Source organism: Ochlerotatus camptorhynchus, unplaced genomic scaffold (assembly GCF_037179485.1).
Source record: "Ochlerotatus camptorhynchus isolate MF236.1 unplaced genomic scaffold, CSIRO-AGI_Acam_v1.1 ptg000146l, whole genome shotgun sequence".
Classification (NCBI taxonomy): domain Eukaryota; kingdom Metazoa; phylum Arthropoda; class Insecta; order Diptera; family Culicidae; genus Ochlerotatus; species Ochlerotatus camptorhynchus.
The window spans coordinates 210,957-441,635 of NW_027040636.1; the positions used below are offsets into that span (position 1 = coordinate 210,957).

A 230,679-nucleotide genomic window follows, 5' to 3' on the forward strand; every position below is an offset into this window, starting at 1 on the left:
ATGTTCAAGATCTCTAAGAAATTCCGTGATCTTCTGTGTTTTCAAGCCCTTTGCTGTTCATTGGTACGCTCACTGCTGGAATTCGAGTGTGTTGTCTGGAATTTCTACCAAGCAATATGGAGTGCACGATTCGAAGCTGTTCAACGCAAAATCGTCAGATATGCACTGCGCTATCTTCCTTGGAGTGATCCGCTGATACTCTTCGCTGTCGTTTGTTGGGTTTGGATACTCTTGCTGAGCGACAAAACGTATTGCAGGCTGTCGTCGTTGCTAAACTCTTGCTCGCAGAATATGATGTTCCTAAGTTAATGCCAAAATTAATCTGTATGCTCCTCCCGAACACTCCGTGTGAGAGACTTGCTACATGAAGTAGTACATGCAACCAACTATGCTGCAAACAGTTCCTTTTATCGCCATGATTTATCCATTTAACGAAGTATCTGACCTATTTGACATCAATGCCTCCAGATTTCATCATCGTTTGCTGTCAGCCAATTTTTATTTTTGACGTTGAACTACGTCTTTGTCGACTATACTGGGGTGCAAATCAAAAAACAAGTTTGTCATTTATAGATGAAATTAAATCCAAATACGCCAATCGATAGGATATTACTTAACAAATCTGATCTGCTGAAATAAACACATTTCCATTTATCCATAAAAAAAATCTTTTGAAAATTGTACAAATGATAATGTTATTACTGTTTTCATGAAATGAACGTTTTCCCCAAACCCAGTCGTCATAATCGAGTATCACTTGGTTGCACATCGTCGTGCTTGAACCTGAAAAGATATAAAACAGCGCTGCTGTCGTTTTTTTAATGATAACTTTTAAATAAAATACAAAAAATTCGCTCATGGCTGCATTTTTAGAATATTCTGTATTGCATTTTACAACTAACTGTAGAACATATCTTGTACCTCTTTATATGCAATTAGATTATCGAAGTTCATCCTTTTTTACATATTCTGCACAAAAGATACTTTCTGCCCCACCCCATTTATAAAAAAACGGCGGGAAATCCTGTCAGCGGCGGAGCTTAGAAAGTATATTTTGTGCAGAATATGTAAAAAATGATTGGAAACCAAACGTTTGATTTGAGAAAAAGCAAAGGATTCTATTTTGCATCATTCTACGAACACGCTGTAAAGTACATAATGATTATGCATGATAATTTTATCTTAGGATTGTCCTCCGAATTGGAAAACGAAGAGGTGCTTAAGCCCCGTAGGATCGTTATACCCCTTCTTCCTCTACTTCGCTGACATATGCACCAACATTTTGTTCAATATTCATAGTACCGTCTTCTGATAAGGAAAACAACTGCCTGTTGCGTTATCATAAAAAGCAATCTTCACTCTCTTCTCTGCTTCAGCAATCTAATTTAAAACTAATTATGAAGCTACTGAAAGAAATTAACATATTTTTTGGCAATTGTTTTATCCCACAACATGCATGGCGTCTTTGTGGACTATACTGGGGTGCTACTCCAAAATATATAACGGCTTGGACCCCACATTTGAATTTTCATAATTTATTACATTCCAGGAAAAATACTTGAGCCAACATTGAACCATAACCGAAACAATGAAATACTTGAAAATTTTAAGATAAAGTACAATAGTCGAAAATGCATGACATACATCAATTTTGCGTAGTTCTACGGCATACTGTGGTCGTGTCTAGGACACAACCCTTTATTTTATTTTATTTTTAATGAGTGGCTACATTTAAATTGAAGTGAGAGACTACCAATTCAGATGGGCTATATATAATAATAATAAATAAATAAACATAGGTTTGGAGTTGTGTTCTTTTTTTTAAATCGTTATTTTTATTGGTTATGGGTATCTTTATTAAAGAGATTTAAAACCGTAGGCTGTTTCACCTTTGTAAACTATTTTCGTTAACGTTAAACATCAACATTAAAAAACCTTTTTTTATGACAAGAAGATCAATACGACAACTGATTTTTGCAATCTTAAATGATGCATCAAAAAAAATAGAAACGCGCTAAATAAATTGCATCTCTTGGCATATTTTTTTTTGTTATTTAATTTAAAGAATGTAAAAGCATTACCTACTTGGTATTATTGCTTAAATTTCTTCCCACTATATTCTAGAATACGTTTAATAAATAAATGTTTGCTCGGCATTCCCATTATGAATCTCTTTGAGTCTGTTGGCATTAAATAAAACAAATCAATTAAGGTTTAAATCATTAGCCTTGGAACAATTTTATTAAAATATCTTCTCATGATATTGATTAATACATAGGACACAAAAACGCTCTTTATAATAAAGTTAATCATCATCAAAACGTAGGATGGATTAATGGATTTATTTTCAATTAAATTTTATCAATTAAGAATAAATATTTTTGCTAAAATGTTCTTAAAATGTTGTAGGGATTTTTATATGTTTTTCCTGAATTTTTTTAAAATAATTTTACTTTGTTTGAAGCGGAGACTGAGTCCGACTCCACAGCCCTGCTAGAAACAGAGGAAGGGAAAGATGTGGTGCATGAAAAGGTGGTGGAAATGAACGTGGCAACTCCGGCGACCTCAAACTAGCCCGAACTTCAACTGACCTGGTGCCAGCAACGGCACAAGGATTGAAATGATTTATATATACGCATATGAAGCGATCCAGAAGAAAACAAATATTTATTTATTTATTTTTTCCCAGAAACTTTATGAAATTATCCTTAGAATTCTCTAGGATTTCTCCATTGGATTGCCTTGGAGATCGCCTCTTAATTATCATTAAATAATCCTCAGAATTCTTATCCGAATTTTCATAGAATTTTGTAAAAGTTATCGTCTTAAATTCCTCATAAATTTATATTTCCTATGAATCCAATTCAGGGGTTTCTCGAATTTTTTTCAGAGTTACCTTGCTATTTTCCTTAATTCCTCAGAATTACTTTGAAAACAGCTTTCACTTGACGTTTTTGTTTCAGTTATTCTCAGAACTCCAATGGAATGAGCTGCTTAAAAACTATCATTAGAAGCATGCATTCAATTCCATGAGTCTTGAAAATTTTGCAAGGTCGTTAATCTTGCGTGTGTTTTTTTTTTTAATTTTTATGATCTCGGTAAATGTTCTATATTCGACTACATGAATATTTATCTTCGATGCAGATTCATGAAAATATAGGCTAACATAATTATTTTTGGGACCAGAATTAAAAAAATGTGTTTTAAAATTTATGAAAAATATCTATGTGTAAGTACCTTAAGAATGAAATCCATTTAAGCCTCTGAATTTTAAAATTTATGTTATTACTACTGAAGATAAATCTGCTCCGGATATATTCAGAAATAATGAGGAAAATAAAATAATTGCCTTATAAAATGCCTTCTTTTTTTAAAAAAAAAGTCTTATTAAGAGAATTTGCAAATTGCCTGAGTAATGATGAATATAATTCACACATTCTGGAAACCCTGACACAATAGAAAACGACAAATGCGAACCCCAGCTCAAATAATTAGTAAGGAAAAAGATGGAAAAGCTTGTCTCTCGTTCTCTTATTCTGTCTCTCTCATATGATGCGTACTGCTGCAAGCAATGGGAGTGGGTGGGTTGGAATATCCTTTCAGAAGCTTGATTCGGTTTATGCTCGCATATAGAGAATAGGCACGACAGCAGGTGTATGTGTATGTGTTTGTAGAGTAAAACGCGTGTAACCATGGGCCACAAATGAGAGCGTGTAGTTACAACTGACTTTCGTAGTTGTTTTTCCTTACTTTGTACCTACTGCTACAACTTCCTGTTCGGTTACTCACTCTTCGCTCGAGGCGTCTCCGTATGGATTCATTCATTGGGAAATACGAAAAATACACACGAATCGATCATACCGCCAACGCACTATGCTAAGTGTACGTAGGTAAAATAGGCAACCTGGTACACAGCGATATAGGATCACGTCGCTTTATTATCCCCATCAACACTATCACCCCTATTCTGTAGTCCGTTCGAAGCGGATTTCCCATACAATTTAATTATCTTGTAGGTACAGGAAAACCGTTTCGAACGGAATAGAGAATAGGGGTGAATTCCTGATGAGCGGGAACATATTAGTGGCTAACCTGATTCAAAGCAGTTATTGGTTCTTTGGTAAAAATGGCATGTTTCGCTTTACGATTGCTTTACGAAGGGATTCGAAATCTGTAACAAATCACTGCATACCCGGTGCCACATTCTTTTACAGTTTTGTATAAAAGATAAGTGAGATCTGTAATAATCGGGTTAACAGGTTCTGGCGTCAGAAAACTTTTAATATTAATATCAGTGCCAACATATCAAAAAGGCGAAACTGTAATTGTAAACAATGACTTTAGTCGCCAAATTCTCGTGAATAAAAGCTATACGTGCAAATTTTAAATTTATTTATTTCGTCATCCGACGTAGACTAGTGCAAATACATACACAGTTTTTCTGTTTTCTTAAATATATTTATATAAAAATTTCTTTAAAAAAAAACCTAACTTCACGAAACGATACCGTTTACAAATGAAACCATTACATATTAACGGTGCTCTTTTAATGTTGGCATGTTCATAAGCATGCAGCGCACTTCATATAATGGGAGAAGAAATAATGTCCAGCCAAATTTACGAACGGCATATAATATAAATTGCTTTTGAACTGGTTCTGATCTTTCATCGTTCGTGATTGAAAAAGAAGACCATACAATGCTGCAATATTCCAGGATTGACCTTATATAACTATAGTGTTTTAATTGAATATGAGTCCTGAAAGTTATAACAAAAGCACAGTAAAAAAAATCAGCAATAACAATATTATTGATTTTTAATGCGATTAATTTAGTAAAGCCCTAAATTAGTAGTTTTGCCAAAAATGAACAGGAATGTTTCATTATCCACAACGACGGGTAATAAGATACAGAATGAAGTCAGCAGTTGATTAAAGTCTCCATAGATGTAAACCTCAGGACAGTGGCGCCTATGGTGTAGTGGTAATCACGACTGCCTCTCGTTGCAAAGGGCCTACGTTCAGATGAATAAAATCGCTGATAACGCCTTCCTTCGGTGGAAGTAAAGCCGTTGGTCCCCGGTCAACGAGTTGATGGGTCGATAAGTAGGGTCCAGGTGTGGAAGCTGCCTTCCTGGTGGCGGTAGCATTGGTACGCAGTACGGAAAACAAGATTGACGGAAAACAAATCACAAAAAAAAACCTCAGGAGGATTTTAAGATAAAACTTATTTAGCACTTGCTAGAAGTGTTTTTATGAGCATGGTCTGATGGAAAATACACTGTGAAGAATACGTGTGTTTCACTTGCTATGTGTGCTCAAATTGGCCGAAAAGTGAACCCTACACGATTGCTTTTATTGACAATAATCGTATTGTCAATACATTCTATATTGACGTCAATACATTGAGATTGACAATATTTCTTAATTCACATCATCAATATTATTGTCAATAATTCCCCTTCGCGTCAATATATTGATGCGTGTGAGATTTGCTAAAGAGCTATGATGACTCTCCCGCCTGACATTTTCTGGGATGGATGCAACTAGAGTCGGTGTATAATGAGTCACGCCAAGAGAAAAACAGTTGAACTCGCAACACTGTTTTCGAAAGACTCCCTTTTTTCACTTGGCATCAGAGGACTTCTACATCAACTTCAAATGACTTCTAGCGAGAAAAAAAAGAAGCTGTAGTAAATCATTATATCAGTGATTTCGTCAAATTATCTTATCAAAAAATAGTAGAAATTCTCATTACTGATCATTACCAAACGTATCCCATGACAATTTAATGCTCACTGCGTGATTATGATCATTTCTTCGATTATATTTTATATTTTATTGCAATACCTTTCGTTGACGTCTCATAGCATCGTAATGTTTGTTTAATTTGCACGATAGGTAGCCGGTTTGCAGTTCAATAGGTAGACTTGGCTTCACTCTTGGCGTGACTCATTATACACGGACTCTCCGACCGACCGACATTAAGGCCGTTCGCAATGCTGAGTTTCAAAATTGTTTCAAACTACTCGTCAATTCTATAATTTGAAACTGTCAAAAATAAAACTGCAACACGATCAGCGCAACGCACAGTTCTAAAACATGTTTGTAATCATCAAGTTCCATAAACTTTACTGTTCTCTATGAAGTTCTCCGTTTTTTTTTTGTGGAGCTCTTCGAAACATCTTCAACACATCCAAAGAAATTTGAAACAGAGTTCCATTCGTGTTTCAAACTCGCTCAAAAATAAAACAGAATAGTCGAGCAGTTGCAAATCTGGTGCAAAATAGTGTTCGAATAATGAAACTGCAACTCAGCATTGCGAGAGGTGCGTTTCTGTTCTAGTTTCAAATTGAAACAGTCCTTATAAAATACAACAGCATTGCGAACGGCCTAAATGCGTTTTCAAAAACATCTCGCGTCACTTTTCAAATAGACCAATCTACATTGATCGATTCATTCATCGACTATCTCTTTCGTTAATAACTCTGCTCAAAAAACATGTTCAGCTGTTCTTATCGTCCAACACGCTTAATAATACTTTCTTTTAACAGATTATGTAGAAAAATTATACCCCGTTCACATTACAGCCTATATCACGTAATATAGACTGTCTTGCAATAAGCACTAATACATAGGATTTCCAGTGAAAACTAGATGTATGAGTGCTCATTGCAAGACAGCGTTAATCAAGTTCAGAACAACATGTGAAAAGGGCATACAAGCTTTTTGTAAACAAACCTTCTTATGCTCTTTTCTCGCCACCCATATGACACCAACGCAAACCTTTAAGATCACCGGGTAGGGGACACTTTCCCGTTTCCGATGATATTCCTGGTTTGCGTGGGCGATCCTCGGTTGGCGTGAAAAGGGCCTACAAAGGTTTGTTTACAAAAAGCTTGTAGGCCCATTTCACATGTGGCTCTTGAAGTGATAAACACTGTAATGTGAACGGGGTATTAGCAACAATCAATAAAGGCCCAAGCGCAATGTGGGCGGAAGCGGAACGGAAACGGAAAGTTTGACAGCCCGACCAACCATTTCGTTAATTTTCTTTAATTTTCTATACATCGATCTTCAAAGCCATTCATACGAAAAATCGATAGCGATCGTTACCATTTCATGAATGATTGTAAAGATGCTAAAAGTCTAATCGTGAATCGTTTATAAAGATCTTTCTCAAAATATTGCTAAAAATCGTTACCAATGTTAAACTATCAATTGTGTTGCCAGATCAAAATATCGATACACAAACTGCTGATTTTATTTGTGATTTTTTGTTTGCATGATTTCTAGTTTCGATGCCATGCCATCTGGGGTGTACTGATTTCGTTGTTGGTTGCTTATCCTCGGGTCCACGGCTGCTGTTGATGAGCTTATCAACGACAAGCAAACACACTCTAGTATGTGGTGTATTGAAGTTTCTGTAAATCTTTTAATACATAAATTCAATATTTATTTGTCATAACTATCAACCAGTCAGCCATGTAGGTGTAATAGAGGTCAAAAAGGTATCAATTTTCCTCATTAGGTTCCAAATGCCGAGAATCCCACCACGCATGCTATCACGGGTTATTAAATATATAGACGTAAACTTGAAGAACTACAATAGGAAACATTTGCTGCGTCGCGGCCATCGGTCTTCTCGTTCATTTAACGGAAGATTGCTTCTTCCGATGAAATGCCGAATATGTCGATAAATAATATAAACATTGCCATCTGTCACCTGGTGTGTCTTGAAATCTCTTTAGCCAGCGATGAAAATCGATAACAAGGAGATTATAAACAACAATCAATATACGAAACTAACGATTTAAAATTGGCTCACTGCTTGACTAGCCTATTGGTCCTAAGCAAACGATTAACGTACCCCATTCTAGTCGAAATTCTACTACTACACAGTATTTGTTTTGATTCACTATGAAAGTTTGACAGATAAAATGAGGGGTTATCGGTTTTTCCTATGTTTCGAGGGGTGAATCGATTAGCTTGGGACCGAAGAGAGTACCAGAGCTAAGCCAAAAAGTTGAGCAAGTTATTTCGGGACCTTCTAGTCTTAGAGTTACCTCTATGTTATAAATGTGCATCGATGGCAATCTTTGTTGTTCTTTGTCAAAGTTCAAAGTTACGATTACGATGAATATTTGTAAAGAATACTAAAGTTCATGTGACATATCGAAATTAAAAGAAATTTAGTATGGCACCTTTATAGATTACTATCATATGACCGATGAAGAAATAATCTTAAATGTAAGTATCGATCAATAAAGATTTTTAAATGTGTACATCGAAATCATAGAAAATTTAAAGTAAAGAATTGCCGACATAAATCTTTATTTCTGTATAAAGAACTTTGAAGAAGTTTCACGAACGGCTGGTCGGGAGTTGTCACAAATGACATCAAAAAGTCCAACCGAAGTCGATTTGGTTCTAACTAGTTTTCAATCCGACAAGTAGGCTTACTCAGATCTGGCTTTTCCGATGCCGCTGCCGTTTCGCTTCCGCTGTCATTGCGCTTGAGCCTTAAGAAACTAACGATTTAAAATTGGCTCACTACTTGGCTAGCCCATTGGTTCCAAGCAAACGATTAACGTATCCCATTCTAGTCAAAATTCTAGTACTACACAATGTTTGTTTTGATTCGCTATGAAAGTTTGACAGATAAAATCAAGGGCTAGTGGATTTTACAGACGGTATAGTTAACACAGACCGGCGGATAGAAATTCAGTAAAATTGGCAGCACGGTTATTTTTACATTATTTTTCCTATTGTCTAGCAACACTTGCAAATGCTTACACATAAAGGGTGTCCACGATGAAATTGCCACACACAAAATTGATTCGCAAAATTCGAGTTTTCATCCGATTGCCATCAAATTTTCAGGGATTGAGAAATAACTATTAAACTTCATTTTACCATTTTACTCGTATTTTATTTACAGTCCATACGCAAATGCCCGCACCTTGGCCTTAACCCCGGCCATAAGATTCTGCACAACCTGTGAATCAACCGTTTTTTGCATGTAAACCCATACTTTCTTCAGTTACTCGACTGTCTTCACTACCTTAGGTCGTTTAAGAAGGTGCTGCTTCATAATCGCCTAGTACTTCTCGATGGGGCGGGGCTTTGGAGTGTTGGGAGGGTTGAACATTTTCGGCACGAAATTGACCTTATTGTCCGCATACCACTTCAGCACGTCCTTGGAGTAGTGGCATGAGGCCAAATCCGGCCAGAAGATTGTTGGGACGTTGTGGGCCTTCAGGAGAGGAAGCAGCCGCTTCTGGAGGCACTCTTTTATGTACACCTGTCCGTTAATCGTGTCCTGGGTCACGAAAGGTGCACTCCGCTTCCCGCACGTGCAGATGGCTTGCCAAACCAGGAATTTCTTCGTGAAAAACAGGTTACCGGGGATCTGTTTGAAGTCGGCCTTCACATATGTTTCGTCGTTCATGATGCAGCCTTCAACTTTCGTCAGCATGTTGAGGTACAACTTCCTGGCACGGGTTTTGGCGGACTTGTTCTGCTTCTCGTCGCGATTAGGGGCCTTTTGTACCTTGAACGTTCGAAGCCCAGCCTTAGTTTTGGCCTTCTGGACAAAACTTTGGCTTAGGTACAGCTTCTTAGCCACATCCCTAACGGAGGCGTTCGGATTTCGGTTGAAGGCCCCAACTACGCGGTTGTGATTTTTGGTGTTGTACGGAATACTTTTTCCTTCACTTCTGGGCTTCCGATCGGTGGTCAACCGTTCCTCGAACCGCTTAATCACTCGCGACACCGTGGAATTCGCGATTCCCAACGTTTTAGCGATGGAACGATGCGAGAGATCCTTGTTCTCGTGATGAATGCGCAAGATTTTATCACGCACGAGCTGTTCTTTCGACTCCATTTCCGCGAGTTTTGATCACAGGACTTTAAAACTTGCAGGATGTAAATAATGCACTATGAACTAAATCCACCCAAATTTTCATTAAATTCTACCCAACGGTTAAAAAGTTAGAGCAATTTCATAGTGTGGCAATTTCATCGTGGACACCCTTTAGAATGACTCGTATTCAGTTCAGCAAGCTGTTATGTAAACAAGCTTTAATTCAAGAGCAAATGTTCATTACGTCGAATGTAACAAAGGTAAACAAAGTCGAGCTATCAGTGTCAATCGATGCTCCTGCTATTACACTATATACTGTACGAATATAGAATCACATCCCATTTTTAAATTTATTTACCAGTCGAATTGCTTTTTGACATAATCACCTACCGATCAAAATAGTTTTCGATGTTACTTAAGTCACCCGATTTCTATGGAGATGCTGTTTGCCTTAAGTAACAGCACTGAGAAACCCGTGAAAAGTGTACTTTCGTCGTTTCGCTTTCTCATTATTAAAGTGAATAAATAGAACTGTTTGTTGCTAAGATGATTTCGGTGGACCTAAAATGATGAATGGGCTGCACGTAAGGAGACGTAATTGATAATTCTCCCGAATATCCTGGTAAATACACTTTGACTTAAGTAACAATAGGGGCCACCAAACGACGTATAATAACTTTTGACTCAAAAACCATTATTTCTTAGCATGAAAGCTAGCGATTTGCCTTTGTATGATCAAAACCCGACTAAATATGTTAAACATTGCTATCACTATGAGATTATATGTGTTTAATTGGAAATAGGAATAACTTTTCGGTCATCAAAACAAAACTTTATTTTTCTCGGATCGGTGCGAATGTTACTTACGACATAATGAAAATTTGCTCTTGAATTTTGGTTTGAAAATTAAGTGTTTATATCGAGGGGGGCGACACATCTAAAATTTAGATGCTCAATAAATCTCACACTAGCGAATAAATTTTCAAAAAATCTTCTTTCATTTCTCGCATCTACTTGCATCGCGCATCATCTTTTTGCAGGAAATCTTCAAAATCGTGATAAATCTTCTTTCTATCTACTCAGTGTACGCACAGCTAGCCACAGCAAAACACAATATTTCCTGCATCGTAGATAGGGTTTATATAAAGGTTGCATGAATAATTCCCACTATGGCATAAAAAATGTTGGGTTTTTTTCCGATTCCCCGCGAAGAATGGCATTCTGAAACAATGAAAACTGTTTTGCGGACTGCCGGAAGATTTTCGAATAGTCGGAAGTAACCGACTTTGTAGCGTAAGTAAACTTATTTTTCACAAGTGAAGACTTAACAGCAAAGCTTTTCAAACCGATTTTAGTTGCACTTTGGCGAGGAGCATGTGTATTTGGACTGTGGAGGAAAAATCAGAAAAGTTTCCGGGGCGATTCCCTGCTACTCAGATGTCCAGCAAATTTCTCATCTAAAACGCACTGATCGTAGTATGGAGGATGACGTTGATGATATTGAGAACATACATCCAAGCCCACAAACCTCGACAGTATCAAGTATGTCGTATCAAGTATGCAGTATCAAGTATGCAGTATCAAGATATTGAATATCTTGACGAAATTTTCCTACACCCGGATGAACATGACGGCGAAAATAGTGCCGATTTTGTTTATTATTCTCAATCCGTTAATGCTACAAGTATGCAATCAAACCTTCCGGAGAATCTTGAATGTAACCAATTTGTCTGGAACAAAACCCAGAGTCTACAGTGTCAAAAATAAAGTTCTGTGAGATCAAATAGTGATTATTTTGTGTGTTAGATCAATGTGAATCTATTGCGTACTTCACGTCTAACTGGACAAATGATCGCATTTTAACTTATTAAAAAGTGTGATAAAAAGCCAAAAAAAAGTGAGCCAAAAAATAAGAGCACGTTTCTTCGGGACCTTCTGGTCTTAGAGTTACCTCTATGATTGAAGCACCGGTGGAAACTAACGATTTTAAATTGGCTCACTACTTGGTGTCCCAAGCAAATCGATTACGTACTCCATTCTAGTCAAAATTGTATTACTACACAATGTTTGTTATGATTCGCTATGAAATGTTGACAGGTAAAATGAGGGGTTAGTGGATTTTCCTATCTTTCGAGGGGTGAATCGATTAGCTTGGGACCGAAGATAGTACCAGAGCTGAGCCAAAAAGTTGAACACGTTTCTTCGGGACCTACTGGTCTTAGAGTTAGCATAGAGGTAACTCTAAGACCAGAAGGTCCCGAAAAAACGTGCACAACTTTTTGGCTCAGCTCTGGTACTATCTTCGGTCCCAAGCTAATCGATGCACCCCTCTATGGTTCTACCACTGGTCACGTCTTCCTTCGGAAGGTAACTCTAAGAATAGAAGGTTTCGAAGAAACGTGCTCAACTTTTTAGCTCAGCTCTTCTTCGGTCCCCAGCTAATCGATGCACCTCGAAACATAGATTCCTCGAAACAATTCAGAAATCCTTCGTTTCGGGCAGAGCTTTCTAAAATGCTTCATACGAATACCAATACTATGCATAGATGCATAGATTCATGGTGAGGTAGCATTCTTCTTCTTCTTCTTCGCATTTCAAGCTTATTGCATATCGCATATTAGCTTATTGCGTGTTCTCAACTTAGTGTTCTAGATGCACTTCCACAGTTATTAATTGAGAGCTTTCGATGCCTGTACCATTTTTGCATTGATATGATTGTGTAGCAAGTCCAATCATACTTCTATGCCCAGGGAAGTCGAGAAATTTTCCAACCCGAAAAATTACTAGACCGGACCGGGAATCGAACCCAGCCGCCTCCAGCATGGTCTTGCTTTGTAGCTGCGCCTTTACCGACTGAACTTAGGGAAGCCCCACAGGTAACATTAAAAATGTCATTATTTCCAAAATATATTGGGGGTGGCTTTCTTGCCACGGGTGACCTTTTTGCCCCTAGTTTCCCTACTTTGACTAATATTGAAAAACAAAATCATTTGTCCTGATTGATGTAGTTTTTTTTTTTATTTAGATACATTTTTGAGTTTTTGAGATGTTCAAGCGTCCAAAAGAGTTCCTCGGGATTTTTTAGCTGGTGGAGGTTCACTCTTTTCTTTGATGACAACCTCGTTGGTTTTACCACCCTTACGTTCAAGCTGCTTCTCTATTATACGTGCGTTGTTAGCATAACTGTCCGCAACCTCCCGCGCTTCGATTTCGTCCTCTTCTTCATCAATGGTAGAAACGGTAACGGAGCTAAATTTACCCATGTTCTTTGTGTGCTTAGTGACCATGACCTTTTTCGGCTCCAACGGAGAAGCTGCCAGAATGGGTTTGAACAGATCCGTAATGCGGGTATCGCTTTTGGACTTAACTAGAGCTCGTCGTATGATAAATGTGACCTGAAGGTCGTTCGTGTGGCGGTAGTATAGCGGAAGAGCACACTTTTTGCATTTAAAACGGTGCTGTTTTTCGATACCAGCTTCTCTTCGGATGAACACCGTCTCGCCCGGTTCAGCTGTGATTTTGTTGGCGTGTTTTGCGGAATCGATTACCCGTGCACCGTCCAGTTGCCGAAGGGGAAGTTTCTCTACAATACAATCTAGAGAAAACGACACAAGATAGAGATGAAAATTATTAATCTCGATTTTAGCTAAATGTTTTATATACGTTCGACAAACGCTCCTGCCTAGAGCACATGAAGTAGTATTTACAATGGTAACATTTCAAAAATACTAATAAAAATATGTTATGTTAATCAGTTTTAAATTAAGTGTGCAGACCCAGACGTCATTTCGATTAGAAGTGCAACGATTTATTGAAAAATGTGGAATACGCCATTTTGAAAAAAAAATGGAAGATTCAAAATGGTCAAAATGACAGAAATGTGAATGATTGCCCATAACAAACAATTATGCAAAGATTCATGCAAATCGGAGAAGGTCGACTCTGATCGATGCGTCATTTGGCGTAGAACTGCTGTTCCATCGCGGTTAACTATACAAATTGATCGAGACTAAGGGCCTTATTACGGGTGTCACTACACGGTGATAAGGAAGTGATACTCATAATAAGAGCCGTGATTGCCGTACAAATCAAATGGGAATCACTTCACCGTGACGACAAGTGACAAGTTTTCATCGTGAAGTGACATCCGTAATAAGCTCCTAAGATTTTGGTGCATTTTGGCGGCAATTAATCATCAAAATCCAAAGATCTCTCGATTTCTCATCGGAAAATGTATAAAAACCTATTATTTTTCGTCACGGTTTCCAAACCCGAACGAAAACCACAATATGGATCGTCACCCATCAGGGATGAATCCTCATTCCCGAATGATTTTTTCATCCGTATTACTATTTCCGGCTACTTGGAGTTCTTTTAGTTCACTGCAATGATAGCATACTCGATCAGCACTCTAATGGAAAACGGGCAAAAAAAAACCCCTCCGGGAATAATGATACCCACTGATATGATATTCTGATTTTCGTTCAACCCGGTTTTTCATACAAATGATTTGTGTAGAAAATACGGTTCGAACGTAAACCAGATTATCTTGGGCAAATGTATTTAACTTGGGTTAATGACTAGACGCAAATGTATCATAAAATTAGCTACCTTTATGTGATTTTCTTTAATATCAATTATTAAAAGGGAAAAGTTGGCTTCGGCAATACCTTAACCTATTATCGTCAGGGGGGTAAACAACGTCTTTGAGAGCTCAATTTTGGCATGTGGATACATTGTGTTTCAGAGCAACTATTGGCCAAATTTGAGTGCTCTAGGACTTTGTTTACCCCCTGACGATAATAGGTAAAGGTATTGCCGAAGCCAACTTTTCCCCTATCATGTTATAACTCTGTAGTCTAACATAGCATCATAATAATTTTACACAATTGTTTGAAGTTTTCCGACTTCATTACAGAATCTGTTCATGAAGTTATTCCTTACGGATTCGATTTATTTTATATGCAGAACTGTAAGAGAATATTATGGCCTGTTCAGACTAGTTCTAAAAGGTTAGAGTAATTATATACAAGCAAAATGTCATCAAGATAGCCTTTTCTATAACTGTTCAGTCTGAACATGACATTACATTCTCCGTTTGGGTGTAACAAACCTAAAATCAAACTCATCTGTCCACACAGACAATAGTAGATATTTAAAGGCCCGGTATCATTATACTCTTCTTGATCCTTGGAATCAGAACAAACAATACTTCGCGACACGACTTTCGGCATGTTTAATCTTTTTTGTTGAAGATTTGATTATTAAATTAATGTTGTTTGTTATGCTAAAATATTTGCGTTAGCACTGTTGTTATGGTCTCTGATGCACTAATCGTGATTTGACAGTTCGTTCGCAGTCAATGTTTCAAAGCGTTTCAATGTTCCCGAAACTGAAAAAAAACCGAAGCCTCTCAACTCGGCCTATACACTGTAACTTGAGAGTACCCATTATTAGTTAATTACATGAGCCGTTGCGAGCGAAAGTGGTGCATTGCCCGAAAAAAAATAATTATAATAAAACAACGAAATTACAATGATTTTTACTGTTGAATTTCTAGTACATTAAAATTTATTGTTAAATTATTGTACGGGAGAAAAAATGGATTTAGATTTTTAACGATACAATGCTCAAACAACGAAAATTAGTGTGATGAGATCAAATTTGTTCGAGAAAAATCACTTTTTTATATTGTTAAGATGCTTAACAACCCCCCTTTTTTACTGTAAATTTCTCAAATACCATGATTTTCATTGTTGTGAACCATGAATTTCGTTGTGATTTTATGGTGATGGACAAAAATGTCCAATGTTTTGACAGTAAATAACATGGTTACAATGACAATAAAAATCATTGTATTTTTATTGGATTTTTTTTACGGGTGGCCATATATATCAATTTTGATTTTTTTTTTATTGAATAAACAGCATCAGAATGCAAGGTTGTACTAGAAAAATCATAAAATAATTGGTAATTTAAAAACATGTTATGAAAATTTTAATTTTTGGTACATATGTTCATACACACAAAACACACAAATTTGTATCATTAAAAATAATGCGTTTTTATATTAAAAGCTTCCCAGCTTTAGTAGTTTTATCCAAATATTTGCTTTAAAAGGATTATTATGAACTATTATTGAATAATACCGTCCTATACAACCATCCCTAATAAACAAATACCATAAACGAACTGTATCCCGGATGGGTAAACTATCCCACAAATGGTTTGGATTCTTGGGTTTGGATGATACCCCGAACACGTCGTTAAGCTCTCTTTTATTGTTATTTTTATTAGGGATTTCTCCAATATTACTAGCATGATAGAAGCTTTCCTTAGTAAATGCACTCGGTTTCCACTTTCTTTTCGGTGGAAATCGCATATTTTCCGCAGGAGGTAACCTTTCCCTGGGAGTGCAAAATTGTTATGAATAATTTACCGTGAAAACAGCAAAGAACCTCACCGGACGAAATCTCCATTTGCAAAATCAAAGCATTTTAAGATTACACTCGTATAGGCCTTTTTAATAGAAACTAAACGATCGATTCAACCTCTGGTGGTGAATAGGAGAACGTCTAAAACAGTGTTGTGAGCATAAATTTTTGCCTTGAGACATAGGAAACGGAACACTTTTTTACTTTTCCTGAAAAATTGATTCATCTGAGATGCTGCAAAACTTAATCTCAGGAATATTTTTGTTGACAAAAATAGAAAATTAGAAAAGTGCCTTATACTCTGGACAGACTATGGCTTATATCATTTAATATAGGCTGTCTTGCAATGAGCACTCATACATAGGATTTCCAGTGAAAACTAGATGTATGAGTGCTCATTTCAAGATAGCTTATATTACATGATATAAGCCATAGTCTGTCCAGGGTATTAGTGGTTATGATCTTCCGGATTTCTTGTGTGTGAATAGTTAAGGTGCAAATCAGTTCAGATTTGTGGAAAATCGTACAATAAGACAATTACCGATGGAAATTGGCAAGATTTTGAATGAAAAATGCTGTTATTTGCGTTGGGGAAAATACTTATTCTGATGTAAACAAACGGTTTGGTTGACGTTTCTTCTCGAACTCGCGTGGCGCACTCTACATTGGTGGTGCATTAAAAAGGCGTATACCTCCCCGTGGAAAATTTTGAAAACATCATCACTCTCGTAGTTCTTCTATTCACCACGAGTGCCAACTTTGATTTGCCAATTGAGTTCTCCAAGCAGGATCTCACGAACACTACACGGTAAGAAAAAAGTACCCAACGGCCAGTTCACTTTTACCTACTTTTGACTAGTTTGTCTCATTTTATCCTTCTAATGTTGTCAAAAAAGAAGGAGCAAAACCACCCAACAGGGGTAGTAAAGTGTGGGAACCCAACGTTGGGTATAATCATATTTACCTACTGTTGGGTGCAACTAACTTACTTTTGGTTAAAAAGCTAGTGGAAAATTCCATACGAACTGCACACAAGTAAATGAAAATTACTTTGACCCGCTTTACCTACTTTTGGGTTCCTGCACTATAGTGCCGAGATGAGTGAAAAGAACTTAATTTTGGGTACTTTTTCTAACCGTGTACACTAATAACATAATTTTACACACACTAGCGTACACTGTCATGTGCACGGTAAGAATCAAACATCCATTTATGAGTAAAAGTGAACCCATTGTCAATAAAAGCGGCACCACTAATTAATGAGTAATTCATTATGCCAATTAAGTAGTAACTGTTAGCTACTGTTAGCAGAAATTAATTTTTGTTAACTAAGAGGAAGAGGTGACAATTGGCTTCTTCCTCTTTTATTTCTATCTCTATCCCTATCTTTATCTATCTCTATCTCTATCTTACGCACATGAAATCAGCCAATCAGGAGCTGGTTCACGTTTCATTTTCGCCCCCGTATTCCCTAATAAAAATTGTATGGTTAATTTGCTTAACGACGTGTTCTGCGTATCATCCAAACCATTTGTGGCATAGTTCAATCACAGACAAACAGACATAACACATTGAATATTTCTCACTGTAAAACATCGTTGCTTAAACATTACCGCCATCTGTTGAGTACACTGTGGTGGGTAGTACGCTGAACAGATGGCGGTAGTGTGTAAACGTCAAACACAAGGGAATTGACTATGCGCGCCACAGGTGGCGGTACTACCAACTACGAAACTTTTAAATTGTCCGTTAAATGCTTGTTCGATGAACAATTTGCGAGTGTTATGTCTGTTTGTCTGTGGTTCAATGATTTGGGTTATCGTTCGTTTATGGTTATTTTTTATTAGGGTTGTCATCTCTTCTCTTAGGTTGTTAAAATAACTTACTCATTAATGAGTAAAACCATTTTTATCAAAAATGGGTTAACCTTTACTCACAAAAGGGTACTTGACTGTTACCGTGCAAGCGTTAGGGTTTGTTTCGTTTTGTTTTTATTTTTACTTTAGAATGACAGTTCTTACAGCAAACAAAAAATTTCTCACGGCCAATAAAAAATTTCATCTCACTAACACACGCAAATCGCACCAATACGAACCTGGCTGGAGAGGACTATAGGCGAATCCAGTAGAAACTAAACGATCGTTTCAGCCTCTGGTTGTGAATAGGGGAACCATCAAAAGAGTGATGAGGGTGGAAATGTTCACCGTGAAGCATACCCTAATAAAAAATAACCATAAACGAACGATAACCCAAATCATTGAACTATTCCACAAATGGTTTGGATGATACCCAGAACACGTCGTTAAGCAAATTAACCATACAATTTTTATTAGGGTAGGAAGAGGACAATTTTTTCACCTTTGCTGATTAATTTATCCACCGCAGGTGCTTGAAATCATCATCCACGTGGAATATTTTTATATTTCTGTATCGGGTTTGCAGTGATCCGGTTGGTGCTTCCATATATTTTTGATGAGAAAAATTAAGATTTATATAATCCCTCCCCATGGACATGGAGGTTGACGGTACTGAAGCAAAGGGTTATGTTTAATTTCTTTATATTTGCAACGATGATGATTTCCTATAGTGACACATATCACCTTCTTAATGCTTCAGTATGCCTCTAACGATTAATTGGGTTCTTTAAGGGTATTGAGGTAAATGCATATTCGTAATCTGCATTAAAAATGGAACCCAAACCCAAAATTTCATCAATTTTGGTACACTGGAACTATTTTGAATAAGTACGATTACATTTGCAAACAGTGTCAAACAGCGAGGGGCACGCAATAACCTTTAACTCCTACGCAAGCCTTTTTTAAGTACAATAATTACAGTTAACTACATGATTAATTACTTTAATTACGAGCGTCGGAATTTTTTTTTATTTAATTACTTTTAAGTACAAATTTTAGCTTTAATTGCAAGTCGCATAAATTAAGTACATTAACTCCATTAATTGACAGCGAGAAATGTACTTAAATTACCCCCAGCGTACCGTTAGCCCCCTTTCCTTATTGGCCCGTGAAACAAAAATTTCACAGGCCCTTTTGCTACGTTAAGGATAATGTCAGCTCTGATAGATTGTATCGCTACCGCTGTTGTGACTTCAGAATAGACCCTATAAACATACATCTCCCGGGACCCACGAGGAAATCTACGTTGGTGATTGGTGCCAAATCACATGCAACGATCGGTTCGTGATTGGAAATGTAGTCGGATTTCAATACTGCCGAGGTGTAGGCAGGGCAAAAACCTATACCCTGGATCACGCCCCTGTCAAAGCAGTGGAGAATGCGACAATGAAAGGAATGTTTGTTTCTGTTAACTGGTTCAACCTAAATAAGAAATAACGAATTTAATTTGATGGATGTGAACGAAAACAGAATTACAATAGAAAATTATGTTAAGCACGTTTTGCCTCTTTGTATTTAACCCCAAAATGTACGGGGAAGATTACCGCCCCGAAAATATAGTTTTTTCGACACGTTTTTTTTTAATAATGGGAAAAATTATCAAAAATTCAAGAAAATCAATTTTTTTTTTCTTAGAATATTAAAAAAAAATTACATGTAGAAATATTATTTATTTCTCCACGGATACGAATTTTGTTCATTCAAATCAAAAATAAATCTGTTTATACTCTAAACATATGAATGATTCAAAGTAAATTGAAAACATATTTAAAACTAAAATATGTATTTTGAATTAAATTCAAAAGCATGTTTTTTTCAGTAATATAGAAGTCAATCGTATTTGAAAGCATCAGTCACCGATGTGTCTGTGTTTGACTGGCGATGATCGATTTCTGTACGGGAACGGTGACAAAGGCGCAGAAGGCGGTACTTCTCTCGCTGTATCAATTGTCTTCCCAGCACGGATAACTTGAGTGTGTCAAGTTGATCGGTAACGATCATTTCGTGTCCTGTGCACATGGGACTCATGAAGTTCTGCCCATAGTATTGTTTAGTTGACCCATGGAAAAACGAATAATGGGGAGGCGAATTTCATAAGTGCTATCGCTTCAATTCTGAATACGGATGTGATCATATGATGGCGATAATACAAATAAAAGCACACAATTGATTTGAATCATCTTAGCACAAACGAAGTGACAGACGGAGCGGCTCGAAAACTTTGGTGACTAATTCAATTTTTCAGTGTACCACATGGCAACACCATTACTACTGGATTGTACCACATGGCAACACTACTACCAACAATCAATACGAAACTAATGATTTTAAATTGGCTCACCACTTTAGTAGCCTATTGGTCCCAAGCAAACGATTAACGTACCCTATTCTAGTTGAAATTCTATTACTACACTATGTTTGTTTTGATTCGCTACGAAAGTTTGACAGATAACATCAGGGGTGTGTGGATTCATGCAGAACATGCAGGGGTGAGTGAAATAGCTTGGGACTGCTTGGGACCGTTGTTCTGGTACTGAGTGAGCCAAAAATAATAATGATTTTCTTCGGGACCCAGTGGTCTTAGAGTTACCTCTATGCTACTACTGGATTGAACTAGCATTTTCACCCAATGTATTAGAATGTTTTGGTTCTATCTCTTTCACTCTACTCAAAACTGAAATGCATAAAAAAACGACAAAATGATACGCACTCTTTGCACACTGTCAAAGAATCATTGTACACAAAATCAACTTTGTGCAAAACCAACACAAAAATACTATCCCATCTGGTGGATGATGGCACAAGCTTCTAAGAAAATTCTATTACAGCGAACCATATTATTTTAATTGATTTCTTCGCCAGTTAGTCGTCTGTCACTTCGTTTGTGATCTTAGTGTCTGCAACCAAAACCTTATTATATTTTTTTTTTTTTGTTAATGAACTCTGTCTTTAATCTGTTAATTATTATTAGTATAATAATATTAAATTTGAAAGAAATATTGAAATAATCGAAGAATTCACGCGTAACATCAGAAAATCCATGCAAATTCAAATACATCTTCCATTGAATCTGTTAATTCAGGCACAAGCTAATATCATCATCTGTCGAACTGTGCTGCGAGCATGGCTTAAAATTCGAACATTTTTTAATCGGGAGGAAATTTGCTCGAGGATTTGCTTGAATTTAAGGAAATATAAAATTTGAAGACTTGTCGTCACAACTAAGTGTATCCCATTTCATTTGTACGACAATCACGGCCCTCATTATAAGTATCACTTCCTTTTCACTGTATATTGTCGCTAGAGTTGTAAACCGATATAACCAACAATCAATACGAAACTAACGATTTTAAATTGGCTCACCACTTTAGTAGCCTATTGGTCCCAAGCAAACGATTAACGTACCCTATTCTAGTTGAAATTCTATTACTACACTATGTTTGTTTTGATTCGCTATGAAAGTTTGACAGATAACATCAGGGGTGTGTGGATTCATGCAGAACATGCAGGGGTGAGTGAAATAGCTTGGGACTGCTTGGGACCGTTGTTCTGGTACTGAGTGAGCCAAAAATAATAATGATTTTCTTCGGGACCCAGTGGTCTTAGAGTTACCTCTATGATATAACCTACTCGTGACAATTGATTTTATTTTAGTTCTTCATTAAAACACATTATTCAACGAATACAGTGCACTAGATACGACATTATGTTAAACGTACAAAACGAGAGTGAAATCGATTGTCGCGAGTGGATTATTTCAGTTTCCAACTCTAGCATGGTGCTTCAAGAAATTTAGTATAAGCACAGACAAACAGACGTAACTCTTTGTAAAAGTTTTTCTTGAAAACATAGTTTCTCAAAACATAGGACCTCAGTAACGACATCTATCGGGCTTCTCGCGGAAAACAAGTTTGCTCGCTGACTCGTAAACAATATTGCATAAAAGTTCTATAGAATGTATAAAAACGTCAAAGTGTTCCGATGCCAGCGCTGCGGCGAGTAGTTCGCGGAACTGATAATATTCAAATCAACCGTTAACTCCGTGAACGAAGATACACAATGAAGAGTTACGTCTGTTTGTCTGTGGTATAAGTATTCGCAGAATTGGTCATGTTTGTAGTCTAGTAAAACATTAATGGGCGTATTTCGGGGTGTAAGAAGAGTTTTTGAATAAATTGATTCATTCGAGTATGTGTTAAGGGTTTTCTTCTTTTTTTTTAAATAGTTCAAGAATAAGGATTTGGGTATGTTTATAATTACATTTGTGTAACTTTAATTACATTAATTACAGAAAATAAATTTTTAATTACATTAATTACGTAATCAAATTGAAGTACGTGTTTTAATTACAGTAATTACACTGGCACTGCTTTGATTACGCGAAATTAAATTTAATTACATGGAATACTTAATTTTCATTTTTAATTACTTAATTACATAGCCGAACACCTTGTACTTTAAATCCAACGCAGTCAAAAAGGCAATTGCGTGCCCCTCGTCAAACAGTGAAGTTATTATTTTGCTTTAAATCTTGATTTAAAAATCGAGATGAAAGCGTGTGGATTCGAAAAAAATATCGCTGTGCTCCAAAAACGAAGCTCTTTCAGATGATGTATGCAAAACGATACATTTTTCAAAATTAAAGAACCCAATTCTTGGCTGTTAATAGAACTTCCTTGATGAAATTGGCTGCTTCCTGCAGACTGAGCAATTTTGATTATAGTATCAGATTTGTTCTGTATACAGAGGAACTGGGAGGGCTTATTAGAAACTTCTCACCAATAAAATAATGATCTTCTAGTAAATTTTGCATATAATTTTTTATTATTTTATTTTATTTAAGCATATTAATTAATTTTTGTTACAGTCAATTAGCATTCGCATACGATACAAGAGATTTAATATTACTTGCTCGTTTCTGTGTAAAATAATCAATATTTATTTTACTTGTAATTCCCTTTGAAAGTTTTTCAAGTTTTTTTTTTATGATCTGAAAATTTTCCCAGTTTGGTTAGAAGTTTCGAAGCTTACGCATGTCCACAGGCCCAATAGAAAGATAGGCAGAAAAAGTGTATCATGAAGAATGGTTGCATGCAGGGTTGTTTCCACTAACTTGCTACACAGAAAAAAAAAAGTTGTTGAATATTAGATCCAAACTGCTGCAACCAGGTCAATCCATCGGTTGTGTAATATAACGTTGTACGATGTACATCGATTTTGCGAACAAAATTACATCCATTGATGTAATATTGTATCTGCTTTTTTCTATTACATCATTATTTCATACATCAGCTAGAATTACATTGATCGATATTACATTTTTTATTGCTGTGTATAGATGAGTGATTTTCGGAGTTTGAATTCGTTAGATGTTGTAATGGGGATTTGTGTTGTTGGATGCGGGAGAAGATTGGAGGGCGGGTGTTTGACTCATAGAGCCTGTCAATTTTGCTTTCAGAGTGTCACAGTTAGCGGTTTTATGATTCGTGAGCGCTCGCGATTCGTAGAATCATTGATTGTGACTGCAAGTGAATTTGGCGGGTTTTGTGTGTCAGGTGCTTGCTTTTTGGCCTCTTCTTGTGTCTAACATGTGCAGAGTATCATTATAGCGTCTAATGGTTTTGAGATTCCTGGTTGCGTGAAATATATTTGTGAGAATATCTTTTTTGAGATTTTAGTAGTCACGTTTTGTTTATAGTTTATATTTTATTTCTTTCATGTAATTATCGTAAATAATAGTTATTTAATAATAGATAGTTCATCCATATATTCGTACTTTGACGCGAAGCGCTGTGGATTATGAGATGCTCGATGACCCTGGAGGGATCGATTTTGCTTACTGAGCAGGAAATCATGGATTTAACCCCAAGCTCTTCCACAGCACTATAAATCGCCACTATCATTTGTATATTTGATATTGAACATTAACCTTGGAAACTATTTGCATAGCGAAAACGTAGTCCTGCATTGTCACGATGCGTTATGGTTCTGAGATGCTCGATGACCCTGGAGGGATCGTTTTTGCTTACAGAGCAGAAAATCATGGGTTTAATCCCAAGCTCTCCGTCATGACTCTTAAAATTCATAATCACTAGACAAAATGAATATTTTCTTTCGATAGTCGGCTATCGAGAGATTAAATGAACAACAAATAAACAACATATACTTTTGGTTGCATCGCCAACTTGAGTTGAATCCTAACCGAATACCCTACCCAATCCTCCAACTCCGTAGCACTTATGAGCGTGTCGCTAAGTCGGTGGCCTCTCGTTAAGTAAGTACTACATTAACATTTCCTTCCCTATCCCTAGTTTAAAGAGCCTGAATTTATAAAGAGGCGACATCTTATCCATTTGACAGGTCTTCTGCTCGATTGGAATGACTTTTCCTATGACTTTGACAGACAATAGATTGTTCCAATTTTGACATGTCGCCACTTTATAAATTCAGGCTCTTTACCCTAGTTATGGTAAAGATGGGTGTGGCCGGAAATAGCGACAGTCATGCTTCTGTTACTCTTGTTTAGATTGGATCCATTGTTTACTCCCCAGCATTATTCCTGATTGTAGTCTAACTGAGAATTTAAGAAGAGACGTGAGTGTCGCTAGTATCCAATCTACGAAGTATATCATAACAACGCTAACGCTAGAAAAATTAATATTTATATAATTGTACCAGCGGTTATGATCTTCTGGATTTTTAATGTGTGATTATTTCAGCTGGAAATTAGTTCAGATTTGTAGATAATCGAAAAATACGACCACTCCCGATGGAAATTTGCAAGTTGTGCAATAAAATGACTTCTTTGCCATTTTATTCAACTGCATGTTAATAATACTTGTATTATTGTAAATAATAACTCCTGATCAGGCTTTGTTCAAACAAATCTGAAGAACTTATTCAACCACTACGTTGAACTACTTGGTAGTACCATAGAGGTAACTCTAAGACCACTGGGTCCCGAAGAAAATCATTATTATTTTTGGCTCACTCAGTACCAGAACAACGGTCCCAAGCAGTCCCAAGCTATTTCACTCACCCCTGCATGTTCTGCATGAATCCACACACCCCTGATGTTATCTGTCAAACTTTCATAGCGAATCAAAACAAACATAGTGTAGTACTAGAATTTCAACTAGAATGGGGTACGCTTATAGATGTACTTGGGACCAATAGGCTAGTCAAGTAGTGAGCCAATTTAATATCGTTAGTTTCCCCCTCTCTGTAATATAGCTTGATCGAAGTTGTAAGAGGATAATGATATATTGCTTGCCTGCTTTGTTGCAATATAGTCGGTTGAGGATATAGCTTGATCGGAAAAGAGAAATCCCATTAACACACGTGTATCATCTTCGGCGTTACTACGTGAAGCAGCTTGTTAACAATAATGGTTATTTATTTCTACTGGCCCGAGTGAGCTTTAGGGTAGAGAACTACTTCGGCCTAGGCGCCATTTTGGGCCTATCAAGCAGAAAACATCAAATAAATCCATGATTTCGGTGTTAACAGGTAAATTATGCGTTTGGTACGATACTTTAGTTCAAATGCTATCGATCGAAGTCAATAAGAACGCGTGATATGGCACGTTTTGGCACGCGGCACGTGATCAGCCGTTAGTTTTTCGGTAATTACTCAAAAACGGTAAAACGTACTTTATTTATTTATTCATTTCGTCAAGCCTATGTAGACTACATATAATGATTTTTACAATGTTTACTTACATACTATGCATTATTTCTATTCTGTTTTAGCTTAGATTTTATTTGCAGCGTTGGACAAAGTTATGTTAATAGTTCCACAATGCAAATTATATAGGCGCCTCATTCGATTGATTGGGCTATTTTTTGCATAGTTTGTTCTGCAAAATTTTTCAGAAAATAAATTCCGTGTTCTAAGATGTCGAAAAAGTGTGTAAAAGTTTCATTGTGCGAGAATTTCTGCCGAATCTGTGCGCAGTGAAATAATGTCGTTGATGAAGAAAAGCATTGCAAATTGGCGGCGCTCCTTAAGTGTTTGTATATTGATGAGTATGCTGCGCGCTTCATAAGATGGTAATGGAAATGCTGTCCAATTCAACTTTCGTAAAGCATATAATACTGCCCCACCGCTGAAAGATAAGCCATTTTCACACAGGAAAATTAAGTATGCTGGAATTTTAATTTAGAGTAAGATGGTTTTTCTTTTTTTTTTCTTTGCACATTTTCTCCACTTTAAAAAATAAAGCTACGCGTTTTCTTTCTATTCACTATGTTTTTGCGATGATCTTTGACTTTTTAAAGTATGTGATGGCCGGGAAAATCGGAAATTATTAACTAAATTTTTCAGGAAAAATTGATAACCCCAAATTTTATTGATTTTTTTTCCTCCATGTAACCATAATATCTATGTGGGCAAAATTTCATGATAAAAAGAACTCCCTTCACTTTTTTTGTATAATTGATCCATTTCCCTCTCGTTTACGGTTCATGAATTTAAATACACAAGAAAAATAACTAAAAGAATTATCTAGGAAATTGCTATAGGAAGGAGGAGATGTAAGTTATCAAAAATTGAACTTAGTCCGTGAATGCGAAAACATTCAATAATCATTATCAGCATTTTGGCATGCGCCGTTTTGTGACAGGTTCTATCATTCCAATGGAGAAGGACTTTCTTTCTTAGTAGTATCCAAACTATGGTGAGCTGAAAAGCTATCACCAGTAAGGACTACAGTCAAGAGTCTTCAAGTGATTGGTTATGAATCTTTATTTTTGGGTTTCGGTTTTGTTTATATAGGGTTTACAATTCTTTACAGTTCTTGGCTTAACGTAATTAACGTATTAGTCAGAGTGAGACACCTGGAGTAGCGTGCCTGGAAAATGCATCTTCGCTAGGTCGGCAATTTCGGTGCCCGGTGGTCCTACCCAGTTGTGCAATATGACGCCTATCGGTATCGAGACTGCATTGGCATGGGTCGAACGGTCGAACACGAGAAGAGAGAGAGAGAGTGTAAATAATTGTGTTCTAACGCCGTGGCGCAACCGGCACATTTGGTCGCGTTTGGCTATGCGTAATATGACCTGTGAGTTTTGGTTCAAGTGGAATGACTTGCTGTGCTTACATGGAGGTTTTTGACTTGTACTTATTTATGGGTTGAAGATGTAGGGATGCACATCACAGTTTGCCTATAAAAGCTGCAGTGGCATCTGTGGAAAATCATTAGCGCCTTCCGGCAGGAAAGTGGAACACAGGATGAAGTGGATCGTGACAGCAATCGCTGTATCCCTGGCCGTCGTGGTCAGAGGATCTGAGTACAAAACCAGCGTGAAAACCGATCTCACATTTGGTAAGCGATATTCAAGTGCCTTTATTTACGGTACATCTATAAACTGATAATTTAATATTTGTGAACTACAACAGCGGATAAGGACTTCCTTCTGAAGCAAAAGTTTTTCTTCGAGATCTTGAGGAACATCCATCTCCCACTGCAGTATGAAGAATATTTGCCCTACACCAAAACATGGATTGGTGACGAGACCAAGTATACGGTATGCTCATTTTTTGTCAATGTTCCAATTTTCATTTTTTAAACTTAATTTTTCTCATCTCACAGAACTACGATCAAGTGGTGGAGTTCTTTGATCTATTTAAACTTGGATTCTTGGAGAAGGGTGAAATTTTCACGATCTACAACAAGTACTATCTGAAGCAGACTTACCTGTTGTTCACCTTCCTGTACAACTCGTTGGATTGGGATACCTACTACAAGAACGTTCTATGGGCACGTGAGAACATTAACGAAGGAATGTTCATCTATGCCATTACACTAACTGTGCTCCATCGTACTGACTTGAAGGGAATCGTTCTTCCAGCCATTTACGAAATCTACCCGTACTATTTCTTCAATACCGATATTATCCGCACTGCTAGCTATCGCAAAATGTACGATCCCAAGTTCGGGTTCTACGGTAGCGGAAAATACAACGTAGTATACTCAAACTTCACCCTAACATACCCGCTGGAAACGAAATTGTTCGATGATTTCGACATGAGCTACTACTATAACGACATCGGTTTGAATTCGTACTACTATTACTTCATGATGGACTATCCATTCTTCTTCGGCACTGACAAGTTCGGATTGTTGAAGGATCACCGTGGAGAACTGTAGCTGTACATTCACCAGCAACTGTTGGCGCGTTACAATCTGGAACGTTTCTCGAACTTCATGTACCCGATCAAGGGACTGACCTGGAGATTCCCACTTAAACTTGGATACTTCTCGCTGTTGAGCTACTGGAACGGAGTGCCATTCAAGAGCCGTGATTTCAACTACATGATTAAGGACGAAGATTATATCAAGCTGGACTTTATTAAGGACTGGGAAATGAGAATCAGGAAGATTATCGATCAAGGATATCTATATCTAAAGATGGAACGAAGATTGACTTGCGCGACTGGAAAAACATTGACTATATTGGAAACATTCTCAATGCTAACGTTGACAGTGTAAATGATGAAAGCTTTGGCTACATTGAAATTTTCTCTAAGCTTCTCCTAAGCGGTAATAACTTTGATACAATGTTTTTCAAAACATGGCCATCATCCTTAATGCACTTTGAAACCACTCTGCGTGATCCAATTTTCTACTCTCTGTGGAATCGCTTGCTAGACTTCTACTATCTATTCAAGAGCTACTTGCCATACTACACATTCGATGAACTCACCTTCAAGGGTGTAATCATCAAGGACATAGTGATCGACAAACTGATGACCTATTTTGAATACTTTGATGCCGATATTTCCAACGTTATTCCGCTGACCAACGTCGACAAGTACTGGGACTTTACTGTGTTAGGCCGTACCTTTCGATTGAACCACAAACCATTCACCTACACGCTGGATGTTATGTCCGAGTTCACCGGAAAGGGCGTGATCCGTGTATTCCTGGGACCGAAGTTCGATAAGCTGATGGATTTGGAATACTACAAAAAATTCTTCGTCGGAATCGTACCTGGTTGACTTGCTGGTAGGAAAGAATACCATCGTCCGTAACTCGCGTGACTTCTTCTGGAGCGTGAAGGATCGTACTCTGTACACTGACTTGTACAAGAAAATCACTGCTTATACTGCTTATACCGGAAGCGAAAAGTTCCCACTGGACATGTCTGAGGCTCACTGTGGATTCCCAGATCGCTTGATTCTGCCAAAGGGTTGGATTAGCGGTATGAAAATGCAGTTCTACTTCATCATCACTCCCTACGTAACCAAGGATGTGCAACAAGTTTCATTCTTCGATAAGTCAATTTCATGTGGAGTTGGTACTGGCCTTCGTTACATTGATGATCTCCCGATGGGATTCCCCTTCGATCGTGAGATCAATTACTCTTACTGGTACACAAAAAACATGCTTTTCAAGGATGTCCTCATCTATCACAAGGATATATGAATGTATGTAATGTTTAACAAATGTGTACTGGAGACTGAACATATCTTAATGAATATTTAATAAACTAGGGCAAGGCGTGTTAAAATGCTAAAATATCATAGAATTACAAATTTTAAATCCGAATATCCACACTTAAATTAGATTAGAAAAAGTGTTACCAGGTAGCCCAGATATTTACTATCTTATGTAAAAACTTCTTTTACAAACCTGCTGCACTGCGGCACCGGTGGTGTAGTGGTAAGCGTGATTACCTCTCACCCCCAGCAGGCCTGGGTTCAATCCCAGTCGGCGCCGCTTGGATGTACTGAGGCATAACATCTCTGATCACGCCTTCCTTCGGAAGGGAAGTACAGCCGTTGGTCCCCAGTTTATGACTTGATGGTGTGGGAGCTGTCTCCCTGGCGTCGAAGAATTGGTGCTCAGCTCGGAAAACAAGATCGACGGAGAAAAACAAATCAAGGAAAAAAACCTGCTACACCGCGCAAAACAAAATTGTCCCAAGAATGAAACCATGTATCTATTCTAAATTTAATTGTAATTGTAATTGTAATATATCTGCACACACCCTGGTCGACCACTGTAAACCAATCTGCCGTTAAGCGAGTGTGTACCTACTCAAACCTGGCCGTAGGCCTATGCTAGACCGTATAGCATAACGACCTTCTTCCACTAGCAGGCCTGTTTCTGTTTGCACAGACAGTCCCACTAGTTTCCGATACATTTATAGGGGATAGTAGGAGATTAAAAGAATGGAAAAGAGTTATAGAGGTTTTTTGTTGGTGTTTTGCTGAAAAGAGAGAAACAGAACTAAACGAAACTACACCTGCTGAAAAAGATAAGTCTATTATTTTGGTTAGTGATCGTTTGGATTTGGGTCACCCCACGTTGTGTTTAGGTTAGTATAAATAAATAATACTATATAGTCATATAAATCATCACAGCTAAATATAAATATATAATAAAGTATATAATTTATAATAAATAATGTGAGTATTATTGTACAAATTACAATACAGTGTAGTAGTTACCTCATTATCTTCAGCGCCATCGGTTTTTGTTTCTGGATCTTTAGTTGCCTCTGTGATATACTCACTTGCGGCATACTATTGTGAGAGTGTATATGAGCGTGTACCATGTACGGTAGCTCATCTCTCATCGTGATGGTGGGACATAGTAGACAAATTAGAGAGAAAACAAGGAGGTATTAGTATTAGTTATATGTAAACAAACAAAACAAAAGAAGAGAAGAGGAAAGAAGAACAGAAAAATAAAAAGGGGATATAGTAAATAACAAAGAAAAGAAACGTAGGCAGATTATTAGAAAAGGCATTATCAGAGATTCAGCAATCAAATGTCACTCCCGCCGAGATCTCAGCGAAACCCTCCCCGCCGAGACCCGCACAGCCGAGCTCGGTAGAAAAAACTAAGTGTGTAGATAGATTAGTAGGAAAATAAATAAAACTACTTTATGACTCAAAGTGCAATGAATGAGCGTTAGTTTCGGGATCATTTCAGTGTTAGAGTTAGGTTAGTTTTGATCCGTAATCGGCCCTGCCGGCCCTTCCGGCAGGCAGTGGTTGTTAGATCATGCGGCACTGTAACTACTACTATTTTAGAGGTATGATTCGTCAAGTTTATACAACTCAATGTTTCAATTGAGGCAAACTATCTATCTTACAATTACAAAAGCAAACCTAAACTTACAATTATATGCAAATGCAAGATGAAACTTGACAAATCATCGTCAATCCCCTTATTCCAGGGCAGGGCCTGACGATTTGAATCTAATTTTGATCAGTGAACGGGCACCATATGGTACATTTTCTCACCATGAACCTATCATTTCCAGCCTATCTGAACTATTTAATAAATGGAAGCCATAACATGGGTTACACTCCCCCTAAGCGGGCCCTCCGCATCCTATCTCTGTTTTATCTCAAATACAAAATGCCAATGGTATGAATGTATCTATATATAACTTGGAAATGACGTACAATCAAATCAGGCGTAACATTTGATAACGACACAAAAGCTGTTGTAAACAAACTTTTTAAGGCCTTTTACACGCGAACCGAAGTACGCTCACGCAAACCAACATTATCATCGGATAGGGGCAACTCTCACCTTTTCGAAAATGGTATTGGTTTGCGTGTGCGTACTTTGGTTCGCGTGTAAAGGGCCTTAGAATTTTTTTTACAAATGCTTTTGTGCCGTTATCAAATATTATGCCTGAAATAAACCCGTAACCCACTCACTTGGCCAGGCTTCAGAATCGTCCAGTGATCAGTGCGCTCTACACTCCAAGTTCCCTTTTTTTCAAATTTACAGCAAATTTGATATTTTACCCATTGAGTGCTGATTAATCACAATGAAACATTGTGACAGAGGTTGAGGTTACTAGTGTATTAAATAATCTAGGTCCTATTTAGGATTATATCTGAAAAATCCAAATGTGGCCAACGCCCACCCTAATACCCCGTACAGACTATGGCTTATATCATGTAATATAGGCTGTCTTGCAATGAGCACTCGTATATAGGATTTCCAGTGAAAACTAGATGTATGAGTGCTCATTGCAAGACAGCCTATATTACATGATATAAGCCATAGTCTGTCTGGGGTATAATACCCCGTTCACATTACAACCTATATCACGTAATATAGGCTGTCTTGCAATGAGCACTCATACATAGGATTTCCAGTGAAAACTAGATGTATGAGTGCTCATTGCAAGACAGCGTATATCACGTGATATACGCTGTAATGTGAACGGGGTATAAACCTAAACCTGTTCTAATCCACCTGAAATGACTAACGAATGGAAGACTTTGACTACCCAGCCATGCAATAGTCTCATTCCGTGCCTTATGGCAACTTAATGATTCTATTGCGCTCATCTTCTGGCACCACCCAGGGGAGATTTGGTCCTGTACCCAATGCTTAACTTATCTCCATTCCACTCAGCTACTCGCAATTTCTTTTGATATAGTGGGTGGAATATTATTATATGAGACAATACAATGCAGACGTCTTTCCAAATTTGGCAGATCGACAGGTAATCGGTGAGTTACCACAATAGTTGCTATTCAACAACTCGACAACGTCCCATCGTCAACGCCTGCTATGAGAATTTCCCATTGCAGACGCCAACGAAATGACGTCATCGAGCTATCGATCAACTACCCTGGTTATCGCCTGGTACCTTATAGCACGATGCTAGGAGGCGAACCGGATGAGCTACCTCCCCCATGTATCTATTGTAAATGTAAGGTCACTAAATCTAAATCTGTAACCTAAACCGTCCATACTAGAGAGGGTTTAGTATAAGAGAGGAGCGGACTGGCTGGTTTTGAGCCAAACGAACTGTCAAAGCCAGAGCCAATCGAGCAGCGCCTATCTTGATTGGCAGTGTTGCTAGAATTCACCTAGGCATAGGCTGCCAAGGCAGTTTGAATCCGCTCCTCTCTTATACTAGACCATGGACGGTTTAGGTTACAGATTTAGATTTAGTGACCTTAAATTTACAATAGATACATGGTTTCATTCTTGGGACAGTTTTGTTTTGTGCGGTTTTTTGTAGCAGGGTTTTTTTTTCCTTGATTTGTTTTCTCCGTCGATCTTGTTTTCCGAGCTGAGCACCAATTCTCCGACGCTAGGGAGGCAGCTTCCACACCTGGACCCTACCTATCGACCCATCAAGTCATGAACTGAGGACCAACGGCTTTACTTCCTTTCCGAAGGAAGACGTGAAAAGAGATGTTATGCCTCAGAACAACTAACATTAAAAGTTTGGTAAACAATTTTTTTGACAAATTCTGACTTTGTCTGTTTTTTTTTATAGAAGCGAAAACATCTAAGAATTGGGATTCGTTAGTTGGATACAACAGTTACAAATAGGTTTTCCTAACTCATGGTGGGCCGTACGTTGGATAGGTTTGGTGAAAGTGTTACAAATACATTTTTCGTAAGAAATGTACAGAAACTGCATGAAGTCCTTAATTAAAATTTATGTATTCGCCATTTTGCTTGTGTGTACTCTGTTATAAATTTGACGGCAAAAGATTATTACAATTCCAAAGAATAAAGTAGGGGAAATGGCTCTAATGTTGGCTTATGGATCTAAGATTGGACCCATCGCTAAAAATCAGCTATTTATCAATTTTATCTAGATGAACGCTTCATTAGGACGTTACAAATGGATATTTTTGGTCGCAATTGAAAATTTAGTCGATTGCTGAATTTATGTATGGGCCCCAATTAGGGGCATTTAGGCCGACATTACATCCATTTCCGCTATAGCAGCGAAATTGGTTCATGAGGGGTCTACTTTAGGGTGCCAATGAAGTGTATGGGGAAAAAGAAAACATCGAATTTTTTAAATGGCGCATATACAAAATGTCCATTGCCTCGAAAAAAAAGAACCTATGCTAAATTTGGGCTCAATCGGACAGGGTGAAGTTTAAAGTTTGAACTTATTTCATCTGAAAAATATCCCAAAGAAAAAAGTTCAAACTTTGACCGCTTTGCGGCACCCCTAAATCATGCCCGATTGAGCCCAAATTTTGCATAGGGGTATTTATTCGAAGCAATAAACATATTATATTTGGTCCGTTTCATTGGCACCCTAGTCCACTTATTCTGATACTGCCAGCTAAACTGCAAAGGTGTCCAAATAATACTGATAAACTGTAATCATCCCACTGTATGATAGTACAAAATTTGCGCATCATACGAACAAGATGAAGCACCATTCAGCATATAAAAGCAATCTCGCAGCTCTGTTACACATCATAAGTTCATTGGCATTCGTCCGGAGAGAGCATCAGTTGCCAGGATGAAGCTCATTGTAGCAGCTCTTACCATTTCCCTGGCCGTAATAGTCAGTGGAACGTACGTTCCAAGTATCGAAAAGAATATGAAATTCGGTAGGTCAATCAAAACTTTGAATTTCAAACATTTTAAACATGTGTTCTGTATCAAACAATAGCTGACAAGGATTTCCTCATGAAGCAGAAATTCTTCTTCGAAATTCTGCGAAACATTCACATGCCGCTTCAATACGAGGAATATATGACGTACACCAAGACCTGGATCGAGGACAATACCAAGTATACCGTAAGTGTCTAATGATTCATGATATCAAATTACGTTTTTCTAATTTGTAGTTTGTATTTATCTAGAACTACGACCAAGTGATTGAGTTCTTCAACATGTACAAGATGGACCTCTTCCTAGGAAAGGGGGAAATTTTTACAATCAACAACAAGTATCTCCTGAAGCAGACCTACATGTTGTTCAGCTTCCTGTACAACTCTCTTGATTGGGATACGTACTACAAAAACGTCATTTGGGCTCGTGAGAACATTAATGAAGGCATGTTCATCTATGCCATAACGCTGACTGTTCTTCATCGCACGGACCTCCAAGGATTGGTCCTCCCAGCCATCTACGAAATCTACCCATACTACTTCTTCAATACCGACATCATCCGTACTGCCACGTATCGTAAGATATACGACCTCAAGTTCGGATTCTATGGCAACGGAAAGTACAATGTTGTGTACTCCAACTTCACCATGACCTATCCATACGAGGTTTCAGTCACGGACACCTACATGAAGGACGGAATGGTCATGGATTACTACTACGAGGACATTGGACTGAACTCATACTACTTCTACTTCATGATGGACTATCCATTCTTCCTTGGAGGGGATAAGTTCGGTTTGCTCAAAGAACGTAGCGGAGAACTGTACCTGTACATGCACCAGCAACTGTTGGCAAGATACAACCTGGAGCGCTTCTCGAACTTCATGTACCCAACTAAGATGCTAACCTGGAGATTCCCACTCGAGACTGGTTACTTCTCGCTGTTGAGCTACTGGAACGGAATTCCATTCAAGTACCGAGATGTCAACTTCATGATCAAGGACGACGATTACTTCAAGCTGGACTTGATTAAGGACTGGGAAATGAGAATGCGTAAGATCATCGATGATGGCTTCTACATGATGGATGATGGAACCAAGATTGACCTCCGCAAATGGGAGAACATTGATTTCATCGGAAAGATGATGAATTGCAACATGGACAACATCTTGTGCCAGAAATTCGGTTTCATTGAAATGATGTCAAAGATGCTTTTGAGTGGAATGGACTTCGTGACCATGAAGACTTGGCCATCTGCCCTTATGCACTACGAGACCACTCTGCGTGATCCAATGTTCTACAAGCTGTGGGATCGTCTGATGAGCTTCTACTACCTGTTCAAGAGCTACTTGCCATACTATACAATGGAAGACCTTACTTTCAAGGGTGTCGTTATTAAGGATGTTGCGATCGACAAAATGATGACCTACTTCGAATACTTTGATTCCGATATCTCGAACGTGATTCCCATGATGAACGTTGATAAATACTGGGACCTTTCCGTACTTGGTCGTACCATGCGCCTAAACCACAAGCCATTCACCTACACGCTGGATGTTATGTCCGAATTCAACGGAAAGGGTGTAATCCGTGTCTTCCTTGGACCGAAGTTCGACAAACTGATGGATTTGGAATACTACCGAAAATTCTTTATTGAAATTGATCAGTATTTGGTTGACATGGTGGTTGGCAAGAATACCTTCATTCGTAAATCGCGCGATTTCTACTGGAGCGTGAGAGATCGAACAATGTACACCGATTTGTATAAGAAAATGATGTTGGCCATTGCTGACAAGGATAAGTTCATACTTGACATGTCTGAAGCTCACTGTGGATTCCCAGATCGCCTGATCCTGCCAAAGGGCTGGACAAGTGGCATGAAGATGCAGCTCTACTTCATCATCACACCCTACACCGTTACGGAAACCAAATCCGACATGATTTTCGATAAGACTTTCATGTGCGGTAAATACAACTTCATCGATAACCTGCCAATGGGCTTCCCATTCGATCGCGAGATCGATTACACTTACTGGTACACGAAGAACATGCTCTTCAAGGATGTCTTCATATATCATATTGATAATACGAAAATGAACGAAACGTACTAAAGCCATATCTCAATAGATTTATTTTGTTTTTGGACGATAATGAGAAAATAAAATTTTGAATGTAATTGCTCCTGCAAACTAATAATACTATATAGATACATGATACCTTCCTTGAGTCACTCGGGTTTGTTGGTCTTGTTCCCGACACTGTTCACTAATTTTAGAACTGGCTCTTTTGGCCAGTATCTAGCCGGGCATCGCGAAACACAACAGGTGGTCCTCTTTGGAGGTGGCGCTTAAGCCATCCGTTCATGAAACCTACCGGGAACAAACAACAGTACCGTAGGTGCCACTACAACCTCAATTCAGATTGAAAGGACTATTCAAAGTTGACTCACCCCTAACCGTAATAGAATAATATGAGTTGCATTTGTCTAAATAAAATACATTGTTTGAGAGTTGAGAAATGCTAAACTAATATCACAGACGAACAGACGTTAACGCTTTGAATAAGTTTTACTTGAAAACATAGTAGGGTTTTCGATCTAATTTCCGTCCTACTAAGCACAACCCGCACTTTACCTCTCTTTTCTGAACGAGTTGAAACAAAAAATGGAATATTTCTGTCAAAAATGACTTCTAAATTTATTCACCTTTCCATACGTACCGGTGGATTTGATAAAAAGTCACAAATTGTTGAGATATTGTTTAAAATCTAATACTGCTTCTTGATTCTAAATTCGTTCTACGAGTTTTAATTCCGTCCAAACGCATTGAAACGCCATTAGATTTTCTTCGTCCTAAGGATAAACGTAGAAAAGGGTCTAATTTAGAAACATTATTTTCAAAAGTTTTGTTCCTCAGGGCAGAGAATCGTTTTTTAATTTGTTTTTGCGAATCCCGCCAGATAACTTTCATGGCAGGATCGCGTGTTCTTTGATATTGTCTTCTACGGACATTTTTTAAGACGGATCAAGAGCTGAAGATCATCGTCTATTATAATTGAATCGAATTTAACCTCGCATTTTGGTACTGAGGCAGCTTTTGCTTCAACTATAGAAGTAGTCAGAGATTCAAGAGCACAATTAATTTCATCTTTGGTTTGCAAAGGAATGTTTGGATCGAAGTTATATTCCATAAATGTTCGATATTGCTCCCAATCAGCCCTATGGTAATTGAAAGTAGAGCTGTTGGGATTGGAAATTATTTCTTGGGATATTTCAAAAGTTACTGGAAGGTGATCAGAACCGAAGTCAGCATGGGTAACCAATTGGCTACAAAGTTGACATGAATCAGTTAAGACCAAATCAATAGTGGAGGGATTTCTTGCAGAAGAAAAGCATGTTGGGCTGTAATAGTGTAATAACCTGCAGAACAATCATCAAACAGAATATTACCATTGGAATTGCTTTGAGCATTATTCCATGAGCGGTGTTTTGCATTAAAATCACCAATAATGAAGAATTTAGACCTATGACGGGTAAGTTTCTGGAGGTCACCCTTGAGAAAATTCTTTTGCTGGCCTACGCATTGGAATGGCAAATTGGCAGCTATAAACGTAAGTTGTCCAAATTTTGTTTCAACAGAAACTCCCAAAGTTTCAAAAACTTTGGTTTCAAATGAAGAAAGAATTTGATGTTTTATTCGTCTATGAACAATGATGGCAACGCCACCACAGGGTCCATCAAGACGATCATTTCTATAAATTAAATAATTTGAGTCCTTCTTAACCTTATGGTCAGGTTTAAGGAACGTTTAAGTTATAACGGCAATATGCACGTTATGAACTCTCAAAAAGTTAAATAGCTCGTCTTCATTATCTTTAAGAGATCGAGCATTCCAATTTAAAATGTTTAATGCTTTAAAATCCATTACTGAATTTTAAAGTCATGACAATATTATTAGCAAATTTTACTCCAGTTTGAATAGCATCAAACATGGAGTTAGATTTAAGCATATCAGAAATCATGTCAATTAATGAATTCTGTAAAAATTCCATTTTAGGAGCAGTAATGCTTCCTAAGTCAAAATTGTCAAAATTTCCGTTAGAACGTTGGGTAGTATTTTGATTTCTACCCGGTGCATATCATTGGTAGCTCCATTAACTAGCTGAACATTGTTAGCAGCGAGGGGAGTAGGTACAGATGAAACATTTGAAGCAGGGGTGACATTTGTACCTACGGGTACGAATGTAGAATTTGTTCCTCGCTGACCGTTGTTAACAGCAGAGGAATTTGTACCTGTTAGGAAACGTGGAGCGTTTCCTACCTGACGGTTAGAACGAGATTGTAGGATCGCGAGTTTTCACCACAATTTGAACATTTAAATTTCTTAGGATCTTCCTTCACAGGACAGTCGTCCTTTGCGTGAGAGGAATCACCACAATTCATGCATTTAGCTGGCATGTAGCAATTTTTTGTTCCGTGACCCCATCCCTGGCACTTACGGCACTGAGTGAGGTTTTGGAAATTTCCTCCAGTCTTCCTGAAGTGTTCCCACTTCACTCGGACATGGAGCATAAGGCTAGCTTTTTCTAAGGCCTTACGGTTGTTTAGTTCACTAGATTTGAAGTGAACTAAATAAAAATCATTAGAAATCCCGTTGCGCGAATCGCCAGGACGGGATTTCATTTTCATTTTGATTACTTGGAGTGGCACAACTCCAAGTAATTTTTCCAGTTCATCTTTGATCTGATCCAGGGATTCACCATTGGGCAGTCCTTTCATGACAAGCTTGAACACACGTTCAGTTTTGGTGTCGTAAGTAAAAAATTTGTGCTTCTTCTCAGTAAGATACTTGAGAAGACATTTAAATCCGTCCAAGGTTTCAGCCAATACACGGCATTCACCCCGACGTCCAATTTGTAGTGAAAACTTAACTTTCACGAAATTCGAAAGTTCCATGCGAAGAGCATGGAAATCGGAAGTGGTTATCACAATAGGGGGAATCTTTTCCTTCTTGGCATTAAGCCGGGAAAGTTTACTAGAATTTTTCTTTGATGATGGATCATTCTCATCATCCGTGAGCAAATCAAATTGATTACTCAAATTAATTTCATCAGAAGGGGGGTCAAGAGTTTGCCCCGTTCTTTTGCGTTTAGGCGCCCATGGCGGCAGTAAATTTTTATCCAAATCGACTTCCAAGCAGATTACTATAAGAATCTGAAGGATCGAAGAGGAATTTCCCAAATCGATATCCAAGAAGAATTACCTCGGGTAGGGTCCAAACAAGGATCGAAGAGGAATAAGAGTTGAACAAGGTAGAATTTTTTTTATAGGTTGAGCACTGAAAAGTGCTTTTTTTAATTTGTTGTAGCTTTAGGTAGTAGTAACACTTCCTTAAGCAAAAAGCAAATAGATCCGCACGGCTAGAGAGCACGATGCGGACTGAGCGTTTGACTTACTTATATACTGTCTGCGGCTGTTGAATAGTTCTAGCGACGTGTATCACTACCTAGAGCCCCACGTTGCCGAAAGTATTTCCAGTATTTCCAGGCGATGGTGTGTTATAATGCAATTCTTCTTTACCCAACTATTGTGTTGCCTCTCTCGTCATAACCAACGTAGTCATCTCAGAGAGAAGCAGTATGGTATTGTTGCGTTCTGTACCTCTGTTTGTATGTGCTATTAGCGTTTTTCCAGCATAAGGATTTGTATTGCAGTCTAAGGATTTCTCTTTATATTTTCTAATTGGAAGTACTCGAGATTAATTATCATAAATTCTTATTTATTAGACCATTTCTGCTCTGGATGTGCTCCAGGTTACAAATTCGACATACTACATTGTCAAACTGCAATTTCAAGTTATCCCAAAACTTATAATCGAAATAGATAAATAGAGATTCGACGGTCTAACTAGAATGAGAAGCAAATTCAAACGTATCACAAAATAAACGAACAGAAAATGTGTTCTTAAGGACGTAAATCACATTATTGCATTTCCTAGAACGCTAAACGATTATCGGACAATGATTATTACAATAGAACTCGTAAAAAAAAACATGTAGAACGCTTTGAAATGATAAACGATCAATTTAAATTCAACTCATTTCTGTGGACGTTTCAATGCTACATATATGAATTCCACAATTGCTGTATAAGTAGCTTTTCATGCTTTGTTCTATTTGTACAAATGACTAGTGTTCTATTTACGAACAAATTAAACAGCTGTTTTATTCTTCTTATTAACGGTTAATTTTATAACTAGTGCTGCCGTTATAATATGTCTGATGTTGTATAGTTGCCCTGTTTAGATGGGAATTGTTTAATTAATAGAGCACGAAAGTAAAATGATAGATTTCACAATATTGGTTCATCTTTGCAGTTTTGCTTAGTTGTAACGATTTATGTTAAAAAAAAACGATATAAATAATTTTTCAGACGAAAAACTACAGCAGAATGAGAAAGAGTGTATATTTGGAGGGAATGTGCTGTTCGTACAATATAATAATCCTAAATCATAAGCGTTCGGTGAAAAAAATCTCTGAGAGAATTGCGAAGTGTGGTAAACATAAATCAAACATAAACGTCGCGTAATTAAATCACACTTTTTGATAAGAAGGAGAGAAACCAAACACTATAACTAGGTATATAACACAAAAGAAAACCTACATTAAGAACACGTGAGTGCTTTTTTATCGTTTGCCGATGTTAACTGAATGAGTACGAATTCGCTGTAGTTTCTGAATACTGCTAAGTTCGATCAAATTTACCGATGGAAAAAATAACGCTTTTCTTGGGAGCAGGACATAATAAACTATCGAAACTGTAAGTTGAAACAAGTCAAATATTCGATTCAGCTTATCAATGCACTTCATGTTCAGTCCAAGTTAGTTATCTCAATAGATGAATAAATTTCCACACCAACCAATACGGTAACATACATCCAACACAGAAATAAAATTTACCATACTCAACACATCTCGAAAGTGTTTTATTCATATGCAAACATTACAAGTAGCAAAAGTGCAAACTCTTTAGGTGGTGGTTTCCTTTACAAGCGATTAGTTTTGTTCTTTTTATCTCGATTATAAAGCAGTTTCTGTATAATAGCTAATCAACTACATTAAGTATACGAATATCCAAAGTAAAAGCTAGAAGTAGGTGAGAATAGTTCTCTTGTTCAATATTTTTCACCGATTTTAAGTACGATTTGAGAAGCTTTAGCAGCGAGTTTTTGCAGCACCTGTTCTAGTAGAAGCAGTTATCGTTTAGAGGCTATTATTTGTGTATTATTCAAAGGTGAACTAACTTCCATTTTACTTTTCAATCTCCAAGCTGGCCCACTATGAATCGTCAATAATTCCTCATGCTTATGCATTGTATAAATGCCTCTCAAAATACTGCTCAAATACCTCAATCACAGTCGGATCGGCGTTTCTTGTCAAAACAAAAGTTATTTCAGCCGATTTTTTTCTTAAAGAAGAACAAAAATACTCTGACATAAATAAATGACTAGATAGGTTGTGATGAAGCTCATATCAGCATTGTCTGACCATTAGAGTAAGGTGGGACGAAAGTTCGACCTTAGCTGAAAAATTCAAAAGTCTCTCCTTAATAGCTTTGATGAATTTTCAGTTCATTAGTAGTTAGAACGATTTTTTTTCGGAAGAGTGTTCAAAACGAACTTTTGTCAACCGGTGCACAGTGGGGCAACGCTACCGGTAGTGTGACCATAACCACTAGCGTCGTGGGTACGCATCCTTCAGATTTGCCGCCTTTTTTTATTTAGTTTACAAAGAGCCAGCTTTTGGTGGTTTCTGATTAGTTCGTATTCCTGCCGTATAGATGGCACTCGAATATGTTTTTTAACGGAGATCTGTAGAATGCATACCCACGGCGCTAGAGGTTTTGGCCACACTACCGGGTTCACTGCTCGACTGGGGCAAAAGTTCGCAAACTGAATGGCAGATTTTGAAAAGTTTTACCACAAACTACATATCTTTAAATGTCCCATGATGGTATGAATGACATAAAGAAATCCCATGTTTAGACCCAGATATTCACCCATATTCTTGTTTTCGTTCAAACCGTGTTTTCCATACAAAAAAAAAAGTTTTTTATGTATGGAAAATGCGATTCGTACGAAAACAAGAATATGGATGATTGTCAGAACTTGGTGAACGACTAAATCCACTTGAATAGAGTGGTTTACCTCAATAAGTACAATAGGGTCGCAATTTTTCTGAAGCTTTGGTCAGAGTACCACGCCAACTCGAACTTTTGTCCCACTGCAGTGCACTGTAGGCATTTCTAGCTTCCCGATGACTGATGAAAAGACCTCCAAACAAGTGTCAAAACATTGAGTTATATTTTCCACGGGATTCAAAAACCTCAAAGCGAACGTTTGCCCCACCTTACTCTACAGTCGTTTCTCGGGCTTAGTTGTCCAACACAAAAAGGTTCCTCTAATTCACTATGCATTTTTGATTGACCATAGAATTATACTTACCTCAATTTGCTTAAGATTTTATTTATGCACGATTTACTTATCCAGCTGTGTTTTAAATCTCAACCAATAGGCCAATACACCGTACTTACTTTAGTATTTAGTAATTCTCGATTTTGCAGCTCAAATTTCACAATCTGGAAAAAACGAACAAAGAAAATTTACCGACTTAAAAAATTGTATCCGGTTTCAGAAAATTGTGGGACATTGTTTTTGAAAAAAAAAAAGTTTTCTTTTTGAAATATTCTGTTTTTTTCTCAATGGACCGCAATTAAGCGAATCGTTTACTCACCTGCTTATCACACGTTGCCGGGTAATCATGTTTACTTTGTTCTTGCATTTTATTCCACTATCTGTAGTACCACGGGATTATCAGAGGCCTCCATACAGAATGTATTTGATCGTTCAAGTTTTGATTCCACTCTCAGTGGCTTACCGTCTGCAACACCCGCACTGCTATTACTTGTGTCAGACGACGAAGACGTATAGGCGTCTCCGTGCAGATTGTTACTAACGACTGCCGGTGCTGGTGCCGCTGCCGGTATCATTACCGCATGAACATTCTTCAGTGCCCTGCCACTGTTACTGCTGTTACTGTTTGACCGATTGACCGCGGAAGATGACTTTCGAGATTGAATGCCCGCTATCGGAATGTGGCTATTCTTGACGGCTCGTGCTTCATTCGCTTGCTTGGCAGTCGGAATAGCATCTGATTGTAATTTGGCTGTTCTTCGAAGATGAAGCGTTGTGTTGAACACTCTACGCGTTCCAGAGCTGTGGGTTGTTAGTGAAGCAGAGGATCCGGACTTGGTGATGTCACTAGCTGTTGATTTGTCCCTGGACATTAGGCTAGGTGACGAAGCAGCAGATTTGTTGCTGGAATTGGTGGAGTTGGACTTTGTTTCATTCGATCGACGTGCGAGAATTTCTCGTGATCGTTGTGAAAGGAAGCTTTTCTTTACAAACGAAGAGGATGAATTGGACCCTACGCTTGCGGTGGATGCGGTGCGATTGATTCCTAAAGCCGAGGAAGTATTCGCTTTGTTCGGTCCCAACCTTGAACTGCTCGGACCACCTGATTTGAGATTGCTTTTGGCCTGGACTGAGCCTTTGTTGGCAGCTAGAGAGTCGATAGACTTTGGTCCGTTTGCTCGATCTTTGAATATGACCGGATTAGACTTTGAGTATGTTTGCTGAGGTTTTTCTAGATTTGTATCCTTGGTTTTGAAGTACTCTTGGTAGATCAGAGATTCGTGTGAAAGTGTACTGTTCGTTTTCAGGGAGTTAGATTTTAACGATTCGGCCAACGAATCTATCGAAACATCCATCTCGTTGATGGTTGGACGTGCCTTAAAATTTTTGGCATTCTTTGCAGGAGAAGACAAACTATCCAGCGAAATGTTAGAATCGTGTCCGTGTTTTGTGATGTTACCTGCAAAGTAGAAAATAATAAATTAATACATAATATGTCAATGAGAAGACTGCAAGCCGCAAAATTACCTAGGGGTCCTTTTTTGCGTCCCGTAGCCGGACTAGAGGTGCGCGTTGAACTGCCACTGGAGGAAATATTCTGCACCTGCAAATTGCTAGTATTTTTTGGCTTCTTCGGTTCCAAATAACGGGGTTTAACGTTGCTCAGCTTAGTTTTCAAATTGTTCAGTGGCTCTGTCTTTGCCACCTTAGATCCCATGTCCTCCGACTGAGAGCGCTTATGGCTCGACAGATTATTCTTACTGAGAAGTCCAACCTTAATAGCCGCTTTGTTTGCCTTAGGTTCTGGGACATGGCTCTTGGAAGCAGTTTTAGATAGCTTACCATTTTCCGTGATTTGTTGTTCGGACCGAAAGTTGTTTCGTTCAATGATTTCGTGTGTTTTTGTTGATTTGTGACTATTCAAAACGTTGTTCAGATCGTTGTGAAGAACGACTGTTTGTGTGTGTTGGGTGTTGGTTTTATTATTAACGTTAAGATTTTGATTTTCATAGGATCGCTTTGTGTGAGCCTGGATGGCCAATCGAACTTGACGCAAGTCGTTTGTTCTGGAATGAATTGACGAGGACGAGCTTGTCTGAGAGGAATACGAGTACCTCGACCGGGACTTTCGATCCTCAGTTGGTTCCATCAGACACGCTAGCTTCTGTATTTTATTCCTCAATTCGACGTCCATTCGTTGCCATGAATTGACTCGCATTGCCCTGGCGCACTGTCTGATTAAACACTGTTCAACTGCCGAAAGGATCGCATTCACCATCCCAACAAACTCGTCACACCAATCCATCTCTTCTTCTTCGCGATTATAATCAAGATCAACCTTTTTCTTTTCGTAGATATTCAAAATGTTCACATTGTCACTCGAAGACGGCGTTGTTGTCATTGTGAGCACTTTAGCTTGCAGTAGTTTGTGCAACCTTGTGGTACGTGGATAACTCTTGCAGGCTTGATCGGGACTTAAACTCGTCGCTGCTCGAAGTAGTATAGGTTCTACATGGGAGATGGCCCAGCTATAATTATGACCAAGCGAGAGAAAACTATCGCTAGCAAGAAGAGATGCAAAATGATCTTGTATATAATCGTAAGCAGCATCCAAGATATCCCGAACCACATTCTCCACATCTACCGACCATTTGTACGGCTGAAGAACGGTTAGAAGCTGTTCGCTATCCAAAATGGTACTCAGCACTGTTTCGGACGTCTGCAAATACGAATAATGAAGACGGGTTGAAATATTCAGAGTAAAAAGTCAACTTACCAGATGGGCAACAATCTGTTGCCTACAGCGATTGACGACATCCACAGGGAGCTGAGAAAATTGCTTATTGGACCAGATTTTGACGTAGTGCCTGCAAACCCATTTCAAACATTTGCGGTACAGGTCATCCAGGCCATGATTCAACGTCACCGGTAAGACCTGCAATACGCCATCTGTGCAACCAGAGCAAGGCTGAAAATGGAACAGTGATGTAATCTAGCCCAAAGTATGCATTCACTCAGCTCCTACCTTGTGGAAATTGTGACAATAGTTGGTTTTCAACGCGTAAGCCGTAACCTCCTTGAGTCCTTCGAGTCCAAGAAGATCGGACAGAGCTGCGAGTTCCATCAAGCTAATACCCTCCGGTGGATGCGAGGCGCCGGAATAAATGTGACACAAAGAAAAGTGCACAGCTGCATACGAATATCCTGGTAGGCTTATAACGTTCCCAGCATTCTGTACCCACCCACCGGCCAAAATAGCAGCAAAGTACTGACAACGCGAACGCAGGATACACTTGTGGGCTCGCATTTTCTTCGATTCGGCTTCGATCGTCACATCTGTGGCGATCTCCTGAAGGAACATTTTGAGCAGGTCTTCCCCCAACCGGCGCGGTTGTCGACTAGAGATGGACTCATCGATAGATTCTAAAAAAAAAAGTAGGTTTTGATTGTTTCAGCTACACTCTACCGCGTTCTGTATAATTCTGTTTGGCATAATGACCATTTGGAATAAATGTGGAAAACCACTAGTTTTACCGATAAATAATTGGACCGCCATGGATGAGCATGGTAGTTTGAGTCCAAAATCATCGAAAAAATGACTTGGAAATATACACAGTCTATCTGTTGGTCTGTCATTTACTGTCAGCATCTTAAGTTGAGCATGTAAAATGTCACTAATGAAACCGATCCTATAACACTTCCTCGAATACCATTTCTACTAATACCACTACCCCGAACAAAAAAAATTGTCCTTATTTTCATCATCAAATGAAAAGGAAATTATCTGAAAAAGAATGTATTCAGGAAAAGTACTATGCACATCAATATTCACTCAATTTATCGCGGAAATGTTATACAGTTTTGGTTAAATTTTAATTCAAGCTTAGGGTGGCCGCCTTGACGCGTCGTCCCCTATGCTTCGAAAGAACTGTTTATAATAACCTTTTGCATGATGAGAGGAGCATTCAGGGAAATTGACTATTCGGGGTAATAACATTCGGAGTAATGGTATTCGGGGAAGTGTTATAGGATCAAAGAAACCATCAACAATAATCTAAAAAAGTGGTTTTAGATAGATGCTCGTAAGAAATTTGTCTCCTAAATTTAACCCTGTAGTTTAAAATCTCTACAAGCACTTTTCGATACATTTGGACCTAAGACATTAAAACATGTTCATAATTACCAAATCCAGAACGACTAGACGTAATACTAGAGGTACACGAAAAATCTGATGTAATTAACTCGCTTATGTCGGAACCTCGATTGGCGGAGTTCATGCCAACATCAGATGGTAAGCTGTTGCTGAAAGCTGTGTAAGAAGAGCAAGATTTTAGCAATAGGAAATATAACTGACCAGCAACAGTATACCTTTTGAAAGATGGGGAAACAACCGACTAAGACTTCTTGAATTCTCCACTGAAGAAACCAAGTTCATAAAGTTGTTTCCCGTGGATCGTGACATATTCCACGAATGACGTTCCATCGAAACAGTGCCATTTACGTAGTAATTATGCTGCTGCTGCTGCTGTTGCTGGGATTGATGAGATGGTCCGATAGTGTTAAACTTTTGGGTATCACCAAACAGCCGCGCCACTCGGTTCGAACCAGCAGAGTTAGACATGTACCCAGCACTGGCAGACCCATTTCCACTGCTGGAGTGCAACTCGAACTTTGCCGGGGCCACCGGAGGTTTGTCCATGTCGGACAATTTCACAAACGAAGAGCTCTGAGATTCAACATTTTCCGAGACAGTTTCTAGAAGCTGTTTTTGCTTTTCGATCGTTGCATGAAGCGTCTCCATTGTGTGTTGTGCCTTTCGGCTGCTCGATCCGCTAGGAATGTGTTTTGGGGAACTCTCAACTGCTTCGACAATGGTTTCCATTTGTTTACCAACCGTGGTGTGTAACATAATTTCCTGAACTTGTTTGGGACTTTCTGGGTCCGTTGGAAGAATACAGTTTGGTTCATCTGCAGGATTGTTCTGGAATGTTACATCGTCCGTATCGGTGGTTGTGGACGCCTGAGAAGCGTCCTCGTTGGATGATAGGATTCCATCGGTAACCGAACCTTGACTACTTTTGTCGAAGGTTTCGTTGATTTTTACATCCTTCCGTTTCTTTTTAGCTGACGCCGTCATTTCCGTGGGGATGAATCCAGTTGCATCTTTGGGCGAAACTTTGGACTCGTTACTTGAGTGAGCCGAATTCGATGAAATGGAATGATTCGAATAGGTACTCAACTCCGACTTGGAGCAGGTAAAATCTTCAAATGGTGACACGGACGAGTCAATCGACATACTGGAAGTCTTGGATAAAAACGGGATTTTGTCCAAGATGTTCATTATACCTTTATCGCTGGTGACACTAGTTGATCGTTGGTATTCTCGGTTCATTATCCGTCGTTCATGGAATGTTCCTTCCGTGCTGGTGGGATTCCAGGAATGCCGTTTGGATTCATTTTTTACTACAGATGGAGGATTGCTTCTGCGTACAATTGGCGACGAGTCTGATTCAATAAACATGTAGCAGTTTTTCTTGTCTTCGGATCCTAAATTAGCTGGTCTGCTCGGTACTGACATACTAGTGGGCTCTTCTTTCGTAGAAACAACAGCTGAAGCAGCAGATAGCCTACGAGGAGCTGGCGACGGCTTAAGTGTCGAATCACTGCCGATGTCAATGAACATAGAGAACATGTTCTTCTTTGGATCCTTTTCGACGGATTCAGCTCGCGAGCTATTACAACTTGAGCTGTTTTTCACCGGAGGTGTCCCGGGCTTGGTCAATTTCGGAGTATTGCTCCTCGAACTATCACCGTCGGACATGTCTATGTAAAAACCCGTAGATTTTTTCATCAAATCATGATGCGCTCTATTCTGTGGCTTATTGTTAACCACAATTGATTTATCTTCTTCTGGCGTTTTGATGCTTCCCAGATCAACAAAGAAACCCAAACCACTACGATTGTGCTCGATAGATGACATAGCCGCTGATTTTTCGTCATCGGGACAGTTTTTCAAATCCACCACCCAAGATTTGGCAGAACTACTCAGCTTTCTGCTTCGCTCCTCAGGCTTATAGTCTTCTTCAAAGCTCATTCCACCAGATAGGATTGGACAAGTGTCAGTTCGCCGTCTAATCGCAGGACTTTCGCATAATTTCGGTGTGAAGTCCTCGATAGAAGCTCCACCGGAAAGTATCGGAGCAGATTCATCATGTTTTTGCATTCGTTTAGGAATTTTGATTGGCGTTGAATGAGACTCTCGATCAAATGAACTTTCTCTACTGTCCTCCGATAGACGATGTGCTCTAGGGATACTGACTGCGGAATTAACGTGAACTATCGAATTGAATGGCGTATCCGGATAGTGTGAGCTCTCTTGATCCGTAGAATGAGCCACCCTTGAAGAATAATCTGCAGAACCGGAATTATAACCACTGGTGTTGATGCCACCAGTGGTCATAAATCTAGAGGTATTGTCCAGAGCGAGTGAACTGTACTCGTAGTTTGGCTCGCTGCCAGAGGAGTATACACTCGGTAACGACATGTCACTATAGTTTTCATCAGGAAATTGTAAATTAGGTTCTAATAGATGACCAGAATACTGCTGAATTGAATTCTGGAACAGAAACGATCCCTGTTTCCTTTCCGATTCTTGCCTGGCAATTGCTTCCTCAGTACACTCTGTGCCTTCGCGTTCTTTGATGTGCAATTTATTGGTAAGAAATTCGTTATCCGGTAGTGAAGAGTACTGATCTTTGACTTCAATCTGAGCTTGACTGTTGGTGCTCTTCAGTTTTTCATCATCACTTAGGATAGCCGATAAGGAAATTGATGCTTTCTCCTGTTGCTGTCGCTGCAAACTTGAATCCATGAATGAAGGATAAGGAACTTCGTCTTCGTCATATAACGATGAAGCATCTATGAAGCATGCTTTCGATGTTCCCGGCTTACTTTGCACCAATGAAGGGATTTCAGCTGGATCTGTTGCAGCTTCGAAAGATTCTGTGACTGGCTTCGACGGAGAGAATGTTTCCCAAGAATTGTTTTCCGATGAAACGGAGTTTGATTTCATGATTAAAATTTCTTCGTTTTGGCGCTGTTTTTCCTCCTTGGTTGAAGATCTTGCTAGTTCAAACTTTCGTCTCTGCTGCAACATGTCTTCTTCGGTTTCCTGAATTTCATACTCCTCCTCATCTTGGTCTCGATCTTCATCCAAACCTTGACCCGAAGCAATGCCAACCATCGCAGCTACAGTGGCATTGGTAGCTCGTGTGATCTTCACTACGTTGCTCCACATTTCGTCATTAGACTCTGGCGATTGACTGTCAACTATTTCGTACGTAGATGTTGAGTCCGTTGAGATCCTATTAGATGTAGCTAGCGATGAGCCAGGAAAGGTTGGCTGGCTCTCGTCTCTTAGCATCACTGCATCTTGGTGTAGTATTTCCTCCTCTCGGTATTCTTCTTCATCCTCCACGTGCAACAAGGATGAAGAGCGAACGTATGGTTGATTCTCCATTAGAAGCTAGCCGCTTCACCTAACGGTGGTAAGGGTGTGTCGACGACATTTTGAATGCTGTAGCAAACATCAACTGCCACTCAGGCTCCAAAAGATACGATCGTCTGAGAGCACCTTTCCATCAGCATCTTATCATCTGTAATACATGAGAGAAACTTATTTCAGTGAAATTCAGTAAATACAGATCTTACAATAGTCTATATACACGTCCAATTTGCTCACAAAAACCAACATTTTCGCACAGAATCGCAATCCACTTAACAGCTCATCAGTTGGGGACACATGTTTTCAATTCACATCCCAACACCCACTCTCGCATGTACTCGCATTATACAACCATATTTGTCGTTCTCCTACGGTAAAGTTCCATTATAGGAATAGTCAACGCATCACGAGTGCTCTTCGTTCAATTCACTTTATATGCACATATAAGTATACAATTAACAACAATTACAAAACCTTTTCTGGGAACCACGTAAAAAAAAAGAGACACCGTGACACAATTTTCAGATTCGTATTTAATCATGGGTCAATCGTGCTCGGTTTCACCCAGGCGAAATTTTCGACACGACGACACCGACAATATAATTAATCATCAAATCACAACAACTTTAACCAGCTCAGCAACACATATCTACGGGTAGTGCGTCTAACACGATGATCGTGAAACGACTAAATAAATGCCGCAGTTCAGCGACGGGCGCTCGCTGCTGATGCTCGGTTCAAGTTCAACGATGAATCCATTTACCATCCCAGCTCTGCTGCCTTCCACCACAGACGTCGGACACTCAATTAAATTAATCGGCCACAATAATAATTAGGACTTGTATATTTAACACCGCGAATTTGTTTCAAACATGGGTCCAAGTGAATCCTCATGTACAAAAATGTGATATGACATTAAAAAAGCATCGGATAAGCCACTTAATTTGGCAACACAAAGACGCTGCGCTGTTTCCGAACGGTTTATGTACCAATAGATGATCGATTAGATTGTTTAAGGGTGTTCCTATGTTCAGAGTGGAGAGTTATGACATGTTGTAAGCCAAACAGGATAGTGTTTTAGCTATATCAATTATTAATAGCAGAGATTGGACTAAATTGCTATAAGAATTAGGGGAGACTTGATCTGCTTTGTCCCATATGGAAAAAGTAGGCATTGAGAAAATGACCGTTGATGTTACGAAGTGTAATTCCCACGATAATATATTCAAGTTAAGATCAGTTGGAATTAAGCGTTTATGTTTTGTTGGATCAGCGAAACATATGGCAATTTGAAAAACAAAACTATAACTTGAACTATGCACGATTGAATTTTAGGATGGGACTGATATGCGATTATTTTGCTTGATGGTACAAACAGACTCACTGTTGTTTCACATTTTTCATGATCAAAGTCCGTAGTTTAATCACGTAATATAAAAGTAGATGCCAATTGATAGTGGATAGCGTTGTTATCTCAAAATTGACAAAAATCCATATGGGGCTGATATGCGATTATATGTGATCTTCTTTTTACATACTTCATTTGATTATTATTTAGGGGCATCAGATAGCCTAGGCGGTAAAGGCACGGTATAACCACGCCTGAGGTGGCTGGTTCGATTCCCGGGTCTGGTCGAGGAAATCTTTTGAATTGGAAAATTTGTCGACTTCCGTGGACATATCATTGTGCTTGCCTCACAATATACAAATTCGTGCATTGGTTGGTAAAGAAAGCTCTCAATTAATAACTGTGGAAGTGCATATAGTAGAACACTAAGTTGAGAGCCGGCAAAACGCTCGCTACAGATGCGTAAAAAGCCTAGAAAAAGAAGATTGGAATAATATTAATTATACTAAAGGGTGGAACCGTTAAAAATTGGTCGACTCAAATTTGGTATTTTTTTTTTAATCGTACATTTAAAAAACTTGAATACCCCTCATTTTGTAAATCTGTGCGTACGGAATGCTGCCTCTATTTTGTTTTTGCCATTTTCTATTCAGTTGTCAAAATGACGTCGAAGCAAGAGGAAAAGCGTATCAATATTTTGATCGCGCATAAGCGAAATCTAAATTATGCCCACGCAGATTTATTGCGACAGAAATTTGATTGCGTTATAATGAACGATGAAATATACGTCAAGGTGGATTCCAAGCAGCTCCCATGTTAAGAGTTCACACGGCTACCGGAAAAGGGAAGGTTCAAGATAAGTTTAAGAAGACAAAGTTGTCAAATTTCCCGAAAAAATACTTGGCGATTTGCACCTGCGAAATGGCATTGGCATTGTCAACCAAGATATTTATGAAAATAAATGTTTGCAAAAACGATTGTTACCTTTTTTGATGAAACACAGTTGTTCCGTGTTGTTTTGGCCAGACCTCGCTTCCTGTCACTACGGGAAAGAATGGCTCTGGAACGGTATACCGCCAACAACGTGCAAGTCGTACCCAAGGACCAAAACCCTTCAAACTCGCTGGAGCTGCACCCAATTAATCATGTTTTGTGGTTTTTGACATCATCCACATCCAGAGGGCCAGTCACTTTCAAATGGATGGGAATAGTAGGAAACCATTTGGAAACGCATGAAAATGTTATTCATTATCGTCTTTATGAGCAGTTTGAGATGCACAAAAATTGCACGAGTACATTACTATGGTTATAAGGTAAAAACTCGTCAATTTGTTTCCTTGTGTGAAAGCATGTTTAGTCACAAATCGTGGATTTTCTGATTTCTCCATACTGCAAAAATGATTTTCCTAACAATGAAGGGGCGACATCTCTCGGATCTTCAGTATAGCTACTACTCAAATAATATAAATAATTGAAAAATATTGGGTAATCGTTAAGCGGAACCTCAAGAAGAAAAAAAAAACTCAGAAAACAGTTGGAAATGAGAAACAGTTCAAAGCAAATTGTCGTTCAGCATTAAATAAGGTTGATACAACAGCGGTACAAAATCTGATGGAAGTTGTAAAACGTAAAGCCCGACAGTTCTCATTTAGAAAATTGGAAGCCTTATTACATAATTTTCCTGTATTTTGCTGTCATTGAACTTCAAAAAGAAATAAAGTTTGATCATTTATACAACAACATAATCAGTGTGCACTTAATCATGATTGACCAATTTTTGACCGTTCCCCCTTTATTTTGAAAATCAACAAAAATTTAAAAAAAAAGTATAGAATTTTTTGAAGCAAGTTACCAGCAGCTTACCCCGATTCTCTACTTCAGCTTTCTTTACAAAACAAAAATCATAAAAATCGAAGGAGGGGAGTGTTCTGAGATAATCAACGTATTTTTTTACTATGAATCTACTGAGCATTTCTTTTAGGGTATTTACAACTTCTGCTCAGATGTAATTTTGATTTTGATCAAATCCATCATTTTCATGTTATGATTTTTTGAAAAAATATAATACATTTTGTAAAGACGCCTTTTTTAAAAGGTACTTTGGAGAAACAGATCACATTTAAATGAAAAATGCAACTATTGATAGCAGCGAACATATGAGTAATGTTTCATTCAAATCGGAAACACTCATGTCCAACCGGTTTGCGTTTCGGTCCAATCGGTTCCAATTTGCACAGAATCTTCTACTTTCACTGATTTGTATCTATTTGAGGACAGCATTGATAGAATCCACAAATGACCCCTATCATGGGTGATTTTACAAGGGAATTCTGTCATGACAACAGTCATTTGTGGATTCTATCGCAATGTCCATACACAATGTTTTTTTTTTCATTTGTTTACGTTTTTTAAGAGGGAGAACCTATAGTCGCTATATTCATAGTCTGGCGGATAGAATTTCGATCTATTAAAAAGCGGAACCAATTCAATATATTGTAAACCAACAATTGAAAAGGTACTACATATCAAGTTTTATAAACAAAACATTGATTATTATTTTCTCGCCAATCGAAGGTAAATTATCAGCATCATCGGATAGGGGAAACTTTCCACAACCTAAAGATGGTGTTAGTTTGTGTAGGCGAGCCTTGAGTCACGAGAAAACGGTTTCCACAATTTTGTTCGCAATAGCTGATGTGCTCTTTTCTGCTATTTGACAGCTCAATTGGTTCCCGAGATTCTATCCGCCAGACTATGAATATAAGCCGGTGCCGGTGGTGTAGTGGTAAGCGTGACTGCGTTCTCATCCCAATGGGTCTGGGTTCAATCCCAGCCGAGGACGGTGGGATTTTTCTGAGACATAAAAATCTCTTGTCTCCTTCGGAAGGGGGAAGTAAAGCCGTTGGTTCCGGCCCATGTGTGTTTGAATGAGTGCGATATCATCCTACGCAGGTGTGGAAGCTGCCTTCTTGCACATTCGATTGCCGTCAATGGATGGCAATCGATGTCCGTCGATGATTGGCACTAGATTACGGAACAGAGACCGACGTTAAATAAAAGAAAGAAGAAGAAGAAGAAGAAGAAAAATAAGAAGAAGACTATGAATATAGCGACTTTATCCGCAACAGGTAAAGACAATGGAATAAGGCCCAACATGTAGGCTTGTCAAACGCTATAGGTTTGTTCAGGGTTGCCAGGCCTCTGGGAATTCCACATGGGATTTCGCAAATAAAAATGTGTGGAATTTTTTGAGTGAACATTCATACGAAGTACACTATGAAGGGGCGGAAACGAAATCTCCCAGCAAGCGCAGGATTGGAACTCATCAGGACATCACAGCTGAGGCAGACCCAGAGGGTCTCATGGCGACGGAACCTCAACAAAAATCTAACCTTAACCCAGATAAAGGCAAAAACAAACAACCCAGGCTTCCATGTTGGCCATATGCCCCACTGCCAGGAGGAAACATGATTGAGTGAGTGATTTATTCCTCCCGCACCACTAATCCGAAGTCGCAAGTGAGTTGCGATTGGAAGTTACACTTGCGAAGCACGGGTAGAAGAGCTGCCAACCAAAAATTCGTATCGGTTTGCAGTCAAACGAGCAATAAATACTGTTACAAAGTAGTTATCCAAATTTAGAGCTTAGAAGATCAATTTGGCCAACCCGAAAAACTAAACTAAACTAAATACAAGTGGCGTCCCGTAACATCGCTTTTTACCTGTGCACCAACTGTCAAAACCAGATTTAATACTCGAACCGGTTGAAAAATAAACTTAATCTTCTAGTCTACTCGATATCTACCATTGCCAGTAATATTTTGACAATTGTTTATGTTTTGAAAGTTGTTGCACAGGTAGATTGAGGTTAGGGAAAAGCCACTGTTAAATACGTTTATTCATTAAATTTGGTTTGTTCATTGGGATCAAGACAATGGAACACCGTTCGTGTCATCTTCAAATTGCAAAGTTCGCAACGGGAAACTGTTCAGCACATCAATAAATAAATAATAAATACACGCGTGTGCTTGTATACATCGCTTGTTGTACTGGTTGGTTGGTATTTCTTTCTGGCATCATGACCAACTATTTATGGATAACGACCCGCCTTCAAATGCATGTGTGCCGAATAAATTAGTGAGATGCTCCTATAAATCGGACCAAATCAAACAAAACAAAGCGCTCCCAGTCGCACATCACTTTCACGTATCTGGTTTACTAGGAAACTAAGTACCGACAGCCACATTTTTTTGGAAATGCTTCTAAGCTTAACAGATACACAGAGGAATTCAAAATTTTGGAATCGTTTTACATTCAATGGCTGGCAATTTGCATAAGAAATATGCACTTGTGATTCGATTGAATATAACCCATCGGCCATTTGGACTCGTAACACGATGAGCATACGAAAGCAGGGGATTTGAATGGACGTATGATATAAACAAAAATTTCTATTTACAAAGACAACAACAGCATCTTCAATTCAATGTTAAAAAAGCGACATCAATCGATGAAACCTGTTTTGCCACTATTCCTTTCCCCTCTTAGCTGTTCGATTATTGAGCACCAAAAAAAAAAACATCGCCTCTGCGATGGGTTCCAAGAATCGCCACACTAATGACATCATCAGGTTTTTGATGGCGAGAAAAATAGCCACAACTATAATAATATGCATGTAATGTACCAACAAGTTGATGCTGCGGTGATGCTAACGATGATGGTCATCGCACATCGGTTGGGTGCAAGGATGATTCGTTAAAACAGCAAAACACAACAGATGAACGGTCAACTCTTCAAGTTTACAACACACATGTATTCAAGGTGCTACCGAGCAGGGGCTAAATATATTCGAGAGGGAAGGAATCAGCGATGCGTACAAATGAAAACACATTGCTACCTTATTATCTGCGTAAAAAAACCGAAAACGTTAGTATCAATTTTCGTTATTGGCTAATCTGTCGAATATTGTGGGTGAAGGTTGAAACGCGAAGCTTCACAGCACACTAAACATAGGAAGTAGTGAAACAGCTTGAACTGGCCAAACATTTTATTAACCTGCTGAATAAATTCATATGTTAGTGATCCATACACACTGTCATTATGGTATTGCTATTATTTTCTAACAAGTATTTAAGGCTATCACTTATTTAGGTTGCTGATGCTGGCATATATAGATAGCCACAACCCGCACTTTACCTCCCTTTTTCGAACGGGTTTGAACAAAAAATTAAGTGTTTCTATCAAAGATTAGTTACATTTAGTTAAAGTTAAATTTATTTACCTTTCCTTACGTACTGTTAGATTTGATAAAGAGTCACAAATTACTGAGATCTAGAGTAACAGTTGAAATGGGCCTATGTCCAAAACTTAAACAAATCGGGTTTAGATACCATTATATAGCATCGCTTGATAGCTACTAATCGTGTAGGAAAGTTCCGCATAATCGATTTTCGAAACGGTCGTTCATAGAAATTTTTCGATTCACGCCAACCATTATTTTTTACAAAGGTTTACAAAGCATCAACTTTTCAGGGTTAAGTTCTTGTTCCCACCACCTAGAATGCACTCGCTTTCATATTTTGAATAGATCATCCTAGAGAGAGGGTTTCTTGGCTAAAGTTGTGCATTTCATAAAATTGAGAAATGCTGCCCAAGACTTGATGACCTATGATTTTCAAAAAGCATGTCTTGGGGTTGGGATAACCAGGTGGAAGGAAACCTACTGAGCATATCGCAATAATATATTGGTGATCCGTTTCTTATTGCTTTTTTGCTTATCGCATATTAGCTTATTGCGTGCTCTCAACTTAGTACTTAGTGTTCAAGATGCACTCCCAAAGTTATTAATTGAAAGCTTTCGATGCCTCTACCGAGTCGAGAAATTTTCCAACCCGAAAAATACCTAGACCAGACCGGGAATCGCACCCAGCCACCTCCAGCATGGTCTTGCTTTGTGGCTACGCCTTTACCGACTGAGCTAAAGGAGGCCTCATTCCGAGATCCGTTTCTTGCAGCTCTTGAATCGCGAACCACGCATGTTGGTGAAGATTGAACAGAGATCTACATTGAAATGTTTTCAGCTATGACTGATTATGCACGAATACGGATTTCCGGATAAAATGACGCGATTGGTCTAGACGACGTAAGATCGAGTGATGTGCGTTGTTCGAATATCGGGGACTCTCGAGACCCTTAGAATCTCGAAGGGACTAACGATAAGGTGATGGACTTTAGAGTCTGCTATTTAACATCACGTTAGAAGGTGTGATAAAAAGAGCTGCGATGACATCGACATCATGGTACGGAACTTTGAGACGATGGTGGAAACGTGCATCAGACTGAAGGCTGAAGCTAGGCGGATTGGACTTGCCATCAACTCATAGACGACGAAATACATAGGAGGAAGAGGTTCTAGGGAAGACAATGTAAGCCTCCCACCCCGAGTTCAGATTGACGGTGACGAAATCGAGATGTTCGACGAGTTCGTGTATTTGTGTTCACTGGTGATCGCCGAAAATGGTACCAGTAGAAAAATTCAATGACACATTATGGCAGGGAATCGTGCCTACTTTGGACTGCACAGAGACTACTGTTAGGAGGCAAAAGTTTGAGAAATTTGCTGAAAACTGGGACAGCCTAAAGTAGTAATCCTATGTATGTAGAGATTCGCGGAAGCGGCCATCTTGAGCCAATCGAGCATCTAGAACTGTCAAAATGTGAGCCAAACGACCATGTTTATTGTTTGCCATAATGTTTCAGTTGACTAAAATAAATATAACTCCAAACAAAGTTTATAAGCAAAAAAAAGTATAGTATAGCAGTAAAATGCGTATGTTAACAAAATAGAGTTTTGGATAAAAAGCATTGCGACGTCAAACCACGGAATGGTTTCGCACAACATGCACTTGGTGCTGAAGAACCGGGATCGCTCCAGGCAGCTTCAGAAGTTTCCCCCCAACTGTAGAAAAATACAATTACGTGTGCTCGAAGTGCTCGAACATTACATTTTAACTAGATACCACAAAATAATTATCATATCTACACAAACTCATAGAATCCACTAGGGAAAAATCTATTCGCAAAACTCCAGCCTTTTTTTTTTGCAAAGTTCAGCGTTTTTCGGAAACCGAAAAATACTAACATTGTTGCACTTCCACGACCGCAGCTAGGACAAAACTTTGCAATACACTTCATATTCAGTAAATGTTATCGGGAATTTAAGGGAAAATAATTCACCAGTTCATTGAGAATTCAAACAACGTAAATAAACTCGCAGTGTAGACAACGAAAAAGTCACGCACGAAGCTGACACATTTTGCGCCGCGGCATGTGTTGGCAGCTTTTGTAAACAAAACAAATCACGTTGCCAAATCGTCTGATAATATTTCCGCTAATCTCTGTATATAGGATTATGTACTAGCCTAAAGTATATATTATTGGAATGACTTTTAACGATTTTTGAAATTTGTTGATATGTCTAGGGTGTAAACAGATTATTGAAAACTATTGGACAGCCATTTATGTTTGTACTATAAGAACAATTAATTGTTTGTTGATATATCTTGAAAGATAATTATGTATATGTCATTGTAATAGCTTCCCAACCATTAGATAGTCGTATAAATTTGCCTTATAAGAAAATCCAGTAACAAATATCTGTTTTTGGGAGGATTGCCCCAGTAACATATATCTTATACCTGATCTTATATGATAGTTCAACATAAATTATTCAAATAACTTTCAATGATGTTATAACGTACACTTAAACCATAGAGGTAACTCTAAGACTAGTAGATCCCGAAGAACCGTGCTCAACTTTTTGGCTCAGCTCTGGTACTGTCTTCGGTCCCAAGCTAATCGATGCACCCCTCGAAACATAGAAAAATCCACGAACCCCTCATTTTATCTGTCGAACTTTCATAGCGAATCAAAACAAACATAGTGTAGTACTAGAATATTCGACTAGAATGGGGTACGTTAATTTATTTGCTGGGGACCAATAGGCTAGTCAAGCAGTGAACCAATTTAAAATCGTTAGTTTCCACTATAGTCGCTATATTCATAGTCTGGCGGATAGAATTTCGATCTATCAAAAAGTGGAACCAATTCAATATATTTTAGACCAACAATGGAAAAGGTACTATCAACATTTATAAACAAACGTAAATTATTCTTTCCACGCCAATCGAACGCAAACTACCGGCATCACCGGATAAGGGAAACTTTCCACAACCCAAAGATGATATTAGTTTGCGTAGGCGAGCTTTGAGTCACGAGAAAATGGTTTCCGACGTTTTGTTCGCAATAGCTGATGTGCTCTTTTCTGTTGTTAGTCGTGATTTGCTCAATTGGTTCCGCTATTTGACAGCTCAATTGGTTCCCGAGATTCTATCCGCCAGACTATGAATATAGCGACTATAGTTTCTACTGGTTGCTTATACTGCCGGCAGTGATGGGCAAAACACCGGTACAGCACCGGTACGGTTTTCTAAAGCATAACCAATGTGCTGATCTATTGTACCGAGTGTATGATGCTGTTGTCGGTTCGGTTTGGTAGTTGCAAGTAACACCGCACCGTGTTCACCAGTTCGCTGCACACGGTGCGGTTCCGATTTTCCAGTACCGGTGTTCTGTGTTCACAAGGATGATGTTTTGAATTCAAGAACCGATCCGGTAGTGTTGTGTGTTTATGTGCGTGGTACGCATTATTCAGAATTGCCAGTGATGGCAGATAACTAAACAGAAATTGTATTTGATGAATAATATTATGCAGTGTCAAGTCGAAATAGCGCTTTTTGAATACAGAAAAACTGTGAATTCAAATGATGTATTACGCAATGTGGGTATTCCAGAATCGGTGTGACGTGGAGATCAGAAATCGTCAACCAACGCCACCTTGAAATCCAAGATAGCGGCTTCCGGTTATAGAAAAAAATTTAAACACCTTTAAACACCAGTCAAATACCTTTCAAAATGGGTATTTCCGGAATCAGGGTGACGTCTTGAGACCGGAAATCAATGTCTGCCGCCATTTTGAAATCCAAGATGGCGGCTTCCGATTATATTCAAAACTGGGAAATAATGCCAAATATCCTTCAATATGGGTATTTTTGGAATCTGGATGACGTATAAATACCGGAAATCAATGTCTGACGCCATTTTAAAATCCAAGATTGTGGCTTCTGGTTGGATAAAAACTGGGATATAATGCCAAATATAATCCAATATGGGTATTTTTGGATTCAGGATAACGTATATATACCGGAAATCAATTTCTGACGCCATTTTGAAATCCAAGATGGCGGCTTCCGGTTATATAAAAATTGGGAAATAATGCCAAATATCCTTCAATATGGGTATTTTTGAAATCAGGATGACGTATAAATACCGGAAATCAATGTCTGACGCCATTTTGAAATCCAAGATGGCTGCTTCCGGTTGTAGGAAAGCTGGGATATAAAACCAAATATCCTCCAATATGTCTATTTTTGGAATCAGGATGACGTCTTGAGACCGGAAGGTTATGTTATGTTTAGAATAGGCATGTTTGATAGCAAATATGTAATCATCAATATGGGTATTTTAGGAATCAGGATGATGTCTAGAGGCCGGAATTTTATATCGGACACCATTTTGAAATCCTAGATGGCAGCTTACAATTTACTAAAAATTGGGAAATATTGTTAAATACCCATCATTTTTGGTATTTTTTGAATCGGGATGATATCCAGAAGCCTAAAATTGATGGTGGCTTCCGTATTCATAAAAAGTGGGAAATATTCTACAATATGGGTATTTTCGGGGGTGACCGGTAGATGCCAAAAATCGATGTCCGACGCAATTTTGGAGCCATTGGTTTCAAAATGTGTCAAATACCCTACAATATAGGTATTTTCGAATAAGTGTTTAGATTTTTTACCGAGAAATTTCTGTTTGTTAGCGAAGACCTCAGCAAAATTCCCGTTTTTTAGCTCAATCTCGGCAAGTTTTCACTGAGATCCAGCAAAATAAAATGCTGAACTACTCGATGGTGCTAATATCGTCAAAAAAATCTAAGTGTGTAGGAGACGACGTATAGAGGCTGAAAATCGATGTCCAACATCTTATTGGATTCCAAGATGGCAGGCATTGGCTTTTAAAAACTTGTGAAATACTATACAATATGGGTATTATCACCTCGGAAATGACGCGTGTAGGCCGAATATCGATGTACAACGCCATTTTTGAATGCAAGATGGTGACCACCTGTTTTAGAAAAAGTGTAAAATATTATACGATATGGTCGGCATCGGGGATTCCATAATGGCTTCGGACATCAATTTTCGGCATCTACACGTCTACCTAAATTGAAGGGTATTTGACCCATATTGAAGGGAATTTGCTAGTATTTCCCAGTTTTACTACAACCGGAAGCCGCCATATTGGATTTAAATATGGCGTCAGACATTGATTTTCGGTCTTTATACGTCATCCCGATACCAAAACTACCCATATTGAAGGATATTTGACATTATTTCCCAGTTTTTTAAATAACCCGAAGCCGCCATCTTGGATTTCAAAATGGCGATTGCAATATGCCGTCAGAAATTGATTTCGAGTATGTATACGTCATCCTGATTCCAAAAATACCCATAGTGAAGGATATTTGGCATTATTTCCCAGTTTTTCTAAAACCGGAAGCCGCCATATTGGATTTCAAAATGGCGTCTGACATTGATTTCCACTCTCTAGACATCACCCCGATTCCAGAAATACCCATATCGAAGGGTATTTGACAGGATTTCTCAGTTTATCTGCAACAGGATGCCGCCTTCTGGATTTCAAGAAGGTATCGGTTATCGATTTCCAGACTATAGGCGTCACGCGGACTCCAAAAATACCCATATCGAAGGGTATTTGTCAGACTTCAAAATGATTTCTAGTTCCTTCGCTACCAATATTGTCTATCAAAATATTTGGCAATTGAATTAATAACTGTCGCTTGGTACAAATATTTTACTCACCTTTTTGGGAGCACTGCTATTTAATTCTTGTCAATGTTCCTAACCAAGAACGGTATACCCGGTTTTGGTAACATATAATTGAACCCTGCACACGGTTTATATCTCGTGTACCAAAACCAAAATTCTAGCACACCGGTTTTCGGTTTTCAAGCTGCGGTTCTGAACATCAACTCGAAAACCGGCACACGGTTTTGATTTAGAACACACTGGTACACTAAAACTCAACCGAACCAGGGTACACGCTTACATAAACACAGGAGTATTTTTTTAACACGAACCAGCACACGGTGCGCACCGGTTGGTTCAGTTGCCCATCACTGACTGCCGGTGGAAGCATAACTGTCCTATGTGGCATTTCGACTTTTTTGAGGTTATAATACATCGTAAACATATCACAAGCTGTAGATTACCCAAATGGTAAAATTATTCTTTGAATTATTTGGATTTCGACGTGGTAAGCACTTTGAACTTTTTTTTAGGAAAATTTCTCATTCTCAGATATGTTGCTATTTACAAACAAATAAATTATTAAACGCACTAATCAACTTATCTTGCAACACCTATTTGTACCTTTTCGTGACACATATGATAAATTGGTATTGAAAAACTAGTAAAATGATGAGATTTATTTTAAAAATAAAATAAATGCATACAACGATTAAACTTACATTACTATTATTCCGATGCATGTTGCTTGGTTGGAAGATCAACAAAAAATGATTTTTCGTCTTCTCCAATAATAGGTACAACAACTGCCAACAGAGAGGCCTTCATATACACTTCAATTCCCCGAGAAACCTTTGCCAGACTACGTTGCAGTATTTAAGGTCCTCAAAGGTGTTAGTAAGCCTGTGCGAGCTACCAGCTATGGTAAATCGACGATGAAATGCATTGTATACACAAACTGATACGACTCTTCGAAAAAATAATCGAGATATATCAAAACAAGTTACCTGAACAGGAGAATCGCAGTATTAAAAGGTCTTAAAATCTTTCTGGAGTTTATATCTTGAAGTTAAATAAGCCAAATAACATTTTCTGGGATACAAAGATGTGTTACCAAAATATGCATATTTCTCCAAATTGTCTTGGAGATATTTTACAGGTTAACCATTTTGAGAACTTTTGAGCATTTTGAGTTCATAAAATCATTTAAAATTATCAATTTTGTGAAACCCCATAATATCATTGGTTTTTATTATTAGGTTTTCCAAAATTCCTGGAGTCCAGATTTTTTTAAATTATTATTAAAGTCACTCTTGGATCATTCGTGACTTATGCCGGTTAGATTTGAACTCAGAATAATGATGATTTCCCCTAAGTTTGAGCTGAACGATTTATCTCTAAGATAATTAAGTACTTCGACTTTGGCGTGAGATGTATAGATTCAGATCTTTATGTTTTACAGACTAACCAAGGAATTCTACGTTGTCCTGACTAATCTTGAGTTCCTGGTTAACACAAATGCAGACATTATTTTTAATTTATCTCTGGACCAATCATTATATGATTTTATAATTTCGTTGATTGTGTCCGGTGTCGAACATTTGCATGCCAAGCATGATCGGGTATGCAATGAGTTTGAGATCGGTCATTATTTAAATGGCTTGAATCTACTTTTCTATCTTCAAGTATCTTCGTAACAAGTTATAGTATGTCTGGCTCAGGTTTTAGAACTACTTAACACAATAAAATCAACAAATTTAAGAAAAAATACCAACCGTCACGCACGAAATGTGAAACATAACAACAGCAACCAGTGTAATAGGATGCTTTGTTGATTGTTCATTAACTCTTGATCGCTTGTAATACTTATGAATATTTTAGGTGGACAAAAAGGCGAACTAAGAGGGGGACGCCTGACCTTTCCAAAATTTATATCGCTGTGAAGCAACTGTAAACTCTAGAGGGAATTTATATCTGTAACTGTAACCAGTTCGATTTTGTTTGCTAATCTGGTTAAAATGTCATATTTAATTATCTTAAAGATAAATCGTCCAGCTCAAACTTTTGTTGGGGGGATCATCATCATTAACTGAGAAGTTGTTCACAGTGGGACAAATATGCGTACATTGTTCAACTCATCAGAGGCATAGCGTCCCAAATTTTTTTTTATCTTTTTTTTTTGCAACTGCGATTTTCTAAGTAGAACCAAGTTTTACCGTGAAATTTTACGATAGCAGCAAAACTTCTGTTCAAACTTTAACTGCAGTTTACTAATTTTGGTATTTTGTAACATGGGACAGTTATGCTTCCACCGGCAGTATAGTGGTTCAAAATATTGATTTTGCTTCACCAGGCTGAATTGATTCTAAATCAGATCCTGATCAATCTCCCAAAACAACTCCGCTCTCACCACTTTTCGTACTCTTTCGGCTTCACTCCGTCTGTAGCACTCGCTGCCTTCCGTCAGGGTGATACCAATAGGGATCATTCCGGCGATAACGCAAACTGCTTCCGACGAGATGGTTTCGTACGCACTCACGACTCGCATGGACATGAGCCGGAACGTATTGCTTTCTTTTGTTTCTGCTTGGGTTCCAGCCCAGACTGGATCTCCATACCTCAGTATCGACGACAACATACTAGCCAGAAGACGCCTCTCGCCTCTCGTCTGGAACCAGAGTTGTTCGACATGATTCTAGCTATCGCGTTGATGGCCTTCGAAGTCTTCTCACAGGCATATTCGACGTGGCTGTTGAAGTTTAGACGGTCATCGATCATCACTCCCAGGTTTTTCAACACGCGCTTCGAGGCTATGGCATGCTCCCGGACGGTGATTTCTGCCCGCTGCATCGCTTTACAGTTACTGACCAATATCATTTCCGTTTTGTGATGGGCTATTTGTTCCTTGCATCCAGTTACCAATCATGTCAATCGCCTCGGTCGCCAACATTTCCACCTCTTCCAGCGTATCACCTGTTACCGTCAACTCTTTTGTGTAGCTTCAACGTAAACACGCCGTTGTACATCCCGATCCAGAGCGTTGGACCAAGGATGGGCCTTTGGGCGTCGTAAAATTTGAACAAGATAGTATTTATCAAAAGTGGAACTTGTTGATATCAAGGGGAAAATAGCTGACACCATGGAACTGCTAACCATTAAATGCAGATGATCCTGAAATCTCTGTGAATATACGACAGATGGATTATGATTACTGAGCAGATGGAGATCTTAAGAATAGTACCTGATGAACCTGAAGTCTGAGGACTTCACGAAGGTCTTTGATCATCTGAAGATCTTTTAAAAATTACTGGCTAACATGCCACTATGAGTGATTATCTATTGTTTTTCCTTGGTTTGTGCTGAGCACCAATGCTACCGACGCCAGAGAGGCAGCTCCCACACTTGAACCCTACCACCTATCGACCCATCAACTCATGACCAAGGAAGGCGTGATCAGAGATGTTATGCCTCAGAAGATCCCGGTGGCGCTGACTGGGATTGAACTCAGGCCTGCTAGGGTGAGAGTTAATCACGCTTACCACTACACCACCGGCGCCGCTAGAGTGATTATCTAATGCATAAATGTTGTTTTTTTTTAATAATTACTTTATTTGTACAGGCTCTATCGAATAAACTTTACAGAGCCGAGTAATCATTTTCGTTACACATTATTACAGGCTTACATTTAAAGTTAAAGGAACTGGACCGAGTACTCGCGGTTTTCTCGAGGTTAGTGGAGAAAAATGATTTTTTAATTGATGATCGATTGAAAATCTTCAGAAAATGCGTTACTAACAATTAAGTCTTATGATGTTATTTGGATTTCTGAACAGATAACTCAGTTGAATCCTCAAGAAACATATCGATGGGAATAATGAACACATGGAGAAGCTTAAACAAGTACTGTCTGTTTAACGGTAGGTTGGCAAACATGAGACGGACCGAAAAGTTGTGGATAAATTGTGCTACCCTGGGAAGCAGAGGGTTAAATGTTAATCAATCAAACAAAATGCAAATTCTGAGAGGGTTTCAAAGACATTCTCAGTAGAATACAAATGGAATTCTGAGGAGAGTGCCTAGGAATACTCAAGAAGAACTCAAAGGAAGAATTACAAGGAAATTCCAAGGAGAATCTCCGGGTAATTTTGAGAAAAATTCAATGGATTTTTGAGGAGAACTCTCACAGAATTGAGGTGAATTTTAATGGAATTTTGGAAAAGCAGTGGTTAAAGGAATTTTCCGAGGGGTGCGACACATCTAAATTTCGATTTTAAATGGTCGAAAGATCTCACACTATTCCAGATGCCTTTAAATTTATGTATTTCGATTTCCCTTAGGATTTATGTTGCGTACATTGCTTTAGAACTAATCTAAATAAAAGTGTCGGTTTAAAGTTTTGAAATTTGAAATGTAATCAACAGAAATATCACATCGCATACACTTTGTAAGCAGCTACACCCTCGATGCTGAAAACCCTAAATTGAACAACTCACCGGATTGGTTTGATGAAAATACACTTAACAATGCACAACCAGATTTTCACTGCGCGACATCGGGAAAACGTACAAATCAATCAATCGCAAATCGAATGCGGTATCTATATTTTATCTGATGCTGCAACCATCATTGTGATGCAGATATTCTTTTGTTTGATTCTTACACAATCCGGTCAAGTGAATACAAAACGACTACCGGTTTTGATGACAGTCTGGTCTCTCGTATCATTCGATAGAAGCAACCAGTCCGTACACAGCAAAAGGAAAATCCTCTTCGTGGCCTGATGATTTCACTTTTCTCTTGCCAACTCTTTCGAGCTGTATTTTGATATATTTCTCACAGTAGTGCTACGCACTCATACATCAGCCCAATCTTCACACATCAGATACTAATAATGACACAACCAGGAAAGAAAAATCGAAGCAATATTTTCCGGAAGAAACTACCTTTAATTCCAGACATCAACACCAGAAATAACAGCACCAATGAAATAAACACGTTCACTTTTTCAAACTTAATGCAGTATCAGTTCAATCGTTACGAGATTAATCAAATATTTTCCTGATTAACAAACAGCGCCGCAGTTTTCACTCCGCACAACGACGAAAGTCAGAAATCGATTATTTTGGAATGGAAAAACTGTGACAGAGATTGCCACTGACACGGGTACGCAAGAAACAAACATGATGCAAACCTGAGAGAAGAGTCGAGAAAATGAGCAAGTTGGACGATGCGAAGATAAACATTCAGCTGCAGAAACACTATTTACATGCATAAGGGTACATTGAAATATTACGTAACATGGAAGGGGGTAGGGGGAGCTGCTATGTTTTTGATACAAACCCTAAACGGTAACCAGTGTTAACACATTAATGAGTAAAACACATTTATCTGTAAACCCAGCAGACGGCATTAGAAGAGTATTTTTTACACATTTTTCAAGAACGGTTTTACTTCAAAATGTGTAAAAAGTAATCATTTCTAGAACTTGATAAAAGTGTTTTTTGGAAACCGGAAAAAAATTAACATGTTTACGCTTCGTTGCACTTCCACGACCGCGGTTAGGGCAAAACCTCGGGCAAAACTGGTCAAAAATAGTTCACCAGTTCACTAAGAATTCCAACAAACAAATACGTTAGACAACGATAAAGTCACGTCAAGGATTATTGCGTGCCCTTAGAGTCACGTACAAAGTTGGAACATTTTGCTCCACGGCAAGTGTTGGCAGCTTTTGTAAACACAACGAACTGTCAAATCGTCTGATAATATTTCCACGAATCTCTATGTATAGGATTACTAGGTACTACCAACAATCAATACGAAACTAACGATTTTAAATTAGCTCACTACTTGACTAGCCTATTCGTCCCAAGCAAATAAATTAACGTACCCCATTCTAGTCGAATATTCTAGTACTACACTATGTTTGTTTTGATTCGCTATGAAAGTTCGACAGATAAAATGAGAGGTTCGTGGATTTTTCTATGTTTCGAGGGGTGAATCGATTGGCTTGGGACCGCAGAGAGTACCAGAGCTGAGCCAAAAAGTTGAGCACGTTATTTCGGAACCTTCTAGTCTTAGAGTTACCTCTATGGTACTACCAACTAAAAACATTAAAATTTACCGTTAAATACGTGTTCGATGAACACATTGCCAGAGTTATGTCTGTTTTTCTGTGCTATGTACTGTGACCTACCTGACTTATAACGAATATACATTGTATACGGGTACGGGTACAACGTATAGTTCGTCTAATTTTACATTGCAAATGCTAATTCGGGATACTCGTAAACAACGTATATTCGTAATAAGTCAGATAACACCAGCCCAGTGGCGCGTAGGCAACATGTTATACCGTGACAGCGGGCCCAGCACAGCAAAATAAACTATTTGAGCCCGGGACATGCTGCCTACTGTCAAACGCTGTTGTTGATATAGGCGTTCCCTAATAAACGGGTACCATACACTAACGATATCAGAGATGGTACGGCCAAACTACAAAAAGTTAGGATGATATCCCGAATTGGTGGTTAGGCGCTTTTTATGCTTATTTTTATGCGGGTTGTCACTGGCCTGGATACAACAGTAGCCGATGCTTGACTAGATATTCCCGGCATTATCTCTTCATTCCTTTATTTAACGTCGGTCTCTGTTCCGAAATTAAGTACCAATCACCGACGGACATCGATTGCAATCCATTGACGGCAATCGAATGTGCAGGAAGGCAGCTTCCACACCTGCGTAGGATATCGCACTCATTCAACAAACAAGGGCCGGTACCAACGGTTTTACTTCCCTTCCCGCATAAACGCGAACCATAAATTGACCTTACCTAAAATGGTTAAAAATTGTTTATAATCCCTGCTAAACTTTAACTGAAATGGTTATGGAACTTTACATGAACGTTTAATGATAAAGTTTCAACCTTATGTATTATGGTTTTTTAGAACTGGACCTTACAAATAATGGGTTGTTAAGAACCATTACCATTCCAAATTCTTGTTTTCTCCATACATTTTCAGAAAGAGAACTATATAAGAACGTTTTTACTTATGATTTGAGAACATTAATGGTAATGGTTATGGTAGTCAGTAAGGTCCATTAATGGTTTTGTATTATCGCTCAACTTTACGTGGAATATATCGTGAATTGGTAATCAGTAAATTACAGGCAACCAATTCGCGATATATTCCACATAAAGTTGATCGATGTTACAAAACCATTCGTGGACCTTACTGCCTACCATAACCATTACCATTAAAGTTCTCAAACCATAAGTTAAAAGGTTCTAATATAGTTCTCTTTCCGAAAATGTATGGAGAAAACAAGAATTTGGAACGGTAATGGTTCTTAACAACCCATTATTTGTAAGGTCCAGTTCCAAAAAACCATAATACATAAGGTTGAAACTTTATCATTAAACGTTCATGTAAAGTTCCATAACCATTTCAGTTAAAGTTTAGCAGGGATTATAAACAATTTTTAACCATTTTAGGTAAGGTCAATTTATGGTTCGCGTTTATGCGGGTTCCGAAGGAAGACGTGACCAGAGATTTTTATGCCTCAAAAAAATTTAACCGACCTCGGCTGGGATTGAACCCAGACCCTTTGGGATGAGAAAGTAGTCACGCTTACCTACACCGCCGGCGACGGCTCCGTCATTATCTCCGCCAGACTATTTATGAATATAGTGACTATAGCCTTAACCAAGGTGACTACATATAGGTGTTCTAATGTGTCAAACTCATGATTCAGCCGTGTTGGATTTTTGTATGGGGCAGTGACCGAGTTTGTTCACAATTTGCTTTAAAACCGCACTTTTCCACCCCGCGATCACCTCGCCCATATAGTGACAAAGCTGTATCACCATGTATATATCAACCATGGCCTTAACGAGGAAAGAGCAAAATCTTAAATGTTTACGCAGCTGAATGTGTATGACGTTTCGTATTTAAAGATGACGTTAACATGTTTTGATTACATGTCATCCGTCAGTGTCTGTTCTTAGCAACTTGTTCATACAGTTTTGCTTAAAATTACTATTTTCCGTATTTTTTGATAGTTTGGAAGCAATTCTCAACAACCAAGTAAGTAACTAGAGTACCTGGGTAACTTAAACAGAAACAGCATACTGTTACTGATTATGCTGTTCGAAAATTCATGATACTCAACACAAGTTTTCTTATGACGTGTACCTTCAACCGGCTTACACGAAGTACATTGAAAAAGTATCGTATTCGTAAATAGTAATGTATAACTACTGGCAAATCATAAATGAACATGGCTTTGATTCTACATTGCCCGGAAAACCTTTCACTGTCAATCAATTTATTTAGCGGTAGATTATCATTAACCGAAAAGAAGCGTTTTCCGGAAAATGTTCCCGGAAGCACTATTTTCCAGAATCAAATGATATGGTTGCTTGAGTTTCTCTTACTTTTTCTGTAGAACTCGCTTTCGGCGATATATTACTTGAACACTTGTACCCCACTCATATTCTTTGAAAGCAGTACTTTCAATCATTTTCAATACTTTATGTCCTTTGGCATACTATGATAAATTGGCCAGAAAAGGAGGAAAATTTGGGGTTTTTTCCTATTCATTAAATACATAAATAAAAAAGATTTCAATATTCAAACGTACGCTCTTCTAGAGAATACACCCTTCTTTAAAAAATAGGCTGTTCTTTGACAATTTAGAACTCTTCAGATAAAGAACCGCTTATTTTTCAAAGACGGATGGATTCTCTATAAGATCATACGATAATAGGTAGGGTAGTGTATCCTAACAAAATGTGTATGGTATGTTGGTTTAACGACATGTTCAGGATATCATCCAATCCATTTGTGGAATCGATATATCATTTAGTTTATCGTTCTGGAATGGTATTTTTTATTAGGGTGGGGCAAGATCAATCCTCTGCCAAGAAGGAGGGTTACTGAAGCCACCACCATTGGTGGTGTCAGCACTGTAGCATACAGTTTTTATGCTATGTTTATATGTGCATTGACGACACGTATGCATTAAAAAAATCTTATGTGAATTGATTAATGAAACTTGATTTTTTTCCTAATTTATAAATTAATATAATAAATATTTAATTCCTACATGTACGCGCTTGTTGAACATTTACCACGATTATTTTACCGCGCAAGAAATCAAACATATATGTGGACGGAGCATAATTTCTCAATGTTTGCATCCAGCTGCCTTAGATTGGCAGATAATCGAGCCAAAGAACCAACAACTTTGGCTTCAAGCAAAATTTTGGTGAATGACTTTTCTGCCACCGGAGTGGGCAAGATGGGTCATCTACTTGATGTTATCGCCGTTTCAGGGAAAATAATTCAACGCAACTGACAACAGTATGCTATTAAAGCTGATAATCTGACGCCAAATGCTAATTTTTCTCTTTCTTAATTTTCTTACTTTTATTGTATCTTATTGTAAATACATTGATTCTTCGTAAAAACATATTTAAAATGAATAAAAGAGCAAAAGTTAGTTTAGGAACAACATTTAAAAATATAAAATGTTTATAAATATTGAAAAAAATTTAAACTTAAAAAATTGTTGTCGTTGAACGGGCCAATATAGTTTCCGAACTGTTTTAAAGTAATTGATATGTCATTGACTCAATAAAAAATTACCGATAATCGAGTCCGAACTGTACTACCACTAACAAATCTGCAAAATGATGCTTCCTGGTAAATTATTTTCCGGTTAACGGTACATTCCGGATAATAATAATATTCCGGTAAGTGGTCGACCGCGAAATTGATATCCGGTGAATAGTTTTCCGGGTATTATCTTAGAATGTATGGCTTTCTTGTAATCTTATGAATAACAAATAATGCATATAAAGTAGTAATTTTCAAATAAAAAACATATTATACAAAGTAAATCCAATAAAAAACATCTTATACAAATATTTATGTTTACCTGTATACCGTGTATATCTTATTTATGTATACACGGTAATTCATCTCAAATTATCGTAAATTTTAGCAAGCAACATGATTTCCGATGTTCAACTAGCCGTATTCTGCAATGTTCTTGGAGTGTTCCTCTTCCTTCTGGTCGTAGGATATCATTACATAAATGCAAACATGGGAAGGTAAGTTTTATTTTCGTTCAAAATTATGTTGGAGGTGTAGTAAATTTCTATAGATAATTGCAAACCTGAAGCAATTGAATCATTGAACTAAATGATTGACTTTTTTTATTCACAGAAGCACTGGTCTTGCGAAGCATAAATGAAGATCTGCTGGTTGCCTCAAGCATTAATTATAAATCTACAACCACAACATACCCTTTTCCACATAAAAGCAGAATTTTATCAGGAAAGTCTTAGCATGTAAGTATGGATAGCGTCTTGAATAAATACTGAAAATTGCAAAATTATAAATGTACCTCAAATGTTTCAAGGAATTTCTTTCGCGGTCAGACGATGACTAGCTCCTTATTGAAAAATATGTATTAATGTAGAATCATCTCGTAAAATATAACATCCATTCTTTTACTTGTACACATCAATTTAAAAATATACCGTACTACCGTGGGCTAGCTTGTACGCCTTCAGGTCATCTTAATACTCCACCGGTTTTAAGTATGAGTGTTCGCTCGATGTTGTCTTTGTACTGAAATGACACCAAGGATGATAATTTGCTCAATTTAGGGACAACAGCTCTAACCACCTTTGAATATCAATGATAGCATCCAAATGGATCATTTCCTTATTGCTCTTTGTGCTTAGATGCATCAATTCGTCCAGTCGGTTTTGTATAGTAACGAAGGTAGGCCTATCGATGGGCAGTGCACTCCAACAACTCAGCATAAGGTCATACCTATTGAGAAACGATAAATTAGGATGCTAAATATGTTATAGACGACCAACAATTATGCTTACAACTCCTTACTGCAACTGTCGGGTTTTTCCATGCGATATCCTCGTTTGAGCTCCATGATCAAGTCACTTGTTGATAGCAAAGGGTAAGGATTGCCACCGAGGGTGAAAATTTCGTAGAGTAAAATCCCGTATGACCAAACATCACTTTGGGATGTATACACTTGATGGCTTAGCGATTCTAATGCTAGCCATTTGATCGGAAGCTTACCCGTCCCGGTCTTGCGGTAAAGGTTTTCTTGGTATATATCACGGCTTAGTCTGTGGAAAGAAATAAGTATTAATACCTAATAATAGAAATCGCACAAGTATTAACCCATTAACGCCCAGTGATCTATTTATAGATAAGAATTCTTTTTTATCATGTCTTATGCTACGTTCAGACTACAGAGTTATAACATGTTATAGCGCTATCTTGATGGTGGTTTCTGTGTTGCAATTATTTGACAACCGTTATAACATGTTATAACTCTCCAGTCTGGACAGCGTTTTAACAGCAATTGGTAACGTAGATTATGTTTTCAACATCACATGACACAACATCATGTGTCCGACACATATATATCATTTGTTTATCACATTGTCACATCATGTGATCATGTGTGAGACACATAGAAACAAACATCGATTTTTTCTTAGTGTATAGCATCATCATGTATTTGTCGCCAACACCGTCCTAAAGGTGTTCATGATTATGCGGTCTCATTTTGCGAGTGGCCCGATCCAGCTCATCCCAGAGCAACTCGAAGGGATTTACATCTGGCGATTGCGCTGGCCGAACCATGTTGACCAATTCCCTTTTTAGTTCCTCTTCATTTACAAATCAACGACAGAGATTTGACGAGAATCCGTCCGCTGTCACTCTAGCGATGCAGGGGTGTGTTCGGATGCACTGACGGCCCACATCTCCTTTATCGGGCAACACCTTCCCCACAAGTAATGAATGCAATACTTGTAGTTCACTGGCTGTGGGAACAATAATGTTAATTTACTTTGCTTGTTTGGTACCCCGCTTGACAGTTCGATTGGTACTTCTGGCTGCACTCTTGGCGGGCCTCTTATTATAACATCGACTCTGGTAAAACGGAGATAACACGTTACTAAACAGTGTTGCAGGATTATTGAAATCTCGCATCACTTTCCAAATAGACCAATGTAACATATTCGCCATTTTTAGAAAGCCTGAAGTTCGATACATTAATATTTTAACTGTTTAGAAACAATACATTTTGCAATACCATTTTTAATGTAGTCAGTGAATAATAACGTTGAAAATTCAATAGAAACGGTAAAATCACAATTTTACTTTGAATTTCACGATACAATATAGAAAAAAAACACATAGGGCGTTTTGACTAGTCAAGTTGTACATCGGATATGTTACATTGGACGATTTTTCTCAAAGACAAAAACAATGAGTGTTACATTGGATGTTTTGTTCTACATTATACTAGATTCCCTTTCATAGATTTCAGAATGGAGTACCTAACCTTTCCATGCCCCGCCTTTAGAAAATGAGCACCAATCTTGTCAAAATGTACATTGGGCAATTGCTGACCTATGATTATCTTAAATAAATGAAAATTAATTTGGATGGGTGTTTTTGTATCACATACAATAACAGAAGAGCAATACATTGTATCGAGTAACTTGATTTGATTACATTTGTCTATTTGAAAAGTGACGCGAGAATTTCATCTTTTTTTATTATTTTAACTCTGATGTGCTTTTTTCTTCCCCGCATTATTCAAATGGGAGCTAAATATCCTGTCACGCACATAACGGTTAAACATTTGAGAGATAGTAACATGTCTAGTAGCTTGTTAAAAAATCCTATAGAGTTCTCCAGATGCACAAAAGTGTGCGTGAGACCGCGCGCTACCTTTTTAAGTAGTTGTGATATCGCGATTCCTTTTTGGTTCTTCTTCTTTTTCATTTTTATATATGGATGCTGGATTTTAGTGTTCGTGAGATTGCGCTTGGAGATCTCTATTGCCGCCATCATTATTTTTTAACGTATTTGAAGATGGTACCTGGCCAAAGCTCTATCATATCAGGTGCGGTTAAAACTTACCCAAAGTCCGAAATTTTGACCACTTTGTTCGAACAGACCAACACATTTCTTGCTGCTAAGTCACGATGAACCACCTTGTTACGGGCAAGATATTCCTACAAGTAAAGGGCAATGTAAAATTGAAACAAATAATTCCTGTAAATTCTTACCATTCCAACGGCAATCTGTTTAGCAAACTCTATCAGTTGACTGCTTGTGACGATGCATTCCGCGCTTTGATTTCGGTTTTCATTGCTGAGATCTTCGTGGTAGCATTGATTATCAACAAAATCAAACAATTGATGCTTCCCATAGTTTTTGGTATCGTTTACGTTGCATTCACAACCGGAAATCTGTATGCTGCATGATGTCTTCGCTTTCCATTTATCCGCTTCCGGACTGCTCGATTGAAGTATTTCAACGTTGCATTTACACGCATTGGTGCAAATGTTTGTACTGTCATCAAAGCTGTTCATATCGGTATCCAAGTAAAGGCCAATGTTATCATTTAGGTTATCGTTCAGTAGTGGGTACAGTCGGTTTTCTGTTATTTTAGTAATCGGTGTATCCGATATTTGCTGCGTTGTACTATGGTCAGAAATATTCTTATATGCTAGAGATTTCTTTTCGTGTATGAAGGGAGCGTCGAAATTAAAAACATTTTCAGGTTTTTTGTTACATTCCAGGCCTGGTGAACGGCACGCTTCGAAGTTTCCATCTGACTCTGCAATAGAGTTCAGCTTCTGTTGCACAATAAAAACCGAACGATTCCTATTGCGTAATATTTTGTGCCATTCGTATCTATAAGAGGATTTAAAAAATAATTTTGCATTTGAAAAATGTAAGATTGATGTTTATTTTATGTTTAACATTAATACATATTGTTCTTTATGGTTTAAACGGATTTTTCCCAAATATACATTAAGTTACTACACTACACTAAACTACAGTGAGCCACATAAGATCAGTAAAAATCATCAGTTTACAATCAGTAAACTTGAACTTTAGGAGGTTCGCTAAACAACCATAGGAAATCTACTTATAAACCACTGAATCATCTTTGCTTTTGAATCGAAGTATGAAACCTCTGAGGTTTGATATTTATCAACTACCAATTCAATTCAGTGCTTGGTGGACTTCGTGTGTAACTTTTTCAGAAAAATTAAAAAGACGCCATGTTGTCAGTAGTTGTGAGATCAAAACTTGCAGCTTACGGTAATCAATTGGATATAATTTAGGGGTGCCACAAAATCGTCAAAGTTTGAATTTTTTGAAAACCGAAAAAAGGGGGGAAATGACGGCTTTACCACCTTCAGGATCAGGATTCATCAGGATTTACCATCTTGTTTTACCTATTATCGTCAATTTCAGGTAAATGGAGTCTTAGAGTGTTCTTTTTTTTTGCAAAACGATGCTCTTAAATATGATGAGACTGCATGCAAAAAAATCAGCACTCAAGAATTTCATTTTTCTCCTAACGATAATAGGTAAAGAAGTGCCGAAGCCTACATGAAATTTCAATTTTGAGCATTTTCACACCAAATGATTTGATTCGACCTTCTCAGATGAAACTTCGCATAATTGTTTATAATGGTCAATCATTCCCATTAGTAATAAAATTTGGCCATTTTGTATCATGCATAAAAAGGCGTATTTAACATTTTTTTTAATAAATCGTAGCACGGAAACGTCTATTGAAATCGAAATGACGTCTGAGACAAAGTTGTACGGAAAAATATTTTGTTTTCTTTTTAAGTGCTTGTGAACAATTTCCCACCGTAGGTATGCTGTTGTGATCTAGCGTTTGGTTAAACGTGTTATCCAGAACAAATTTCCAAGGAGATGGGATGGGCATTGACGTGTGCACCGGGAATATATGTTAAAACTGGATTAAAGATAAGTGTTTCATATACGAAAATATCATTTATGATAATTTTATCTTTCAGTTCTTGTAGATTAAAATAAAGCAAGCTGATTGATATAAAATGATTGCAGTTTCATTCACATATCGTTATCATTAAAAGTAACATATGGGGGCGACCCCGGCGTAGTGGTTAGCATCCATACCGCTCACGCCAAAGTCACGAGTTCAAATCTCACCCCCGGACAAGTCACGAATGACCCAAGAGCGTTAAAGTGATTATAATAGAAAAGTAACACATTCTTCTATGGTTACTATTTTAACTGATTACCTGAATAAAACTGTGAATTTAGACAATTGTGAATGGTTTTCAATACCTGGATTTTTTCTGAAAAACGACTGGAAAATCAGGGAATTTAGTTTTCTTCGTTGAGTCGATATCCTGAAAATGTAAAATATGTCATTTAAAAAAAAAAACAAGATTCAAAAAGGTCAAATTTCAGTACAAATGTGCATGACTGTCCATAACAAACCATTATGCAAAGCTTCAGGAAATCAGAGAAGTTTGTGATAAAAATTCAATGTTTCTCCAATTGGCCTGGAACTGCTCTTCTCGAAAAAAAATGCCAAGTGACTTAAAAATGCATAACACATCACAAGATCTGATGTATATCAGTATATATTGTTTTTTTTTTTTTTTTTTTTTTTTCTAATATCGACAAATGTCAATTTTTAGCGGCACCGGTGGTGCCGTGATAAGCGTGATTGCCTCTCACTCCAAAAGAGCTTGGGTTTAATCCCAGTCGGCGCCGTCGGGATTTTCGGAGGCATAAAACCTCTAATCACGTTAACCTTCGGAAGGGAAGTGAAGCCGTTGGTCCCCGGTCCATGAGTTGATGGGTCGATAGGTAGGGTCCAGGTATGGGAGTTGCATTCCTGGCGTCGGCAGCATTTGTTTTCAGTACGCAAAACAAGATCGACGGAAAACAAATCAAGGAAAAAAAGTCGAGTTTTGACAAAAAAAAAAAAAAAAAAAAAAAAAACTACACGATTCGAGATCTAGACGTTTTAGACAAAAAAGCACTAACCGTAAGTAATTCAATAGATTGCCCTCGCTGCAGTACTCCGTCAGGAGCATCAATTCGTTGATATTCTTCGTATAGTGACCGACGATGCACACAATGTTTGGATGTATTCCTACCGACTTCATCACATCAATCTCACGTCGGAACTCTTTGATATCCTCCAAGCTTGGGAATTCTGTGAAATAATCATACATCACATTTAGTTTGATCGTTCGCATCGATGTGCTCCGTTGTTTATTGACTTAACCCACGCTATGTCTGAAGGTACATATTATTCAAGTTGCATGTACCTCTGTAACTAGTACAGAGTAACTATCTAACTTGTGAATGTTTTAAATCATTTCATCTAGGATTTTTTGATAAAAAGTGTTTTGAAGTTTACATAACCGTTGTTCGACGTGTATAATGTTTGCAAACATGGAAGCCACCCTCCAGTTCGATTCATAACCCTAAAATATAAACCTGTTTAAATAATGGTGAAGTTTCGTGATATTTTAGGGTGGGCGCAAAAGGATAGATGCAGTATTTTGTAAATTACTATGGGAACTTTAAAAATCTCACCAATATCGCTTTAACTTTGGTTGCCAAATGCTGTCAAAGAGATTATTTTTGTTATAAATTGGTGAAGTAAACAAACAAATATTTAGCAGATAAGTTGACCTGTTCTACGATTTATTGCATTTATATCTTCCTATAATTGTGATTGTAAGCCATAGCAACACAATATTCGGAATTAAATCCTTGAAAAAGTCTAGTGAGGACCGAAACGCTGGATAGAGAAAACATACAAGTGTACCAAACCCCATGATCATTTCAAAATCGAAAAAAAAAATCTACGAGAGTTTGGTGAAGTTAAAGGGGCTTGCAGTTTGTATGATAAGTTTTTTTTTAATTACTATGGGAGATTTTAAAACTTCGGTTATATCGCTCTAAATTTGGTTCTAGGGGAAACGCTCCTATAGTTGCGGTACGTTAGAAGTGTTATGTTCCTATAGTTGTGCATGGAGACTCAATACACAATTATAGGAATCTAACGCTTCTAACGTACCGCAACTATAGGAGCGTTTACCCTAGTTGTCAATCAAAATTTAATATTTTGTTGCTATGGTAATGACTAACAAACTTGTGTTTGCTATGGTTTGTGTGATAACAATTGTAGAGAGATACAAATAAGGTAAAAGCATTATAATTCGCCACCCTATTTTTTTACACCAGTGGTATCAATTATTTGTTCGGAACTGCGAAATTAGTTATATAATGGATGTGTTTTGAGCGAAAAAAAAAAGATTGATAGGGGAAACGCTCCTATAGTTGCGGTACGTTAGAAGCATTAGGTTCCTATAGTTGTGCATGGAGACTCAATACACAAGTATAGGAACCTAACGCTTCTAACTTACCGCAACTATAGGAGCGTTTACCTTACATGCAAATAAACGCCACATCTTAAACGGTTATTTGTTTCAATTATTGCGCCTACTTTTTTTGTTTTCGCCCCATACTCAATATATCCAATGCAATGTAGCTCACCTGCAGCACGGTGTACTCTATAGAAGGTGAGATATTCCGGTAAATGACGTTTTCACGGCTGGTAGTGGGTATGTGATATACTAGTGACCAATAGTGACATATATTGATCGGAAAAATATCTTTCCAATCTTCCGTTGATTGCGATTGCCACTTCGAGAAGTTTTATAAACTCACCAACCTATCGTGCGCATTTTTCATGTTTCTAAAAAAATAAACTTATCGTTTAAGGATTCCATACATTTTTTGATATTGAGGCTCAAAGAAAAATGTTCAAATAAGAGGATTTAGACAAATTTTAATAATATTAGAACAATCAATTTTAAAGATCTAGCATATAGATAAAGCGATGCGCTTAGCAACGGGAAGAAATATAGTCTAGAATTAAATGTAGATCTAAGTTAGCCATGAGTATTTTAATAAAAAAGAACATTATTCTGGGACCTAGACAACTTTTCTTTTCATGGACCTTAAACAAAATTTGAATGCGTCTTGGGATAGATTTTAGAGCATGGGACGATTTTTTTATTGTTCGGACAGTTCGTTGTTTTAAGTATAACTTTTTCCTAGATTTACAATATTTTTAACATATTCTGCAAAGTTGTTTGGCATGCAAAAATACATATTTTTGCTGAACATTGCAACATGCTATCTCTTAAAAATAAAATATGTATTCAAAAATTAGACATTTGCAGGAGTTTTTTAGTTATAAAAAAAAACACCTAAAAGATGCGTGCTGACACATGTTTTTATAACTTTTCGACAGTAAAATAAATATAGATTCAGAATCTTAACTAGATTTCTTCGCCAATTTGCGCCGGAAATAGTTATTTAAGGAGCAAATATCCCTAAAAATATCGATTATTTAAGAATAACTTTTTTGTTTCAAGAGAAAATGTTCAGCAAAAGCATGTGTTTACAATTGCAAAATATAGTTGTAGAAGAAACCAAAATTGTAGAATGTCTAGAAAATCAGTTATACTAAAAAACATGATTTAGGGCCTTATTACGGGTGTCACGACACGGTGATAAGGAAGTGATACTCATAATAAGAGCCGTGATTGCCGTACAAATCAAATGGGAATCACTTCACCGTGACGACAAGTGACAAGTTTTCACCGTGAAGGGGCCTTTCACGAAAATTGATACATATCTCGCAATTTATAAGTGCTAAAAATTTCGGGTGTTTAGCAAAGTTACTTAAAATAACATTTGTTACAACTTTATTGAAGACGTTAAGTCTCTATCTGAATCAGATAAAAACATATTTTTTTGATCTCACTTTTAGGTGGATTAATCACCACCGGCTACATCAAAAGAAGCGGCTTAACATATGCTAACACATTTTTGAATAAACTATAACCCTAAAATCAATGTTTGAGAAGCTATTAAAAAAGCGCACGAAAATGGCAAAAAGCAACACTGTGCAAAGGGACGCATCCCGACCAAAGTGGGTCAACTAAATGAAAGCAAATCGATATTAAAGTTTGCAGTTCCTATCATAATAAAAGACATTTTGATTTCAATTGTCGACACATAAGGCTGATATCATATTGTGCCTTCATTATGCAGTCAAGAGTTTTTTTTTTAAATGAAAGCAGCTTATCTTCAAGATCTGCTGTTAACATCTTAGGTTCATCTGTCGTTAGACTAACGATTATTGTTTATTTGTTTTATTTAACGCATTTTAGGTCATTCGTGACTTGTCCGGGGAGAGATTTGAACTAAAAATTGTAGTACCGAAACCAACCAATGTATGCTGAAAACGGTGTGATATGACAACATTTTTATGCTGTGAGCCTAATTGGGGGCAAAACCCACATCAAAATGTAATCTAATGCGAAATACCATGGTGGTGCGTTTTACACCATTTCCACCTACCTATTGTGCGCTCTCTCGTCATAGCCTCTCTGAGATAGCTACGTTGTTCATGACGAGAGAGAGAGCACAATAGGTAGGTATCACAGAGTTGTAATTCAAAACCATCGACTAGATCAGGTCTATATCTAAACTTGCTTTTGAAATGGCTGTTTCAAGCTGCATTTTGTTTATTTCTCATTAATTCTGGGCTCAAATTGATAAACAAAATCTGCTGAAATCAACAGACACGTCCGGCCCGCAGGCCGCTCGTTGGGTAGCGCTGGACTACATGCTTACGGACGACACATCGATAGAACTATATTGCTGTATATGAGCAAATCGTGCTACCGTTTATTTTTTCCACTCTTTGTAGTGGAATCATCACGCTGCCGCTTCAAGCCTATCAAATAGATAGTTTGGCAAAATAAACAGTCATTCGATTCATACCATCATCAAAAATTGTCCTTTGCTCATTTAGCCCGGAACTATCATTTTTTAATTCTTTATTAAAGAGATTTTTAGCCTTAGGCTAGTTCATCTCTACACGGAACTATCAATTTTATACCTTCATGTCCTCTTCATCTATCATAAATGTTCACCATACATCTGATATTGCCATTCATTAAATATGGGAAATGGCTGCAATGTTAGCCTATGGATCTAAAGATTGGGCCCATCGATAAAAATCTCCTGTTCTTCAAATTTTCTTAGAACAATGCGTCATCTGGACAATATTACAAATGAATATGTTTGGTTGCAAGTGAATTTTTTCATAAAATGCTTTCCTTTAAAATCTACGTATGGGCTCAACATTAGGGACATTAATCCTATCTCGCTCAATTTTGTAATCGTCATCTTTACGCATGAAGTAACTAAAGTCTGATAAGCAGTGCCGCGTACTGTGAACAATGTCAATTGATGTAAGATATTGGTCTAGTATTGAATTTCACTTCCGACACTGATATCCGTAGTAAGCATGATATCAGGGGGTACGGCTTTGACATTTCTATCCATATGAATATCACTAGGGAAAAGTTGAATATCTTACTTTAATCTCAATAAATCAACTTTTTTGTATAACCGTTGCATTGTTTTAATATAACTGATGAGTTTTCTTAAGATCGAAACTCGATTAGTTGGCGTATATAAGAAAAAATTGAGACAAAACTTTGAATAACAGTAGTCATTTTACGATGTCAATGTCATTTGCGAGCCGACATTAAAACTAATGATATTGATATTCTGACTGTATGAATTGATAGTGACGTCAGGTGGCTAGTGAAAATCAGCAGTTTTTAGGTATTGATATTGAGTTTTGCAGCACTGCTGATAAGTAAAGATATTACTGAAATTTTTAAATTTCCAATGGCAATTCGCAATAATCTTCATCAAACCTTTTGCGCGACCCCTAAAAATCACAAATCTTTACCAGTTAGTGCCAGTTTCCATTATACACGTCGAACAATGGTTATGTAAACTTCAAAACACTTTTTCTCGGAAAATCTAAGATGAGATATTTTAAAACCTTCCCAGGTTTGACTTTCAAGATGAATACCAAGTTCCTGTGATGAAAAAAAATTGAGGAACATGCAACTCTCATAATAAGTGCCTTCAGACATAGCGTATACCCTTTAACATCTTAACGGCAACTTCAGTGTACGTTCCAACTGGATGAAGCAATATTCCTTTCCGAACCCTTCCGAAGGCACCTTCTCCCAACATATCAAGCAGTCTGATTTGATCTATGCTAATTTCCATTTCGTCGTCAATTGGCGCAATCAATTCGCTAGGAAATGTGGTGGGATGCAAAATTTCTTGAATTCCTTTTACCTTGATATCAAACCCGGTACCCGGGTCAACAGGTGCTTTCTGTTCCAATTCCTATAGGTGCGAATGAAGGCGGCAAATGTAAATAAATTGCATCGTGCTGCTTCACTGCCCATAAAAGCATAGCCGTTAAATCTTTGCATGATTTCGTATTCAAATGGACTGTTATGCGTTTATGGGTAGTTTAATACTGTACCATCTTTATCTTACCTTGAAATATTCACATCTCTGTTCGTATCTCTTCACCTTGGCTCTTCGTTTACATATTAGTGAGATGAATATTTTCATCAACCCAATCGTGAGTACAGGAGTTAGAATGATAACAGCCAGTCGTCCTCCGTTCCAGTGATCTGTAAAATAATTGCAATTAATTATAGATATAACGTTACATGATGCTTAAAGTACAGGAGTAGGTTCTATCAAATAAACATTTGTTTAATTTTTTTAACTCTTTATTTGTTCCAAAATTACATTTCATTTTAATCTAGGTGCTCCAGCTACTATAGCAACTTACCAGCCTTAGTTGTTGTGATATACGTCTAAGTGTGTTGAAATTATTCCTGTTTTGGAAACTCAGTATTTAAATCAGAGTTTCTATACCTGCTGCAGTGCATATCAGTATAATAATTGTCCTCTTAAAAGTAAAAACTAAACTGCATCTTAACTAAATATAATTATTTAACTAAATATAATTAATTGTTACAATTGAGGATTGAAGCGATTTTTTCCTGAAATGATTAATTATTTTGTTGAACATTTGTTCCAAAGTCTCAACATTCGAAATTCGATGTACATATTTCAGTAGTACTGCACCAGGAAGGCAACTTCAAAATCATCTTGAGAACTTTGTTATGAATCCTTTGGAGAGCTTTTCTCCTGGTAGTGCAACAACTAGACCAGTCTGCTGCAAATACCACGAAGACTTCTTCTTTTAACGGAAATGCCTGTGTCATCGCCGAACAACGATTTGTGGCAACCCTGAAGCAAATCAACCTCTCAGAAGTGAAAATTTTAAACAATATAGCCCCAAGAATGTTAATCTGATGAACTCCTGCTCTAATAGGTTGTCGTTCGTTTTGTTTTTTTGTTTTTTTTTTTCATTTTAGCCAGTGGAAAATTCAACTTTTCAATTTGGCAATCAAAACGTCATGCCAAACACTGTCGAATGCTTTTTCTATGTTTATAACTCCAGTTGAGCAGCCTTCAGATTTGTTTGATCGAATTAAATTGGTAACTCTTAAGAGTTGATGACCACTTGAATGCCCATGGCTAAATCTAAACTGCCGATCTGCAAAAATTGAGTTTGTATTGATGTGAAGCATCATTCTGTTTAAAATTATCTTTTCAAAAAGTTTACTTATTGACGAAAGCAAACTTATTGGACGGTAGCTAGAAGCTTCAGCTGGATTTTTATCCAGCTTCAAAATTGGAGCAACTTTTGCATTTTTCCATTTATCAGGAGAGTATGCCAAATGGAAACATCTGTTAAATAATATTACAAAGACAAGATAGTCAATGCGAGTTTTTTAATGAGGATATAGAAAATTACATCATCACCTGTAGCTTTCATTTTTGAAACTTTTTAGTTATACATCTTACTTCGTCGAAATTTGTCCCCCAAACATCATCAAACATATTTTCCCGAGGACTAGTATGACCCCAAAATGAAATTATGGTAATTCTCGAATTGCTTAGCAAGTTTCTTAGATTTTTCCGAATTTGTGATCAAAATTTTACCATCTTTCAAACACCTTCTTTAAAAGCTTAAATAGGCTTTTGAGTTTTTTTTATATTTCGTGATCTTCGAAAAGGGTTTGGAACTTATATCTAATTTTGAAACATTATTTCCAAAAGTTTTGTTCTAGTGTTCAGGACAGAGAATCGATTTTCAAAAAGCAAATTGAGATAATTTCGGAAGGTAACTTCAACTACGAAATCCCTCTTAAGCGGTTGAGAGCGCTACGTGGTATAGATTTGGACCGAAAGAAACCCTTACTCAACACAATTTTGCCGATTATTGACGAGAACCAGAAGCAATTTTGGAAGGATCTAATTATTAGGTTGTGATTGTTGGTTTCTCCGAAATAAACCTTGAAATAGACTCGCTGGTTGAACTGTTATGCTGAAATTTTTAAGATAAGACACTTTGACTTGATTTTTTTTTGTGTTTTGTAGAAATAAACCCACTATGATTTTTTTCATAAATTTAAAGGGAAATCGCAACTGCTGAACGAATAAAATGGAATGGAGCAATTATGTCGAAAAGAGCAGAACATTAGCAGCTCTTATTATAAGAAAAACTAAAATACGTAAATACGTGACGGTCTTCGGTGTCAGTGCCGTATTTCAGAGAATGTCATATGTTATTTTGGTGTGGTGCTGTAGGTACTTGATAGCTTGATAGATTATAACAGAAAATACGTCAACTACGGTTTCCGCTAACGGCTTGCGGTTATTTTTCACTACAGGGGACAATTTGACTTGGTATTTTTTTTCGCTTATCTTAAACAAAGTACCTTTTTAGAAAAAACATGACTCAAAACACATAAAAAGATAAACTGAATACTGATCCTAACTCAAAATTGATAAAATTGCAGATGTGACTGACTTGCGGTTACCGGCAATTGTTTTTAAGTATGTTGCGGTGCTTTGATTTGTTTTAAATATGATAAATGGTATTGTAAACCTCAACAAGTATAAAATTATTTTCTGTAGGAAAAGACAGGAGATTACAATTATGTTATGAGCATGATTGACCGCCCACGGTTGCTACTCTGTTGTTGCCAGATCAGCTATAATTACACAGAGAACAAATAGACGATGCTTGGAACTAGTAATCATCCTCAAGGGGTCATGCACAAATTATGGCACGATATAAGGGGGGAGGAGGTTTCAAATATTGTGACAAATCGTGACAAGGGGGGTGACGTCACTTCAAATTTATTCCGATAAAAAAAATATTTAAAAGTCCTTCGGAATTTGTTATGATTGCCCTATATTATTTATACAACAAGAGTGGCACGTGATAGTTTGATAGCAAGACTATGAAGCATTTCCGCAGAGGAAATGCGTCAACGTCACACGCAGCAATTGATTGCAGACAGAAAATCATGATTGTGACGTCACAACTACCTTCATGCATACGGTACTAAACTACCTAACTTACCACGCTCACTAATACATTTAGAAGAGCTACTGCCTCACCATAGAGATTGCTGAAGTATGATTGCGTCAGTGATTTGTTTTCATCGGGAAAATTTTCCGCTATGAAGTTTTTTTTTCCCAATGAAAACATTTTGCGTATGCGTATAACGTGACGTAGTGTGTGCACGATAAACGTCAGCAATCTCTATAGGTGATTGACAGCTTTTCATTCATAACAGTTTGAGTGCGTGCTTCATTGAAAGCAGTTCGAAGCTACAATGAATCGAAACGAATTGTTTCTTTCCCTTATTAATGGGTTTGTAAAGGTTTTTCCAGAGAAGACAAAGAAGCAGTGTCAGTCCGAAGCGGCCGAGTTTTGGAATTCGTGGAAGCAGCAGGACAAAAATGTGTTGGAAGAAAATGTATAAAAAAAGGAGTTGAATGGATGTGCCATGAGAAAAAAGGGTCAGCTATTGCAGTTCTGGGGAAAGTCCTTGAATGTTGCAGATAGTGGTCATACGAGCTCGTCTGGTCAATTATCAAGTGTTTCGGTAGCGGTTGCTGGAGAACAACATGCTAAAGAACACTCACCTTCATCATCAGGTTCATTGAAGCGCCCCGCGCCTATTCAAGATCGGATTAAAGAAGAAAAAAGTGATCTGAACAGTCAAATCCAATTTTTGATGGAGCGTGCATCAAGCGAACATACTACTGGTGATGAGAACCGGAAGCTGCGGGAGATGGAAAATAAAAATAAAACAACTTGAAAAGAACAAGATCGATAGCAAAAATATCGTTCCAAAGCCAAACAGGCTAAGCAGCACCTTCTCGAGCAAATTACTGAAGCGGGTAAGATTTGCATGCAGTTAAAACTCGCAAACATATTATAACGTTTATTCAATAACTTTTTAAGGTAAATATTTGAAAGTACAACTTACTCTCGGCCATCCACGCGTTGAAGATGTCCAACCCGATTTGTTGAAAACCATTTGCGACATTGCTCTTCACGGTATCAACAGCACAGGAAAAACGGCATGATGAAAGCATTAGAAGCATAAAGACACTTGATGTGGCATTGAACGTCATTAAGAGATGCACCATCAGCCGATCTACCATCTACTTGCTATTGTTCTATCGCAGAGGAAACAGCACTGAAGGGAAAAGGCATGTCAAAACGGTTCCAGTTAAACTACTACGGGCAAGCAATGCCAAATATCATGACCACCAAGACGGCAAGTTCAGCACAGCGACAATAAGAGCACTTGAGGATGTAGCATCTTTGTTGGGACCTGATGAAGTTTCTTTTTTATATCAAGAAACCCTTGTGTAGTAATTGGTTTGGCGGTTGCCACCAAACAATCACCAATGTTAATGCACGTGAAATATAAAGTAACCCTCCCAGATCATGATTAAGTAGTGACCAACAAGCACAAGCTGATTTCATCAGTATACGCCAGAATCGTTATTAAAAGGAACGGTCTTGGAAGATCGGATGCAGTAGGATATTCTGTTTCTACATACGTTGCCATCAGATCAGGAAAGCATGCATCTACTGCATTTTCTCACGCCGTTGACATAACCGTTTGATGGAAATTGATGCATTCGAGAAAATTTTGAAGTTTGGTGGTTTTATGAAACCCATTAAGATGATTGTTGTGGATGGAGGACCAGACGAGAATCCACGATACAAGAAAGTGATTCAAACAGCCATTCACCACTTTGTAGTTAAACTTGGATGCATTATTCATTGCGACCAATGCTCCCGACCGTAGTGCCTATAACAGAGTTGAGAGAAGAATGACTCCATTAAGCAGGGACTTGGCTGGACTTATAATTCCACACGACAACTTCTCCAATATCCATCACGCAGACTTCAGAAGGACTCAAAGGATCAGCTCGAGATGAGCCACAGCACTTTCCTTCGATGTTTTTATTGAATTCCATTGATATTTTTAAGATGTTACCGAAATCGTTTTCCGGCTTCAAAGTGGTTCCATATGACTTGTATTGCCCGTCGCTCAATGATTGTTTGATAAAGCGGGTCTGTAACATTGTGGATTATATTTTGCCACGCAGATTATGTGGGGGGGGGGGGGGGGGGTGTGGAATGAAATATTCTGACTCATTGTAACATTGGGGGGAGGGGGTAAATTTTTGACTAACTTAGCGTGACATAATTTGTGGATCACGCCCAATGTTTAAAAACTGGTGATCTAAAACATGGCAATACCAACGTCCACCACGGCCGAACGCAGGTCAAGAAAAGAATGGGTAGGAATGTGTTGATGTGACACTCGCTTTGATGGAAGCCGAGGAGTCCTCTGCACTTCCACGAGGAATCACTGGGATTTTGGGTAAGAGGGTTAGGTTTGCAGCAGGATTCCCTGCGCTTTGGTCAGAGAGCGTATAGGGCGTCGTTGTGCCAATTTGGTCGTGGCACATTTCGAGTATGAGAGAGTGATTGCACTTTGCTCAAAAGTGCCTGAGTAAAATGCAAGTATTTTCGATGATTACCCGTAGTTGTTACAGTGAAGATATACACCCATATTCTCGTTTATGTCTGGACGTGTTTGCCATACAGAAACATTTTTATTTGATTTTGTGTGGTGGATGGGTTTCGGGCGTGGACGGGCATATGGGTGATAATATTAAGTTTACGTTAGGATAACGTTGAAAAATTGAGAAATGTATCGCTTCAGTTTGAGAAGCACTTCACTTCGCAACCGATGAACCATTCTGACGGCCCACATTGCCGTACAGGCGCCGTGTGTTGGCAGGGTCCAATATTGGACAGTTTGACGTTTATAAAGTACCATCAGTTAAAACTGTATTTTTGAACTTTATCTCTATACATTCTTATAGCGAATTCGTTTATTATCAGTGCGAAACCAAACTTTTTGTCAGTGCGAACCTCAACCTGAGCTGGGTTTTAAAAACAAACGATCAAACTGACGTTTGTCAGAAAACAAGCAGGCCCAATCTTGATACCCGATCCAGGTTGAAACTGAATAATAAACGAATTCGCTATTAGATGTTTCTTAATAGATTATCATGTTGGTGTAAGCTGATTCAAAAAGTAAATGGTATTAACATTGAGCTGTCCATAGTTGGGCGTTGTTGAACTTCTGGTACTTGCACAACATTTCATGTGAATACCAAAGTAACCATATAATCACAAAATAGCTTTAGGTGTGGGTTCAGAGTGGTACAATGTATTCAGATGAAACTATTACTTTAAAAAACTAATCCTGGTTGCATCTCTTTTTCGTTTTTTCGTTTTTCCTTTTTTGTTGGCATGTTTGATATTACTAACCGCACCGAGCCTTCATTCCGGGTGGTGAGCGAACCTGAAGAAGAAGAAGAAGACCATAAGCCCCTTCTCGGAACGAGTGTTTTGTTAGTGGACCTGGTCTGCGATTCAAGGTTGGACTCTGTGATGATAAGTATCACATAACATGTAAAGTAGGCAGCATCATCTTTATCGAAATGTAAGTATTATTGACAATAATCGTAACTAGATTATATGCAAATTTATATGATAGGTACCTGGATCAACGTTGTTTAAACATGCGCATTCAATCGTGACGGCATCTAATTCTGCATTTTAAACCTACCCAACCCTTTTCCTTTCTACAATCCCTGAGCCGCTGGTTCACCATAAGTGTACCTCGCAGAACTTTTTTAACCCCCATGGGTAAAGATGCTGTGTTGCTCACTCCTCTCCCCTTCCCTGGTGTATTATGGATGGTGTGAATATTCACATCGGTGACATGGCCCCTGACCCCCTTGTACATCATAAAATGAAAATGAAAATGAAAATGAGGGTTAGGTTTGCAGCAGGGTTCCTCTTGGTAAACGATAAACTGAATTGATATCCTAACGATCATATAACGCGAAGGAGTTTGAGATTGAACCCACGGTCTTCTGCTCAGTAAGCCAAAACGTTTGCCACTAGGCAAACGAGCTCCTTTTTGATCATCGAGTTGCTGTTATTAACATGTAGTCATATTAACAAATAAAATGATTGACGAATCTTGAATGTGGATGGGCCTGAGGTTACACTCATGATGTTCTGCTCAGTAAGCAAAAACGATTGCTCTAAGGCCACCGAGCCCATCTTATTACATCATACCGTTACTCAAGTTGTTATAACCATTCAAACCCGAGACCAACGATGACCAACCTGGTCTATACAAGGTGTAGAATTGTAGGCCTGAATGTATTGGTGCAGTTTGTTTTTCTTTCCGCTTTGCACGGTTCGTTTCTTTCGTTATCTCAATCACCCTTGTAGTGACGTCATAACGTTTGTTTTGATCGGCGCTTGCATAGGAAATTTGGAAATTTAATATGGAATATAGAATTTATGTATTTTACCAAAATTTATGAATAATATAATTTATTGATTATTGAATTATCACACTGTTTACCATGAAAAAGCAGCCTGTTTGTGGGTTTTTGCCTGTTTCCATTACAAAAGAATTCAATCAAGCAAAAATAGCTAGGATTTGTTTTGCTTCATATTTCGCAAATTTGCTTTCTTGTGTTATGACGTCGTCAAGTCGACAAGTTTCTTAAAATACGCGATAAACAAGCGATTTGGCCATAAATTTGTTTATATGAATGGACCTGGGACCACGTTTTTCTGCTCAATAAGCAAGCTACTTCAACGGACGATCTCCGAAAATTTAAAGCTACGAAAAAGCACTTAGGCCTTCATTAAGTTCCACTTTTACGCGACGTTCAATGTTCAGGCTATCATAACAAGCTAAGACTGACGTGAATATTGTTTAATCCCTGGTTGAACAAGCTATTCAAATGAAATTACATTCTCGAAAGCAGTTAATAATGTATCTCAATCTGGATCAAGTGTACGCCCTTACTTTTTCCAAACATTTCGAAGCGTTCCGCCCAATATCTATCAGCTACGACTTTCTACAATAGTAGCCTGGAATATATCGTAATGTCTTATCCCCCACAAGACTCAACTATGTTCTTGCACTCGCGTGTATACCTATCATTTTTCCTATGTTCTAACTAAAACCGCAAAATAGATCACGCACGATCGAAGTCATCCCGGCAGGAACAAATGGAATGTTTTTAACTGAAACAAGTTCACCAAATACAATCACGATGACAGCACCAACACAATCTTAAACAAATTTGGGAAAATTTCGAAAAGAAAGAAAAGGAAAAAATATATACCAGATATGGGAATTGTCGCGTTTGTCATTGACGCACGACAAGATACATTATAAAATGGTCATCCTGGAAAATTCTCGTCAAACAACAATTTCTTGTCGCACGACAAGATCACCACGACAAAATCAAGAATCCATCCAGTCGCGACTATCTATTCTAGTCATATGTCACTCATTCTGTTCTCTGAGACAAAGTCTATATAGGTTATTTAAAAAGGAGGATCACGACAAGAAACCATTCATTCTAAAACGGAGGTTAGATTTAAAACAAGGCCGGAAATAATGTTAATTTCCTTCAATATTGGTATTTCCTATTTCAGAAAAAAGTGGGAAATACTGCCAAATATACTTCAATATGTATATTTTCGAAATCGGGATGACGTCTAGGGACCGAAAATCGATATCCAACGCCATGTTGAAATCCAAGATGGCGGCTTCCGATTTCAGAAAAAGTGGGAAATACTGCCAAATACACTTGAATATGTATATTTTTGGAATCGGGATGACGTCTCGAGACCAAATATCGATATCCAGCGCCATCTTGAAATCTAAGATGGCGGCTTCCAATTTCGGAAAAAGTGGGACATACTGCCAAATATACTTCAATATGTATATTTTCGGAATCGGGATGACGTCTAGAGACCGAAAATCGATATCCAGCGCCATGTTGAAATCCAAGATGGCGGCTTCCGATTTCAGAAAAAGTGGGAAATACTGCCAAATACCCTTCAATATGGGTATTTCCGGAATCGGGATGACGTCTTGAGACCGAAAATCGATGTCCGACGCCATTGTTTAATCCAACATGGTGGCTCTCAGATTCTGAAAAACTGTCATATACTCTACAATTTGTATGGGTATTTACGGAACGGGTTCGACGAAAATATATGTCTGACACTATTTTGTAATCGAATATGGCGGCTCTCAGATTCAGAAAAACTATCAAATTTGGGTATTTTTGGTACTACGCGTACATCCCGAAAATTGAGGTTTGACGCCAGTTTTGAATCCAACATGGTGACAAGTGACTTCAGAAAAAAAACTGTCAAATACCCTATAATATGAATATTTTCGGAACTAGGTCGACGTGTACATCCCAAAAATTGATGTCTGACGCCATTTTGAAATCCAAGATGGCGGCCATTGACTTTGAAAAACTGTCAAATACCCAATAATATAGATTTTTGAGATGACATGTAGATGCCGAATATCAATGTCCGATACCATTTTGAAATCCAGGATGGCGACTTCCGGTTTCAGAAAAAGATATAAATATAGTCAAATAACCTTCAATATGAGTATTTTTGGAAAAGGAATGACGTCTAGATAATTACATCTAGAAATAGAAAATGAGTGACCTGGAATCCTAAATGGCAGCTACAGGATGCAGGAAAAGTTCGAAATACTGTCAAATACACATGAATGTGGGTATTTTGGGATTCGCGGTGATAGCTACGGATTAGCAATTACTGTCCGATGCCATATTGAATTCCAAGATGGCAGCTTCTGGTTGCAGATAAACTGGAAAAATAATGTTAAATTTATGGGTATATTTTGAACGGGGACGATACGTAGAGGCTCGAAATCGATGTCCAACTGTCAAATACCCTTCACTAGACGGAAAATTGATGGCTGACGCCATTTCGGTATTCCAATTTTCGGCATCTGCACTTCGTCTTTAAGCCGAAAATATCCATATTGTAAAGTATTTTAAAGTTTTTCCCACTTTTTCTGAAATCGGCAGCCACCATCTTTGATTTCAAGATGGCGCTGGAAATCGATTTTCGGTCTCAGGACGTCATCACGATTCCAAAAATATATATATTGAAGGGTATTTAGCAGTATTTCCCACTTTTTTTTCTGAAATTGGAAGCCGCCATCTTGGATTTCAAGATAGCGCTGAATATCGATTTTTGGTCTCTAGACGTCATACCGATTCCGAAAATATACATATTGATGGGTATGTGGCAGTATTTCCCACTTTTTCTGAAATTTGAAGCCGCCTTCTTGGATTTCAAAATGGCGTCGGAAATAGATTAACGGGTTTAAGACGTCATCCCTATTCCAAAAATACCTATACTGAAGGCCGAACGGTATTTGGAAGTTTTTTTTTCCACTTTTTCTGATATCGGAAGCCGCCATCTTGGATTTCCAGATGGCGCTGGACATCGATTTTCGGTCTCTAGACGTCATCCCGATTCCGTAAATATACATATTGAAGGGTATTTGGCAGTATTTCCCACTTTTTTTAAAACCGGACGCCGCCATCTTGGATTCCAAACATCGATTTTCGGCAGCTTTCAGTTGTGTCCGTTCCAAAAATACCCATCACTGCAAACACGAAGTTCAGCGCCAAGATTCAAGCTACTTCGAGTCAGAGGTGAAATCACGTCAAAACAACACAATTCCAGTTATTTCTATCTTGTTATGTCTCGCATCTAGGAATGGGCGTTTTGAAACAAAAAATCGATGTTGTCGAATCGATTCTAAAATTGACTATAAAATCGATCCTCTAAAATATTGAAGAAAAAAAAATCGATTCGAGTAAAATCGATTTTTTTTAAATATTTGAATTATGCTTTATAATCTTCTATTAGACGAAATATTCCTCTTCCTGTTGTTTTAGTGTATGTGTTGGCTCGACTGCCAACGTGATGTTTGACTTGAATCTAAAACGGCTGCTCGTTGGGCCTTGCCAACAGATGACGACAAATTCCAGCTGCACCAGCTGCGAGCCGACATCGCTTACTCGGAATCGGTAGTTCTTAAAAGAACACCGCGAAAGTAAAACTCTTTTTAGAGCAGCGACGGCAACAAGCAACGGTGGGAACAGCAACTCTCCATTTCGGAAGTAGAGGGAACAGGAACTCCACTGAGCAGGACCACCGACAAAACTAGGACGGTAACAGGGACCCCTTGCATCGATATCGAATCGACGGGAAAACTGGAATTTTCTTTCTTGGATAGGATAACTTCAGCTTCTTCACTTTATCTCTATATTGCTTGGCAATTCGGAAACGACTGACAATGTGAATGCGTGATTCGCTTGGTTTTATACTTTTTTGAATCAAAGAGAAATTAAATGACGATGATGATTGGTCTAACAATCTACTACGCAAAACGGAATGAACGTGTACAATGTCATAAAAGCTAGATTCTTATTGGATGTTTACACTTATTTCTGTTCTTATTGCTAGTGTTAGTAAGGGAAGCCGTTTGCCCGCGGCGTTCTCGGGGTTAGTAAAACAAAATGCAAGGAAGGGAAAAAAGGATAAGGAAATATTTCTGCTGTGCTGATTTCTGCGGCCAACATCGGAAACGTGGAGTGGTTAGCGGTGGCGTTGTAATCGATACACGGCAGTGGTACCAATCTATTCGCTGTTGCGAACATCCTCCCCGGCGCAAAGAGATGGGTTGCCAGAAGTCGTAGATTGATCAGCGATGTGTTGTTTATCTAACGGTAAAACAGATATTTTTGTTATTGAGCGCCGAAAACTCGAATCTCCTACCTTAACGTCAACAACACGCACCAAACCGTCTTCCCCAGGATATGTGTGGACTATTTTTCCCAACTTCCACTGCTGTGGTGGCAGATTTTTCTCTTCAACCAAAACGACGGTGCCGGGGGCGACATTCTCTAGACGAATCCGATTTTTCCCTCTAGGCTGTAAGTTTACGAGATAGTCATGAGCCCATGACTTCCAAAAATGTTCCCTCATCTGTTGTAGGTGTTGCCACCTTGACAAACGATTTTCGTTCAAACCTTCATAAGAAGGCTCAGGGACAGCGGTCAATGGCCTTCCAATGAGGAAATGTGCAGGAGTTATAACTTCACCCTCAGTTGGGTCATCAGAATGCGAAAACAGCGGTCGGGAATTAAGAATGGCCTCAATTTGTGTGAGCAATGTGTAAAACTCCTCAAAAGTCAAAGGTGTTTGCTTCAGAATACGCTTAAGGTGGTATTTCGTACTTTTGACCGCAGCTTCCCACAAACCACCAAATTCCGGAGCTTCTGGGGGAATAAAATGCCAAACAATCTCTTTAGTTCGGCAGAAGGCTTCAATATCGTGGACAGCAATGTGGTCACGGAATAAGAGGAAAAGGTCATGTAGTTCTGCCTGGGCACCCCGGAAATTGCTACCATTATCCGAGTGTAGCTCTCGAATCAAACCTCTTCGACTTACAAACCGCTGCAGAGCAGCAATAAAGGCAACAGACGTCATATCAGACACGAGTTCGAGATGGATAGATTTCGTCACCAAACAAACAAACACCGCTATATATGCCTTAACGAGAGTCGGTTTTCGGGATCCTTGTTTGATCAGAAACGGTCCTGCATAATCTACCCCGGAAACTTCAAAAGGAGCGGCAGGCGTTACGCGGCTTTCTGGCAAACTACCCATATACTGGGCAGTTCCTCTAGGCTTCACACGGAAGCATCGAACACATCGTCGTGTTATCTTTCGTACTGCAGATCGGGCACCGAGTAACCAGAAGCGTTGGCGTAGCGTGGACAAAAGACCAGATGGTCCCACATGAAGGTGTTCTACATGATATGCTTGAATAATGAGATCGGTCAAAGGATGATTAGGCAAAATATACTGATGTTTCGTATAGAAAGGGACACGAGAATGTTGGATCCGACCTCCTACGCGTAGAACACCATCCTTCAGAAAGGGTCCTAGCATACCAATCCTTCGACAGGGTTCCTGATCCTCAACTCTCTGAATTTCATCAAGAAGTGTTTCATGCTGGATAACCTTTACGATTGTGTGAAGTGCAGATCTTAGTTCTTGGATGGTAGGTAGAGGTTCCTTAACACGAGCTTCAACTTCTTTTGTTCGACAATTGGTAATGAATCGTTGTACATAGGCAAGCACCCGTTGCAATTTGCGAAAGAAGCTAAATCTCTTGAAAACGGGAAGGTCATCTGAATTCAACACGATCATTACAACGAGTGGAGTGGGTTTTACGTCCGGAAGTTGATTTTCTGGAACTTCCTCAATATCGGGTTGATCGAATGAAACGGATCTAAGAAACTCTGGGCCATTCCACCATAATGAGTTTGACTTCAACGAATCAGGCAATTGACCACGAGAGACAACATCTGCGGGGTTTTCCCTCGATCGAACATAGTTCCACTGCTTGTGATTATTGTCATTGGTGATTTCTGCAACCCGATTGCGGACAAATGGTTGCAGCATTGAGGGAGGCTTTCGAAGCCATGCGATGACGATTTGACTATCTGACCAGAGAAATATTGACGAAAATTCAACTTGCATCGCGGGAACAGTCCTTTTGACTAACTTGGAAAGGAGTAAGGCAGCACAGAGTTCTTTGCGTGGAATTGTCAATTCCTGAAGCGGAGCTATTCTAGATTTGCTGCATAACAGCCTTACTGAGACTGAACCATTAGCTTGGATACAACGAACATAAAGACAGGCACCGTAAGCCATACCAGAAGCATCTGCAAACCCATGCAGTTCGACGTACTCGTATTGAGGTACCATCACATGTCTCGGAATATGAATATCCTTGACTTGTATCAATGAGGAACGAAATTTTACCCAGGATTGCAAAATGTCTCCGTCGAGAGGTGTGTCCCACCCAATCTTCAGACTCCAAGTTGTCTGCATCAGATGCTTTGCAAGTACGATAACGGGTGAAACGAGGCCGATTGGATCAAACAGCTTTGCGATTTCTGAGAACATCTTTCGTTTGGTGACAGGTGTTGCATCTGACAGATTCGGATGGATTGAGAAAAGAAATTCATCATCGTGCGGATTCCAGAGAAGACCAAGGGTTTTGATTACTTCGTTGGCTGACATTTCATTCAGCTGGACTAAAGTTTCACGTTCGGACTCGGGAACTCCTTCCAAAATATCCGGATGGTTGGCACACCATTTGTGCACTGGAAATCCAGCCCTTTTCAGCATTTCCTGAATTTGCTGCCGACATTCGACTACCCTTTGAATACTGTCTGTACCGGAAAGAATGTCATCAACATAGCAGTCTTCCCGGATAGCATGTGCTGCCAAAGGGAACTCATCTCCTTCATCAACACAAAGCTGAAGCAAAGTTCTGGTAGCAAGGAATGGAGCACAGGAAGTGCCGTATGTTACAGTAAGTAACTCCAAAACTCTGAGAGCGTCCGAAGGCTTCGAACGCCAGAAAATTCGAAGGAAAGCCGCCTGGAGGGGGTCAACAAAAACCTGTCTGAACATTTTGGCAATGTCAGCAGTGAACACGTACGTGTGCTTACGGAATCTTAAAATCACAGTCTCAAGGCTGCTTTGGACAACTGCTCCGACCTGCAAAACATCATTTAGGGAGGTTCCAGAAGGAGGTTTCGCTGACGCGTCGAAAACAACTCTGAGTTTGGTACTAGAACTCGACGGTCTGATAACAGCATGGTGCGGAATGTAATATTTAATCATACCAGGGGGATCATTGGACTCTCGAACCTCTCTGCAATGTCCTAGTGACTCATATTCTTTAATGAAGTCAGAATACTGTGCATGTAGCTCCTGATCTCTGAGAAGACGTCTTTCAAGGAAGAAGAAACGACGCAGAGCCAAAGAGCGGTTGTCGTTCAGTTGAGATAAATTATCTCGGAATGGTAGCTTTACGACATATCTACCGGATGAATCACGACGATGAGTTTGAAGAAAGATTTTTTCACATTCTTCTTCTTCTACAGTGCGCTGAGAAGTGTTATTTACCTCCTCGATTTCCCAAAACCGTTTGACCATTTCATTAAGGGACTCAATAGAAACTGCGTTAACTTGTTGTGGACTCACAAACGCAACTGATTCATCCCGAATCTCACCTGAGACCACCCAACCCAGTTCGGTTTCTCGCAATTCTGGAAGACCGTCACCAAGTACTAGATGACCGGTTCGCAGAAGACTGAAGAAGTGATTCATTCCAATTAACAAATCAACATCGGAAGGTACATAGAACTGGGGGTCGGCCAGTTGAAATCCGGAAGGAATATTCCACTGTGAGATATCAACTTTCCTGCACGGAAGAGCATTGGTTATCTTTGGAACTACCAGACACTTGAGAGAAACTTTGAAGTCACTGTAGAGGGACTGAAGGTTCACAGTTACGAGACGGTTAGACTTACTTCGAACATTACTGACTCCAACAATGTCAACATTCACTGGAGTGCCCTCGATACCCAACCTTTGGTACATTGAAGCAGACATCAGATTCGTCTGGGCCCCACAGTCGAGAAAAGCACGACATGGCACTGGTTGGTTATTTTTATTCACCAAATTCACCACAGCAGTGAGAAGCAAAACATTTGGTACCGTAGCAGTCAGAGAACAAGAAGACGAGACGAGGGTTGTGGATTCAGCAGAACGCTCGCTTTGGGATTGTGTAACAACTGGAAGAGAAGCAGGCCCATTATCACCCTTACTCTGATTGGACGAATTACCTGAAGGGACACTACTGTCGGTTTTGCTTGCATCATCATGCAAAAGGGAATGGTGACGCTTGTTGCACTTACTACAACTTTTCTTCGACAAACAGTTCATGGACCGATGTCCACGACGCAGACAATTGAAACATAGGTGGGCTTCTCTTACCTTGGCAGCTCGATCAGCCACTGATAACTTTGAGAAGTCGGGACATTGATAGTTGAAATGGCCCTTGCCACACAACTGACATGGTTCATTGTTAGTACTGGATGTTGACGCATGAACCTTAACGCTGGTAGGTTTAACATATTGTTGGGATGATTTCATTGGGTGCGCTTTCACGGTTGTATGAGTATCGGCTTCACAGCGTTCAAGGATACGGCACTGTTCCTTCAGAAAGGTCAGTGTCTTATTGAGATTCGGCAACTCATCATGAGAAAGGGATCGTTCCCACTGCTTACGAGTGGCAGCATCGAGACAGGAAGTCAAAATTTTGTTGATTATTAATCCCGTTGTACCCTCAACTGGTTGTTTCATGAACCTTAAACCCTCAACGTGACGCGTGCACGTATCTACCAGAGCTCGAAGATCCTTATGGGATTCTTTTGACATCTTCTTCATTGTTAAAAGCTCATCAATGTGAGTATCAATGATAATTCTGGGATTTTCATAACGATCAGTAAGAATTTCCCAAGCATGCTTGTAATTGTTGTCAGCAAGAGTTTTTGAATCAAGTATACCAGAGGCTCCACCAACTAGTGCTTTTTCCAGATGATGCAGTTTGATTGCATCGGAATCAGAGCTTCGACCAATTATATCTTCGAACATGGACTTAAAACGGGGCCAATTCTCATAGCGCCCGTCAAAGGTAGGGATTGGAGCTCTGAGCGGTTGTTGCTGCACGATTACATGTGTAGCACTAGTTGGTGTATTGGATGTAACAGGGGAAATCTTGGAAACTGACAACATTTCTATCAGAAGCTCCAACCGAATCAAAGATTCGGTGTGAAGCTTGTCAAACTCATTCAGCTTTTCATCCTGATCATTAGTTTTGTTAGGAGGGATGGAACAAAGAACTTCCTTGTGCAAGTTATTGTACTCATTGTAATGAGCTTCGAGCTTCTTCGCATAAACTTTGAGAATGGGTAGACTCACCTGAGTTGGATCGTCTTCGGCTCTTTCCAAGGCACTTGCAATCGCAGTGACCTTGGCCTTTACCTGACCACGTTGGTGGATGAGTGGCTTGATGTCCTCCATGGTCAACTTCACAGGTTTGGTTGGGGTATAATCCACTGGCATCACGAAGGAAGGATGTTGTTACTTCGGAAGAGTAACTCTCGAGGAAAATGATACCAGTTAGGAGCACTTCGTACTTTACTGCTTCACAGGAACATCACTTTTTGGATACTGGGAATCCAGCAAACTTCACAACTTGTTCTTTTTGCGTTCTAGCAATTCACTTTGTTCATGTTCATACGTGTTTGTTCATGTTCACGGTTAGGTCAATGGAAGCTATAACAATTCACTTTTTCTTCGGTACACTGTTCTTCTTCTTCCGTATTGACCACCGTGACACGGGAAAACAATTCACTCGTGGACTGTATGTTTCGCACTTTTATCCGGTTCGGAACGGACCACTATGTTGGCTCGACTGCCAACGTGATGTTTGACTTGAATCTAAAACGGCTGCTCGTTGGGCCTTGCCAACAGATGACGACAAATTCCAGCTGCACCAGCTGCGAGCCGACATCGCTTACTCGGAATCGGTAGTTCTTAAAAGAACACCGCGAAAGTAAAACTCTTTTTAGAGCAGCGACGGCAACAAGCAACGGTGGGAACAGCAACTCTCCATTTCGGAAGTAGAGGGAACAGGAACTCCACTGAGCAGGACCACCGACAAAACTAGGACGGTAACAGGGACCCCTTGCATCGATATCGAATCGACGGGAAAACTGGAATTTTCTTTCTTGGATAGGATAACTTCAGCTTCTTCACTTTATCTCTATATTGCTTGGCAATTCGGAAACGACTGACAATGTGAATGCGTGATTCGCTTGGTTTTATACTTTTTTGAATCAAAGAGAAATTAAATGACGATGATGATTGGTCTAACAATCTACTACGCAAAACGGAATGAACGTGTACAATGTCATAAAAGCTAGATTCTTATTGGATGTTTACACTTATTTCTGTTCTTATTGCTAGTGTTAGTAAGGGAAGCCGTTTGCCCGCGGCGTTCTCGGGGTTAGTAAAACAAAATGCAAGGAAGGGAAAAAAGGATAAGGAAATATTTCTGCTGTGCTGATTTCTGCGGCCAACATCGGAAACGTGGAGTGGTTAGCGGTGGCGGTGTAATCGATACACGGCAGTGGTACCAATCTATTCGCTGTTGCGAACAGTATGTGTGCGAGCATTTATTTGTATAAAACCAATTCACAAAAGCAATTGCACTCTATTTAAATATTGAAACCGAATTATTAAGAAATATTGCAAATATTTAGCTTCACAGTTAGAAATACCTAATTTTACATGTGACGGAATCCATCTTTGACAAAAAAAATGAGACGTAAACAAACATGTAATGTAAAATTAAATGTTCCGAGACAGAAAAGTTCGTTACTCGACGAAAAATACGTTTTATTGAGTTGAATTTCACGTCTATTATGACACAATTTTATGTCAAAATTGACGCTCGTATATGTCAAGCTCAGAGCACCTAAATTTACATGATTTTTTCTAAGTGTGTTATTCAACTTCAACTCTATATCTGAGCTTTCAAAATCTTCTGTACACACTTAGAAATTTTTAAAGAAATCTGTAAAATTTTACCGAAATCTCAACAGCTGAACGTTCGGTAAACAGTTTCGCAGATTTCCTGTAATGTTTCACAATTATCTGTGAATTTTTCACAGATATCTGTAAATACTTACAGGAAAACTGTGAAATTGTTTACCGAACTTTCAGCTGTTGAGATTTCGGTAAAATTTTACAGAAATCTGTTCAATAATCTTAGCGTGTAGGTATTAAAACTCACCTTTCCAATGTTTTTTTGTATCAAGGAGTGCGTGTTTTTTTATGCAAACAAAATCAGCTGGATGAATTAGAAAGAATGGGTCCAAAGTACACACAACATAAAAAGTAACAAACAAATAAAGCCCAAGATTGAAAGGGTGTTTAGCAAAATTTGAGGACGATGAAATTAAAGTCGCTTGATTTTAAATAAAAACATATTTTTGGGATAGTGAAATACCATTTTGTTAATCTTTTTTTTTTCAAGAATTCAATGATAACATTTGATCCAACATAACACGGAGAACAAATTATAGCAGACGCAATTATTTTTCCGGTCAAAATAACTATATTGTTCAATTGTTTTAGAGATAACCCGAAACTATAGTTGAATTGACTATATATAGAGGGCAACAACTATAGTCCATAGTTGGCTCCTCGATTGGTTCAACTATATTTTTCAGTAGATGGACAAACGTCAAACTTCCAAATACAACTATGCTTTAGTTGATTCAAGAAAACTATTGTTAGGGAAGCAAAATTTTACAATGTTTATTAAACGAACTGCTCTTCATTATCGACAAACTTCCTTAATGTTTTGCTTCTTTATCGATCTCAAAAACACAACTGCAAAATAAAAAAAAAAGGTGAACTAAGAGTTGAACCGTGTTCATCTGCGTGAGAGCTAGCTAGCTTATTGCCGGCTCTACGCATCACAAGGTAAAAGTATGTGGATTTATGATGATCATTTGAAACCAAATTATACAATTTAATTACATTTCGACAGTGAGCATGCATAAGGGCGAATACGCGATGATCGATTCTCTTCATCGATTTTCTCTTTGTATTGCTACAGTTAATCGAAACAATTTTCTAGAATTTGTTCAATGCAGAGTAGTAACAGGTTGTATTGGCTATCAAAAGCAACAGCAAACGCACCGAGAAACGTTAAATCTAGCGAGTTATTAACAAAAGAGAAAATCGACGAAGAGAATCGATCATCGCGTATAGGCCCTTATGCATGCTCACTGTCGATTTGACTGTTGTTATAATTGATCAAAGTTATAGTTGAATTGAGTATAAGATGAACAGTTGAATCTTTTAGGTAGATATTATTGAGTTGACGATCAAATTAATGTTGGAATATCTATAGGTTTCTTTCAAACAACAATATTTTTCCATGTGAAAGTAACTATTAGGATTGTTATCTTAACTTAACGAATTTGTTCTCCGTGAATCAACAACAACATAAAAAGAGTTCGGCGATTTTATTTTCTCCTTTGGTAATTTAGGCGTTTTGTTTTTTTTTAATGCTTTATAAAAAATCGATATCAACTTTGAAAAATCGATTCTGTCAAACATCGAACAGAAAAAGATCGGATGAAAAAAATCGATTTTTCGAGGCAAAAAAATCGATTCTGTAAAAATCGCATCGACATCGCCCATTCCTACTCGCATCCAAGCGACATCCATTTATTAGAAAACGACCAGCGGCAGTTTTGTCGCGACAGAATGGAAGAATGACATGACAGACTTTTTTCGTCAATAACCATGTCGACAGTTTCCGTGAAACAATTAAGTCATTCTGGAAAACGTCACGCAACAGATGTTTCGTGACCAAATGAGAGAAAGACAAAAATAGAAAATGTTTCGTCGAGAGACAGCCCAGTAGATCAGTCTTTCATGCAGCATTTTGTTGCATCGTGCTTGTCAGATGAGCGTTGACTTTTTTGTTGTTGTCGTTGTTACATAGTTTATCGTCATGAGGTTGACAATTCCCAAGCCTGATATACACAACCACATAAAAACACGTAAACAGGGAACAGCCACCATAGAACCTCTATGATAATAACATTATAAACAGCAAAATTATCTGCAAGCATCAAATTCTGCTACATGCAGTCGATTTATGTGTATCTGCAAATAAGTATAAGTATAACTAATATAAGAATTTAATTCGTTTTTCTTTTGTATCTCTTTATCAGTTTTTGTTTGTCTTGTCCCCCGTCTCGATGAGTTTTATCGTCGCCCACTGGTTACCATAGCCGGTCGAACTCCAGACGAATCTAGAACCACACTACCGTTCATACTGGCGACATCGCTCTGATGAGACAACGAAACTGCTCCCAAGCTCCTCCCCTTTTCCTATCTTTCGACAATGTACCTCTCTAACCTCGGGTAAGCCGCGAGTATTCGGCCCAACTCCTACTAGACATAGAAATAAATGAATTTTGTTACAAACAAAGAACAATGAATTATCGGCTCCGTAAAGCTAACGCGATTGAGTTGTAAGCCTAGATAAAAAAGCATCAAATTCTTTTTCTTCCCGGGCGCATACATAATATTTAATAAAATACGATTTAGGCACAAGTCCGTTTGGTACGCAACTTGCACCGAGTTCATTAAGAAATATCAGGATCAACCACTTTTACCTTGCACTGTAGTAGATAAGCGCTGAACAATTTACCCAGTGAGTGAAGCTTATCCAAAAGTATCCCTTCTTTAAAAAAAATTAAATTTTAAATTTGACTTAAATTAACTTCACAATTCAACATACATTGTGACTACTTCTTCGAGTCTTGTCACTATTGACAAGGTATAAAAAGTAACAAGGACTAACATATGTTTCTTTGATTACTGAAAAATCTTGTCCCCCTAATTTGAAGTTGTCAGGACTAGGGTTAGGAGGTAGATCTTATACCAGTAACGCACCATGAAAAGGTGATCTACCAGCGTTACTGGTTAGGAGATTTCAATTATGTTATGGCCATCTAAACTAAATAGTTAATACTTTGTCTTAGGCCCCTGGCAGAGTTAATGCGAGAAGCCGAGCGGACAAAAGTTTTTATTATTTATCGCATTCACTTTGCTAGGGGCTTTATTTATGTGAATAGCATGATGATGATACTAACCTGTTGGGCTTCGCCAGATTGGAGAATCGTTGATTTTCGATGTATGAGCAGTTCTATTGTTGGCGTAGGTAATGATGTCCACCTCGTACCGCGCACCGTGTATTGTGATCGATTCTATCAGTATGCTCGTGGCTTCCTGTGAAATGCATCAATCATTAGTTCGCAGTGTTTGGAAAGTTCCCTTTTAAAAAAAAAAGTTCTTTCGTTGTTCTTCAGAGAATCATTTCAGTTACCCAAAAATCGCAAACGAAATGAGAATAAACCTAAAGAGATGTGCGAAACAGGGCAGTAAAAGATTCAGAAAGATAATTTAGTTTTCCCTCTCTCAACCTGTTCCACAAAAAATCGAGAAACGAGTTAGTTGAGCTTATTGTCTCCCATGTCATGTTTAGTCGGGGAATGATATGAAATCATTTCGCTGAACTTTTGCCACTCTGCTGATGTTTTCTTTTTCTAGATTAGGTGTTCTGCTTTATGCATGATGATAATTATGTTGTATACATGTAGGAATAATCCCAGCATTATTATTGGTGGAAGTATACATTTTAGGATGCATTTAATACACATTTCAAGCTGAACAATGGATTAGGTCCAAAGTAACATTGATCGATTCTATTCATCGACTTTCTTTTTCGTTCAAAACTTGGGTAGAGTGATTGCCTTATACCCCAAAGGGCCTGGGTTCAATCCCGGGATTTTCTGAGGCAACAAAATTCTGATCACGCTTTCAATGCCGGCCAGTGGGAAATAGATTGTAGACAAACACAATTGTTTTTTTGTGTTTTATTTTTTAAGGATGGACAAGATGGGTCAGTTAGTACATTTATAAATTTATTTGTGCATTCAACATGTTCAAAGCAATCCCAATGACATACCAGCATTGGGGTTATAACTATTGACCCTGTTGATTTTGACATCCATCAAATAAATCAATCAAGTAGAATCATCTTGCCCCATCTTACCCTATGAATAGGAAATTTTCTCAGCTACAACTATGCTGAAGACCTTTTCTTGATTTAAAGGCAGGAAAATTAGTTATTGGTGGCTTTCGAAGCCAATCACTTTCTGATATGATGAATCGACTACTTTCAGAGCAACACTGCATATTGCACTATGATTTTCCCCCTATTCTTCACGCAAAGTACATCAATGTTGCCTGCTGAGCAGTTGCTGGAGTATATCATCTTCCTAATTAATTAATAATTTACTAATTATCCTGAAGTTCAATTAAAATGTGGCCTTCAGCAAAGTTGTAGCTGAAAAAAATTCTATAAGTACAAATAGCAAGTTTATCGTTAAATCATAACGGTGAAAAATTATTACGAGGTAATCAAAAAGTTTACATATAAACTTCAAAGAGCCAGTGCAGTATGAGATCGCAACCAAATGAACTCAAATTTTGGGAGAATCATCAGCACCTGATTTGGAATGGATTGAACGGACTGGAGCAAAATCGATATTCTTTTTTATTTAATAGAGCTGATGTATATATTATTTTTATCATATGTCCGACATCACTCGAACTTACTGTGCCGAGATTACTTGTTCAATATACTATAAAATAAATACAATAAATTTTAAAACTATATTCAAGAGGTACAATACAAAAAAACACTTTATCTTCCGCTATTCAATAAAATTCTTCCTTTTGAACAGGATGCACTTCCTGTGGTTTCCAGATAAAATCTATACAGAAATCCCTCGAATAGTGCGATTGGTGGTGCTGTCCACCAACCACTATTCCTTTACTGTTATAGAACCAATTGAGGAGGACGACAGCACCCATCGTGTTCTTCGTGGGGTTCCTGTATACCCAGACAACCAGAAGTCGTATAAAAATGTACAGACAGTATCGTAAATTGCTACAGTTGAAGTCAATATTGCATATAAGAATGACATACCTCGCATTATGTTTAAGTTAAATCGTATAGAATGCAAATTTCCATCCTATATGCGATGACTCATTTTTCCGTCGTACTGTATCACAAATTAAATTGGATTACATCGTAAGACTTTTCAAAATGAATTTGTTATTACTGATTAAATCGTATATGATGTTACATCAACTCGTTTAAAATTAAATACAAATATACACGCATTTGGCCTCCACTTTTGTACGTATAAGCCATTTCTTTGCATTCTTTACGAATTGTTTGCTTATATATATGTTTGTATATCACTAAAACAACTTTGAATATACGTGCTTTCTGGTTGTCTGGGTATTGTTCGATAGAATTATTGTGGTTTTATCCTACCTATACGCTTACATACTTATTAAGATGAGTCATCATGGTCATTTTTTTTAGTTCAATGTTTTTTTTTTTGGTTCAATTTATGGTCCCAAACAACTGTGCAAAATTTGGGAACGATTGGTTGTAACCCAGCTTTCCGCAATGCGTTTGAAATTTGTTCGGAAATTAGTATGGAAAATTTCCTTTTTTGCACGTTTATTCCTAGGGACCACAATTTTGCTTGAACCATGCTTCTATTTTTTTTTTCCTTTGGTTTGTTTTTTCCGTCGATCTTGTTTTCCGTGCTGAGCACCAATGCTACCGACGTGCCAGAAAGGCAGCTCCCACACCTGGACCCTACCTATCGACCCATCAACTCATGAACCGGAGACCAACGGCTTTACTTCCCATCCGAAGGAAGGCGTGATCAGAGATGTTATGCCTCAGAACATCCCGGCGGCGCCGACTGGGATTGAACCCAGGCCTGTTGGGGTGAGAGGTAATCACGCTTACCACTACACCACCGGCGCCGTTGATCATGCTTCTAATCAAGTGAAAATATACGGTGCTAGAATGCCTCTAAAAAAGTTATAGCTGTTCAAAGATCAAAGTTTTTAATTAAATGCCAAAAAAATCAATTTGCCTGCCAACACTGCCGGTGTACCAATGTCACTCCATGACTTCAAACTGAAATAATTTCGAATTTGATTATTTTATCGGTTTGGTATGTTCAGATGAATCATTCAAAACAATAAATCTATCTGATATGCGTAGTTGGATAGGGGGAGAGGGAGGGAGGGGGGAGTTACTACACCTATCCACGCCTCCCTCACTCATATCAATAGAATAAAAGTTTCATACTGAAATACACACTACAAAAAAAAAGTCATGTAAATTTCAGTGCCCTGAGACCGACACATGCAAGCGGCCCTTTTGACATAAGAATCAGTTTAAAAGGAAGAGAAAATCGATTCAATCAAACGCACTTTTCGTCGAGTTGCATATGTTTCAGTTTCAGGCACTTAATTTTACATGACATGTTTGTTTACGTTCCATGAATTACGTCCCGTGTAATAATCGTTATTTCTAAGTGTTCGGAGTTTCTTATCTTATCGATTTAGCATATTCAGATGAATTATTCAAAAACAATTTCTCAATCTCATAAGCATAATTAGAGAGGAAGGGGGGGGGACTTACTATACTCCACCCCCTCACTCATATAAATGGACGTAAAGCTTCAAACTGAAATAACTTCTCATCTCATGTTTCTCATCTTGGCGAGTTGGTATACACATAGAAATACCTAATCTTACACGTGACGACATCCATCTTTGACATAAAGGATAAGACGTAAACAAACATGTCATGTAAAATTAAGTGCTCCGAGACTAAAAATAATGAAAATACGTTTGATTGAGCTGAATTTCACGTATATTATGACTCAATTTTATGTCAAAATTTACGCTCGCATATGTCAGTCTCAGAGCACCTAAATTTACATCAAATTTTCTAACTGTGTATGTTCTGATGTATTTAAAAACATTTGCTCCATTTAATAGGCGCCCTCTCAATTATACCAATGAAAGTAAAGATCAGTGTTGGCAAAATCAGAAATCAATTGATATTTTTCCGCTCTCATGCGCTCGCAATATCACGCGTGATATTGGAACAAAATATCATGCTTGATATTGATTTTACAAGCTCCTTTGATATTGCGAGACTATTCATAACGTGCAAAAATCAAGCTGAGTGTTGACTCGACACAAAGATCATTCCATTGCATATCGTTTTCTTAGAAAGAGAAGCAATGCGTCATCAAAACCATAGTTTGCATCACCACAAATACACTTTTCAACAATCGTCAACTGGAACGTACTCACCAAATCATTAAGGCCGGCGCACAATAGATACGTTTTCGGGTTTTTTGACAGTTAACCCATGCATTATCTGTCAAAAAACCCGAAAACGTATCTATTGTGCGCCGGCCTTTACACTCGGGAGCGCCTTCCCGATGCTTCCACGCATATTTTTCTCTAGTCATGTTTAAACAATTCCTCCTCCAGCGATTCCAACCACACAATAACTAAATATCGCTTTTCTTTTTCATGTCACTCTGTGCACAAAATCAATGCACATCGCAAAAACCTAACAATAGATCAGCGCGGTCGAGTAACACCGGCAACAAAGGGAAGCAAGAGCATACCAAGCACCTTAGAAACAGGGGGAAAACATTAGCACAAACCATTTCAAATCAAATTATCGCGCCCGGGACACAAAACTATCCAAATGCGAGCACCGAAAAACTACACGACATCACAAAGGCAGCCCGAGCAAAAAATAAATAAGATAAAATAAAAGCCCGCGGCGAGCAAAAACACACAACCGTTCTCGAACAATTCATAAAGTGAACTCTCCTTTTTGATGCTGTTCGATCATCAGAAACAAATATTTCTGTTCAAAACTCACTGCGTCCTAGCAAGAAGTACGGTCGACTTAGTTCGCGCTCCGCTATTTTGGAAGTTTTCTCGCTATTCGCTTGATTTAAATTGTCAGTTTTTTCTCGCTTAGAGTTCCCAGCTAAATAATTAACTAAAAGTGAGTTTTTTTCTGAGAAGAAAGTGTGTTTTCGGCATCATCGGAAGGAAAATTGTTTTTACGATTGCCAATTCGCCAACCATTTTGCGCACCATCGGTGCGTGGTAACGCATACCTGCACACGGATCATCGTCATCGAGTGTCAGCATCTGCCTCCGCATTTACACCGCTCATCTATCATCGTGTGTTCAGCTGAGTGCCGACCCTCATACAAGCACACACCAATCGAAGATCATCCACGCTGCGCGTCGCTCCGCTGCTGCCGTTTAAACGCTCGGTGGTAGTAGTATAGGATTATCAGATAAGTTTTTGTTCTTGTTTCTCTCTTTCGCCCACAGTTAAATTTTAAGTTTGTGTTCTGTGTTTGTAGTTTTTTTTTTGTGTATTGTGTCCGAGTGATTATCGTTTCAGTGGTAGAGCGTTTTTCGCTCCCACTAGTACGGCAAAATGGACATTTTGTCGCAAGACGAAATGGACGTTTTGTCGGAAGATGACACCACTTTGCCACGCGATGGCAAGAAGGGTCGATAACGTACGTCATCTCTCCCTGGTTCAACGTCTCAGCCTGGCAAAGGACAGGCTCAGATAAACCCCCGATCGCGAGCCTATCCAGATGACTCGACTGGCCCATGGGTTGTCTACTTTCAGCCCAGAAACAAACCTTTGAATGTAATGCAAATTACTAATGATCTGACGAAGCGATACTCGGCCGTGACTGAAATCACGAAGGTTAGGCACAATAAACTTCGTGTCTCCGTCTCTAACCTGAAGCAGGCTAACGAGATTGCTGCCTCCCAGCTCTTCACGCTCGAGTACAGAGTTTACATCCCAGCTCGTGATGTGGAGATCGAAGGTGTGGTCACCGAAGCGAGTCTGACCCCCGAGATCTTGGAGAAGCAGGCGGTTGGCCGTTTCAAGAACCGTTTGCTTCCTCCGGTGAAGATACTGGATGTCCAAAAACTGGGCTCAGTATCTGTCAGCGAGGGTAAAAAGAGTTTTACCCCCACAGACTCGTTCCGTGTGACCTTTTCTGGTTCAGCCCTTCCTCACTACATCGAGCTGGGAAAACTTCGACTACCTGTGCGTTTGTTCGTTCCCCGGGTCATGAACTGCCAAAACTGTAAGCAGTTGGGACATACGGCCTCCCACTGTGGCAGCAAGGCACGCTGTTCCAAATGCGGAGAGAAGCATGGGGATGACACCTGTGCAGCTACCGCACCAAAATGCGTGTACTGTAAGGGAACTCCTCATGGTATCTCGTCATGCCCGGTGTACAAACAACGCGGGGAGAAATTACAACGCTCACTTAAGGAACGTTCCCGGCAGTCTTTTGCAGAAATGCTTAAGACGGCCACGCCATCGACCAACGACAAAAATCCCTTTTCTCTTTTGTCAGATGACGAGACTGACTCTGACTTGGCTGAGGAGGGAACTTCTTTCCTTTTTTCAGCACGGAAACGAAAACGTATCCGTTCGCGGAAAGTTGAGAATGAAGAACCTCAAATCAGCTTGCCCAAATCAAGGAGTGTGGTGGTGGAAAAAAGGAAAGTTTCTACTCCTCCTGGATTCAGAAGAACTGACTATACCCAGGATTTTCCACCTCTCCCGGGGACATCCAAAACCCCTGATGTCCCATTTTTAAGAACAGAAGCCCCTTCTTCATCTGGGTTGTTCTCATTTGATAAAATTGTGGACGATATCCTCAAGTACCTGAATATTTCTGATCCTCTGAAAAGCATTGTTCTGGCAATGCTTCCTACTGTGAAGACCCTCTTAAAGCAATTGACATTGAAATGGCCCCTCCTTGCAGCAATCATTTCCTTCGATGGATAATTTTCCAAACGAGGTCGGGGATTTGATCACTATTCTACAGTGGAATTGTCGAAGTCTTATTCCTAAATTAGACTCTTTTAAGTTTTTAGTTCACAATAATGATTGTGATGCATTTGCTCTTTGTGAAACTTGGCTCTCTTCAGATATTGATCTTCCTTTTTATGATTTTAACATTATTCGACTGGATCGTGAGGATTCGCGTGGAGGAGGGGTACTTTTGGGGATCAAAAAGTGCCATTCCTTCTATAGAGTGAATCTTCCACAATTTCCAGGTATTGAAGTTATCGCATGTCAGGCTATTTTTAAAGGTAAGAGCCTTTGTATTGCTTCTGTTTATATTCCTCCTAGAGCCGTTGTTAATCGAAAACAACTTTCAGATATATGTTCGGTACTTCCTGCTCCACGGTTGATCATGGGAGATTTCAATTCCCACGGTACAGGCTGGGGGGAACTGTATGATGACAACCGTTCTACTTTTATATATGACCTCTGTGATAACTTAAATATGACAATACTTAACAATGGAGAAGTAACACGTTTGGCTGGACCATCCTCGAATGGAAGTAAATTAGACCTCACACTTTGCTCTAACTCATTATCGTTGGATTGCACGTGGAATGTGATCCAAGATCCCCACGGTAGTGATCACTTGCCGATCAAAATTTCGATTGCCAGTGGGTTCAATCCGTCGGAATCCGTTAACGTCGCGTACGACCTCACCCGTAATATCGATTGGACAACGTTCAAGACCGCGATAGAGGAAGCCGTGTCGTCGGTAGAAGGGCTTCCACCGTTGGAGGAATATAACTTCCTCTCCAATCTGATCTTGGACAGCGCGCTTCGAGCTCAAACTCGGTCGGTTCCTGGAACGTCTTTGCGTAGGAAACCTCCTTCCCCTTGGTGGGACCACCAATGCACAGAGGTTTATCGTAAAAAGTCCGACGCGTTTAAGCTTTTCCGGAAACGTGGAACACCCGTGTATTTCGAAGCGTACTCGACTCTTGAACGCGAACTCAAAAGCCTCATCAAAGCCAAGAAACGCGGATACTGGCGGCAATTCGTGGACGGATTATCGCGCGAAACGTCGATGAATACGCTGTGGAATGCGGCGCGAAGGATGCGTAACCGGTCTTCAAACAACGAGAGCGAGGAGTACTCAGATCGTTGGATTCTTAAGTTCGCACGAAAAGTATGTCCTGATTCCGTGCCGGCACGGATGATTCCTCGCGAAACGACGAATTCGGTAGACGAGATCAGCCAGCCTTTTTCAATGCTGGAGCTCTCACTCGCGCTCCTTTCGTGTGGCAATTCGGCTCCGGGGGCTGATAGAATCAAGTTCAACTTGTTGAAGAACCTCCCAGACGTCGCTAAGAGGCGCATGTTGAACTTGTTTTGTCAGTTCCTAGAGCTCAATATTGTTCCGGATGATTGGAGGCAAGTGAGAGTTATAGCCATTAAAAAGCCTGGAAAACCGGCTTCAGATCATAACTCGTATCGTCCCATCGCGATGTTATCGTGCATTCGAAAATTGTTGGAGAAAATGATCCTTTTTCGCTTGGACAAATGGGTTGAGACGAACCACCTACTCTCAGATACTCAATTTGGTTTCCGTAGGGGCAAGGGAACGAACGACTGTCTCGCGTTTCCACCGAAATTCAGTTGGCTTTTGCTAAAAAAGAGCAAATGGCTTCTGTGTTCTTGGATATTAAGGGGGCTTTTGATTCAGTATCGGTTGAGGTCCTTTCAGACAAACTCCACGCATGTGGCCTTTCTCCATTAATTAATAACTTTTTGTACAATTTGCTGTCAGAGAAACATATGAGCTTTTCTCATGGAAACTCTACAGCTTCTCGATTTAGTTACATGGGCCTCCCCCAGGGCTCATGTTTAAGCCCCCTTTTGTATAATTTCTACGTCAGAGAAATTGACAATTGTCTAAGTGACAACTGCACGCTGAGACAACTTGCAGATGACGGAGTTGTGTCTATGACAGGGCCCAGAGAGGCCGACCTGCAAGGACCCTTACAGGATACCTTAGACAATTTGTCTACTTGGGCTATTCAGCTAGGTATCGAATTCTCCACGGAGAAAACTGAGTTGGTCGTTTTTTCTAGGAAGCATAGCCCAGCACAACCGAAGCTTCAACTTTTGGGTAAACCGATCACTCATTCCATGTGTTTTAAATATCTCGGGGTCTGGTTCGATTCCAAATGCACCTGGAGATCCCACATTGAGTATCTGAGACAAAAATGCCAACTAAGGATCAATTTCCTTCGATCAATTACCGGAACGTGGTGGGGAGCCCATCCACAAGATCTTCTGACGTTGTACCGGACAACGATTTTATCGGTTTTAGAGTACGGTAGTTTTTGCTTCCAGTCGGCGGCTAAAACGCACATCATCAAACTGGAACGGATCCAGTATCGCTGTCTTCGTATCGCGTTAGGATGCATGCACTCGACTCATACGATGAGTCTCGAAGTGTTAGCGGGCATGTTGCCACTATCTGATCGGTTTTCGGAATTATCCCTCAGGCTCCTCACCCGTTGTGAAATTATGAACCCACTGGTGATTGCAAACTTTGAGAAGCTTCTTGAGCTAAACCCCCAAACTCGTTTTATGCCATTGTACTACGTGTACATAACACAGGATGTCAGCCCTTCACAGCATAATCCTCATCGTGTATGCTTCTCTGACTTCGGCAATTCAGTTAGTTTTGATTTATCTATGACGCGGGAGATTCGTGGGATCCCAGAACATCATCGTCCCATGATTGTTCCGTCAATTTACGCTGCAAAGTTTGGCCAAGTTGATTCCGCAAGATCGTTCTTCACAGATGGATCACTAATAGAGTCGTCCGCTGGTTTCTTATTTTTAACGAAATTCATAGCGCCTCTCGAATGCTTCAAGCTCCTTGTTCCGTATATGTTGCTGAACTGGCGGCAATACACTATACGCTAGAAACGATCGCCTCACTTGCACCAGATCACTATTTTATTTTTACGGATAGTCTCAGTTCTGTCGAGGCTATTCGATCCATGAGGCCGGTAAAGCACTCCTCGTATTTTCTCATGAAAATACGAGAGCTTTTAAGTGCTTTATCTTTAAGATCTTTTGTCATCACCTTTGCATGGGTCCCATCTCATTGCTCGATTCCGGGCAATGAGATGGCGGACTCACTTGCTAAGGTGGGCGCTATGGAAGGCGATATTTACGATCGACAAATCGCCTACAACGAATTTTTCTTCATTTATCGTCAACAGTCACTCGTCAGCTGGCAGAATAAGTGGAGTGAAGGGAGTTTGGGACGATGGCTATATTCGATCATCCCTAAGGTGTCTAAGAGTCCTTGGTTCAAGGGGTTGGATGTGGGTCGAGACTTCATTCGTATGATGTCTCGCCTCATGTCCAATCACTATTCGTTAAACGCTCACTTGTTCCGTGTTGGGCTGAAGGACAGCAGTCTCTGTGAATGTGGACAAGGTTACCAGGACGCAGATCACATTATTTGGTCTTGTGCTGAGCATCGCGGAGTCAGATCTGAGCTGTGCGATTCCCTTCGGGCTCGAGGTAGACAACCTAATGTTCCAGTTCGGGATATTTTGGCTAGACGTGATCTGGAGTTTATGAAACTCATATATGTTTACTTTAAGAATACTAACCTTAGATTGTAAGTTTTATTAACCTTGTGTTTAGTTTGTGTATTGTGCGTGTAGTTTTTTTTTAATGTTTGTTTTCAAGATGAATAGAAATTAGTTCATGTTTTAGGATTAATTAAATATTTGTATCGAAAACCACATTTCAAACCTCCCTCTCCCTTTTCCCATCCAAAAAAATTGTAAATCTCCACTAACCTCGAGACAACCGCGAGTATCCGGTCCAGCTCCTTTAACTTATATATAATATAAGACATCAATAATGTATAACGAAAATGATAATTCGGCTCTGTAAAGTTTATTCGATTGAGCCTGTACAAATAAAGTAATAAATAAAAAAAAAAAATATTTCTGTTGAACAGGGTCTCGGGTGGATTTCTTGATAGAGTCAGAAATTAGCTTCACCCCTCGTTCCGCCACATCGTTGACATCCATCAAGGAAGCAACTCGTTGTATCGCATTGAAATAATCTGTATCATTACTCCACTCGTTTGCCGGTTTTTGCATGAAGTTAGTCGAAATTTGGACTTGGAAGTCTAACTAAAACGTAGCGCACTTAAAGATGCCTAACGAGCGAAAACCGACTGTACCTGTGTCTGAGACGAAACTCGTCAAGACAGTTATCGTTTTCTCCTGTTTTTGGTTTTTGGTGTAGAACTGCTTCTGTCTTTTCTATATGGGGGTGGCCTAAGCTTGGCCGTCCTGCCATACGAGGCATACGAACTACTGATATATTGTTTATTTGTATTCGTTTGTATTGTAGCTACAGTAGGTTTCCAACTGCTAATAATTCAAACAACATCACCTCACTAACAACTGCATGGACAAGTGGATATTAAATATTTACACTACAACAATTTTCGATTCAAAACCTGCGTATAATAAGCCGCCCTCTCCTCCCCCCGTTCTCTAACTACGCATATGAGATTGAGCTATGTATAATGCCGGGTTGCAACCAATCGTCCCCAAATTTTGCACTTTTGTTTGGAACTCCAAATTGAACCAAAAAAGAGTTGTTCTCGTGTGGTAACTAAGGCAAAGTTTGCGTTTTTCTATATAACGGTGACCTACTCTAATACTTATATGAATAGTAATCTATTATAGTATACTACTCACCCTGCTCACATTACGTGTGATTGACTTTGCCGGATCTTCCTCTGTTGCAGAATATAGGTCATATATTCTTATGATGTAGTAATCTGGAAGGAAGCGAGGTTTGTCCCAGCTGATGTTCAATTTATAGTTGTCACCCGAAAGGTACACTGAATTAACGTGAACATTGAATACACTTTCCGGTGCTATATTGAATAAAATGGAACGGTAAATTGTAGATAATTTTATCTCATTACTTTATTATCATGCAGTTTCAAACCAAATTCAACATTACATAACGGGTGTTCAATAAAAAATTAGAATTTTTTCAGTCATATAGCTAGTAAAAACGTTTTTTTTTTCAACGAATTCAGTATTTTTTATTAAAAACATAATGTTCATTCTTCAAAAAAACGTCAATGAATATTGAAGAAGGGGCCCTGGTCAGCCGTACGACGCAACTTAGTCGCGATGCTCTCACAAAAGCGCTGGACGGCACTAAAATCATTCTCATTTTTTATTGAACACCCGTTACCAAAAGTTCGCTATATTCTTGCGTTTTTGTTGTGTTCAAATTGGTTATGAAATATTGCTATTTTGGGTACAACATGTGAAGGCGCAATTTGCTTATCTTACCGCATATTTTGCTGCCGTCATGCCTATCTATACAGCTAGGGGTATGGAATGTATGCCATTTCAATTCACTTTCTTTTGAAGAATTTTTCATATTTTTCGCCCGGATACCTAAGTAGTACTCCGAATTAAGTTCCAGGGCCGTTATGGTATAATTATACAGCTCCTGTGGATTTGAAAGGACGAAACAGTTTACTATATTGTTTTTTGCAACTAGATATTTACCTTTTGAACATCAACAACCATAGAAAGATAATCTGGCAAGTGGCTCGCATGATAAAGTAATTCATAGTGGCATGTCCTGTCTGCAATTGAAACGTTTGTTAAGACCCTATCAATTAAATTGAATAATTCCAACACTTACCTGGTGCAGGTTGCCACGAAACTACAGCATCCAACAATTCATGATTATGGTGGTTTATGTGGAAGCCAATTACGTCAATTTTGGTAATATTTCCCGGTGTATAATCCTCGGACAATGTTTTGAATTGTGGTTTGTTTTCCACGTAAACAAATTCTCGATGGGATGTTAGTACCGTGGCTGTGATATTGTACTGTTGATTCGGTGTTAGGTCCTTCATTTGGATTACCGACGCATTGCTCTGTAATAGAATGCAAATTAAATAATTATTTTAATTTTCACTGATCAAAAAATAATGTATGCCAGCATCAACATTATCCTTAATTTTAAAATGGATACTATCCGAGTTAAAATTATCTGGATAGTATACGTTTTAAAATTTATCCGGATAGAAAAAAAAGTGGATAGGGATAATATCCAACATTTTTCTATCCGGATATTTAGGAGGGGAAATGGTTTTAAATTACCCGGCAGGGAAATGCGCGTCACCATGATATTTCGCATTAGGAGACATTATGGTCAACTTTTTTATTATATGAACAGCTTCTCAATAGACTTTTGATAGACAGATATAAGAGCATTCCCGTATTATGATATATGAATCAACTTACTGCATAACCTGCTTCTTGATCTGTGAGAAAACCGACTGTTTTTCGATCACAAATAAGCGTTTTTAATGTATAAAATGCTGAGCTAAGGGTGGTGCAAAATGCGCTATGTGGGTTTGTAACTCCTAAACAACCGTTGACGTTTAAATTGCTGTTATGAGTTTCGTAAAACAGGAGCTATAAAAAGTGGAAACCTTGCAAAGGTATATTCAATGCATACTAAATTTATATTTCCTGAAATAATAACGTACGGGTACTGGTTGGAAAATTCGAAGAGTATTGCAAATGAATGCCAAGATTTCTTTGGAGAGAATCTTTAAAGTGCTCTGCAAATAAATCCAAAAAATTTGTGCAGAAAAATGCAGAATGAATCCCCATTCATCTAGATAATTTTTAACATTACTCTGGATAAATCCTGGGATATTTCCGAAGAAATTCTAGAGAAAAAGTGTGAAAACATCAACTTAAGAACCATGCCACAAGTTAAGTTTTATGAGCAGACTTATCTGAAATATTCAAATTCACAACTACAAAAAGTTGCCTATAGTAGGAATTTTTCGAATTGGATAATTTCTCAACTTCCCTGGGCATAGAATATCATTGTACTAGCCACACAATAATACTAATGCAAAAAAGGTACAGGCTTAGAAATCTCTCAATTCACAACTAAGGACGTATTAAAGCCAGAAAAAAGTTTCGAGCTAACGAGAAATTTGTGGATTAGCAGGGTTACTTTCGCCGATCTTTATAACACAATTATTAACAGAGCTAACAACATGCTTGGTTTCTTAAAACGTTTCTGCTATAACTTTCACGATTACAATCCATATACGATAAAAACATTGTACATTGCTTATGTAAGGTCGATATTAGAATATTACAGCATAGCTTGGTCTCATTTTTCAATCACACACCAAGAAAGAATAGAGTCCGTTCAAAAGCAGTTTCTATTGTATGCACTTCTCAAGTTATGTTGGACTGTATTTCCTCTGCCATCATACACAGCTCGATGTATGCTCATAAATATCCAAACATTAAAAAAGCTTCGTGAATTCGTTATGATTTCATTCGTAAACAATATCGTATCACATCGCATTGATTCAATAGAACTATTGTCATCCTTAAATTTATAAACACAATCAAGGAATTTACGACATAAAAATATATTTGCTTCAAACCGCCAACTCTTGATCCAAATGATGGACACATACAATAGGCACTGCGACAACATTGACTTTACAATGACAACAACCAAATTAAAACAATATTTTAATTCCTTGCGTAACGTCAGCTAGTACTAGTTTTATTTATTTGTTTTCAAGGCATATTGTAATTCATATAAAAAAGATTAAACTAGCACTTAAGGGGGTATTCCCGATCTTTTTTTTTTTCAAAAAATGAAATTTTTTTTTCACGTTTTTTGTACTTTAAACTATATACTTTCATCCCCCCAAGCCGTTTTCCGATCAGCGAATTCGTTGTCCAGGCATAGCTGACTAATGGTAAGAACCCCCAAATGGTTTTAACTAAAGTCAAAACTTTAAACGCGTTTTTCTCGAAACCACATTTTTTTATTGGACGAAGATTTTTCTCAGAAACTATAAGAGATATTGACTTGAATCTTTGCGCATTTTGTTCCTTATTAAATTCTTTGGAGCTTCTCCCACTTTCAGCCAAAAATATTAACATTTAACATTGTTTGAAGCACCTTAAAGCTGCAAAAAAGCGGGCTAAAAATCGCCTGTTTTTTCATATGGCCGCCATTTTGTTAATTTGCAAGATTTTTTGCTGCCAACGGGAGAAGCTCCAGAGAACCTTATGCAGATTATTAATTTCATCACGAAATCTGTTTCAGATGAAGCCGTTCCAGAGAAAAGTCTTCGCCCGTCCAGGCGTTTGCGGCGAACAGGGGTCTGTTTCCCGCCATTTTGTGACGTCAATAATGTCTTTTTTTATGTCGAAAAAAATTTATTTGTAAACTTTCATGTTCAATAAACAAGAATCCCAAAGAGTTAGGCGCATTACTATTAATTTTCCTTGAAAAAAAATAATTGAAAAACAGGCCGAAAAAAGGCAAAAGATTGGGAATACCCCCTTAAGGCTATTGTAAAACGGTCTACACTGATTGACGTCAAATAAAATAAAATATTTTCTCAACTTTTCTGAGCATAGCAAATGTGTTTGCCGCCAGGAATAGGAAACTATGTGTGATTGCATGTCGATAAAATTTCCAACTTGAAAAATCCCCGGGAATCCAACCCACTTCACGGGGCTAATCTATGTCAAAACAATGCTTTCCAACCAAATTCAGATATGTATGAACAAATATGGTATGGTTTGTTGAATGAATTTAGATTTATCAAATCTGTTAGACAAAGGTTGCGGCAATTAGCTTATGTTGCTATTATTCTACACTAGAGGGGTGGTTGGTGTAGCTGCAGTCATTTACATACCTATCCTATTTAGTTGACCGATCAAATAATTGACCTGATTGAGAAACAATTTAGAATACATTCCAGGATTTCGTGTGGTTTTGGCAAAACGAATCTGGACATATAGAATTTAAACATGTAGGGTAAGTGTTCCAGTAATAGTGGTGTACCTATAGTTGCGGTATGAAGTTTATGCCGGAATATTGGTGGAAGGCCAGTTAAATCTATTTTTCTTCAATAACTCTCCTAAAATGAATAAGATTAGCATAATTAGCTAAAACGACGGAAATTTATTTGTCTTAAGATTTTGACTCCTTTGCACCTACTATAGTTGCGGTAGTGTTCATATAATAGTGGAATCCATTAGAAATCAATGCGTTTCACTATTAGGAACCACATTTAGCAACTACCAAAACTACTACAACAGTGTTCTGATTAATGAAGGACAAGTTTTCGCACGAAAAATGCATACACAATACAGATTGACATATAAAAATTGTATGCAGATCGTATATTTATTTTTGAATAAATAAATTGTCTTAGCTTTTCTACTACTGGCTCACCCACCCTATGCACATTATGAGTACGTCTGCTATTTTGATTAATTTAAGGCTCACCGAAGCGAACATTATTTGAATATTTCTCTTTGCATAGCTCGAAGCACATTGCATCCATTGGTGATGCGTTGCGGGAGATTTTAGAGTTAATCTATCATTTTGCTCAACGTGCCTTAATACCAATGCACTATCAGATATCAGGCGGTCAAAAATAAAAAAAAATCGACTTTCACTAATCCTTATTTCGTTATTTTTGGTCGATAGTAAACATTTCAACTAAGAGAATCTGAAAGTTTCAAGTTTCTACTACAGTGTAATTCAAATTTACGGTTGAGACCAAGTGTGAGCATGGATAATAGAACCATTATTAATCTATTAGACGCAAAATTAAGCCATAGTGACAATGTTCACAGAGCCATTGAATTCATTTGTGAAAATTATAACATCTCGGTGGAAAAACGTAAACCTCTCGATGAAAGATCCATAAAATCGTTACTAAATACATCAACAAATAGCATGAAGCTAATCGCACGAAAGAGCGATTTGAGTCGTATTTTCGGAATTGGCTTGAAGGAGAATTTGGCATCGAGGAATTCATCGAACAGGAGCAATGTGTTGCCTCAACCTCGGCCTCGGGAACAAAACGTGGACGACCTTCAAAACCTTTCTTGGATTTGAGTGAAAGAGGAAAACGTCGCCAGTGTAATTCAAATTTACGGTTGAGACCAAGTGTGAGCATGGATAATAGAACCATTATTAATCTATTAGACGCAAAATTAAGCCATAGTGTTAATGTTCACAGAGCCATTGAATTCATTTGTGAAAATTATAACATCTCGGTGGAAAAACGTAAACCTCTCGATGAAAGATCCATAAAATCGTTACTAAATACATCAACAAATGGCATGAAGCTAATCGCACGAAAGAGCGATTTGAGTCGTATTTTCGGAATTGGCTTGATGGAGAATTTGGCATCGAGGAATTCATCGAACAGGAGCAATGTGAACGCCAGTGAAAATTGAACTCTCAAACGACAAGTTTATACTTGTTGATTTTGATTTTGTCCTCAGTATGATAGACGGAAAAGTCTTAACTTATATCACTGGAAATTCGTCGATGCAGAATTGTTCAATATGTGGGGCAACACCAAATGTAATGAATGATGCAGAGAAATTCGAGGAAGGATTTATATCAAACGAAGAAGCCTTGCATTACGGCATATCTCCACTTCATGCTTGGATAAGATTTTTCGAATGCTTTTTGCATATTGCATACAGAATGGATATCAAAAAATGGAAGGTAACGAAACCGTTCACAGAACTATATGAACAAAGAAAAAAACATGTGACGACACAGCTTTACGAAAAAATATATAAATATTTTATTATATTTATATATTTTTATTATATTTTTTTAAATATTATATAAATAAAAAAACATATAGGCTCTATCTTAAATTGTATGATTGGTACAAAATTACTGCAACCGTGCATAAAGTTCTCGCTCATGATGGAGAAATAATCATACATTCACCAGCACCACTTGGTTCATTAGCGGAAGAGGCAGCAGAAAGTCAACATATACATTTAAAAAAATATCGAACCCATCATGCAAGAAAACGATCAAGAGTAGAAAATTTACATGATGTCTTTATTCGTGCCATTAATGAATCGGACCCACTGATCAGTTCCATTTGGATGGCAAAAAGACGACAGAAAAAAGTATCCCTGGATTATCCCGACATCGTGAAAAGTTTCATGATATTTGAAAATTCTGTAAGTGATTCAGTAGTCAATACTAATAACTTCAATGCCTTGGAGGAACTTATGAAAGCAGTCGATGAAATTGAAGAAGAATTTGTTCATGATGATATTGTAACAGAGGAATAAAAAGAAATTCGTTGAAACATATTTGATTTTGATTATTGTATCATGGCTTTTTGTATTTTTTTTTACAGAAGATTTGTTGAAAAAAATAAACATATTTCCAAAAAAAAAAAGGTTTTTTTTTATTTTTTACGGTGTTCCCCCCAAAAAAACCATGGTAGGTTGTCTTTGTTCATTAGATTTTATTCTCTGAAAACAAGGTTGAAACTGTAACCGTTATAAAATCGTAAAAATTAAATTTTAATTAATCAAAAGTTAGGCCCTTTTCAAAAGTTGGTCGTGAAAATGTTGCAAGTGATAACGCACACCTTATATTGATGAAACAAAGCAAGAATAATAGCAGGAATTGTGAAAAAATGATAGAAATATTTTTGACCGCCTGGTTGTATGAAAATGCCCCATGCAATGGTTGCAAAATTCATGGGATTTTTTTGGTGTAGTGAAAAGATTCAAGGAAGAATAAATGTTATTACTAACTCTATCTAGAAGATCTATAAAATATATGCTTGAGATTTTGCTTTTGCATTCTCCAGCTATTTTTTTTTTTATCTTGCACCCAAAAAATGTATGATTTTCTAACATAGGCAATACAATTTTGTAAATTTACATTAATGTCAAAGCACATAAAAGTAGCATTGCAAAACACTTAAAATTACTGTGGATACTAAAATTACATGAGTTGAAAATTACATTCTACTTGATTTTTACATGAGTTGAAAAGACTTCCTGTATCTAATTAATTTCTGCATACCTTTCCAGCAACAATAATAATTAATTTTAAAACAACACAATTTGAAAATGTTGTGCAAATTTCTGCAATATCTAGTGCACTTGCAGTTAACGATAGATTTGGCATAAATTACACTATATTTCATTTAAATTTAAGCGCTATATCGTAAAAAATCTGCGATTTTGTATACAAGCTTGCAAACAATTTCGTTGTTTATGTCAATTTCAGTTCAAAATTAAACGAGGGAAAATGTTAAGTGACACAGCAAACAATTTGTAAATTTACATTAAGCTCATTGATGTATTTTTTATTAATTTTACGAGAAGGTATTTAATAATCCATTCATATGCATTGAATTTTATATGCAACTGTATTTTTACATAACAGTGAAAAGTTCTATTGAAATTATTTCTTTTATTTATAAGGCTTTCAGCCTTAACAAACATCGATATAAATTTAGATGAACATGTAAATTTCAGTTTAAATTAATATTCAATTAATTAAAACTGAAATTTTCATTTTCATCTAAATGTTTGTTGAAAATTCAAATTATCGTTAAATGGTAATGCTATATTCAAAAACCTGTTCCAGGTTGTAGTTGAAAATTACAGAATATTTGTATCTGTGGATGGTTAAAATTCTGATTTTTATCCAGCGAATATGCATGCATGCTAGGGAACATCCATAAATGACGTAGCTTTTTTTAAACCAATTTTAAGCATTCCTCTCCCCTTGGTATTTCACCGTTTGAAAAAAAATATGTAAAACTTTGCGATAGCTGGCTCACACGTAATTAACTCTATATTTACACGTAAAATTAAGCGCGATATCGCATAAATCAGCGGCGCCGGTGGTGTAGTGGTAAACGTGATTACCTCTCACCTCAGCAGGCCTGGGTTCAATCCCAGTCGGCGCCGCCGGGATGTTCTGAGGCGAACATCTCTGATCACGCCTTCCTTCGCAAGGGAAGTAAAGCCATTGGGGGTCGTCCATTAATTATGTCACACATTTAGGGGGTAGGGGGTGTTTTGAAAATTGTGACGAGCCATACAAAAAAAAAATAAGGTCCATACAAAAAATGTGACAAAGGAGGGAGGGGGGGTTGAAAATAGGCCAAATTTGCGTGACTTTCATAGTTCTTCTATTCTCCACGAGTACCAACTTTGATTTGGTAATAGTAAAATACTACTTTCCCACTACGGCTATTGATGTTCCAATCAGTAATTGATTCCCATGGTACCAGGTTTATTCACCGGATTTAAAGATTTCCAATACCAGTAAACACACAAAAATAACAAATATGGGAAATGGATGTATTGTCGGCCTAAATGCCTTTAATTTGGGCCCATGTCTAAATTCAGCAATCGACTAAATTTTCAATAGCGACCAAACATATCTATTAGTTCCGTCCCAATGACGCGTTCATCTACATAGATAAAATTGATAAATAGCAAATTTTTAGCGATGGGCCCAATCTTAGATCCATGGGCCAACATTAGAACTATTAACCCTATATAAGCATGCAGCGTACTTCATATGATGGAAGAAGAAATAATGTCCAGCCTAATTTATGGAATGAATTCAGTTATTTACAAAAATATAAGATTTCTCCCAACGCTTGTAAAACTCAACTCATAATAATCCCTAGGTGGTGTAGTGGTAAGCGTGATTACCTCTCACCCCAGCAGGCCTGGGTTCAATCCCAGTCGGCGCCGCCGGGATGTTCTGAGGCATAACATCTCTGATCACGCCTTCCTTCGGATGGGAAGTAAAGCCGTTGGTCCCCGGTTCATGAGTTGATGGGTCGATAGGTAGGGTCCAGGTGTGGGAGCTGCCTTCCTGGCACGTCGGTAGCATTGGTGCTCAGCACGGAAAACAAGATCGACGGAAAAAACAAACCAAAGGAAATAATAATCCCTCATAAGCCTAGAGCTTCCTTTTTGAAACCTAGTAATAGTCATATAGTTACTGTGAACGTAGTTCCAATTTTTTGGTTAAACCAAGTTATTAAACAGCCTTCAACAATTGGCTGGAACTTTTTGATTTTTAATTGTATTCCTATTGTTTATTAAGGATATTTATGTATATACATAGAGTATGATCCAAACAAAAATATGCATTGCTTAAAATAATGATAATCAAACACATAACTTCAGAATGAACCGCCAAGCCATGTATTCTAAAAAAAAATGCATTTACAAAATACCAAAAATATAAAATTTAATATTTAATTAGAACAAAATGTGATAAAAAGTGTGTTGAGAAAGTAAATAGTGAGAACGAAATTTATTTTATGTGTTTCAAATGTGTATATTCAGTTCAAATTTAATGAAAACTGTCACTGAATAACTTAAACTTATTGTATTCGGCAGTATCATAATTTTTGAGGTATTATTGTCAATTTTCCAAAGTTGTAAACGTGGGACGAAAAATGACACCGAAAATTATGCAAAATCGTACAAACAATTTGTTCTACAATATTTATATTTATTATACTTGGTGTGTATCATATTTTAGAAGTACAGAAATCATAAATATCTGGCTTGACACAATTGCAAAATTTAGCATGGTGCCACAGAACAGAAGGGGAAGTGCAAAAAAATAGGTGTATCAAAAATGGTTCGTTTTTCTGCTCAACAAGCGATGTGTTGTAGTAGCGTTCCATACGGGCTTTCTATGTGCACTCACACTATCATAGCATGCTGCCTATCTTAACTGCAGGTAGAAGATGCCATCTACCGCTAGGTGCGCTAGTTTTCGCAACTGACAAGTGGAGCCACTTTCTGGTCCGAAGTTCCACTGGTGCTCAAGAAATACTGACATGAGTATAAAAAGCATTTTAGAGCACATGTGATTTAAAATTTTAAAAAGAATACAAGCTGCTTCACATATATTGATTATTATTTTGTCTATTTTGCTTATAAGTAGAGCTCAAAACTTGCCGACGAAAGCCTTAAGCTAAGCAGTCAAATAAAAAAGATGGGACTGAAAGTGTGTGTCCGTTTTATAACTTGAACAGTCCTCATCTTGGACTTTTAATTTATCCTTTAAATTTATCTTTTAAAGATCCCATTGAGGATTCAAGCCAAATGTAACAAATATATGAGAAGTTTGTATCCTCTTATAAACAGGAAATCCAAACTTTGCCTGACGAATAAACTTCTAATATTTAAACAAGTTTTGAGACAGGCCATGCTTTACGCTGTGCCAATATGGTCTAGTTGTTGCACTACCAGGAAAATATCACTTTAAAGGATTCAGAACAATGTTCTGAAGATAGTTTGAAGCTGTCTCCCTGGTACAGCACCACTGAGGTACATAGAACTTCGAATAATGATACAATGATACAAACATCGATTAATTCCCCTTATACTTAGATAAGATTTAGTTTTAGTTCTTAGTTTTAAGATGTCAATTGTTATACTGACGTACAGGTATAGAAAACCTGTTTAAAATACAGAATTGCCAAAGAAGGAACTATGTAAACACACTTAGATTTATTTCGTAACAATTAAGGTTAATAAGTTACTGTAATAGCTGGAGCACCAAGATTATAATGAAATGTAATTTAGTTGGACGTTAGAACAAATAAAGAGTAAAACGAACCTAAAATATCTCGTAAAAACCGTGAAAATTTAGTGTAGTGCTGGTGTCTAGTGAACAGTTATGTATAGATATTCTTTAAAATAAAATCAAATTCAAACTGAGGCTCCTTTTTGCTTTACTATCGTAATTTATGGGGTAACACATTATGCTAAGACATGCACCGGTGTACTGCAATCGTATGGGTAAACACGTGGATAGAAAATATTCATCTCAACGAAACTTATTTTGCACACACTAAAACAAAGTAAAGCTTTCATTATGTGTGACTGTATACGTGTTTAAATTCCAATCACGAATGAACACTCCATACAGCTACTGATCTTACACTGTTTGACGTCTTTCAAAGGTGTAAAATGGTAGATGTTGACATATTTGTCGATTTAGTCTGTGATCAAATTAATTTATTATTTAAGACTATTAAGATGTTTTAAAGTGCGGTTAGTGCATATAATGGATTATCAGCTTTGATTTGAAACTACTTTGAGTTAGTAGCACAGGGAATGTTGTGATAATGCAAATTTACCCAAAAATATAAGAGGAGTGAGATAACGGGATACATGTATGAATATGTGTTTTGATAAAAATATTGTGCATAAAACTTGTTCGAGGATTTGAATCTAAAGAAAAGGTACATAGTGAGGCATTCATCAGTTCCAATCATCTTATTCGCATTCTTTACTTATCTCATCATTGGGAATCAATGGGACATCTGTGTGTTATAATTGTGCTAATGGTGACGATTCAAATATTTTCCCTACGTGTTTGATTTCAATTGACGATGGCCAGAATGTCCTCCAAAGGTCCCAAAGCTAAAAGTTCCAGTAACTTACGGATCCTGTGGATTCCAGGAAGGAAGAAGCACAATCGCAAGGGTGTCTACAATCCAACGAAAGGCGGACTTCCCCAATATCTACCCAACCAGCAGCGAAAAATCGAATCCTGGACACTGGGAGGCACAGTTAACCAGACAAAGATCATCAATGCGTAAGTTAGCAGCATCCATTTCATAAACCGATTTTAAGGGGTGACGGGTGGAATCGAATGAAGTGCAAAAAAAAATCGCTGACGAATCATGTTTTATTTAGTCATAAACGGGTTAGTGTTTAAAATCAACGGAGGTCACTCAAAAGTAGTTATCTTGCAAACCTATAGCAGTGCATGTGAAACCTACTAACTATGCTATTGCTCTCGTTCTTTATTTGAAATGTATAGGTACACCATAAGCTGCTATATCTATAAGGCTAATGAGCCAATTAGTTCTATTGTAAAATGCTTGATAAATTCATTTTCAATCGTGATAATTATGTGGTTCCAAGTTGAATGTGCACCTAGATAGGCTGACAAAACGTACCGTATTGAACGGAATAGTACCGTATTTTCGAACTTTTGAGATAAATAAAAAAACATTTATGTTGGTGTGGGACAGACCTGGCGTAGCGGTTAGGATCCATGCGTCTCAGCTAGAGGATCAAGAGTTCAAATTTCATCCCCGGCAAGGATTTGATAAATCTAAACCTACATTGGATCTAAGAGAAATTGTTTTGCGTTTTCAGTAACAGTTATAACTTGCAAAGATTTCAATTCTGCTTTATGTACTGATTATGTGAAAAGCGTGTTTTTGTCAGGAATTGGGTTGATTAACTTCGAAAAATATACCTATTTTTTATACATCATGTGATAGAGTTTCGTTTTCTGAGTACAACGATATTTTTATCAATCCCGTAGATATTCATCTCGATTTTTAAATCAAGATTTAAATTTTTGATCGATGACACTAAAACTATTCGTTGACAGCTCGCTCCCATACAAATTCCCGCCGAGGGGCGCTAAGATTTTTGCTAATGTAATCGTACTTATTTAAAATAGTTCCAGTGTACCAAAATTGATGAAATTTTGGATTTCGGTTCCATTTTTAATGCAGATGACGAATATGTATTTACCTCAATACCCCTAAACAACCCAACTATTATGCCTTACAACCTGTGCCGCACTAAAGTAAGATTTTTTTCCAGAAAGGAATCTTGTTTGAGTTAAATCAAAGTTATGAGTAAACGTTCATAGTAAAAACACTGCAATTTTACAAATGAATGAATGTTTTAAAACAGAGCGCTGAAAATTTATTTCATTATGGAAATATATAAGTATCAATTTATTTTCGTTGAGTATCGGATGTTTAAATTATTCATAGGCCAACGAACACTGATTTTAATATAAATGAACATATTTATTTAATTTTTTTTCTAACAAATAATTAAATTTAAAACGTTTACTTTTATGTTTTTTAACTGTCTACAACTATATGTTAGCTGTCGATAGAAGCAGCTGTGTTTTTCAGTACAGGTCACGCAGGGCTAGTCAGGTCACATTCTAGTGACTAGGTTAATATTTTCAAGTCGATAACTAAAATGTCACTTTTTATACCAAAAATTTATTCACTATATCTTCACTTTTTTACGACCAATGTTGAGAGTAAAGTATTTTTTTTGAAAAAAAAAAATAATATTAAAACGGTTGATTTGGTAACAAATTTGCGATTCATTGTAAATCATCGTGGAAAATATGATTAGAATAGTTGCGATGGTAACGCAATTTTTTTCAATTGGTTTTGACAGAATCACTCATATTGTTATATATTTTTTAGCTCCTTGATCTAGATATCGGCAGGGTGGGCACTTATTCGGATAAATCGGGAGAATCGGGAAATAACTGGTTGCAATCTTAAAATATTGTTGCTTATATTTTGACCGAATTCAGCTAACTTGTTAGCTATATGTACTTTTTTCCTTTAAGAACTTTGCTCTACCTATGTATGCAAAGTGATTTGGGCTTTTCAGATGTGACTTAACAACTTAATTTGTCTTAGTCGGGGATAGATAATCATAAAAAATATCCTTAGTCTCAGGTACTTCGGAGTCTCATATTTTTTCCCCTCAGGAGGATTTTTCTGATCAGACTTATAATGGACTTCCCATTTGAAGAATTTTCCTAGACCGGGATCTTAATTATTGTGGAAGCATAAAATCTTAAATCGAACAGTTGTCTATGAATTTTAAAATCCAATTTAGAATTTGTATGCCCGGAGCCTGAGCAAATTTCCAATGTCTGAATTACCAGAATAAGATAATTTTTACATTTATAGAAGATAATTCTTCATTCATGTGTTTCTGAGAACTTTCTTAGACTCATCCCAAGATTTCTTCAGATTTGCTATCTCTTTGATTCCCCTGAATAATGTAATTATTCTCTCTGGCATTCAATTGAAATGTTTGTATACCATTTTTGTAATCCCCTCTAGGAAATTCCTAGAATTCAATGTACAATTATCTTTGCATTTATATTAATTCTCGCCAGGTTTCCCTTTAATTTATCTAAATTATCTTTGAAGGCTACCGTTTGGAAATGTATCCTTCGAATATTGTTAAGAATGTTTTTGGATTTCATCTTAGAATTGTGTTGGAAATCTAAACAGAAAAATTTGGGAATTCTCAGGATTTTTTCAGGAACTTACTATGAAATATTGCTAAGCATTCTCAAATCATCATCCTGGAATTTGTCTTTAAATTCCATAAAGACTCTTTTGAAAATTTGCCAAAGATCCTCACTGGAATTTTCTTGCATGTCTCTTCTCAATTCCATTGAGAATAACGTGTTTTGTTTAAAGTCAGAAGCAGGGTTACTTCCACTCACTTGCCATAAAAACATTTTTTTTTTAATTATGCCATCATTAGATCATTAGATATGCTGTACTTGTAAGTAGCGAGAAGAGGGTTTAAAGTATGTGTTTGACTCATAAAACGTGTCAATTTTACTATCAGAGCGTCACAATAAGCGATCTTATGATTCGTGAGCGTTCACTCAGAGTGAGCACTAACGAGTCGTAAAATTGCTGATTGTGACGCACTGAAAGCAATATTGACAGATTTTATGTGTCAAAAACATACTTGACATAATTCTGAAAAACATTTTTTATAGCAAGTGAGTGGAAGTAACCATGGTCACAAGTTATGCGAAATAATAATCTATGCTTCAAGTAAGAATTTTGAGCTATCGAGCACAAAACATCAAATATCTCTATGATTTAGGCGTGAACGTGTCAAACAAACGTTGGATACGATGCTTCTATTCAATAGCTGCAAGACGAAGTGTTTAAGAACGCAAAATAAGATCTCGAAAACAAAAGTTACACTGTTCGATAGGCCAAAGAGAATCCCAATGGCGTTCCAATGGCTAATAGGCCCAAGAAAACCAGTAGGCCAAGTTGAGCCGCCAGAAATAGGTTTCCATTTTCAACAATAATCAATAACGGTACATATGGAAAGGTAAATAAATTTGGAAGCCATCTGTAATAATAACATTCCGTTTGGTGCTAAGCTACGCTAGATTAAGAAAGACTAAGTTCAGGTTGTGCTTAGTAGGCCTGGAATGGGATAGTTAACCCGAATGCAATTTCATATTTTCGCATTGCCGAGGTTATCACAAAACTTCTGACGTTAAAAAAAAACTCTGGCTTCCATATTCTGGCTTTTTTACTTTCTCATTTTGAAAGTCTTCCAAGCCTTAATTTAAAAAAAATGAAGCTTATCTATGTTTCAGAAGCATTTACATTATTTCCCACTATTTTAATTTGTTTGTGGTAGATATCGCGAATTTATAAGTCCCACCATTTTAAAAATGTCCAATATCTCTCAAATTTATCCCAGAATCTTACAACTTTTTAAGATCATGATTTTAAACTATAAACGCATGTAAAATTTGCTATGTCTATTACCAAGTGGGAAAATTTTCGTCGTTCCAGAATATTGAGAATTTTTCTTGAGACTACGATCTAGAACAGTTGTCTAGGTTCCACAGTTATGAAAATGTGTATACGTCCGAGGTTTTACCGAAGTGTCTATATTCGAGATCTTTAAAATTGCTTTTCCATGCGCCTCAATTTTGCTCAAGTCCAAGATTTTATATTAAATTTCTATGTAAGTTTGAAGGTTATCATATTCGATTTTTTTTAATGCATATACCGGGTAGATTGGAAACAAAAGTTTTGGACCAGGGTTCTGATGCATTGGCAAATATCGCTTGTCGCTTAGTTCTGACTTATACCCAAAAATCGTAAACGGCCGATTTAAATGTGCAGTGATCCGAACTGTCAAACCATAGGATTTTTTTTATCTAGATAAAAATAATTTGTCCAGAATAGATCAGACACGAACCAATTCATAACTTTTACATGGGGGTACATGACTTAGCTAAATATTTCCCGCTAACACGGAGCCAGATGTCAGTAGTGTGCTTTGGTCAGAAATTGTATTGTTTTTGCTATGGTCATTCATGTCGGTTTGTCGGTATTAAATCATTATATCACTGATTTAAAAAAAATATCTTTACAAAAAATAGCAGAAAAACTCTTTACTGATCATTACCATACGTATCCCATTACATTTTAATGCTCACTGCGTGTTTATTATGATTTCTTCGATTATATTTTATATTTTATTCCAATACCTTTCGTGGACCTTTCATAGCATTGCAATGTTTGTTTACTTTGCACGATAAGTACTTGGTTGACAGTTCAAGAGAGATCTTCAAGCGCAATCTCACAAACACTAAAATCCAACATCCATATATAAAAATGAAGAAGAAGAAGAACCAAGTATCGCGATATCACAACTACTTAAAAAGGTAGTAAGCAGTCTCACGCACACTTTTGTGTATAACACTACAACGTGGTGACTGAGCTTCTTACTGAGTGCTATGCTGTCAGTGACTTGTTTACTTCCCAATCATTCAGACCCTCACGAGGCAGTGAATGATGAGGCGGTACGGTCGGATGGTACGGAACATCACCATTGAATGAGTATTCTTGTGAGAAGAGCAATTATGAACTGTATCGAAAACGTATATTTCATTACATTCCACATGCACTAAATAAAGGACACGGACATATAACAAAAGATCAATGTGTTGGACGCAGTGATTTATGTCCCGACCAGGATTGTTAATCGTTAACGTCTACACTGAACCAAAACATCCACAATACTTCGAATGATTATTGCATTGCTCGAGCCCAACAATATGCATTCGAATTTCGGATGATTTTCTTATGGTTGAATTCGTCGTCAGATGATGAACATCCATATGACTGCCATTGGATACAGGATGATTTTCGTTTGAAAATTAGCTATAAAACATACGGCACTCAGAGGACAAACATTTAAGAATAGTGTGACATGCAAGTGCTTTAATTAGATTTATAATTTGATAATCTACAATTCCATACTGAATAGCCATTATAAGCCATTCCATTATGCATACAAAAAATTTTCGTGGTGGGGAAAACCTCCTCCAACACGAATTATTATTATTTTTTTTTTTTTTATTATAGTCACTTTAACACTCTTGGGTCATTCGTGACTTGTCCGGGGGTGAGATTTGAACTCGTGGGAGGTAAGGATGTTCACCACTACGTCGCCCTAATAAAAAATAACCATAAACGAACGATAACCCAAATCATTGAACTATTCCGCAAATGGTTTGGATGATACCCAGAACACGTCGCAAATTAACATACATACAATTTTTATTAGGGCGGGGTCGCCCCCTCAACACGAATTAGCCAAACATTGGTTTTCATCCTTTACCTATGTTCGTAACAGCTCTGATAGCGATGCATATGCTTCCACCTCGTTTGTCAGCTCAGATCAGCAAATGACGTTCGATAGAATTATTTACATCATCGTTTTGAATGATTTGCGTGATGGGGCTGAACCAATACCATCTGCATTTCCATTTAGTATGACAATCATTCTGCAGAGAGCATTACGCATTTCAACTGAAGGCCCTATCCCTTCTCAAACAAGTTTCATCCTGTATTCGAGAGGAAAATCATTTGATTTCAAAACAACCGTCATCCGGTTGCAGCTATCATTCGAAAAAGCGATTTCGGTGTTTTGTTTTGAATGGTCTGAGGTTTCATTCGATCAGGGGATGATGTTTGTGTACAGTGTAGGACGGGACTTGACAATCGGGTAGCGTTTCGAAATCCGAGCATGTGCTGACAGAAAGTTGAAAAATGAAGTGCACTGCATGTTTTAAGCGCTGGATATTGTTGTTTGTTTATGGTTGTTTGTATTGTGTTGGACAAACATGATGTACAAGGTGCTAAACTAAGGTAGAAACTCCGAACCAAATCATTCTGCAAGTGAAGGACATTCACCAAAAACATTAAGGAGAGTGAGAAGCTGGATTTTCAAGTACCGTCCCGGGTTAACGTCACCGTTAACATCTTTAATGGGAATTCGCATTGAAGACGTTAACGTCATTAACAACCCTGGTCCCGAACAATAACAAAACAAACCGTTGGTCCCAGTCCATGTTCGATAGGCTCCAGGTATGGAATCCACCTCCCTGGCACTCGATTGTCGTCAGTAATAATATACCATTTTACGAGACGTTTCTGATCACCTATGATCTTTCAATTCGTAAATGAGCTTTGACAGAAGGTACTTCTGGTAGTCTTTTAAGACAATAAAAAAATCTAAAATCATATTCCCATCGTAAAAATTGCAATTAACAGTTCTCAATTGATTCTCTACAACTTCTTCTCAGATACAATTTTGTTACAATCAGAGCGAATTATGATTCTTTAATAAATACATATGTGAAAACATATACGGCCTTTTGAAAGATTAGTATTGAGTCGAAATGACCGATGACCGAAGACATATTGAAAATTACATCCAAATCGATGAGGGCTTGGTCGTTTACTCATTTGGCAGAGAATTTCTGTAAGGTACACAAGGGAAAGTTTAAACGCATGTATGTCTTACCGGAAGTGAATAATCACTGTGATTACTTCGAATCTAGTAGTTTGCGCTAGTACACAATGTCACTCAAAAATAATCACAGTGAATATTCACTTCCACTTATCCGTTTCAGAATAACCATGGAACTCTCCGTTGAATTTCCTTGCAATTCTGTTCAGAATTATCTTCGAAAGTTTTCTTGAAAAAATCTCCTGGAATTCTTGTTGAAGTTTCATTATACTCTTCTTAAAATTCTCTTGGAATCTTCCTCGTAATTCCCTTGAAACTATCCTCGGAGTTGGATTTTTCCTTTAAATTCCTTTAAAATTATCTTGAGATTTACTTTGAATTATGATCAGAATTCACTTGGTTCTTTTTTCAGGATGCATTTGGAGTTCTTATCGTAATTCATTTATAGGGAATTGCTCTCTGCGCTCAGAATGACTTATTATCCTCGGAGTTTCCTTTGGATTCTCCTACACTACTTTTGGAAGTTTTCTCTATGTTCCATTGGAATAATCCCATGGGATTGTACTCATTACAACTTCCACTGTTCTTTAAGAATTATCCTCAGCATTCCCTAAGTAATAGCCGGCGCCGGTGGTGTAGTGGTAAGCGTGACTGCTTTCTCACCCCAATGGGACTGGGTTCAATCCCAGCCGAGGTCGGTGGGATTTTTCTGAGGCATAGAAATCTCTGGTCACGTCTTCCTTCGGAAGGGAAGTAAAGCCGTTGGTCTCGGCCCATGTGTGTTGAATGGGTGTGATATCCTACGCAGGTGTGGAAGCTGCCTTCCTTGCACATTCGATTGCCGTCAATGGATGGCAATCGATATCCGTCGGTGATTGGCACTAGATTGCGGAACAGAGACCGACGTTAAATAAAGGAATGAAGAATTCCCTAAGTAAACTGCCTATAATCGCATATGAGTCCCATGGATTTTCATCAATTTGAGATAACAACGCTATCCACTATCAATTGATAGTGGATAGCGTTGTTATCTCAAATTGATGAAAATCCAAAGGAGACTGATATGCAATTATATGCATTTAGTTCAATAGTTTGTGACCTTCGGAATAGTGTTTTTTTGTGGAACGGGCCCTGCGTAATGGTTAGCATCTATAACTCAAAAAAAAATGTGACAGGTAATAAAAATATCTTCTTGTTTCTGTACATCGGATAATTCTAAAGACCTGAGAGTTTGGAAAACTTTGGGGAACGTGGACTTTAAAACATTATCTTAATTCTGGCTGTCAGAAAATTGATTCTTGAACTTTTGAAATTTTCAAAACACTGAAATTAGTTATTGTTACTAAATTAGGGAGAAGCCAGGTCTATGAATTAAATATCAATGAAATTAATTTCATCGAAAAGTTGCAAGAAACTCTCCGGATTCGCTCTTATGGTTTGTCATCCTTAGCGGAGGGCGGCATAGCCACCCCCTCACTCCCTTCTGAAACGGTGGGTTTGATTCTCGGTCTGTTCTAGAAAATCTTTTAGTTGCACTTTTTCTCGCTTTCCGTGACTGCTTGCCACACGTTATGCAAATTCATGCAATTCATTGGTTGGCATAAAAAGCTTCCAATTAATATCTATCTCTAGAAATGTTTCAAGCAGCACTATGTTGAGAGTAGGAGCAAGCGTGTGTAAGGGCATCAAATGATTGGCTCCTGGTAGAGAAAAAAAATGCAACTATCTGCCTGACTTGCCCCGTGCTCTCTTCAAAGACATAGTAGATGATGTTGCCATGTAAACTATTGAACAGTATGAACTGAAGTATGAACTCATATCATACACCTAAATTGCAATCTGCAGTGTTTTATCTACCGCGATATTTTACATTTCGACGCTACGGGCGTTTTTTCGATAGAACAAAATGTAAAGCAAAAAAGAAACTGATAGATGATAACGGTGATATCGTTTCGGACCTGATAAGATTAAGATACTGGAGCAGACGGGATCCGTGACATACCATTAGTCTTGTTACTGAAGTTACCCAGTGCACAATCACAGTACTACGCGAATTAGTACGTGTGTAAACTAATTAAAAAAAAACAGCCATTTTCAATTTCTGCGACAATCAATTGGCAATTGATGATAAATGACATTGAGCGTGTACCTAGTGTGATTGAGAGTTGTTTCTAGTAATAGAATCAATTTGTGGTTTTGGAGGACAAAAACAAACTCAACATATACAGTTTCAATGTTTCAATACAGGTTCACATGCACCTTTGTTCGTTGTGAATCAACTATGAACCCGTGAAGCTGTTCTGATTTGCCAATCTGGTAATGCAATTAAATTCATTCAGCAATACGCGTCTCTCATCTGTCTCTGTGACTTCCAAAATGTCAGGCATACGGCTTGAAAGATGGAATATTTGTATCATTTATTCAGATTTTTTTTTCAATTCCTGCCGAATGGCAATATACATTTGCAAATTACGATAACGAAAATGGTTAAAAATTACAAACGACTTCGAGATTACTCCTGTTGAGTAATCTACCAACATAGATCAGATTCATCATCATCTACAGTTTGTGTATTGGAATTTCTTTACAATTTGCTTTGACACTCACTCTACAGTCATTTACTGGTCAGCAAATCATTCACTCTTTATTTCACTTCGTTATGCACGTTGTTCCTCTCTTCTCTTCATTCACGTTCAACCATCATCGTCATCGTCATCGTCATCACCATCGTTACCGTCGACGTCGTCTATTGCTGCGTTCAATATTTTTATTCACGAATATCGACGACGACGTGTATTGGTGCGACGCAGCAACATTTGCATACTTTACAAAAAAAAACGAACTTGTTTTGTTTGCGTGCCGTTGTCGGTGGAAAAGTGAAACCTTGAACCACATAATTGCTGGCGAGCCGAAAATTAATTCACATCGCATTGCTAAAGTGACCCATTGTCATATGGTGGGCAACTTATTTTCTCACTTTTGTTCTGATGGTGTGGGGCACTTTGCCTCTACCACTGCTACATATACTTTAAAGCCCCGACAGACGTGACAAAGCGCGAGAGCATGTTCGTTGCGGTCAATCTGTGCATTATTTCACACTAATCCCAACAATATGCCGCGAATAGTTCGTTAAGATCAGTTGCCAATTGATCGACTTTGCTGTATTGTGTTGTGATTTCCGTGGAAAAACCTGTAGGAAATTCTATTTCAGAGATCTTCACGACAATCTGGACGTGGGCATGGCGACGGCTACGGGTGCCATGAGTTTGGCTACAATGGCAGCGAACAAAACCGACGAAGCAAGCTCAAGCAAAACTAGTCCCGTTGAACTCAATGCTGATGGAACCGCATCGTGCAGCACAGGCGGGACACAGGTCGTGGAGTTAGTTGTTCTGAACGACTTGAATGGTGATATTAGTAAGGTGAGTGTTTTATTTGTAACTACATCTTATCAGTTTGTTATAAATGTGTGTACCTCAAGTTACAAGAAATAAACCGTTGGTGTTGAATCACAACGTGAGATGCGCTTACCCCTACTGTACGGAAAGCACATGTAGAGCGAGCTTGATCTCACGGTGGGGCAACGTTGAGATTTGATGGCACATAGATGAACCAATCAGAGGGAGGGACAGCACCTAAAGCGAAGGAAATTAAGTTCAACTCATCAGCACAATATTTCACACAAATTCATGAAAGAGAATATCCTAATAAAATGTGTATGGTTAATATGCTTACCGACGTGTTTAGGTTATCATCCAAACCATTTGTTATATTATTTTGGTTATCGTTTGGGTATGGTATTTTATTTTTATGGTGGAGAAGCATAATGAACCTTTTTTTTTTTCAGAAAAAGGTTTTGAGAAATGATTTTGATGCTTTGGAAACAAATGTGGTTTCATTTTATTATTAAAAAAATGTGAGTAATTCGTAACTTGTTGGGGATGTCGGGGATGAGCACTACGATGGGGCCGTCCCCATAAATCTGGCTTATATTTTCACTACTATCATCAATAGAATGATTCGTGGTTAACTTGAATATGTTCTTATATTGATGGACTGAAATACTTGTATTCGTTTCTTCAAACCGGGAGAGAAAACAAATGGTTTTATTTGACAGCTCGCATCACCTAGCCCCTCACCAAGCCGAGGCTTGAAAAAATAAAACTAATTTGGTCAAATCTCATGCTCCGTAATGGTGTCCCATATTGAGAAGATAAGTAATTTAATGGCGGTAAACTCCAAAACGCATTAACTTTTAATACCGCACTGTTTGTATGATCTGCAAAATGTTTGCTTAGAGTCAACTCTATAATATCGGTTGGAGCTTACTAATATAAAAGAAAAAAAAAAAACATTTGAGGCAACATGGAGTATCGTTAACAAGTTAAAGGAAAAGAATGAACTAAAGGTTTACAACAGGTACAGCAAAACATCACAAACACGCCTTTATTCGGTGAGCAAAATATGCTCTGTCGTGTTAAGTTGTCCAAATCAACTTAACACGATAGAAAATTAAACTTGTACTCACCTAATTAAAAACTGTCTATCTTACAAAATATGACGCATATTTAAAGGTCCTAGACCATCATATTTGAAGTTCTCCTGACAGTACAAAAAGTTCACCGGTCCTAATAAAAATATGCTTTACTCTTCTCAAAGTTTTCAGAAGCATCCCTAGAACCCATAGACCCGACTGTTGTAGATTGTCAAGCCAATCTTCTGGATTCGCCATGAAGTCTCCTGAGCCTATTTATAAAGTCCTCCGGGCTCTTAAAGGTCCTTAGGTCTGCCATCTAGCATCACTGGACTTATTCAAACATATTCTAGATGCATTTGTCAAAAACGAAACTGATACTATTTACTTGCTCTGAGGCACCCGGAATTTATCTCCGTGATAAATTCGACATTCTGCTAACGTTCAGTGAGAACACCTACAGCCCGCAGGATCCTGGGAACTATAGAGATATACCCAAGTTTAATATGCTTTGATATGTCACTGGATTTACAAATTATGGCTCAAGGTAGAAAATCTGTATATTTTTAATTTAAAATCTCTTAACTGTACTACATATTCTGTATGAAAAATTGTAACGTTCCTGAAAAATCTGGTAACATTACTGACCAGCGCTCAAATACATACTCCTACGAAAAGCGTAAACAAGCTGTTAGATTCGGAGAAATTTGAGATTTGGGCGTAATTGCTTTTGTAAACAAATACGTTAATCGCCGATTTCTCGCGAATAAAAGAACAATCTTGCGAACAAACAATACCATATGATAGAGGAAAAAAAAATATGTGTGGAGAACAAAAGTGAGCACATAGCGAGTCTCCAATCAATGCTGACTATTTAAAGCTGTATTTCCAAACATAGGAAAGATCTAAAAATGGTCGATCCACCGGTGCTTGGAAGGAAGGGCTTGATTAAAATTAATTGAATCAATCATTATAAGCACTTACTAGTTGCATTTCAACTGAAGCGACACACATTTACACAACCCTTTAAACGTAAACTCTAGAACAACAATTGAAATAGACGGAACAACCAAACGTAAACAATGGCTTTAATCCGAAGACTGGAAACTTTGCCGTTTTCTCATACGATCACTGTGAGACAGGTACAATCGCGTCATCTGTCGCTTAAGGCCGCGGCCAGAGAAGACGCGAACGCGACTTCCACTTTTGTTCGAGCGCAGCAATACTGTATCTGCCGCTTGGATTCTGGTAAAGTTGTCAGTCTTAGTTTAAACGCAAATTTCTCGAGAATCAAAACACATCGACGCAATCTAACACCCGCATCTGGAAGAGCAACCTCCATGTGGGTGTGTTTTGATTCTCGAGAAATTTTCGTTTAAAGTCATTGTTTAGGTTTGATTGTTTCGCTTATTTCAATTATGTGTCTAGAACTAATAGCGAAATCTTTTTTACTCTCTATAGAAAGACATTCCAAGCAGTAATCAATTCGACACGCTGGAGCTGATAGACGAATGTGAAGAGAAAGATCGTAACTACTCTAATGCAGAATCGGCGTCTTCCCTATTGTCCTCCAACAACGATAGTCGATCTGCAGATTACGCGCACAATTCCGCCACACTTGCGATCGGTGAGGCACGCCGCCATCGACGACGGGACAGCTACAACAATTCGAAGAAGGACAGCTGTGAAAACCTCGACACGATCGATCACATCAACGATAATGATGCGGTCGATGCAGTTAAAATCATATCCCCTGCCGATGAGCCCCGATTGGATGCATTTCGACAACAGAAGAAAAAGAAGAAGATGAAAAATCATTCCGATTCAAGGGAAGATGGCGAGTTGGATGACAAGGACAAAGAGGATAAGTTGGTCACGTGCCTGTACTACTCTTTGGTGTGTTGGGATTGTAGCATATCGTAGAGCGTCGTTGCTTCGTACTATGTCGTAATAAGACAAACTAGCTACTAAAAGACTACTTAGTTGTTGCCCATTTTATACACGTATGCCGCAAAGGGAGCTCACGGTATTTTTATACTGGTCCTTTTTGACAGCATTATTAGATTGGAGAAACTTTCATTGGATATATTTAGTGGTAAGAACAATTCCACTTTTTAGTAAGTAAGAAAATTTATGCAATAAACTGTATTCGAAACATAATGATTCCTTCTGTGCTTGTGAAATGTCCTGTTCCTGTGATATCACAGCATCGAAAATACACTTTGATTAAAACACATATTAAAATACGATGATATATTTTTATTTTACATTTCTCAATGACTTACACGCTATAGAATATCTTTTTCTCGAACAAATAGTAAGCGATTCCATTCCATAGCACGGCGTTCCAAAGAGCTTCACACATTAACATAAAATGAGTATTCATAAGCCCTATTCTCCAGTGCCACGGAAGCATTTTATGGAAAACGGTATGTCCTACGTACAAAATAATTGCATTCATGCCCGCATACAGGAACGGATTCCCACTCCAGATTCGTTTCACATCAATCAGAACAAAACAGATAAGCAATAGGAAAAATGCTAGCGAACCTGTAGTCATAACATAGGACAGTGACCAGAGATTCTTGTTGACTGGAATCCAACCGTCATTTTTGCTGAAACTGCACAAAACTCCACCGAGTAATCCTAGAACTATTCCCCAGGCGGTTAGTCGCCGGATTCGAGCAGTAACTTCCGTATGGGTAAGTATGAGCATGCCGCATTGCAGTCCTAGGAATACTTGCAGTATCGTTGGTAGGCATCCAAATAGTCCTTCTGGATCAAAAGCTAACGCATCGTATACGTATCGAGCAGTTGGGTGCTGGTAAATATGGTTGTTGCCAAGAATGATACGATCTATATATCCTGTAATTCCACCGGTACAGTTGGGATGCAACACCATCAGATGTTTTCCTCCCGGACCGAAGTATCCACTGAAAAGATCGTGTTGCTATGACTACGACTGATGATCGTATTTTTTTTTAATTTACCTTGGGCAACCTGGGGCGGGAACTAGAAATAAGATCAACAGATAAATGAGGACAATAACTCCCATGATGACCCAATGTTTCCATAAGCGTAGGATATCAATGTTATGCCTAGCTAAATTGCTTTGCAGTTGTATGTTCTCGGTGTAGAAGTAAAGATGAATCACAGAAATAACAAAATACGCAACGCCGAACCTCTGCAATACACCAAACAATCGCAATTCGGCCATTTTGGGACCGTTGATCGAATTTAAGCACAGCCCGATGCAAAATAGTTTGAATGACCTCTGAAAGATACATTAATAATATTATGGTTTATCTTTGCATATCAACTCTATTTAAATTTTCTATAACTCAAGTGCGGTTGTGATGAATATAATTTTAAAATTTTGGAAGAATGTTTAGGATTTTGTCAAACTGTTTATTTATGTGTTTAGAATGATGAATATAAATATATAAAGTTTGTAATGTGTCCAAAATAGGAGTAGCGACCTGTTATTTAGCTAGTTTCCCAAAACTATTTTTCATTGTATTTTACCTATATCAAAAAGTTAAAGAACTGCTTCTCGTATCATACAAGCTAAGAAGCTTCTCGAGCTTTATTAATATTTATCGAAATTACTGATGAACTGCAAACATTTTCATTAACTGACGTAAGTATACCATTCAATGCCATGAAACTTCACCTTCAATTATAAGAAATTGACATTTCGCACAACGGTAGACTACTCACTCAAAAAAATTTCTCTCATACTTTACAAAAATCAAAATTTGCAATTTTCAAAGTTCTATCACCACTAGTATGCCACTAGTCTATTGTAAAATGTAGCACTTTGTTACATTCAAAATGGTAATTTTTTTAATTTTTACTGTTAGTGTGTATCGTTTTTCTTGATGTACTAACACAATTTAAGGGGGAAGCAGACCGCTCCGAAAAAAAAATTACGTTTTGATTTTTCTAAAAATATTGAAAAAAAGTATCAAAAATCTAAAAAAATCACATTTTTTCTATTTTTTTTAAAGAAAATTCACGTGCAAAAACATGTTTTATAAGTCATTATGGCGTAAAGTTGGACTCAAAAAACCACAAAACATCAACTTTTCGGTTTTTCTGAGAGTCCAATTTTTTTCATGATGGGATAGAAAAATTTTTTTTGCATGTAATTTTTGACAAAAATCTAAGGAAGAAACTGATTTTCTTGGATTTTTGATAATTTTTCCCAATATTTTTAGAAAAATAAAAACGTACCGAAAATATTTTTTTATTTTTGGGCCGGTGAGCTTCCCCTTAAGCTAGTTTGTGCGATTGAAACAATTTAACACCGCGTTTGATTGTTTTCTTTTTTTTTAATTTTGAAATGAAAATGTAGTGTGTCAATGTTTTGAAAAGAGTGAAGACCTCATTCCAAGTCGGGGGTAAACTATAACTTTCTACGCTCGTTTTCGGCAGCAAAGTACATCACGGCTTAGAGCATTTTTGGATGTGATTTTATCGAGGAAAACTTTGATTTGTTAACGCTTCAAAATTAAGCGTCACGTACTATAAGATGATGAAATTGAACTCTGACAAGATTTTGACAACTGTACAGTTTTGTGTAATACCATGTTCAAACTATATTGCTGATATTGCGTAATACTTTTTGTTCAAATCATATATATGATATTTGTTAACAAGATAGCTTACATTACGTGATAGCAGCTATACGAACGTAGTATAAGAACAAATAAATGTTTAAACAAAATATGTTTTTTTTTATGAAGTTTTTTTTTTAGGGATCGGAAGATTAAATTTTTCTGTTCTTATTTTTTTCTTAGTAGCAAAATGTCATCAGGACAATACAAATGGCAAAAATTGGTTGAACAATGTTTTAAAAATGCTTTATTTCGAAAATAATGTATGCACACTTAGAAATGATTGTCGACTTCCCTAATTTTTACCAAACTTTCAACAGCTTAACTGTTCAGTAAAAATCAGGCATTTTCATTCATTAGCATCATAAGCATCAAAACAAGGAAAACTTCACCGCAATGGCAAGACTCGATAATTTAGACAAGGCTGACAGTGTTTTAAAAATATATAATAGTGAAACAGCTTTTGAAATGAGAATGTTCAGCTGTTGATAGTTCGGTTAAAAAGTCGCTAATAATTTCTAAATGCAGGCCCAATATTTGGGGTATTTAAGCCCACATTAAGCATATCAATCTTTTCCATTTCATCAATCACGTAAGCAGAACTGCAGCAACAAATGTGTTCCATTAAATTTAAGACTTGAAATTTTCCGCTTCGCAAGTACCAAATAGCTTCCTAAAATTCGAACTAATTTGATTAAAGTCTGCATTTGCATAAACTTTTGACGTTTATCTGGACATTACTATGGAAAAATCAAACTGTTTGTTCATGTCTAGCATTTCACTGTATTATAAGGGAAGTGCAGCTATCAAGCACATGTAGGAAATTGTAGCTTTAACTCTCCTGCATACCAGTTTTCAATTAGAGGTAAAGGAAATAGAATTTAATTATTTAAGACCATCAGGCAAGGCATGCTCAATGAACTGTGATACAAGCAACACGTGTGTCTTCAGTACATAGCATACAAAGAGTAAATTCAGGTCACTCATAATACACGGATGTTCTGAAATGCTGGATTTTGTAAGCTTTTTAGAGAATATCGATTGAATTAAAAAAATATATCCCATATAAGCCATTCCACAGTAAAACCATATATTGGTTCTTAGAATCTCTATATAGTTTTAAAGTGACGAACCAGGATGAAAGTCACTCTAAAAAAAATAAAAAAAATATCATTTTGCTATGGAATAACTGTATATGTATAGTATAATACATTAAAATGTATCATTCGTGAATTACATCAAATATATGTTTGCATAAATGTTCTTGTAGTGCCAGTTATGCAACTGCTAAAAATTTGCACCAGTTTTGTCATGTATCAGTCATGGTCTAAATGATTCACATTGGTAGGGTCAAAAACTGGTACCATTGAATGTATGGGATTGTGCCAAAACTGGTGCATATCATATGCTATAACTGGCTCACTAACCCAACTCAAAGATTAGAATGTAAGTCTTGTGTTGAGAATGTGCTATAATAATTTGCATTATCGCTAAAAATTACAATTTTCTATGCTGAACACATGTATATGACCAAATGCAATTCTTTAACTTTTTTTTCATCAAAACAAGAGAGAATTTCACGGGTTTCGTGGAAATATGGAATGTTGGGATGGTTTTCCTTTCTTATAATTTCCTATGTTAAAAATATACCAACTTACCATAGCAACATTCGCGAGAATTTTTCTGCGAGGAATATTTCTACCGACTTGTGAACGCAGGGATATTGGAATACAAACGCCCATTATAAATAAAAACCACGGGAACACTAGATCAGCCACGTGCAATCCATTCCAAGTGGCATGTTCCATCCACCAATAATGGCCACCTCCACTGTTGACGAATATCATTAGCATAATAGCGATTCCCCGAAAGGTGTCCAAGCTTCGCAAACGCACTTTTCGTGGTTCATTAGTCGTCGGTTCACTAGTGGGACTTGCTGGAGCGAGTGGTAACTGTGTGGAACTGATTCGATGGTAAAATTTTAAACCGCATGTCAAAACAGTGGTCAGGACCAGAACAACGAGAGCGATGGTTAGGAAAGCTGAAATCAAAGCATGGTTTAAGGTGCGGTGTATGCCCAATTAAAAGTGATTGTTGAAATGCACAGCTTTATACGTAGTTTCCTTTGACATGAATAGTGTAAGCGTTATAAATGGATTAATGAGAGCGCCAAAATCAGGCCTAATGACTAATTGAAGTATTTAGCATACTGAAAGGATCACTTTCTGCATGAAAATGTATTCACCGTAGGTATAATGGCATGCGAATCATAGTGAATGCATGTCAATGCTGACAAATGTAATCAATGGTGAAAACCGTCAATGTAGGGGAAATGGCTCTAATGTTGGCCTATGGATCTAAGATTGGACCCATCGCTAAAAATCTACTATTCATCAATTTTATCTAGATGAACGCGTCATTGGGACGGTACAAATGGATATTTTAGGTCGCTATTGAAAATTTAGTCGATAGCTGAATTTATGTATGAGTCCAAATTAGGGGCATTTAGGCCGACATTGCATCCATTTCCCCTATATAAAACTACCGATAGTTTTAAGCTTATCATTAAATATATACAAATGATCCTCAGCATCAAATAGGCTTCAAACTAGAAACAATCTTCTATATTCTGGGACATAGACAAATTTATCAAGGTGGGGACAGCCCTGGTACTAAATCCTAGCCTCTTACGTTGCATTGTATGTCACAAGTGCAAATCTCAACCCCGGACAAGTCACGAATGACCTGAAAAGTGCTAGTCACATTAACATAACAACAAAATAAATAATAATAGAGATCTCAAGACTTCGAAAAGAATGGGAATTCAGCCTGGCTTATATTTTTACGGGAGGATTAAAATTTGGACATTTTTTTAAGATTCCGTATCTAGAAGTTTCTATATGAAGAAGGCTCTATAAAAAGACAAATCATTAAGGTGTAACATATTTTGTATACCCATTAGAAAAAAAAGATATGTGACATAAGAAAATAAATCTACATCTCACTTTTTTTTTAAACCAGGAACTGTGCATAGGCAAAGTATACAATTCAAAAGCTTGGACTCATTTTTGAATTCTAGGTCATAAAAAATGACTAATTTCCGAGTGCGAAGTAGGCTCTTTCGCTTGGATTTAATTTGTACCAAGGAAAAAGTAAATTGGTTTTCATTATTATCATATGTATAAATCAAGATTCATCATGATTAATTTATCAGTGTTTTAATATTGTACACTATTGAGAAAACTACCGAGCAAGAATTGGGATTGAATAATTGTATTGCTGTAGCGTCACGCTAGCCGGTTTATGCTTCGGTCGTTTTTCTTTTACTAAACGTACGCGTATGTGTATTTGAAAACATTATGTGTTTGAATCTAGAATTGATAGCGAAACGAAAATGTTTACATGCGAGGCTTATTGTATGTGAAAGTGACCTCTGAATGTACATGAATTGCCATGCATTCTGAAATGGGTTGCTGGTTCTGCAGTAGAGCTAAAGGTCCAGGACTAAAAATGTTTTCAATTGTCACCTCAAGGCATGTTTCTACCAAGGATTAGTTCTAGATCACTTTCCTTGCCATATTTTGTTCTAATTTTTTTTTTAATAGCACTACTTCTTGATTCCAAATTTGTTTTATGAGTTACAATTCCAATCTAACTCATTGAAATGCGATTGGCACGGCATTACCAACCGGTGGAAACTAACGATTTAAATTGGCTCAGTACTTGACTAGGCGATTGGTCCCAAGCAAATCGATTAACGTACACAATTCAAGTTGAAATTATAGTACTACACTATGTTTGTTTTGATTCGCTATGAAATTTTGACAGATAAAATGAGTGCATCGATTAGCTTGTGACCGAAGATAGTACCAGAGCTGAGCCAAAAAGTAGAGCACGTTTCTTCGGGACCTTCTGGCCTTAGAGTTATCTCTATGGTAGCACGATGCAACACGGCTTTCTAGGAAAGATTTTTTTTAAACCATACCGAACATAAGTAAATAACATCGCGATTTTTTTAGCTCTCCAAACAAGTTCAAAGAGCCATAACTTTTCGGAAGACCATGCAATACACTCAGGTCTTTTTTTACACCGGGGATGAGTACCGTGTAAAAAAAAAAAACGTGTAGAAAAACCTACGAGATTTTGATTTTTCACATGCTTAAATGTTTTATAAAAAATCGGATTTAGATGCCATTTGTAATTAAAGCATAATATGGTCCATATAAACATATTTTAAAAATTTCTGTATTGATTGTAAAACTTGTGATTTTTTATTAAGAACATGGCATCGATTACCTATAGTTTGAAACGGATAATGTGATTGGAATCAAGTAGATAGGTTGTATCGTTGTAGAGAAATCGTTAAAAACGTACCGCGTAAATCGCGAAAAACCGTATAAAAAAAAAGTGTAAAAAAACGTGTAAAAAAACCGCGTAAAAAGACTTCAGTGAATTGTTAAATCGTGGTGGTTGAACAAGTATTCTAAATATACCGGTACAATTTTGAGCGTAATCGATTGAAGCTGTAAAAAGTTTGAGCATTTTTAGCAAAACGCTTCTTTATAGAGTAGTTTATTCAAAAATGAAATTTGCTGCTGAATTTTTGCTTTAGCTTTACTAAAATCCGTTAAGTACAAAAAAGTTTCACCATCTGAAAAATTTGGTAAGGTTATCTACTTTAGTCCGACCTGGGTTTTCACACTTCTGACAAAAGTAAATAACCTCTTTTCACACAGCAGCAATGCGTGAGTAAAAATGTACTCGAAAAAAAATGCAACAGACAAAAATGATCACCAAATATTCATTTTAAGTCGGATATTTTTGAAACTCTCAGGGAATAAATAAACACATAATAGCCATGTTTTTGCAATGTTGGTTTATTCAACCTCCTCTCCTAGGCTAAATGCCAGCACCTTGGACTTAACGCTACTAATCAAATCCTGTGCAACACTTGCGCCAACTTTCTTACTCACTTTCATGTACTCTTTCTTCAAATCCTTGTCGTTTTTGAAGAAATTCCCTGTTTTTTGGAGCTTGCCCTTCATATTCGCCCAGAATTTTTCTATTAGGCGAAGTTCTGGCGAGTTTGACGGATTTGCCTCCTTCGGCACAAAAACAACATCGTTCGCTTCGTAGCACTCCATCACCGGTTTCGCGTAATGGCATGATGCCAGATCCGGCCAAAACAGAGTGTCCCCTTCGACCGGAGAAAGGACAGCAGGCGGTTCTGGAGGCATTCTTCTTTATATATTTGGCCGTTGGTGGTGCCGGTAGTTATGTACGGCTTGCTGAATTTTCCGCACGCACAGATTACCTGCCACACTAAGTACTTCTTGGCAAATTTATCGACCTTCTTCTTCCGGAACTCCTCCAAAACAGCCAGACAGGACTTTCCGACGAAAAAATCCAGGCCGGGGATCTGCTTGGCGTCCGCTTTAATGTACGGCTCGTCGTCCATTACGATGCATTTCGGCTGCACCAACCACTGGCGGTACAGCTTCCTGGCGCGGGATTTGGCCACCGTATTGTGTTTATCGGTTCGGTTAGGCGCCTTCCTTACCTTGACGACATGAAGTCTGGCCCGCTTCATTGTCTGCTGGACGAACCAGACGGAAGAATTGACCTTCTTGGCCACGTCCCGAATCGAAAGGCTCGGATTGCGCTTCAGTAATCTCTCACCTTCCTTGCGTTCACGGGGTGGGTCGTCTTCGCTTTTCTTCCGCTGTCAGGTCATCGCTGGGTCGTCTGGGTCTCCTTGAACGATTTTATCACTCGGGACACGGTCAAATGGTCGATTCCAAACTGTTGGCCTGGCCTGGATTTTCCACGACCGCTCCCATATTTTTTGTCGAAGCACTTCTTGCTTGGAAGCCATTTCGATAATCACTTGACAGATTGTGACGAAATTTTGCACATTGTAAACATTACACTCTAAACTAGTTTTTTTTTTCAATTTAATCAATTTTTACCCAAACAATAAAAAGTTTCGAGTACAATCTTTAGGTTATATACTTTTGTCTTCAGAGTGAAAATCCAGATCGGACAAAAGTATATAAGCTTGTCAAATTTTTCAGATGGTGTAAATAATTTGATAGAATATTTTTTGCATTAAACGGATTTTAGTGAAACTTAAAGTACATGAAAAAACTTTGTATTGACAATCCATGAGCAAAATTTCAGCATATTTAGTTTATAGTATTCCAGGAAATTCTATTTTTAAATAGGTTGTTCCAAAACGAAGCATTTCGCTAAAATGCTCAAAATTCTAACAGATTCAACCAATTCCGTTCAAAATTGTACCGATACATTTAAAATACTTGGGCAACTAACAGCCAAAATTTCATTGACACATTTCATGACTCTTTAAACTTTTTTACAGAGAAAAAAATCACGCCATCATACCGCCGATTATTAAAAATATCATCGAATGGAGGTGTGAAACATCGGGATTGCGTTTTCAAATGTTCTTAATAAATATTCCTTGAGTTATTTGCTACAACATCATATAGGATTTGAGTGTATTCTAAACTTTAACTAAATTGACCACAATATAATCAAATATGGTTGGATTTTTTTGTAATGTCGCAAAAAACTGTTTGTGAATTAGATAGAGCCGTATCTGCCCTATTTGATTTTGAATCATTTAACTCATAGGTGCATGATTTCCATAAACAATAAACAGCTTATAAGTAATAAACTACGTGACAAAAAAATTCAGTCACACTTCCAAAATGATAAACCAGTTTGCAGAGACTGGAACCAATTTTGAAACTAATCGACTATATTATAGGGGAAATGGATGTAATGTCGGCCTAAGGTGATACTCTAAGGAAGCCTTAGCGTGAAACTTCAAATGTCAGCTTTCACAAAACATACAAATTTGAAATTGCTACTCTCTGTTTGTAGTAGCACAGCAAACAAGGAGTAGCAATTTCAAATTTGTATGTTTTGTGGAAGCTGACATTTGTGCTTTTAAAGTTTCACGCTGAGGCTTTCTTAGAGTATCACTTTAAATGCCCTTAATTTGGGTCCCTACATAAATCAACAATCGACTAAATTTTCAATAGCGACCAACAATATCCATTAGTACCGTCCCAATGACGCGTTCATCTAGATAAAATTGATAAATAGCAGATTTTTAGCGATGGGCCCAATCTTAGATCCATAGGCCAAAAATAGAGCCTTGTCTACTAATATGCTTTAAAGAATTGGAAAAATAAAATAAAATGCTAATCCACTGATGATTATACTTAGAGATGAACTAGCCTAAGGCTAAACATCTCTTTAATAAAGCTTTAAAAAAAATGATGATTATACTTGCGATGACTTCTTTCGTCAGAAGACTTATAAGCCGCGCACACACAAGGCATCCAAAACTGCTTCGTTGCGAAAAATTTGACAGTTTGATAATAGATTAAGCTGTTACTCCCAACCCTTTTTTACGCGGGTACATGTTTCTACAATTTTCGTTTCCTGTTGTGAAGTCAGAAAACCATATTTTTTTTGATTTTTTGTCTGATTTTTGCATCGAGCTTGGCTTTAGTCGAATATCGGAGTAAAAGAAAAATATGGCCGTGTAAAAAAAAATTGTTTTCATACATGTTAAGGTGCAAGAGAACGATTTTATTTTTAATTCATAAAAATGTATTCACTGTGTTCAACTTTGCAAATGGAATTCTGTAAATACCTTTTTTGAACAAAACTGAATTATTTTAACGAAAAAAACTGCTATTTATTTTTTGGAAAAAAAAATTGCCAGAAAATTCAACAACCGCAACCGCAACAGCACGAAGACAACGTATCAAGAAGACTGGCCACTCTTCCATTTTCTAATACAACCGTTCGAAACAGGCAAAATTGCGTCATCTGCCGCTCAAAGGTAAATGCTTCAAACGAAGGAAGGTTTGTGTATTTGCTCGTATTTCATGCGCTGTTTCCACCTTCACCCAAGTGCAGCGCTGCTGTATCTGTCCCTTGGATACTGGCAAAGTTGCCAGTTTTCTTGATATGATGTCTTTGGTAGAGTACTACATGGACCAAATCGCTCATTTTAACTTATCGAGCAGAACACATCAAATAAATCCAAAATTTCAGCGTTAACCAGTCAATTATGCGTTTAGTTCGAAAGCTACCGAACGAAGCAAATAAGAACACGTGAATGTATGTTTGCACCCATTATTTTCAAAAACAAAAGAAGCGCTCCGATCTTAATCTTCATCCGATAGGCCTAAGTGAATTCAATGGCGTTTCAATGCGTTAGGCCGAGTTTAGAATCCGTAGGCTGTTTGGAGTCAAGAATTTAATGTTAGATTTGTAACAATATCTCAGCAATTTGTTACTCTATATCAAATCTTACAATACTTACCGAAAGGTAAATACATTTAGAAGGCGTCTGCAGTGAAAATATTCCATTTTATGAAAAAAAAATCCACTCGAAAAATAGGGGCAAAGCGCGGGTTGTGCTTAGTAGGCCCAAAACTAGATCTAAGCCCTAGTCTATTTATTGTAATGAAATATATATTGGGAATTTATTTGTCACGGTGTAAAAGATAACTGCCTAACTGTCAATCTCTATCTCACAAGATAACTGTGCATTTCAACCTCCATAATATAATCGAACTTACGCAAATAAATGTTAACTGGCTGTTTGGCTGTTTCCAACGAGCAAAATCGTGTGACACTATCATCAATTGTCAAATCATATACACCGAATTCTCCCAAATTTGCGTCAAACTGGCACACAAAAGATCTTCAATTAAACAAAAAAGTACTCTTTAGTATTGAAAGATTAACTTGCACACAATTTCCCCAGAACTTACTCGTTGTCAAATGCATATTTTCCAAGATTTCTATCGAATATTTTAAATCCTAGCTTCCGTGAGACGTCCAGTTTGAAAACATTGCCATCACCATTTGCCGGTTTAATCTCGCGAACCTTCGTATAGGGACACTGCAAAAGTAATCCAATATAAACAATAATAACACCACTTGACCACTGTTACGCTTACCTTATCACATTCATCCGATATTGAGTACACGAAATAGCTTCGCAATCCATTAATAGTCGCATTGACGAAAGCTTCATCAACCCCCAACGACCACAAATCCAACCCACGGAAATAGCGCTCCGTATATTCAATCATCCTATGTTGACCGACGTAATGTTACCATGAAACTGACCGCCGATGTCATCCTCTTATCAAGTTGAAACTTAACTCCCCTCTCGAAAGGATGACTTTGCCTACACTGTAAACTTGAATAAACTTACCAATCGAAAGGAAAGTGTACATAAATGGCAACAGTAATAAAAAAAAACGTAAACCACTTTCTGTTGAGTTGTCTGCCTTGTAATGGTTTTCATACAAGTGCAGCAGTTTCCCGAGAAAAGTCGGATAACAAAATGAAAACAAATCGATACTAAAGTTTGTTGTTTCTATCTTAATGAAAACTCATTTTGATTTCAATCATCGCGATTCAGCTTTCACTATGCATTCAAGAGTTTTTTTTAAATATATGCAATTTAACTTCAAGTTTTGATGATAATAAGACGTTAAAAATTTAATTTACTATCACCAGTCATTGCACTAACAATATTTTTTGTATAACACATTTAAGGCCATTTAGGTGGGACTTAAACTCAAGTCTTTCAGCGAGATGCTTACCATTTACGCCAGGCCCGTATTCAGTTAATTATTGTGATTGCAAAATCAGTAATCAAATTGATGTAATTGAAAGCATGATTAGTTTTCCGTTTGATTCAATAGTGTACAATTATGCTCTCAGTTTTGCTGAGTTAACGGTTAATCTATAAAAAAAAAAAACGAGACCAACTGAAGTAGTCAAAAAACAGCAACAGCAAATTTTGATTTCAATTTGATCGCCAGCTTTGCTCGGGTTGTGAACAACTGAATGAACACGTCTCTCATTCATCCATATACATAGGTATTTATGCACAGATGGCTCGTACCTTCACATGTACATAAAATCGAGGTATGATCCAGCAAGCATGCGCCCGATTGTGTGGGAGACTGATTTGTGAATGAACAGTTCACAGCCGACATTCAATTTAAGATACGGCGCTGCTAACTTACGGAAGCTGTAAAACTTACCGTACCAATAATTTCAAGAAACTTTTAAGTGGATAGTCACTTATTGTAGTGAAGCTTTGACTATTATAGTCCTTGTGTACATTTAATCAATTCATACAAACAGTCATTCCATAGCAAAACGATATAGTGGTTCCTAAAGTTTCGTTGAAGTTGTTAGTTTTGTTCTTTATCGCAAAATATTAGACCCATATATTTAATTTTGTCAGTAGGGTGACCATTTCCATGTTAAAGTGGTTCAAAAACGAGGGCGACACATCTAAATCTCAAGTTAAGATGCTCAACAAATCTCACACTAGCGGCCTTCCTTAGCTCAGTCGGTAAAGGCGCAGCTACAAAGCAAGACCATGCTGGAGGTGGCTGGGTTCAATTCCCGGTCCGGTCTAGGAATTTTTCGGGTTGGAAAATTTCTCGACTTCCCTGGGCATAGAAGTGTGATTGGACTTGCCACACAATTATACCAATGCAAAAATGGTACAGGCATCGAAAGCTCTCAATTAATAACTGTAGAAGTGCATCTAGAACACTAAGTTGAGAGTACGCAATAAGCTAATATGCGATATGCAATAAGCTTGAAATACGAAGAAGAAGAAGAAGAAGAAGAAGAAGAAGAAGAAGAAGAAGAAGAAGCGAATCAATCTTCGAAAAATCATCTTTCATTTGTCGCATCTACTTGCATCGCTCATCATCTTTTTGCAGTAAATCTTCAGAATCATCATCAATCTTCTTTCTATCTACTCAGCGTGCGCGCAGCTAGCCACAGCAAAACACAATCTTTTTGGCATCGTAGATAGAGTCGTCCCCCTCGTTTAAAAACCTTTTTTTTTCTCAAAAATGCCTTTTTTTTTTAATTTATAACTTTTGAACCACTAGGCTGATTTCAAAGATCAAAATATTAGATGAAAGGTAACTAAAAATGCTTTTTAGAAAAAAAATTATAATGGCATTCAAAAAATGGGATTTTGTATTGAAAAACATTAGTTGTAGCGGAAATGGCTCTAATGTTGGCCTTTGGTTCTAAGAAGCCCATCGTTAATGGATATTTTAAGTCGCTATTGAAAATTTATACGATTGCTGAATTTATGTTTAGGCCCAAATTAGGGGCATGACATGAAATTGAGTCATAACAGACGCGACAAAATAACAAACGTTCTTTTCGTCGAGTAACGAACTTTTAAGTCTCGGAGCACGCCGAAAGTAACATTCGTACCGATCCGAGAACAATAAAGTTTTGTTTTGATGACCGAAAAGGTACTCCTATGTCCAATTGAACACATAGTGATAGTAATTTTTAACATATTTAGCAGGATTTTAATCATACAAAGCAGATCGCTAGCTTTCATGCTGAAAAATACTGGTTTTTAGTCAAAAGTTATTATACGCCGTTTAGTGGCCCCCTAATGTTACTTAAGTCAAAGTGTATTTACCAGGATATTCGGGAGAATTATCAATCACGTCTCCTTACGTGCAGCCCATTCATTATTTTAGGACCACCGAAATCATCTTAGCAACAAACAGTTCGATTTAATCAGGATCAATAGCAGGAGCATCGATTGACCTGCTAGCTCGACTTTGTTTGCCTTTGTTACTTTCGACGTGATGAAAATTTACTCTTGACATATTTATTTACGTCTGATCCTTTGTGTCAAAGATGGATTCCGTCACGTGTAAAATTAGTTACACACTTAGAACATTTTTTTAAGTTTTCAAGTTTTGGGTTTTCACTCAATACTCCTATGCGACTAGACTACCATGCGTTTCCATAGACACATAGCTACATAGTCAGCTAATCTAAGTCATAAGTAATTTTTTTGGACCACCCCAACATGTAAATGGTCACCCTAGTTACAAAATAATTTTTGGGCCTAATATTTTACGATATCTAATCAATCTATCAATTTTTACGAAATTCTGAGAACCAATAAATCATTTTGTTATGGAATGGCTGCAAATCAGTATGACATATTCCTATAGCCTAGTCATTTCAGGCACGGAGGTGGTTGGTTCAATTCATGGTACGGTCTAGAAGATCTTTCGAGTTGAAAATTTTCTAGACTTCCCTGGGTATAGTGTATCATTTTGCTAGCCACACAATATACAATTTCATGTATTAGTTGGAAGAGAAAGCTCTTAATAAATGTGCTTCAAAGAATACTAATATCATAGAGATAACAATAAGACCACAAGGTTCCGAAGAAACGTTCTCTAATTTTTGGCTCAGCTCTGGTACTATCTTCGGTCCCAAGCTAATCGATGCATCCCTCGAAACATGTGAATATCCATGAACCTCTCATTTTATCTGTCAAACATTCATAGTGAATCAAAAAAAAACATAGTGTAGTACTAGCATTTCGACTAGAATGGGGTACGTTAATCGATTTGTTTGGGACCAATAGGCTAGTCAAGAAGTGAGCTAATTTAAAATCATTAGTTTTCACCGGTTGCTAATATCGTCGTGCTTACCTGGGTACTGCGGACTGACTCAATGTGCTTGTCACTTGGGAGTGTGTACTGTCAAACGGAAGCCAAACATTCAGAAGCAACAAATGCACCTACCTTTCTTATCTACCGTCAAGCATTGTAATCTCATAAAATTATCCATAATTTTTCATAAAACATTCTTAATTTTAAGCTCAAAGACAAAACCGACAGGCTCAGTGATGAAAGTATAAAAAGCAGCTGAGTTTTTAATTGCAGAAAAAACATACTATGTAACATGTATGTAAACAAAATTTGATGGAGTCATAGGGGCTCGAGCACTCCTGGCTCAGAGCTTTCGGCGGGAATCAACTGAGAAACAGCAAAACAGTTTTAAACTTGAGAAAAATTTCAAGTAGTTTTCAATTGGCTTGCAAAATAAAATCGAGCAACTCCGCAGTACCAAATCAGAATGCGCGTGTGGGACACGCAACTTCCGTACGTCAAAAATAAACATTAACGACATAGGAAATCTAGAGTCGGTGTATAATGAGTCACGCCAAGAGTGAAGCCAAGTCTACCTATCGAACCGTCAAACCGGCTACCTATCGGGCAAAGTAAATAAACATTACGATGCTATGAAAGGTCCACGAAAGGTATTGCAATAAAATATAAAATATTATCGAAGAAATGAGCATAAACACGCAGTGAGCTTTAAATTGTCATGGGATACGTTCGGTAACGATCAGTAATGAGAATTTCTACTATTTTTTGTTAAGATAATTTGACAAAATCACTGATATAATGATTTACTACAGCCGCATTTTTTTTCTCTCGCTAGAAGTCATTTGAAGTTGTTGTAGAAGTCCTCTGTTGCCAAGTGAAAAGAATGGGAATCTTTCGAAAACCGTGATGCGAGTTCAACTGTTTTTCTCTTGGCGTGACTCATTATACACCGACTCTAAGGAAATCCAGTGATGCCAACGAGAAATGTCGTTTTGATTTTCTGTCGTATGCACAATACTGAATTTATGTTTGATTCAGTTCCAACCTGGATCGGGTATCAAGATTGGGTCTACCTTTGTTTGACAAACAAACGGTAGTTTGATAGTTTGTTTTTAAAACTTACCGGTTGAGGTTCGCACTGCCAAAAAGTACGGTTTCGCACTGGTTCCAATCCGGATAATTAAAAAAATCGCTACTAAGCCGGACAGAAAACAAATTCGCAACATGTTGAGGCAAGCACTCGCATAAGGAGCGAGGAGAACAGAAAATTAATTTATCAAATCTCTGTTCTATAGGACCAGTTTGATATCGACTTCCAGAAATAATTAAAAATTGTAAAATTGATCAAAATAAATTAAAACAAAGAAAAATTTCGCGATAAATCGAACAGATGGATGGAAGCCACACAATTGAATGGATGGGAAAGTACTACTTATAGGGATAATATAAAATTTATATTTTGTTTAATTCGTCAAACAAAAAAAGTCCACCATTAAAAGATAGCATTTCTCCTGATAAATATCAAAAAATAGGAAACATAACGGCAAACACAATTGAAGGACGCCATTAAACGAGCTTAAGTTTTAGGAGAATGATTAGAAATTTATTAAGGATTGGTCTTTTTGTTCATATCTCCATGCTTGGCGTACACAGTTTTGGTTACGAACAGCTCATTTATCATAACTTTGCACACAGTTGACGAAGTATAGTTCTTTTTGAAGCATTAGATAGAATTGAGTTTAAGCTTGTTATAGGTACGTAAAAAAGGTAGATCTTAATTCTAGTAATAAACTGTATTTGTTTTTGTGTTGTAAAAATGAATTGAGAAATCCTCGCTGCAAATCTCGGATTTTAAGTGTAAAAATTCATTAGTGTTGATTCAAATGTTAAGATTCACGTACTCTTTGCATATCTACAGTAAACTATGATCCTAATCTATCAATTACTTTAAAGAAAAACAAATTGAGTGAAAAGTTATTTACAAATGAGCAGTTGGTGTGTACAACTGTACATGCCAAGCATGCATATCTCTGCCATTTTTGTTCAATTTTAGTTCGCTTTGCTGTAATTGAAAGGCACTTACTTCGTTTGACGCTATGTGACTCATCATATTTTTCCATATATTTATTTTAAAATTTCAAGTTAACTTACCAATGACACTGTAGGGTAACCCGAAAATTTTAATCGACGACATGAATAGCTATTTATTGATATAAAGCATATTCTAAATTTTTCAATCAAACTTTCACAAACGAATCTCGATGGGTATAGTATAAGGGTTCTACTTCCACATTCATTTCAAAATTACCAAATTCTGAGAATATCAGTTATAAATATTCAGTGTGAATTTTGGAAAATGACTATGAAAAGTTATACTATTATAACTAGACTATGACTAGACTAGACTATTATACTAGACTATGAAAACTATGAAAAGTTATACTACCTATATAAAAAATTTAAAATATATTAAACCTACTAAGAACTAAATTCCAGTCAATACCTTTCAAATTACCTATAAAGATCGAAAATCGGTTGTAAAATGGCAGAGGTATGAGCATAAAACACTTACATATTTTTTAAAGGGTGACCCCAAACTTATGATCAAGAGTGTATGTAGCTTGTTTCTATCAGAGCAGTTCCACGCCAACTGACGAATTGATTTTATTTTTCGAATTTCAAGAAACTTTGCATAAATGTACTGGAGGCAATGAATCAAGATTGTGAGAAAAAAAATTTAAACATTAATTTATAATATCGCAAAAACGGCAACGTTTAGGATTGTGGCTACCACGATCATGTTGATTTGTTATAACTTAAAAAATCATATTCAGTTATTGTAATATTCTTATTAATTCTAATTCATTCTAATTAGAAAAAATATGAATAGATTTTCTTCCAGCTCCTTTTTTATTTGAAATTTCTCCATCTTGCATAGTTGTTAAAAAATCATAATCTCCCATACTGAAGACATGTTCAACGTTTCATCCAAAGTGGAGAGGGGGTTTGCTCATTTGGCAGAGAATTGCTCACGTTTTTTTTCCTGTGTACTTACTTTATAAAAAAGATTCATGCAGCTTGTCATACTTTTATACTATAGATAAGAAAGTAAGACTTCAGGATTAGAGTGCTTCATTCTGATAAAAGTATTTGCAATATAATTGGTCAACCTGCACTGCAGTTTAATTCATAACCCTAAAATATGAGTCTGTGTAAAAAACGGTAATGATCCGAGGGATTACTATGGAAGCAGTTTGAATTTTCAAAAAATATTGGTCTAACTTCGGCTCTAGTTGCCACAACGTTGTAAAAAATAATATGTGGCTGCTACCTATGACAATTATCAACAAACCTGTTTATGCTTCGGCTAATTTGAGAGCAATAAATGTTAAAATATAATAATAAAATAGGGCAAATTCAAAGTTGAACCTGCCAACAACACCAATTTAATCACAACATGGACAAGCCCGTTTGTCGTTGTCATAGCAACCACATTACATAAACCAAAGATAGAACGATGGTTTCGCAACCACTTAACCTTTATCAATCTTTACCATTTTTTGCTCATGCTTATATTATGGGGTTATGAATCAATCTGAAAGGTGGCCTTAATGGTTACAAAAAATGTTTCTAAATTAAGCACCCTAAACACATTATTACTGTATTCAATAGCACTGAATTGAAAATTAATTCGAGTGCACTATTTATGATACTATGCTGGACTCAGAAAAAACTATTCCGTAGTTCAGCTTATGTTCAGATAAAGAATAAATATGAAACATATAGAACAAACAGATAGCATGAGCATCAAGTGTAAGTGAGGAATCCGTACATATGTTTCTTACGCGAAATGTAATGCCAGTACTTACAACTGACTGTGGTGTACAAGCATGTTTTTTTATATCCGTATGAAAAGCTTCACGAAGCAGCGCTGCATTTGGGGAAACATACTTTGATGGATAATATAGCTAACAGAATCTGTTCATGTTGTGAAACATTCGAAATTCCGTACATAACACGCAAATCTGTACTAGATTTTTACATTTCCCTGTAGGATGAATATTTACATTTTTCTCTGTCTTCACTATGCTGAGAAAGATATTCCAAAGCAAACTTCTTCATTTTATTCAGATAACATTTCAATATTTTCCTAGCCAAAAATCCTTTATTTGCAGTACTCAATTCGAGCAAAAGTTTCCTCAGTTTGTAGATCATTCTGAAAGCCGGAACGACGACAAACAAAAACGATATTTGTTAATTCATCATCAGAATTTTTTTCCCATAAGCTCTATGATAGAAGATTATCTTCAACGATCCAACTAAGGATGACTTTGCAATCGATTGTAGTTGTGTGAAATGATTCAATCACTATTAAGGTGGGCAAAATTTCGTTTCGTGGTTTTATGTGCCGGTGCAAAATAAAAGTCAATGATTTAATAGTTGATTGGAAGGTATTTTCAAGCATACACTTAGTACCTCAATATCTTTGAACGTATAGGAAACAATAAATTCAATAGGAGATGAATGATTTTACTTGAGGCCATGTTTACGTATTTCTTGAAGATGTTTTAAGGAACAGACTCCCGGGTTTGACGGCATATTCAACTTAATCTTGAAGAGACTTAGCTTGAAAGTGCAGTCTCTTTTGGCCGCTATCTTCAACAGATGCTTGGGAATGCACTGCTTTACGAGCATCTGGGAGGTAGGAAAATTAATTCCAATCCGCAAACCCGGTAAGGATCCAACATTGTCTTTAAGCTACAGACCAATCAGCCTCCTTTCAGCGCTGAGCAAATTGTTCGAAAAACTCATCCTCAATCGTTTGCTCAAGTTTGTCGAGGAAAACAACATTTTCCTTTCGGAAAAGCTAGGATGGGTGATGAATAACACCCGAAGTAACAAAGCTGTATCCAAGTCCACAGCCATGGCCTTGCTAGACGTTGAAAAGACGTTTGATAATGTCTGGCATGACGGACTTGTGTACAAGCTTTGTAACTTCAACTTCTCTTTACATCTGGTTAAAATCACCCGTAACTACTTCCAGCAAAGGTCGTTTAAGATATCGTTGAATGGTTGTCCTTCAGACACGTTTTCTATCCCCTCGATGGAAATCTCCTCTTCCACGCGCATGTAGAAAAAACCGTAGTCAAGTGTTCTGTCTTGGTTGGATGCCTATATCCGCTGTTTTGCCGCAGATCCCGCCTATCAAGGATGAACAAACTGGCTGTCTACAAACAAATCATAGCACCTGCGATGTTCTACACAGACTCATAGGAACAAAATCCAGGTTTCTCAGAATAGAGTGCTGATGATGTTCCTTGATCGTCCCTTCGACACAAGAATTTCCTATCTTCACCAAGAGGTGAGCATTCCAAAATTAGATTTTAAAATTGATGACATAAAGACTAGGTTTGTGCAAAAATGCAACACATCAGAGCATGCTTTGATAAACAATTTGTATATAGTAGGTTAGGTGTATATAATAGTAACTGTTGTAGGTTAGTAGTAAGTAGCCTCTTTTCATCCAATTTCAAACAAACCACAAGGTGGGAATTCCGTAAACATGCCTGATAGGACTTGGAACTTCTGTGTCACTTGAGAATTCAAATATGTTATGTATTATTTATTATTTATTTATTAATTCGTCAATCACGTGGACTTAAAAATATGTAAACCAAACACAAATACAAGAAATAAACATCATTTAAAGTAAAAAAAAAGAAAGTAGCTTGCTCATTCAATTAACGAACGGTGTAACGATCGAGCATTTAGAACTGACATTCAGCTTTAAATGGAGCATCAGCGGAGCAGTCTCGCTTATTCATTCCATAGAGCCTCATCATCAGGCAAAACGGTTCGTCAAGGAGCTCTAAAGAAAATCTGTATAGGAATTTTTTTTTAGGAGAGTTTCAAGAAATTTCTGGAGACAATTCTTAGAAGCATTCTAATGGAATTCTAAGGATAGTACCAAATAAATTCTTATGCATTTCTTAGTAGAGTTTCAAAGAAGTTCCAAGAGAACTTGTAAGAGCATTTTAAGAAAATCTTGAAGAGAATCTAACTAATGTTTTGCCATAGTATCGGAAATTATGTTGAGTGGAACTTCAAGGGGAATTACAGGAGATTTACGAGACAAATCTTACTCAGTTTTCAGTACTATTCTGAAGGGAATGCCATGTCAACTCTTGCATATTTCAATAGTGTGTATATGCAGAATTATGGAGATAAATTTAAGCGACTTCTTATCAGAATTACAGAGAGTTTGAATAAAATTGTAGGATCAATACGAATAATCAAAAAATAATTTTTAGGGGTCATTAATTTGCTCTCCTCTGTCTAGGTAGCTGACTATGTCTTTGCAGATAAGTAGCGTCCTCTGCAAAGTTGCTTCTAACCATTTTTACATGAAAAAATATATTTAATGCTGTATTTTGTCCCATTGTAGATCGCAGTTTGCTATATAGATAACTTCAAAATATAAATGACCATCAGCAGTACTAAGGATTGCTTAGAGTTGCAACGGTTATTGGATTTGTTTGAGGACTAGAGTGCATCTTCAACTGAACGTTTTATAAGGGACAACTAAATATGCAAGGTATTTTAATAATTTTTACCCCGGTGATCTTGCCCCCGGATTACGGAAGTTAACTTTTTAGAGTTATGTTCATGGTATTTGACTGAATCGGTAAGTTTTTTGATTTCCAGATTAAGCTCTTGCTCCAGAACCGAAACTTTCAACCGAAAGAATTGAAGGTCTAGATTGCTAGAGCCATAATCCGAAAATCACAATAACATAATTCAGGTACTTCTGGGGTCTTTGGCACAGCATAACAAAAATTATATGACTATGAAAAAGTTTCAAGATCTAGGACCTAAACACACCTGCATTTTCATGATACTGTAACTTATAAAAACATCGCGATCACTGACAGAATAGTTTTGAAAATTCTGAACTTTAATTTTATTATTTAAAAAGTAGAAGGGTTTGTGCCTACGAGCACGAACGGAAGCTTGACGTAGGACCGCTAGTGGACGGAACAAATGTGAACATTTAGTTCTTTTAATAGAACAATCATCAATTATCTTAACTCTTTCCGTTTTTTATTTGTAAGCGTATCAAATTTATAGTATTTATTTCAAAGAGAAAGTTGATGAAGAGAATCCAAGGAACTGTCAACCTGAGTATTTTCGATTCATCTACCCGACTTTAAAAGGTGTATTTTGAATTTTTATTATTTATGAATTTTTAAGTTTTGTGCATTTTGGTATTAAAGTGTATTCTATTTACCCCTCACAGGATTTCCATCCGAATCATATGAATGGGGCGGGGCGGAAAGTATCGTTTGTGCAGAATCTGTAAAAAATGAGGGACTTCTAGAGATTGAACTCGTGAGATCTAATTTTATCGGCAAACATACTTTTGAATATAAAAACCAATAAATAATCCATAACAAATTTAAAAACGCTCCTTTAATAATACCCAAATGATCCATAAAACCCCAGTGAAAATCCCCTAAAATGTGTGAATGATCCATAAAGAATATGAATATGATCCATATTTTCAGTAAAATTAAGCAACACAATTTTAAAAATATACAGCTAAATATCTAATGAATGAGCATTGCAATTGTAAAAATTACCCATACACATATTGCACATGATCCATAAAACATTCAGCAATGAGCCTTAACCTAATGAAAGTGATCCATAGAAAATCAAGTTAGCGCTCTTAAAATATAGGCATGATCCATAAACTTTTCATGTTTTTTTTTTAGTTAGAAGTGCGAAGCGATGGGTAAGCTTCCAAAAAAAGATTCTACATATAATAATCTTTTTAACACTTTGAACACGATGCATCTGGTCCAATGTGTAACGGCGAACTTGTAATTGTAAATTGCTGAGAAATAATTTTTCAAAACATTACCAATTTTTTGTTACACATTTTACCGGTTGCATCGTGTTCGGAGTGTTAAGAAGCATCCTAGGGAATATTTTATAAGCATCTTTTAGATGCTCGCCCATCACCGCTTACGGTGATTGAATGAGCACCGTTCAGTGGGACCGCGTCCAATTAGATTTTTAAGTCTGTGTTAGGGAATGTGCTGTTTTCAGACATTCGGTGATAATTTTGATCACCATTGCAACAGTTGGACATTTGGTATTTTTCAATAGTGACCTATTGAAAATTAACTAAGTAACTCATTTTAGCAGATTGGTAGATAAATTTCCAATCGTTTGGCTTGTTTAGAATTAAAATCTATCTGCTATTGGTCGAAACATGACCTCTTTTCGTAATGTTGTGCATTTTTGTTTTTTGAAATTGCGTGGATTCTATAGATCCTGCGTGGAGATCTATCTAGCCCTGATGTATGTGTTGGTAGAGGGAAAAATGTAAACTTTGCGGGAGACGATGTCTTAACACTCGAAAGCAATTTTGTGAAATATAAAGTAAAACAAATCCTAGCTAGTTCTGCATGATGATTTTGTTTGATTTTATTTATTTGTAAAGTCGCCGGGAAATACCCGCTGGCGATTTGTTTTTTTTATGATAACTCCTTACTTGAAAACAGGTAAAAACTCACCAACTGCTTTTTCTTGGTAAACAGTGTGATAATTCAATAATCAATAAATTATCTCAACATTTAGTGGCAAACCATTCATAAATTTTGGTAACATACAAAAAATTCTATAATCCACATTAAATTTCATATGTAAGCGCCGATTGAAATAATCTTTTCAACGTCACTACAAGGGTGATTGATTAAACGAAAGAAACGAATCGTGTGTGTTCAACACGGATGAGGCTGTCGAGCTGTATGTCGTTTGGAGCGAGGGTGACACGCTTGGCATAGATGACCGACTCACGAAGAGCTACTGATTCCCATCCATAGCATAGTGGTGCAGCTTCTTCCTCCTTTGATGGTTGCTTATGTGGGCTCTGCAGCTCGCTGCTTGCAGGCAGCCTTTCGTTGTTACTGGAGAACAATTTTCAACGCCACACGCCGAAAGCACTGCTACTGCTGCTACTAATTTCGACGACCGAACACCACCATGGTGTGGTCGTTGGGAGCGTGTGGTTCTGAGTATGGCGATGAGCGTGCAAAATATTACGCAATTCCATCCTCCCTATTCGCACGCGCCCGAGGATCGGAGGCGAATGCCACTTCGCCTTGTTTCGTCTACTTACTACTCGCTGATGACTTGGCTGGGGAAGCAGCATATGCATGTAGGTAATTGGTGGATTTGTTAGTTAATTCGACGCTTTTGGACAATGCTGAACATTTACCAGTTTTTCAATAGTTTCTTGTTGAAAATCAACATTCGGAAGCATTGTTATCGATGCGTAGCCATATTTCTGATCGATTGGTTATAAAATCATTGAAATTGGACCAGGGGCAGCTAAGTTATTAACGTTCAAAATCTTTCTTAATTTGTTACATGCTCCATTTTCGGTTTTCACAAAGTGTACCCCCATATAGAAATCAAAGACGTAGTCCTACGTCAAAAACAATAAAAGTTTGTGCACTTTCAAAACTTTACGCCATAAAAATAAAGTCAGTCACCAAACTAAAAAAAATTTGAACAGATTCATTAACTTCAATGAAACTACTTTACAAAAATTCTCGGATTGGTGGCACAATTCAGGGTTTCGGTTTAATTTTCAGACAGTTTATATATTGACATTATGTCCGATTAAGCAATTAGAAAAGCTTAAAGTAATGTCATTTTTTTGGTCATATCTCCAGAGCCAAATGGGGATGAGATTAAAATCAATAGGGTTGCATGGCATACACATACACACGATTGGGCTACCCTCGGAACTCATAATCATCATCACATAAAAAATGCGACTTTCAAGTGATATCAGGAAACACACTTAAATGCCGTAGACTATTTTTGGCTAATTCCAGATCCGCCCTGCTTAACATGTATCAGCCTTTGCAGACCCTCCACCCTCTAAAAGTTATGTCATTTAAATATGGTCCCTTTTCACCTTTCGGTACATCTAAGTGTAAGAGAAAAGCAAAAAATCTATTACCTGCCATATTCAACTGATATCTCTGGGAATTATACATATATATGCAATGTCAGAATAATAGGTAGCTATAGATACATGAAACATGAAAAACTTACCATGTACACAGTCCTATCTCCCAACTTTTTTCCACTTTCCTGCACTTTTACCAAATAAACGAAACGTGTCTGCTTTGCATGTGATGACATATGCTTTGGTCCAGCATCATTATCGTGTGTGGACGAATGGATATCACTCTTATTTCCAGCAGAGCCATCATAGCGATTGTTCATGTTTGAATCGCCACCAGCTATGCTCCGTTTTTCCCTCCGCGCATTGTTATGATTTGCTTTTTTTGGGCGTTGATGATTGGAATCCTTTGAATCAGAATGGTGAATTGCATTGGAAGTATTAAGAAATGCATTCGGCTTTCTCGTATTATGCTGCTCGCTTTGATAGATTTCGACCACTAAGCTAGTGCTGTCTCGACAAATCAGCCGGATATTGAAGGTCAATTCAGTATTTTGCACGAGATCCGACCTTCGCTCTGCCGTTCCTTCCGTGCACAATGTATGGCATAACTTCAGGGACTGGAAAACAGAGAGAATTAATTGAGTTAGTTGACATTGAACTTTCCATGTAGCGATTGCATTGTGTTGAAAAATATATATCGAACAAATAAATTTCCAATGATTATAAACAACGCTTCTTTGACATTGTACTAATGAAATCAAAGTTGGGGAGACTGGCAACAGAATTGTATGCATGTTAAACATACATTTACATCATTGTTTTAATTAATTATAGTGGAGCCGTGCGACATAATAAATCTGCGGAGCAATGTAGCATACAGGATTTGAGAAAACTATTTCTATGGTTAATGTCTCGGAGTATGCATCACTTCTCTAGTGGCGTTTATGGACAAAGTTCTAATTACGATCTAGTCTATCCTATTAGTCGAGTGAACGAGGATTCATTTTCCTTATTCGAAAGGCTCGTTTGTCAGTTGCATTAAATATTACTTTCATTGCATTTAGCAATTTATCACGCACAGCAACACAAAACAATAAATATTTCAAAAATGTTCAAGACCCCCAAATATTGAACAATTATTAAGGTCCTAGAAGTTGAATAATCAAAACTTTCGTCTTTAGCCAAAAAAATCATGATACCGGACAAGGAACTGGTATTGACAAAAAATATCGGTTTGTTTACCTGATATTCCCTTTGTACTTTGATGTGTGAACATATGTTTTCAACTATCAAATATTTTCACATCAGTCTAAAACCCAAAGCAACCCGCAATACTTGACCTAATTGTTGAATTGCATACAAAAAAAACCAAATGTTTCTGAAACCTGTATCTACCCACTGTTTGTGAGTCCTACAGGTGTTTTTGGCTGACTTGTGTGTTAACCACAAATAGAAAAGATATAGACTGCAGAGGTGCAAATTATGTTTTTTTTTTGACCTAGTGGGGACATTGATTTGCCCTATGGAAAAAAAATGTTGGAAAACAAATAATGGAGCGGAGTAGACTGGCAACGAACCATTGACGTTGAGATTATGGGGCCCATGTGTTGAAAACTTGTCTTTCTACGCTTGGGAAAATGTAATGGTTCAAGGCGTATAAGAGCTACCTCATGTTAGACGAAAATCATTCATAAGTCACGCTTATGAAATTCATATGAGTCGTTCAGCCTTATGAAATTCTTTCGATTATTTGCCTTTGCGACTATACCAGTAAGCTTTTTTATTTATAACATTGTAGATCGACGCACACACTTGCCTCAGACTACGTCTGTGATTTCTATACGGAGGTACACTTTGTGAAAAGTGAAAATGGAACATGTAACGAAATTATGAAAGATTTTGAATGTTAATTACTCAGCTGCTCATGAACCAATTTCAATAATTTTATCACCAATTGATCAGAAATGTTTCTACCGTTCGACAGCAATGTTTTTGACTCTTGATTTTAACTATTGAAAAAGTGGTAAATGTCAAGCATTGTCCAAACGCGTTGCAATATCTAACAAAAAACAACAATTACATTCATGCATATGCAGCTTCCCCAACACAATCATCAGAGAATCGTTTCTAGACGAAACATGTCGATGTAGAATTGCTGCTTCCCCAACATTATCATCAGAGAGTCGTTAGTAGACGAAACAAGTCGAAGTGGCATTTGCCTCCGATCTTCGGGCGTGTGCGAATAATAAGGATGCAATTGCGTAACACTTTGCACACTCATCGCCATATTTAGGACCATACACCCCAACGACCACACAAAATGCTCTCCAGAGTTGTAATGTTGTAACTAAACTTGGAAGTAGGGTTGCAAGTGATTTTGATCGATTCTCTTCATCGACTTTCTGTTTCGTTAATAACATGAAAATACACTATTTTCTAGGGATGCCTAAAAGTCCAATTATTCGGTTAAATATTTATCGAATTTAAATTGTTCGAGCGCGTAAGCGGCACCCCTTCTTCTTTCTACTCGTTTGATATGACGTGGAACAGGATCATAAATTCACCGAAAAAAGTGTCTAGCGTATTTCTTCTAAAGGCTAAGTTTTACCAACTTGTTGAGAAGAAGTTTAACGAGATAAACTAAAAAGGGGAGGAGGTTTAGCTGGGTGGACACTGATATTCTGCGGCCTTCCAACCTGTCATAGACACTAGTTCAACGTGTGTCCAGCAGCAGACGGGCCGAGACTGTTGCGAGTGCTCAATTATTGAACCGAAGAATATGGGATTGTCCGGTCCGATTTGCTGATCCAGCTGCCTACACGTCATCATCAGGTTTTAACCTTGTACTTCAGGGCCACCGAGAGTTTCCAAAAGAGTTAAATTTCTGAACATGTTCCAACTAAAATTCATATCAAAAGGTTCTTTTCACGGCAATCATAGTCATACTAAAAAGTATAAACAGAGAGAACCGTTCTCAAATTCCTATTCCTACACAAAACACAAGCTCCTGCTGCAGTTAACAAATAACATTTATTATATAAGGGGTCGTCCATTAATTATGTCACACATTTAGGGGGGAGGGGGGGTTTTGAAAACTGTGATGAACCATACAAAAAAAATTAAGGTCCATACAAAAAATGTGACAAATGTGACCCCCCCCGGGTTGAAAATGGGCCAAATTTGCGTGACATTATTAATGGACTATCCCTAAGACGACGTAGTCGTACGTCACCATTGCGTACAACCTCATAGGGCTGTCCCTATACACTCCACATTTTTCGGTCTCCAATTTTCTTGCATTGGACTGTAGCTTGGTATATCTCACCCTCCGTTCATGCGGTCTCCACTAACATCCTGCGATGATGAATCCCACATAATTTTAAGCAAATCTTACATCCGAGTATCCGGTTGGGTGTATAAATATATTCCGCATAAGGCAAACCAATGTCATGGGGAACAGATCCGGTAATGCAAACCCACCGCCTCCCAGAATCCCCTGCTCTACCCACAGCACTCCATGAAATGACACCCGTAATATGGGCTAAATATTAAGTAGGTTGAGTCGATTGTTTCGAAGAATACAATGTTGAGATCAGGCGTGAACGAGCGTCCTAACCACGAAGATGAAGAACCTAAGGATACTGGAAGAAATTAGATTGCTCTTTATCATAAATTATGAGATCCGTGCTTAAAAATTATAGAGTTATTTACGAGTTACGAGTCTTTTGGCCAAGGGTGATTGAATTCTTACTTATTTCGTAGCTTTTTTTTAAATTGATTAAATTTTTATTTTGGGTGAAGCTCAAATCACTCGCCCTTGCTGTCACCCAGCAACGGTACGCCACTGATTTACTGATCCTGATCCCCCTCAAATATCAGTACTTCAACGTTATGACGAATAATAAACGTGTCGTTCTAATTACGAGTGTATGACTCATAATTCGAGATTAGGCGCTTGAACATTTTCTCAATTCATCGAATTGAGTCAATCCCTACATATATAACCATCCGAGCCTCACTGGGTGGAGGTGTATCAACTAATATTCAGATGCTCCATCACTAGAAAATACATTCCATACATTCTGTAGGTACATATCAATTCAATGGATAACCACACGTACTAATCGAATCAACCTTATGTAATTTTCGCGTGGTTTGTAGTTATGAGTAGCTCAATTAATGTTATTGTATGTCGTTTGGCATGGAAATTGCCAACAGAAATGTGTGGGCTTTATGCATATAGCTGTACAAGAAATGTTGGCATTTGTTAATTGATATTTGTTTCTTTTTACATTTGTCACACGCGTATAATCAACTCGTTATAGATTCGCTCTAAAACGGACATGTTCCCTAACACATCATGGGATTAATCGCAGGCCAAATTCAAGATTTATTAATCGTTTTCTTTCATGAACAAATCACTTTAATTCAGCGTGCCGTTAGCAAAAACAAACCCTTCTGCAAACCTAACCCTTTTATCCAGCATCTCAGTGATTTCTCGAGGAAGTGCAGAGGATTTCTCGGCTTCCAACAAATCGAGTGTCACGTGAGCACATTCCTACCCAATTCTCCATTCAGATGCGGCCAGTGTTGGCATGACCTTTTGTAAACTTGAAAATCACCAGAGTTTTTACACATTGAGGATGATAGATACTCCCAAGCAAAATCTATTTAGTTTAAGATTGAAAGTGGAAATTGTATACGATAGATGATGAGATGAAAGTATAGAGTTGATAGCTCTGTTATAGTACGGCAGTGTGGAAATTGTATATAGAAAGCAGAAAGCGAGCAAAGGAAAATTTTGAGGAAGGTACGAATCGGGTTGATCATCCCCTTTACCAAACTCCCCCGTCGAGGAAAGATGCTGAGGGGTGTAAAACTACAGAACTGTTCGGTAATAGTTTAAAAATCAGTGAATAATCCAATAATTAGAAAATTTTACTCAACATTTTACCGGCTTGTTCGGCTGTACTGTGAAAAATCTGTAATTTGAATTACGTGTGCAGTTGAGGATGTATGTTTACTTTGACGGATATATGGATTTATTTGGCTTAACTCATTTAATTGTGATATAAATTTAGCTAAAAACAAGACACAAGTTCGTCACTGACTGTATTGTTGCTGACAAATTATATGGCATCTTTTGAAGATCATTTTGATTTCGTGACAGTGACAAAAGCTGTTTTATCAATATCGTCGTGTACGATAGAGATTTTGCAGCACTGAACTTATATAATTACAGTTGATCTAGCGAAGTTAGCAACCGCTTTTCAGTGTCCAGGATCTCTCTAAAAATTGTCTAAATGAGAAACCTTCTAATTTTATTTAAAACCTTTGAATCTACACACATATGAAATGAATCTTTTTTTTTTTCTAATACAAAATGTATAGATTTTGTATTGGGTTTTTCGATTCATTTTTTAAGAGCACGGATTTCAGACCTGCACGGTATTGTAGGCAATCATTTAGAACTCTTTCTAAATTTAAGAGTGAATTTTCAAATAGGCGTATCTGCTTTTATAAACAGAGGTTCAAACGACAATTTGTCGAAACTGTTAGCTCTCTCACACAAAATAACACCGCTATAATGTTGGGCAATCTTTGTTTACAAAATAAGATACAGCTATTTGAAATTCCTCTACATAGATTGATAGATTGAATTGTAACCCATACTGATTTTTGAACCACTTACCACTATTCCCGTATTTAATTGCAACATATTTTCCAAATAGGTATTTTTTCAATATCTATTTCGTTCAAAAACGGTATTGGTAAACGAATGAATTATCTTTTTATATTTAATGCGGAGGTATAAATAATCGCAGCTGTTTAATTTAAAAACATGGTGTGGGTGTGCAACATCAATTTTAATTAAATATTTAGATTTAACTATTTCAAGGCTGAAGTCACTTTTAAGTAACTAGGACACTATTTTCAAGCGTTCTCTAAAAAGTCACTTTTTGCCCCAAATAGTCAATAAAGTCACTATTTCTTATAGTTGAAGATGCTAATTTCAAATAACAGACTGTAGTGGTAATTTTTATACGATAGATGGAGTAGATGAAAGCATAGAGTTGATAGTTCCGTTAGAGTACGGCAGTGTGAAGATTGCATATAGATATTAGAATAGAGAGCTTAGGACAACTTTTAAGGAAGGTACAAATCGGTTTTTTCATCTCTCTTTACCAAACTCCCCCTTTGGAGAGGGATGGTGAGGGGTGACCTCCCCCCGCCACCACTGGCAAAAAGAGATGAAAACCGACCCGCTCAAGTACCAACTGTGTGTTTTTGAAACAGTTCTACCGATTTTTTACCGCAAAATGGAGTTGAGACCTTTTCAATTGTGGGTCTTGATTTGTCCAAATATTGAGAAAAAAAAATCATGTCGCAGATTCTTGAGTCTTTTCTATGTCCATTAAAGTGTATTTATTATGTCCGGACTTGTAATGCAGAATCAAACAATTTCTATGTCTAAATTTAAGCGGCGCCGGAGGTGTAGTGGTAAGCGTGAATACCTCTCACCCCAGCAGGCCTGGGTTCAATCCCAGTCGGCGCCGCTGGGGTGTTCTGAGGCATAACATCTCTGATCACGCCTTCCTTCGGAAGTTCGGGAAGTAAAGCCGTTGGTCCCCGGTTCATGAGTTCATGGGTCGATAGGTAGGGTCCAGGTGTGGGAGCTGCCTCCCTGGCATCGGTAGCATTGGTGCTCAGTAAGGAAAACAAATCATGGAAAAAAATGTCAAAATATTTGAAATTAAAAATGTTTTCTATCTTTCAAGAGCATTTATTTTTCTATGACTCTGAACTTACCTTACATTCCATATCAGGCCTTCAAAATATCTAACATTATTCCAGGCAGCACAATTTTCTAAATTAGTTTGTCTTAGATGACGTGACCGGACCGAGGTTTCCAGCCTCGGCCACGGCAACACGAATTATGCGAGTGCGGCTGCTGTTTCTGCTGCTGAGGTTTCTGTTGCTGCTGTTTCTGCTGCTGCTGGTGATCCGTCACCTCCAAAATTCGTTACAAGACTGACTTCAAAGAGTTTTTTTTTTTTTTTTTTTAAAGTTAAATGATCTTTATTTCTTGTGTTTGTGTGGTTTACATGTATGAATTTTTCAAGTGACACAGATGCGTCTTTTCAACTTTAGTACAGTGAGATTTTAATTATTATTTACAGTTTCTAGTCCTATCAGGCCTATTTTAAAGTATGACCACCTTGGTGGGATTGGTTTGATTTGAATTGGAAAAAGGAGTCTACTTATAACTACTATTTACAACTACAACTAACCTACAACTACTATATACACCTAACCTACTATCTACAAATTGCTTATCAAAGCATGTTCTGATAAATTACATTTTTGTGCAAATTTAGTTTTAATTTCGTTAATTTTGGAATCTATTTTGGCAATGCCTGCCTCTTCATGTAAATTTGTTATTCTAGTGTCGAAAGGACGATCAAGAACCATCCTCAGCACTCTATTCTGTGCGACCTGAATTTTATTCCTGTAAGTCTGTGCACATGATTCCCACACCGGAGCTGCGTAGAGGACCGCAGGTGCTATGATTTGTTTGTAGACGGCCAGTTTGTTCACCCTTGAGAGGCGGGATCTGCGGCAAATCAGCGGATACAGACATCTAGTCAAGGCAGAACACTTGATAACGGTTTTCTCCACATGCGAGCGGAATAGGAACTTTTCGTCAAACAACATCCCGAGATAGGTTACTTCGGCGGACCACTCAACCCTTGTGCCATCCATGATTACAGTACAAGATGGAGCCGGTTTCAGTTTGGGCGATTGCCGATGAAGGAACATGATCGCTTGTGTTTTGGAGGCATTGATTTTTATTTTCCACGTGGTGGCATAATCAGCAAAGGCGTTAAGGCATCGTTAAAGTTTGTTCGTTATTTCGCGAGGCATCCTTCCTTTGACGGCTATTGCGGTATCATCTGCGAACAGGAAGAACACGCAACCGTCTCCAAGGGGAGGAATGTCGGAAGTATAAATGCTGTAAAGCAAGGGGCCCAGCAGACTGCCTTGCGGCACTCCTGCTGGGATGGAAAACGTGTCGGAAAGACAACCATTCAACGATACCTTAAACGACCTTTGCTGAAGGTAGTTACGGGTGATTTTAACCAGATGTAATGGGAAGTTGAAGTTACAAAGCTTGTACACAAGTCCGTCATGCCAAACATTGTCAAACGGCTTTTCAACGTCTAACAAAGCCATGGCTGTGGACTTGGATACAGCTTTGTTACTTCGAATGTTATTCATCACCCGTACTAGCTGATGATTGGTGGAGTGCCCCTTTCTGAATCCAAACTGTTCCGGAAGGAGAATGTTATTTTCCTCGACAAACTTGAGCAAACGATTGAGAATGAGTTTCTCGAACAATTTGCTCAGCGCTGAAAGGAGGCTGATTGGTCTGTAGCTTGAAGGCAATGTTGGATCCTTACCGGGTTTGCGGATTGGTATGATTTTTGCTACTTTCCAGATGCTTGGAAAGTAGTGCAGTTCCAAACATCTGTGGAAGATAGCGGTTAGGAGAGACTGCACTTTCATGCTGAGTCTCTTCAAGATCAAGTTGAATATACCGTCAAACCCGGGGGCCTTCATGTTCTTGGTGCATTTCAGCGCTGAGCAAATTTGTTGTACTGTAATCATATCCGCTGGAGGCACGACATAAGGGGAGGCATCTAGGTTTTGAACGCATTGCGCAACCTGATCTTCGAGCGGACTTTGGATATTCGAGCCAAGCAAATGCGATGAAGCGACATTCTCGCCGATCGCATTTGCTTTCTCCTGTGGGGTGATTAAAAGCCGATCGTCATCATTTTCGACTTTGAGAGGTGGAATGGGTTTGGGATGAGTTTTCAGGACCTTGGCTACCTTCCAGAATGGTCTGGAGCGGTCGTCCAGATTCTGGACAACACGCCCGAAACTTTCATTTCGGAGTGAGTCCATTCTGGAAGCAATCTGTCTGTTCAGATCAGCCATTTCACGTTTTTTGCCCAGATCTCCAGTCCTCTGAAACTGGCGTCTACGAACATTTCTCAGGCGAATCAAAAGTTGGGTGTGGGAATCAATGGCAATAAACTTACCCCTCACAGGAACTCGTCGGACGCACGCCTCGTCAGCCACGGTTATGGCTTGGTGGAGTCCCTCCAACGCTCGGTCGATGTCCTCCACGGTGTCAAGCGGCGGGTTGTCGATGATGTGCCTGTCTACCACGTGTCCAAACTGGGCCCAGTTAACGCGATGGTAGTCCTTGCGCAGGCTTGAAGCAGGAGCCACGTTGCAGCCCAGTTCAGCCACCACCGGTTGGTGGTCGGAGCTGAGTTCGTTCAAGGCTACCGGCTTGGACAAGCCGATATTTGTCAGGAACAGGTCTAGCGTCGATGGGTTGCCCGCCGGTGAGATGAATGTTGGTTCATCCGAAAACCAAACGGAGTACAGCCCTTGCTGTGAGTGGTCGAACAGGAGACGACCGTTCTGGTTCTGCTGGTAGTTCCGCCAGGCCTCATGGCGAGCATTCAGATCTCCTCCAACTACGAAGCGGGAACCGGTACGGGTGATGGTGGACAGGTCCTCTTGAATTTAGCCGCTAGTCCACTTCTAGATTTTGTCTAGCTTCTGCATTCATGTTCCATCAGATGTCACTGCTGTTGTTGGCGGTGACATCTATCGGAAACTAGACATAATCTGTTTTCCTATAATTGTTCACAGAGGACACTGCAGTGCAAAACATGTCTGGTACCTCTATATATGCATTTAGATTATTCTTCGAAGTCCCTTCTTTTTCACACATTCTGCATACAAAAAAGCTCACCGCTCACAGAATTTCCCGCCGCATTTTATGTATGGAGCGGGCATAAAGTATCTTTTGCGCAGCATATGTCAAAAAGGAGGGACTTCAAATGTTAAAGCAAATGCATATATAGAGGTACCAGACATGTTTTGTAGTGTCAGGTACTCTATTTTGTAATATGTGAAAGGGAAATCACAAATCGAGTGTCAACAAAATACTGTTGAGAGATTGAGGTCGTGAGAGCAAATTTTCTCTCTCAAATTTGAATTTTTTGGCTCTCTAGGAGCTGGTAGTAAATCAGGTAAAACTTTATGGAGAAAAATCATTTTTATTTAATTGTAGCTTGTTTAACAATAATTTCCGGGAAAAAAAAACTGAACTACAAAGTCTCTGATTCATTTCTTTAGGTTGTCGTTCACTTTGTTTGACCTGAATACGCACCGAAAGCGAATTATTCTCACTTCTCTCAATTTCTTTATGGGGATTTTTATCACTTCCTACCAGCGGAACAGCGCCATCTCTGTGGAAAATGGTCGAACAAAATGAAAATCAACTTAGAAGGTAGGCAGTATGTAAAGAGGCGTTTGTTTAAAAAAAAATCGAGGTAGAAAAATGAGTGCAGAGTGAGAAAATGGGGGTTAGAATGACACCATACTTTTGCTTATTCAGCCTTAAAATGTAATGTTGCCAAAATAGAACGGTTTATATTTTCATTTTTTTTATGATTTGATATTGATTGTTCAATCCATAAATCGTCTATAATAGAGATTTTTTTTACTTTCTCTCTAACTCTGGCCATTTCAGAGATTTCTTAGTTACCCCCAGGGGAGAGGACAATATTAAAATGGAGCTTAAATCTGTCGAAAGATACACACTTTAGTTAATTATTCTTGAAAAATGGATCATTGGTTACAAATATTTGCTTCTTTTTCAGTTTTTGCTAAACGATACATGAAGGCCATTTTCTTCCCCTGAAAGTTTTTTTTTTTTTTATTTTCCATAGGATTTTTTTTTTTGACATCGCTTGGAAGTTTCTCCTGTTTTTCCCGAAAACTTCTTTCAACTACCATTGAAAATTTCCATCTAAAAATTTCCTTTCCAATTGCTCCCATATTTTTTTCTGTTTTCCTCTGGAAACATTGTTCGTCTACATTTGAATGATTTTTAACTTCCCTCGACTAAATCTTCCGGTTTATCTTAGTTTCTTTCCCTCGAAGTTTTATTATTATTATTATTATTATTATTATTTGGAACCATTTCCTCCCTGAAGCTTCTTTCAGCAATTCTTCTAACTATCCAAAATCCATTCCGGCTTACGATGGATGATTCTTCCGAATTTCTACTGAAGTGTCCTTTAAACTATATCTGGAGGTTTCTATTAGCTTCCAGGAATCTTCCACTGGAATTTTCGTTTGAGTGCTCTGAGAAGTAGTTATCGACTTCTTCTGAAAGTATCTCCAGACATGCATGAAGGTTTATCTCATCTTATACTGGAAGATTCTTCCGAGGTTCTTCTGGCTTCCCCTGTAATTGACTTCCGACTTCCCGAGAATTTGCACCGACTTTTTTCGAAAGTCTCTTTCCACTTCCCTCGTAAGATTCTTAAAACTTCTTCTTGGGCAGTTCTTCAAATCTTGTGTCTTTCGACTGTTTCCGGAAGTTAGTCCAGATTTCCCTTGGAATTTTTTTTTAACTTTCCCCGAAAGCTTCTTCCGGCTGCCTTCAAAATAACATTTGCTTTCTGCTAGAATTACCTCCTGTCTTTCTTCCACAGTTTTTTTTTCATATTCCCGTGAAACTTCCTTTCAAATTAAAATTATGTCCTCTTCCTATATACTACCAAATTTATCAAATTTCCATTGAGTATAAATTAAATTGTTTCAAAAATTTATATTTAGCATGTACTTTGTGAAATAATTGTTATTTATCCGGAAAACGAATAGGATTTTCGAGAATTAGGAAACGTTACCTTTTGTGTGTTTTTTCAGGAATAGTTTCTCGCGATAACCCGGGTAGAAAACACTAATTGAAAGCTAAGCTGATGGTTCACTGCCACTCTGGTTATACTTCATTCATTGTGGACATGTTTCGAATATACCCATGGTAATAGTAATTGATGAATAAATGCAAAATATTGCTCTATGACATCAATATCACATGCATTACATAGATTACATTTCGGTTAACCTAATTTCGTTTAAGTGTTGATATTCGGATTTTAATTGTGCAGTTCTATGTGGGTGTAGCATTTTTATACGCCTTGCGATAGTTTATTAATAATCCTTGAGATATATTCAGTCGTCAGTACACATTTGTTAATCATTACACACATTCATATATCCTTGTGGTAGATGAGGACATCCTTGAAAAGCATGTTCTTTGTGTACCAGTAAGAGTAATTGATCTCACGATCGAAGGGGAATCCCATCGGGAGATCATCAATGTAACGAAGGCCAGTACCAACTCCACATGAAATTGACTTATCGAAGAATGAAACTTGTTGCACATCCTTGGTTACGTAGGGAGTGATGATGAAGTAGAACTGCATTTTCATACCGCTAATCCAACCCTTTGGCAGAATCAAGCGATCTGGGAATCCACAGTGAGCCTCAGACATGTCCAGTGGGAACTTTTCGCTTCCGGTATAAGCAGTCATGATTTTCTTATACAAGTCAGTGTACAGAGTACGATCCTTCACGCTCCAGAAGAAGTCACGCGAGTTACGAACGATGGTATTCTTTCCTACCAGCAAGTCAACCAGGTACTGATCGATTTCGACGAAGAATTTTTTGTAGTATTCCAAATCCATCAGCTTATCGAACTTCGGTCCCAGGAATACACGGATCACGCCCTTTCCGGTGAACTCGGACATAACATCCAGCGTGTAGGTGAATGGTTTGTGGTTCAATCGAATGGTACGGCCTAACACAGTAAAGTCCCAGTACTTGTCGACGTTGGTCAGTGGAATAATGTTGGAAATATCGGCATCAAAGTATTCAAAATAGGTCATCAGTTTGTCGATCACAACGTCCTTGATGATTACACCCTTGAAGGTGAGTTCATCGAATGTGTAGTATGGCAAGTAGCTCTTGAACAGATAGTAGAAGTCTAGCAAGCGATTCCACAGAGAGTAGAAAATTGGATCACGCAGAGTGGTCTCAAAGTGCATTAGGGATGATGGCCATGTTTTGAAAAACATTGTATCAAAGTTATTACCGCTTAGGAGAAGCTTAGAGAAAATTTCAATGTAGCCAAAGCTTTCATCATTTACACTGTCAACGTTAGCATTGAGAATGTTTCCAATATAGTCGATGTTTTTCCAGTCGCGCAAGTCAATCTTCGTTCCATCTTTCAGATATAGATATCCTTGATCAATAATCTTCCTGATTCTCATTTCCCAGTCCTTAATAAAGTCCAGCTTGATATAATCTTCGTCCTTAATCATGTAGTTGAAATCACGGCTCTTGAATGGCACTCCGTTCCAGTAGCTCAACAGCGAGAAGTATCCAAGTTTAAGTGGGAAGCTCCAGGTCAGTCCCTTGATCGGATACATGAAGTTCGAGAAACGTTCCAAATTGTAACGCGCCAACAGTTGCTGGTGCATGTACAGGTACAGTTCTCCACGGCGATCCTTTAACAATCCGAACTTGTCAGTTCCGAAGAAGAATGGATAGTCCATCATGAAGTAATAGTAGTAAGAATTCAAACCGATGTCGTTATAGTAGTAGCTCAGGTCGAAATCATCGAAAAGTTTCGTTTCCAGCGGGTATGTTAGGGTAAAGTTGGAGTATACTACGTTGTATTTTCCGCTACCGTAGAATCCGAACTTGGGATCGTACATTTTGCGATAGCTAGCAGTGCGGATAATATCGGTATTGAAGAAATAGTACGGGTAGATTTCGTAAATGGCTGGAAGAACGATTCCCTTCAAGTCAGTACGATGGAGCACAGTTAGCGTAATGGCATAGATGAACATTCCTTCGTTAATGTTCTCACGTGCCCATAGAACGTTCTTGTAGTAGGTATCCCAATCCAACGAGTTGTACAGGAAGGTGAACAACAGGTAAGTCTGCTTCAGATAGTACTTGTTGTAGATCGTGAAAATTTCACCCTTCTCCAAGAATCCAAGTTTAAATAGATCAAAGAACTCCACCACTTGATCGTAGTTCTGTGAGATGAGAAAAATTAAGTTTAAAAAATGAAAATTGGAACATTGACAAAAAATGAGCATACCGTATACTTGGTCTCGTCACCAATCCATGTTTTGGTGTAGGGCAAATATTCTTCATACTGCAGTGGGAGATGGATGTTCCTCAAGATCTCGAAGAAAAACTTTTGCTTCAGAAGGAAGTCCTTATCCGCTGTTGTAGTTCACAAATATTAAATTATCAGTTTATAGATGTACAGTAAATAAAGGCACTTGAATATCGCTTACCAAATGTGAGATCGGTTTTCACGTTGGTTTTGTACTCCGATCCACTGACCACGACGGCCAGGGATACAGCGATTGTTGCCACGATCCACTTCATCCTGTGTTTCACTTTCCTGCGGGAAGGCGGTAATGATTTGCCACAGAAGCCACTGCAGCTTTTATAGGCAAACGGCGCGTGCCAAAATGCTGATAATGATTATTGAATGTTTTCGCATTGACGGGCTGAGTTCAATGTTTGATAACTCGCTGCTCTATACTTTCTATAGCAAATTATAGATAGAATTGTTTTGGGAATTTTACATGTTAATATTCTTATACCGTAAACGGGAGTGAAATAGCTTTTTTTTTCAAAAACAAAATCTATTGGTTGAATATTGTTTTAATTGATCCGGACATTTATTTTTTTTATTAAATATTTCGTTCACTTTGCAACATAATAATCATGTGTAATGATTCTGAAAGGTACAACAATATATTAGGCAGTGATAATCAACTTTTTTAAATATCAGGATGTATGGACTGAGAGTTGAAAACTGCGATGGTCCCGGAGCGATTGTGATGATAGGCGGGTTCAATTGTGGCAACCACAAGTTTATTGAACTGGTTTCTTCAAAGTCACGGAATAAAATCTCTTCTGGTCTAGTATCGAAGTTCAAAGCAACTTAACGTAGCTTTGGAGCCATACCGACTCTGCACGAAATGAAGCTCGTGTGACTATCATCATAATATTCATGTGATTTTGTGGAGGGATTTGCAGCTATGTGATCACAGAAAAGCTATGTGATTTGGATTTCATCCATTAGATATGTGATAAATTTTCTGAGTGTATGTAAATAATTAGTGCATTTAGGAGGAACGCCGTTTGGCATAAAGGGCGAACACGAAATTATTGCGACACATTCAACAGGGCATAACTTTTTTACCATTGGGTAAAAATCAACCAAATTTTGCACACTTTCTCATTGATGTGTATTGTGTACATGCTGTCAAACTCGAAATCGTGTTTTTCGATTCAACGAAAATGGAGGTGAACCAACGCGAGTTGAGAGAACAAATTCTTTCCAAACACCTGACCTGTCGCACCGGCAGTTGGGAAAAATGTTGAACATTCACCATTCAACCGTCTCCAGAGTGTTGAAGCGGTTCCAGGAGTGGTTGACGTTGGACCACGGCAAAGGAGCTGGAAGAAAACCGGAACCGGAGAACAAAAAGACGGAGGGAAAGGTGAAGCGGATGATTAAAGCAAATCCCAACGTCTCAAGCCGTGATTTGGTTAAAAAGATCGGCATGTCGCAGAGCTACGTCCAGAATGCAAAGAAGAGAGCTGGACTACATACATACAAGGTACAGAACTTCCCAAACCGCGATGAGCGGCAACAATCGACGGCTAAAACTCGGGCACGGAAGCTCTACGAGAAGATGCTGACAAAATATGGCTGCTGTGTGATGGACGACGAAACGTATATAAAAGCCGATTTTAAGCAAATTCCGGGGTTGGAGTTTTTCACCGGCAAGAGCAAGTTCGATGTGGACGACAAATTTAGGAAGAAGAAAATGTCGAAGTTCGCCACCAAATATCTCATTTGGCAGGCCATCTGCTCTTGCGGACTGAGGAGTGAGCCTTTCGTGACAAAGGGCACAGTAAATGGCGAGATCTACAAATCTGAGTGCCTCGAGAAGCGCCTTTTGCCGTTCTTGCAGCAGCCAGTGCTGTAAATTTTCATATCATTCGATTGAAGATGAACCAATACAACCATTCAATCAATTCTGTGTAAACGAATTCTCACATGACCATAATTTGAAGAGCCCCTTTCTCATTCGAAGCTCATTGTCACTGTCAATTGAGTCACTCAATATCATTTGATATACGACAGTAGAGTATGGAAGGAATACAGTAAAATGGTCCCGAACAGACAAGTCGACCCGATGTCGGATCAATGTAAGGCTAATTTAAGGTCGATGTCGACCCAATGTCGTGTTGTTGTCGGGTCAATTTTGGGTTTATGTCGGGTCAATGTCGGGTCAACATCGGGTTGGGGTTTGATAGAAGTCAGGTTGGTGTCGGCTTGAAATAGCTTTTTCGCCGATATGTCGACCAGAGCTCCGTTTGTGTGTAGGTTACACTCAATTGAATGATATATAGCGTTTCTCAAATGAGAATGATCCATGCCTTCGTCAAATGACTAAGCAACTGATATCACCCATTCGGAGGAGGTCTCCTTTGATAGCGAATAGCTACTTTTCTCATTTTCATCAAAAATGTTCAAATGATTTTGAGAATTTACAGCACTGGCAGCAGCACGACGAAGCTCCGCTATTTTGGCCGGATTTGGCATCATGCCACTATTCTAAAAGTCTCCTGGAGTGGTATGAGGCCAATTCTGTCCATTTTGTTCCAAAGGACATGAATCCGCCAAACTGTCCGGAGCTGCGCCCGATGGAGCAGTACTGGGCAATAATGAAGCGGGAACTTCGGAAGAGCAAGAAGACAGTCAAAGACGAGAAGGACATGTTAAGAAAATGAAAAAAAAACTGAGAAACTGGTACCGGATGACACTGTAAAGACTTTGATGGAGGGCATCAAGCGAAAATGCGTTCAATTTTACACTCAAGGCTCCATCGATTAACTTTTCTTTTGATTTTTGAAGTAAATATATGTATAAAACTACCCTAAAATTTTGGTTTGATTCTAAACATTATAAGAAAATTGGCATGACATTTTCGGTGTCGCAATAATTTCGTGTTCGCCCTTTACACGTTAACCAGAAAATATCCAATAATGCCTATAAAAGTCTCGATATTGATTACAAAGTAAGCACTTTCGACGGAGAATTGGACACCCATGTATGAGTATTTGTCACTTACAAATGAATACTTAGGGGAAATGGCTCTAATGTTGGCCTATGGTTCTAAGATTGGGCCGATCGCTAAAAATCTGCTATTTATCAATTGTATCTAGATTAACGCGTCATTGGGACGGTACTAATGGATATGTTTGCTCACTATTTATAATTTAGTCGATTGCTGAATTTATGTATGGGCCCAAATTAGGGGCCGACATTACATCCATTTCCCCTACTTCTTATGTTTGTGGTTTTAATTACTCATAAATGGGTAAAATTTTACTCATTTAATAGGTAGTCTCAGTTTCCCTCGAAAATGTTTACTTTATAGTCATTACTGTATATTTTGCGCTTACCATGTGAAGCAGTCCGGCAGAAAATACCATGTCATAATGGTTGTTTGGCATAATAGTCATTTGACATAATGGACGTTTGACATAACTAGCAAAATCTCTTCGAGATGCAAGAATAACGCACATCCACTGCACTGGCGTACTTTCAATATAAATGTTCCCTTCTTCCAATTATGAGTTGTTCTTTGGGACCGTTCAATAATTAATAAAGCAGGGAAGGGTTTGGTAAAAATGTTCTTACGTTTGCTTACATGGGGTCTAAGAAATATTGTACGTAAACATGCAAGTAGACCATTAAAAGGTTCGATGAAAAATCTTACAAAGGGGGTAGGAGAGTGGTTTCTTAAGTATTACTAAGTATAAGGGGGAGGGGGTTAGAAATTCCCAAAAAGACGCTTACGTAACTATTGAATGCCCCCTTTAGAGTTTGATTGTTGCAGAAAATACTTGCACTTTCTCTATGTTCCTAATATTTCGCGCAACCAATGAAAGGAAAGTTCAATATTTCTAATTTGATAGGGTGCATGTCCCTGACCTGCACTGAGGCAAAGTGACTGGAACCGAACCATGGACGTTGAGATTATGGGGTATACACTGGAGCAAATAAACATAAGAATTTCATAAGGCTCGAGTTATGAACGACATATATGAATTTCATAAGCGTGACTTATGAATGATTTTCGTCTAACATGATGTAGCTCTTATACGGCTTTAACCATGATTTTATCAAGCGTTGAAAGACGAGTGGTCAACACACGGGTCCCTTAATCTCAACGTCCATGGTTCGGTTCTAGTCTGCTCCGATTTATTATTTTTTGTCAACATTATTTTTCATAAGGCAAATCAATGAAATTCATATTGATTTTTTGTGGCTAAAATTCATAAGTGTTTCTTATGGAATTCTTACGTTTTTTTGCCATGGTTGACTTCTTCCATTTAGTTTTTCACAACCTTATTGTATTGTCATATTATTTCATTTGACAATGTACGCCATTAACAAATTAGATTTTTGCAGAGATATCAACAAATTAAAATGCCGAGGTAATCGGCTGTTGGAGATTTTACCGAGCTAGATTGAGTGTGTAGGCCTAATGTTACATCCCGTTACACCATGATGGAATTATATAATATAAGAGCTCACCTTGAAAGGTGTTTTAAGACATGACTGTTGGAAAAGAGCACTCCAATCCGGAAAGGATTTTTCTCTTTATTCTTTCATATTTTATTTTCTAGATAGCTTCTTGCCAGCACCATGGTAGATCCGGTTATTAAATATTGACGGCCAATATTGATTATTGTGCTAACGTAATCGATATAAGCTTCCAATGCTTGTTGCGGTTGAAGGGATGTGGATAAGGTCAAGTTTAACAGGAGCGGTGCCTTCAAATTTTGCAATACAGCCGAAAGAACAATTAATTTATCTGCCGTTTTGAGTGCTTCTATTACTCACACTAACGTCACATAATTTTACTATAAGCACTACTGTTGAGCATTTCCAGGCCAAATGCAACAGTAGAAGCAAATTTCGGACTTCACCTTCTAAGGTGTCCATGATACTTTGTATATTTTTTATTTATTTATTTATTTATTCGTCGTCAATCAAATGTAGACCAGTTTAAATTACAAAAAAAAAAACACTTAACATCTGTTTGAATTTTCAATCTCTGACTAACCTCGAAAAGAAACGTTTTTCAAGAGCATTTTTGTTCATTGTCAAATCAATTGTTTCATAATGTTCATTATAACAAGATATCATTCTCTTTAAAGGTGCGTTTCTGGCATAGTTTGTTCTTTGGTTGTTAATATAAAACATATTTCTGTTTCTTAAGGAACGAGTGGGAGCATAAAAATTTAGATTTTCTAAAATCTCTGTGACATTTACTCTTTGTGCTGCAACATCGTTTATAAAAGCTATCATTGCAAACTGCATTCGCTTTTCAAGTGCATCCAAATTGATCAACATACATCGAGACTCATAAGATGGTAAGGGTAAAATCGTCCATCCTAACTTCCTTAGAGCAAATACTGTTTTTGAACTGATTCAATGCGGTTTATATGAGTATCTTGATATGGAGCCCAGACTATACTACAGTATTCAAGGAGGAGCCTAACATATGTAACGTATAATGTTTTGATTGTGTATGGATCATTGAAATGAAAGCTAAACCTTTTAATAAACCCTAGCATGTTGCTTGCCTTGTAGATAATGTTATTATAATGTTCAACAAAGCTTAATTTTGAATCTAGTACAACACCTAAATCTCTTTCTTGAACTTGATTGCACCTTTCAACTCTGTTTTGTCCTATTGTTACATGTTCTTGCCTAAGAATTTTCTTTCTTGTAAATTAAATGGAATTACATTTCTTCACATTAAGCTTTAAAAAACTGTTTGTGCACCAAGTGTAAAAGTTATCAATTTCTTGTTGAAATACTACAAGATCAGACGTTTCACGAATTTCCAGCAAAAGTTTCATGTCGACATTCAGAATATTCAATATGTGCTCTACATTATTAACAAGTAGAATAAACAGTAATGGTCCAAGATGGGAACCTTGTGGCACACAAGATATTATATTGACTACCGACGACAAATCTCCTTCTAATCTTACTCTCCTACTGGTCAAGTATGTCTGAATCCACTTTAATAAATGTTGACTAAAACCTAACTTAGATAATTTCAATAGCAAAAGAGGGATATCAACTCTATCAAATGCTTTACTGAAGTCAGTATACAGTGCCTCAACATAATGTCCCTTATCCATTGCGTTAATAGCAAATTTTACAATTTGAATTTTTCGCTATGAGATCGTCAGTTTGATTCCTGTCTCGGTTGTTTCGTCTTTTCTAATCAAAATGATGTCGGAAACAAAATTATCGGATAATTGAACGTATCCCCAGAAAAAAACAAAATATGTAAGGTATTTCTATGTTATTTTGGTAAAAATATCAAAACAACGTTTAAAATTTATTGAATAGGAAAAAAAGGTTTGTAGTTAAAATAGTTGAGCGTCACTTTTTTTTCAGACTAACTGAAATCGTTTTTTATTCCAAAACGATTTTTGTGGGAATAATTTTCGGTGCAAAAAAAAACAAAAACAAATAACTAAAAATCTGATTTTTTTTTACTTTGCTCCCATTTGAATTCCATGGTGTTAAGAAGCAAAAAAAAATCCAAAAAGGGTTAAATAACAAAAAAAACTTAAATATTTAAGGCCTGTTGGGGTGAGAGGAAATCACGCTTACCACTACACGGATAGAAATCTCCTTATACTTTTGGGAAAATTTCTATTGCAGATTATTCATAAAATGTATAAGTCAACTAGTAAGCAGACGCCTTGCAAAAAGTTAATGAAGATCATGCGTCAAATGAAATGTATAAGCGGTCACACATACCTTTTATGCATTCTTATAGGACCTATGTGGTTTGTCTTATGGATTGTATAAGGCTGATGTTTTGGCAAAAATGTTTAAGTGAAACACATGAAAAAAATAATTGATTTTCTTTTCGTGTACACCACCGGCGCCGTTAACATTTTTAATTGAAAATACACATTTTTTTCTAGGTGGCGATTTGCCTATTGCTTCTGATTTCTCCCGTGCCCGTAATTCTCTTAACTCCTCCATCCATTTCGGCTTCGACATTTCAGCCGATTTTTCTTCTCTTTGTTCTTTATTATTGATATACACCGAAAATAGTTTTCATGAAGCTTCAATTGAAAACGCACATGATTTTGATCTATTATCCAAATTAATAAAATTCATCTCCCTTAACATAACATCTATGCGATAAATTTTATATTATTTTTCAAATAACTTGTCATGTGATTTTGATCCCCCCTTGCAGTTATGTGATCACAGGAAAGTTATGTGAAATTCAAATGGATTTTTTTTCCATTGATATGTAATAAATTTTTTGAGTGGAGTCTATTATTTCGAATATGTAGAACTAATGCGCATCATTCTGATGCTTGAAAACATGTGGCTGTTGTTTCTGGGGATCACTAGCTTCCTCTCCACTGTCATTGTTACCACTAAGTTTTCCTCAAGCATCTCTACTTCTTCCTATGTTTCCTTGTCGTTGTTATCTATTGATGTACCTCTCCAGTCTTCACGTAAACATGCACGGCGCTGAGCGTGAGTTCAAATTTCAGAAGTACAAGTTCATTCAGAGCGCGTGTTCTCTCTCAGGCTCATGTTTACACACGCACATCGAACTTGAGAGAAATGAACAACACCTGGGGATGAGCGCAGCGTAAATGAACTCAGGCTTGATGTTTCGTGCTTGCGCCTGTGCTCGAACATCGAGGTTGCACTCGGAGGTTTTACGTGAATGGTTGGTTGGTGTTGGCGAGTGACTAGATGTTAACTGGGGTTTAACGTGTGTAATTTAAATAGAAATTTTGTCCGGTTTTGAGACAATCGTCAACACCAATATCTTTCTGACTGCGCGCAGTTGCCAGTAATTCCATTAATTAAATATTGCTTTTAAAAGACTTAAAGTCAGTCAAGCATTGCGCAATGTTTATAATGCAGTTCAATTTTAATTTAGCAATAAAGAAGGATTGATAAAGGAAGTGTATGCAGTATTCCGAAATAAAGGAAGGTCGGACAAAAGCTGCACACAAATTTGTAAAATGGTTGATGGGTTTTTTTCTTCTTCTATTATTGCTAAGTTATATGCTCATTTTATAGTTTCTATTTATTTAACCACATAAACAATAAAACAACAAATCGAATCTATCAATTGAAAATCAAAATAACAAATAACTACTGAACCGAATAGTCAACAGCATTTGTGAGGACATTCGCAGTCAATGTTGCTCCAGCTTGATTGTCGAGAAGCACCGCTCAACTGAAACTTGCGTAGCTAATGCGGACAATACAATCATTGATAGTGCATACAATTCTTCTTCTTTTTAGCATTCCAAGCAACCTAGTGTTCTAGATGCATTTTTATAGTTATTAATTTTGAGGTTTAGATGCCAGTCCCACTAACATTTCGAGAATTTTCCCTACTTAAAATCACATGCTGTTCTTTCCATAAAATAAACATAACGTGAATAGTGTAAAGTTAATTATAACTATGGAAACAAGTAAGCAGGTGCTGAAAACATTTAGAATAATACTAGGCTATCTGAGGCCCCTGCAGTCACTGTGTCCCAACTGGTATCGCATAAGAATGTTATATGTTTGCCTCCGTAAATCGATGTTCCTACGTACCTCGATGGTTGTATATGTCATTAAAATAAGTATATCCATTCACACAAGAAATATATAGTGAATTTCAAATACGTCTGACCAAAATACAAATACAACCTATAAAAAGCTTTCTTATATAAACAAGCATTCTTACAGAAATCACCCCCATCAAGAAATTGTGCGAACAGTACAACACAAAACTTTTTTTTTAGTTGCAATTTGCTTTGAGAATTTTTGGATGGAAATGGTTGCCATACGACGTAGTGCACGGATCACTACACTAAATATGCTTCTACTGAAATATATATTTTTTTAACTTAACAGTCTTACTTACCAACGATTATTTCTTGTGATAAAAGATTGTTTGGTTTATTTCCATTAAATTCCGTTATAGATGCTTATCTTTTGACAGATACGCGTATTTCGTCTACTACTTGGGGACTTCATCAGTGCCAAGTACTCAACACCACGAAATACGAAATACGCGTATCTGTCAAAAGATAAGCAATTATAACGGAATTTAAAGGAAATAAACCAACCCACTCAAAGCTCTTCATAAAGGGATCCCGTTAAGAGGTTCGACAAATTTAAAGGATATCTTAATAGGTAACGCTACTAAATTACCACTAAAATATTTCGCGTTCGTCACACACACCACACGTTTACTCGAAAACAAAATGTTGAAAAAGAAACCAGCGTGTGCGCTTGGGTGCAAACATTGATGTTCGAGCGCTGAAGAAAACGAAGTGCGCGCATGAACTTTAAACATACGCTCGGGCTCATGTTCATTTGGCTGGGTGCATGCGTGAGCACAGAATGAATGTTCTTGTGAGTACGAAAACCTATTCAAAACCTTTCTTCAAGTCCATTTATACACCTCGCACATCTGTTAATAATGTACATGTCAACACCCAACTCCGCAGTTAATTTCCCTCGGGTGACATGCATATGCAATTGCATAGGCAATTGCCTTTCTCATATTTTCTAGCATCCACAGTAGATCACTGTCGAGAACATACGGTGACCGATCTTATGCTTGCACATATTGAACGTAGGGATAAAAGGTCGAATGGCCTAACGAGGGACAAAAGGTCAAATAGCTCCAAAAAGGGACAAAAGGTCAAATGGACTAAAGGTCAAATAATTAGAATGGAGACAAAAGTTAGAATGAACAAATAGTCGAATGACCCACAGAGGGACAAATGGTCGAATGGATAAAAGGTCGAATTGCACAAAGAGGGAAAAACATAACACTCTGATATTTTGGGAAAATAGAAGACAACTATAAAACTAACAAGCACATTTCGGCCAAATAATAATGATTATATGGTTTACGAGACTGAGGATTAAGATCCTATATCGTTATATTTTCATGTATTCGTGTAATCTATTCATCATCCATCTTTTAATTTCTGGTTGAATCCTTCGAAGCAGTATTCGTATTGGAAGGACTTTAGGAAAAACCTGTCGTCGTTTTGTGCGAAATTATAAAAGAAAACATCGACGAGAGCTTTTTGCAATCTGAAGTAATGTTAGAAATTTTGATTTACTCACTAGGTCACTGTCACCATTACATTCAATGTAATGGTATCTTAACTTTGTCTACTATTCTTCACACTATTTTATATCTGGCCATCCGACTGGCCTAAATATACCACAATTCGACCATTTGTCTCTCTTGAATCATTCGACGATTTTTCCATGCAACTCTTTGTACCCCTTCTCATCATTCGACCTTTTGTCCGTTCAAACTATTGTCCGCCTTCTCATCAATTGACCTATTATCTCTTTCTGAATCAGTCGATCTTCTGTTCATTCGACAGTTTGTCCATTTGACCTTTTGTACCATAGATCTTTTGTCATGCGACGTTTTGTCCATTCGACCTTTTATGTTGTCCCTCTTTGAATCATCCGACCGTTTGTCTCTCTTCTCAGCATTCGGTCTTTTGTCCCTCTTATCTTCACCTTCGACGTTTTTTACCACCGTCCTTTTGTCAGTCAACGTTTTATCACAGACAAACAGACATAACACATTGAATATTTATCAATGTAAAACATCGTGGGTAAAACATTACCACCATCTGTTGAGTACACTGTGGTGGGTAGTACGCTGAACAGATGGCGGTAGTGTGTAAACGTCAAACACAAGGGAATTGACTATGCGCGCCACAGGTGACGGTACTACCATAGATGTAACTCTACTAACTACCAACTACGATACTTTTAAATTGACCGTTAAATGCTTGTTCGATGAACAACTTGCGAGAGTTATGTCTGTTTGTCTGTGGTTTTATCATTTGACCTTTTGTCTTTCTACCTCTTGTCATACAATCTTTCCTACATGAAATTTATGAAAAAGTGCTATCTCCTCAGCAATCCGGTAAGTTGTATCCAGTGCTTTCACAAAGTACAAAATCTCGCAAAAGATGGATCTCACACTCCCATTGGGAGAACTGAATTGGTTCGTATTCTTCACTTCAACACCACTTATTTTTTCTTCCAACGGCAACGACAAAAGCGACAGAACTGAAGGAAACGTACAAAGTGTTCCGAAACAATAGCTACTGTTGAATTTGCGACTGCTGCCAGTCTCAACAACAGTTGAGATCGAACAGACTAAAAGTTGTTGTCATGTATTTATGAGAGATGATATAATTTTTACCAGCTTATAAATAAATAATATTTAAAATATATTTTAGATGTCACTTTTTGCTACTTAAATTTTAAAATGTTTTATTTTTTAATCAGGATCCACGGTATCATGATGATTTTTTTTGGATAGGTCATATATTTTCCTACAACTTTGTCTCAGACATCATTTCAATTAAATATATGAGACGGTTTTATGCTAAAATTTATTTAAAAATATCGAATACACTATTTTAAAAAAAAAATCATGCGATGTAAAGAATAGTCGAGTTTCAGCCAAGGCTCGAGCCAAAGTTTTCATCATTCATTTGATTTAACAAAAATGTTTGTAGGATTTAGGACAGGTTTTATGTGTCAAACACACACTTCACAACATCTTCTTTTTTCCCTTGATTTGTTTTCCGTCGATCTTGTTTTCCGTGCTGAGCACCAATGCTACGGACGCCAGGGAGGCAGCTCCCACACCTGGACCCTACCTATCGACCCATCAACTCATGAACCGGGGACTACCGGCTTTACTTCCATGATCAGCCTGAGAACATCCCGATGGCGCCGACTGGGATTGAACCCAGGCCTGCTGGGGTGAGAGGTAATCACGCTTACTACTACACCACCGGTGCCGCTAAACAACATCTTCTTGTGTTACTTAAAATTGCAAAACATCATCATAGCATCATAACATCATGAGTTCATAATTCCGAAAAACATTTTTCATGCAAGGGAAATGGCTCTAATGTTGGCCTGTGAGATTGAGCCCACCGAAAAAATCTCATGTTCTTCATTTTTTTTCATGTAACAACGCGTCATCTGGAATGCAAATCGATATTTGCGATTGTTTGTAAAAAATTGTCAAAAAATGCTTTCCTCTATGAATGGGCACACTATAAGGGACACTAAGGCTGACATTAGGAACATTAACCCTAACAAATGAATGACGGCAACCTTGGATAAAAAATCTATGATTGTCCATAGCGAACAATTATGCAAAATTTCGTGGAAATCGGAGAAGATCATGTCTGGTCCATTCGTCAGTAGGGGTGGAAATGCTCAATTAGAGAAAAGACCAATTCAAGAGCAAATTTGCAATGCAACTCATTACCTTAAATTGTTATGGATGAGCCTGACATGAGAGGTAAAATACTGTCATGTGCATCCCTACAAATAACCACGACAATAACCATATCGTAAACAAACAAAGTCATTAACTTCAATCCGAACAAAGTTCATAGATTCAAATTACATAGAATGCAATTGCAACCATATGCGGCGATTGCGCCACAGCGTTAGAGTTATTTCATTTCCACTTTCCTCTCCCCGCGTGAGGCCTATACCGAAGTGCCAACGCAAGGTGTCATGTTGCGCAGTCGGGTAGGACCACCAAGTCACCAAAAATGCAGACCTGGCAAAGATGCATATTTTGGGTATCGGCACTCCAGTCGTCTCGTTCTTACATGTAGACTAACTAGGATAAGCAAGAACATGTAAATGCTATATAAACCAAATATTTCATAATATACGCGACAATTATCGATCAGCAGTCAAACTCTCTTCACTGCGGTCCTCACTGGTAGATACTCTGTTTAGAGTCTACCATAGTTTGGATACCGCATATCAAAGAAAGCCCTTCTCCAAAGGAAGTCTGTTCGATCGATCCATGTAGGCTCAACCTGCTACATGGCAGACCGTGACAGTGGGTCAGCTCGTTAAAATTACTGACCAAAAGTTGCGTCGCGAATAACAAAAGTCCGTTGTAAAAGTGATAGTGCGTCGCGAAAAAAGTTCGTTTCAAAAAGCAACGCGCAGCGTGAAAGTGCCAAAAACTGTGCAAAGCTAACCGTAACATTTTAGTTCAATAGTGCGTCGCGAATACAAAAGTGTAAGCCATGGGATGGTTCAGTGCGGACGAGATTATTACGTCCAATGTGAATACGCACGATACACTTCAAACGGTGGCGTTAGCAACCATTGCATTGGTAGTTCTAGCATATGGAGTGCTGAAAATTCTGAATAATCACTATCGCAATCAATCCGAACGGGTGGCATCAACAGCCGTCCGGCTGAATGCAGCAGTTGTGTAAAGAAGATGAACATAGTGAAGTTGTTAAAACAGAAGAAAAGTGAACAACTAAATTGAAAAACAAAACGTTCGTGCAGAATTAGCATGGCAGCAAAAGAGGCCATAATAACAACGTTTAAAAGACTGCAGCAGGCAAATATCACCAACGTTCCAATAATAATAGAAACTAATCACGCGTGCAAGAAAGAACTAATAAACAAACTTGAATCAACAAAAACATTAGTAATAGTAAAAAAATTCAGTAGTTCATTCTTAGTAAAAGTTTCATCAACGGTCACTAAAATTGAAGTTTTACCACGTTTTATCCATGCCAAGAAAAAGCACCTTTTGTGTGGGCAAGGAAAATGCTACCAAAAACGAATGGGCATCTATTAGTGTCGACCAGTAAAGGAATCCTCACGCACAGTGAAGCTGTTCAACAACAGATTGGAGGACAAATACTAGGCTACGTCTATTAATGAGACTTTAAAACAATCAATAAACTGAACATATAGTGTCGAAAAAGTGAAGTAAAAATGAGTGCAGAAAAATTGACCCCCACAGAAGCAAAGGAGTTCTGGGCAGAAATAATAGCCCAAGCGGAAAAAGACTATATGGTCGAAAAAATAGCACGTTGGAAACATGAAAATGGCTTGTGCAACCCAGACAAATGTTGCACTAATCCAACAATAGTGTACATGAGAAAAGTACAAAAACTACCGTATTCATAAGAACGGTCTAGTGACTTTTGACTGAGTAAAACGTAGTAAAGAAGAAAAACTTGCATCAAGCAAAACAGTGCGCGAAGTGAGGTTTAAAAACAACACTCACCGGAAGAAATAGTGTTCAATATGATCCTGAAATACAACATGAAGATGATCTCAACGAGAACAACAAGAATACGATCTCAACGAAGACAACAAAAAGATGATCTCACCAAGGACAGCACGATGATGATCTCAACCAGGACAACACGATGATGAATTAATAAAGGTATGGACCAAATCATTGACGAAAAAATCAAAGAATTGATACACGTAAAAAATAATTTTGACAAAAACCCAAATAGAACATACAAAAGGGTTACGCTAGCAAATAAATTAAATTTGGTAGAAAAAACTTACAAATTAATCGTAGATTTACAAGTCAAAAATGAAAGCTATTTAGATGGCACTAAATTAGAATTTAACATTAAATTAAGCCGACAATTATATAATGATCTGAAGGAATTGATCACATTCAAATTGAAAAATATCAAAGATAACTTCAAATTCAAAGCCGCAGTACACTGCGTTTTATTTTGTATAAAAGTATCAAAACCTGTAAAAATGGCGTCTATATTAGAAATAATAAAGGTTATTTCAACCTTAGTTCCAACATTTGATGGTACACAAAATAAATTAGCTAATGTATTGTCAGCGCTTAATGCATGCAAAGCATTAGTAAACGAAAACAATAAAGCAGTAGCCATACAGACTATTCTTTCAAAACTGGAAGGCAAAGCTCGCGCTGCAGTAACGGAAAATCCCGAAAGCATTGATGAAATAATTAATAAGCTAAAACTTAAGTGCAGTCATTCAACAGCACCAAATACTATTATTGCGAAATTGGGCGCAATTAAACAGAAAGAAAATTTCGGAAAATTTACTGAAGAAATCGAGAAACTCACGCTTGATCTTGAACGAGCGTATATAGAGGAAAATGTCCCACTAGAGACAGCCTCTAAACTTGCCACATGTACCGGCATCAAAGCACTAATAAGTGGTGTAAAAAACGAGGAAACAAAGTTATTGCTTAAAGCAGGACAGTTTGCTACCTTGTCCAAGGCAGTAGAAAAGGCGTCCGAAAACGAAGCCGAGAAACAAACCAACACTGCTAATGTTTTTTCGATTCAAAGCAGAAATTTCCAAAGAGGACGTGGTTCCTCCAATAACTATAATAATAATAACTACCAAAACAACCGTGGAAATTACCAATCCAACCGCGGAAATTTCCAAAATTACCGTGGTAATTCCCAAAATCATCGCGGAAATTTCCAAAATCACCGAGGAAATTTCCACCAAAACAGAGGAAATTTCCAAAATTTTCAAAGTAATCGCGGAAATTTCCCTCGATTCAATAACAGAGGAAGAGGGTTTTATAACAATTCGGGACCTGGAAGCCGAGGTGTTTATTACTACATCTCGGAAAACCCGCAGGTCCCCCAACCAGAAGTTGGGGGCCAACAAATCATGCCGATTGCAACTCAGCAGCAATCACCTCGACAGCAGCCTCAACAACAACAACAACAATTCCAAATAGCTTTAGCAAACATGCAACATCCAAGACAATAAAAGGTATTTTTAATATCACGACTGCGTTTTCCAATTTTGTGATTTTGAAAACTGAATCATCACACTCCGAATGTACTTTTCTCGTAGATTCAGGAGCTGAAATTTCAGTGTTGAAACCCACAAAATTGAAGCAGGCGATACACATTGACACTCAACAAATTTGTTCGATTACTGGAATACAACATCAAGCCATTGATACACTCGGAACGATCAACGTTCCTTTACATTTACCCTATGAATGCAATGTTTCACATCAATTCCACATTATACCCGAAAACTTACCAATACCCACAGACGGAATTTTAGGAAGAGATTTTCTGACTAAATTTCGTTGTGTAATTGACTATGACACATGGACTTTATCCAGCTTCATAAATTCCAAATTAATTGAAATTCCAATCCAAGATAATTTAAACGGTGATACACTGATACCACCACGTTGCGAAGTTTATAGACAAATTACCATACAAAACCCTCATCAAGACTACGTAATCACATCTAAAGAAATCCAACCTGGAGTATTCTGTGCAAACTCAATAATAAATTCAAACAATTCATTGGTCAGATTAATTAACACAACAAACCATACAGTTAAAATTCGGAAAAATTTCCATGACCTAATACAACCTCTACAAAATTACAATGTATTTCAATTCAACCAAACAAACCAAAAGAACAGACAAGAAAAATGTTTAGCGGAACTAGATTTGACAAATACACCATACTACGTAAAAGACAAATTAAAAGACTTATGTACAAAATACAACGACCTATTTGCGCTTCAAACTGACATCCTGACTTGTAACAATTTTTATAAACAAAATATACATTTAAATGACCCAAATCCAGTATATATCAAAAATTACAGAATACCAGAAGTTCATAAGACAGAAATAGACAAGCATGTGACAAAAATGCTAGACGAAAAAATAATCCAACATTCAACATCTCCTTACAATTCCCCAGTATTGCTAGTCCCCAAGAAATCCACTGACAATGACAAAAAATGGCGTCTCGTAGTAGATTTCAGACAACTAAATAAAAAAGTAATAGCAGACAAGTTCCCACTACCGCGAATTGACGATATCCTTGACCAACTAGGTCGAGCTAAATATTTTTCAACGCTCGATCTAATGTCAGGATTTCGAGTTAGAGGAAAACTCAAAACAATACACAGCTTTCTCTACGAACTCTGGTCATTACGAGTTCAACCGACTACCTTTTGGACTAAATATTTCACCCAACAGTTTTCAACGCATGATGACGATAGCCCTTAGTGGACTACCGCCAGAATGTGCATTCTTATACATCGATGATATAATTATCGTCGGATGTTCTATCAACCATCATTTAAACAATCTAGAAAAAGTTTTTCAAAATCTAAGAAAACACAACCTCAAATTAAATCCAGCCAAATGTAAATTCTTTTGTGCAGACGTCACATATTTAGGTCACCACATTTCGGCTCAAGGCATTCAACCCGATAAAACTAAATACTCAACCATACTCAATTATCCACAACCACAAAATGCAGATGACGTCAGAAGATTTGTCGCATTTTGTAATTACTATCGAAGATTTATTCCATACTTTTCAGACAAAGCAGCTCCACTTAACGCTTTACTTCATAAAAAGGCTAAATTTGACTGGTCACAAGAATGCCAACAGTCTTTCGAAACTTTGAAAAATGAACTTCTTAGCCCTAAAATACTTCAATTCCCAGATTTTAGAAAACCTTTTATTCTTAGTACAGATGCTTCAAAACTAGCTTGCGGTGCTGTACTAGAACAGGATTACGACGGCATTAGACTACCCATAGCTTATGCCAGCAAGAAATTTACGAAAGGAGAAAGTAACAAATCGACAATAGAACAAGAACTTACAGCAATACACTGGGCAATATCGCACTTTAGACCTTATCTCTATGGACGGAAATTTACAGTGAAGACAGACCACAACCCCCTTGTACATCTCTTCTCTATGAAGGATCCCTCGTCAAAATTGACTAGAATGCGACTAGATTTAGAGGAATTCAATTTCGATATCGAACACGTTAAAGGAAAAGACAATGTTGGGCCCGACGCTCTCTCCCGTGTCATTATCGATTCTGAAGTTTTTAAAAACATGTCAATTTTACCAATGCAGACAAGATCTAAAACTCGAAAAATGACACAAACCCCAGTTAACGAATCTAAAGCCACTAAGATTGATCAACTTAAAGCTTATGATTCAATTAACAATATTGATGCTTTCAATTTACAGAAAGTTATATTTGAACCAAAACTCGACCATTTAAACATTATAATCAAAAATAAAAACCTGAAAGGAATTATTGCTCAAGCGCAACTATTCCATGAAAAGGGAATTATTTACTTAGAAAAATGCATACAAACGATAAATAATATGGCCAAAACGATGTGTATAAAGAAAATTGCGATCAGTGTAATGGATCCAATATTTAATTATGTTTCCCGGGAACAGTTTAAAGAAGTATGCAATGAAATTTTAAATGACGTCATAATAATACTATACACACCAGCAAAGATAATAAAAGATACAGATGAAATAAATAATCTTATCAAAGAAAACCACGATACCCCTTCGGGAGGACACGTAGGTATTAACAAATTATTACAAAAACTAAGAAGAAATTATCATTGGTCTAATATGAAAGACAGTATAAGCAAATATGTTAAAAACTGTATTTCATGTAGACAAAATAAACACAGAATTAAGACTAAAGAAATATTCGAAAAAACTACAACACCAGCAAAACCATTTGAATTAATTTCAATGGATACCGTTGGTCCAATAACGAGATCAACGAAAGGAAATCGTTACGCATTGACAATACAATGTGACTTAACGAAGTATATTATAGCAATACCATTAGTAGATAAGCAAGCTAATACTTTAGCAAAAGCATTCGTTGAAAATTTCATTTTAATCTATGGTTGTCCTATAGCAATCAAATCAGATATGGGCACTGAGTATAAAAATGAAGTGTTCCAGCAAATATGTACTATTCTTTCAATAAACCAAAAATTTGGAACAGCTTATCATCCAGAAACCATAGGAGCTCTCGAGCGAAGTCATCGTTGTTTGAACGAATACCTTAGGCAATTCATCAATGAGCAACATGATGATTGGGACTCATGGTTACCATTTTTCACTTTCTTTTACAATACAACGCCACATACAGAACATACTTTCACACCTTTTGAACTTATCTTTGGTACACAAGCAAACTATCCAACAAAACTAAAACTAGGAACTGAAATTGATCCAATCTACAATTACGAAGCATACTTTAAAGAACTAAAATACAAATTACAAATAGCAAATCAAAGAGCAAAAATGTTATTAGACAAAACAAAAGAGAAAAGAATATCAAATCAAGCAGAATATTCAAATCCAATAGAAATTCAAATAGGAGATAAAGTATGGTTAAAAAAGGAAAACCGTAGAAAATTAGATTCAGTATACACAGGACCATTTACAATAATTGATATTCAACATCCAAACGCAATAATTAAAAACCAAATAACAAATGAAAATCAAATCGTACATAAAAATAGATTAATAGTTTAAATATCTCATATAATCAAAAAAAAATATTTGTAAGACAATTTAGTAAAGAATCCACCGAGCCTAGTTTCAAAAAAAAAATGAAAATCAAAAAAAAAATTATAACGAAAATTGAAACAGGTGAAAGTTCCCAGTTTTATACTGAGGAGTGCGAAACTCGGTTAGTTAAATAAATTGTCGTAAAACCATTATAACATAATTATAAAACAAAATCAAATTTATATAGAGACATCTGGAGTAGTCACAAAATTTAGAATGGTTACATTTCATTTCATTTCATTACACCATTCTCCCAAAAAGGGAAGGTGTCATGTGCATCCCTACAAATAACCACGACAATAACCATATCGTAAACAAACAAAGTCATTAACTTCAATCCGAACAAAGTTCATAGATTCAAATTACATAGAATGCAATTGCAACCATATGCGGCGATTGCGCCACAGCGTTAGAGTTATTTCATTTCCACTTTCCTCTCCCCGCGTGAGGCCTATACCGAAGTGCCAACGCAAGGTGTCATGTTGCGCAGTCGGGTAGGACCACCAAGTCACCAAAAATGCAGACCTGGCAAAGATGCATATTTTGGGTATCGGCACTCCAGTCGTCTCGTTCTTACATGTAGACTAACTAGGATAAGCAAGAACATGTAAATGCTATATAAACCAAATATTTCATAATATACGCGACAATTATCGATCAGCAGTCAAACTCTCTTCACTGCGGTCCTCACTGGTAGATACTCTGTTTAGAGTCTACCATAGTTTGGATACCGCATATCAAAGAAAGCCCTTCTCCAAAGGAAGTCTGTTCGATCGATCCATGTAGGCTCAACCTGCTACAATACCAAAAAATAATACCAAAAAAATGATACCACAATACCATTCCAATACCAAATTAAAATAATGCAATACCAAAACAACACCACACAGATATTATTTTGGTATCCAAATATCAATATTTGCTATTTACAAAGTATTTTTTATGTAATTTTTTGGTATTATTCGTTGGTATTTTACCTCTTAGTCATGCTGGTCAATACTAAGTTTTGGTATCAGGTCAGAATTAGGTATTCATTAGTTATTTTCTTCTGCTGGGGCTAGGGGAATGATAAGTTTATAACAGCTTTGCTCATAAACGAAGGTTTGATTGATATGTCAACCCACATCACATTGCCAAAATCAGCCCAACGTGTCTACCAGGTACGAATTACCACTATCTATTCTAGGAGTAAAAGATTTTTCATTTATTCCTATTCAATTTTCAGGTTCAAAAACCTTGTGAGTTTAAATACAGATGATTCGGTTACTAGTAGAATGAATTCGCGTTTTTATCAAGCTCCTATTGTAATTGAAATTCAACGACGTGAATCGAGTCCAGAGTCGGGTTGCAAAATGTCTCGACTTTCCTGGATATAGAGTATGAATGTACTTATATACATGTACACAATAATACTAATGCAAAATGCAAACTGGCCAGCGTATAGTCCCTGTGGGGATGTAAATAGCCAAAGAAGAATATTTATATTTAAAGGCCTTTAAAAACCACAACAAATAGCTTGATAGCAAATAAAGAAAGCTCAGCTTTTAGTCAGTCATAGATGTCCTCAATTTTAACCTCAAGCTTCAATCCGTCGCTCTGCTCTCGATAAACTGCATAGATCAACAAATAAATTGATTCAAACATAAACCGATTGATACGCTGTTCGCCTTTGTAATGGTTGTGAAAGTTGGACAATAGTTAACTATGACATCAAAAATTTAAACGCTTGAAACCCGAGTAGACAAGAATATCAAATCAATAAAAAAATTGGAAACAGAACTTCAAAAATTGTTATTAATTTGATTGATATAAGAGGTCAAATATCTAAAATAATATCAAAAATCCTATCCAACTATAACAAAGACAATTATTGCCATAACTAAAGATGGTAAAAAAAATATTGCAAATTAATATCCCATTTTGATATTATATCTTATCAACCTATTGGTATGTTGTTTAAATTAATGACATATTAATAATTCTGCTATAAGATCAAAATTAGCTCATAAATTAATGATACCAAAATATCATAACAATAAAAAAATATGCTTTTATAGCAGGAAAAGCAATTAACTAGAGAGGGTCTAGTATAATAGAGGAGTGGACTGGCTGGTTTCGGGCAAAGCGAACTGTCAACGCCAGAGCCAATCGAGCAACGTCTATCTTGATTACATTGGCAGTGTTGCTAGAAATAACCCAGGCATAGGTTGCCAAGGCGGTTTGTTTTGAATCCGCTCCTCTGGTATACTAGACCCTCTTTACTAATAACTTGTTATAGCACACAACTTATCAATAACATAATAACATATTTATAGTAAAATTTGATATTATTCTGCTTTGGTTTTGCTATTCCCCTTTACCCAAGCAGGAACGAATATATCGATACCTTAAATTGGTATGGATGAGCCTGACATAAGAGGTGAAATACCAAAAATACCAAAACATGTTCCCACAACACTATTTCAATACCAAATGATGATAATGCAAGACCAAAACAATACCACACAGGTATTTATTTGGTATGCAAATATCAAATTGTTGTTATTTACAAAGTATTTTGCATGCAATTTTTTGGTACTATTCTTTGGTATTTTACCTCTTATGTCAAGCTGGTCAATACCAAATTTTGGTATCAGATCAGAATTAGGTAATCATTAGTTATTTTCTCCTGCTCGGGTACCCGGGACGCTTCTTTGCCCGAGCAGTAACGAATATCTCGATACCTTAAATTGGTATGGATGAGCCTGACATAAGAGGTAAAATACTAAAAAAATGCTCCCACAGAACCATTCCAATACCAAATTATGCAAATGCAATACCAAAACAATACCACACAGGTATTCTTTTGGTATCGAAACATCATTTTTTGTTATTTACAAAGTATTTCGTATGCAATTTTTTAGTATTATTCTTCAGTATTTTACCTCTTATGTCATTTATTTATTTATTTATTTATTTGTCTGTATCAACAGGCTGTGTAAAGCCCCAATGATAATTTAAGTAACTTATATAGGTAAATCAAAAAATAAAAACTAAGAATAAAATACATAAATAAAACACACAATCATTCACGGTTAACTGTGCCAGAAAAGAACGATGAGAAGTATCTTCGTAGCAGCTGTCGAGGCATATGGAAATCGAAGATGCCCGAGACTCGATTGAACACTCGTTGCAGCCCACCTATTGCACCGTTCATGCCATAGTTTGTGCGCTGAAGTGGCAATCTCAGCATAACGTTGTTACGTAGCGCACGGGGTTGGACGTTAATGTTGACTTGCCCCAAGATTGCACTGCAATCAATTCTACCTTGTAAAGTGTGCGCAATGAACAGGGCCCTAGAGGTGTCTCTTCTAGTTCGGAGAGGCTCCAGATCAATCAGCTGGCAACGACTTTCATAGCTGGGCAGATGAAATGGGTCTCTCCAAGGCAGCTTCCGCAGAGCGAATCGAAGAAAACGGCGTTGAACGGACTCAACTCTCTCAGCACCATTGTTGTAGTTTGGACTCCAGACCACAGAACAATATTCCAGAATGGATCGCACCAAGGAACAGTACAGTGACTTCAAACAGTAGATATCGGAGAAATTCTTTGCTATCCTGAAGATAAATCCCAATGTCCTAGACGCCTTGTCGACAACGTACGAGATGTGCTGCTTGTACGTAAGTTGAGAATCTAGAATAACACCCAGATCTTTCACATGGTTCACACGGTCGATTACAGTGCCGATAAGTTTGTATTCAAATGTGATTGGTTCTTTCTTCCGAGTAAAAGTGATCACTGAACACTTAGTGGGGTTAACCACCATTCGGTTCAAATTACACCAGCTGGCAAAGGCTTCGAACTGACGTTGAAGGAAGTGACAGTCATCAATCGAGTGGATTCGTAGGTAGATTTTAAGATCTTCTGCATACGATAGTCCAAGTTCACGTCATTGAAGTAGAGTAAGAAAATCAAAGGTCCGAGGTGACTTCCTTGAGGTATTCCTGACGTAGCTAGATAGATATTGGACCGGTTGTCACCAATGGCAACCATCAGTTGCCGATCAGTGAGATATGAACGAAACCATCGCAAGAGGTTGCCGCTGACCCCAAGTCTATGCAACTTGGCAATCGCGATGGCATGGTTTAGCTTATCGAAGGCAGCTGACAAGTCGGTGTATATGACGTCTGTTTGAGTCCTCTCTGCCATGCTTTCCGTAAGATACGATGTCAAACACAGCAGATTTGTGGAAGTAGAACGACCGGAAGTGAAGCCGTGTTGATCACCACTTAGATACTGCTTACAATGAGAGAGTAGAGGCTCCATGATGACTAACTCGAATAACTTCGAAACTGCGCTCAACGACGTAATTCCACGATAATTGTCCACATCCCGTTTGCTGCCCTTTTTGTGGATAGGAAACATATGTGCGAATTTCCAACAAGATGGAAATGTACCACTCGAGATGGACAATCGAAATAGGTGAAGCATGGGCATCAGCAAGCTGGCGATATGCTTTTTCAGGAATACGGATGGAACGCCATCGGGTCCTGGATTGAAGGACGACTTGAGTTGTGATGCGGCAGTGGAAATCATCTCGACGTTGACATCCATCGCACCCAGTGTTTGACCGTACAGTGGAACATTACTAGCTGCTAGGGTAACGTGTTCGTCAGTTAATCTCTCATTCGTGAAAACACTGGCGAACTTCTCAGAAAACAAGCGACAGATCTGCTGAGGAGTGGAAGCAACTGCTCCATTCAACACCATTGAAGAAGGTAGGCCGGATTCCTTGCGCTGCTCATTTACGTAATTCCAGAATGACTTTGGGTGTGACTTGAGTTTCCTCTGAATCCCTCGTTGATATCGCGAATAGCATCGACGGCTAACTCGCTTGAACTCATAATTGAGCCTAACGTAGTGACGTTTCAGCGAAAGCGTACGATACTTAGTGAATTTTCTTAATGCGGCTCTCTTGGTCGACTTCAACCTACTTTACGGTGAACTCTTTTCGGAACGTGCCTGTCAATGACATAAGCCAAGACATGTGAAAATGTTTGCGCAGCGGTTTCAACATTATCAGGATCGAGGCATGCTGATCAACACCAAATTTTGGTATCATACCTGAATTTGGTATTCATAAGTTATTTTCTCATGCTCGAGTATACCCCTTGAATATCAAATTCAAGTATTATAATAGCATAACTGAAAACCTAAATATGGTATCGACGAGCCTGAAATATCAAAAAAAAATTAGGTTTTATTTAAATGTTCTACGAATAATGAACTACTTGATAATTATATTATTGTAATAACTGACGGACACTAAACGCTTTTTCTGATGCCAGAATACCATACTTTGTTATTAAAAAGTTATTTTAATATCAATCTAATAAATTTAATAACTACTTTTGCGCAATCTTATTTTAGTTTGAAAAAGTTGGCCGTTATATTACTCAAGCGACAAAAAAACACGTTTATGATGAGGAATTACAAGAAAAAAAAATTAAAAATAGTAGGCGAGCAAAATAAGTAGTTCTACTTAGAAATGCGGGCGAAAATAAATGTTTTTGTCTCATAATTTTTAGCTTTCTTTTGACGCATTATATGCTGTATCTCAGGAAATACGCAATTTACTTTTTTCGATAAGTGTTTGTTATGTAAAAAGGATGGGGGATATTTAAATATATTCATTCTGAGAAAAATATGCTTTAAGTTTTTAAACGCAAATTTAAAATATTTGTTCAATTTTCCCAAAAAAAAATGTTAATTCTAGCATTATTTGTTTCGAAGATGTTGATAAAACTATTGCTTTCTTGAAAATCACGAAAAATAGAAAATGCTCCCCTGGACCGAGGGGTGCTTTGATCGACGCAAATTTTTGGATTCATAAAATTTAGACCAAAATGAACATCTACTCTCCTGAAATCAGAAGAGGTCAATTTCACGTGCCTCGGACACTTGGTGCGGAATGACCCATATGGCTTTATCCTTAAATTACATCACGAGAGGCTTTTCTGTTGGGTACTTTAGCGTGGCAACCATTTATTTGAACTGACTTTGCATACCCCTCCTAATAAATTGCTACCTTTGACTCTGTTGAAATAATTTATTCTGTCTTATACGCATACAAGGTGCTTTCTTTACTATCCGTTACGGTATTTTTGGATGATCCATGCCTAAAAGCATGTACGTCAAGCACTTATACGTATGAAAAGTTATGTACCTACATATACTGTTTACCTTCTGCCATATTTTTTTTTTTTTGTTTATTAAGGAGATTTCCAGCCGTAGGCTGGTTCATCTCCGCATTTTTCTTTTTTTCGACTGTTTTATTCAAAATCCGAAGTAGGTCCAACTCAGCCCGGTGAATGGGGAAAGTGAGACCTATTGTGCATTTTTTGGATATGATTTTTGAATTTTTAAAGTTGAGCAGTTCCACGCAGACTCGCAAATCGTTTCGGATTGATGTTTTTAGAAATATTTTTAATTTCACACAGTTTTTTGTTATTGCCCAACAATGTGTATGTGACTAACTTTGGAGAAGGGCTTATGTAAAAATGACACGCATAAATTCAACAATACATATCTCCAGAACGATTTATTTGATCGAGATGGTGTCTGCGACAAAGTTGCGTGCTTTTCTCGACAAAAATTTACTCTGTAAAAAATAATTGTGTATTTTGGTAAACAATTTGAAAATTAAACAAAAGATAGATCCGAGTAGGCTCTGCCCGCGAACGGTTGGTTTTGTTTTCGCTGGCGCTGATTTAATCTGTTTTCCGCATATTTTTTAATAGTACCAAATCAAAAAAATATTAGTTTTCGCGTATGGACAAGTGTAAATAAAGATCTATCACGTTTTAAGAAGTTTGTTTAGTGATATTGGTGAAAAATCTGGGACAAGAATTTGTTTCGAGTAGCTGTGTTGCTGTGGTGTCGCGTTGGTCTTTGCCTCCCTCCCAAGAAGAGTTTTACCGGTTTTTTTTTCTTTTCTGGTGCTGGCGTTCTGCCTTCCGGAGGATGCACGCAAATGAGGTGTCAGGCAAAAATTCGGTGCAAATGAAAAACTTCGCGTGTGATTCAAAATGTCGTGCTCGATTGTAAAAACAACGCGGACGATTTTTTCGATTACCGCGAGTGAACAAACCGGTGCTTTTTCGGAGGCAGAATTTGGTGAGATCCTTCTGATTTATAATCAATCATAAATGCATATTTCCATATATTACTAAATACGCGCCAGATTTCAAAACATCACATTTCGATATCTGGAAGTGTGTTTGCAGTACCATTATTCATATGATAACGGTAGTGTTTACATGCGGGGCTTATTGTATGTGAAAGTAACCTCGGAATGGACGTAAATTACCAGGCATTCTGAAATGGGTTGCTGAATCTGCAGTAGAGCTATCGCTTTCTAACTCCCGGACTAAACTTGCTTTAAATTATTACATCAAGGATTGTTGTAAGCAAATTTCTTCCATAATACCACTGCCGGCCAGTGGGGGTTAGATTGAATACACACACACACAATTTGAAAATTAAACAAAAAGTTAAAAAATGACAAATTGCATATTTAAACAAATTATATTTCAAGCTGAACATTGCATTAGGTTCTTTGTAACATTGACAGATTCTTTTCGTCGACTTTCTTTTTGTATTTCCAAGCCATGTAAAGACATACACCGAGTTCTTTTCAGCATACAGAAAAGAAGTTTTTATCGTAAGAGAAGAGGTGACAATATGGGGGCGAAAATGAACCACTTTTCAGTCAAACGTGGTCCAGCTCCTGATTGGCCGATTTCATGTGCGTAAGATAGAGATAGAGATAGAGATAGAGATAGAGATAGAGATAGATAAAGATAGAGATAGAAATAAAAGAGGAAGAAGCCAATTGTCACCTCGTCCCCTTAGCTTTTATCTAGCATCTAATAACACAAACATATGTGTTTATGTGCCCAAGTTATTAACGAAAGAGAAAGTCGATGATGAGAATCTATGTATGTTACTTAAAACCTAATGCAATGTTCAGCTTGGTTTGTTTATATCAAATTGAAGCTCAGGTAACGTGTTAACCACTGACAATGTGTTTATGATGGTCAATTCATTTTTTTCCTTTAATTTGTTTTCTGTTGATCGTGTTTTCTGTACTGAGAACCAATGCAACCGACGCCAGGGAAGCAGCTCCCACACATGGGCCCTCCCTATTGACCCATCAACTCATGAACCGGGGACCAACGACTTTACTTCCCTTCCCGAAGGAAGGCGTGATCAGAGATTTTATGCCTCAGAATATCCCGGCGGTGCCGAATGGGATCGAACCCAGGCCTGCTGGGGTGAGAGGTAATCACGCTTACCACTACACCACCGGCGCCGCTGGACAATTCATAAACAAAATTATTATGATTTTTTGAAAAATGTAGCATTTTTTTAAATACTACCGACAGGTATCAATTTATCCTTGAAGCATTTTTTTTTACTTTATTAGAGAGATTTTAGCCGTTGGCTAGTTCATCTCTAAAGTTGACTGTATTTATTTTTAGTTTTTAGTTTATAAGATGACAATTGTTATACTGACATGCAGGTATAGAAAACCTGTTTAAAATACTGAATTGCCAAAGCAGGAACAATGTAAACACATTTAGATGTATATCATGACAATTAAGGTTGGCAAATTACAGTAGCAGCTGGAACACCTATGTAGAATGAAATATAATTTAAATTGAATTTAGCACAAATAAAGAGCAAAAACAAAATTAGTTCAAACTAATGGGTATTTTAACCACCCACGTTGTGTATTTTCATATGGTCTACCATGGTCGATTGTTGTTATGTTAATTATGTTGTTGAATGGATTCTTGTACTCATAGCATTAAGATGTTCAGAAGACCACTAAACAGTCACTTGAACTTAATCAATAAATAAATAAATAACTTTTGCAGACTCAATCATAAAATGCTAAGTCTTTCCCCTTAGTAACTCTATGTTTCTGACCCTAAATTACTATTGCGACAACTGTACACACTAGCACATTAACTGTACCATCATCAATACAGTTCTCTACCTTTTGTCATACTTTGTCATCTCATACTGATTTCACTAGCAAAATCAAATTTCAAACTCACGTCACTTACAAACTAAAACACTGTTGAGGAATAAACATAGAGTTTCGTTCTTTTAAGCATGAACAAATAAGAAAAACATCAACCATTTTCCATCTGGCTATCCCAAATCCCTTTGCCGGCCCTCATTATAGTTTAGTTTTATTTATTAAAGAGGCTTTTTATTTAGCCTTTGGCTGGTTCGCCTCTGACCCGGCCCATATTATAATTGCGCTACTTTCACAAGGTAAATTAAGCTCCCCAATGGAAATAAATGAAATCGTTGCAATCCCCAATAGCCATACTACATGTGAACGCATAACTGTCTCATGTTATATAGAAGTTCCATAGAACATGGGTCAGTTATGCGTGCCGTAGGGGTTGATTAAAACTGCTATATGAATCAAACGTAATTACAGCCTTACCGAATGTGTGTTTCCTTCCACCAGGCATTCCGCAGCACAGGACCCAATCCTGTACAGGTGCTGATCCTCCTGTGCATTGTGCAGCAGCAGATTATCGCAGTTGATGTTGTTGGAGAAGAACACAGTAATGCACAGCACTTGTACGTACTTTAGGACTACAACTTGCATCTTAATGAGATGGATTGCACACTAGTGTAGCCGTACTTCCGATATGATTGAGTCAATTTAGTTCACTTCAATCACGATCACATCTCACGAACGCACAAGTAAATTCATATGAGGATTATTTTAAGCAAAAAAGTCACATGTACTCAGAAGATTAATTTAATTAAAATCACGAAAACAATCATATTAAGCGGTTTAACGAGCACACATTTTCCTTCGCACTTGAGATATTTGAAACTTGTCGTGGAATTCATTAGCAAGCATAGCTGAACACTCCGAATGATGCTGGAGGAATTATCTGAAAATAGTAATAAACGAAAGCTTAATTAGATTTATGAGCCCGTATAGCCTAAATAGGATAAAATTAAAAATTTGGGCAATCGATTCCACATCATCTGTCCAGAAGCCGGGTGGATAGCTTTTTACAATTTTAGACACCTCCTTCTCCCTCCCCCGCGTGGAAGTCATCCATATAAAGTAATAAACATCAGTATGGATCGTGGATATTAGCAACCCCCTTCTTACAACTGTGTATGTCACGAAAGATCACATCTATATTTTTTTCTGATTTGTCAATAACTTTTCACTCAATTGATGAAACTTTGGTTTTGTTTTGAAACAGTTAATAGTATTGAGCTGGAGCTCACTGAAGACAAACAAAATTAATTTATCGTTTACCAAACTCTGCACAGTTCGGGGACAAGCAGTGCAGTTGACAAAGAAGGTGACAACAGTTCATGTGCGTGGGGAATTTTAACTTCCCCAAATTTCCAGCGCCGGTGGTGTAGTGGTAAGCGTGTCTTGATTCTCACCTCAATGGGTCTAGATTCAATCCCAGCCGAGGTCGATGGGATTGAAGGGAACAAAAGCCGTTGGTCCCGGCTCTCATGTGTGTGTTTGAATGGGTGTGATATCCTACGCAGGTGTCTTTCTGCACTTTCGATTGCCGTCAATGGATGGCAATCGATTCCGTCGGTTATTGGCGGAACAGAGACCGACGTTAAATAAAGGAATGAAGAAGAAGAACTTTTCCAAAAGTGCTATAGTGAATCGGAGAAAAATTATCAAAATCGACGAAGAAGTTCATAACGGGAAATGGTAGCGGCTTAGATCGAGTATTGGGTATTATTTGGTTACGCCAAGAGGACGCATTTTTTTTTGCGATACGCTTTCGCGTGTCTTTGATAAATTGCTAGATGGAATAATCCAATCAAAGGGAAACTTCTAAGTCCAAGAGAAACTGGTGGTGAACTTTTTAATCGACGGTAAAGTCTTGGTGCAAGATGTTTGGAGATCGGGTATAGAGTGGGATGAAAAAATACCTGAGTGAATCTTCCCATCGTGGCAGCGGTGGGTTTTCGTGCTTGAAGACGTGGAACATGTATGATTTTAACGTAGCTACTTTCCAAGATATGACGCAGAAGCAGTGATGAGGAAAATCAAAAACTACAAAATCAGGAATGGCCGAAAATCACAAACAGAAAATCACGGCTGATTTTATCTTAGCTGAACTTGAGAGTAACAAAATCACCAAACGGAAAATCAATACCTTGGTATTACAGTCAAAGTAAAAAAACCAACATCCGCCGCCATTCTGGAATCCAAGATGGCGGACCAAAATCCAATATGGCGGCCTCCGGACAGTGAATATGCATCTAAACCCATGCAATAAGGGAATCTACCGCCACGGAATTGGGCTGTTTATGCACTCCTGCATCGACTTCCAGATGTTTCACTGATTTCGAAGTAGAAACATTGACTAATATTTCCTATTGTAGAGCTTCAGACATGAACACACAATCCGCACATCAAGAGAGTCAAAAACCTGCCAAACCACCAGGAAGCACTAAATATGTTAACTGTTAATACTGAAAAACTCAACAACAAAATCAAACCACAAACCGGCACTAAGCGTGGAAGAACACCTACAAAATTCAAAATTTTCCAGTAGCTTGCTACAAATATTGGACGGTAATTTGATTCATTTACATTAATTTGTTTATGATTATATGTAGCATTTTCCTAGTTTTATAATTTCATACGGTGGCATCAGCATTTTGAGTCTGCAAACAGTTATTAATATTTTGACAGAAATAAAATATCTCATAAACATTTCTACCAACCAAGTAGTCAATAATTTGCAATGTTATGAGTAGATATAAGAATCAATTTAAACACGTGGAATATATATCTGCCCGATGAAATTTCATAATATTGACTGTTTCTACATATAAGTTCCATTATTATCATTCAATATTCTCATTCAAAATTCACATAAAAAATACGTGAAAAGCATTTTAAACAAAACGAAATATAACGTAAAAGTTAACAGTTTTACAGTAGTTTTCACCCCGATTTCCCGAAAGTAGTACGTGAAAATTAGGTCTTATTTACCTGAATAATTAGTAGATAATCGAAGCTGGATTTTCCTCGGCTACGTGCAATACCGGTAAAAGTTACGTGAAAAATAGGGTGGACGAAAACCACCTATGTTTTCACGTAATTCGGACGTGACGATTTTTCAAAGTGCAGAGATTTCCGAGGCCAAGTGCGTGAGGTGAAATGGAGGAGAATGACGCAAGCAAGTTGACTTACTGCTGAGGTCAGCAAATTTTAGAAATTTGTTTGAATACTAAAAACTCAGTATTTCATTTTACTGATTTTTTTTTGTGAAATTGTATCGTTTATTTCAATGTTCTTAAAAAGATTATTTACAAAATAATTTAGCTTTCACATATTAAGTAGAATTCAAGTGCACTAACATCGATTCTAACTTTAACTTCATTAATATAGGTGATGTATAATATAAGCATCTTCAATATTTGACTTCGTTTTGTTGGTCCTATGTTTAATAGTGCTGGGCGCAGCAATTCTTCGATAGACAGTCGTTGCCAACCTCCAAGTATTATCGTCATCTTCTGTTGTACAAAAGCCCATGCGTGTGCTACTCGAGGGCAAACACTGAATTTGTGTTGCAGTGTTTCAACCACAGCAATGCAATGCAAACAATTCTCACCGTCCGCACGTTGGATGGTTCTCATCAATGTTCGGTGCTCCGTCTTCTCATTTATGAGCAAGTATAAGCTGGATGGCTCGATGACAGCTGTTTCGTTGCGATGTTGAACCATATACCACAGACAAACAGACGTAACTCTTCATTGTGTATCTTCGTTCATGCATTTAACGGTTGATTTGAATATTATCAGTTCCGTGAACTACTCGCCGCAGCGCTGGCATCGGATCACTTTGACGTTTCTATACATTCTATAGAACTTTTATGCAATATTGTTTACGAGTTAGCGAGCAAGCTTATTTTCCGCGAGAAGCCAGAGAGATGTCGTTACTGAGGTTATATGTTTTGAGATACTATGTTTTCAAGAACAAGTTTTTCAAAGAGTTACGTCTGTTTGTCTGTGCATATACGCTTCCAGTTCGTGCCAGGATTTTTCCTTTCGACCCGTGGTGTTTCCGTCCGCTCCAAAAACAGGCGATGTATTTGTTCACTAGAGGGGTGCTCTCGAACTAATGGTGGGAGAAGGGGAATTTGCTGGGAAATTAACTTGAGGCAGGGAAGGTCTGCGGGGGGAGAAATTTCTTGGTTGAGAAGGGATTGATAGAACGGAAGGGAACCCCGTGCCTGTATGTGACGATTCACTAGCAGCGCTTTGCACTTCAATGCCGGTAGCTGCAGCTTCATTCCGCCAGATGCTCTGTCACGCGCCAGTTGTTCCATTGGAACCCGCGCTAGTAGCCCGCGCCACAAAAATGAGCCCATAGTTGCCGTTATTTTCGCCGTGTGAACACAATACGGATGGATGTCACTTACCAGATCTTTGCCGTTATGAAGGTGTTCAATAGTGTCACTTTTTGTTGAAGATTGAGATTCCTCAGCGAGTGCAACCACGACTGCTGTGCGAATTTGGATACAAGGACATCCCAATTAATTTTAATCCTTGTGCAAATTGAATTGGTACAAAACACGTCCAGGATCTTTATCTTTTCTGCAGTTTGCAACCACGGCACATTCAGTGGATCTCCATCAATGAGCCCGACGTCGATTGCAACCGTTTTCAGTCTGTTTAGTTTTGCACCGGTGGCTCGTTCAAAATCGTCAAAGAGTCCATTGATGCGTTCAATGACATGTATATTGGTGACTATCACAGATACATCATCTGCATACGCCACCTCGAGGTCAGTAACGTCGCTCTAGCTGTTGCAGGAACGGATGAAGATAAATGACAAAAAGTAACATCGACAACGGGTCTCCCTGTCGGACCGACCGTTCGATGGGGAAACACTGCGAAAGATGTCCATTAACTAGTAAACGAGAAAAGGATCAACGGCGCCGGTGGTGTAGTGGTAAGCGTGATTACCTCTCACCCCAGCAGGCCTGGGTTCAATCCCAGCCGGCGCCGCCGGGATGTTCTGAGGCATAACATCTCTGATCACGCCTTCCTTCGGATGGGAAGTAAAGCCGTTGGTCCCCGGTTCATGAGTTGATGGGTCGATATGTAGGGTCCAGGTGTGGGAGCTGCCTTCCTGGCACGTCGGTAGCATTGGTGCTCAGCACGGAAAACAAGATCGACGGAAAAAACAAACCAAAGGAAAAAAAAAAAGAGAAAAGGATTGATCGGCAATTCGTGCAAGTAAACTGACGAAGGTTGTGTTTATTCCCAGCGTCCGCATTGTTTCGTGAAGGATAGAAAGGGATACCCGATCGAAAGCATGATCGAGATCGTAGCTAATCAGCTTCCCTTTTTGCTTCCTCGCTATCAGCTGAGCAATTCAATCTTTCAGAGAAAGGGTGGCTTCGAAAATTGAATGTCCATCGTTGGAACATTTTTGTGCACCACTCAGCACGCGGTGAGTCCTCATCACGAGTTCGAGACGTGCTTTCAGAATCCTACTGAGAATTTTAAAGTCCGCATTCAGAAGGCTGATCGGGCGGTATCCTCGAGCGGTGTTTGCCGTTCCTCTCTTTCGCACTAACACAATTACTCCGTTGGCGAACTCAGGGGGTAGCTCATTTGTCAGATCCTCATTTAATACGAGGTTCAGTTCTCGGTGGATGAAATCGAATGTACGTTGTTAAAATTCGACGGGTAACCCGTCGCTTCCCGCAGCCGTCCTCTTAGCCGATGTACGAATAGACGACAAAATCTCGGATGTTGTAATTTCTGTCACGCAAGCTTCATGTCACTCGGGTACCACTCTCTCGCATCGGAAAGGGTGCCGTGCTCCATCATTTTCTTCTGTCGCTGTGTATAATTCCTTGGAGTAACGAAACAGATGGTTTTCGATTGCTTCGGAGGTGTTTAGAGTTTCGTTGTTTTCGCCACGCAGCTCTGTGATAACGGTTCCATCGTTCTCCTCCATCGTTCTCCTAGCTGAAACGTGCTAATGTTTTCACCTGCAATGAAGGTATCGTTGATGCACATGAAGTTCTGCGAGAAGCTGCGCTGGTGTGCGAGCATCTGTTCTTTCACGCGGTTAATCGTAGCTATCATCGCTGTATTCTGGAAATTACCATCATACGCTTGCTGAAGCTGCGCGAACAGCCGTTGGTGTTCTGCATTAAACTCGCCGTATGCCTCGCGAGATTTCCATCGGAAGAAGGACTGGATTTTTGGCTTAGCGTATGACAGCCAATTTGGAAAGTTCCGTCTCTGTCAGGTTACATATTGCCATGTAATCTGGAACTCGTCGACGTTTTCTGCATTCAGAAGGTGAGGACGCAATGACCAACAACCGCGACCAGGTTCGCGGCCAAGGCTGGGGAGGCATATTTGAGATTCGTGAACGAAAAAAACATGTGTGGCTGCATTTCGCAGTTTTGTGCAGAGTCCATTGCTGACGTACATGCGATCGAGCCGAGAGACAGCGTTGTGTGTTATATATGTGGGCGAGGGAGTTGTGGGATACAGCTTCACCCAGACGTCGCTTAGTTGAAGCTGCTGTATGGTGGATTGGAGAGCGGGGCTGTTATTGTAGCCCGACGAGTCACATGGTCGCAGTACACAGTTGAAGTCGCCGGCGAGGAGTATATTTTCTGTATTGTGCCGCAGAAAGAAAGCAATGGTATTATTGAAAAAACGCTCTCGTTCGGCGCGCATGGCTGTGCTTGACGGTGCGTATATGTTGGCTAGAGTCGTGTTTTCGATGCGGAGAGCAACAAGTCGTCTATCAAAGCTCTTCTCGACATGAGAGAAACGTATGTACTCCTTCAGCGCTATCGCCGTTCCTCTCCTTGTGTGATCAACGTTTGCGACGAGGTTGTATCCAGGAATGGAGAGCTGCTCGTTCTCCACTTCTTGCTGAAAAACGATGTCGAGTTCCATCGTTCTACAAAAAGTTCGGAGGGCGTTGAGTTTCGTTTCGTTGGTGATCGTATTTATATTTATGGTGGCAACGTTGTAACTGGCGAACTGATCCATTTTCAAAAGTCCTGATCTCGCTCGTCGTCGCTGCCGTCTCGCCGTTTCCTAGTTTGGCGGCGCCATCTCGAACGTGTGCTGTTGGTTGACATTGCTGATCCGTCTGTCTCGTTGCCATCGGCTTTGCCAGTAGCAGGAGGTTGTTGACCAGAAGTATTAGACAACGACCTGCTATCGGATGGTTGCTTCGTATGATCGGGGTAGTAAGCGGTGGAAAATGTAGTTCCGATTATGTGTCGATCGGTTTTGTTGCAGGTACCGGCATCAGCTGCTGCTGCTTCTGCTTCTTTGGTGGCGGGTATCTCAGTCCCGACGTAGATTGACTCGGCAACGCTGGTTTTGAGGCTGGCGGCTTCACAATTGTTTTTGTTGACATTGCTGCTGGCTGTTTCGTCGTATCGGCATACGATTTTTGAACAAGCAGCTTTTTGTTCTGTACGCAGGACGCGCCGATGTGGATGAATTCCCGGCAGTGCCGGCAGGTTTGAAGTTGGCCAAAATAAGATAGGAACGGGAATCTTCTTCCCTTCCTCCACTATCACTTCGTGTTTTCCGTCGTGTTCTTCGCACACTTTTTGTGCCAACGCCAGGTCGACAACCTTCACGAAAACACTTCCAAGACTTCGGCTACACTGAATTCGTATCACTTCACCTGGCTTTAAACCCAGAACAGTTCCAACGAAATTTTGCACCTTCGCATAGTCCGGTTTTTTTTGGCAAAGCCGCATAATCTATGCGGAATGTGTTCTCGTGGCGCACCATCGCAGAGTCGTAGTACGTAGAAACACACAACGGCTCGGCGATGAGATAACGCAGCGAAACGAAAAGAATTTAAGCTTGGGATCGACTTCCAGAATTAGCTGTAGCGTAAAAGAGTCTGCTTGGCTCGGAAGTTGAGCGGTAACTGTGTTTTAGTCAATCATCCTAATTCTGCTATTTTACGGAAAATTAAGCACTTTATATATACTACCGTAATATACTACCGTATTCAGTAGTTTGTTGCAAAAGCTACTGAACTTCAGTAGTTTTATTGAGAATAGCCAAATATTCGGTTTTTTTTGTGATTTACTGTTCGAAAACTGTAAAAAAAATCCGAACAGGGAAACTGTGATTCAGTATGTACTGTTAAAAACAGATGGGTTTTAAGTGTTTTGCATTTCAATGCGAGTGATTTGCTTGTTCTGCAAGGTGTGAATTGATGAATCTACGCGAAACTGCACCAGTGCATGCGACACCTAGGTTTGAAATCCAAAACCACAAAAGTGATGATGTACTAAAAAAATATTACATACGATTTGACAGATAGCAAAACGTCATTATCATTTTCTCATCATTTCCATCTGCTGGTCGACCGTAACGTAAATTCATCAATCCCCGTTTAGCAGAAAAAGTATACCAAGTCGAGTATGAGAGGAAATGAGCACTTCTTATTCGCTTTTAGCATATCCATATTCCGAAGCATGGAGAGAGCAGTAGAGAAACCACAGGTCTGATAACCGTGGTAGGAGTCCAGTCGGCTACCTTTACCGCAGCTCGGTATATCGCATCCTCCGTTCATGCGGTATCCACTAACATCCATCGATGATGAATCCCTCATAATTGTAAGCAAATCTTACATCCTTCGATTGGATGTACCCCCCCCCCCCTTGATGCGCACGGGGACTTTCTTTTGGTCGTCAAGTTATCTAAAAAAATATTCATGTCGTGCCTAACATTTTCAACTTTAGTTTTTTTTATGTTTCGTACTTTTCAAAAAATAACTTTTGATGCAAGATATGACATTACATCAGATAAGTATAAGGAGAGTTCAATTATAGTTCTGAGAAATTTTAACTCTTTGGAAAACTTAAGAAGCTGACAAGTTCAGATGACCCACACCCACACGTCTAAATTTCAACTACCAACTGAAGCAGGTTTTGAAATATCAAATTACACGTTTAATCATCTGAAATTCAATAAATCAAAGCTGAAATTTATACTTTCAAATCAAACTGTTTACATCCATGTAAAAACACATATGCATGTAAAATTGAATGTAAATGAATGCATTATTAAATACTTCATTTAAAATTAATGCTTATTTACTGTACGTTTACATCAATGTACCAAATATAAATAAACAATGTTTTTGCTGTGCAGGAATAACCCCAGAAAACTTCTATACCTACATCATAATATCTAAATCAAAGACTTCAATGAAAAGAGCAAATTACCAGTTTTCTAGAAATTTGTTCAAGATCATTTGAGCTCGTTTTTTTCTATAGAAAGTTTATGGAAATTTATAAATGCTCGACATATAAGTTCAAAGTCAGTGAACCCATCAATGTTTATCAGGACCGTTTTGAAAGCTTCGTATCTTTTAAACTTGTTGGATATTTTGTCAAAACCCCATTTATTTTACTTCAAAAAACATCCCTAGTTACCTGCGCTGAAATCCTGAAACGACCTCCGATGTTCTGCAAACCCACTTATAAAATCTTCTTAGTACATCCCTGTAATAATGCATCCCTGTAGTAAGTGCAACTAACTTTTACTTGAAGTTCCTGGAACTTCACTTTAGAAGTTCTGCAGAAAACACAACAAGTTCATCGCTTATGAGTCTTGGTCCTGATTGAAGTATATACTTTTAATCATTTTGTGCTTTAAAGTTATCAGAATCATCTCTAAAACCAGACTGGTCCCGACATTGAAGCCTTGCAATTCTTAAGAAAACCCACTTGATCCGCCAAAGCTCAACAGGAGGAGGCACTTACATCATATCCGGCCTCTGTGAGCATGGTTGGTTTCTTAACATGAGAATTTATTAGAAGATGCGCAATATTGGATCCTCTTCATATATGATCACCAATGATGGGGTTTTATCTTAACACAGATTATATACACAGGACAGTTGGAATTTTTTCGGGGAGTGATTCATCCGCTCCTGGGTATACAACCGTCAATGATCTTGTTATTAAATTTTTATGTCGCCCGATAGATTTCGGCACGAATTACCTTCATTTGTTTGCGAATATAATGTATTCAACATATTTAACTTGTTCACGTGGCAAGTAATGCAAAATTTGAAATTTTCGCTCCACAATACTTAAACGATTCCAAATCGGATCCTGCCTAACCTCTCAAATTTTGAACCCATTTGGTGAGAAACTGAGATGGCACAAACCATTTGAAGTTTGTATGGGAATTACTATAGTAAAACCAAGATTTTTGTTCATGTCTATCCAATAATTCACCATATTAGTCTGCTTCAAAAGCTTTCAATTTTCCCTGCTACAACTTTGCTTAAGACCGCTTTTTGATTAAATGCAAGGATCGAAAGTTATCAATGGTTCAATGCGCTGATGTCTTATGATCATGCTCAGGCATTGGTGTTTCTAGGGCGTTGAATACGACACAAAAATCATGGCTACTATATCACACTGCAAAATACAGAGTTGCCTACAGAGCAGCTGCTTGATCATGTCATGTCATGTCTTAAATAATTAATACCTTTTTCCTGTCTCGTTTTACATAGAAACGATCTTGAGCAAAGTTGTAGCTGTGAAAATTTTCTATAAGAATGGCTATCGAACTGTTTCGCCGCTCAATATGGAAAAAGACTAGAAGGAAATGAACAAAAAATTGAGTTTTCATAGTAATTTACATGTAAACTTCATACCCTATTTTCATTGCGGAATACCTGTTTTTTATCCATATTAATGTATTTTCATTATTACGTATTTTAATGTTCTGATATATTTCATTTCTCCATTACATATGTTCACTATATATATATATAAATAAATACTGGGTTGGGAGGGAGCATCAGGGTATCATTTGACCTGGAACTGGACGATTGGAGTGGTATGACAACCGGAGTCTAGGAGGGAATAAACACTATCATTTTCTTTATCCTACCGATTCGATTGTGATGGTGTGAATTCTACTCCAACAGTTTCATGGAGATTGACGCGCCCTTCTTAACAAACCATCCTGTAGGAAGCTTAATAAGTATTGCGAATTGCGTTATTCGATTTGTTGGATCGTATCGTTGGAAGGAGATTCTTAAATTCTCGTGGATTTCGCGTAAGTGCCTCTGCTTACGGGTCCACCCCACCGTTTTTGGCCCTTCATACAGCGATATTGTGAATTCAGATCGGTAGCTCAAATTGATCTTGCTATTAAGTGGAGCTGCATACAAGACAAGATCTTCGAAGGGATGGTGGCTACCTTACATACATACATACATTTACATGTAAACTTCATACCCCGTTCACATTACAGCGCATATCACGTGATATAGGCTGTCTTGCAATGAGCACTTATACATCTAGTTTTCACTGGAAATCCTATGTATGAGTGCTCATTGCAAGACAGCCTTTATTACGTGATATAGGCTGTAATGTGAATGGGGTATCAAATGGCTTGTGCGAAGTCGGTTTCTAACCAAATGAGTTGTACCTTTGGGAGACTAATCAGGACCCGATTTGAAACCATTTAAGCACTGTGGAGTGAAAAAGTCAAGTTTTGCATCAGTCTAGTGGACATTGATTAGACCTCCCCTCCCCCCCCCCCCACCAAGATGTTCAAGTGGTATGTGGATGGCTCCACATGAGACCTCACAAAGAAGTTCATTACTGACCATACCAAGTGCTCAGGACCCCATTGTTCACATCCAGCCATGTTCCGGGTACTCCCGGGGAAGCAGCCAGTTCCTGACTGAGACAGAAACCATAATGCGATTTTATAGGTCATCCCAACAAACAATTCAAAGTCACAAGCATACATATTGAATAAATGCTGTATAATAGTGTACAATGCTGAATAAAACAGGATGTTTAATTATGTGCTGTAAAAAGCTCATTGAGATCGATAGATGCGCCTTTATTCCGCTGTTTGCTCTGATATTATTAATTTACTTATTAAAAGCTTTATAAACGTTGACTGTTTTCCTGATTCAGAACCAGAAGTTTGATCTAATAACAAACTGAATAAGTGTAATTTTCACATATATTGACGCTTTAATTCGACTGTTTTCAATTGATTTAATAAAATGCTTTATTAGACGTCTTATATATGTTTTCTAGCTCCATTATTAGATTTCATTGCACTGCTTTACAATATTGCTGTATAAAGGTGAATACAGTCAGCAAAATAGCTCTTATAACACTATGCGTCCATGTTGTAATTGCATGCCTTGTAAATGCTTTATAAACGACGTATTAGATTCATTATTCCACGACACTGATTCAGTCTTTTTTTTTTCCTCTGTTCGGGACCTAACACTACTGCGACCAGTAAATTGATCTATTTTAGTATATCCCGTGTCCTTAGTTTAGTGCATGTCGTATTACTCCATCAATATTGAGAAATGATGAAGTTGCTACTCTTGCATTTATCGCAAGGATCCGACTCTAATTGAAAGGTCCCGCTATTTATACCCTTCGGAGTGTTGAAACACCCTCCAAAGGCGCGCCCCTTTGTCAGTCAAAATTGGATTCCTTAGTAACAAAATCTAGCAATAACACCGATAATGACAATGCATCAGAACCCTAGTCTTAACCACTTCAAACTAGAGAACAACGAATAGAAGATTAGGAATCACATAGATGAAGACTAACTAATTTTTTTCTTGTTTCAACATCATCCTCGGTAGACAAAGCCGAGTCTTGTCACTATCAACAAGGCATAAGTATATAAAGTAAGATGTGTTCCTTGGATTACTGAAAAATCCTGTTCCCGTAGTTTGAAGTATTCAGGACTAGGAATCGGTGGTAGATCTTACATCCCGTAACGTACCACGAAAAGGTGATCTACCCACGTTATGGGGCTGGTTCAGTCTTACAACAAGACAAAATCCGTAGAATAGTGGTTACCGTTTCCGCTTTCCAAGTAGAAGGTCGTGAGTTCAATCCCTAGCGCAATCCTTTTTTATTTGTGTTCTAAATCGTGATCATCGATCCCATCACTCACGGTAACAAATTCATTGATTAAGTTTAATAAATAACCCAGCATCCTTTCCTTGGAAATTGGAGAGGTGAAGAGGTAGAATTGGTCTCATGTAAAACAACGATGAATGAATTAATGATTCCGACTGGACCTTGGGACGATCTGCTGATAGGTATTCAGTTTCAAGCAAGCGTTTATTGAATATTGATCAGCCCATATGGTGTATACTAGGATAGCTCAGATGGCAAGGCAAGCGGCTGGTAATCGGAAGGTATATGGTTCGAATCCCAAGCAACGGACATGTGATGAAATTTCTAATATCTGTATGGTGCCGTGCTTCGTCAAAAATAATGAAAACAGTCACTTAAGAAAATAGCTGTCTCTCTAATCTGCCCTCTTTCTACCGTTCTTTATTTTCCCTCTTCTACCGTTCTTAATTTTGCTGCAGTTGAATAATCGTTTAATAAATGTATAATAGTGTATAACTTAAACGTTACTTCACATGATAATCAAGCGTATACATCATCGCAAAGATGTCCAATACACGCTGAATAATAAAACATTTGATCGAATAAGCTCTGTTACAACTCATGGAAGTCAAATAAAAGCTTCTCGACTACCTTCACCGACGACACCATGTTGTGGTTGAATAAATTCTCCAGATTTGTGTGAACAAAGCCTGAACAGAAGTTATTTTTTTAAATTGTACAAGTATTATTAAGCATGCAGTTGAATAAAATCGTCGCGAAGTCGTTTCTTCAATAGAGGCGATTGTTTGTTGGGATGTTATGTTTTATGTTACATCAGAATTAAATTACAAAATCCTGGTTGAAATGGGACATATAGAGCGTCCCAGATATGGTAATATCCGGATCAACCACTGAGGGATAGCCGGTGCTGGTGGTATAGTAGTAAGCGTGACTGCTTTCTCACCCCAATGGGACTGGGTTCAATCCCAGCCGAGGTCGGTGGGATTTTTCTGAGGCATAAAAATCTCTGGTCACGTCTTCCTTCGGAAGGGAAGTAAAGCCGTTGGTCTCGGCACATATGTGTTGAATGGGTGCGATATCCTACGCAGGTGTGGAAGCTGCCATTGCACATTCGATATACGTCAATGGATGACAATCAATGGCATATTAGATTGCGGAACAGAGACCGACGTTAGATAAAGGAAAGAAAAGAAAAAAACACGGTGGGAGTAGCCAATTTCAAACTAGAAGCCAACACACATCATGGGACGCATAACATTATTAAAGAAATGCAATACAAGCTAATTGCTGGTCACATTAAGAACCCAGGACCACATTGGACAACAGCTGGACATGTTCCGGATACCACCAGAGATGTGGCACAAAATTTAATTAAGTAAGAAGGGTCTTACCATAGGGTGGATAAATTTATTTTAGGTCACCCGTGACATTTCCGGTGATGAGATTTGAACTAGTGAGTAGTGACCATTAGCATGAGAGGCATGGATGCTGACCACATGGATGCTACGCTAATTAATAGTAATTCCATTTCCACTAAATTTGCTCCTTAATTGATTTAAATTGTATTACTTAATCACTTCAAATAATGCTGAACTTTACAATTGTAGGCCCACAGGATCCCGACCTGTTGAACACGTTAAGCAACCCGTCGCAAAGTATACCATACTGGGTAAACGCGTTCGATTTTCATATCATGCTTTCGCCTTTTTTTTCGGGTTTAATATACAAACACAATACAAAAAGGATCAACCAAGCAGCCTAACAGATGAACGTTTTTGTTTCTATTTTTTGAAAAATGAGAGACTACTTTGATCACTTTTAAATTACACAGCAAAAAAATAATTTGATATCACATCAAAGTGGACATGCACTTCAATCGTGTCGAAAATATGGTATAATATTACTTGCCAAAAAGCACAAAATTATCATTAATACAGTGCATGAACTGACATTACACTGCTTTTACTGCATTTGTTTACTTTTGTGGCCATAAAAATTACATGAGATTATCGACATGATTGTTGTAATATTAAAATTTATTTTTTGCTGGGTATTTATAAGTTGCTCAAATTTACACAAAAATAATAATCTGTATTCGAATCTGAATTGACTTATAGACAATTTACTATGTTTTGATGTCAGTTGAAGAAGTGTTTTTAACCTTACCTTCTCCACAGGTTAGTGAATCTCACCAGGACACAATTTGCGAATAGTTATATTGATTTTCTCCACGTTGTGCAGCTCTCAGCAACTACATAACTTCACAACTTTACCAAACTAATCAAAACTTTCAATATTTAACGGCAATTGACTTCCAAGCATTGCGTAAAGTACGCTTTAGATTCTCGTCGAGAAAAATGTAGCATTATGATCTCATTGTTTCGTAGCCTTTGATGTTCATCAAAATCTGCTGGCTTTCACTAAAAGGAATCTTTTTACACCACTCGTTTTGAACAACGTTACACCGTTCGTTTCCCATCGAATTAATACCACTACTCACTCGTGAATCTAGGTATAGACAATTCGTGAATATTTATTTCAATTCAATGAATTCAAAAATTGAAATTCCGCTTTTATTTGCTGAGTGCTACTGTTCTGTTGTACAGGCAACGTGTATCATATATTTGGAAATATTGAGCCTCATGGACATTTCAAAAATGAAACGTGGGTCTGTAAATCGTTCAAAATCAGTTATTTTATTTTGAACCTCTCAACATGCAATCAGCAATTAACGATATTAATGTTCTTGGTTTGTATTTCTATTCGTTTGAAATTCACTTCACATTCTCACATTCTACGAATTTATCAGGTGCACCTTTTGACCCGACCGTACCGATTACGCACTCGAGACTGACTGACTGACTTGATTGGACCTGATAGTTGACCAGCCGGTAGGATATTATTCTGAACTACATACAGAAGAGCTGCAGACACGGATACAACAATAGTAGCAGTAGGTATTTATAACCGACGAACTATTACACGAAGTACTACGGCAATGCTATTGCATTCGGAAAAGCTCTATTTCTCTTCCGTGTAAAAGGATAGTAGAAGTGATAAAAACTGATGGTCGGTAAAGCCGAAACCTATATAGGGGAAATGGATGTAATGTCGGCCTAAATGCCCCTAATTTGGGCCCATACATAAATTCAGCAATCGACTAAATTTTCAATAGCGACCAAAAATAACCATTAGTACCGTCCTAATGACGCGTTCATCTAGATAAAATTGATAAATAGCAGATTTTTAGCGATGGGCCCAATCTTAGATCTATGGGCCAACATTAGAGCCATTTTCCCTTTATTTATATTTTCATGCAAATCAAAGACTAATTTCAACTAGTTGCATTGTTTATTAAATACCTAAGCATATCAGTGTGTGGGAAAAATGCACAGAGGATGCTTCATGTTAGATATTTCGTGATCAACATTTCAAAATGGCGAAACTGCTTTTGCAAACAATGACTGAAGCCGTCGATTTCTCGAAATAAAAAGTCCATGTATGCAAACTAGCAACATGTTCGTCTACCAGCATTGTTTACAAAAGCAGTTTTGCCATAATGAAATGTAGGTATCGATTTGTTGTTTGTAATCATGTCAGTCACTCCTCAACATCTACTGACCACCAGTTTCACCAAAATGAAGCTCCCTAATGTATGTACCTACTATCATCCATAAAGAGGCAAATAGATAAAGCATCAAACATGTCAACGTTAACTATCGTTTACTGCAAAGGAATATGTAGTTATGCAAATTTGGGCAATTATGCCATGCTTGTGGTTTCTTGGAAAATTATTTTTTGTATTTGGAGTGATGCAAATCAATCGAAGCTTACACTACAGACAAACAGCCCTAACACTCGACATCCTTTTCATCGTTCACTTAGGAATCATCCATAAATTACGTAGCATATTTTTGAGCAATCGTTGACCCCCCCCCCCCCTTTCCTTCCTTTTAGTGTATTTTGCTATACCTAATACATATCCGGTATCGGAGACGAGCCAGCCAAGGGCTGAAAGTCTCCTTAATAAAGATATAAAAAAAAAAAAAAAACATATCCGGTCACAACATCTGAAAGCTCCTCTCCCCCCTCAAATGTTTCGTTATTTTATGATTGATTTTTTATTAGATGGCATTGAGTTATAACTTCTCTGAATGCCCAAGTCGACAGTGAGCATTCATAAGGGCGTATACGCGATGATCGCATTGCTACAGCTAAGCGAAACAATTTTCTAGAATTTGTTCAATGCAGAGTTGTAACAGGTTGTATTGGCTATCAAAAGCAACAGCAAATGCACCGAGAAACGTTAATTCTAGTGAGTTATTAACAAAAGAGAAAATGGACGAAGAGAATCGATCATCGCGTTTACGCCCTTATGCATGCTCACTGTCGAAGTGTATTAGTTCAGAATTTTGGGCCGCGCAGACGTATAAGTGAAAAAACGATCGTATATGAGCACGGTTTCTTTTGCGCGCCTTTTTTTTTGCAGTTTGTGTGTACAAGGACACACACATTTAGAGTACGGTGGGGCAAAAGTTCGTTTTGAGAATTTCGAAGCCCGTACAAAATGAAACTCAATGTTTTGACACTTGTTTGACAGGTCTTTTAGAACCAAAGTTTCGCCCAAAAAACACATAAATTGGTGCTGTTTTCAGAGAGTTACTGGCAAAAGTTTGTTTCGAGATGATAAATTATAGCTTAGAACACGAAAAACTCACTTTTATAACTTTGTTTTAGCTAGTTCATCGCATTCGATAGCAGAAGATCTGGCTTATGGCCTGCCTCAGAGGTTTCAATTAATGTAACGTACAACCAACAATCAATACGAAACTAACGATTTTAAATTGGCTCACTACTTGACTAGGCTATTGGTCCCAAGCAAACGATTAACGTACCACATTCTAGTTGAAATTCTAGTACTACGCAATGTTTGTTTTGATTCGCTATGAAAGTTTGGCAGATAAAATGAGGGGTTATTGGTTTTTCCTATGTTTCGAGGGGTGAATCGATTAGCTTGGGACCGAAGAGAGTACCAGAGCTGAGCCAAAAAGTTGAGCACGTTATTTCGGGACCTTCTAGTCTTAGAGTTACCTCTATGGTACAACTGACTCTGATTACCCTTAGAAAGAGGCAGACAAACTGTTGTGAGGAATGGGTGCGAGAACAAGGTAGAGCTCCCCGGCAGGAGACAGTCCGGCAGAGATACTCCGACGGCAAAAAATAGAAAGGTGAAGAATCAGCGCAGCCAATGACGAGAGGGCTAGATTTGGTTGTACAGGTGGGCGTCCTTCAGGAAAGCGATCAGCGCAGTCAACGTCTAGGAGTCATTACCAAGTAGATTCCTGACGTTCTCCGGGAGCCCCGTAGCCTTTGGAACTTCAACCAGACACACAGCACGTGTTCCACCGAGGCGGGGATGCTGCAATTTTCACAAACCTTGCGGAAAGGTGTCTCACCGAACTTGCATGAAATCCTCGTATGGCCGCTCCGGAGCTCCGTTCGAAGTTTATTCTTGTCCAACACGGGTGCTACTCCTAATGATGGCAGTAGGTCACTGGATTGTTGCGACTATAAGACTGGGTGCGCCGGTCGTTTCGGCGGCCGCGCGTAGTGTGGCGCTGATGCCTTTCATCGGGTGCAGTGTATTCTCCACAAGCCCAGCTGCTATTACCTTGAACAAATTAGAGTGCTCTAAGCAGGCTATCCTACGGCCGAGAATAATCTTGCATGGAATAATGGAATATGACCTCGGTCTTAATATTCATTGGTTTGTAATCCAGATCAAGAGGTAATGATTAACAGAAGTAGTTGGGGGCATTAGTATTACGGCGCGAGAGGTGAAATTCGTAGACCGTCATAAGACTAACTAAAGCGAAAGCATTTGCCATGGATGCTTTCATTAATCAAGAACGAAAGTTAGAGGATCGAAGGCGATTAGATACCGCCCTAGTTCTAACAGTAAACTATGCCAATTAGCAATTGGGAGACGCTACATTATGGTGCTCTCAGTAGCTTCCGGGAAACCAAAATTAGGTTCCGGGGGAAGTATGGTTGCAAAGTTGAAACTTAAAGGAATTGACGGAAGGGCACCACCAGGAGTGGAGCCTGCGGCTTAATTTGACTCAACACGGGAAAACTTACCAGGCCAGGGTCGTACGGTTTCCTTGATCTTCATCAGGAAAGTGGTCCGCGACTGGAACCATAGAAACCTGGCATTCTATGATAGTATTCGCAATCCAACGCCTGACGTCTGGGAGGGGTATGATCCTGGTGTAGCGGGGACCGGATGGACCAGATCCCGTCAGTCTGACCACAGCCTCGTTTCTGGGAACTCGGCAGCATGCTTGGCATACACAGTTTTGGTCACGAACTGCTCATTCGCTAATAACTTTGCACACCGTTGACGGAATATAGTTCTTATTGAAGCAATAGATAGCATAGAGTGTAACCTTGTTATAGATATGTAAAAAAAAGTAGATTTTAATGCTAGTAGTAAACTGTATTTGTTTTTGAGTTGTAAAAATGAGGTGAGAAATGCTCACTACACATCTCGGAATTAAAGTGTTAAATTGATTAGTGTTGATTCAAATGTTAAGCTTTACCTAATCTTCGCATATCTATAGTAAACTATGAGCCTAATCTATCAATTACTTTAAAGAAAAATAAATTTCAACATATGAGTGAAAAGTTATTACCAAATGAGCAGTTGGTGTGTACAACTGTGCATGCCAAGCATGCTCGGCAGTGTCCGGGAATCCTCGTAAAGACGGTTTAAGGTGGGGCATACCGTGTAATGACTTATATCCTGGGGTGATTCGGGGCTTCGGCTTCCAGCGTCTGGATGACTTTTTGTGGGTCCGTTAGCACAAGGATCGGTTGAACTACCGGAGTAATGGCTGCATCGAGAATAGCTACTGCGTTTGCGGAAAATACGGAACACTCCTACGGTAGACTTTGACTTGTTGCAGTGTTCTGTCCTGCCACTCCGAGTACAACTCCAGACCGCAACCGCGATCCGTCCATAAAGCGATGGACGTTCCCCGCATAAACCGACTGGAAAAGCTCTGCAACATAACGCCTCAACGCTGCACAGTGGCGGGCCTCCATACTTTTAGTCGGACAAAACTTAAACTTAAACATATGAACCGATTGATTGAATGTTTGTTAAGCTATTTTAATTCATAGAACTTTTCAGTTTAATTTGGGTGCACAATTCATTATCCAGGACATCACAAACATAATCAGTTTTGTTTCGTTAAGACTCATACTTATTATTTTTTAGATGTTTTACTCGGGCATTGAGTATAAACAAGCAGAACCAGCTTAAAAAAACGGATTAAGGCAGCATCTTTCAAAAAATTCAAACGTAGTTTGTGAACAATCCCTGATCAAAAAGTTCTGAATTGTTTAATTTATAGTGTAGATGATAATTATGTGGTAAGGATAATGACTCTTAGTTACACAATATAAACAAATACCATTGTTAGTAATTGAAATACAATTAGTTCCATCTAAACCACCTTAAGCGAATCCAAAAAGATACCGTCCATGAAAAACGATTCATTAAAAACAATACACCAAACAATCCTTACTAACTCTACTTAGCTACTTAATTAATGCAACTCCTTCAAACCCCGTGAACATAATTACTGTTTATGTTTTATATACTAATCACCATGCTCCTCCATATTGGTATTTTTTTAATACATGCGTAACTAAGGTTTTCTGCCTAAAAATAGATTTACTCTCATTTCGTCTGTTCTTGGTCGATTTAGATGAAGCTGCTTTCAATCGATCAGGAGTCATGTTTTTATTTAAGAATGGTAGAGCATAATTCTTGCTGAAAGCTAAAAATATTTTAGAAATAATTGGGGTTAAAACCAGGGCTCTACATTTTCGAAGCTCTAAAATGAGCTTGTGTTTTTTTTCTCTCATACATACGTGTTCGACGCTTCATTTCTATAACGCCTAGCTAGACTATAAGCAAGAAATGATAGTGAAAAAGAAGCACGCTTAGAAGGAAACACTGGCTGTGGAACTTCTCGTCGTTGTTTTGCTCATCGCTTTCAATGTAGCTAACGTCGATTTTCTAGTTAAACGAACCTC

General features: G+C 37.9%; 8 protein-coding genes and 1 pseudogene across 15 annotated transcripts; 4 read left to right on the forward strand and 5 right to left on the reverse strand.

The window, feature by feature from the left end:
* Nucleotides 1–12,866: 12,866 nt before the first annotated feature.
* On the reverse strand, nt 12,867–15,190 carry LOC135701006 (STING ER exit protein). The gene is made up of 2 exons (XM_065221709.1): nt 14,977–15,190; nt 12,867–13,458 (listed from the first exon to the last, which is right to left on the reverse strand). Exons 1-2 carry the CDS (start codon nt 15,095–15,097, stop codon nt 12,914–12,916), a joined length of 666 nt encoding a protein of 221 aa, XP_065077781.1. The 5' UTR covers nt 15,098–15,190; the 3' UTR covers nt 12,867–12,913.
* A 12,221-nt stretch (nt 15,191–27,411) lies between these two features.
* On the forward strand, nt 27,412–29,736 carry LOC135700961 (hexamerin-1.1-like; annotated as a pseudogene).
* A 4,730-nt stretch (nt 29,737–34,466) lies between these two features.
* Nucleotides 34,467–36,681, forward strand: LOC135700960 (hexamerin-1.1-like). Its single transcript, XM_065221628.1, has 3 exons — nt 34,467–34,566; nt 34,629–34,756; nt 34,822–36,681. Exons 1-3 carry the CDS (start codon nt 34,476–34,478, stop codon nt 36,679–36,681), a joined length of 2,079 nt encoding a protein of 692 aa, XP_065077700.1. The 5' UTR covers nt 34,467–34,475.
* Nucleotides 36,682–40,326: 3,645 nt separating this feature from the next.
* LOC135700962 (uncharacterized) lies at nt 40,327–67,956 on the reverse strand. 3 transcript variants are annotated; one of them, XM_065221630.1, is made up of 8 exons: nt 67,785–67,956; nt 47,410–50,696; nt 47,225–47,350; nt 46,067–46,464; nt 45,818–46,009; nt 44,569–45,760; nt 43,361–44,500; nt 40,327–43,205 (listed from the first exon to the last, which is right to left on the reverse strand). In XM_065221630.1, the coding sequence occupies exons 2-7, from the start codon at nt 50,558–50,560 to the stop codon at nt 43,410–43,412; spliced, it is 6,150 nt and encodes a 2,049-aa protein (XP_065077702.1). In that variant the 5' UTR covers nt 50,561–50,696; nt 67,785–67,956; the 3' UTR covers nt 40,327–43,205; nt 43,361–43,409. The 3 variants fall into 3 exon arrangements, with proteins under 3 accessions (XP_065077702.1, XP_065077701.1, XP_065077703.1); XM_065221629.1 differs by having other exon boundaries at nt 67,335–67,956; XM_065221631.1 differs by lacking the exon at nt 67,785–67,956 and adding an exon at nt 50,793–51,239.
* A 2,869-nt stretch (nt 67,957–70,825) lies between these two features.
* LOC135701008 (dolichyl-diphosphooligosaccharide--protein glycosyltransferase subunit 4) lies at nt 70,826–73,250 on the forward strand. Its single transcript, XM_065221712.1, has 3 exons — nt 70,826–70,925; nt 72,847–72,955; nt 73,071–73,250. The coding sequence occupies exons 2-3, from the start codon at nt 72,855–72,857 to the stop codon at nt 73,096–73,098; spliced, it is 129 nt and encodes a 42-aa protein (XP_065077784.1). The 5' UTR covers nt 70,826–70,925; nt 72,847–72,854; the 3' UTR covers nt 73,099–73,250.
* A 65-nt stretch (nt 73,251–73,315) lies between these two features.
* LOC135700972 (tyrosine-protein kinase receptor torso-like) lies at nt 73,316–225,432 on the reverse strand. Of its 4 annotated transcripts, none has more exons than XM_065221657.1 (17): nt 225,365–225,432; nt 224,740–225,081; nt 210,057–210,519; nt 167,391–167,861; nt 118,049–118,286; nt 117,910–117,989; nt 117,688–117,850; nt 117,076–117,257; nt 105,645–105,780; nt 84,165–84,304; nt 83,756–84,008; nt 78,747–78,918; nt 75,968–76,598; nt 75,819–75,913; nt 73,748–74,005; nt 73,536–73,685; nt 73,316–73,478 (listed from the first exon to the last, which is right to left on the reverse strand). In XM_065221657.1, exons 3-17 carry the CDS (start codon nt 210,222–210,224, stop codon nt 73,427–73,429), a joined length of 3,189 nt encoding a protein of 1,062 aa, XP_065077729.1. In that variant the 5' UTR covers nt 210,225–210,519; nt 224,740–225,081; nt 225,365–225,432; the 3' UTR covers nt 73,316–73,426. The 4 variants fall into 4 exon arrangements, with proteins under 4 accessions (XP_065077729.1, XP_065077731.1, XP_065077730.1 ...); XM_065221659.1 differs by having other exon boundaries at nt 224,740–224,993; nt 225,365–225,383; XM_065221658.1 differs by having other exon boundaries at nt 225,352–225,382.
* LOC135701000 (uncharacterized) lies at nt 128,271–142,267 on the forward strand. Of its 3 annotated transcripts, XM_065221702.1 has the most exons (4): nt 128,271–128,492; nt 128,651–128,848; nt 138,830–139,055; nt 141,569–142,267. In XM_065221702.1, the coding sequence occupies exons 2-4, from the start codon at nt 128,652–128,654 to the stop codon at nt 142,028–142,030; spliced, it is 885 nt and encodes a 294-aa protein (XP_065077774.1). In that variant the 5' UTR covers nt 128,271–128,492; nt 128,651; the 3' UTR covers nt 142,031–142,267. The 3 variants fall into 3 exon arrangements, with proteins under 3 accessions (XP_065077774.1, XP_065077773.1, XP_065077775.1); XM_065221701.1 differs by lacking the exon at nt 128,271–128,492 and having other exon boundaries at nt 128,575–128,848; XM_065221703.1 differs by lacking the exon at nt 128,271–128,492 and having other exon boundaries at nt 128,577–128,848; nt 138,845–139,055.
* On the reverse strand, nt 142,352–153,984 carry Hgsnat (Heparan-alpha-glucosaminide N-acetyltransferase). Its single transcript, XM_065221680.1, has 6 exons — nt 153,735–153,984; nt 153,546–153,676; nt 153,351–153,475; nt 146,385–146,767; nt 143,098–143,381; nt 142,352–143,040 (listed from the first exon to the last, which is right to left on the reverse strand). Exons 1-6 carry the CDS (start codon nt 153,867–153,869, stop codon nt 142,389–142,391), a joined length of 1,710 nt encoding a protein of 569 aa, XP_065077752.1. The 5' UTR covers nt 153,870–153,984; the 3' UTR covers nt 142,352–142,388.
* LOC135700977 (hexamerin-1.1-like) lies at nt 179,364–181,622 on the reverse strand. Its single transcript, XM_065221667.1, has 3 exons — nt 181,494–181,622; nt 181,292–181,419; nt 179,364–181,226 (listed from the first exon to the last, which is right to left on the reverse strand). The coding sequence occupies exons 1-3, from the start codon at nt 181,585–181,587 to the stop codon at nt 179,391–179,393; spliced, it is 2,058 nt and encodes a 685-aa protein (XP_065077739.1). The 5' UTR covers nt 181,588–181,622; the 3' UTR covers nt 179,364–179,390.
* Nucleotides 225,433–230,679: the final 5,247 nt, after the last annotated feature.

Bases quoted from the DNA above. Each gene is read 5' to 3' on its own strand.
- LOC135700972 (XM_065221657.1), bottom strand. From the start codon at position 210,224: ATGCAAGTTGTAGTCCTAAAGTACGTACAAGTGCTGTGCATTACTGTG. The intron at 167,862-210,056 runs GTAAGGCTGTAA...TCTGTTTTCCAG, and splicing joins TGGAAGGAAACACACATTCG to TCCCTGAAGTTATGCCATAC. The intron at 73,686-73,747 runs GTAAGCATAATT...GTTTCTCAATAG, and splicing joins GACAGTTGCAGTAAGGAGTT to GTATGACCTTATGCTGAGTT.
- LOC135700977 (XM_065221667.1), bottom strand. From the start codon at position 181,587: ATGAAGTGGATCGTGGCAACAATCGCTGTATCCCTGGCCGTCGTGGTC. The intron at 181,420-181,493 runs GTAAGCGATATT...GAACTACAACAG, and splicing joins GAAAACCGATCTCACATTTG to CGGATAAGGACTTCCTTCTG. The intron at 181,227-181,291 runs GTATGCTCATTT...CTCATCTCACAG, and splicing joins GTGACGAGACCAAGTATACG to AACTACGATCAAGTGGTGGA.
- LOC135701000 (XM_065221701.1), top strand. From the start codon at position 128,643: ATGGCCAGAATGTCCTCCAAAGGTCCCAAAGCTAAAAGTTCCAGTAAC. The intron at 128,849-138,829 runs GTAAGTTAGCAG...AAAAACCTGTAG, and splicing joins CAGACAAAGATCATCAATGC to GAAATTCTATTTCAGAGATC. The intron at 139,056-141,568 runs GTGAGTGTTTTA...TACTCTCTATAG, and splicing joins TGAATGGTGATATTAGTAAG to AAAGACATTCCAAGCAGTAA.
- Hgsnat (XM_065221680.1), bottom strand. From the start codon at position 153,869: ATGATTGAATATACGGAGCGCTATTTCCGTGGGTTGGATTTGTGGTCG. The intron at 153,476-153,545 runs GTAAGTTCTGGG...GTTTAATTGAAG, and splicing joins AAATATGCATTTGACAACGA to ATCTTTTGTGTGCCAGTTTG. The intron at 143,382-146,384 runs GTAAGTTGGTAT...TGTATCTTTCAG, and splicing joins TTCTCGCGAATGTTGCTATG to AGGTCATTCAAACTATTTTG.
- LOC135700962 (XM_065221630.1), bottom strand. From the start codon at position 50,560: ATGGAGAATCAACCATACGTTCGCTCTTCATCCTTGTTGCACGTGGAG. The intron at 46,465-47,224 runs GTAATTATGAAC...TTTTTTTTTTAG, and splicing joins GTCTAGTCGTTCTGGATTTG to AATCTATCGATGAGTCCATC. The intron at 44,501-44,568 runs GTAATTTTGCGG...TCTACTTTGCAG, and splicing joins ACGCAAAAAAGGACCCCTAG to GTAACATCACAAAACACGGA.
- LOC135700960 (XM_065221628.1), top strand. From the start codon at position 34,476: ATGAAGCTCATTGTAGCAGCTCTTACCATTTCCCTGGCCGTAATAGTC. The intron at 34,567-34,628 runs GTAGGTCAATCA...ATCAAACAATAG, and splicing joins CGAAAAGAATATGAAATTCG to CTGACAAGGATTTCCTCATG. The intron at 34,757-34,821 runs GTAAGTGTCTAA...GTATTTATCTAG, and splicing joins AGGACAATACCAAGTATACC to AACTACGACCAAGTGATTGA.
- LOC135701008 (XM_065221712.1), top strand. From the start codon at position 72,855: ATGATTTCCGATGTTCAACTAGCCGTATTCTGCAATGTTCTTGGAGTG. The intron at 72,956-73,070 runs GTAAGTTTTATT...TTTTATTCACAG, and splicing joins ATAAATGCAAACATGGGAAG to AAGCACTGGTCTTGCGAAGC.
- LOC135701006 (XM_065221709.1), bottom strand. From the start codon at position 15,097: ATGCCGAAAGTCGTGTCGCGAAGTATTGTTTGTTCTGATTCCAAGGAT. The intron at 13,459-14,976 runs GTTTGTTACACC...CGTTTTCTCTAG, and splicing joins ACAGATGAGTTTGATTTTAG to ATTGTATTGTAGAGAAACTT.